The sequence below is a fragment of the Eulemur rufifrons genome, chromosome 2 (genome assembly GCF_041146395.1).
Source record: "Eulemur rufifrons isolate Redbay chromosome 2, OSU_ERuf_1, whole genome shotgun sequence".
In the NCBI taxonomy this organism is placed as follows: Eukaryota; Metazoa; Chordata; class Mammalia; order Primates; family Lemuridae; genus Eulemur; species Eulemur rufifrons.
The window spans coordinates 24,379,667-24,627,423 of record NC_090984.1 but is presented as its reverse complement, the minus strand read 5'-3'; the positions used below and the strand labels follow the sequence as shown (position 1 = coordinate 24,627,423).

Genomic DNA, 247,757 nt, shown 5'->3' with positions numbered 1-247,757 from the left:
CCCCTACAGGGAGCCAGTTCAGTGTGGGGAAGGCTTGCTCCGTGCCCTCTCCCTGCACGGGGACCCCCAGATGACCAGGGCAGGCTGACCCGCCCTTGGGGAGCTGCAGGGGGACAGACGCTCTCAGAACCGCCCCATCTGTCCCTCTGCCTAACCCCTCTGGCCCGGGTTCTTTGGGGTTTGTTTTTCCTTCAGTTCCTTGAGTATCTGTCATCTACTTATTCTCAAGGTGTTCAGCTATCCACACTCTTCCTTTAAAAACAGTGGCCTTGCAAAGGGATTCTAAAAAATGAAAAACACCAGCTTAACGAATTTTCATCAAGTTTGCGGCAGAGGGAGAAATCTAGATATTACTAGCACCTTTCTAAACCACCGTCTTTTTTTTCTCGTTAATGTAGCCATTTTAGAGTTGGAATATCAATTTTCTAATGAGGAAGAAGACATAAATGTGAGGCGTCAAAAGAAACATGACTTCCCTTAAAATAGGCTGAATAATCTATGTCAGCCTAGCAAGTGACCAACATTTGATCCTTGTCATATAAAACATATTTAACGTGGTTTGGATGGGAAATAGATGCCTCACCAGTAAAACTCGTGGATGCCATGAAGTCAGGGAGCTTATGGCCTGGGTGACAGGCTCTGGATCGAGAAAGGTCAGGGAGACTAGGATAAAATCTGGACCTTACAAATTCACCAGGAAGCAACATAAAGTCCTACCTTTGAACTAAGAAGAAAAACTGTACAAGTACAAGGTGAGGGAGATGTAAGAATTACAGGTGGCTAAGCTCAGTGTGAGTCCAAAAATAGGATGGAACTGCCAACAAAAAAACAAACAAAACCCACAAACATTTAGGCCACAAAAGGAGAAAACACTGGTGAGGGTCGCACCACATTTTGTTTGTGGTTGTCGGAACCACCCTTTAAGCATGTTGTTCATGTGTAACACTCCGATGAGAGTGCCCAGCCCTGGTGGAGGGTGCGGACTGCTAGAAACAGCAGGAAGACCTTCCTGAGAATGTCAGCCTGGAGAAGAGCCTCGGGGCACGATGGCAGCTGTGCCAGGACCAGGAGGGGGAAGCTACAAGGAGGCAGATTTCAGCTCCTGCAGAAGAACCAACTTTCTACAAGCTGGAGCCTTCTGAAGGTAGAAGGACTCTGTGCCAGGCGGTGACTGACCCATCACTGCAGGTGGCAGCAGAGACCAAATGGCCATTTGTCAAGGGTGCTGGCAGGAGATTCCAGCATCTGTTTAGGGTCCTTTCCAACTCGGGGCTTTCCTGATTCTGCAAGTAGAAGAGCCGAACGTGATTCATCTGGTCTGGGCCGGCAAGTGCACAGCACACGCTTCCCATTTCTGACTTTTGCCACCGTGTCAGCCATGGTGAACCCATTGCTGTACCCTCTCCTGAGCCGAATGTGGCCTCACCTCTCCGAGACCCACTAGTGACTTGGTCAGAGCTGCCCTGCCTGGTCCTGCTTTGAGTAATCAAATGGGGACAGTGCGTTGCCCACTCGGAGTCTCACACCACGAAGGAGACAGAGCTTCGACAGCCTGGGACCCCTTAAGTACCCTCTCTCTCTCTCTCTCTCTCTCTCTCTCAGCTCATCTTGCTGCCCCGAACCTTCCCTGGAACAAAATGATTCTCTCCACCCTGAACCATCCCCTATTCCTGGTCCCATTCAGTGGGTGACAATGGGAGATGTCCATAGTGCTGAGGAAAAGCGACCGCAAGAGGGTGGAAACTTCCGGCCACCTTTGTCAGCAGCTCCAGAGGCTGAGCCCTCGGCCTGGGTGGGAGGGACGCCCCCCAGCACCAACTACTCCCACCTGCCTTGGCCCCCTCCCCCATTCAGCCGACAGAAGGATATACTTTGTTATAACTTATTATGTTGTTCTTTGTAAATACAAGATGTTTATAGGAAATATGTATTCTGAACTCTATCTGCAGAATGAGTCACAACACCAAAATAGTTCTATTATTTAGAATGTGTTAATTTTAAAGGGATCTAATAGGTATTTATTTACATATGCGATCCACATTTGTATAAAATTATTTGATCATACTAATCCAGCTTCCCGAAACGTCACCGCACAGTAACGTCACATTAACTAAGTCCATAGCTACGGTTGTGTAGTAGATACTGCTTAGCCCAGCTCCTTGGTGTTTAAGATGGAATAGAAATTGCTCTGCTTTTCGACTCATTCGGGGGCTTTCACCCCCGGCATCGTGCCTGAACCGGATTGCCACTTTTCCATCTTAAATATTACATTTCCTCATGTAATCTGCCTTCTCCTCGTCCCCAAACATTTGGAGATGGGAATTTGAGGGTCTTTTTTATCCCCTGTCCGTTCGAATGGCCAGCACCGGCTGCTCAGGAGGCGTGGCTAGAGCTGGGGACACAGCAGCGTGGCTGGTGGGGTCAGGGAGGGGCTTCCAGGGATGTGGTGGCTTTCACCGCTCTGACTCCTCCACGGTCCCCACTGGGGGCTGCTGGGGCTGGGCCCACGTTGGCCTGTGAACTGCACAGCCAGGAGCAAGGACCCCACTAAATGCTCCGTCAACTCCACATCACCCTCATAGTGTTAAATTATTCTGTAAGCAGGTGAAGGGTAGAAGGTGAATCATATGAGTGAATACAGTCTGTTTTCTCTTCAGCAAAAATGACAACTATTTTTGTGTGTGACTAATTTATTTTTATTATTGTAAAAAATACAATAAAGCGGTTGAACTGTCTGCTTTGTTAACGTGTTTGTGCTTTCTCTGGCCTGATTCTCATTCTAGTCACATAGCTTCAAATAGCCCCCCGCCCCCAAAGAGAAAGTCAGCTGCTTGTCACACGTTGGTTTTGGGTGCTCTGTGTGTGTGGCTGGACCAATTAAAAAACAGGACATGCCTTAGATAAAAAGAACTCTAACCCACTAGTTTACACAGGTCCCCAGCCTTGTCTGTGTGTTAGAGTCCCCCCAGAAGCTTAAAGTGAAATACTCAGGCATGCGCACACCCAGGGTTGCAGTCTCATTTCTTTAACACACTGACTGCCGTGTGAGTGGTATTTAACTCAGGCTAGTTTTGAGCCCAGGGCCGCGTGAAGCAAAACCCTGCAGTCGGTTAGTGAAAATCTTACTTGTGGATGTTCTAATTGTTACAATTGATATTGACTATTCTATAAACGTGGATTGTGATGGGTATAACTCACGCACAGAAAACAATACAAAATAACCAATTAGAAAGGATCGTTTTAATAAAACACTGTGGCCCCAGGGCAAAAAAAAAAAATTTTTTTTTTCTAGTGTGGCAGTCCATGTGTTAAATCTTCCCCTGGTAATTATAGTGTGCAGGAAAGGCTGGGACCCACTCTGCTGTTTCAGTGTGGCTTCACCTCCCAACTTAAATGAAACTTCTTCCACCTCCCCTCAAGGTGACTTCACCTTGGTCTTGACTTCAGCAAAGTGTTTGACAAACTCTTTCAGGCTGTCCTGGTGCATAATGAAGGGAATATGACTTAGATCAAAATGCCAATTGAAAGTCACCCTGACTAGAGAGAAGTCTGTAGTGGAGTGCCTATATGCTTCGTTCTTTTTTTTTCTTTTAGAGACAGAGTCTTGTTCTGTCACCCAGGCTGGAGTGCAGTGGCACGATCATAGTTCACTGCAGTCTCGAACTCCTGGGCTCAAGTGATCCTCCCACCTCAGCCTCCCAAGTAGCTGGGACTACAGGTGTGCACTACCATGCACAGCTAATCTTATTTTATTTTTTAGAGACAGGGTCTTGCTATGTTACCCAGGCTGGTCTCAAACTCTTGGCCTCAAGCGATCCACCCACCTCACCCTCCCAAAGTGCTGTGATTACAGGTGTGAGCCACCACACCCAGGCACAAGCTCCGTTCTTGCCTCTGTCTTGTACAGCCTTTCATCAAGAACTCTCAGAAACTAATTATTATGCCTAAAATGCTACCTCCCACTCCTCCCATCCACCTTTTCTGCCTGGAAACCTCCATTTATTCTATATTTTTATCGTGGCAACATTCACTTAACATAAAATTCACCATTTTAACCATTTTCAAGTGTACAAGTTGTGGCATTTAGTACATTGTGCAACCATCACCCCAAGCTATTCCTCAACACTTCAGGACGGGAGTCCACTCTGGGGCGGACACTGTGCTGTGCACTGTTACGCAATCTTATTTAATCTTCACTGCAAATCTATGAAGTTAGGATGCTATGCCCTTCTGTAGGTGAGAATATTGAGACTGACAGCTTTCGTGCCCCAGCAATACTTGGCGGTGCTAGAATTGTACAGTCAGCTTCCCCTGGGGGCTGAGGGTTGTATCTTGCCCATCTCCACCCCGCTGGGGCCCGGCATGTTATACGGTCCCAGCCTGTATTAGTTCCAGTCTCTTTCTCCATCAATTCCAACCAACGGGCACCGAATGCACGAAGACTGGATGACAAAGTCCAATGCTGCTTAGTTTACCCGAGCTCCGTGTGCCCGACGCGATCTCAGGCTGCATGCAAAAGCGTGTCACCGCCACCAGAGGGAGGCAACGAGCCCACTCTGCCAGCGTCAGACCCCGGCGTCCGGTCTGGGAACCACCCATCATGCATGCCGGTTTAATGATCACCAAGAAAGAGCCCGGAGGAGGGCGACTGGGGTGGTGACCAAGATGGGGACGGATCTGGAAGGGGGACTGTCTTCAACCTCCAGACATTTCAAGGACTGTCAGGAACAGATGACAGGAACCTGGAAACCCGAGCAGATCAGGGGAAGGACGTGACAGGGTGAGTCAGACGGTTCAAAACGACACGTTCCCAGTAATCAGAAAGGCCTCACCGTGGGAAAAGACACAGTGAGACCCTCGAAAAATAGCGATCAGGAGCATTTGGGGAGAGGGAAAATTTGAATAGGGACTGTGTTTAAGAGGACGCAATTGAAGCCATGGAACACTTCTTAGACGTGATGATGGTGGAGTGTGTGGTGGAGCAGGAGGAGGTGCTGCAGTATTTAGCAAGGATGGTCACGGCGTCTGATGCTTACTTTCCCCTGGGTCAGTAAAGGCGCGCGCGCGCGCGCGTGTGTGTGTGTGTGTGTGTGTGTGTGTGTATACGTGTGTCGGGGAGCAGGATGGAGAGAGAGAGACAGAGAACGCACAAATAAGGTAAAATGCATGTGGGTGACTACCAGTGAGAGGTATGTGGTGTTCATTATACTATTTTTTTTTTTTTACTTCTCTGAGGTTTGAAATGTTCTAAAATAAGTTATGAGAGATGGGAATAAAGTACAAAAAGGGAATAGGAGAACTAACATTTCTTGCCACATTTTTCAAATTTGCCTGGTAAGAATCAGCTGGGGAGCTCATTCACCCTGCAGAGGCTGCTCCTCTCCCTGGAAATCCTCGTGAGCTCCCTGCTCCGGGGACCCCGACCCCCATCAGGCCTGGGAAACCCTAATTGTTGAGCAGCTGCTCTGCTCTGTGCCTGTATCTATGTCATTTCATTTTCACCTCTCTCTTTTGTGGCCATTTGATGGACAAATAAACTGAGGCTCAAAGAGAACAAGTCACATGACCAAGAACACAGCTGTTAAGTGGCAGAGTCTGGCTTAAGTTCCTTTATGCCTCATTGTCTAAGGAAATTAACTGGAACTTTAAAAAAAAAAAGTGGGGGGGGGGATGATGGGTCCCTATTCTCAGATATTTCGATCTTCAGTCGGTTGAGGGTGGGAACCAGACGCTGATATTTTAAAACATCTCCAGGGAATTCTAACTAGGGCTGAACCCACTGAGAAACGTGTTACTCTGCAATGCATAGAAATCACCTGGGGGTCTTGCTAAACTTCAGACTCTGACCCAGAAGGTCTGGGGTGTAGCCGGATCTCTAACAAGCTCCCAGGTGACGCTGATGCTGCTGGTCACAGGACCACACTTTGAAAAGTGAGCCACTGTTGCAGGTTTTCCTATATCCGTGAAGATAAGCAAATGACCTCTGAGTGTCTTCCTAAAACAGTCTTCTATTAATATAAAGTCCAGATTCTAGGTCTTGGCCAGGAGAGGTGGCTCACACCTGTAATCCTAGCGCTCTAGGAGGCCGGGGCGGGAGGATCACTTGAGGTCAGGAGCTTGAGACCAGCCTGAGCAAAAGTGAGACCCCGTCTCTACCAAAAATAGAAGAAAATTAGCCAGGTGTGGTGGTGGCTCACACCTGTAGTCCCAGCTACTCGGGTGGCTAAGGCAGGAGGATCACTTCAGCCCAGGAGTTTGAGGTTGCTGTGAGCTATGATGACACCAGTATACTCTAGCCAGGGCAACAGAGTGAGACTCTGTCTCAGAAAAAAAAAATAGATTCTAGGTCTTAATCTACCACTTCATCCCATTCATCAATGAAACGTAGGGATTTGGAAGTGGTTTTAAGTCTTTATGCTCGTGTGATTTAATTTTTTAGCCAGATACTCTATGTACCATTTAGGTATTCATTTGGCCACACATGAAAGAAAACATGACTCCACTGACCCAGGAATTTGTTTTTGTTTTGTTGCAGCAAGTGTTACAGTGACTGGTCCCAAGGACAAACTGAGCGGCACACGAAGAGTCGGAAAATTAAGGTTTATTTGCCGGCTGGCTCAGAGGGGTCTCGCCACCAAATTCTGAGCCCCGTCTACCCAATTTTTCCCACTTTTATTAAGTTGGGGTGATCCAAGGGGTAGGGTCTCAGGTGACTAATGTCTGCCAGGTAATAGGTTAGTTGATGTGTCAGGAAAAAGTTAGTATTATGTTGATGTACTAGGTAATAGGGTAGTTGTTGTACCAGAGAATAGGTTTAGTGTTATGCTGATGTGCCAGGTAATAGATTAGTTGATGGGCCAGGTGTTAGGTTAGTATTATGTTGATGTGGGTCTTCCGTGAGGGGTGGGGGTCTCAGGTGGCTGTTGTGTTAAGTAATAGATGGGCGTTTTCCTTACCATTCCCCCCTTTGATACCCTTATATATCTATTATAGGCCATAGTAATTCCAGCACCAGAATCAGGGTAGCATTTCTTTAATTGCCCAGAGCTGAGCTCATATGAGAAGAATGCAGTGGCGTGGGCAGAGTGGTGAGTTCACTGTCATTACCTACCAAATGCAAAGGAACTTGCACCATACAGTTAGTTCCTGTATTCATGTTGTGAGGAGCAATTGAGTTCCAGCAAAACATGACCTATCTTTTCAGTGTCATCAGCTTTCATTCTGTTTGTTTCGAAGTTGTGCTTTCATTTAATTAGCAATTTTGTTTTGATTATGAAGTTATACAAGAGTCATAATCTTTCTTAGTTTTATATTTGTAATATTAGCATTAAACAGTAAATTATTTAATTCAACATTGGAAGGCAGTTAAACAATTATTTTCCTTTAAAGCTTAATATGGGCCAGGTGCGATGGTTCACACCTGTAATCCTAGCACTTTGGGATGCCGAGATGGGAGAATTGCTTAAGGTCAGGAGTTCAAGACCAGCCTGAGCAAGGGCGAGACCCCCATCTCTGCAAAATATAGAAAAATTAGCTGGGTGTGGTAGTGCGCACCCGTAGTCCCAGCTACTCTGGAGGCTGAGGCAGGTGGATTACTCGAGCCCAGGAGTGTGCGGTTGCAGTGAGTGAGCTATAATGATGCCCCTGCACTCTAGCCAGGGTGACAGAATGAGACCCTGTCTCAAAAAAAAAGTTATCTGAACGTTACTCAAGTGTGAGCAACACTGCTTGACCTCCAAACACCCACTCAGGAGGGTCTGGACCTTCCTTGTCTGCAGCAAGGGCCAGGGAAGCAAGCAAGACAGTAAACAGCCAGTCATGACCTGCCAGGCCCACGCATGCTGGCCACCAGGGCTGCTGCATGAGCAGGCCCTGACAGGCTGGTGTGGCCCGGATTCAGGAACATTCAGTTCATTTATACTGGTGGTGACCACACCATGGGGGAATAGCAGGCAGGTCTGTGTCCAGAAAGTCCTCTGGCTCTCGGGTTCAGGGCACTCTTGGTCACCACTCGGACCCTCTGCCGGGTGCTCCAGGCCTCACCTTCTGTTCCACCTCCACGGAGCACCTTTGCAGCCCCTGCCTCTCAAGGCCACAAGACATCAACACCCCGGGCTCCGCCACTGCGTTCTACTTCCATTCCTAGTGTCTGCTCAGTGACACACGTCCTTTCTGACCTAGCTGTGTTTGCCGAATCCTGCTGGTTTCATACTTTCTTTTCTTACCAATAAAGTATAACATGACAAAGAGTCCTGACCCAAACGGGACCACAGAATCTCATCCTTGTGTGGACAGACCCTTCTAGGAGGCAGGTTTGCCAGGCGTAACCTAACAATTGCTCCCAGGCTTTGGTTCAGTAAACATCCTTCCTGCTCGTTGCTCACCAAATCCTAGGCATCTGGGCCATGAGGCAATGTCCTCTAGAATACAGAAAAACCAAATTCTAACCCCAAACTCTGTCTGCAGCCATCGTGACCAATCATCCCAACAGTCCTGTGGGAACGCGGGAGAGCCTCTTCAGAGGACCCCATACAGCGTAATGTCAAGGCGCACGATTCAATTCAACGAACCCAACATCCACTCCGTTCAGCATCTATTTTCTGGATGTGTATGATATGTGAGGAGCTCTAGCACACAGGAAGCAGTTATCAGAACAGAACAGAACAGAACAGATGCTTTTACGAGGTGGAGATGCCACCGTAGCGTTAGACAGTGGGCTCCTGACTCCATCGCACTGCTCCTGTTTGGCACTTTGGTAGAAAAACACAAAGCTGTGCATTAGGCGCTGTAGGTAACTTTGCGAGGACTCATCAGTAATAGCTCAAATGCCCTGCCTGGAGTTGCAAGTGAGTACTAACGAAGTGTTTTTTTGTTTGTTTGTTTGTTTTTGTTTTTTTTTTCTGTCATTTCCCAGAAAATTCCCAAATCTCTTGCGTTAGGACTTGAGGAATCACACAGTCCAATCAATAGGCAAAACTTCTCTCATGGAGTAACACCGCCATCTTGTGGCCTTTCTAGGTACTGCAAGTGCATCAAATTACTAGTATTAATGATTTTATGAATATTGGTACGATATATTAGATCTGGGCGAGAACTTGAGAGGTCATCTAATTCAGTCTTCACCCATGTAGGGTTCACTAGCTTCACTATTTCCTCACTGTCACAGTGCAGAGAGGTGAAGAGACTTGTCCAAGGCCGCTGAGCAGATAGAGTCTGCTACCTGAGCCTCCTCCAACCCTCCTGTCCCTGTTTAGGAGAAGAAAACCTTTCTTCACCCCACATCCTACTAACCATGAAACAGACGAAAGCAGAGCTGTCCTGGCTGAGACAGCAGCAAGACCCACCCTGGCCAGGCCCTTCTCTCGGCAAACCTCGAAAACCTTTGACACCGGCGCAGCCTCTCGGGGTACCGACAGGCCCGCGCGGAAGCCGGGGAGACCCCGGGAAAACTGGGGTCCACCCCGAGGGAGCCCACTGCGCGGCCAGGGTCGGCTCCGGCCAGATAACTCCCTTCTTACTGGAACCCATTCTCTTTCTACCAGTTATCTGCAACTCTTCATTTCGACACCTCCCTTCCCGGAGAAGCTCTAAATTGACGTGTTCCGATCGCAAGTCACCGTTTTAACCCCCTAAGGTAGAGCGCGTGGGCGCGGACCGGGCCGCAGGGCGCAGGCGCGAAGCCACCCAGGACCGCCGGGCGAGGCACAGACTCCGCCCGGAGCCGGGCCGGCTGCACCCGCGTGTGCGGCGGTCGCTCGACAGACAATGGCCGTCGCCTGCGCGTCAGGGCCTTAAGCAAGATGGACGAGGTTCCTAGGCTCACAGAGCTCAGGCACGAAGACTCAAATGAAGGCATAAAACGGTTTCTGAGGTGATTGGGATGTGGGGGGGCGATGATACAGTGTCGTTGAGACCTCGGAGCCCGTCGTCCGGTGTGACGAGCCGGTTGGAGGCGGCGGCCAAGGACGCTCCGCGCCCTCCTCGGGCGCGGATGGCAGGAGGGAGCTCCAGGTGCTCCGCGCCGCTCGCCGCGCCGCCGGCGTCCGGCAGGGGGCGCCGCTGCCCGGCCGCGCCTGGACCCCTCGCGCAGCTGCGCCCCCTGCGCCCTACTCCGCAGAACCTGCCGGCGACATGCAAATGGTCGGCGAGGACAGACTCAGGGTCAGGGGGTGGAAGCGGAGGGGGAAAGAAGAAAAGACTTAGAACACAGAGTGTGTCCGGTCATCAACCGCATTTCTTGTTTCATTTTTCATGCGGTCCGTTTGTGTGTGTATTTGTATTTTAAACTTTTTATTATGTAAATTGTCAATCACAAACACAATTAGAGGTAATTTAGAGATAATGAGACATAATAGGTCAATGAAATCCGTGCACCCATCACCCACATCAACAGCTATCAGCTTGAGTTGTTCGCGGTTCATCTGCCCTCTTCTTTCATTTGTTTATAAAAAAAAAAAAAAAAAAACTTTTGTTGCAAGCTTCAAAAGCAAATCCAAGAAATTCAATCATTTCTCCTGTAAATACTCTGGAATATGTCTCTAGCTGATAAGGATTATTTTTCATTAAACAGAATCACAATTCCATTGTCATAACTAAATAAGAATTCCTTAAATATTCTAATTGTTTGGGTTTTTTGTTTGTTGGGGGGGGTTGTTTGCTTGTTTGTTTGTTTGTTTTGAGACAGACTCTCACACTGTGGGTTTAGCCCAGGAGTTCAAGGCTGCAGTGAGCTATGATCAGGCCACTGCACTCCAGCCTGGGCAACAGAGCAAGACCCCCTATCTTAAAAAAAAAAAAAAAAAAAAAGCAAACAGACAAGAAAGTTTCCTACAGAGAGATCCTTTAGCTCATTTCTGTAGATTTTATTATTAATATAGTATAGTTTTAGTTTAAGAATCCGCATCTCGTAGGAAAGCTGGAAACAGAAATGCCAGTTCAAAAGTGACTTTCCACAGCCCAGAATACCTGCGTTCTCCTTTCAACCCACCTAGAAACAAGACGTGTCTGGAGAAGATTTTCTTTATTAAATGCATGAAAGTTTTTGGTTTTTTAAGGATAGTCTCATAGTTTTATCCCTTACCCTTGGGTAGATCATAACATAATCAGCTTATCTGCCTGGGTTTGAGTCGCAGCTCTGTCACTTACTAGCTGTGTGACACTGGGCAAGTTGCTAAACGTCTCTGTAATGTCAGTCTCATCTGTAAGACAAGGATAATAATGACATTACCTATCTGATAGTGTTGTCTTGAGGATAGTGAGTTTACACCTATAAACACATAGAACTATGTCTGGCACTCAACAATTTCTTAATAAATATTCCCTATTATTTTATAGCTCTTATTTATTTCAGATTAACCAGTCTCTTTTAAAAATATTTTAAAAACCTTATTTTAACTTGATTATAATTAATACATGGGTGGTATTAAACATTCAAGCAATACAGAAAACAATAAAGAAAAAAATAAAATTCTCCTTCAGAGAAAATCTGTGTCAACCCTGAGCATCCTTCCAGATAATTCCTGAATCTGCATACACGTGACACTGCGGACATTACCTGCCTGATGGACCTGGGGCTCCTCGCAGACATGTATCATGGGAAACGCTCCCTGCATCTGTGAAAACAGACTTAGTGACCTGCCTCACAACATGGCATAGCCCAAGGGTGATTTTGCCCCGCAGGGGACATTTGGCCATGTCTGAATACATTGTGGCTGTCACAGCTGGCATCTAGTGGACAGAGGCCCGGGATGCTGCTAAACAACCTACAAATGCACAGGACAGCCCCCGTAATCAAGAATTAACTGGCCCCAAATGTCAGTCATGCTGAGATCGAAAAGCTCTGCCTTAAGTCGTTTCATTTCTAGGAGATAAAAAATATTATGACAAGAAGGGTCAGTCAGCTATTACACACTGGTATGGTTGTACCTGTTGTTCAACTTTTAAAATACTTCTGTACTGGTTTTCAAATAGCCACGCACCCCCTGCAGCTGCAGCTGTTCTGATCAGCCAAGGCTCAGCCTGAGCAGCTGCTAGATATTAGGCCCTCCCCACGCCCCCGGGGCAGGGACGAGAGAAAACAAGAGCATGAGAAGCGTTTCAGTCTCTTGTATAAGTACGCAATTTCTTCCTAAGTCTTTCCTACTATTATTATAGGTGATACTGACTTCAAATTAGCCATTCTTTTTTAAAAATGAAAAGAGCTTTATTTTATTGTAATATATGTTTGGTTTTAAACCTTCAAACGCGACAGAAATTTCTGCTTGTGGTGAGAGTTTCTGCGGTGGCATCTTTATGACAGCGCTGCTAGAGAACTGAGAAGCCCAGCGCTCGGGGTGCCCAGGAGGAAGGAGAAGCTGACCTGGAGGTCGTCCCTGCCACTCATCGCGGGGACAGAGCAGGAAGGGGGTCACCCTGCGGTGGAGCAGATCAGGTGTGCCCAGAACAGGCTGCCTTTTGTCTGCCTGTCCTAGGACGCGGCAGTGTCTCCTCCAGTTCTGCCCGGGCCTTTAAAATGGTTCAAGGGAAAAGACTTCACTAGCCAAGCGCTGGGAAAACTGTGCAGGAGAATATCTGATTATTTCTAAATGTTATCTTGAAAAGAAAAGAAAGAGGCTTTGTTGAGAAATGTCCCTGCTGATGTCTGCCTCTAGGACTCCTGAACCTTCCATTCCCTGCTCTAGAGAAACAAACCACTGATTCATTTAGGCCCTGCCAAGGAGAAAGGCGTCTCGTGATCTTTGGCCAGAAATTCCCCTGGGACACATGAAATCAAACTCTACAGGCTGTTTTGTAGGTGGCTTTGAAGTCGGAACATGCTGGGCATATTTCCGTGTAAACGAAGGCGGGAACACCACCATTTGCGGTGGCTGCGTGGCATTCCACCATACAGAAGGAACATAATCTAGCCAGTTGTCCGCAGATAGATGTTTTACTGAAATTACTGCAGGGAACATCCATATTAATTAAATTTTCCTGGGATAGTTTCCTGGAGTGGACTTGCTGGGTCCCCAGCTGCAGAGACTGTGCGTTTACCACTCGCTAAGAGCTTCAAGGATGGTAAAGACACGTGGGAGGGGGAGGGGGAGGGGGAGGGGGAGGGTGAGCATTTTTAAAGACATCCTGCAAGAAGACCTTTTCCCAGGACCCAAAGTTGTGAACAAACCGTGCCCCAATCAAGAAGTCCGCAGCTGCTGGGAGGGGAGCCATGGAGTCAGCCCAGCCCGCCTGGCCGCGGAAGCCACCCCTTCCTCCCTCTGCCAGCGCCTGGGTCAGCCCCCAGGCTGGGGACCTAGTGGCACAGTGAAGGGAAGGCACTTGACCTGCCAGGGCCCTGAAGGTCCAGAGGGAGGTCGCTGTACAGCCTGTATGGCAGGCACCACCTCCTTGCTCCACCCCCATTCGCCCCAGGCCTCCGCAGTGGGGTGGGGGTGCTGACCTATCCCCTGGGGGAATAATTGTATTAGTGATAAGGTGGCCTCTGGCAGCTTAGTCAGCAAATTGGGGGCTTTGGGCTGAGTAATCCTTTGGCATCTGCCCCAGCAGCAGCTGGTGATCACAGATCGGAGAACCGCTCCCCCCAAGCCCCAGGCCCTGCTGGGCTTTGGCGTCCTTTCGCCACACAGTGCCCAGCCTGGCCTGCCAGAGACCCGAGGCCAGGCTGAGAGAGGACCGCCCCAGCATACAAATGATGGGAGGAGTCAACATAACGAGGTCAAAATAAACGGTGTAAGAACAGGCAGGTCGGACACGGAAGGTGTCTTTTCCTTAGATGGGACTGGGTTTTTTGTTTTGTTTTGTTTTGCCATTCTAAGTAATACAGGCCCACTACAGAATATAGAGAAATATACACAAGTTAAAAAACAGACTTCCTGTGATTCTCATGCCCACCTAACCTGAAACTCTAACTGAACCTGTTCCCTGGAATCTTCCATCTGGACCGAGTAGTGAGAGCGGACTTGGAGTGAGGTTCACCATGAGGGCAAGATTTGGCCCTGGACAAGGTCCCTCTAGAAGGAGACAGCAGGTGGGCTGGGGAGTTGGGGCGGCCAGCCTGGAGGAGGTGGGCCCCAGACAGGCCTTGAAGGATGGGAGGGGACTAAGCATCTGGGGCAGGAAGAGCAAATCCCTTCCCTGCTCAGCTCCATCCCCTGTGGCCTGTGGCCACCCCAGAGAAACAGAAAAGCTTTTCCTTGTCTGCACTAACCACTCCGCATTGTCAAGTCCTTTAATCCCATCACAACCCTTCAGGGGACACCGTCCCACCCATTTTAGAGAGGAGGACACTGAAGGCAGGGGTGGAATACCTTGCCGGGCTCACAGCCAGGAAAACATAAAGCCAGGATCCCAGAGGAGGGGTGCTGGCCCGGGGCCTGCCCTTAAACCCTGGGGTCGCTAGCTCCTCACAGGTGAGCCCCCCACAGGTTGGAGAAGCCCCTCCTCTTGTCTCCGGTGTCTCTCCAAGATGCTGGGGGCGGGGCAGGGCTCGAGCTACCCCCTGCCTCCAGCCTCACCCTCTCCTCTCTCTGGCTCTTTCTCCTCTGCATCTCCCATTTTAAAGGGAATCCCTCTCCTAAAATATTTTTGTTTAAATATCTCCCTCGATGGGGGAAAATACAATCTTTCTTTAGTGTCACTCTCCCTACAACCCCCTTGGCCTCCTTCCCTCACAGCCAAGCTCCTTCTTCCCATTCCCCCCTCCCCACCCTCCTTCTGAACAGCTCCAGCCACCCCCGTGCACCTGCTGCTGAGGCCAGCGCAGGCTGCTGCTCCCTGGACATGTTCCTGGTGCAGAGCAGAGTTTGGGGCTCAGACACATCTGAAATCCCCACCACCACCCCAGCTGCTTCCACCACTCAGGAGCTGTGTGTCTGAAACAAATGGCTTAAACTCTCTGACTCCATTAGCACATCTATGAGTTGAGGGTAACAAGGACAGCTCCTTCAAAGGGTTGTGAGAGGTTTGAATACAATGTTGCAAGGGTTTGCTTTCTCAGTGACTTCACAGAACACTTGTCGTGGTGATGCCTCCACCCTCGAATCCTCCACACTCCACAGCCTGGCCGGTGCTGTTCTGAGTCTCCCTTTGCGCCTCTCCTGCTTCTTTGTCATCAGTTTGTCCTCGTCCTCGGGCCAAAGACCCACGGGCTCAGCCTTAGGCTCTCCATCCCTGCACACATCTGCTCCCGGCTCTGTGAACCCTGGGGCCTGGGTCAGCCCCGTGCAGAGGCACGGGGGACAGTGTGGGGCGCAGAGCTGGACGCCGCAGCGGGGCTCGGGAGATCTGTGGGTGGGAAGCTCAGGGCACAGACGCAGGCAGGACACCGACGTCCCGGGAGCTGCGAGTGTGTGTGAAACCTCGAAGGGAGAGCAAAAATCTCTGCTGTGGGGACCTTGGGGTGCATCAAGGTGATGGCAAGTTCAGGGCAAAGACCGTGTTCCAGAAGAAATGGGAAAGACGGGCTTTGGGAAGGAGGGAGCCAGCCAGGTTCAGGGGAGATGCCCTTGGCTTTGGCGTGAGGTGGAGCTGGAGACCGTGCCAGTGGAGGGTCTGGGGGGCTTACTGGCAGGAGGAGGCAGGGAGGGGTGAGGACAGGAGAGAGGATGGACGAGAGGGCCCAGTCCCATGGCCTCGATCTTCTGAGGCCCCAGAAAGCAGATTACCCTGCAAAGCCCCCGAGCTGACTTTCCAAATCCCCAAGAGTGCTTCCCTGTCACAGTGAGGGTTAACCCCACTTACATAAGGGCCATGCCCCCCTTCTGTCCCTTTAACTCCATGATCCTTCCGGAAGCTTTGTACTGTCTCCCCATCCCCCTGGGCTCCAAGCCTGGGCCACCCCCGCCCGCACACCCACAGGTGCGCTCAGGTCTGCTGAGGATGGGTGGTCCCCTCCGGGCCCACCTGCCCTTTCAGCTCTGTCCCGGCATGGGGGTGGCAAGTGGAGAGGGGGAGGGGCAGGCAAAGGAGAGGCTAGTCACTGAGGGTCACCCTGTGACATTCTCAGTGACCCTGAGGAGTGGCACTGGCAGCAAGCGCACACATCATTTGTTATGTGTTACCAGACCAGGCCCTGAAACACGGTTCATGAATTACCTCAGTTTCCCTGACTACAAGACAGGTACTTCTGTCATCCCTTTTTACAGACGAAGAAACCAAAGTTCAGACAGGTGACGTCACTTGCCCAGGGACACATGGCTGCCTGTGACAGAGCAGGGATTGGAACCTGGGTCTGTCTCTGCTCTCTGCACTCTCCCTGCTGAGCCTGGGCTGGGCCCACGGAGGATGGACGACTCCTTCCCCCACTCAGAACCGCAACTGGGCTTGAGCTGGGAGGGCTGGGCCTGGGGCAGGGCAGGGCTGTGTGCCCCAGTCAGGGGAGGAAGGGGAAGCCGCCTGAGGGCCCAGAGCCAGGCTCAAGGTGACTGTGTCCTCACCCCTCCTGTCCTGCAGGCCCAGCTCTCTAGGTAAGTGAGAAAAACACCTGCTAGCTCCAGGCCAGCCTGAGACCCTACGTTGGACCCGTCCCGGGATCCTCCTCTGTGCTGGGCGTCTGGGGACTGAGGAAGGCAGGGCAGCCTTCCAGGGGCCAGGACCCTCACATCGTGGGCCCCAAGCAGTCCCTTATCAAGGGCCTGGTGTGAGAACATCCAGGGTGGAGAGCTGGGTCTCCCAGGGACCCAAAGGGAGCATCACACGCAGGAGCCCACACAGGCACAGGGACACACACACGGGCCCCACACACTTGCCGTCAGACACATGCCAAGATTGAAGTCCTTAGAGGAAGTGGAGTCCACACCTCCCTTTAAGAGTTGGCATTGAATGACAAACAGCTGAGAGCACAGGGCAGCAGGGCCCTGGGGACACCGGGCAGCCTGGGAGCTGGCGTGGGGGCGGCAGGACTGGCCGGCTCCCGGGGCACCTTGGTAATGCTGCAGGTGTGGCTGGCTGATCCCCTGTGGAGACAGTAAAGATTAAGGGGATCATGAACTGCGCCCGGCGGCTTCCCTGGGAGAAACCTCCTCAGGCCAGAGCTGCGCTGTGAGGGGCTTCAGGAACTCGGGGCAGCTCCTGAGTTCAGACAGAGGGGACAGGAGGCAGAGACAGAGAGAGACAGAGACCCAGAAAGATACAGAGACAGAGGGAGACCACCAGGGAGAGGGAGAGGGAGAAGGAGAAACAGAAGAGAGACAGGGACACAGAGAGAGAGGTGCAGAGACTGAGGCAGAGGCTGGGCTCAGTTCAGCACCCCAGGGGGTCCCGGGCAGACAGGCAGAGGCTACGCTGGGACCGCCCAGGACCAGGCCAATAGCTCCGATGAGCTCCACCGTGGCTGCAGCTGCACCTGCAGCGGGGGCTGCCTCCAGGAAGGAGTCTCCAGGCAGGTGGGGCCTGGGGGAGGATCCAGCAGGTATGGCTTTTCCCAGAGGCAGGGTCTGGGCCCCTGGGGAGCAAAGTGTGGGCCAGGGGTTTGCAGGCACCATGCAGGGAGCCAGAGCAACTGAGCTCCAGCTCCCAGGGCTGTGGGCCAGTGTGAGGGAAGCTGCAGGCAAACCCAGAATCCCAGCAACACGGCGGGTGGGGGCCGGGGGAGCAGCGGAGCCAGGACTGGACAGGTGGCAGGGAGGAACAGAGGGGCACCTGAGGGCTCGGAGGCGAAGCGGTCCCTAGCGGTGTTGCCAGGCATGTGTGCGGTTTGATGGAGCCGAGGACACCGCAGAGAAGGAAGGGGAGCTGCGGAGCGGGGAGGGCGCGTGCCCGCTGAGTGCTGCCCGCTGAGCTGGGGACAGCCAGAAACCGGGGTTGGGGTGGGGGTAGAGATACGCTTTCCAGATGGAAAAGACACGTGAGCGATGGAATGCGGGTGGGCAAGAAGCCAGGGCCCGGGGAGTGTGCGGCCCTGCCCCAGCCCTGCCCCTGCCCCGCAGGCGTGGGCCCCTCGCTCCAGTGCCGCGTGTGCGGGGACAGCAGCAGCGGGAAGCACTACGGCATCTACGCCTGCAACGGCTGCAGTGGTTTCTTCAAGCGGAGCGTGAGGCGGAGGCTCATCTACAGGTGAGGGTGCGGAGGTGTTCAGGGCGGAAGGGACCATGGCAGAAATGTCCGCTCTATGGTCCAGGGCCCAGGCAGGACACTGACGCCAGGGACTCCCCTGCACTTGCAGGTGCCAGGTGGGGGCGGGGATGTGCCCCGTGGACAAGGCCCATCGCAATCAGTGCCAGGCCTGCCGGCTGAAGAAGTGCTTGCAGGCGGGCATGAACCAGGACGGTGAGTCAGGCGCTGACCCGGGGGGCATGTGACAGAAGAGATGGGCGTGACCGGTGGGGTGTCCTGACCCACCCTTACTCCCCAGCTGTGCAGAACGAGCGCCAGCCGCGAAGCACAGCCCAGGTCCGTCTGGACAGCATGGAGTCAGACGCTGAGCCCCGCCCCCAGCCCCTGGTGGCTCCCTCGGCCTCAGCAGGGCCCAGCCCGCGGGGCCCCACGCCTGTGTCTGCGGCCAGGGCCCTGGGCCACCACTTCATGGCCAGCCTTATAACAGCCGAAACCTGTGCTAAGCTGGAGCCAGAGGATGGTAAGTGGGAGGGCGGCCAAGGGCCAGGCCACAGGCCTGCGTTCCCAGGTCACAGCAGGGTCACACGCCTAGCCTTGACCCACATACCCAGCCTTGACCCTCACACCCCCAGCCCTCCCTGCAGCCCCCCGTGGAGCAGGTGCTGAGCTCACACCCTCTTCCCCCAACAGCTGATGAAAATATCGACGTCACCAGCAATGACCCTGAGTTCCCCCCATCCTCATACTCTTCTTCCTCCCCTTGCGGCCTGGACAGCATCCACGAGACGTCGGCTCGCCTGCTGTTCATGGCTGTCAAATGGGCGAAGAACCTGCCGGTGTTCTCCAGCCTGCCCTTCCGGGATCAGGTACCAGCGGCCTGCACACTGGGCAGCTGGGCCAGGCCGAGGTCAGGTGGCCCATGCGTGTCAGCCAGATGGGGGCACATACACCCCTGTGCCGTGTGAATGGAGGTGCACAGCTTGCATGGCAGTGGGTGGGAACACACAGGTCTCTGAGTCGGGGTTGGTGACCATGGGGTGCACACCTCTCCAGGACAGAGTTGATGATCGGGTTGCACGCCTAGGTGAGGACGATGGCCAGGGACCCACAGGGACCAGGGATTTGAAGCCAGCACCTATGGTTCCCTGGGTCTTCTTTCCCCCTAGAAGGTCCTCAGGCCCCGCAGACATCCTGTCGGTGACAGGAGATCTGCACGCCCTGAACAGCGTGTGAACAGCGTGAGTATCCAACTCCAGGCCGCCTTGGAGCACAAGTGCCTATGACTTCTGGCCTTGAGTTTCAGCCCAACCTCTCCACCTCCAGGATGCCCATCTGGGCTTCTAACGGGCAAGCAGACCTCTCACAGTAGGCCGGGAAGGGAGTCACACTGAGGGTCTCATCCCCTTAGCCGGCCTGTGTGTGTAGATGGAGCAGCTCAGAAGAGTCAGGCCGAGTCTCCTGAGTGCACACAAATTACAACACTCCTGGGGTGTGTCCCTGTGGCTGCCCACCTTCCCGTGCCTCTAGACTTTCCTAAATGTTCCAGCTGCAGCTCTGGATGGAACCCACAGAGTGTCTCAGAGGGTAGGCGGCTGAGCCAGATGGCACCAAATCCCAGAGCTCTGGGTCCCTGGCTGATGTCAGACAGAGGTCAGGAGAGCGTCCTGGGCACCCAGAACCAGCCCTTCCGTTCCTGGGGTGTCTGAGAAGGAGGCGGAGGCTCCAGGCTGAGCCAGAGAAGCTGTGTATCCGCCGTGACACTCACACCCTCTCTGAGCGCAGGTGATCCTGCTGGAAGAGGCGTGGAGTGAGCTCTTCCTCCTGGCGGCCATACAGTGGTCTCTGCCTCTGGACGGCTGCCCCCTGCTGCTCCCGCCCGAGGCCTCCGCTGCCGCTGCCGGCGGCGCTCAGGGCCGGCTCACGCTGGCCAGTGTGGAGACGCGCGTCCTGCGGGAAACCATCTCTCGGTTCCGGGCGCTGGCGGTGGACCCCACAGAGTTCGCCTGCATGAAGGCCCTGGTCCTCTTCAAACCAGGTAGCTGGGTCTTTGCCCAAGCCCTGCAGGGAACTGGTTGGGATGAAGACTGGGAATTCCGGTGACTCCTTCTGCCCCTCACTCTCCCCCTGCCACCGGCCTGCTGCAGGTGTGTGCAGGCCTCTACCTGGAGGACAGGAGGAGGGAGGTGTCCTGAGGGCCCCTCCTGGCTGACTGTGAGGGGACAGGCTGGGGAGCCCCTGGGAGAGGAGCTCACTGGCTCTGCTTCTCCCCAGAAACGCGGGGCCTGAAGGACCCTGAGCACGTGGAGGCCTTGCAGGACCAGTCCCAGGTGATGCTGAGCCAACACAGCAAGGCCCACCACCCCAGCCAGCCTGTGAGGTGACCTGAGCACGCGCCCACCCGCCCATCCATTCCTTCCCCGCTCCAGCCTCCCGCCCCGACCCCAGGGCTGCCCCAGTTAGACAGGACAAGGTCTCAGCCCAGCCAGTGTGTACCCAGCATGGACTGTGTGCCCGGCGCAGAGCCAGGCCCCAGAGTGGGGACAAACATGCATGAGACAAAGCTGCTGCCCTCCGGGACCACCCGGCACAGTGACCACACTGACCGTGAGAAGGGCTGCGTGTGTCTGAAGGGGACAGAGACCCCTTGGGTGTGGGAGGTGTAAAGCAGAGCAGGGAGGGACGTTGTGGATGCGGGGCTGGACTCGGAAGGGAGGGTGGGGTCTAAAAGAAGAGAAAACATCATTTACAAAGGGAGAGAGAGGGGCGAGCGTGGATGTGTTCTTAGGACAGGAGCCCAGTTTGAAGGTACAACAGATTCCTGCCAGCTAGAAGGTGGGAGATTAAGCCAGAAAGGCAGCCCGGGACCAGCCCGTTCAGGACTTTGAATGCCAGCCAAAGGCCACATCTGCTTTGGGAGGCAGAAGGGAGCCACTGCAGGTTTTTGAGTGAGATCCATAGGTCAGACCTCGTGCAGACTGGCGAGGCAGTGAGTACAGCAGATAATACCGGGGAGGAGATAGCTACTGCCACCTTCCAGGGAATTCCATGGAGTTCTGACCTTTGGGAGTGGCCATGGGGAGTGGAGGGGATTATGAATGCAAGAGACTCGGGGTTGCAATGGCTCAGACTCAGCACTTGGGTGACGGTAAGGAATGCGGGAAGAGGAGCTATTTGGGAAAAGAGATTATCCAAAAATAAAAAGGAAAGTCAGGAGGAAGGATAGTTTTGAGGAAACATAAGGTCTGTCGGAGGTGCAGCAGGCATCCTGTAGAGGTGTGCTGGTATAAGCCATGTACTGGCAGGAACTACAGCCCAGTCCTGGCAGGCAGCTGCAGGCTGAGTGTGGCTGGGGGAGGGGGGAGGCAGGAGCCAGTGCTCTGGGGCTGCCCCCCTTGGCCCAGCACCAGCAGATGCAAGGCAGCCTCAGCAAGGTTGGACCACTTGGCCTCCAGGCGTCCAGTGGCTATTTTAGACCATATTACCTGCATTCTTTGGGGGTTCCAAATTAAATCACCTCTAATTTGGGAAATGATCACAAGGAGAAGAGGTGATTTCTCTTTAAGGAGAGTCCAAGTGTAAAAGGTAAACACCGTGTTGCCCAGGAAGATCTGTGCTTCCTGTGAGCCCAGGGAGAACAACTGCTGTCACTAAGACTTGACACAGCATCCTAACAGTGGTCATCACAGATGCCCGGAGACCCGGGGCCTTCCTAGGCCACCTTTCCGTGGAGACCAGTTCCCAGAGATGTCCCAGCATACTGGTTACTCATCAAGTTTCAAAATGCTGATTAAGATTCCCTCTGTCACTTACGTGGCAGTTCATTACCTGCTACAGGCAGAACTGAGTGTTAGATTGTGGTTTGGGATTCTCTACGTCAGCATATTTCAGTATTCTAAAAACAGAAATACCATTTCCATTGTAGATGCTGAAACAAAGCTCCACCAAATAATACCTACCCTTACTTTGTACAATTTATGCTGATATTTCTATTTCATTTTTTTAGAAAAGGCTGATTATGACACACTGAATTTGATTGCAGAACCACTATAATTGGGTCAATAGCTGCAGTTTGAAAAAAAAATTTCTCTAATTGACTGTATAGTTACTTCTTCCTCCCACTCCTTGGATCAGAAAATCAAAAGCAGGGAAGACAGACAGGAGGGGTGTGTGACCACACGGTGCCGCACTTGGCACGCTCGAGGGAAAGGAGCCCTTAGATTGGCAAAGCCAGTTCAGTAGATCGCTGACCGGGGGCGGAGTCTTTCCAGAGTTATTCCTGGTGAGCTGAGCGTGGGGCTGCCCCACCGTGGAGCGCCTGCCCTGACGCTGGGCACTGACCCCACTGTGAGGCCTCACCCAGGGAAGATTTGATCCTCTCCATCTCTCTCGGGGCTTCCCCAGCCTCCTTTCTTGCACTGGGGACCCCTGCCCTAGCAGGCGGTACTTCTTTAAAACTATAATGAATTTTTTTTCTGGATGAGTATCTCAGCCACCAAAATTATCCTTTGACTTCATAACATTTTCAGTACTGACTACCACCATCCTAGGTAGTTTACAGATGGGAATTTATACTCTTATAAATACATTCTCATATACAAGGGCTGTCTGCAAATTACCCAGCCGTTGTTAATATAACAATAACACATTACACGGCTGGGTGCTTTCCAGCCAGCACTTGTATATATAAAACTAATCGTATAATTATCAGAATACTCACATATATAGTAATATATTCATAAACAGGTGCTCCTCAACTTATGATGGGGGTTATGTCCCGATAAACCCATTGTTAAGTTGAAAATATTGTAAGCTGAAAATGCACTTTCAGACATAGCCCCTTTGTAAGTCGAGGAGCATACTGAATGCTTATTGCTTCCGCACCTTGGTAAGGTTGAACCATCTGTGTAGAATTAATATAAATGACTTCTTACTTTCTAATCTTTACACATAATGAACAAGACTTATTCATTATTTTCATCCCACTCCTAAACTAAAGAGGACTGGTAGTGGCTCACAATGGGTCAGCGGTAGGTGGAGGCAACTGGTCTAGTGAATGGGGCTTTCCCTCGAAATTCCTCCTGACCCACCCTGGATGCCTCTCATCTCTCCTCTCCTTCCTCCCGTGCCTTTCCTGGGGGGGCACCGCCCCGGAACTAGTGCTCCGAAGCTGGTGATAAAACTGACAGTGTGCTCTCTCCTGCTCAGGTTTGGGAAATTGCTCCTCCTCCTCCCATCTTTGAGGTTTATCACTTCTGAACGCATCGAGCTCCTCTTTTTCCGCAAGACCATAGGGAATACTCCAATGGAGAAGCTCCTTTGTGATATGTTCAAAAACTAGTGGGGGTGGAAGTAAAATGTTTACACACACGCTCTGGGAAACAATCTACTGAAGCTACACATTTGCTCACCCTTTGACCCAGCAATTTCACTGGTAGGTAGGTATGTGTACCTAGCAGAAATGTCCATCAAAATATACTATGAGAAAATTCATAGCAGTTTTATTCATAGTAGCCCCAAACTGTACATCGACAGTAGAATGGATTAATAAATTGTGGTATATTCATATAATGAAAAACAAATAAAAAATGAGTCATTGATACATGGGTCAACATGGATAAATTGAAGACATAAAAGTTGAATGAAAGGAGCCAGGCACAAGTTCCACTTATACAAAGTTCAAGAACAGGCCAGGCTAACTGATAGTGATAGAAGTTGGAGTAGTGGTTATCTCTGGGTGGGGTGGGGGGATTGATTGGGAAGGGGCCCAAGAAAGCCTGCGAGTATACTAGAAATGTTCTGTATTTTGATTTGGGTGGTGGTTTTACAATTGTATACATACATAAAAATTCATGGAGCTGTCCACCTAAGACTTGTGCACTTTACTATATTTAGTTAGACCTCAATAAAAAAGTAAAAAAAAAAAAACAAAAAAAACCCCAGAGAAATAAATTGGTCAAGGCTCTCCCTTTGAGGGCTCTGAGGGAATGAGCTCAAGGTCTTTGAGTTCCTTCTGGTTCCCACACCAAGTCAGAGTGCAGGTGCAAGGAATTTAAGCCCAGTGGAAAATCGCCCACAGGATTCAACCACCCAGCTCTCAGCGTATCCTAGGATTTATTCAACCTTTCGTTGTAAATTGGCCTCACTGAAATTCTGATGGCCAATGGCTCTCATTGCATGTAGGGTCCTTGCTAAGAGAGGAGATAATTTGAAAGCTCTTTTCTGCCCTCAAGGTCAGAAATGTTTTTGGTCATGAAGCACCACAGAAGTAGTCCCTGGGGCCCTATCTAGGTCTTTATTTTCAATCAAAGTTGCAGTTTTCGTATTCATGAGACACTTCTCTACTTCGAGCAAGGAAAGACTCGAAGTGCCCAGCACATTTTGTTAGGTGCTGGAGACCTAGGTGAGCAAGACGGCACACTTTTGCCTCGAGAGGCTTATGCCAAGTGTTTGACGCAGTGAATACCAAGAGCTGTGGGGAACACAAGACATCTAACCCAGTTCAAGGGTTCACAGCAAGCTTTCCAGTACCACTGCCCTTTACACTGAAACCTGAGGGTCAACATGGGTTCCGTCTCAAGAAGAAAACCTGGCGAAGAGAACTGATTTCTAGATAACAAAACAAAAAGGTTAGAATTTTTGTTTCTATTGTAATGTGTTGTGCTGCGTTTCAGCAAAAATCCTTGAGCCCTCCGTTAACAGATCTTGCCACTTCTTCAGATGGCCTCAATTTAGGTGAGGACCCTAAATGCAGATTTATTGCCTTCCCTGCCCATCTAGCCTTAAGGGGACGACATGAAATCTTGACAGCCAGCAGCTAGCACCCATAACAGAAAAACCAACACCTTGAATCTCATCTTCACATGAATTCAGTTGAGTTCAAATTACTTTGTCAATTTTGGGTTGGGTCTTTTAAAAACTCATTAGTGTAACTATGAACTCACTGCTATTTTTTCGTGTTGAGTTGGAGTAAGTTGGAGTGGAAGCCAGAATGGTCAGAAAACAAACCACACATACTGCTGCTTCTGGAAGCTTTGTTCTTTAATGAGCCATGGGGTGATTTGTTCATCAAGCTGCTTTTGTGTAGCCATACAGTGCATATTTTGAGTGACACAAACTGCACTTTATACAGATGTCTTGTTCCCCCCACCCCCTCCATAAAAACAAAAACGAAATTACAAAGTGCCTGTTGATTGCATCAGGAAGGTAATCAGTTCTGTGGGTGAGATAAATCATTTTTCTTATAGAATTATTCTATTAAACAGTAAAATGATATTATATTTCACAGGATATGTCCTTTATAATACATAGTCTTTTAAAAATTTACACTCAGCATACTTATAAATTACTTTAAATCCATTAAAATAATATAATACTAAACTGTAGTCCACACCTTTCCCATAGTAATTACAAATACTTGGTTCAAAAGGTGCAACTTTTATATGACATAAAGAGGGGTGATAAATAGGCATTAGGTATGGATGGATAGCAAAGTGACAGGCCCGTGGTGGGGCTTTTTTGAAAACAGTTTCAACCAAGAGACCATCAAGACCTAAGAGATCCATCTCCACAATCATTTTGCTATTACCCTTTTAACACCAAATCAAATGAGGGAGTGGTTCCAGAGAAAAGTGGAGAAAAATATTCTAGGGGCATAGAAAGACCACTCCCACAAATACCAAGGAACTTTACTACGAAGGCCAGCATGGTATTGGGGTACAGTGCTGAGGAGTTGTCACCAAAGTATGGGTGGACATAACACATTTTTGTCAATACAGAATGATGCATGCCCCACACCCAGCTCCCCACCAAGAAGGAAAAAGAGAGGACGATGAGGAAAGCCATCTAGACTATGTTTCTTTTTAAAAGTAAAACTCTCTTAGCTTTGAACACATCCTGAGAATCCTTTCTTCTCTCTAGTTCACCAAAGTGCTTGTGAAAGGTACACATTCATTAGTTATAGTTAGAAACACGCAGCCCACAGGCACTGAGGTGGGACTATAGAACCTTGCTGGCCTGCATCTTTTCAATGCATTTCTGTGACCCTCTCTGTCTTTGTCAGTAAGACAGTACTACTGTGATGAAGCACAGAAGTCTTTAATAACCTTCCAGCAGGGTAAGAGCTATGGCAGGTTTCCAAAGCATGAGAAGGGAAGGGCTCCAGTATTCTATCCCCGACCTCAGGTCCTTCTGTCTCTGCAAGGCTCATAGTGGGAGGGCTGTATCTCCCTTTGTGTTTTCAGAAGCCCAGAGTGGCAAAGTAATTTAAATGGCAGGAAGTACAAAGTACACTGCAAACTATGCACATTACCTCCCTGAACCCTGCCTGTATTTGCAGTTAATTTGCTACAATTTGTGACACAGAATGAAATTACACTTCTCTGTTTCTGTTACATTTTCCATGATACATACACAATTACAGGGATATGTTGGCTTTAATGGGCAGAACTGAAAATCCAGGTTTTGAGGCTGGGAATGTGTGCTGTGACTACAAAGCTCTGCATCTGGGAGTGTGAGCTCCAAATGTGGGGCTGCCCCACTGTTGCCATGCGGAGATTTCCTTCGAGGCATTTGAGAAAGTAAAGAAGCAAAGGCGAAGCAATAGGAAATCACAAATTTGACACATATTAAGATTAAATATCTTAATCCTAAGTGTTGTAATGTAGCATCACCTTATGGTGACATAACTTTAACCATGCAGAGGACCAGTTAAGAACAGATGGAAGTAGATACAGCATTTGGTTCTGAAGGTTTTTAAGAGTATGGCTTCATCTCTTTATCAGGCCAACAAGGCCTGTTATCCTATGAGAACAGCTTTCTTGCCCTCAAAGGGAGGGGTCCACACTTGCTCTCTATTTTTACAATTCTGTGGATCTCTCTTCCCCACCCCCACTCCCCATCCTGGTAGCTTGTCAAATGACTAGAAATCCACAAAACTGGCAACCAAAAACAAATATTTTTTATTTAATTTTATCCAAATTCAGGTTTCAGGTCCCTGAGAAAAATTATAAAGTCTCTTAACATCCATCACCCAGCTCCTATAAAGTGACCTATATATGTAGTTTTTTAACTGCCAAAAACTTATCTTGCCAAAAAACCTCACAAAGATTTAGAAGGAAGAACATGTGCCAAGATGTGTTCCCCAGGCCATTCCTCTGGGCCAAAGGAAATTCAACAAGGATAATCTCTTTTTAAAAATATGGTTTTTAACCAACATTCCGGAGCAAGCGGAGAGTACTAGTTAATGCCCAGTAGCACACTACTCTCCCAAGGAAACTGAAACACACATTGTGTGGCCTGGCACCGGGCCAAGGAACCAGAACTTCCACTGCGACATATCATGCTGAGGGGTTTTCCTTTAGCAGATTCTTCAAAATTAAGATTGTTAAAGGCTTAACATTTATTACACCTCAGGACAACATGAACTAGATGGCAGATGTTTGTGGGACATAAGACTTAACATTTACTCACTAACCATCATCATTCTGGAGATTTTAAAAGTTCCCCTTCCCTGGCTCAATTCTGAACCCAAAGCAGGGAGAGGCAAGACTCCTGCTACCTTTAGCTACCACTCAGAACTATGCTCCATGTCTGACCTCTGGGGCTGGCCAGTAGCCACCGAGGCAGTGGCATGAGGTTCAACGTTGTGTTTACAGGAGAGACTTTGCCTTAACAAAAGACTTAGTATTTCCATAACTTCAAATTAAAGAAGCATGAAAAGGAAGAATAACCAAAATACAGGTGATAGATGGTAAAGGCTCTTTTTCAGAACAGTGCATGTAGTAGCTAGACAAGATGCATTTAGTAACTTCAAAAATAAACATTTTCACATACTTAAGAAAGGGTATCAGTTTCATTTTTCATATATTATAAATAGCAAAAACAGATTTCTAATCCCACAAATGCTAAGACATTTAAATGCTTTATAACTCAGGTGTATGAAGACCACCCAGTGGTGAAAATGATGATGAGTGGCTCTCACCCCCTGTCCAGTGGCCCCTAATCTGTGGGAAGAAATTTCATGGGAAGGAGGGAAGCACACGGTTAAAAAGAAATATGCCTACTATACATATATACTTACAGTAAACTTCAATAACCAGAATATTAAAAAAAAATAGCTTCAAGTAGTCTTTGATTTTTTAAAAAATCTATTTAATACTGATGGTCTGAGGAAAAGAAGATAAAGGTTAGATGGGTGATATTAAGAACCTTTTATTTTTGGCAGCTTTCTGTAACACTTACTCATGCAATGTTGCGTGTGAATGTTTGCAAAGAACTGATTAAACGGTCACATTATTTGTCTAAGTCTGTGGTGGGAATCCACCAGCAGCTGAATAGGCTCATATGCGGTCTTCAGTTTAATCTATACAAAGAAAAAAGCCTGAAGGGATTAGGATGAAACCCTCATGTGTAGAGATCAACATGTCTCTGGGAAATTAAAAAAAAAAAAAAAAAACAGAAAAGGAATCTGATCCTAGGACCAGGAAACATAAGAATAGTATGGCTACTGACACTTTAGCCCATGCAATATATTTTTCAGGAACTAAACAGGAGTTAAACCAGCAGTGATTATTACGACATCAAACATCATCAAAAAACAAAACATGTACTCTATTCTTCATTGTATAATCAGATGTCTGAGACACACTCTGATGACTTAATGGAAACAATCACTTTTTTACTTTCTCCAGAATATAACATGGAATGTTTTTCAAAAATCTTAAAATAGAGGGCTTAGGTGTTTGTCTACAAATCCTTGGAAAAAAATTATATTCCACCCTGTTCCTAAACTATCTCAAAATAAACCCAAAGGCTTTTGCTTTCGTGGTTAAGAAAGATTTATATGTTTTCCTCAAATGTTGGAGAGCAGAGGGTCCCTCAGGCCCCAGTATACCACCTAGTTCAACAGCCACCTCTGGGAAGGGAAAAGAGGGTGGGGGAGAGGCAACTGCAACTGACCAAAATCCCCAGGCTCTAGGTGGCTTTGTTTAGTAAAATCTCAACTCAAATACAGCAGCCAAGGCACAGCTGGCACCATCCCCAGCAGGCTTCAAGAGGACTTTCCACTTCTGCAGGAAGTCCAGGAATTCAGCACACAAGGTCTTAGCCATATGCTTAGGCAAAAGGCAGGACCCACAATTAGGATGAACTATTGTGGGTGAGGTGATGCGAAGAAGCCCCGGAGATGAGATGTGTTTACCACTCTGTAGCCATGAAGGGAAACACATCTGCCAGTTCAGACCATAAACTCATTATTTCCAAAGAGCGCTAGCTGTTGGGTGGAAGTGCAGTCTGGGTCCACAGCTTTCCTGCGGCCAGGCATGACTGTCCCCTCTGGATTCTCTTTGGTTTTCTGAGGTGAGTTTTTCACATTCTTTAATTTTTGTTTGCCCTTTTCAGGGTTGAAGGTTCCTCTGCTGATGAACTGAGGCCTGTCTTCCAGGGATTTGGTCTGGCCCAATGGTCCTTCCATTCCCAGGGCCTCACCAGCTGAGGCAGCTCGATAGAATGGAGATTTAGAATAAATCTGAAATCGTTTTCTGGTTCCATGAGACGATGCAGTGTTAGACAGATATAAAGAGGAAACCGAAGAGTCTACTGAATCCAAAGAGTCTTGCTGCTTTTTTAGCTGCTTTCGCAACTTGCTTGAAGGTTCAGACTTGCCAGCTGCCTTCAGGGAGCTAAGGGCTAAGCTTCTCTCTAGTGCCAAAAAGAGACCAAAGCTGTAAATGACAGGTCCCTCTAAAGCAAATCATTATGTCACGAATAAGTGTCACTGTATACACATGCAGTTGGGTGGGCTAAGATTTGGAGAGTCCAGTCTGACTTGAGAAGAGCTCACCATCTATATATCATTTCAGAATCAACCCCAAGGAAGTCTGGTGTTTGTGTCACCAGGAGAGGCCTAGAACAGTAACTATCATTTTAAAAACTGCCAGTATATGTAGTAAGTTCTACAATTTCCTGAGATGTGCCTTCGACACATAGTGCCATCTCACAGTGGGACACAGCTCCTGCCACCCACCCTTAGAAAATGGGTCATGGCTCAGTAAGACATGTGTTGTGGTTATTGGCTTTTCTCTGTGGTAAACACAGGAGAAAATATTAAATTACCAAAAGACTGCATTACATCATGGGTTGGTCTGATGAATAGTTTATATGTAAGCTTCACAAAGATCAGTGATTCCAAGATTTTGTTAACTGTTCATGTAGGGTCACTGCACTCTTAAAGGGGACTTTGTCTTAGCTTGGGAATTCTTATTTCTCTTTTGCAAAACAAATTTGCAGTCTCTGGTTTATCATGTTCATTTACCTGATTTCTCAGAGATGGCACCATCAGACTCCAGATTCAAATTCTCTGAGCTATCGGCAGTCCCAATGGAGGCCTCAGACTCAAGGGTTTCATCGTCAGAGGCACGGGGTTCCAGTACAAGCATCTCAAATGTTAGCTCCTCCCTGTAAGATACAATCAAGAAATCTACTAGCATTTGACAGGAAGTGAAAGGAAGACAACGGGAGAAAAGACTTTCCATGAAAGTCAGGAATCTAAGTAGCAAAGAAAGTCACATTTCTTACTGTTCCCATTCAGGTGGTGATAAGGACCTATATGCCAAAGTACTGGTGAAGGCTAAAACTACATGGCCTAAAAGATGAAATGACAGACAGCAAATCTAGGAACAATAATAGAGCTAAGGGTAGGGGGAAGAAAGATGCTGCAGCTGTGAGATCTTCTGGTAAAATGAACTCTGGGCTAATAATTAGGAGATCAGGGTTCTGAACTCATTCATAATTTCCATAATGGCATCAGGAGAAGTATTAATACTTTCCCCTCTCTGGACCTGAGCTGCCTCAACCAAAAAACAAAGAGGTTAAACTAGATAATCTCTAAGATTCCTTCCAGCTCCTGAACTATTTTCCATGAAGCTTTACTAACTGGCTACAGACTATATCCCCCTACCTTGACCACAGAGAGCTCCAGACCTCTCCAGTTATGGTATTTTCTATTCTTCTTCATCACATTACTCACCTACCTCTTGGTCATGCCTCCTCAATCCCTGAGGGTCTTGGTACTTGGTTCCTAAAATTGTTTTCTTACTACTGCCTGACATCACCCTGATCTATTTCAATTAATATCTTTGTAAAAACTTCAATACCCTAACACCAAAGTTCCTTTATGCCTGCAACTTCTAGCAATCTCTTCCTCCACTTTTTCTAAGCAACTTTTCTTTTTTTGAGACAGAGTCTTGCTCTGTAGCCTCGGCTAGAGTGCAGTGGTGTCATCACAATTCACAGCAACCTCAAACTCCTGGGCTCAAGCAATTCTCCTGCCTCAACGTCCCATGTAGGTGGGACTACAGATGGGTGCCATCATGCCTGGCTAATTTTTCTATTTTTAGTAAAGATAGGGTCTTGCTCTTGCTCAGGCTAGTCTCAAACTCCTGACCTCAAGTGATCTTCCTGCTTTGGCCTTCCACAGTGCTAGGATTACAGGCATGAGCCACTGTTCCCAGCCAATCTAAGTAATTTTCTCCAATGGGCAGATCCTGCCTGGAGCTTGTCATTACTTGGAAATGTACAAACTCTGAATCCAATACTCCACTCTGTCCACAGCCTCCTTATCCTTCCAATTCTTACCTTTTAATCAAGTCTCCTCCCTCTCACAGCCCTCTTAGCTTTAATTTCCCTTTACCTAGCTTGAGATCCATGGACAATCTTTTCAAGGATAGTCTCACCAGCAACTGACTGCTACAATCACAATTGTCCTAAGCCATGTGCATTCACATCTCTGAGACTTTGCTCATACTTTTTCCTTTTTCCGGGAAGAATTTCCCCTTCCTAGCAAATTCCTATTCATCCTTCAATACTTCCAATATTATCTTTATCAAAGCTGAGTTAGGTCCTCTTTTCAAACCACTCTTATAGCAAACATTAACACGTTAACTGCCATGTGAGTTGTATTTAACTCACGCTAATTTTGAACCCAGGGCCTCATGAAGCATAAGTAACTCACACGTCTCTTCATTTTGGGAGCCGCCAGAACTATTTTTTTAAGTTGCATGCACAGAAAACAATAAAAAATAAGAAAATTTTTCATTAAATTAGAAAGGATTGTTTTATTTTTGAAGTTTACATTCTATTTTTAAAATAAAACATTGTGGCCCCAAAGAAAAAATTTATTTTCTAGCATGGCAGTCAATGTGTTAATAGCTCACAGTCAATGTACACCACCTTTGCCTGATCATGTTTTCCACAGTTGAATTCCAGCTATTTTTTTAGCTGGCCTAAATTCCAGAATCAATCCTAATAGACAAAAGTACTTTAACAGTCTCATATCCCTTCATGAACCAAGTTCTTAGACCTGGGATTCTGGAACTCGAGAACAAAGATTTCCTTAAGACTCCTTAAGAGTCAGCAGAACTAGTACACGGTACCTTTAGGGAGAACCATGGGATGTCATACTATCCCCAAGGTGTAGTGTCACCTGACTCCTGCGCCAGTGATGATGGAGGTAAAAGGGCTTTCCTTCTTAAATTGCAACCAATTTCCCTACCCAGCATCCCAGCACTCACTAGGGTTGCTGCTTTTCCCTGAACATCCAGTTGCTGGTCCCACGGTCACACTGAACTCTGGATAATAACCTTCCTTCATGGATGTGTGAATAATGCCCATTCTTGAAAGAGACTTTGTTTTACCTTAGGAATTCTTATTCTTCTTTGCAAAACAAATCTGTTCGTGGAGGCTGGTCTCTGACCTGTCAAGACTCCAGTACCTCATCTTAGCTCTCCACTGTTACTGCCAGATGAATGTTGACTAAGACTGACACACTCTGTGGATGCTGTGTCCTCCTCCCAGTCAGCCTCTCCAGACCATCACTGTAGCAGTGTCAGGTCTCCCAGCCCATGGAACTTCCTTCCCTGAGATGACAACTTTCACCTGTTACCCGAGTACAGGCAACATGCCTTTGTCATCTCTACATCTCCTGTGTCACCTGACACAGGGTTTGGCACACAGGAGATATTTAATAAATAAAAAAATTTAAAAACAGAGGAAATGAAAATAGATAATAACTGGTCCCTCCTCTTCCTCCTGGATACTTACTTCTCTTTCTGTAAGTTCTCAATCTGCTCAGTCAGTACTCTCTCCTCCTGCTGCATAGCTGCTTGTTGCTGTTCTGTAATGTCAGTCTCCATGGCTGCCTCACTAGTCAAGGTCTCTTCTGGGACATCAGACATAGAAGGCAACCGAACTACAACAGGAGAGGATGGACTTTGATAGCTTCCTCGACGAATACGCCCCTTTCCCTGCAGAGAAAAATTCATGTTAGAAAGTAAATTGAGCAAATCCATCAGTTTCACATTGCCCATTTAGGATAACAAGTGTACTTCCATCACAGCAGGTGAATGGTAAGAAGAAATGGAAACATCCTGTGAGGCCTAGGATATTTAGTGAGACATAATTCATCCAACATATTTAGGTAAAAATATTTCCTGTAAGAACACTGGAAAATGAACACTTCAGTGGGTGGGAGTACAGGAATCCATTGTGTACTGAGGAGTCATTTATATAGGGTGCTGAAAAGATATATTTTCTCAAGAAACTTCTATTCTTAAGATCAGGGGGGTAATAATGTCATTGTGGTCTACGGCCATACCACCCTGAACGCGCCCGATATCGTCTGATAATGTCATTGTGTTTTAATATTGGTTACCTCATATATAACTTTAGCTTCTGGTAATGGCAGACAAGTATTTTTAGATTAAATCTCCTGCTAAGAACAACTAGACGAAATGTAAAGACTCAACATGTTTGATGGCCCAGACAGCTAACAAGGTAGATCAAGGAGAGCTGCCACAGCATTTAGTGCTAAATTTCAGAATAGGTGGCTGAGAGTCTGAGCACAGCTTTTGACAGACTATACCAGGGGTTGGCAAACTATGGCCCGCGAGCCAAATCTAACCTTGTATGTAATTTTGTAAATATATAGTTTTATTGGAATGAATTAATTCTCATTAATTCACTCATTGTCTATGGCTGCTTTTGCAGAATAATGGCAGAGTTGATTGTTGAGACAAAGATTGGTCCACAAAGTCTAAAATATTTACTATCTGGTCCTTTATAGAAAAAGTTTTCCAACCCCTGGGGTAGAGAATAAAAGTTGGAGTCCAGACCCGTTCAAAGGTGTGGTCTGCTGCCTAGTAAAACCTCCACACCTGACACTAGTATCCCCAAGGTTTGCGTCCTAGACATAAGGATAAACTGAAATTATAACCGTCCTTGCAGACACTGTAGCCTAGCTTCAAGTCATCTGAATGGTTCAGAAAATTATAACCCCTAAAATTGGATTAAAGTAATTCCAGATTGCTTGTGCTTTAGGACCTGGCAGAAAAAAACAAACATATTCTTCGGAGGAAAGTAATGTTACCCTAGGCCTCAAAATATTTTCATAAATAATTTTTCAAATACTATATCTGAGACACAAAGGCAACCAGGCACAAAAGCAGACAAGACAATGTAAATGAAAACTAGTAAAAACAATAGAAATCAGAAACCCTCAGTGACTCCAGATAGTGTGTCTATTAGATAGACTTAACCATGCTGACATAGTTGAAGTAGTGGACTGGAAGATAGGTCAGAGGAAAAATCCAGAATCAAGTAGGAAGAAACAAACAAACAAACAAACAAACAAAAAAAAAAAAAAAAAGGAAAAATTCTAAGAAGGTAAGACAGAGAGGACACAAGATAGGTCTACCATATGTTTAAATGGAATACCAGGAGGGGAGAGAGATCCTACAGAAGAATTATTGAAGAGATAATGGCAGACCATTTTTTTAAAAGCAATTAAAGATATTAACTTACTGATTTAAAGAAGCCTACAACCCCTAAGAAAGATAAATAAAAATAAGTCTATACCTAGACATACAACTGCTAAAAACAAAAGGCAAGAGAAAAATTTAAAAGCATTCAGAAAAAACAAATTACCTGCAAAATGGAGCAATAGTTAGATTCAAAGTTACTTCTCAACAGAAATAATGGAAGGCAGAAAACAATAGAATGATATTTTCAAGGCAATGAAAGGAAAAGGTAACTGCCAACCTAGTATTTCATACATCGCTGAAAGCACCTTTAGGAATGACAATGAAATAAAGACATTTCAGATGGACTTAAGAAGAGAATCTGACACTGGAAGACCTGCACTAAAGGAAATATGAAAGGGGAGATAGAAAATGACTCAAAAAGAAAAATCAGAGATGCAGAGAAAAGTGAAAGGCAATGAAAGAATTCATATGTAAGTCTAAATAAATACTGACTACATAAAACATATGAATGATGTGTTGGATTTAAAATATACATATAATTAAAAAATACAACTTAAATCATATCATAGCTAAAGCATATTAAGGTACCTACATGATCTGAGAAAAAGACGAAAGTACCAATTAACAGACTTTGATAAGTCACAGATCTATGCTGTGATCTTCAGGTTAACCACTAAAAGAAGAGTAAAAAAAGGGTGTAAAACTTCTAAACTAACAGAAGAAAAAAATGAAATAATAAAAAGTAGCCAAAAGAAAAATGCAAGAAAGAACAAAAAAAAAAAAAAAACAAGAAAGAAAAGAAAAATGAACATATATCAGGTAGGACAAATAAAAAGCACATAATGAAATAGATTTTAAACCCAAATATATTGATGATTACATTAAATGTCAACAGATTAAACGTTCCCACTGAAATAAGAAGATTGTCAAACTGTATTAAAAAAAAAAAAAAAAAAAAAAAATGGCCGGGCGCGGTGGCTCACGCCTGTAATCCTAGCACTCTGGGAGGCCGAGGCGGGTGGATCGCTCAAGGTCAGGAGTTCGAGACCAGCCTGAGCAAGAGCGAGACCCCGTCTCTACTAAAAATAGAAAGAAATTATATGGACAACTAAAAATATATATATAGAAAAATTAGCCGGGCATAGTGGCGCATGCCTGTAGTCCCAGCTACTCGGGAGGCTGAGGCAGGAGAATCGCTTGAGCTCAGGAGTTTGAGGTTGCTGTGAGCTAGGCTGACGCCACGGCACTCACTCTAGCCTGGGCAACAAAGTGAGACTCTGTCTCAAAAAAAAAAAAAAAAAAAAAAAAAAAGAAAACCCAACTAAATGATGTTTTCAAGGGACATATATAAAATATAAGTATTCAGAAAGGCTGAAAGTAAAAGAATGAAGGGAAAAAAAGATATAGCATACAAATACTAATCAAAAGAAGGCTGGTATATTAACTGTAGTCAAAGTAAACTTTAAGTGTTACCTGTGATAAACAGGGATATCTCACAATAAAAGTTCAAATTATGAAGAAGATATAACATTTCCAAATTTGTACATGTAGCTTCAAAAGATTTAAAGTAAGATACTGATAGAAATACTAAAAAAAATAGACAAAGCTATGATCAGCACCGAGAGAGAACAAGTGGGTACACACAGTCAGTAAAGACAAAGAACTAAACAACTTAATTAGATATAAGTGATCTAATACACATATATAGACTTCAATATCTAACAACTACAGAATACTCATTATTTTAAAGCACATACAGCAAGAAAACAAATTTCCAAGGGTTGAAATAATTCATCTGACCATTAAAGTAATTTAAAACACATTTTCTGGTAGTGTAATTACAAAGAGAAAATGTAAAATCTCTACATATTCAGAAATTAAGAACAGACTTCTAAAAAAACCCATGGTCAAAGAAGAAATCACAATGGAAATGAGAAAATATTGTGAATTAAACAATAATATCAAAACCTGTGTAAGCTCTGTCTACCTTAAAGGTATAGTCTTAAATGTATACATTAGAAAAGAAGGTTAAAAATTAAAGAAGAATCTACTCTAGGAAACTGGATAAAAAATAACAAAATAATCCCCCCAAAAGAAAAAAGGAATAATGAGAAGAGTAAACAAACATTAGAGAAAAAGAGGATCAAAGGCAAAATGTGACTCTTTGAAGAGACTAATACAAATTTTAAAGCCCTGACAAGAATGAAGAAAAGAGAGAAGTCACAAATAAGCAAAGGCAGGAATCAAAAAGGAGCTATCACTATCTTGTAGATATGAAAAAGATAAGAAGCACCTACCAACAAATTTATGTCAATAAATCTGAAATTTTAGACAGTGGAGAAATTTCTATAAAAATCGAACTAATTAGTGAAGTCAATGATTAAAAATGTGAATGATATTATATTAAAGAAATTGAATCCATGATCAAAGCTTTCCAAAATGGAAAGTCTAGGCCTAGATTTCACTGGCAAACAAGAAGAAATAACAAACAAATTCTTCTACAGAATAAAAATAAGGACTATTTCCCAACTTGTCTTCAGAGGCCAGCATAACCTTGATACCAAAACATAACAAGTACAGTAAAAAGACTATTATAGGTCAATTTTATTCATAAACACAGGTGAAAAATCCTAAACATACCACAAACTCAATCAAGTAATATATTAATATAAACTATATAATATAAAAATATATAAAAAGTTGGATTTATTATAGTAGTATAATGATAGTTTAACATTAGAAATTCACTCAGTGTCACATTAATAAAATAAAAAAGTCTCATGAACACTTCAATACATGCAGTAAAGGCATTCCATAAAGTTCAACATTATATCACAGTAACAACTCTTAGAAAACCTGGAATAAAGGGAACATGCTTAATGTCATAGAATATCTACAACAATTCTATAGGAAACATCATATGTAGTGGTAAAAGGTTGAAAACTTTTCCTTTGGGGTTGGGAACATGCCAATAACGATCAGTAGTACCACTTCCATTCAACACTGCACTGAATGTTCTAGCTCACATAAAAAAAAGAAATAAAAGGTATAAGGACTCTAAAATAACAAATGGAACTATCATTATTCATGAACGATATGACTGGACAAGCACGAAAGACAAAAGAAGCCACACAAAACTTACTAGAATAAGTGAGTTCAGCAAAGTCACTGAATACAAGGTGAAAGACACCAAAATCAATTGTGTTTTTATATGATGAGAAATTAACAGAAAATGAAAATTTTAAAGTAATATTAAACTGAATTTAAATACATTAAATACCAAGTAATAATTCAAATTAAAGATGTATAAGATATCAACACCAAAACTATAAAAACACTTTTGGGAAGAACCAATGATCTACATGAATGGAGAGATATATTGTGTTCATGGAAGGGAAAAATCAATATTGTGAAAGTGTCAATTCTCCAGAAAGTGATCTGTAGATTCACTCAATAAATCTCAACCTCAATAAAAATCCCATCTCAATAAAAATCCCAAGAGAAGGTTTTGAAGCTGATTCTATAAATTATATGGCAATATAAAGAGCTAAGAATAGTTAAAACACAATTGAAGAAGGTAAGATGACTTGTTCTACCAGATATTTTTAAGAAAGCTATCGTAATTAAAATAGTGGTGGTGTTGGTGCAAAGGCAGTCAAAATAGAATGTCTAGAAACAGACCTAAACATAAAAAGCCTCCTGATTTATAACAACAAGGGAACTATAGGGCATCATAGAAAGAATGCTTTTTATTTATTTTATTTTTGTATTTTGTAGAGACGGTGTCTAGCTATGTTGCCTAGGCTGGTCTTGAACTCCTGGCCTCAAATGATCCTCCCACCTCGGTCTCCCAAAGTGCTGGGATTACAGGTGTGAGCCCCTGTGCCCAGCCAAAAGGATGCTTTTTAATTTCTTTTTTTTCCTTAGAGACAGGGTCTCATTTTGTTACCCAGGCTGGAGTGCAGTGGTGCAATCACAGCTCACTTGTAACCTCGAACTCCTGGACTCAAGCGACCCTCTTGCCTCAGCCTCCTGGGTAGCTAGGACTACAGGCGCACACCACCACACTCAGGTAATTGTTCTAATTTTTTGTAGAGATGACATCTTGCTATGTTGCCCAGGCTGGCCTTGAACTCCTGGCCTCAAGCTGGCACTCTCAAATGAATCAAGGTAATGGTACCAAATGCTACTAGCAGCCATTGTATTCTTTGCTACCATGCATTCATAGTATAAAAAAAGTGAATTTCATTTCATGTCATTGAACAAGTAGTATAAATTAATTTTATTAATTCTTAACCATTTAATTCACTATTTTTTATTTTCTGTATGATGAAATGGGAAGTACACATAAAGTACCTCTACTATATACTGACAGTTATCTCAAGAAAGAATATCTGTGCAATTGTTTGAATTGGAAGCTAAATTAGCTGCTTTATTCACGAAACAGTATTTATAATAAGTGACAAAGTATGATTACTCAGACTTGGGTATGTGGTATACATTTTCTTTGAAATTGTATGAAGGGAACCTATAATTTCAAGTTGAGCAAATGACCATATTTGTCGTGAGTGATAAAATGGGGAGACTTCAAACAAATATTACAATTTTGGAAAACTTGTAACCGCCCTGTGAATTTGACGGCTTCCCATATGGTGTGAACGCCAACAGTCATGGTTTAGTCAGAAGATGTAACCAAATCTTGCAAGGGAATGTCAATGCCTACAGAAATGAGATAGGACTGAGTTCACTGTCAGCAGTGTAAATTGGAGCTATGACTCATTTTCACTTAGCCTACTGACAACGAGCCAGAATAGCAGTGATGAACAACCAAGAAAGAAGACTGTCCCCCCTCAACACCGGGATATCATGCAGAATTCTGCCTCCCTTATCATTTCTCCCAGTCTCAACAGAAGGGGGAGAAAAGGTCAAGAAAGAGGGAAGGCAGAAGTATGTGACAATCAGAAATTACCCATCCCATCCTCCCAAAGTTTTAACCTCCAGATTAAGGTCTAGTCTGCTCTGGGAGGAATTGAGAAGAGCATTGGATTAAAACTGTAAAGTTTTAATATGAAGAGAACTGAGTCTTAAATACTAGAATGAGACTGAAATATTTGAAAATTATGGAATAATGACAAAATGCTGTTAAGGTAGCTGATATCCAGTAAGAAAGGGAAATCTGACATGATAGAGATGAGAGGCAGTTATAGATAAAAAGAAAAACTGATGTGTATTTATACCCCAACTAATTAAGGCTCCTTAATGAAATGGTTACACAAAGATGGACAGTCTCTCAAATTAGTTTCCAAGCCAAGTGATGTTCTTAGCCTTTCATCCCTCCATTCCTTTTTTGTATAACCAATGGAATTGAAGAGGGGCACCAGCAATGAGATCCGGGGATAAGCTCTATTATACTATGATATTTAAGTCTAGAATCAGTTTGTCAATTTGTTTACTCTTATTTGTAGCTGTGTGATAAATGCTAAGTAGATAAGAACCATATTTCTACATTTGGGAGGACACCAGTAGAGTCACAGATATGAATGGACAAATAAGCATTACTAATGACGGTAGATGCTGAAAATGGAAACAGGTGTTTCAAATAATAAAGTGGAGGAGATTGCTGGGAACACAGCTCATGGAACAGAAATTAATTTGATACCTCAATACTTCCAACTTTCACCTTTTAATGATTCAGTCAAAGAAGAAACTCAAAAGGAGGCTTATCTGATAAAGGAGGAAAAACCAGTGTATTTTAAATGGATGCTGTTCAACTACATGATTACAGAGGAAGGAAGAAAAATTAAGGATCTACAGAAAGAGATTAAGAGATTAAGAGAAAAGCAAGTGAAAGCTGGTCAAAAAGTAGGACCTGAATTGGGGCTGAACATGAGGGTGGACAGGCATGAATGATAGACAGAGCAGACAATTCCTGGATGAATGAAAGACAATAACTGTAGAGTGGTTTGAGACATTCCATTATTAATACATACCGAGACTGAATTGCGGGTAATGCTCATGAATCTAACTGCAATTAGTACAGGTTTCTGGATTAGGAAGGACATGAAAAGGAAAGCAGAGGTTAGAATGCACATGTCATTGCCCCATTAAAAGAGAAGGTTTAATCTTTCAATGGATTGACTATATCCATCTCCTGCAACATCGGGAAAAAGCACAGCTTGTCTACCTGCTTTGAAAAGTAGCTTTATAGCAAAAGGCTCTTTCCTTCCTCCGTGGATGGGCACTACTAAACTGGGCCTTTCAGGACTGAGCTCCTGAAAATTCATACTACAGAATGAATTTCACTTTTAAATGGGATTTCTGGGGGAAAGATTTAGATAGTATCCTACGATGAGCTTTATTTAATACCTTTACTGCCTGGAAAAAGTCTATGCTTACATTTGCTTTTAGAGAAGACCCTTCACTAGCTTAATCAACAGACCTTTGTTGAGCACTTATTCTGCGCCAGGCAGTTTAAATAGTAAAGGAAGAAACAGAGTTATTTTAATACTAACCTAAGTATAAACTATGCAGATATGGAAGAAGTATTGCTGGGCCCCCAGAAAAGTATGGCCATGATGATGGAGAAGACTGCTTCTCTTTAGAGATTTACTGGGGATCTGAAATGGGTGCTCATTGCTACAATTTCATCCTACAACTGAGAGGAAGGGGAGTAAATGGGCAATAATTAAACTTTAATGCAGCAGTAGTTTTCTAGTTGCCCTAACTCTATTGAGTACTGGTCATTGAGAACTGGAGGTATCTATATAGAGGTCACTAGTTGCAAAGGAAGATATTGCATAGAAAAGTGGGGAAACGGAGGAAATAAATTATCATTTTTACAAGGCTTTTCTCAAAACCTAACACTAAATCCTTCAAGAAATCTACTCGATAATAGTAGACTCATAGATGGAATTCCATTTCCTGAAGAATCGAATGATTCAGTTGCAAATGATTAAGTTCTCTGTATCTCAGGAGTCTTGGCAGGACCACCAAAAATGACATGATTGAAGGTGGGAACAGATGGTGGAAGGAAGTAGAGAAAAAAGTTAGGATAGCATTAAGTTTTCATAAAAAAGGACACGAAAAGAAAACAGGGCAGATTATTAAGCCACCAACATTTTATCCAAATATCTGATTTAAAAAATTCTACACATTTAATCACATATTCTGTACACATAAAAAAACAGAGCTAGCAGATTAAACATGAGGCATCTATAGCACCCTGACATTTGGTGATTTTTTACTTGTTCCTTGTGAAAAAGATTTGACAATAATCCTTCTATAAACTACAAATGCACATTTAAAATCCCAAGAAGGCTCCCATTTTTCCCTGTGATTCCACATCTTGCATCTTACCATTGATCTACGAATCAGTGACAGCCTGGTCTTTGCCTTATTCTCAGCAAATTCCAGGCTACTGATGTCTTTGAGACGAGCCTTATATTTATTCATTTGTTCCACAACAATGAGCTCCACACAGCTGAAACAGGAGGAAGAGAGAAAACTGTTAAGAGCTGAAGTAAATCAAATAAAGTACAGCACCCATAGACTGTTTTTCAGCTAAGTGTAGTAGACAGTTGAAGAAAAAAATCAACATCCCTTACTTTACAAACTCAAGAGACAAGGTTTAGAATGGTGGTTCACAACTTTGGCTACACTTTAGAAGCCATCTGAAGATGCCAGGCTACACCCCAGACCAATTAAATCAGACTCTCATGCAAACACTGATTTTTTTTTTAAGTTCCTTTTGCAGTCAAGATTAAAAAGGAAAGCAAAAGAAAACCACCTTAGAAGGAAAGGAGATGCTCAAGAAAAAAGGCCCAGGTGAAATATAGGAATATTGAGATATTAAGACTAAAGGGATTCAGAGCCATAAGACCACAGTTAGACTAGATTATAGGACAATACAAACTATATGCAATTTGGTAAAATGGAATTTTAAAATCTATTTAGAAACTATAAGCAGTCCTAAAGAAAAGCCAGATTTAAAAAATAAGATCCTTTAAAACTAATGATGCTCAGCTAGACTGAATCTAAGAGTTTGCATCATCAGCGTAAGAAAACCCAACAGTGTCCAACACAATCTTTTTAAAACACCTCAACTTATGAAATCATTCACTCTGATATCTGGATAGAATGACTGAAACATCTCAGAAGTGCCTGAGGTCTTGCGGAGGTGATGGTGACTGGCCTTACGTGGTGGTCTTACTGATGTCTTGTACGCTTTGTAGTGGGTCAGTGGTGTCTGGGCAGCGGAGAATGCAGGGTGCAAACACAATGGCCAAAGCATTAGCAGACATTCGATTAGTATCTTCCTGTAGTGCAATCCTAAGGAACAAAACAAAGCAAAAAATAAATGAAAAGGAGATAAAAAGGGAAAAGAATAGAGAGGCAGGTGGAAGAGATGAGTGAAAGACAGTATGACATCAACTGCATAATACTAGAAAGACATCCATATCAGTTTAAGGGAGACATTGTAGACTTCCCAAAGCTGTTCCTTTGCCTCTGGAGAATGTATTTTCACTTTGTTCCTTCCTTGAAGCAGTCTAGGTCAGCAGATTTCTTACCAAGGGAAATTTGTGACCTACCGCTCAACACCAACATCACCAGACAAACATGTCTACAGAATGCAGAGTAGAGGCTTTAAGGCATTTTCAGACAGTTATATATCAAACCAAAAAGAAAGATGGCTTTCTTCTCAACTACTGCTGAAATTCACACAGAAGGGAAGAGAGACTACTCCTGACACCTCTTTGATCAATTCCTGAGCATGATCTGAACCCACCTCCCATGAATTAGGTTATATTAACAGATATACATCCTTTCTAGTTCAGAAGTTAAGATAATAAGCTAAGCTACACAGTGCCACCATGAGGCTGAAGCTGCTACATGGCTCAAATAAGGGCAGAGAAACACCTGCCATGAAGTCCAGCTCAGCTCAAGATTTATGTTCCAAGGAATCCACCCATTTGAGATGCTGACTTTATAAATAGAAGAAAAAGATAAATATTAGGTCATTAAATATGCAATGTCCGATTTCTAACCAACAGTTTAGTTTATTATATCTCAAACAAGCAGCAGTAAAAGTATGCACCTAAACTATCAACAGTTTTGCCATCTTAACGGTAGCTTGTTTATGACAGCAGCGAAGAGGGCTGGAGAACAAGTGGCAATGAAATCGTGAAAGGCATTTTCCACAGCTTGTTGAGAATTGAGTATTTTTCCTTGTAAGAGATGGTCCAAAGCCTGAAAGAAGTGGTAGTCAGTTGGTGCAAGGTCTGGTAAATACGGTAGATGACAGAGAGTTTCCAAGTCCAGCTTCTGTAGTTTGAGCAGCGTCATTTGTGTGACATGTGATTGAGCACTGTCTTGCAAGAGGATTGGCCTGTCTCTATTGACCAATCTTGGCTGCTTAATTGCAAGCATCCTCATCATTTTGTGCAACTGGTTATAGTAGACATCCGTTGTAATCAATTGACCAAGTTTCATGAAGGTATAGTGGATAATAACAGTGCTGGACCACCAAACAGACACCATCAGCTTTTTTTGATGAATATTAGGTTTTGGACTATGTTTCGGCACTTCATCTTTATCCAACCATTGTGCCGAATGCTTGCAACTGTCAAAAAGAAGGCATTTTTCATTACATGTAACAATACGGCATAGAACTGGTTTGCCTTTATGTTGTGACAGCAAAGAAAGGGAAGCTTCCAGACAATTTCTCTTCTGACGCTCATCTAATTCACGTAGAACCCATCTATCCAGCTTCTTTACCTTGCCCATTTGTTTCCAGTGGGCCAATATTGTTGGAATAGTAACGTCAAACCTTGCTAATTCACCCGTAGGTTGAGATGGATTCACTTCCACTGCAGCTTTCAGCTCATCAGTATCCACCTTGGTCTCAGGTTGCCCACATGACTAAAATCACTCTAATCGAATTTCTCAAACCATCGATGTAATGTGCATTCATTAGCCACACCCTTCCCAAACACTTCATTGATATCTCGAGCTGTCTCCACTTCACTGGATCCATGATGGAACTCATATCCGAAAATAACACGAATTTTTTACTTATCCATGGCTTCATAAAAATTGCTCTAACAAAAATTTGAAAGATCATCACAAGCCAAATCATATGTTTGAAAGAATGAGGATGTACCTTCACAATAAAAATAAAACAAGAAGTGTCAAAGTGAAATGTCAGAAATATCAACTGTCACACTTAGTACTTAAAGAAATTGGACATTTCATACTTAATAACCTAATATATGTCAGTTTTCTAAATGGAGGAGCTCTTTATTTATTTAAAGGAATCCAGAAACTATTAAACATTCCTTTGTGGCCAGGGCAGTGACTCAAGCCCGTAATCCTAGTACTCTGGAATGCCGAGGCAGGAGGATTGCTTGAGCTCAGGAGTTCGAGACCAGTCTGAGCAAGAGCGAGACCCCATATCTACTAAAATTAGAAAAATTAGCCAGGCATCATGGTGTGCACCTGTAGTCTCAGCTGCTTGGGAGGCTGAGGCAGGAGGATCACTTGAGCCCAGGAGCTGGAGGTTGCAGTGAGCTATGATGACACCACTGCACTCTACCCAGGCGACAGAGCAAGACTCTATATCAAAAAAAAAAACATTCCCTTGCTTGTTGAGGTTACCTGACTAGATGAAAGATGAGGCGTTCCAAAGTATTGAGATGAGTTCGGGAGAGCTGGTCAATCACAGAGTATACACCACGGATTATCTCCTTTCTCTCCTGAAGGCCTAAAAACATCAGGAACAGCAAATATAACTAAATATCCCCGCTTATATGTTACATCCTCCTCCTGGACAGACACTATGTAGCAGAGAAGGCTAGCTCTAGAGTTTTCGAGTTTTAGGAGAGGCAGTCATACCTTTACAGCAGGAAAAGAGCAACTCACAGTTACTTTACTCACTTTGCTTGAGCTCTATATTCATAAGCAGTCTCCTGAGTTTTAATCTACATCCCAGCAATCCTTAATTACAGCAAGGGGAAAGAGATGCTCTAGTTTTTCAGCCATTGTGTGGCAGACTGATTTCCAGTAAAATAGAAATGAAACCAATTTGTCATATAATTTATAAATCCTCAAGGCCCAAATACCTCTAGGTGGGCCTTCATCAATATTCTATAAACCTATAATTCCAAAACCTGTTAGGCCTGGCATAAAACAAACAGCCAGCTTTACACACAGTTCTTGCCTAGATGCACAATTTAAATGAACGTTCCTAAGCATACTTTTAAATCTCAGATTTAATCTTTTAATCTGTTTTATAACCCTAGTCTTTCAGTCTCTTTGGGAGAAGGAACAAAGTGGTTTACTCAGAAAACTTTTAAGATACTGACATATTAATGAGTCTCTAAAGAGACTCATTTAAATAGGTGATGGTTCACTGGGAGTTTTGTATTGACTGTTAAAAGCTTATCTTTGGATCTGTAAGGACTAAACCATCAGAGGATGGTTTAATAATCTCTACTGAAGATGGCATTCCTTTCCCAGATATAGGCCTTTTCTCTAAACCCAAGAAGCTTATGCTTACCCATAGCTCGAAGAAATTCTTCATAGAGTTCAAAAGTCATGAGTGGATTGGGCAAATCTCGAAGCCATTGTTTGAATACACTTGCAATGACATGTATGTTATAGTCATCTAGATTTACGCTCTCAGCATCTATTTAGAGACAAAAGTAGATAGCAAAGCCAAAACATTCAAAATGATTCAAATAATTCACTTTAGAAACTCCCATCACTAACAGAGGCCTTTAAGTTTCTTAAAATGACTAACTTGTATCTTCCACAATCTAATTCCATGCTTTGGAACAATGCTTCTGTGAAGAAACAGTTATTGTTTGTTTTCCAAACCTGTTGTTGACTGAAATGTGTAAAATAAAAGATCACATATTTTTGATTTGGAAACATTATTAAACTGCTATAAATGTTTATAAATGCTTGCTCTCAATTTCTCTACTTATTCTATTATGGATTTGTCTGTACACCACACTTTGAGTACCAATGTTTTAGAAGACAAATGGAAAAAAGCATAAAGGACATTTTCTAAAAATAGGGCTGATTTTAAATCATTCTTAGAGATGAAAGGACAGTGATAATTGAGCTTAGGCAAGGTAAACAAAACACCTTTACCCTATTTCACTTATAAACTCCCTGAGGTTACACAGATTAGATGATTGGGAGGATACAGGATGAATGATTTTCACTTGTGCTGCTTCAAAGTACAAGCGACAAAGCTGGCAACCGTTTATAAACCAAGTCTCTGGTCTGCTTGAATTTTACCAGGCATTTCTGTAATCATTTCCATACTAATTCATTTCTCACTGATTTGTTCATAATAAACAGGATTGTGGTTAGGTTCTTGGCCACACAGAGACAAGCTTTGTACCTAACTTTGGTTCAAAAAGATCTATTCCTTTCCAACAGTGGTAAAGAACAGAGGTTGAGAGTGAAACCAAAGTCAATGCATACATTCTAGGACTTATGCTAGAGCTCTACAAAGACACATGCTCAACTCACTAATTATCAGTTTAAGTCACTATGTCTTCAATGTAGGTAGGCAAGTAAGATGCACTGGAAAGAGCACCATTTGGAGTCAGATTAATCAAGAGTAATGGGTAGTAGCTTAGATTATGAATTCAGAAGATCTGGGTTGAAATCCTAACTTTCTCACTTATGGGCGATAAGTCTTTGGGGAAGAACCTCTGTAAGCCTCAGTTCCTATATCTGTAAATGGTGATAATACTATCATCAGCACAGTGCATTGCATCATTATCAATAGCTCATTAATTTCCCTGAACCTAAATTTTCTTCTTTGTAAATCAGAGGTATAATGATCTTACTGAATTGTGAAAAAGATTAAATGAATCTGTCCCAAGTACCCAGTGATGCCTTGCACAAATGATACACTCAATATACAATATATACACTCAAATATATACTCGTATGTTTGCTAAAAGGACCACATAAAACCAAAAACTCTTTAGAAAGCCACAAAATGACAAACAAGCACTGCAGAAAATATTTCATTCTTCTGGTTATAAGTAAAGAATCAACATGTACTGAAAACTTGACCTATTTAAAAGTATCTGGTCATGATCTGAAGGGCACTCTCTTACCTGTATCTAGACCTTGTCGAAGCTCCTTGATTTTATTGGTTGAACCAGACTTTCGGTAAATGCCTTCCGTATACAGTCCATGCATTTCAATGTAGTTTATGAGCTTTTCCACCACTAAAGGAACAGTTCGGTCTTCACTGGTCAAACGGGACAATTCAACTCCAAACTGTCGAGATGATAGCTCTGGATCATACTAAATAGAAGATAATTTTTTGTTTCCAAATGTATTCAAACACCTTTAAACATGTTCAACCAATTCTTGAAGAGGAAATACTTTTTATTTCCCTCAAGTTTTGAGAGCATAGTTACAAGAGTTGGGAGAAAGGGAATTACAGTTAAATAAGTATAAATAAATAAGGTTATTAGTTTCAATCCTCTCCCACTGAGAATCCCCAAAAGAAAATAATGGAGTAGAAAATGAAGGCAGTGGCAAAGGGCTACTACTTTCTTTTCTGTCAAAAATCTCTTCAAGGAAAGGTGGGATTTGGGTGTGGGAGAAGGGGGTTGGATTTTGAATGCAAACAGCTTGAACATTTACCAAGTACCACCAGAAAATCTATCGATTTGATATGAATTAGAGTTGTCAATAATTTCTGAAACACAAGAATGCTTGGGTGTCTATGTAAACTTTATAGAAGTTTAACTTTCATAACTCAAGGCAGAGGCACATACAGATTGGCCTATGATTAGTCTTATAGCTTTTTTAATTGACTTTAATAGTAAGTCTGATATACTTTATTAACTATACCTTTGTGATTGCAAAATAACTGCTCAGCCTTAAGATTATTTGAAGTGATTCACAGAAAAGAAAAATGTCAGGTATTATCTCTAAGACTGAGAATGGTTTTGTAAATCTTTCTCTTTCTTTTCTTGTCCTGCACCATTCTCCTTCCCTAACACAAAACTGTATACACCCTACTTTCTCCTTCAACCTGCATCCAACCACACTTGCCAAGTTCTTTTAGTCAAACAATATACCCTATTTTTTCTTTTCTGTTCTCAGTATTATGACCCTAGTACAAATCTATATAACTTCCCAATTGGACCATTCCAACAGCTTCTTGACCAATTCCCCACATTGATTTCCTCCCCTTTAAATATTAATATATTCTATAGTGTATACAATCTACTTTATTATCCTCAAAATCTTCAGTGGTTAATTAGTACACATCAAAATAAAGTGCAAACATTCCTGAGTCTGACATTCAAGACCCTACTTGAACTGATCCTAATTTCTCTTTCCAGTCTTACATTCATACATTTGTCATTTATGTGCTGGGTATCAGGGAAACAAAATCAAGTAAGAGACACTCTTTCCTCAAACTAATAGTGCTATTGTGTGGAGATAAGTAAAGTAATAAGCAGATTTATTATACATTAAGGAACCACAGAAGAGAGGCAGCTAGATCAGGACAGACTGGGCTGGATAACAAACAACTAATGATCTTGAAAAGATCAGTGTTGGAAAGCAAAGTAGTACATAAGTAAAGAAGGCAAGAAAACCTTTTCCGTATAGGAAACAGAACTATAAAGTCGGGCAAAGCAAAGTAGCTAAGGGAAGCTATTAGAGAATTTTAAATAGGGAAAGAAATAATCACTTTGTTAGTATGCATCAGTGTTATCAGTATTATTTTGCTTCATTCATCTACATTCTCTGTGTTCCATCACTTAATTCTTACAGAATTAATTTCACATTAATTTGGAAGCACATTAAATTATCTTAATATCAGACAACATCTCTCAAAAGTATTTCTAGGGCTGAAGCAGAATAGAAAGGACATTTACTCTTGGAATATTTAGAGGACAAATTAAAATTTTTGTATTATCACTACATCAACTTGGCTAAGTTATTATTTCACATTTTCAATAGGAATATCACCTCTCTACCTCGGAAGGTTGTTGTAAAGATTAAGTTGAACATACACAGCATGGTACCTATGGCAAATACTCAATAAATTATTATAGAAATAAAATATAATAATGCTTGCTACAATGATTAAAAATAAAATAAATGTTAGTCAAATGTTTTGCTATCATTGTGACATCCACACAATCTATTTAAATGTATGGCTCTCCCTATGGCATTACAAATGTTAAGATTGTGAAAGAAAAAACCCCAAAACTTAAGAGTATTAAACAAAAACTTTCAAAATAATTTGATTTGAAACCAACTAATCTAGAGCACACTTACTAGAAAATTCTATTTCTTGAAATTAAGGGACAAATTAATTTTACTATTTTCAACTGAAAAACATTTTAAGTTTCTTTTCCCTCCAAATTAACTTCAATGTGTACTTTAAATAAAATCTTTATCGAAGTATGATCTACATAAAGTGTACAAATCCTAAGTATATGGCTTAATAGATTTTCACAAAGTAAAATATACATTTGTTACCAGGACCAAATTAAGACTTAGAATATTATCAACAGTCTAAAATTCCCCCAAGTCCTTCTCAGCCACTACGCCCTTCACTCTTCACAAATAACCAGTATCTATACCTCTATTACTATAAATTAGTCTTACCTGCTTTTTGAATATTATATAAATGAAATCATACAATATGTACACCATGAGTTAGTTTCATCTATTTTTAAACTTTATCTAAATGGATTAACACAGTACATACCCTGGCTTCTTTCAATCAACATTTTGTTTATGAGTACCAATAGTTTAATCTCATTGCTATATACTATTCTATTATACAAATATGCCACAATTTATTTATTCATTCTACTGCTAATACACATTTAAGTTTCTTCCAGTTTGGGGATATTTCAATATAATGTTCATTATATGATTATTCTTACTAAAGTTTATCTATTTTCTTAGTCTTTTCCAGGAGTCAAAATTTGGCTTTGTAGATTTTCCTCTAGTGCACAAATGCTTTTGATTTCATTTATTTTATTATTATCTTCCGTCTTTGGGTTTAATATGCTGGGTTTTTGGCTTTTTTTCTCTACCTTCTTGAGATGACAGTTTAAATCATTTCCAGCCTTGTTCCTTTTCTAATATACGTACTTAAAACTATAAATTTTCCTTTTAGCACAACTTTGATGGTATCTTACCTTTACTATATCAAACTCATATCAGTTCAAAATATTGTTCCATTTTTGCTGTGATTTAGAAATACATTGCTTAATTTCCCAATATCTGAGAATCATCTAGTTATCTTTTGTTGATGTATAGCTTAATTCCACTGTGGTCAAAGAAAATACTCTCAATAGTTTCAATCCTTTGAAATTTATAGGCACTTGCTTTATGGCCCAGCATATGATCGATTTTATATGTTTGTTTCATGGGAACTTGAAAAGAATGTGTATTCAGCAGCTGTAGGATACAAGGATCAATATATGCCAATTATGTCAAATTTTTCATATCATTTGCATCCTTACTGAATTTTTATCTGCCAGGTATTAAAGCTTATAATATTAGAGGTTTATAAAGTTAGAATTTTTATAACTTCCTGATGGGTTCACCCTTTTATCATTATGAGACATCTTTACCTGAAGTAATACTTCTTGCCTTAGTGTACGCTTTAATATTAGTATAACCATATCACCTTTCTATTGGTTGGTTTTTACATGCTACTATTTTTACCCTTTTGCTTTCAACCTTTCTATATTTTTATGTTTGTCTCTTGTAAACAGCATACCACTGAGATTTTTCCATTGATTTTAACTTTATTTGGAGTATTTACTCTTAACATTTAATGTAATTGCCAGTATATTTGGATTCGTATCTACCAATCTGCTCTTTATTTTCTCTTCAGGGAATTTTAGACTGTTGATAATATTTTAATTCTTAATTTGATCCTGGTAACAAGTGTGTATTTTACTTTGTGAAAATCTATTTTCTCTTTATCCAACCTGTTTTATGTTTCCTTTTCTCTTATTTCTTGCCTTCCTTTACATTAATCAATATTTTTGTTTTTCTTCTTTACTATCTTTATTAGTGTTTAAGTTATATATTCTTTTATTACTTTTCTAGTGGTTACTTTAGAAATTATAACAAATATCCATAACATATGCAAGTCTAATATATTGTTAGCACTTTTACCACTTCCCGAACAATACATAGACTTTAGAATATTTTGACTTCACTTAACCAACTTTTTTGTGTTGCTGTTGTCATGCATTTTAATTCTATACATACTTTAAGCCCCAGAAATCAGGTTTTCAGTCAATATACATTTATATTTACACATATTTTTACTCTTTCCATTGTTTTTCATTCCTTTCTATATTTGTTTCCATCTGAGACCATTTTCCTTTTTCCTGGAGAACTTCCTTTAGTATTTCTTTTTGTACAAGTCTGCTGGTAAGAAATTCTGACTTTTTGTTTGTCTGAAAATGTCTTCACAACACTTTCACTTTTGAAGGGTATTTCCACTAGGAACCAAATGCTGCACTGGTTTTCTTTTCCTATAACATTTAAAAGATGCCAAGCCACTGTTTCTTGGCTTCCATCATTTCTGTTCAGAAGTCAGTTGTCAGTCTTTTCATTGCTACTTTAGGAAATATTTATTTTTTTCCTTTCTGACTGCTTTTAAGAAATTTTCTTTTTCTTTTCTTTAGCCTTCTTTGTATTTGCTCCACTTTAGGGTAAAAGTGCTTTATGAACCTGTGTCTTCATGTATTAGCCACTATCTCTCAAATATTGCTTCTCCCTTGTTCCCTCTCCTTTCCTCTTGGACTCCGATTACATAAATGTAGGAACTTTTGATCCTTTCCCCTATGTCTCTCATGTTTATTTCCTCATTCTTTTTGTTCTCCACGTCAAGATATTTCCGCTGACCCAGCTCACCAGTGTTGTCTTCTGCTATGGTCATTAAAACTATCTTTTGAGTTTATAATTTCAACTGCATTTTTTATTTCTAGAATTTCCATTTGATTCTGTTAACATATATATTTAAATATGTACAGTTGTCCCTTAGTATCCGTGGAGGATTGGTTCCAGGATCCCACTTGGATACCAAAATCCATGGATGCTCAAGTCCCTTATATAAAATGGTGTATCATCCACATATAACCTACACACTTCCTCCCATATACTTCAAATCATCCTTAGAGTACTTATAATACCTAATATAATCCCTACACATCACTTCATTCATGTAGATGCAATGTAGTACTTGGTGAGTAACAAATTCAAGTTTTGCTTTTTGGAACTTTGTGGAATTTTATCCCCCTGAATATTTTCAACCTGCAGTTGGTTGAATCCACAGATATGGAACCCATGGATACAGAGGGCAGACTGTATTTCAGTTCTTCCATGAACTTCTCTATTATTTAAACTTAACTATTATTTAAATATAATAACCAAGATTTTTAAAACTACGTATTACTCTCTAGTAATTTTATAACTGGGTTATCTATGAGTCTATTGATATTACCTATTTATTTTTCTCTTCAACTCATTTATGTCTGATATTATATATGAAAAAATTGTGACAGCTCTAGAGGATGTTATCTCTCTTTAAAGAGGTTTCACCCTTTTCTCTCTCATGGGTGGCTCACTAGAATAAGGAAAAGATCACATTAATCCAATCAAGGACTGCCTCAAAGCTGGTTTACCATTTTTATTAAGTGCAATCTGTCAATAGTTCATTCCTATTCCTATGGTGTAATTCTTCAGAGGTCTCATTGAGAGTCTAGGGTATTGACTAGGGTCCCTCTCTTTGATGGTGGATACTGTATTTCCAATTTTTCTCTACTTAGCACTGTGAAACTGCAGAAAACTCTAATCTTCTTTTCTGATTAGCTTCGTAGCCTTTTGCCCTATACAGCTTAAGAATTTAAAAATCCCTTGAGGGGAAAAGTCTCTTCAGTTTCATGCTCACTTCTCTAAATGACTGAATCATGGTCCTTCAAGTCTTGGCATTCCCAAACTCCAATTTTTGTCTCTATAGTCCTATGAAATTGCTGAAAGCTCTTCTGGCTTTTCTGACTCTTAAATGTGGCCCTCTACCCAGAATATTGGTTTCTTGTCCTACAACAAAAATTGAAAAATTCCCAATAGGAGAAAAGTATCTCACTTTTTGGATATAGATTAATCCACTGTGCTGCATTCACTTCTCTCTAGGATCTAGCCCCCTAAAGTCCAATTTGCCTGGGAAGCTCCCTGATGCTTGCCAACAGACTTTTTTAGGATTGGTCTGCCACAAGCTACTACATCTTAGCTGGAAGCAAATGTCTCACTCAATTTCACTGTATAATATTTTAAGTCCTGATCAAATTTCTCTCTATATTTTGCCATGATTTGTCTATTAATTTGAAACAGATGAAAATTCTATACATGGGTTGCAAACAGATGCACACATATTTATACTATAGTTCATATTTGCATAATATTGTAAAAATTGTCAGTCTGTGATTAGTAAATAAGAAAATGTTGTAATTATACATCAATAAAAGCCAGAAATTATTAAAAAATGTTTGCTTCAAGTATCAAAAGTACTTGTTTAGTATCTTTTAGATCTTTGTGTACCCAAAGAGAAATATGTAAAAACATCAACTATGCTGGTGAACTTTGTTGTTCATATTTAAATTTGTTTATCTTTAATTGTAGCCTATTACCTTAAGGACAATTCCTCAGAAGACTTAAGAGTGTTTAAGAAAGTCGGAAACTTTTAAAAGCAGTGTTTTTCAAATTGTGGCTTGTGAAATTAAAATAGTAGATCACATACAGTAATGGTAATATAGTTCCATGAAAATCAGTTCACTTATGTACATACATCCCCCTATATGTGTATGCTGGAGCATGATATAAAACATATTTCTTACTGTGATTTGTGGTCAAAAAGTTTGAAAACCACTACTCTATATAAACCATCAAAGAGGCCTTGATTTTTTTCTATAAGGCACAGAAAATCCAACAAATCCATTATATACTACTGATAGGTGATGACTTCTTACCTTTTTAGAGCACTTAGCTGTGGTTTTCAGACAGCACTTCTTATGGCAAGCATATTTGCATACTGAAAAACAGGTTAAAAATATAGCATTTTTACAAGTCTGTACATCAATGGTAAGAATTAATCAAGTTTATAACTTCATTTTGGACGTAAGTTTTTTCTTTAAATCTCAGACTGCTATAATACCATATATACATATACTTTGTACTATCTAATAACTAAAAAGGATTTTAACCTATTCTCTTGAGGATAGTGAAGTTGGAAAACATGCCTAAAATTTCTAGCCACTGTCAAAGAAAAAGATTTTTAAGACTGCCTATCCTGTCTCTATACTATCCCCCTCCAAATTGCAGCAGGATATTTATCTTTGTGGTTTGATTCAGAAATTAGTATTCATGTTCCCTCACATATATGCTCTACAACCTGCTAAAATGCCAGAAATACTATTAAGAATCATTCCTATGGATAAGGAAAGTATTACTGTCAAAGACCCTTCCTGAAATGAAAACAAATTGGGTAGCATATTAAGATATAAGAAAGGTCTTAGTTATTGTTTCTAAAGGTCCAGAACAGAGCTCTAAGGAATCAGATAATAAAGAATCAGTTGTGATTGGGAAAATGACGTAAAGAAAAGGTTCAGAGCAAAAATAATTTACTGGAGTGTAGACAACAGGGTGGCTGGGCAGTTGGTGAGCAGGAAAAGGCACATTAAGATGAGGATACTGAGAACACAGTTGATCTATGTCATTTGGCTACACCAGTTCTGGCTTCTGCATACCAACACCTGAATATCCTTTCTTGAGTTTTTCAAGTATACCTTGTGGGACTTTCAAGGGCAAGATCAAGTAGGGGAGCCCATGTCATTGTATGGGTGAAATCACCAGGATAATAACAAAGAAAGTTAATTAATTCTATTAAGAAATCAAATCAAACCAAGCCCCCTATAATCATAAAAAAGCAAATTCTATAAACTTTCAGCTTGAAGTCTCAGAAGAAATTACTCTAAACATATAAGAATCAGACTAACATTAAGCAGTCAAGTACATTTCAAACTACTTCCTATTTTCACTCTCATGATAATTTTTCAGACTACTGATAATTAAACAATAGGAAAACTGCTGTCAAAACATGGAACATGTGGATATATCCACTATATATAGTGAACATGACTATTATCCTTGTTGTCACAGTGGAACAAGTTCTTCCTTCTTAATATTTCCTTCATTCAGTTCTAGCTCACTAGTAAAAGCAAAGCTTCATAGATTTAACGATAGCACCAGAGCAAATGTATAAAATAAAGGGAGTAGAAGCTAAAAACGTCCACTATAAACTAAGTTGATCTACAAAGAGTCTCTATTCACATTTTAGGATTTATATACTCTGTTGAAAGGACTGCAATAGAAAAAGTACCTTTTTGGCTATAATGTAAAAATTTGTTCATTCATCCAACCATCCATCTATAAATCCATCTACCCAAAAAATATTTATTAAAACTTATTATGTGCCAGAACTCTTCTAGGCACTGGTGATATAGAAGAGATAGATAAGTTTCCTGGCTTTATAGAGCATATATTGTAGTGGGATAGATGAAAAACAAGAAAAATGAATACTTACTATAATTTTGGGTGGTGATAAGTGCTATAAAAAGTATTAAATCTGAGTAAAGGAATAGAGAATTTGGGGACAAGGTGGCATTTTAGATAGAAGAGTAAGGAAAGAGCTCTCTGAGGAGGTGACATGTGAGTATAGACATGAATTAAACTGCAATACGAAGCCATACTAAAATCTGGGAGAAGAGCATTTCAGACAGAGTGAGTCGCAAGTACACAGCTCTCAGTGACCAAGTAACACCAAAATATCTGATTTGGATATAAAGAAGAGGTGAAGGAGAGTATAGTGAGAGATGAGGCTAAAAAATTAGGCAGTGTGAATTACTCCTTTATGTTAAAGAAGATGTAAGAAAATTCAAAGAAATAGAAATGTCAAGTGGTTTACAAAATGTTCTTAAAGATCTCTCACACTTACATTTGCAAACAGAGGCTCGGTCCATTATCCATATCAAAGAAGAACAGTATTCACAGTATGTAGGGATGCTATATTGGGTGGCCTTAAAGATGTGACCATTGTGCTCTTCCACCTGAATGAAAAAATTTAGCTGTTTACATTAAAGCCAACACAGTAAATGCTGCCCTAACATGGTCAGCCAATGGAAAATCCTTCAATCCCTTATTAAGTCTTCACTGGACACTTATTCAAAGGGGACAATTATGATCTTTTGAGAAAGAGAATAAAAATAAAATATATGGTCCCCACCTTCAAAAAGCTAACAATCCAGATAAACACGACCAAATTATATGAAAAACAGAAAGCAACGCAACCAATATAGAGCTGCTGTCTTATATGACTCTAAGCCAGCATGTTAAATTAAAAGCAGTTCTAAAATAAGTTTTTTTTTTTAATGGCAGAAATCTTTTACCCTACTGAAAATTACCAATGATCTCAGAGAGCTTCTGTTTACATGGGTTACATCTATTGATATTTACTGTACTAGAAATTGAAACTGAAAAAATTTTAAGTATTTATTCCTTATTTCACCTAAAATTTACAATAAGTGTATTATACATTAACATAAGTAACACAGAAAATTAGTGGCAAAGGGGTATTGTTTTATATTTTTGTAAATCTCTTCAATGTCTGGATTAATAAAAGATATCTACATTCTCACAGCTATTTCTGTACTGATTCTGTTGTAGTGCACGTTTAGTTTGAAACATATGAAGAAAATGCAGCTCCATACAGATGTGAAACCATAAAATAGAGGAATATCTTCATATTCCTTTTGGATAGTGATATTGCACCAAAACTTTATAAATGGTAACTTAAAGGGTTATTAAAATATGAAATAAAAACTATACCAATGAACTCCTCATGCTCCATGATATTAAAATCTACTATTATAAACTTTATTAAAATCTAAAATGTCTTTAACCTTCAAAGATATCATTAAGAAAAAAACATAAGCCACAGACTTGGAGAAAATATTTTCAAATCATATATCTGATAAATGACTTCTATCTGGAATATATAAAGAAATGTTCTAACATAATAAGAAGACAGCCCAATTCAAAAATGGGCAAAATATTGAATAGACAGCTCATCAAAGAAGTACAAATGGCCAAAAGGCACATGAAAAGATGTTCAACATCATTAGTCATCAGGGAAATGCAAATTAAAACCACAATAAGATACTACTTCATACTCACTAAAATGGCTGTCACAAAAAAGATAAATGACAAGTGTCGGTAAGAAATATGGATAGACTGGAACCCCCAGACCTCGTAGGTGGGATTGTAAAATGGTACAGTCACTTGAAGAGAAGTTTGGCAGTTTCCAAAAATTTTAAACATACAGTTACCGTATGAAACAGAAATTCCACTCTCAGGCTTATAATCAAGAGAACTGAAAGCATTATGTCTACATGTTCACAGCAGCATATTCACTGTAGCCAAAAATACAAAACTCAAATGTCTGTCAATTGCTAAAAGGATAAATAAAATGTCATATATGCATTCCATGCAATGGAATTCTATTCAGCACTAAAAAGACTGAACTATTGATAAACATAACGACATGGATGAACTTCAAAAACATGTTAAAAAGCCATATGCAAAACCCACATATTTTATGATTCCATTTACATAAAATATCCAGAAAAGGTAAAAAACTATAGAAACAGAAAGAGTAGCAATGCCTGGGGCTAGTAAAGGTCAGTGACTGCAAACTGGCACAAAAAATTCTTTTGGGTTAATATAAATGCTCTAAAATTGGATTGAAGTGATGGAAAAACTATGTGAATTTACTAAAATCATTGAATCGTACACTTAAAAAGGGATAAATTTTGTGGTAAGTAAATTTACCTCAATAAAGCTGGCTATAATACCCATTGGTTCATCTTGTAATTCAAATGTACATTTTACCTATACATGATTTTACAGCATTACATGTTGATCATTTGGAAAAATACTGGTTTAATGAGTTGTACTGTTCTTCCAAATGTTGACACATACCATTATGCACTATCAGAAAGTTACATTCCTTAATATTACCACTGATATCATTAGAAAACTATACAGGAAGCTGCCACACATACTATGGCAGATATTAATACACGCTTTCCAAAATTTGAATTTTTGCTTGAATACTCAAAATTTACCATGGGTAACAAATATTGTCAATTGTTTTCCTTGAAGTCACAGGGCCGCACTTTGTTGATTTTCAGAAAATGCCAAATACCGAAGTCTGAATGAGTAATTTAAGTGAAAATGATGTTCTATGAAAACATATTGCCACAAAAACTTGTACGTGAATTTTTATAGAAGCATTACTCATAATAGCCAAAAAGTGGAAACAACTCAAACATCCTTCAACTGATAAGTGGATATATAAAATATAGTATATCCATACAATGGAATATTATTTAGCCATACCAAGGAATGAAGTACTGATACATGCTACACAAATGAACTTTGAAAACATTAATGCTAAGTGAAAAGAAGGCAGACACAATGGTCTTTTTATCAATATGAAATGTCCAGAACAGGCAAATCCACAGAGACAGAAAGTACATTAGTGGTTGTCAGAGGCTGGGGGGAAGAAAGAATGAGGAGTGACTGCTTAAAAAGTATGGAGTTTCTTTTAGGGGTGATGAAATGTTATGGAATTATAATATATAATGGTGATGGCAGCTCAACATAGTCTATATACTAAAACACACTAAATTGTATACTTTAAACGGTTACATTTTTTTAAAAGGCTAGATCAGCTTGCAATTCAATTGTATAAGTAATTTTTTGAGACAATCATAATTATGTAGCTATTAGATCCTTCCCATTTCATCATACACAATATTTTAAAAATGTGATTTCAAGAATCAAAATTTAAATAAAATTCATCATTTTTATTACTTCATCAAGGATCTTCTTAAGTGAAACTGTCTTTTTTATTTTTCTTAAACTGTGAGAGTGTGACAGTCAATATTATAATATCTACTAACAAAGTTTGAGAGACTGCCTTGATTCATGCTAAGTTGCCAGTAGTTTACCCATGATTGTTTTTGTGTCAACTGAAAGAAAACGGAAAATAATGTCTTAATTATTAAACAGTTTTGATCTTGACAACTTCCTGAAAGTGTCTCAAAAACACCTGCACTTTAAAACATTAAAGAGTTCATATATGTTTACAAAAAGTCTGAAAGGATATATATGATACTATTATATTAACTACAGTGATTATTGGTGCTGAGATAAAATACTGAGTAATAAATGTAACGTGGTTGGGCATGGTGGTGTGTGTCCATAGACCCAGCTACTGAGAAGGCTGAAGTGGGAGGACTACTTGAGCCCAGGAGTTTGAGACTAGCCTGGACAACATAGTGAGACCCTGTCAAACACCAAACAAACAAACAAAGAAGTAAGTAAATATAACATGAAATTTTTAAAAAACTCTGTATGTGAAAAACTTTAAAACTTTCTTAAAGTATGTAAAAATAGACTTAAACAGATGACAAGATTCAAAATCATAAAGATTCCAGTTCTTTCTACATTAATTTATGAGTATAAGGTAATCTAAGTAAAGGCACTACTAGATCTTTTCTGTTCAAACTAGACAATCAAGTTCAAAGTTCATATGGAAAAATAACTAAGAATAGCCACAACATTTGTAAAAACAGAAGAAGAATTAGGGAGGACTTAGCCTTGTCAATTATTAAACATAATAAAAGCTCAATAATTAAAATAGTTGGAATCTGCTCAGTCAGATCAACCAACGGAATAGGATAAAAAGATCCAGGCATGAAGGGGAATTTAGAATGTAAAAAGAGTGATATCTCAAAGTTGAAGATGAGGGACTTTAAAATAAATATGTTTGATAGCCACTGATAAGAGACAAAATTAGATCCACACCTGAAACTGTACACTAGAATAACTCCATAAAGATCAGAATTTAAATGTAAAGAATGTGACCATTAAATTATTAGAAGAAAAGAATTCATAATTCGTTTATAACCTTGAAGTGGGGAAGTCTGTGACTCAAAATTCAGAAGCTATGAAAAGATTGCTAAGTTTAATTTCATAAAAATAAAAATCTTTTACATGATAAATGATATTACAAGCCAAGTGAAAAGACAACTGACAGACTGGGAAACATATTTTCAATTTATATCACAAAGGGTAATCTCTCCCATATACAGAATTTCTACAAATTAAGAAGGAAAAGACCAAAACCAATAGAAAAATGGGTAAAGAACATAAACATACATGTTACAGGAAAAAATGCAAATTGTACTTAAGCATAAGAAGAGATATTCAATCCCACTGATAATAAGAGAAAAGCAAATTAAAACTTCATGGAGATACAACATTCCTCATCTATCAGACTGGTGAAAGTCTAAATATTTAGCAACCTACTCTGGTAAGATTATCAGATACTTTCATATATTTTTATTGACACTAAAAAATGAGACTACCTCTATTATAGGAAAATGAGGCAATATTTATCAAAATAACAAATGCATTTCCCTATGACCCAGTAATTCCACTTCTAAGAATCAATCACACACACATACACACAAAGTTATTCATTGGGCCACTATTTGTTAATAGAGGAAGACTAGATACAACCCAATGGTCTAGCAAGGAGTATTAGCCACTTACGAAACAGATTTCTATGTACAGCTATTGTAATAGTTTCCTAAACTTAGTGGCTTAAAACAACACCTACTTCTTATCTTACAGTTCAGAAAGCCAGAAGTCTGACACAGGTCTCATCAGACTAAAATCAAGTACCAGCAGGGGTGTATGCCAGAAGGAGGCTCTGGGGAACAATCTTCTTTCAACCTCATTCAGGTTACTGGCAGAATTCAGGTTCATGTGGCTATAGGACTGAGGTCCCCTTTCCTTGCTGACTGTTAATCCGTGGTTGTTCTCAGCCTCTAGAGGCCACTCACATTTCCTGGCTCAACGCCCCCCTTTCTCCATCTTCAAAGCCAGCAACAGTGGATTGAGTTCTTCTCATGCTTTGAATTTCTCTGACTTCTCTTCTACCTATCTTCTTCCCCCTTATTTCTCTGACTGATTCTTCTGCCTTCTTCTTCAGTTTTTAAGGACCTATGTGATTACATTGAGTTCATCTATATAATTCAAAATAAGCTTTTATGTTAAACAAGTTGATCAGTTCCACCTGCAAAGTCCCTTCACAGAAAGCAATACCTAGATTATATGTGAATGAATAATCAGGTGACAAGAACCCTGGGGAAAACTTCTTTAGAATTCTGCCTACCATAGATAGAGAAGGATGTCCTGAATATGTTGTTCAATGATAAAAGCAAGGCACAAAGGGCATTATGCTATTATCATATGCCATGCTTCTATTTTGTGTGAGAAAGGATAGAAAATTAGCATATATAGTCTTATTTGCTTATATTGGATTTAAAAAACCTGAAAAGTTAAAAAAGATACCTCTAGAGGACAAAGGGGGTGGGAGTTAGATTTCTCACTACATACAATTTTTTAAGTGTCTGAATGACAAAAATATATTACCTATTAGAAAAAGAAATACACTTTAAAAAGAAATTATATCAGTGCAAACTCATGAGTACTTCTTTTACTCAATAGATTATGATTTTTTTAAGATTATTATCCTTTACTCTCATTTATTTTAACACTCACATTGTCACAAATTTGACCAGTGGGACCTCCTTTGAGTTAAATAAATAAGAAAGGAATCATTTTTATAGCAAATATTCAATTAATGAATGTAGAATGAATGACTGAATTTTTAAAAATCATTATTTAGCAACAATCATAGCAATAATTGATTCAGTTAAGAATCATCAAGGAATAGCAAAACTATTGGGTAACAGTTTGAGGAATAAGAGGATATTTATTTACATGGTCTCAAGTATCTCCCCACAAGATACTCATTAATTAAAAAGAAAAACAGAAGTAACTTTGCTATGTTTTTTGAAACACCCTTGCAGACATCAACCATAATGGGACAAAAAGATATCATGCACTGAAAAAACACAGTATCTCTTTTGTGTTATTCTGTGAGAAAAATGCATAACCTGAATCTAATCATGAAGAAATATAAGACAAACTCAAATTGAGGAACAGTTTATAAAATAATGGACCTATGTTCTTCAACAATGCCAATGTCATGAAAATTAAAAAGGTTGAGGAACTGTTCTAGATTAAAGGAGACTAAAAAGGCATGACAATTAAGTGCAACAAAGATTTTCTTGTTATAAAGGACACTATTGGGACAAATAGTGAAATCTAAATAAATCTGGATTAAGAATACAAGATTCTTTGTACTTTTCTTGCAATTATTCTGTAATGTGGCAATTATGTCAAAATGAAAAGGGGAGGGGATGGGAGGAAAATACCAAAATGAAATAAAAAGAACTGATCCAGGACAGTGAGAAAACCATGATTGCTCAGACAAGCTGGTGGAGAGTAGTGAGAAATAAGTCTGGACAGGGGGTACCATGAAGCCCTTTCAAATCACTCGCAGATTCACTCATTCAATTAAACATTTATAGATGCTTACTGTGTGTCAGGAACTGGCATAAGCACTTGGTTGTGGAAAAGAATGCTGACTGCCTACTAATATCCATTCTTTCTTCCTTTAATATAGAATTCCCAAGCTACTACCTACGCACATGACTATCTATCTAAACTTTATACTTCCCAGCTTTCTATTGCATCTATAAATGGCCACATTAAGTAGTTCTGTACAATGAATGTGAACACAAGTGATGAGTGTCACTTCCAAGTCATGCCTGAAGTTATGGGCTCTCTTGCCCTTTTCCTGTCCCTGCTGGATAAGATGGGAATCAAGAGATAGTGACCTGAAGCAGTGATTTTGAAAGTGTGTATTGGGAATAGCAGGTGGTAAAAGTTCCAAAGTACAAAGAAAGGAGTAACGAAATGTTTCTATAGGAAAAAAGGTGTCACAAAGGAGGGAAGTTTGAGATGAATACACAGAATAGAGCAAAGACACAATAAAGAATGGTATGTTTAGGAAATAGTGATTATTTCTACTTAAGCTGAGGAATATGCAAGAATAGCTTTTAAGAGTTTTTAGATTCATGTGCATATAGGGTTATACATGTATATGTATAATAAAATAAAAAACAATTTAAGAGATTTGGTACTTGCATAAGAATAAACAGATCAGTGAATAAAAATAGAGACTACAAAATTAAATCCAAATACATTTGGAATTGAGTATGCAGTCAAATGTACTTTACTCTTGAGACTAAAATAAATTCTAGAGTGATTAATTATTTTTGTAGGAAAAAAATAAAATAATAAATGTACTAGAATAAGGCATGGGAAAAGTAAAAATAAAAATTTGTAATAATTATATTATAATTTATCTAAGAAAGACAGAAACACCAGTAGCATATAGGAAAAGATTGATGAATTAAAATTTCTGTAATAAATAAATCAATTATAAACAAAGAAAAGCAAAATAATTCCACTTAGAATATCCTGAAAAAAGAGGAGGAATATACATACATATATAAATGCTTTTATAAGAACAGGGTATTTCTAGAACTCAACCAAAAAGAAACTGGTAACAGTGGTTATCTCTGGGAAGAAGGGCTGAGAAAGAATCTTACTTTACAATGAATATCATTTTGAAATATTGTGTTCCTATGACTTTCTCAATTCAAAAAAATTAGTTAAAAATTTAAAAGATTATGCTGACAAAACAGAATTGCATCACAAATGTCATTAATTCTGATTGACAGCACTGACTGCATCAAAATACATGGAGAGTATTAGCATTTTTTTGCAAATTAAGTAAATCATCAGCTACTAAATAAAAAAAATTTAACTCATGGTTCATCCATCCTAGTTTCATAATATGGTCTTGCTCTATAGTGTCTCAAATATTCACAGATAATGACATCTCATCTCACAGGCATCCTTCTAATTATAAATCATCCAAACATTATTTTCCTCTACTAAAGTCTAATATATTAAAGTTGTTTTCACTAAAATTTTCATTAAAAATTACTTTATTCTGAATGGATATAATGCATGCACCTGATCAAAAGGTACAAATGGAACACAATGAAAAATAAATCATTCTCCTACTTCTGAACCCCAACTGCCCTGTTCTTATTTACAGAAATAATCACTGCTATTAGTTTCTTGTGTATACTCCCAGATATTTTGCATGTGTGCATATGCATTTCTGAGTAAGTACAGATATGAATTTACTTTAAATTTTAAAATAATATATACAACAAACAACTTTCTATAGGGTGCTGAGCTCCTTACTCTTTTTACTTAACAAAACATACCTCTATTGGCCTCTATTCCTTTAATGCTAAGCAGTATCCTATTATATAAATGTATCTAATAGCATCCTATTATATAAATGTATCTAATTTATTCAAGCATTTCCCTATCTATTTAAGTTGTTCACAGTCTTTTGTTTTTATAAATTCCTCTTCAATAAAGAGTCTTGTTACATGTCAGTATGGAAAAAGTATAACTGATATGCCCACTGGATAAATTTCTAGATATGTTATTGCTGGGTCAAAGTTTTTCTTTTTTTCCTTTAACATTTTTAAGCTTTTTAGTACACCATTGCTAAAGTACATTCTCCAAGAAAGTTAATGCAAATTATACCCCTATTTGTAATACTAAAAAATCCGTATTCACTTATCCTTCCAAACTCCAGGTAATTAATTTATTTCGAGTTTTGTCCATTGATGGAAACAGTAGAAAATCATTATTTCACTTTAGTTTGACTGCTAACAAGGTAAACACTTATTTGTGTATTTCTTCACATTTCTTTCTATGAACTGCACTTATTATAGGCCCTGAAATGTAATTAAATAGTTTTTGAATAAATTGTCTATATCTTTTGCTCATTTTTATCTTAATGTGTTCTTTTCCTTACTGACATGAATACGACTCTTACAAGGCTTAAATTGTATAAAGTGCCTAAACAATACCTATTATAACAGTCCTTCTGCCTTCTTTATCCTTTCCTTTGTATACAATCTCATTTAATTTCACAAAAATCCTGAGTGGTGGGGAACATTATTCCTATTTTATAGATGAAGACATTAAGAGTCAGAGATTAAGCTGTCTAAAGTTTCACAATTGGAAAAATTTACTTTGGAGGAAAAAAACAAATCAGGCTAATGGGTTAGTTACACTACTTTTAGGATTCTGTGCCTCCCGTGAAAAGGCAGAAAACTTTTCAACCAGCAGATAGTCTATAAAATAGAGTCAGATCATACTTCTAACAAAGATAGTGTAAAATCTACAAGTAATGATCTAAAAGACCTCAGAATTTTCTTGACAAGTGAGAAGGAATGATTTATAATCCTGATATATCAGTAATGTAGACAATAAGTTTTCTAGAATTAAGATTTGCCATTGGCAGGGGTGAATCTAGGTTTTGCAGGCCCAAAAGCTTAACATTTTCAGGGAAAACTGAAGAAGAAAGGATGAAGAGGGGAAACAGAAAGTGGTGGCAATGAATGTAACTGAAACAGAGGAAATAATGGGAAAAGTGGGAGGAAACGAAGCCTAGAGAGGCAGGCGTGCTAAAGATCATGTCAAGCCTCGCACAGTAAGAACTTTGGGTTGTGTTCTGAGAAACACTGGAAATCACTAAGGAGTTCTGAGTAGAGGAAGGACATGATTTTTGTTTTTAAAGAGTCACTATGTCTATACGTAGAGAAGGGGAGAAGGGTATACAAAGGCAGAGCAGAATGACACTATACAAAGTGCATTTGACTATTGTGAAAGTAGTGGAGGTGATGTGAAATAGTAAGATATTAGAGATATTTTGAAGGTAGAATCTTGATCAGATTCCTACATTCTTTTCCTGCCACCCATGCAGTACTTGAGTCAATCAAAGCTACTGTCTCAACATACCAGATTCTTCACTCACCTGCATCTGTATATACTCTTTACCGTTGGCTAGATAAACCAGTATCATGAATTAGCAAAAATATTTTTTCTTCTGTAAAGCATTCCTTTTTTCTGTATTTCAATAGCACTTTGTACTATTTTTAACTACAATATTTATTACATCTGACACTAAATTTTTAAAACTCCTGCCTCCACTAGTAGATTATGTACTTCTCTAGGGATTAATTCATCTTAGTAATTATACAAATTATCATACATCACACAATAGAGATATATTATACAATATATAAAAGCATAAACAATGGTAAAATTTGCTCACATGGCATGGGAAATGTCTTTTGAATTGTAAGTAAGTAGCCCCATTTTCTTTAGAAGGGAGGAGAAACTCCTAAAAAGCTCCCTTTGTGCCTTTCATGAGTAAGCATTTTCAGTTTTATGCCACTTTAGGAAGCCACCATTGATTACAAGTCCAGTCACTGAATTCAAGGAACATTTGTCATTCTAAGTTTTTGTAAAGACATAAATGATTACCATCTAGGTACCTGATAAACCTATTCCTTAAATATAATCCATAGAAACACTGTATGATATACTTCGGATCACTTATTTGAAAATTACTTTTATATAATATAAAAAACAGATTATAACTTACCAAATCAGTTTCTTTTTTTCTTCTTTTCTTTCTTTCTGTTTTTGGCACCTGGCATGGGGTTGGGAGAAATACAGAAACTATGATAACAAAGACTAACATACTTTCTACTTCTTTGCAAATGTTGAAATATTTGCTCAAAAGGTAATAAAATAAGCAGATCTTTATTTTTCAAGAGGAACTGTGCAGTGCTAATAAGCAAATGTGAGAAAAATTTTAAGTTTGGTAAAATATAGTGCTAATAAAAGCAACAAATGAAAGGATATTTTAAAGATTATTCTCTCTTTAAACCTCAGTTCTTCCCAGAAGCCACGCCATATTAATTAAAATGATGTTATTTTAATCATTAGTTAAATGATTATTCATTTTAAAGATTTTACTTTCCATATTTGGCTCTAGAAAACCATCACAGAGTTAAATATAAAAAGGTATCATTTGGGACAAGAAAAGCTGTTTTACATGTGACACTTCCTGATAACCATAGTACAGAACAATTCAAACCTGACCTTTTAAACCTACAGACAAAAGCAGCATGAGACTAATAAAAATCTTCTTCTACATAAAATAAAAACCTTTATTTACCTAGATCTAGAATAGAAGAACTTTCAAGGACTTGTTTATATCTGACTACTTCAAAAATGATCTAAGGTGATTTACAAATCTAAATAAAATACATATAAGCTAGAATAACTAAAAATAAAACGAAACATAATCAATACAAAGGATTAATGGTATTCCTGATGTGAACAGGTACCTAATTATTTCATTTGGGGTACTGAAAAGAAACATATTGATAACTTTGTCTAAGTCTGCTATCTCTTCTCTAATATAGATTTCACAATAGTTATTCAATGGGGCTGAAGCAAGAATTAAATATCCAGCACCTCATACAATTCTCAGGCATAATAGGTATTCAAAAATAAAGGTTATTATTACTATTATGTAGATTTCCTGAAACATGCATCTTAAAACACATTTTCCTGTGAAAACACATTTTCAAGAGGAAATATAATTTATGAGTCCCTATACAAAGGCCACTAGAAGGAAATTCAAGACCTCTGTTAAAGCTGAGAGTATAATCTTGAGGGCATAACATTATATTTTAACTCAGTGAAGTGTTTATTTATTACAGAGGGTTTAGAAAATATGGTTTGATGAACTGATAAGACAGAATGGAGTTTGGAGGATCTAAAGAAGTACTAAGTTGACATGTTCTCTGTAATGTTTTTCTCAAATACCAGATGTCTCCAACAGACTCTTAAAAACAATTCACAACTGAATCCTTTTACAAATCCAGATACATCACATTTACCTTTGTGGCTGTGCAATCTGAAGTCTTGAATTCATTCATATATTCATCTAAAAACACTTTAAAAGTGTTGACCCAAACCCTCACTGGAGATTCTCCCCAGTCGCGCTGCTCAAGCCTCATGGTCTTTTCCAGAATCTGTTCAAATAGTGCATAAAGGTCTTTATACCGTATGCTTTCCGCATCATCCATCTAATAAGCAATGAGAAAAAAAGTAAGGTTCATGAAGCAATTCTTTAAATATAGAAGATGGATTAAACTTGTATTGAGTTGTACTTAGGATAAAAATTAGGATCCTGCTCATGCCTGTAATCCCAGCACTTTGAGAGGCTAAGGTGGGAGGATTTCTTGAGGTCAGGAGTTTCAGGCCAGCCTGAACAAGAGCGAGATCCTATCTCTATAAAACATATAAAAATTAGCCAGGCATGGTGGTGTGTGCCTGTAGTCCCAGCTACTCAGGAGGCTGAGGCAGGAGGATCACTTAAGCTCAAGAGCTTTAAGTTGCAGTGAGCTATGACAACACCAATGTACTGTAGCCTGGGCGACAGTGTGAGACCCTGCCTCAAAAAAAAAAGATGAGGATCCTGATAAAGCCTCTAGTGAGTATGCTGATGAGGTCCTGTGGTATTTATAAACTCCCACTCTACTGTGAAATGGATGCAAAATAAAACCCGCTAAGTTTTAGTAAAGGACCTAACAGTTTAAACAATGTAATGATTAGAGGAACTCCTGGGAATTTCTCCCTTAAATCTGGCTTTTTAATTTTATGTAGGTATTAAGATTATTTGGATCCCTCTTAATTACTTACCTCTCCAGAAATGAACCATACTTAGATAGTTCTACTCTAAAATTGAAAGAATGAATAAATATGTGGATCTTTGCTTAATGATATATTAGGTAATCTTCTTCATTTTAATCTATTAGAGTGACATGCTCAGAGTAACATCATATTACTTGCAAAGGAATCTAAATAGAATTCCTTTTATTTAAATGAGATCTGGAATCTTCATAAGAAAGAAAACTAGAGCTCTTAGGTGATCAAAAAGTTATTACACATATTTAGAATTTATTTTTCTTTCACCTCTTCAGATTTTTTGATCCAGGGTTAGAAAACCACTATTAAGCTCTGCTTTTTTTTTTTCTTTCTTTCTTTCTTCCTTTTTTTTTTTTTTTTTTGTTTGAGACAGAGTCTTGCTCTCTCAACCCAGGTGGAGTGCAGTGACGTCATCACAGCTCACTGCAAAGTCAAACTCCTGGGCTCAAGCAATACTCCTGCCTCAGCCTCCCAAGTAGCCGGGACTACAGGCTCGAGCCACCACACCCAGCTAAGTTTTTCTATTTTTGGTAGAGATGGGGTCTTGCTCTTGCTCAGGCTGGTCTTGAATTTCTGACCTCAAGTGATCCTGCTGTCTGGGCCTTCCCAAGTGTTAGGATTACAGGCGTGAGCCACCGTGCTTGGCCAAGCTCTGCTTCTTACTCTTGACTCTTCCTATGTGATTCAGAGTATACTGGAGCATTCAATAGCCCCAATTCCCTGATCTAGGAAATACAAGTAACGAAGCAGTGAAAGACATGAGAGTGTGAAGTGGCTGGGCAGGATTAGAAAAATGGGTACAACTTTGTCCTTACTCATAACTAGTAATTTCCCATAAACTGATTACTTCTTTACTATAGTCTTGAAATTCCTGCTCTCTCAGACTGTATGGTTTCTGTTTTCAAACAACAAAAAATATAAAATAAATATATAAAATATATATATAAAATATATGCTGAGAAAAATATAAAAGTATAGTATATGTGAAAGTTTTTCTCTTTTCATAGTAAATTAAAGACTAAACAAAGGAAAACCAATAAAATATGAATTATTTTATGGAATAAATATGACAATTCATAAGTATTAATAATGATTCTACAGACCAAAGCATTACTTATTATATGCTTTAGCACCAAAAATAAATTTTCAAAAACATGACCAATATCATATAAAAGTACTGTATAAGGTAAATTTGAAAGTACTATAAACTGACATGCAGAAATCAGTGACCATAAACTGCCCTAATTCTACTGAAAGAAAACACACAATACATTCCACATATAGGAGAATTAGAAGTTATATCTTGGCCACAGAGCTAAAAGGATTAGGAGAAGTCAAAATACCAGAGAGTCAATGGGTAAAATAGAATCATACCCAGGATACCTGAAATCAATATTTTTTTCTTTATTTCAGCATATTATGGGGGTATAAAAGTTTAGGTTATGTATATTGCCCATGCCCCCCACCCCCTTGAAATCAATATCTTAAGAAGATGAAAAAATAGCCCAGCATGGTGGCTCACACCTATAATCCCAGCACTTTGGGAGGCCAAGGCTCAAGGATCACTTGAGGTCAGTAGTTCAAGACGGGCCTGGGCAACATAGTGAGACCCTGCCGCTACAAAAAATTTAAAAATTAGCTGGGTGTGGTGGTATACCCTGTAGTCCCAGCTACTCGGGAGGCTAAGGCAGGAAGATCGCTTGAGCCGAGGAGTTTGAGGTTGTTGTGAGCTATTATGATGCTACTGCACTCTAGCCCAGGCAACAGAGTGAGACCTTGTCACAAAAAAAAAAAGAACAAGAAAAAATACCCATAAGAGGGGAAAAAGCTACTCTAGTAAATTCAAGAAACCTATTAATCTGAGATCATTCAGTATGTTTTTCCTTACTTATCCCTAAAATAAAAACAATGAACTGGAAAAGTCTCTAGGTGAACATGGCCTCTGTCTTATCTTTTACAACACTGTCAAATTTTCATATGTTGAACTAGTGAATATCTCCTAACAAAGTCCAACTTACCGCCAATGCAGATGAATAAGAGCTGAAGATATTCTGCCGAAATTCTTTCAGGGCTTTTTTAAATACAACATCCACTAGTGTATCTTTCTTGCTGTCTTCATTCTCTAGGTCATTCATCTGGGGACCACAAAAAGAGTTTTTGTACATAATCAACTACTTGAAGAGAGGTGAATGCAACATTTGGACATGTAGTGTCTCCTAAAATGACTGCCCTGAAAGTGTTAAAGCTACAGGCTATTACGGGACCCAGGTAAAAGTACGACTAGAAAGTCAAACTATTATTACTACTAGATGATTTCTAAGGTCCCTTCTAATATTGTATAATTTTATAGTTCTGTTACCAGAAAAACTCGAGTGTATAATAACAAGCCGTACCACATATGAAATGTAACGTGACAATTATAGTAAAACAGAAGTCAATAGTAAAGCCTAAAACCTTAAATTCTGTCTACCAGTTTGACTAATGTATATCCTATTATTTGCCCCTTTCTGGTAAAGAGCAGACCATAAAACTTACTGAAACATGTAACCTTGATCTTTAGAGGGCATATCCTAATATTTACAACCATTCCATAGCCAAAGCTGCTCAGAGGCCTAACTCAGCAAACAAAGTATACCTTTTTCAGAAGAAATTCATCCATGCTTTTCAAATCACTTGCACTTGCTATGATCTGGACAGAGTCATTTTGCCAATGCACAGAATCCAAAGCCACACTGCTGATCTTCACGTTTCGCTTGCGCTTAGCCTTTGGAGAAGGCTCTTTGTTCTCTTTGAACTCCTTCTGGCAACTCCCAGGCAGTTCTGGGCTCAAAGGAGGCGTTGGATGATACTGAGCTAATTCTACAATTCAAGATAGAGTACCCAAAAAGACATATTTAGTAAAAATACTGATAATATTCACGTCCTTCTTTTTAAGTTCCTTTAATAAGTCACTGAAGGAAACATATCACAATATGTGAAAAGCAAGATAGCATTAATGTTTGCAGTCAGGCAGGTAGGCAATAAATCCAGATTGCACATCTGTACAGAAAATGTATTTAAGAATTAGCACTTTTCAAAGGGAAGTACTATCTAGGCCTGATATTCAAAGCCTGGATGGAATTGCCTTGTAGAATATCAACCTAGATGATCCCAGAGATCTCAATCCCAAAGAAAAGAAAGGACAGTATGCAACCACTCTAGCATATTAAATGCTGGGTACTAACCCAGTCTCAGCTTTGCTACACGTTTGAAAGAACATGCAGCTATATACAAGTTCAACAAACTAGTGGAATTTGATAATCATTATGATTATTGTTTCTTTACTACGGTCTAAAGTCATGAATGCTTCAGTGATAATGTCTGATGATAGCCTCGCAACCTGTTAGGGAGCCAAGTAACTCAACTGGCTTACTTCTGCTTGGGTCTCTTTAGTTTATAATTTTCTTATAAATTCCCCAAATAATTGCCTGAATTTCTCACAGAATTCCTGGAATGAACTGGGTTTGCATATATAAAATTGAGAATCACAACGATTTTTCTCTGCAACTGTTTACACCAGATAAATTAGATTCCATTACAATCTAGAACTGCATTGGATTTGCCAAAGCCCTATGTGAAGCTTGATGAAAATGTTGGCTTCTTCTATTTTCACATGCGCTGTTTCCCCAGTATGTATGCTCCTTACCCTCTTACATTCTAATTCTACCTAAAAGCTAATTCTAACAATAAAGGGAAGAAGTCGCCCCCTATGTGCTAAATGCCACCTCAGGCAAGAATTGAGATAAACCCAATCTCAGCTATGACACCAGAATAAAGAATATAAAATTATGGGATACAAGTATATTTAAACTGATATCAACCAATTTTAATTTCATTATAAATCTTAGATATATAAGTATCTACTTCATTTAGCAAAGTCAGTATCTTTGTCATAATAAAAGAAATGATTACTGAAGAAATTATCTATAATCCCATTTTAACATTACAAACAAGGGCTACCTTAATAAATTTTTACCCAAACATAAATGAAAAGCTTACTATCCTAACTTTTATACATGGCTCCTTATGAAGCAAACACAATAAAGTCTGCTTTAATATGAATTTTCAACTATTGAGATTTACACTTCTTCCTTGAGAATTGGTAGCAAAGAATAAAGTAGTGGAAAATGAAAAATTTAGAATGATTATTGTCAAACAGACAAGATAAAAGAAATTGGTCACCTTAGTAACACAATTGTAAGGAATTCCAAATTTTCCAAACTGAATGTGTAGTATTCACTTTATTTATTATTGGTTTTTATCCACATCAGTTTGTCACCTGGTAGGAACAAAGCCACAAGATACAAAAACGGGGGTCTAACCACTTCTCCACCATTCTTTTCTCTGATACACAGAGCTGACAGGTGTCTCTGCTCCAGCCTATCCATTCCTACATGAAGTCTGATTATCTTTCCTCCTTGTCCTTTTATTTTATCCTAGATATGAAAAGTTTTTGCTTACTTACTATAACTGGCTCTGTTCTATCCTTCCTTAAGAGATAATAGCTTTCTTCCTAGGGCCTCTTTCTATTTTAGTCAATGTTGGTATTTCACCCACATTATCATATACCCACCTCTAATGTATATCCCTGTTGAAGATAGCCAGCATCTTTACATAGTAGCTAAAAACTCTCAGACACGTCTGAGAAAAGGGCTTGGGAAGAAGGCATAATCTTCTAATGGGTTTACTGGAACCCATATTGGGTTTACCGGAATCCTCAGAAAGTAAATAATTTTAGCATTTAGAAAGGTCAGTTTTCTCAACTGATGAACTAACTGTTGGATACTTTCAAATGTTATGGTTCATGCCCAAAAAGTTAAAATAAGAGCTACATTACAAAGTGTCAGGCATCTGCTAAGCATTGACATATAGTACGTATTTAACATACAACACAGTGGTTATGAATGGGGCCTCTGGAGCTGGACTGAGTGGATTCAAATCTCAGCTCTTCCCATTACCTACCATATGTGTCTAAATAAATAACTTCTCTGTCCCTGAGTTTTCTCATCTATAAATTGGGAATAATAACCATACCAATGTTAAAAAATTATTGTGAGGATCAATTAAATTAATACATATAACATGCTTACTAAAGTGCCTTGTATGTAATAAGCACTCAAATATTAGCTCCTGTTATTATTATCAATAATGCCTATTTGTTAAGTGAATGAATAATGGATCCATTTTTTTAATAATTCAGAAAACTAAGGCTAACCTAAAATTCATAAACATTCTTGAAGTGATTGTTTCACTGTTTTGTAACACATTTTCTTGAACTTATGTTATAGGTACAATGTAACTTTATAATTATATTTAGTTAAGGAAGGATATAACAATCCTGGTCCTATCTCATTAGAATATCTAGCCAGCAGGAATGCCATTATGAATACTACAGGAATAGCAAACTTTCAGAAACAGTAAACAGAAATCATGATAAACAGAAATTAAGAAGACACGCTCCACCCTTTGTCCATTTTTACCATCTGGAAAGTGATGACCTGGAATCACATCTGAGCCTGCAAAGAGTGCTGAAACCTCTGACTGGGTGGCAGGTTTCACTCTCGTAGTCTTCTTCTCCCCTTGTTTCCCTTTGGCCCAGAATCTCATCTTAGCTCTCTGAGGTCTGTTTAAAAAAAATAAAGGCAAAAATGAAAATCAGCATGTCCCAGTGATAATATTTATATATCACTTTAAGCTTTAAAAACCTTTCATGTATCTAAGCTCATTTAACCTTCAAATTTGAATTTAACCATATTTAATCTTCAATTTCACATTTAAACCTCACCTGGAAGGTAGACAGTTACCTCATCTTGAATATAGAAATACTAACATTAAGACTAAGAAAAATTAAATAATTTCCTAAAGTAAAGTAGCTACAAAGCAGTGGAACTAGGATTCCAACTCAGGTTTTCTAATTCTCAAACTGGTATCTTTTCATTCTTGACCCCCATTCCAGCTTGGATTTAGTATATACACAATTTAACAACAAAGAAAATACTTTTTAAAGAAATCACTAATAATCCTACTACTCTACAGAAAGTTTACTTTTTTTGTAATTTCCTTCCAGTCTTTATCCATAATCATGCCAATTGTTCTATCACTGTAATCATGATGCACATAATTTTAAATCTTTTCACTCACCATTATATAATAAAAGCTTTAATGCCACTATTTTATATTCACCAGTTATCAATATCATTAATTAACAAAAGCCACTACTTATTTGAACTCTTATCTTTCTCTAGGCATAGGGCTAAGTGCTTATATAGGATTACCTTATTTAATTATTAACAACTTTGCTTTTAACAAACTACTATAAACATTATACAGGTGAAAAACTGGAGACTTAAACATTAGGTAACTTTCCCAAGGTTACATATCCAGTGAGTGACAAAGTTGAGAACCACACCTACTACACTATATTGCCGCTTCTTAGTGCTTATACACTCTTTCATCATATAAATCAAGGAAAGTACCTTCAGATAAGGTACTTTCTAGCCTGCATTTACTGACCATCTATTACATATTCTAACCCTGTACTACTAGGAGGCTTATTTGCACATTAATTTGTCCATTTGTATGTTCATTCACTCAATTAAAAAGAAACATCTGAGCATCTACTAGGTGACAAACACTATGCCTTATATGTGATTTCACATATTTTCACAATTTTCACAACTACCATGATTAAGAAGTATTATTACCCTTACTTTACACATGAGCAAAATGAGTCTCAGAGGGCTAATGAAGATGGAAGTTAAAATCAGGTTTGTCTGGTTTGAAGCCCATACTCTTTTTTCCCTTTTTTTAAAAAAAACTTGTTATTAAATGTGTACAGTCATATATTATAAAGAGATATTGTTCTCTAAGACATTACGAACAATAGCATCTTTCTGCCATTCTCATCTCATTTTCTGCTCCCTGGAGGCAATCCTTTTGAAATGATTTAACTGATTCTTCTGATATTTAACATGCTTATATTGCTATCATACTCATGACCATAGATCATGATGAAGCATGTTCTACCATCCTGTATAATCTCCTCTACAAACAGGTACCCCCAACAGAATTATACTCTAGCTTTAGTGAGGTCAATATCCAGAATATACTTTTAGTAATATTCAGTCTTTATTTTTATTATGTAAATAATACTCACAGTTGAGGCACGTAGTTCCCTAAATGACCTACTTTATTCTAGAGGATTTTTTTTTTTCTGTAGAGACAGGGTCTTGCTCTGTTGCCCAGGCTGGAGTACAGCGGCACGGCACGATTATAGCTCAATACAGCCTTGAACTCCTGCCCTCAAGTGTTCCTTCTGCCTGAGCCTCTCAAAGTGCTGGGATTACAGGCATGAGCCACCATGCCACACCAAGATGTTTTTTTGTGTGTATTTTCTTTTTTAATTTGCTCATGAAAATTGTTTTATTTTTCATTTGCTCATTTTTCTACATACACTTCACCTCCAAGTATTTCCCCAGTTGTGTATATCTTCCTCTCAATATGTCCAAACATATTAGATACTCTATCAGTTTCATATTCTTGAAGAAATCTCTCCCAGAGCGTCTTAAGATACTCCCATCTGGAATGGTTTCCCTCATTGCTTGCTTTGCAGCTAACATTTGAAAAGCTACTTTCATTGTCATAATGGAGATTCCTTTTGTCTCTTTTGTTTTATAAAGACATGTCTTTCAGTATGGGTTTCTTTTTATGTTGGATACTCAGTGGACCCTTCTAATCTGGAAATTCATATCCTTCAGTTCTGTAAAATTTGATTGAATTACTTTATTAATAATTTGCTCCTCTCCATTTTCTTGGTTCTATCTTTCCAGAGCTCCTATCATTGGGTCATTGGATCTCCTGAATTGATCCTCTAAAATTCCTATCTCTTCATCTTTGTGTTCAACATTCTGAGATATGTCCTTGACTTTTCTTCCAGCCCTTCTAAGTTGCTCTTTTATGTTATCATATTTTTAATTTTCAAAAGTTCTTTCTATTATGAATGTTTCTCACGTACCCTGTTTGGTTTCAGAGATACAATTATACTTATTATGCAGAAGGTCTGTAGATAGTTATATTTGTCTGTCTTGAAGTCTTCTATCCCCTGCATAGTTTATTTCTTCCCAGTTGTATTTTATGTTAGTTTTGGTTTCTTCAATATAAGGTATTTCCTCAAATGTGTGGTGACCACTGGTATCTTCTTATAATTAAAAGTGCCATTTAAAAAAAAAAAAGCACACTTGAAAGCCCTAGTGTGCACTGGTGGGACTTCTAAACTATGGTCTTCCTTACAGGGTTATCTTGCTGGTTGATTTTGCAGGAAGAGCTCCTGATAGTAATATCTTCAGGTTTTTCCTTGAAGGCTGGACAGAAGTCTCTTTGAACCACTTGCTTAGAGGATATGGGAAATGTAGGAGCTGAGCAAAGGAAAAAAGCTGGGGGACCTTGACATTCAGTATATAAGGAGTCATTAAATCTCCTTCTTCCAAATATATACCCCAGTCCTCAACTACATGTGGTAAACTCCAAGTCCAGAGATCTTCTGTTTTATCCTTTCCAGAAAATAAACTTGTTTTCTGATAGGATTGGGGAGGGTCAGTCAGCTAGATACTTATTTCTCAGCTTTACCGAGCTGGTTTAGGATTCAGCTTTCTCTTATCTATTAAGACATTCAAAATTTACAGTCTATTTACTTTTCATATTCCACAATTTTATTGTAGCTGTCTCCATTTCTGATGGTTTTTTCTGGTGGGGGGACTTTGTAGGGTTTTTTTTATTTTAGCAATTTTAGGGGAGGAAGTGGAAATTAAACATATATATTTAAGCTGCTATCTCCAGGTATACGTTCTTCTACTTCTGTTATATCATGTTTCTCAGTATTTGATTTCCAGTATAATCTGCTCTGGATTTTGGTTACCTTGGGTTATGCCGCTATGGTCAGTAATAAAGTTGTCTTCAATAGGGTTATGAACCAGAAAAATTTTAACATGATATTGAAGTTTTTAGTGAGGGCTCAAATGCTTATTTAGCATAATAAGAGACAAAAGTATTTATCTGAAAAATAAAAATTCCACAAGCTCTCCTAAAGAGAATAGAATTATTTCCTGAAAGTCCTTTCCAGTTCCATTTCTAAAATACTTATTAGCTCAGAACAAAATCCAAGTCCAAAGGTGAGACATATTTTCAATCTTATCTTGTCTAATCTTCTTTTTTTTTTATTTCAGCATATTATGGGGGTACAAAAGTTTAAGTTACGTACATTGCCCTTGCCCCTCTCCCCCGAGTCAGAGCTTCAAGCGTGTCCATCCCTCAGATGGTGTGCATTGCACTCATCATGTATGTATACACCCATCCCCTCCCCCCCATCTGCCTGACACCCAATTAATGTTATTCCTATATGGGTTCTTAGGTGTTGATCAGTGAAGCCAATTTGATGGTGAGTACACGTGGTGCTTATTTTTCCATTCTTGGGATACTTCACTTAGTAGAATGAGTTCCAGCTCTATCCAGGAAAATAAAAGAGGTGCTATATTACCATTGTTTCTTGTGCCTGAGTAGTACTCCATGGTATACATATACCACATTTTATTAATCCACTCATGTACTGATGGGCACTTGGGTTATTTCCACATCTTTGCAATTGTGAATTGTGCAGCTATAAACATTTGAGTGCAGATGTCTTTTTTATAGAATGTCTTTTGTTCTTTTGGGTAGATGCTCAATAATGGGATTGCTGGATCAAATGGTAGGTCTACTCATATCTCTTTAAGGTATCTCCATATTGCTTTCCACAGAGGTTGCACTAGTTTGCAATCCCACCAGCAGTGTATGAGTGGTCCTATCTCTCTGCATCCATGCCAGCATTTATTGTTTTGGGACTTATTGATAAAGGCCATTCTCACTGGAGACAAGTGATATCTCATTGTGGTTTTGATTTGCATTTCCCTGATGATTAGAGATGTTGAGCATTTTTTCATATGGTTATTAGTCATTGTTATGTCTTCTTTTGAAAAGTTTCTGTTTCTGTCTTCTTTCACAACAAAAGACCACAAGTCATATAATGATTTAGAGGACCCCCCCACCCCTCAAAATCATACTGCTAAGCATAGAGGGAGATAAAGCTTATTACACTGATGGGAGCCTGAATGTGTGATCCCATAATTATGCCTACCTGACATAAATATTTTTAAGCTAAAGGCAATTAAAAATAGATGCAGGACCTAAAGGCCTAAAAGCAGGACCTAAATTTGTAAAGGTGATCTACCTCCCCTTTCTACCAGGAAGGACAGAAGTTAATCACTGGTGACGGCTGTGGACCTTTATCAGCTAGAGGACAACTTTACTCCATTAATTCCCCCATAAATTTACCTTCTCACAGTTTTCCCACCTTTGGAAGCCTAAAACTGCTTTTCTTTGTCTTGTCACTTCTCTAAAATTTATTGTTATTTGTTGAAGACAATATATAAGCCAGACTCCTAAACCATTGCTTTGAGTTACTTTTCTCCTGCATGATATTCATTGCATGTGTTAACAAACTTGTTTTTTTCTTGTTAAATCTTATCTTTTGTTGTGGGAGTTTGTCCCAACTATGAACTTACAAGAGTTGAGGAAAATTTTTTTCTCTCCCTTTAATATATATATTAACTACTATGTACCTATCAATAGTAGGTACTTAACATTTCTTAAAAAATCAGAAAATGAATTTAATTTCAAAAGTGGCTTCTCTATGAATTATGGTTTTCAAAAAAGGCTCAGTATTTTATAGTCAATTATTAAATAAAATTATAATACCCCTGTTAACTGTATATACTTTATACCTTATATTCAAATCTGAAGCCTTCTGTCTCACTGCCAACTTTGCAATCTCTCCTTGAGACATAGTCTTATGAAGCTTTGCTTGTTCATCAACTGAAGAAAATCGCTGTGATGTCTGTAATAATTACATATGTGAAAAACTTTAAAACCAAGTAAATACATGATAGCTCTGTAATTAAAACAGGGTATAGAATTATTTGAGCTGTTAAAAAATACATAAAACATGTTCATATTATTCAGAGATTCACTGAAAAAATAGAACCTACTGAAAACTCTATTAACTTCCTAATGTAATCTAAAATGAGGAGGACTTGGTCAATGAAAATGCTAAATAGGGCCCACCAGTTCATATTTTCTGACAATTTAACAAAAAATATCAAGTGGAAAGGTAAGAAAAAGTCAAAAGCATTTAAAGATACAGACAAAAGATGCAGGATCTGATAAATCTAGAACACTAAGTATTGTCTTTCAAACCTCCTCTTATTTATTCCAAAAGATGGTTATTATTTTTATGGCTTAACTTACTATTATAGATTCTTCTTATATCTGGTCAGTCAAGAATTTAAAAGACCTAGAACGAATGAAGGTAAGAAAAACCAAAGACCAAAGAATAAAGGACATTACCACTAATAATCTAAATTATAAACAATTTACAAAGCTATCACACTGGGACCTGAATTTCAATTGCAATTTTTGTTCCATTTGTTCACAATGTGCCCTTCTAAAGACAATCTCATTCTAAGGGGAGAATTTCTTGTTACCTATTCAAGTCATTTCCTGCTATTTCATTTTTCTATAGGTATAATATCCTTTCTTTAGCTTTTTGGTCTGCCTGACTATAGCCTTATCAATAGAAAGAGAAAATATCCTGAGTTGTTAAAATTTAAAAAATAGATTTATGCTTCTGGCAAAGATGGAGTAACAGGGATCTGGTTTATTCCCTTTCCTGAAACAAATAAAAACTAGAGAAAATAATATGAAACAGCAGTTTTCAAGACAATGAACAGATATCCTTGAGAGGTGAGAAACAAAGGAAGTGTGTCCTATACCTGCCCCATCTTACTGTCTTGAGATAGTTTATAGGTTGTGACACATAGAGGGAGAACCCAGGTGAAAGTCCAAAGTGACCAAGATGACTAGAGACCAAAAGACAGAGCACCAGAGAGGAGGGAGATAAACAAAGAACGAACTCTGGAGATCTACAGAAGGTCCCCGTTGAGTATTCAGCTTAAGCACAAAGCAACACTTCTGTGTGAGAAAACAACCCAAGATCGGGGAAAAGACCACTTGAAAGGATGAAAGGCAATAATGCCCATCATTCAGAACAAAAGGTCAGTAACAGGGCCAGGCACAGTGGCTCACGCCTGTAATCCCAACACTCTAGGAGGATCTCTTGAGGTCAGGAGTTTGAGACCAGCCTGGAGAATGAGACCCAGTCTTTACAAAAAATAGAAAAATTAGCCAGGCATGGTGGCGTGCACCTATAGTCCCAGCCACTCTCGGGGCTGAGGCAGGAGGATTGCTTGAGCCCAGGAGTTTGAGGCTACAGTTGGCTATACTGATGCCACTCAACTCTATCCAGGGCAACAGAGTGAGACTCTGTCTCAAAAAAAAAAAAAAAAAAAAAAAGTCAGTAATAGCACATGTGCCTTAGAGCAAGAGTACAACTTTATAATTCCCGGGGTATTGAGCAAAGTACATAGAGGATCTGGCCTCAATAGTCAAGAACAATTAGCCCTAGACTTGAGTACTTTCTGAGCCTGACAAACCTTAGAAAGACGTGAAAAGATCAAACTACTTCCAGAACAAGCCCTGGAATATTATTGGAAAGTAATAGTCTAAAAAATATTAATTGAACATAAAAATATCCACAAAAACTGTACTCAAAAATTCACAGTGGCAGGCATCCAATAGAAAAAATAACGAGGCATACAAAGGAGGAGGAATATGTAACCCATAATGAGGAGAAAAATCAATCCATTTATATTGACTCAACACTGACACAAATGTTACTAAATTAGAAAGACATTAAAATAGTAATTATAACTATATTCCATATGTTCAAAAAGGTAAGTAGAGAACTGGAAGATATTAAAAAGACTCAAATCAAACTTCTAGAGATGAAAACTTTAATGTCTGAAATGAAAAATATACTAGATAGGACTAACAGAAGATTAGATATTATAAAATAAAAGGACAGTGAACATAAAGATATCTTCAAGCCAGAAGAGGCATGAGGAATTCTTCCTATGCTAGAAATCTCTGACTTTCTCTTCTGACCAGGCGAGAAATGCTTTCATGTGGTCATAGGACCTTAATTACATCTGCAAAATCCCTTTACAACAGAACCTTGATTAGTGTCTGATTAAATAACTAGGAGAGGGTATGTTTTCAGTAGGGATGGAAATCTTGTGAGGCCATCTTAGAATTCTTCCTACCACAGAACACATATAATTACATTTATAAGAAGTTCTAGAATAGTGGTTGCTTCTGAGGGTGGAGTTGAAGAGGGAAGTTCAAGTGGAAACATGAGAAGAATTCTGAGGTTATAGCAATCTTGACAGGAGTGTAAGTTATGTGGTTGTACGCATATGTCAAAAATGGTCAAACTGTACACTGAAGATCTGTGCATTTCACTGTATGCATTATATACCTCAATTATAATAATAATAAATCCAGGATCAGGCCAATAATATGTGATCCCTATGATGGATCTAAACCTCACAAAGAGAGATATGGCCCCTAATGTGATGCAATAAGACATACTACCATCTATAAAGCATTTTCCTCAAAAAATTTAACCTAAGTGTGATCAAAATTCCTAATCTATATGGATATGTATCCCTTGTATTTCCTATAAACTGGTATAATGTCACTTAAAATAATAAGACAGAGTTACAATCAATAAAATCCAAAAATGTGGGAAACTTAACAGAACAAATGACCCTATTTCCTCAACAAATAGATCGCTAGAGGGAAAAAGAAAAAAGAAGGAAGGGAAATTTATAGATTAAGAGTGTCTAAAAAGGACTTCTGGGACGTCAAAAATAATGCAAGCTGCCTAAACACAAATAAATAGAGTGACATATTCTCAAAAAGTAATACAAAGCCATCCTGGCTAAGCATGATAGGGAAAAGGAAAAAAAAAAAACAGAACAAAAATAAAACTACACAAAACTTACACTTGTAACATAACTAGAAAGAAGAAAGCACCCAAACTTCAAATTACCCGTAGACAGAAAAATAATCCCAGCAAGCTCTCTCTCACAGTTCCACTGCATGCTTTTGCAAAGAACAAGTGCCTTCTAAGAAAAATTGTGGAAAAGAGAAAAGAGTAAAACTAGCAATGGACTTAGGATTGATATAAAATCATTGCCACAAAAAGAAGGTCCACCCTAATTGTGAAAATACAATGGTTATTGTAGAATAGAGAACTGACCTAAGGGAAATGACTTAAAAATATATATGATTCAAGGTGACATTTTTTAAAGGTAAAGCTTCTGGGGAAAAAGAAGTAAAAAGGAAGAAACAGGTGCCCTTTTGGAGATCAGGTAGTGAAGAGAAAAAGAAGCAGAAGGTAGAAATTTAGAATCCAGCAAGGCAAAAGAGAAGCAAAAAAAATTGGAGGACACACAATATTGCTTCCACCACCACTAAAACAAAAACAAAAACAGGCCATTCATTAAAGAAACTACTTTGCTGTACTGATAAAAGAGGAAGTTCTTGAACTTACTATCTTGTAAACCACCCCACATATACAAAATGAATAAATTAAAATATACAAAAGCTATAAAAAGCTATAATAATAAAACAAAGCAAATGAATATCAAATGAGAACCAAAATGAGAATCAAAACAACTCAATTGATTAACCCCACCCCCTCACCAAAGAAAACAGTAACTCTCAAATGAATTAAATATCCTTATATATGACAAATCTCCTGAATGAGAAATTCAAAAATAAAATCTAGAAATAGATTTAAAAGACAGAAAGAAACGAAAAGAGAGTTGGCTGAACTCAGAAAGAAATAAAAGATAATATTAACTCCAAAATGAAGACAAATGTCACTGGGCCCCATGAGATTTTAGTACCCGAACATTTTTAATGGGTGAAATAATTGGACTAGGCCCTTAGTTGTTTCTACATGTTAACTGCTTGCTTCCTGCTCAGCATCCTTTCTTTTCACAGCGGTTATTAACTACTGATGCACTATTTCTTTGTCAAGCAGGAGTTAACTCAAGGGTCATGGGAGAATCTTATGGAGTTTGTTTTGCAGAAGGAATGAACGCCTCTGAGAAAGTTGCAACTAGCTGCTGATGCCCAGAAGTTTGATTACTCACAGTGTTGACACTAAAAGCAACAGACTTCCCCCTATCTTAACCCCAACCCTACATAAAAGTTTGCTGCCTCATCGTTACAACAAGGCAAATCTGAGAGACTACTCTCCTGTCTCCTCACTTTGGCCAACTTGAATAAACCTCTCTGTCTCCAAGCACCAATGTCACAGTGTTTGGCTTCAGCTGTGAATTGGGTTCTACTAACTTACAAGGTTCCCAAGGGAGAAAAAGCACACATGAAAACTTAAAAGGAATTAAATAAAGTCAGAAAAATAATAAAGGATATAAAAGTGATATAATGAAAAAAGCAAAAAGGGTCAGAGAGAAGGTAACTGAAATGGAAGAAAGGCAAAACAGAAAAAACATATGTATACTTAGAGTCCCTAAGAAAAACAGAAAAATGGAACATAACTAATATTTAAAACTATAATTCACAAAAATTTTTCAAAAATAAGACGAGACCAAAATTTACATACTATAAGCACCCAGTACGTATGCGGGATAATTTTTTTTTTTTTTTTTGAGACAGAGTCTCATTCTTTTGCCCTGAGTAGAGTGCCATAGCATCAGCCTAGCGTACAGCAACCTCAAACTCCTGAGCTCAAGTGATCCTCCCACCTCAGCCTCCCAGAGATTGTAATGATCGACTTGAAGACATATCCTAAACTTGAAATATAAAGGGAAAATTCTGAACATCTCTAATCTAAAAGATCAAAAATAACTTACAAGGGCAAGAGAAACAGATTGGCAATAAACTTACCAAAAATAATATATAAAGCAAGATAACAATAAACAGCATTTTAAAAAAAACTCAAGGAAAGAAAAGTATGAATCAAGGATTTTATATGTAGCCAAGATATTCCTTTAAGCATCAAGGCTATAGAAAGAACTCAGGAAATTCTTTATGAGCCCTTCATGAGTGCTAGGGGAAGAGCTTCATGTGATCAAGAGATGAACAGGGAAGCTCCAACAAAATATCTGATGTGACAATTTAATATATTTAGTAGCAGATCTAAGATGAAAACAAAAGTAGAAGCGAGGACAAAAAAATTAGCTAAAATTATATGTTCTGACAAAGTAGAAATAAGAGCCTAAAAAACAATAATAGAAGGAAAGGAAAAGAAGAGAGTAGAATAATTCATTTATAGTTGTGTCACAATAGATGGGCATTAAAGGATATTATTCATTAAAAACTGACTAACAACAGAAAATTTGGTTAAATTAAAAAATAGTGTACTAAAGGCACTTTAAAAAGTTATATGCAAAGGTAAGCAATAAGTAGAATAAGACAACAGTGTTTCCTAAATATCAAAAGAAATAAAAAAAAAGAGCAAGGAAAATGTATAACATAAACATAGCAAATTTGAAGTAACACATCATAACAACATAAAATAATAAGAAAGAATTAAGACTGAACCTACAGTTTACATCAATAAATATAAATAGACTTAATTCACCTAAGAAAAATATTTTTAGCTTGACTCACAAAGCAGGACCCAACTATACTGTATAGAAATCATACGCCTAAAACAAAAGGATCTAGAAAGGCTAAAAACAAAGGGATAAGCAAAAGTTTACTAAGCAAATGGAAATAAGAAAACAGAGGCTGTGATATTAAGTAGAATTTAAGCAAAAAGCATATAATGTGACAAAGATCACTTTTTAATACTAAAAGCAAACATTCACAATGAGAAATAGAAAACTTTAGCACACCATTCTCAGCATAAGACAGATCAGTGTACAAAAAATAATTATATAAAAGACAGACAACATAATCAATAGGGTAGAGAATATGGATATATTTTGAAACTTTACACCCTGAACAGAGAATACACGTTCTTCTCAAATGCACATGGTACATTCACAAAAACTGATCACATATTAGGTAACCAAAAAAAATCAGTAAATTCCATCAAATAGAAATATTATAAATACTCTGATCATAATACAATAAAACTAGAAATTAGTAAAAATTAAAAAACAAAAAGGCTCTTGTTCTGAAAATTAAAAAATCTTTTACTAAGCCAGTCTCAGAGAAAAAAAGAAATTAAACTGAAATAAAAGATTTTCTAGAAAAAAGGAATAAAATCTTCATATATTAGAATCTATGAGACATCTGAAGCAATGTTCAGAGGAAAATTTAAAATACATCAATAAAAATAAAATAAATGAATTAAATTCCCAACTCAAAATCCACAAAAACAATAAAATAAAACAAAGAGAGCACAAAGAAATAAATAATAAAGATAAAACCTAAAATCAATGAAGAGGAGAATGGAAAAAAATAGGTATAATAAATACATCAAAATTCTATTATTTTGGAAAAAATTAACAAAACAAACAACTAGCTAACTTAAAGAAAAAAATGAAAAACCACAAATCTACCAAAAATTACAAGAGGGAAATTAACCACTGAAACAGAGAAATTTAAAAACACCTTAAGAGACTACTTTATAAACCTCTGTTCAAATAAATCTGAAAAGTCAGATGAAATGGATAATTTCCTAAGCAAAAATTGTTTACCAAAATTGACCCCATTAGACAGAAAGTTTAAAAAGACCAGTTTCCCTAGAAGAAATGGAGGAACTTAACACAAAAAAGCACCAATCCCATACGGTTTCATAGGAGAAAATTCTACCAAATTTTCAAAGAACAGATAGTCACAATGCTATAAACTATCCCTGACTTTTCTGGGGAAATAATACACATATGAATACTAAGTGTATATTCAACAGTACAGCTGCTGTCTTAGGGCTGCCAATCCAAACATCTTATACAATAAACTTTGTTCAATACCTATCAGTTTTCTACCTTGCAAGACCCAACTCAAAGTCACCCAGCCCAGATCCTAAACCCCTCCTCTCCTAACTTCCCCCTTGTGAGACATTATTAAGGCACAGTCAAGGTGTGTTTCCTCTTATTGTATTAAGTTAATAAACTTAGTTTTGCTTGATCAATAGGTTTTTCTGGCAGTCTTTTGAAGAGTGGACAGTGAAAAGAAAGAAAACACCACAGGTAACAATTGGAGAATATCTCAGAGAGTAACAAACAGAAATAGGAATGTAAGAAGTGAGAGCAGTTCTGGGGGGATAATGAGACATTTAGTTTTACCATGCTGCAAGTAAAGATGACTAAAATTCTGGAGAGCACGCTGGGGGTCATACCCATAGAGATAATTGCTTTAAGTTTGGGGGGATGGTAGAAGAAACTATATAGAAAAAAAGTACAAACCATGTGAAAGCTACCTTAAAAATATTGCTTAGCAGGACATGTCACTCTACTTGGGTAAATGTCAACATGGTGGGTTAAAAATGGAGTGAGAGCAGCATACAGAGAGTAAACAATTATTCAAATGGTATACTGGTTTCCCTTCTTCCACAGCAGGTAACAACTGATTAATAATTAACTAACTCAAGAGGTAATGCTTATGAAATCCCCTTCAGGTAATTCATTTGTAATTTTCTTTCTACCATTAGATGAGTTACTTCACAACTGGAAAATCAGATGGCTATTTCTTCTGAGATTTAATGATATACTTCTTAAGAAATAATAATAGAGGGATGGGATCACCGTGTCCAGAAAAAAATAAATAAATATAAAACAAAGAAAAAAAAAAACACAGTTTTTAAAAATCCATGTGCCCAGAAAATCAAATTCATTTAAAATTTGAATTTTGGGAATGCAACAGATTCCACACAGAAATAATAAATCTTTATCTTTACAATAACAGGTAACGTTAGAACATGGCATATATTCAAGATAAACAAAGAAACACATTTTAAAATTGTTCCTACCCTTCCCACCCCCAACCCCAGTAAGTATCTATCGGCATATTCTAGAAAGCAAAGCTTCTTCATGCAAGTGTCCACCAGAAACAAGCACCACCACCTGTTCCTACAATAGCTAGGGAAGAAAAAGAAGGCAAGTGAGAAAGCTGGAGAGGTGACTAACACACTGTGCAGGGAAGTGCTCTACAGCTACTGGCATGCAGTGACCGTCAAGCAGGTGAACAGAGGCTAGATTAGAACACTGAAAGGAGCTGAATGCTCCTAGCAGAAAGCCCAACTTCCTGGTTCATCTCAGCAAGAGTTCCCAGTGTAAAAGAATTCTACCACCAAAAGGACTAAGGGTTGTTAACAGGAAACTCTCAGGAACAAAACAGCAGTTATAAATGCTAAGTTCTTCCACAAACAATAAATCCACGTATACTAGATAAAGCAGTAGTCTGTTCCATTCCATAATTTCATATTTAACTACTAGTCATACATGTATATAACAGAACATATTTCATTATTTATAACTCAAATACAGGGCACCTCCAAAATGGAGTTACTTTATTCTACACTGAAGAGAAGATTTTGGTTCTAATTATATATAACAGATATGCAGACTGTTTCCAAATTCTATAATCCTAACATTTAGCTCAGGTTAATGACTCATTTATCTAATCATGGAACTCGTCCTGCATTTTTCTGGTTTTGTTGTTGTTTTTTCCTTCATAAAACATCAATATTATCATTTAAAAACTAGTCTACCTCCAACAAACGACTGCAAGACAATGAGAGTACTATGAAAATTAAGAAGAATTTTAATTAAGTAGGTCTTTGACACAATTCAAATAGCTTGTAATAGTTAAAAGATAAAATATTTAACCAGTCAAATAAAGACCATCCTAAAATTTTCCTCCCATAATAAATACAGACTAAAGAAGAACATTAGAGAGCCAACTTATGGATATGCACGGAAATAAAGCATTACTTCAACTCTACTTCATCAGTGATAAATGTTTTACTTCATATTAGACATATAGGGCCCTTTTACTATATATTTTTAGGACAATACCAAAATGAAACTGCTTTCCCTAATATATTCATGTATACACTCATACTTGTCAAACCATATATATATCTAATTTTGGCTGAAATGATGACAAAGTTATATTCTTAGTCAAAAATAGTGCAGTTCTATTCAAACACAATTTCAATGATATAATTTGTGATTAATACAAATTCACATTTAAATATAGCCTTCTAGGCCAGGAGCGGTGGCTCACGCCTATAATCCTAGCACTCTGGGAGGCCAAGGCGGGTGGATCGCTTGAGGTCAGGAGTTCGAGACCAGCCTGAGCAAAAGCGAGACCCCGTCTCTACTAAAAATAGAAAGAAATTATCTGGACAACTAAAAATATATATGGAAAAAATTAGCCAGGCATGGTGGTGCATGCCTGTAGTCCTAGCTACTCAGGAGGCTGAGGCAGTAGGATCGCTTAAGCCCAGGAGTTTGAGGTTGCTGTGAGCTAGGATGACGCCATGGCAGTCACTGTAGCCCGGGCAACAGAGCGAGACTCTGTCTCGGAAAAGAAAAAATAATAAATTAAAAATAAATAAATAAATAAATATAGCCTTCTATTTGGCTGGGTTGGTTCAGGGAGATACATTTTTGCTCACTAAATTTAAAAAAAATCATGTTTATTTTCTATTATTGAAAAACGGGGAGGGGGGAGAGAGCACATTTAAAAGCAAATTAAAAAAAAATAAAAGTGACTAAGTGAGTATCATTTCAGCTAAAAGCTACTGGATTATTTAACATATACCCTATTTCCTAGACCAGGCAGGGATCAGGAAACTATGGCCAACAGGTCAAATACAACCCACTGCCTATTTCTGCAATTTTATTAGAAAACAGCCATGCTCATTTCTTTACTTACCGTCTATGGCTGCTTTCATACTACAGTGGCTAAGTAGTTACAAAAGAGACTGTATGATCCATAGAGTATAAAATATTTATTATCTGGCTCTTTATAGAAAAAATGTAAGGACCACTGCTCTAGACTTTTTAAGATACAACATGGAATATTTCTACATTAGTGCTAAGGTAACCTTAATTTTGCCTTATTTATGATTTGACATGTACTATTAAAGTGCCCTTTATTTGAGTCCTATTAAAGTAAGGTTTAGCTTCAGTTGTTGTGTTCACTGAGGTTTCCCATGTACAAACCTTTACGTGGGAAGAAGCTGTGAAGGTTAGCTTTAGATTAGCAAAGACTATTCCCATCAGATTTGCTTGCTGACTATTTTTCTTATATTGCTATAAAATTACCATTTCGGAGTCACTGTGAGAGGCCTGACCCAGGCTGGGTACAGGCCCTAGCTCAGAGTGAGAAGCTTGGTCAAGGGAGAGAAGGGGCTCAATAATGTCATCGTAATCATCTTCCTCTGTATCCCCCTCCCCATCGGCAAAAGTACCTCTAGTCAAGAAATCGGAGCGCGTCCGCGCCATTCGAGCTTTCTTTTTATGGGCCGGTCTGGCAACCTGCTTAACCAAATGATAAGACAAATAACACATAATGTTTTGTTTTGGTTTTTTTTTTTTTTTGGAGATGATGCCAATGAAAGACATCAGAGGGCTCATGAATTTCTTGAAACATCCCTCCACCCCACAGTGCCCTTTCCACCAGGAGAAGTCACAGGGATGACCAAAAAGAATCTGTATACATTACTCTGGACAAAGAATAAGAATGGAAGCTAAATTTACATTGTTCTTCTCCATAGCCAAGGAAATCATCCTTCACTGCCATAAATCAACAAAGTCACTTGCATAAAATGCCTTCTTTTTCTTAGCAACTTCTTTTTCGTAAATATAATCTGTGGTTTTTTAGGCACCATTCCCTGCCTGAAGCACACTTTCCTATTATAACAGGCTTAGCTCACAGCTTCTTTCTCTAAAAATATTTGGAAGTAAATGGGTAGATGAGGTGTTCTACATACAGGATTAATAATTTCCAAATTAGCGTGCATCTATTTCACATAGAAGATAGAAAAATAAGAACCAATACTTACTTCTCCTTGGCCCGGCCCAGCTAATTTCACAGGTTTCCAAGCTGATTCATCTTGTTTATGGACTTGAGGATTTCCACTGTTTAAGGCTTCCTTGTTGACACTTTAAATAAAACAACGGGATTACCTTTCAATTCCTAGCAGATATGCCATGGCAGCAGTCTTAAAGTATAGCATGAATTATAGTCTAACAAGCCAGGTCAAAGAATTCCAGCAAATTCCATAAATATTTTCAGATCTTAGTCAATTCCCAAAACAATAACTCATATTTTTTCTGCTTACCTAAGTAATACTATTATCAAGAATCTAGACATATTGATTGAATTACTAGAGGCCCTGCCCTGATAATCGCTGGGTATATTCCACTATGATGACATATGTTTAAAAACAGTTGCAGGCCGGGCGCGGTGGCTCACGCCTGTAATCCTAGCCCTCTGGGAGGCCGAGGCGGGTGGATCGCTTGAGGTCAGGAGTTCGAGACCAGCCTCAGCAAGAGCGAGACCCTGTCTCTACTAAAAATAGAAAGAAATTATCTGGCCAACTAAAAATATATATAGAAAAAAATTAGCTGGGCATGGTGGCTCATGCCTGTAGTCCCAGCTACTCGGGAGGCTGAGGCAGGAGGATCGCTTAAGCCCAGGAGTTTGAGGTTGCTGTGAGCTAGGCTGACGCCACGGCACCCACTCTAGCCCGGGTAACAAAGTGAGACTCTGTCCCAAAAAAAAAAAAAAAACAGTTGCAGCAAAATTAGCTCAACAAATGAAGTGGATTTGATGATAAGAAAAGGAAAATATCAAATCCCCAAATCTTTAGAATATTAGTCTTAGAAGGGGCTTTTTCATCTAATCATTATAAAATACTTGATAAGAAGCCATGTAGTGATGAGGACCTCATTATTTTGTTTTATACTGAGATGGTTCCTATTGATTAGAAAATTCTCTTTCTGAAATAGCTCTCTCTAGCTTTCAATCATTGTATTATTTTAAAACTTGAGGTTGTATAGAATAAAATTAACACTGGCAGGATAAGAAACTGTTTTCAAGCTAAAATTTTGTCCCAGACCATACAGATGTTACAGTGTTAGCTTTTAAAAATTTAATTTTGCTTGCATAACCATATGATAAGACTGATTTATCATTAAATTCTAAGCAGAAATGGATGTCAGGATCTCATGTAACTCTAAATAGAACCTGCACATTCATGGTCCCTATTATGTATATATTAACCCAGTACCATGAGTCTTAAAATTTAGGAACAACATATTGCCAACCTCTCCTAAGTAGGACTGTAAACTCCTTAAGAATCATATCTTACCTGCTAGCATCATGCGGGTTGAAAAGTAGACACTAACTTATAATAGTAGTTGGTGGATTAATTGCTCTTTCATTCAAAATCTTTCATTTAATATTTATAAAGGAAAGCCTAGGTGCCCTAAGAAGTTATCTTGTCCTTTGCCCTATGCAATAATCCCTAAATGAACCCAAATAGATGGCAATTTTTCCTAACTAAAGATTTCTCAGAAAGGCTAAGCATGGTGGCTCATGCCTCTAATTCCAGCACTTTGGGAAGCCAAGGTGGCAGGATCACTTGAGGCCAGGAGTTTGAGACCAGCCTGAGCAACACAGTAAGATCCCGTCTCTACAAAAAATAAAAAAAATTAGCCAGCATGGTAGCGTGTGCCTGTAGACTGAAGCAGGAAGATCACTTGAGCCCAGGAGTTTGAGGCTGCAGCAAGCTATTTATTATGGTGCTACCACATTCTAGCCTAGACAACAGGGCGAGATCCTATCTCTATTGGGGGTGGAGAGGAAAGACTTCTCAGAGAGCTGAGCAATCCTAGCTTGTCCTAAAGGATTCCCTCCTGGCCATTAAAATCCCTCCTGCTATAGTCGAGCCTATTGGCCTTTCATTTGTCCTTCAAAGAGAAACAAAAATTAATAGGACCTTTCATAGCACTTTATCACTCCAACTAACTTTTCAACCCACAGCATTTTCTTTAGATTTCTCCATGATTTCTTTATTGTTCTCTCTCATTAAGTGGATGAAGACAACTATGTACTTATCACCACTATGGTACAGAAAGAACACTAACCTAATGTTCCTTCCTAATCATAAAGCCCAATGCTGATCCCTAATCATGAAACTCAAGATCTAGTCTCAGCTATCTATCTAAATATATTACCTTGAATAAGTCATTTCACTTCTAAGGGCCCCAGGGATCTTTATCTATAATATGAGGGAACTGGACTAGATAATCTACAAACACAACTATTTATGATTCTATAAAATGCTAAGGTTCTAATATTACTTATAGAATAGCATAAGATTTGAAGTATGAATTTTACCTGTAAACTTTCATATAAACAATCTAACATAATAATTTTGAAGATAAGTAGATTATTAATAAGGTAAAGCAAACTAGATCAAGTAGATTTAAGACTATACATTTTAGAAAAATGATAAAACGAGTAAGTCAAAGGATAATTAATGGTTTTTGGAATCTACAACTAAATCTACAAAACAGATTCACAGATCCAACAGCTGTATTACATGTATGTATATGTATACATATACACACACAAACACATATACACACATCTCACATCACTAATTTAATCAGAATGACAGGAAATACGTTTTTAACATTCTCTTATGGGTTTATATACTACACAAAGACTTTGAACTTCTACACAACCTCTGGATTAATGGGCAGGAATGAGACCCAAGCTGTTACTATCATTCAACTGCATTTTCATAATACTGTAGAAACCCTTGTGGAAAACTAAATATCAGTGGTCTCTTGCCATATTTACAAAGAGTTTCTCTAAATCCATACGCAATTTCAAAGCCTGAAAGATATAAATGCTAAAGCTACTGCAGAAGAGAAAGGTTATTCTCATTGTTAATGTAAAATTTAATTTTTTTATCCCAAGGATACAGCCCTCCTTGCATTTCAACAGTGATACTCTCGCACAAGAACGGAAAGAATCCACTGTACATAAACAGTTAATACAAATATCTTAAATTTTATGAAATTTGTTTTTATATACCACAAATGCTTTTCTCATGACTACCACTGGTTTAAAAAAGTATAAAGAACTTCCACTTATATGAGGTTATCTAAAGTAGTCAAATTCCTAGAAACAAAAAGTAGAATGATCGTTGCCAGGGGCTGGGGAGAGGAAAAGGGAAATTGTTTAACTTGCACAGAGTTTCAGTTCTATAGAATGACAAAGTTCTAGAGATTTGTTGCACAATGTACATACTGTTAGTATCACTGTACCATACACTTAAAAATGGTTAAGATGGCAAATTTTATGCTATGTGTTTATCACACACATGAGAAGTATAAAGGACATAAGAAAAACCATAAGTAGGCCAACAACTATGACAAAGCACATTAACTTCTTTAAAGCCTGACACTAACAAGCTTGGACTGCTAAACCTCACAGCTTTAGCACACCAAGCATTTGCTGAATGCCTATTATGTTTATAGGCACTGTGCCACCCTTCTCAAATGCTTTCTCAAATACTCTGCTATCTATGCTTAGTCAAAGATTCCTAGGGTGTTACTACATCCAATTTCAGGTATCTGGTAGAGTCAACAATTAGGGAATATTTTTACAAAAAGAAAATAGCTAATTTGAGGAGCCACTTAACACAAATAGTTGGAGCAGAACAAGGCACACAAATACCTGGAATGGAACAAGGTACCTCAATAAATACTCCAAAAAGTTTTCCATTTATACATAAAAATAAATAAACATTTCACTTACAGGGGAACACTCATATTGTCCTTTGGCGTGAAGAAAATGGACCTAGTATTTCCCTCTCTGGAAAGGTCATCAGATTTGTGGCTGTAAGACTGAATTGGCCTAAGGTATTCTCTTTTTGAAATGCGATTATTAGAGAGTTTAGAGGCTACATTCAGTTGGGAGCCCGTTCTGTCTGTCTTGGATAATTCCTTGACAGTACTAGATTGGCATGGACTTCCCTTTCTTTCAAAGAACAAGGTGACAGGTTGGTCCTTCGGGAGTAAGTGAGCAGAGGAACTGTCTTTTGGAGCAAGAGCTGCACCTTTTGTAGTTACTGATGGGGACCCCAGTTTACTATGTTCTCTCTTATTTGGGGTATTTATGCTGAGGAGAGAGGATGGCCTCTCTACTCTTTGCTTGGACTGATAGAAAGATGGTGCCAGGAAAGACTCCCCAATTCCTGGCTTGTCAATTGTCTCGAAGGCTTTACGCTCCTTCTCTAAAATATCTGTTTGCTGGCGAATCTGTTCCATCATCTCTTTTTCATTCTGCTGCTGCAACTGCTTTTGCCTTTCTTCCTTCTCGGTGTTCAGCTTTTCTAACTTTTTAAGCACAGTATTAGAAGAATCTGTATTCAAAGAAGGAACAACTTGATCTTCTCCTGAGAAGTGATACTTTCTAGCTTCCCTGTTGATATCCAAAGTAAGGGCTGTCCCTAATGTGTCTTCATTTTCTAACAGTTTATTTCTTTGGATACTTGTATCTAGCTGGGAACTTGTTTTCAGTGCATCTTGTTGGGGAATATAAAAAAATGTTGGCAGACTATTTGAAATGAAGGAGTCTCTCAGCTGTGGTTTACAAGGAATAGGTTCAGAACCGTAGACCTGCTTTCCCTTCATATTTCCATTCTTCAAATGCTCTGCATAGCTAGTCTCCCTTGAGGCACTGAGGGTTTTGTCCTGCAAATCAAATTTTGGACTGCTAGATATCTTAGGTGATGGAAACTGTAAGTCTCCTTCATCTAAAATTACAGACTCTGGTTTGTTCTTTTGGCTTTCCTCACAGCTCAGAAGTTCCAAGCTTCCTTGAGAGCTTTCACTCTCAGGTGTACCCTGTGGAGATTGAAGGCCTTCAGGCATCAATTCCGTAGACCATCTTCGTTCCTCTGAAGGGGATACACCACCAAGAGAACGGACTTTCAGTAATTCTAAGCTAAATATAGCTTGCTCTAGTTCTCTCATTCTCCGACTTTCTCTTTTAGCCCGGCCTACTTTTTTCTGATGGAGATCCTCCAAGGATTTGGGTCGCTCTCTTACAATCACATCTTCGTGCAAGTCCACACCACTTTGGCTTCTGGCTCTCTCCTGCTGCTTGTCTGGGGACTCTCTTGAGCAGTCCAAAGAACTTTCACGGCTAATTCGACTACTCTCCATCACAGATTTACATTCCTCTATGGCTTTCACTCTGTTGTCAAAGGAGCAATCCTCCCATTCTGAAGGATCTGAACCCTGAATTTCCAGAGCTCCATATCCCTTGATATTCAACAATCCAAGTTCTAGCTTTGTTTCTTTTAGCCTTTGTTCTTTTAAAGCTTTAAATCTATATAAAAACAGACAAAATGGGTTACAGATATCTCTTAGTTACCACTGAAGAGAACATATTTATTGAGAATTTAAGAAAAAACTAAAAGTTGTAAAATTTTCTTTTAATAATACCTAAGTACTTCCAAAACTAATTTGGATGCACATTTCATGATTTTTCTATTTCCATCAGTCAGATAATATTTCATTAACTGTATTATTCCTAGGTAATATTATTGCATTTTTCTGGATATTTCAGAAAAATGTAAACCAACCCAAAAGTAAAGCTTTTATTTTAATAATATCCTCATTTTAAGGTAAACTTTAAATACGAAATTAATGTTTCTGAAGGTTAAAACGGTTGAATATTGCCAGTTTCATAAGATTCAACCTAATGTAAAAGTTAATTCTCAGCACAGACCATGTATATTTTCAATCCAATTTAATTCAATAAGCACTCATTTAACTTCTATTATAGACCAGACAATGTGGTAGAAGTATCACAGTCCAGTAGAAAAGATAAATTGTACATAACCCATTCTAATACAAATTAGACAAGTGTTAATGTAGAGTTATAAACAAAGAAAAAGCGATTACTATAGTAACAGAGATTACCTTTGTCTTGCTCTGAATCCTCTACACGTTGACTGCAAAAGGATAATTTTGTTTTTTTGTTCCTGGTACCTCTTACTTTCCCTGTAGGCTTTCCATCTTGCCTGTATGCAGACAGCAGCCATGTGCCTGCGTCTATAGTGCTCTCTCCATCTCTGCTGGATGATGATGGTTGCGGCCCGCAGTTCCAAGTAACGTTGCCTCTCTAAGTGAGCACGCCAAGAAGCTTGGAGAAGAGCAGCTGCATTAGCCATAACAAAAGCATCCTTCTGCACAAGTCCATCTCTGATTTGCTTCTGATTTAGGTAATTCCTCCAGAATCGCTGTGGGGAAGACAAAATAATAGAAACTGGTTGTCATATCTTACACTACATATTTTCACAGAAAAGGGAAAAAAGAATAAATTTCTTACATCAAAATTAGAGGTTAAGTGGCTAAGCAGCTAACTTGTTAGTGATTAAAAATAAAAGTTTTCTTTTCCAGATATGATTAGCTAAAACAGCTATTTTAAATAATATAAACTTGATGAAGTTAATTACAGAACTTAAATTGTTGGATGCCTTCATTCCCTGCAAATTAGCTTTAACATATTACATTATATTCTTTTGCTATAAATTGCCCAAATACATTAATGGGTTTAAGGTAACTATGCACACGTTCCAAAGATGAAGATACTAAAAATATTTGTGCACAAAGAGAAAAGGTCTTATGGAGAACAGCCAATGATATAAATCAATGAGGAAGATAATAAAACAGATAAATGTGAAATAAGGTGCCTATTATTCAAAATGAGTGTCCAACAATAATGTACATATAACTCTCAAATATCACTCAGAAAACTATTAAATAAAAAGAACTACGTCAACAAACATTAAGGTATGTAACTCCTTTGCCCTACTCACACCTCACAAGACATTGTAAGTTCAATTTAATTTAAATTCAGTGCAATCAATATTTACTAATAGTCTATTATTCTATGCCACGTACTCTGTTGGGTGCTATGAGTATTTTAAAAATGGGTAGGACACAGTCTCGCTTCTGAAGTTTACATAATTATTTAAATGTTTCACAATAAAGTGGTTCTGGTTACTAAACAAGGGCCAAGTAAACTAGTCAATCTCATGCAAAGAATCCTTTTGCTTCTCACCTGGATGACAATGGATGCCTGTCTCATATGGAGGAAATGCTGCCTACATAGCAAGACCCTGAACCATCGCTGCAACAATATGATTCTGCGGAGCACCTCTTGGTGAAGCAGATCTTGTATGTGCTGTCGTTCTTGCTCCTTTAAGAAGACCTATCAGAAAGAAGAAAGATGAGGAATGCAGCTTAAGAAGAAAAAGGAAACTTATCTCATGAATCATCCTTTCCATAGTAAGATTTTAGTGAAGAACAAATACTTCATTTAGGTGGCAGGCACCTAAATGTAGTACTGATAAATATTTCTATCGATTTATCCAAAGTACTCATTCTCAAATGGAAAAGGAGATAGCTGAATACTGAAGGTGAGCTGGGCATGGGAGTGCACACAGATAGGCCCACCTACTCAGGAGGCTGAGGCAGGAGGATCATTTGAGCCCAGGAGTTTGAGTACAGCCTGGGTAACACAGCAAGATCCCATCTCTTTAAAAAAAAAAAAAAGGAAGAAAAACAAAAAAGAAAAGGGAAGGTGAGCAAGAGTATAAAAATTCCAGTGCCAGAGACTGTGATATATTATTCCATTGGGAAAACCACCGCTATAATGAGTCAATGAACTATGGTAATATGTCACATTTTTCAAGGGTGTTGGGGTTGGGGGGAAAAAGTTGAGAATCATAGATCTTAAAACTTGATCATAATATGAATAAACCAATGATAACAATCTTTTTAAAAAAGGCTTATTACTGTCCAAAGTTATTAATCAGTTTATTTATTTACTTTCTCATTCAACTAATAAATCTTTAAGGTTTGAGTGGGATACAAGGATAAAGTAAACATGTCCCTTTGGAAAGAGGATTTGTACTTCACCTTTAAGAGCAGGTAGATATTATATACCCAAAGAGGAAAACAGTAAATAAAGGCTAGAGACAGAAGATCCCACCTGAACAACACAAAGAGTTGGAAATAATAATAAATGCATGCACAGGAGACAACAGAACAATTAATCTTCATAAAAAAGAAATTAAATAGCGTGAAGCCATAATATGGAGGTTCTTAAAAAAGAGAAAGATGTTTAAATTTAATGAGGAGGTTATCAGGAGATGGTTACTGAGTAGGAGGCTGACATAAAGAAATAACCATATTGGCCGGGCGCGGTGGCTCACGCCTGTAATCCTAGCCCTCTGGGAGGCCGAGGCAGGTGGATAGCTCGAGGTCAGGAGTTCGAGACCAGCCTGAGCAAGAGCGAGACCCTGTCTCTACTAAAAATAGAAAGAAATTATCTGGCCAACTAAAATATATATAGAAAAAATTAGCCGGGCATGGTGGCACATGTCTGTAGTCCCAGCTACTCGGGAGGCTGAGGCAGTAGGATCGCTTAAGCCCAGGAGTTTGAGGTTGCTGTGAGCTAGGCTGATGCCACGGCACTCACTCTAGCCCGGGCAGAGCGAGACTCTGTCAAAAAAAAAAAAAAGAAAAAAAAAAGAAATAACCATATTGAGATAATGATTTTAATATTATGGATAAATTAAATAGAATGATAAATAGACTAGAATCAGATGAGCAAGCTATTTACTATAAGAGCAATGTATATGGGAGGAGATAAGGAATAAAAACAAAATGGAAGCAGTAGTAATAGAGAAAAGGGAAGAGATGTGGAAATCATTTGTGGTGAAAAAATAAACAGAAGTTTGTCAAAGGATTCAAGTGAAGGGTAAGCCAAAGATGATCATGGTTTTTAGCCTGAGAAACTTTCTCTACAGAGAAAGAAAGTAGTTGATAAATTAAGGAATGAATCTGGACAAAGTCACTTTGGGTGAGCTAATTTGGAGATTACAGTAGAAGAGTGAGAGAGATGGTTTTTAGGCAGTTAAAATTACAGTCAGAACTAGAGCACTGGCCAGAAGCTCTATGATTAATATGCACTATATTATTAAATAAAAACCTTGGCCTAATCAATTTCCTTATAATATTTGATTTATATCTTTTTTATAAACAATTTCATAGACAAAAATTGCCATTATTATCTAAAAACATAAATACACTCAATTTGGACAAGGGCTGTTTATATTATATTTACCATGGTTTTTCCAACTTGATAATTATCTGGATTAAGATTTATTTTCCTGAAGAAATCCCGAATGTTCAATTTGGATGGGATAATATTTTGAGGAAGAAGTACATGGAAGTGGCTTACAAAATCCTGAAAAATGAAAAAAAAATATATTGTAAAATCATAAGAGAAATACATGTAAACAAGATCCTAAACTTGTTAATTAGCCTTTTATTAATCTTTTTCTCATCCTTTTAAACAGGGTAAAACCAAGAAAGTGCTTGTTAGTTTAAAATACTATAAAAGGTTAATTTGAAAACATGGGGGAGGAGAAAGATATTGAGCTCTACATATTATATTATCATAGGGGAATGGAAGAAAAAAAGAAGGGAAGAGGCTAATTATCCTTTTTGTGAGAGCTGTATAAGTGACCAAAGGAAAAGTTACTTAACAAGAACCTGAAATTTATAACAGGAAAAAAGCAAATGTGGCATCTACTACAGAGTATAATTCAGAATGAAGCTTTCCATCCCAGTATCAGAAAAGACCTGCCCAGGTGCTGTACAGCATCAGTATAATTTCTATACCCATAGCAGCACCAGCTGATAAGAGTACCTGGTAAGCCTTGCTGGCAGCTTCCTATGAAAGAAATTCTTGTTGAGAAAACTTTAGGGAAAACCAAATGGAATATTTTCTTTTGACTGATTATTTTGATTGAACTATTTCAATTACTGGAGAAATCGGTGTGAAGAATTGTTATGTCATGAGTAAACAGTACTGGCTAACATTCTGATCAAATGAGAAGAGCCAAGTACTAGATTCTGTTATAACAAGCTTAATGAGATTGCTGCCATTTGATGAAAGTGAATATTCGCTGTCCCTTTTCAATTCTGTATACAAAAGGTAGAATGGAAAGGAAGAAGAAAGGGAAATAAAAAAGTGCACTCCTAGAACTAATAAGCAAGATATGTGGGAGTAATTTACTTGATGGGTCTACATATTTAAATATCACTATAAAAACAAAACCTGGAAGGAATATTTGGAGCTGTATCCTGATTGGCGAATTCGAACTGTTTCCAACATCCCAGTGTATCGAAGCTGTCTAAGTACCAAAGCATCATTGAATCTTAAGGGCAGCTAAAACAAACAGAAAAAAGATTAATCCAGAATAGTGTAGATCTCCCAATTAATATCTGTCTTATAAGCATGGCTAATTGTTGAATATCTAGAGATTGACTGTGGGTTATCTGGTTAAGATATAGCTAAGGTGATAGGACAAGCTCACCTCTCAATTTTTCTAGTAGCTTCAGAAAAGTTCTGATTGCTCAACCCTAGGGAAAAGAGAGAAACCAAGCTTCCAGGCTTCTCTGGTTGGGGAGCGAGAGGACATTAAAAGCTCAAAAGGAATGTAGTTGACCACAAAGGCCACACAGTCCAATCACTAACAAGTATAAAATCTGTAACAAGATTAACTTACTTATACGTAGTGAAGAGCTGTATTTTTGTATTTTATTATGATTTTTTCTATGATCTCACTAAGAAACCATCCTCCCTACTCTACTAGTTGCTTTGGTTAACTGGGAGCCGAAAGATTCTTCTTTTAATGACCAGTACAATGTTAAGAGTAGTTTATTTCACTAAATACTTTTTGCTGATGAAACTGGTATAAAACACTGAAAAACAAAAAATTTTTGTAGTCACTCAGAACTAATCCCCTCAGTATATAGGCATTAACAAGGAAGAGGCTACTGGGAGACAATCACTGAAGAGCAGTCACAATACCCTATCACTCCTAGGTATCTCAATACGCATGTTTTTAGACATTTAAAAGAAGACATATTTGGAGCTTCTGCTATTTCTCCCTGTTCTCTAAAAACTATTTTCAATGTTTCTCTAAGGCAATCCCAAACATTTTCCTCTAGCTAGGTAGGAGATACCAGCAGTTAAGGAAAAAAATCAAATCAGCAATTTGTGTTAAATAATAATAGCAGCTAACATTTATTTAGTACCTACTCTGTGCCCTGAAATACTTTATTAATTGAACTCTCTGTATAGCAAGATCTCAATTAATAACAGAAACTCAAACTACTACTTATCTGTAAATAAAATAGTTTCCTTTTCAGTCAATTTAAAAGAATAGCTAACATCTACCAAGCAGTTAGTACAGGCAGGAACATCCTAAGTACTTCACAGGAATTAACTCACACATACTCACAAAACACTATGAGGTTGGTCCTATAATTACAGTGAATTACTCTAATACACAGATGAAAACATTTAAGCCACAGAACAATCAAGTAATTTGTTTAAGGTTACAAAGCTTGTAAATAGCAGAGATACAGACTGTTTATTAAAAATTAAGAAAGTTATAATTCCTACTATATTTTAGCTATTTAGGCCGGAGACCATATTTTCCTATGATGAACATAAACACGACAAACATTTACACTCATTATATTGTGAAAAGCTATTTAGGGGAACTGTCATAGAAAAGAGAAAAGAATCAAGAATATCCACAGTATTCTCCCTAAATTACAGAGATAAGAATCTCTAAACATTTAAGAGGTATAGCTTACATCCTAACAAGAGAAATTAATCTTAGGGTAACAAAGTTTCATAAAAGAAAACTCTTTCTTCTGATGAAACTTTAAGAAGTATTTACTCCTCAAATTCTAGGTGATGCTAAATCAAATCCACATAAATACCTTACAGGTAGATAAATGTGAAAATTAGAAGAATATTCATAAAAAATATTTATGAAACACTATTTTCCTTCTAAAAATTATAGATAGCCCTTCCCCTCCACTTATTCTCCATAAGAGAATTTAAAGATTGGTTTGAAGTAAGCTGAGCTATATGCTCCCATTTACAGGACATTTTTACCTTTTCAGCATTAGAACGAATGCATTTTACAAAATATGGTTCTGCTTGACCAAGTGTCTCCATCAGCTTGTTTAATGATGCCTGCAATACAAAGCAATATAATTATCATATTCTCCATTCCTAAATGGCAACAAATAATTTATAAATGTAAATGATAATGTTGGCAAAATATACAAAAGTAGTGGCATACACAGAAAGAGGTTTGTTTCTGAAAAACACGTTGTATATATTCCCTTACTGGTTAAATTAAGGATAATTAAGGCTAAGGATGGTAGTACAATCTTAAAGCTGATAGCCTGGCAAGAGTAAATACTACAGATAAATTTCAGAATAATTAAGTATAGAATAATTTTCACTTTTCTTCATATTTCATGAAACATTTTTATTCAAACTCAAGTATCCTAGAACAACTTTAAAAATCATCCAGTAGGGGCCAGGTATGGTGGCTCATGCCTATAATCCCACCTCTTTGGGAGGCCAAGGAGGGAGGACAGCTTGAGGATAGGAGGTCAGGACCAGCCGGGCAATACAGTGAAACCTTGATTCCACAAAAAATTAAAAAATTAGCCAGGCACTGTGACACATGCCTGTAGTACCAGCTATTTGGGAGGCTGAGATGGAAGGAGCACTTGAGCCCAGGAGTTTGAGACTGCAGTGAGCCAAGCTCGCACCACTGCACTCCAGCCTGTGTGACAGTGTGAGACTCTCTTTAAAAAATAAAAAAAAATAAAAAATAAATCATCCAGTAGGGTATCCATTAAGGTAGCATTTCCTTGCTTTATAATGTCTATAAAAAGTATGTAATGATGTCCCCTTTTTCATTCCTGATAATTGTAATTTGTACCTTCACTCTTTTTTCTTGATTAGTCTGGCTGGAGGTTTATCAATTTTTTAATCTGCTCAAAGAGTCGGCTTTTTTGTTTCATTAATTTTTCTCTATTTTTCTGTTTTCAGTTTCATTGAATTCTGCTGTTACCTTTATTATTTCCTTCTTTCTGCTTGCTTTCAGTATAAAATATTTTTATTAAGGTAGAGGCTTAGATTATTGACTTGAGACCTATCTCCTTTTCTAATAAAAACATTTAATGATATAAATTAACCCTGGAGCACTGCTTTAGCTGCACTGCACAAATTTTGATATTTTGTTGCATGTATAATATTCTAAAATTTTCCTTCCTCTTTGATTCATGTATTATTTAGAAGTCTGTTTATTTTCCAAATACTTGGGGATTGTTATCTTTCTTTGATTTATTTTTAGTTTAATTCCATTATGGCCAAATAAAACATTTCATATGATTTCAACTCTTAAATTTGTTAAGGTTTGTTTTATGGCCCAGTTTATAATCTATCTTGGCAAGAGTTCCATGGGCACTTAAAATGAACGTATATTCCACAATTGTTGGCTGGAATGTTCTATAAATTTCAATTAGGTCAAGTAGGTTAATAGTTCTGTAGAAGTCTTCCATATCCTTCCTCATTGTCTGCCTATCCTATCAATCACTGAGAGGTGTCATAAAGTCTCCAAGCATAATTATAGATTTATCCATTTTTTCTTTTCATCAGTTTTTGGCAGGTATATGGGAAATCTGTTATTGATGAATACACATTTAAGACTATGTATTCTTAGTCAGCTGTACCTTTTATCATTACGAAATCTCTCCTTATCCCTGGCCATTTTCTCTGTTCTGAAGTATACTTTGACACTACAATGGTCACTCTAGCTTTCTTTGGTTAGTGTTTACATGGTTTATTTTTTTAATTCTTTAATCTTTTAATATCATTGTATTTAAAGAGGGTTTCTTGTAAACAGCATACAGTTAAGGTCTTATTACTTTTATCCAATAGAACAACATCCATTTTTTAGTTGGAGTGTTTAAAGTATTTACATTGATAATTATTAATATGGTTGAATTTAGATCTACCATTTTATTATTTGTTTTGTTTGTCCTCTTTCTTTTGCTCCTCTCTTCCTCCCTCCCCACCAACCACCTTTTTTTTAGAGCATTTTTAGACTCACAGAAAAATGAGCAGAACATAAAGAGAGTTCCCATATACCTGTTCCCTCTCCCGTTTCCCCTATAATTAACATCTTGCATTAGTGTGGTCCATTTGTTACAAGTGATGAACCAATACTGATACATTATTAACAATAGTCCATAATATAATTAGGGCTCACTCTTTATGTTGTACATTCTGTGAGTTTAGACAAATGTATAGACATGTATTCACTACTGCAGTATTATACAGATTAATTTCACTATCCTGAAAATCCTCTGTGCTCTGCCCATTCATCCCTATCTCTCCCCCTCCCCTAACCCCTGGCAACCACTGATCTTTTTACTATCTCCATAGTTTTGCCTTTTCCAGAATGTCATATAGTTGGAATCATATAGTATGTAGCCTTTTTAGATTGGCTTCTTTCACTTAGTAATATACCTTTAAGTTTCCTCTATATCTTTCCATGGCTTGATAGCTCATTTCTTTTTAGTGCTGAATAATACTCCATTGTTTGGAGGTACCACAGTTTATTTATCCATTCACCTACTGAAGGACATCTTGGTTGCTTCCAAGTTTTAGCAATTATGAATAAAGCTGCTATAAACATCTACATTCTGTAGATGTAAGTTTTCAATTCATTGGGGTAAATACCAAGAAGTGTAACAGTTGGACCATATGGTAAAAGTATATTTAGTTTTATAAGAAACTGTCAAACTGTCTTTCAAAGTGGCTGTACCATTTTATAATCCCACAACAGTTCCTGTTGTTCCGTATTTTCACCAACATTTGGTGCTGTCAATCCTTTGGATTTTTGCCATTCCAATAGATGTTCCATAGTATCTCACTGTTGTTTTAATTTGCAATTCCCTAATAACATAAGATGTGTAGCATATTTTCATATGCAAATAAGCTATCTTCATACTTTCTTTGGTGAGGTGCCCCTCCCCATTCTTCAACATATTTCAGTATTCCGTATTAACTTATATACTGGCTTTTTGGCTATCTTTGTATTGTGTTTTAGTGGATGCTTTAGGGACTATAATAGAGACATGAGGCTTAACCAGAAAAAAATATATATCATTATGCTAACAGTGACCGTATCTCAGTAGCAGAGTTAAAAGGCAGATTTTATTTATAATATCAATTTTCTGCTCCCTTTCTCCTCACACCGAAAATAATGAATTACTCTTTAGGATAGCCACTGTCCAGAAATATATGGATGAAAAACAGAGGCATCTGACCTTTTCTTCATCTCTAGTACTCCTTTCCAAAGTGACCAGGAAAATATGGCTTTTCAATCACATGAGTGATATCCCATTCAAGTATTTTACAGATCACTTTGACCTTTCACGAACAATCCAAAAGAAACAGATTCTTATTTGGTATAAGTAAAATAGCAAATAACCTGAAACTGGGCACTGATGCTGGGAGGTTTCTTCTTCTTGTGTAAATGAAGAAGAGACTTGGTAATCCGATCTTGTAGGGTCAATCTTGTCAGATGTTTTAAAGAATTTACTTCTAGCAAGTGCTGAAAAGAAAGGAAAAAATAAATTATAAAAATCAAGAATAAATTCATAAAAATTAATCTAAAAGCAGGAAAAAATTTTCACTAGTTTTCATTTTCTTTCTATATGACCATTTCCTATCTTACATGACTGCAATGAATATGGAAGATTGATATTCAATATCCATACTATCCTTCTGTCTTCCTCTAGAAGCTGAAAAGCTAAAAAGAAAACTACATGTCCCAAACCCTCTTGCTTCTAGAGTTCTGATTGTCATTTAAGTTCTTTAATCAAATGCCCACATGTGAAACTGGGAAGGTATAACTGAGGCAGAGGCTCTAGCTAGCAAAAATGCACTTAGTAAAGGTACTTTAGTTTTCTGTGGTCCCAGCATCTAGGCACTAGTCTTGTGAGTGTCCAGAGGCAGAGTGCCAAACATTTATGTTGTCACCATAGCCATACTAAATGCAGCTTAGCCATGTGGAGCAAATAGTTACAGCAGCTTCTTCAGGATGGCTGGATCACACCACAGGCGGTATGTGCCTGGAAGCAGCAGCTGCACTGACAGCTCCCTGATTTCCTGGCTTTCTGATTACAGCTGGGGTCAGTTCTGCAATGCTGTTTTAATACTCAAAACTCTAAGGTTCCTAATGATTTTATAAGCACCTAACTCTCTGAATTAAGTCTCTTTCTTACTTAAAAGTATCTGAATCCTGACTCACAGAGACAATAAATTAAATAAAATACCAAGGCTAATATTAAGTATGCCAGGGACATACACAAAGAAACACCAAAGCACAGTCCCTATGAACCCTCATCCTGATGTGCTACCCTATAATCTAACTAGGAAGGTAAGAGTTAGACATGAAACAACTGGCCGGGCGCGGTGGCTCACGCCTGTAATCCTAGCACTCTGGGAGGCCGAGGTGGGCGGATTGTTTGAGCTCAGGAGTTCGAGACCAGCCTGAGCAAGAGCGAGACCCCACCTCTACTAAAAATAGAAAGAAATTATATGGACAGCTAAAAATATATATAGAAAAAATTAGCCGGGCATGGTGGCGCATGCCTGTAGTCCCAGCTACTCGGGAGGCGGAGACAGGAGGATCGCTTGAGCTCAGGAGTTTGAGGTTGCTGTGAGCTAGGCTGACGCCACGGCACTCACTCTAGCCTGGGCAACAGAGTGAGACTCTGTCTCAAAAAAAAAAAAAAAAAAAAAAAAAAAAATAGACATGAAACAACTAAAGTATACAAAATAAAGATAGCAAAAAAGTATTTGCGAACTTTTTTAGCCAATTATAGTTTTTTAAACCACATTATATTTATGGTAGTGAGTTTATAAATGGAAAGAATATATCTACACAGATGTCAAAGTAGGAAAAGTCTTATTGAATGAGAAGCACAAGATTGTATTAAAAACATGATAAATCTAAAAGTCTAAAAATATTAACTTTGACAACATAAACATTAAAAACTAAAAACTTTCAAGGGGCAAAGAGGATAACACACTTTTAAACAACTCAAATTAAGAAAAAATTATTTGCAAAAAATGCAAAAGGCTTATTATCTGTATATAAAAAGAACATTTAAAAATTCTTTAAAAGAGAGCTGGGTGCAGTGGCTCATGCCTATAATCCCAGCACTTTCGCAGGCCAAGGCAAGAGGATTACTTAGGGCCAGGAGTTTGAGACAAGCCAGGGCAACATAGTGAGACCTCATACCTAAAAAATTTAAAAAGAGAAAAAAAAAAAAAAAAACTTTTCATGCTGGTCAAGATTTAATTAGAAAAATTTATAGGTTATCTTTAAGTAAAAACAAATTAGCATTGGAGCCTAAAATGCTCCCTTCCCCCACTCATTTAAGATACTACTGAGAAAAAGACCTTGGAAATAAAGTTTGAGTTTTACAACCCATATCTAAACCCATGGTAAAATTAATTGCTAAATGTTTGTCACTGTGTGAAAAAGTACAATATGGACTATGGAATACAAAATAACTATTAAAAACTCTTTGCCATCAAGGAGTTTATTATAAAAGCTAAAAAACAAACAAACATGCACATTTATTCCTGCCTCAGAGTCTTTCCTAGTTTTTCATTTGCCTAGAATACTCTATAGCCAGATCTTCACAAGGCTTGATTTTATTTGGCATTCAACTTGAAGCTTAAATATAACTTTCTCAGAAAGTTCTTTACTGAAAAAATAGCCCACTTCTATGTCCATCATACATCACTTCGTTTTCCTTGTTGCACACAGTATTATCTAAATCATCTTTTCATTTACTTGGTAATTTGTATACTATCTATAATTCTCTACAAGACCAAGAACTCTGACTGTACTTTTCATCCCTCATCCCTAGAACCCAATTTCTAAAATAGTGTCTGGTCCACAGTAGGTAATTCAATAAATATCAGTTTGAATGAATTAATAAATGGTGAGCAACCTAATGAATTTTGAGCAATGCTTTCCTTAGCAACTAGAGATTAGACTTCTGCCCATAAAACTCACCATAACCTGGTCAATCAAATAATATTCACAAAGACATTACTTAAGATTAGGCTCTGCTGGGGATAAATTGCATTCAACTACAGGCTACTAGAACATTAAAAAATAAATGATAGCTACTGAGGAGGCTGGGGTGGGAGGATCACTTGAGCCCAAGAGTATGAGGCTACAGTAAGCTATGATTGCACCACTGCACTCTTTAAAAAACAAACAAACAAACAAAAAACAGGCCAGCCACAGTGGCTCACACCTGTAATCCTAGCACTTTGAAAGGCCTAGGGGTTAGAGACTAGCCAGAGTAGGAAAGCAAGACGCTGTCTCTACAGAAAGTAAAAAACATTAGCCAGGTATAGTGGCACACGACTGTAGTCCCAGCTACCCTAGAGGCTGAGGCAAGAGGATCACTGGAGCACAGGAGTTTGACGTTGCAGTGAGTTATGATGATGCCACTATACTCTAGGCTGGGCAACAGAGCGAGACTCTGTCTCAAAAACAAACAAACAAACAAACAAACAAAAACCCAACAAAAACAACCAGATAAGATAATTTGAGGGTTACTAAATTTTATTAACAAGATAAAGTAGGAGTACAGATCTAGAGGAAAAGGGATATAGAGTTAATCCCTTTCTTAGGGCTTCTGTTCACTGCACTGTATCCCCTTCTTAAATTCCACCATCATTGTTTAATTTATTAAGCTTCATTCGTTCATTCTTTTTTCAACAATTATTTACTGCTTGCTGTATAAGGTGCTGTAGACACAAAGATTAATAAGATTTCTTACTATAGTCTGAATAACTGTGTCCTCCAAAATTCATAGGTTGAAACCTAATCCCCAATATGATACTATTAAGATGTGGGGGGGGGGGGTCTTTGGGAGACGGTTAGGTCATGAATGGGATCCATGCCCTTATTAAAGGAGGCCCATGGAAGCTTGTTCACCCCTTCTACCATGTCAGGACACACAGAAGGTATCATCTATGAGGAATGGGCCATGACTAGATCTCAAATATACTGGAAACTTAATTCTGGACTTCTGAGCTTCCAGCACTGTGAGCAATAAATTTCTGTTGTTTATAAATTAATTAGTCTAAAATATTTTGTTAAAGCATGGTGAACAAACTAAGGCATTTCTCATGTTGTTAAGGGGGATTAAAATGGGTACCAAAATTAACTCCAAGACTTGAACCTAAATGATTGTAAAAATTTACCAGGGCAGCCACACACTAAAATCACTTTGGGCAAGAATTTTGAGAGACAAGCAAGTTATCAAAGTAGAAATGTACAAGGCAATGCAAATGTCACTAAAAGAATGTACTTCAAAAAATAGGTCATGTTAGAAAAGTGGATTTAATGGAAGTCACAGTTTCAAGTTATATGGAGGGGATAAATTCTAAGAGAGAAAAGGGAAAGTACGGTCTCCTCATTTCAAGTGATGCCTGTCTGCAACAAACTGGGTAACCTGTTAGGAAACAGCTACGTTTCACCTCAAAGAGTGTGTACAAACTAAATGCTGACTGTGCTCATGCCAAGGGTTTTGATGGAAAGGCTCCTGGTAATGACAAGGATCCTGGAGAATTCTGACTTATCCTGCAAAATCCAGCCTAGATGTCATTCTTTTTGCTGACTCCCTCTCCAGCACTTCATCCCTACCTAAGTCATCCCTATTTCTTAAACAGAACTTAGTCCAGGACTAAATTAGTGAGTTGAGGATGCTTGTTCTTCCACGACATACTCAAAAAATCCCTCAGAATAGGAAATATATTTTACCTAGCATAGACTGTGTAAACAGAAAATATTTTAAATAAAAAGTTAAAATTAAATAAAGGCAGTAATAATAAGCTTAAAAGATATAGATTCAATGAGGTAAAAAATTCAAAGACTTAGTATGAGTTTAAATTGCTTTCCCTCAAAGATCTTTGTTCCAATAGCCTGAGTGACACAAACTGCGTATATTCAATCAATACAACTTTTTTTTTTTTTTTTTTTTTTTGAGACAGAGTCTCACTTTGTTGCCCAGGCTAGAGTGAGTGCCGTGGCGTCAGCTTAGCTCACAGCAACCTCAGACTCCTCGGCTTAAGCGATCCTACTGCCTCAGCCTCCCAGAGTGCTAGGATTACAGGCATGAGCCACCATGCCCGGCCGAGGCACCCACTTATTACTACAAACAACCCTCTTAGAATTGCTTTTGCTGTATCCCATAGGTTTTCATTTGTTGTGTTTGAAGTTTCATTTGTTTAAATTACTTAATTTCCCTTTTAATACCTTCTTTGAGCCATTCGTAGATCAGGAATATGTTGCTTAATTTCCATGTATTTGTATAGTCTCCAAAGCACCTGCTGTTATTGACTTCTTGTTTTATTTCATTGTAGTTACAAAAGATACTTGACATTTCAATCTTTTTATTAATAATTGTCAAGACTTGTTTTGAGGCCTAACACATGATCTATCATGGAGAAAGTTCTATGTGCTGATGAAAAAAATGTGTATTCTGCAACTGTTAAGTGTAATGTTCCATAAATGTCTGTTAGGTTCATTTGATCGAGAATGCAGTTTAATTCTGATCTCCTTCCTCCCTCCCTCCCTACCTTCCTTCCCTCCCACAGGGTCTCACTCTGTAGCCTAGGCTGAAGTGCAGTGGTGAGATCAGAACTCACCATAACCTCGAACTCTTAGGCTGAAGTGATCCCTCTGCCTCAGCCTCCCAAGTAGCTGGGACTACAAATGTGCACCACCACATCTTGTTAGTTTTTGTTATGTTTTTGTAGAGATAGGGTTCTCACTATGCTGCCCATGCTGGTCTCCAACTCCCAGCCTCAAAAGATCCTCCTCTTTCATTTCCCCAAGTGCTGGGATTACAAGCATGAGCCACTGTAGATGTTCCTTTGTTGATTTTTGTCTGGATGTTCTATCCACTGCTAAAAGTGGGGTGCTGATATCTCCTACAATTATTGTATTGCTATCTATAATTCTCTTTAGATCTAATAATATTTGCTTTACATATTGGGGTGCTCCAGTGTCAGGTGCATATATATTTCCAATTGTTATATCTTCTTATTGAATTGGTGCCTTTAGCATTATATTATGGCCTTCCTGTCTTTTTTAGTTGTTGACTTGAAGTCTATTTTATCCACCATAACTATAATATAAATACTGTTGCTCTCTTTGGTTTCCATGTGCACAGAATATCATATTCCATTCCTTCACTTTCAGTCTTCAGTAAAGACAGAGGTAAAGTGAGTTTCTTAAAGGCAGTATATAGTTGGGTCTTATTGATTTATTCATCTAATCAAGACTGTATCTTTTAATTGGGGAATTTAATCCATTTACATTCAAGGTCACTATTAATAGGTGAGGATTCACTCCTGACATTTAGTTAATTGTTTTTGCTTTCATTGTATCTTTTTATACCTTTCTTCTAATTCTTATCTTAGTGGTTTGGTGGTTTTCTATATTGATAAGCTTTGATTCCTTTCTCTTTCTCATTTATGTATCTGCTCTCATTTTGTTCTTTCTGGTTACTATGGGGCTTACATTAAAAATTTTATATTTAGGCCAGGCACAGTGGCTCACACTTGTAATCTCAGCACTTTGGGAGTCTGAGGCAGGAGGATCTTTTTGAATCCAGGAGTTTGAGACTAGCCTGAGCAACATACCTCAGAGGCATGGTGGTCCACGCCTGTAGTCCCAGATACTTGGGAGGCTGAGGTGAGAGGATCATTTGAGCCCAGGAATTTGACACTGCGATCATGCCACTGCACTCCAGCCTGGGAGACAGGGTCTCTACAAAAAAATAAATAAATAAAAATAAATCTTATATTTATTATAGACTATTTTAAGCTAGTAACAACTTAACTTTGGTCATATACAGATATCCTGGACTCCCATCCACCCTCATTTATAATCTTGTTGCCTTAATTTACAACTTTTTATGTCATATGTTCCTTAACATCTTATTGAAGCTAAAGTTAGCATTAACCATTTTGAGTATTAACAGTCATATGTCATACTAGAGATGTGAAAGATTATATGCCACCATTACATTAATGATGTATTCTGAGTTTGAAAGTGAAATTACCTCTATCAGTTCTGAATTTGATTTTGAATTTACTTCCACCAGTGAGCTTTTATGATGGCAGTTACTGCATTTTTTTTTTTTTTTTGAGATAGGATCTTCCTTTGTCGCCTAGAGTGCAGTGGCCTCATCATAGCGTGCTGTACCCTCAAAACTCCTGAACTCAAGTGATCTGCCTGCCTTAGCCTCCCCAGTGGCTGGGATTACAGGTGCATGCCACAACGCCTGGCTAATTTTTCTATTTTTTGTGGAGATGGGGTCTCGCTTTTGCTCAGACTGGTCTCGAACTCCTGACCTCAAGCTGTCTTCCTACCTCAGCCTCCCAGAGTACTAGGATTACAAGCATAAGCTACTGTGCCTGGCCAGCGATTGCACTTTTGCTTTCAGTGCACACTCCCCTCAAGCATTCCTTGTCAAGCTGATCTATCAGTAATGAATTCCCTCAGCTTTTGCATGTCTTTTCAGACTTTTTCAAGACTTTGTTTCTTTTTCATTTCTGAAGGATAGCTTTGATGGGTATAGTGTTCTTGGCTGTCAGTTTTTTGTTGTTCTTTTTTTTTTCCTTTCAGCACCTTGAATGTATCACCTCATTCTCTCCTGGCCTCCAAGGTTTCTGCTGAGAAATCTACTGATTATCTAATAAAGATTCCCTTATATGTAACTTGAAACTTCTCTTTACTTTTAAAACTCTCCATCCTTGACTTCTGATAATTTGACTATAACGTGCCTCAGAGAGGATCTTTTTCGGCTGAATTTATTTGGGGACCTTTGAGATTACGTGATCTGGATATCCATATCTCTTCCAAGACTTGAAAAATATGCAGCTGCTATTTCATTAAATAGCTTTTCTATGCCTAATCCAGTCTTTTCTCTCTCTGTGACTCCCATAATGTGAACAGTTGTTGCTTAATGGTGTTCCATAAGTCCTGTGAAGTCATTCTTCATTCTTTTTGCTAAATTTCTCATTCAGATGATAAATTGTTTTCTTGATTTTGTTAAATTATCTATTTGTATTCTCTTGTATCTCAGAGTTTCCTTAAAACCATTATTTTAAATTCTTTTTCAGGCATTTATAAACTCTCCTTTCTTCAGGGTCTGTTATTGGAAAATTAGACATATGCCTTAGAAGATGTCACGTTTCCTTGCTTTTTTCTATTTCTTCTGTCCTTACATTGATATCTGCGCATCTAGTGGGACAGTTGCCTTTTCCCATTATGGAGAAGCTTTTACAGGAAGCCTTTCTGCTGTAGATGGGCCCTTGGGTATTAACTGGGTAGGGTGCTTTGGCTTTGGTTATGGATGGTCACTCTAGTGTAGTCTCTGGGTAATTTCTTTAGCTGCAATTAACAACAGCAATGTCTGGAATGCCTCAGTGGCCTAGGCTGCATGTGTTTATGGAGTCAGTGTCACAGCTTTGCTGTACTTTTCCAGTACTATCTTGGTGCCACCAAGCAGGCCGATCCTCTGGTCTTGGGGAGTGCATGTGAAGCGTGGCAGTTCCAAGTCAGGTGTGGTGGCATGCTCCTGTAGTTCAAGGTGCTTTGCACCCCAAAACAAGTTGTTGTAGCTGTAGCTATTTTAATAGTTTTGTCTTTTAAACTTCATACCAGAGATATTATTGATTTATACACTGCCATTACATCATTAGAATGTTTGCATTTGACAGTATATTTACTTTTATTAGTGAGTTTTATACTTTTATATGTTTGTATGTTACTAATTAGCATCCCTTTCCTTCAGTTTGAAGAACTCTCTTTAGCATTTCTTGTAAGGCAGATCTATTGGTGCTAGATTCCCTCAGATTTTGTTTGTCTGAGAAATTAATCTCCCCTTCATTTTTGAAATTCAAGATTGCTGGGCACAGCACTTACGGCTGGCAAGTTTTTTCCTTTCAGGATTTTGAATATCTCATCTCACTACCTTCTGGCCTTTGTCTCTGTGGAAAAATCCAGTGATCTTCGTATGGGATGGGGGGGTCACTTGTACATAACCAGTTGCTTTTCCCTTGCCACTTTTTAAAAAATTATTTAACTTCCCCCTCCCCCTTGCACTTTTCATCAACTGAAATTAAGTCCCTCCTGTGCCTCCAGCAAAAGCTCCATAACAGCAGGGCTCTTGTCCCCATGGTTCCCTGGGGTTCTTCCCCAGTACCCAGCACATGGCAGGGCACAGAGTGGCAGCTCCAGAAACATTTGTGGGAAAACTGAAGGCACTGTAAGTGCAGAATTTGTGGGTCTCACTTTTCTATATTGGGTATCTCTTTTGGACATTTTGGGCAATTTAAGTCTTTCTTTTATTTTTATTAGCATTCCTTTATTTCTTTTCATCATTCATTTGGTAGTGCTCTATCTAAATATCTATTTATTTATTTATACATTCATTTATTTTATTTACTTATTTTTTAGGATGTCATGGGAGAGTCTGGATTTGCAGAAACATCCCTGAGCAGAAGAGAAAACCTCCTCTGGGCAAAACTGCTTGGCTCTGTTGAGTTCTCTTCCATTTACTATGACAAGCATCCTCCTATCTTTAACTTTTGACAATTTGATTACAATGTGCCCAGGTGTAGGTCTCTTCAGATTTATACTATTTGGTGTTCTTTGGGCTTCCTAGATCTGGATTTCTATTTTGTTCCCTAGGCTTGGAAAGTTTTCTGCCATTGTTTCTTTAAAAGTATTTTCTCTACCTTTTTTCTCTCTTCTCCTTCTGGTATGACAATAATGCACACATTGTCCCACTTGATGGTATTCCATAAGCCCCTGAAGCCATCTTCACTCTTTTTCATTCTTTCTTTGTTTTTGCTCCTCTGATTGGATGATTTCCAGGGACCTGTCTTCAAGTCCTTCCTGGATCTTTATTCTGCTTGATCTAGTCTGCTGTTTAAACACTCTACTAGAGTTTTCAGTTCAGTTATTGTATTCTTCAGCTCTATTCTTCAGTTTTTTATACTATCTCTGTTGAAATATTCAGTTTGTTCATGCATTGTTCTCTCGACCTCAGTGAACATCTTTCTAGCCATTCTTTTATAATACTTTGTGGGGCAAATCACTTATCTCCATTTCAGTAGTGCTAGTTTCTGGACATTTATCTTATTTCTCTATTTGAAACATATTTCCCTGTTTCTTCATTTTCCTTGACTCTGTTGCTTTCTGCACATTAGATAACACAACAGCTCTCAAATTCCTCAAACTGGCTTCATGTAGAAGAAGGACCACAACAATCAGTCTGGCCAGAGACTCAAATCTTTGTGTCTATCCAAACTTCTGTTTTTGTTTTTTATTGCTCCCAGGAGATTAGGATGTGCTAAGTTCTGTTAGTACCTCAAGACATTTAAGAGAGAATCCAGGCCTTCTAGATACAGCTGAAAAGACTGAAGTGTTTTAGATGTGTGTTCCAATTTCTTCTACCTTTGGGGTAAAGCTGAGAGCAGTTTATCTTCCACTATTCTCTGTACTAAGCCAGGGAGAGAATCTATGGCAAATGCCTACTTTCCTCTCATCCTGGGAGGAAAGCCACTGAAAGTGGGCCCACTAAACATACAATTCTTTGTTTTGTGTGGTCTAGGAAAACTCAGAAATTCACAGCCTCATCAACTCTCACAGCTAAGTAGTTAAGAAGACCATACCTTGGGTGGGAGCTTTAAAAGCGGTGGTGCTCAATGTGTGGACAAACTCCATCCAAGGTGAATCTACAGACCTAGCTTTACCACTGGAGCAAGCCAGGGTAAAAGGCTTGGTTAGTGCCGAAACTCCCATTCAGGTTCCTAGATGCCCTGTTGGCTCCCAGATGGAGGCTAGATAGGAGCCCAATCCTCAAAGAGTTGTTGGAAGAGTAGGGAGACAAACCCTTTTCAGAAAGAAACTGGGAGGTGTGTATGTTTTAGCCACTCCTCTGCACTGATCCTGGGAGGTATAATCCCTGGAAATGTTTGTTTATGTAAAAGCACCTCTTTGTTCTGTTACTGTGGCTGATATTTTCTATGATTTTATATAAAGCATCTACTGTTTTGTGTAATTACTTTGAGATTCATTCATGTTGTTGCATTATCAATAGTTTATTACTTTTTATTAGTGAGTTAAGTTTTCCATTGTATGGATGTACCATAGTTTGTTTATCCATTTTCCTGTTGGTGAAAGTTTGAGTTGCTTCTAATTTTTGGCTATTACAAATAAAGCTGCTATGAACATTAAGAAAGCAAACAAAGCAAAACAAAACAAACTAATCCAGAGCTATACTAACAGAAGGCTGAGAGCTGTTGGTCACATCTGTTAAATGTTTGTTTAATCATTCTGGATTATACTTATACCTACATATATAAAAATAAAGCATTCTGAATTATACTTATATCAATAACATGAAGTACTAGAGATGCCATTAATACAACAACTGAATTTGAACACAGTAGCTATAAAAGTTGTACAGCTGCATACAATAATGCTTCATATAGCAAGGTAAAAAAAAATAAAAGATTATAAATGTCACAAAAAGGAAAAAAAGTGTCAGGTTATTAAACAAACCATATACCATGCATATATGTATGTTTACAAATAAGCCACAAATACATTCTAAATATTCTGGTAGCAAATATGAAGGAAAATACTATTTATTGATGGCTAATCATTGACCTGACACACATCTTTAATCCTAATATATATTGTCTCCCACACTGTAGATGAGGAGAGAAGTTAAGACAAGTTATAGAACTTACTCCAAAATTCATAGAGCAAGGAACTGATCCATAATTTGAATGCGGGTCAGTTTAAATCCAATGCCTATCCTCTCATAGGAAAGGCTCTCTCTCTCATATTGCCTTTCTAATAATAAATATATCTATATTAGATTCGTATTGCCTCTCTAATATTAAATACATATATTAGAATCTACAAGGCATGCTAAAATAAAAATAAGTAAATTTAATTTTAAAAAGACATACAAAGAGATGGGATTCCTATGATTAATTGGAATTATTTATTTCAGATGTATGCAACATATTTGTGTTAGCTACGATATGAAGCTTAACGAGAAGTTATCCATCTGAAGAGAACAAAAAGAATAGTGCAAATAGCTAGGCCCACAGGTGACACCTAAATACTAAAAGACTAAAGAGACAGTAAAGGAAAACAAATGCACATATAAAGTTGTTTGATATTAAATGTGTTCCCATTCTCTCTTTTTCTTTACATGTTTTCATAATAAAAACATAATTACAAACCACTTGAATTAATGTTCTTTGTGACTTAAAATAATATTTACCACTACCAGAAATCGTATCAGTGGCACGCTAAATTTCTTCAGAAATGTAAGGTGACTTAAGTAGAAGGAATAATAAAAACAGATTCATTTGCTTGTTTTTTGAATTAGAGAATCATAGGAAAATTAATAGCTATTCGTTAGTTCTTTTAAAATTTTGAAATTAAGTTCATTAACAAGGTTACGAGTGACAGGATTCCTTCTTCAGGAAGGTACAAGAGAAGGAAATGTTAACATTTTTCTTCCTTTAGTAAACTGAATAAGTAATTTTGAAATGCTGTCTCTGCATAAACTATGTATATGGGGGCAGGTAAATTACAGTACATGCGCCAAATCCTGCCCACTGTTTATATTAATATATGGTTTATATGACTGAAAAAGAATCAAAAGTATAATTATTTCACTGCAAGTGAAAAATTACTTGTAATTCAAATTTCAGTGCCAATAAATAAAGTTTTATTAGAATATAGTCACACTCATTCAATTACACATTGTCTATAGCTGCATTTGTGCTACGACAGCAGAGCCAAGCAGTTACAATAGAAACCACGGGCCTGCAAGACTATCTGTCCCTTTATAGAAAAACTCGGTTAACTCTTGTTATAGATGATGAGGATTAGGTAACGCTAATTAGAAATTATTTTAAAATCAGGCAAAATTCAGAATGTAATCTTAAACTGACTCAAGGAGAAATGAAAAGATCTTATGTAAGAGATTAAACGAAAATTTACATATATATTCAGAACCAATTAAAACACTAGAAAATAGTATATATCACAAATAAATATTTACCTGAACCATTAGGCTTAGCCATTTCCTAACAATGTTATTTCTAAAATGGATTCAACGAAGTGCACACAACTAGTCATTATCTTGGATATAAGTAAGGTATTTTGTCTCTTTGATTTATAAAGATCATTTGTATGAGTAATTAAAAAATTATATAGTAGGGTACCAATAAAAATAAAATGTTTTCATAATACTTACCTTTGGAAGGGCAGGCTTAGGTTTGAAGTTCTTGTTTCTCCTAAAGAGATAAATCATCCATTAAAAAAAAAAAACTACTGTAGAGAGGAATAATTTCAAGGTCTCTACTCAACAGATTATATATACCTATATCTAAGAATGTAGGTTCTCCATATGAAAATACTATCTGATTCAATCAAGCAGGCACCTTTGGGAAGGAAGTTTAAGCAAGAAAAAGGACAGGGGAGAAAAGATGCTTACCCTATAGGTTATTAATAGATACAAGCAGACCTAAGCCTGATGATTAGTAGCATAATATTGTATTCTAAGCTACAGGTTCATTTTCTTGGGTGTCAATAAAGGCTTGGTTTTCTTATACCTACAGAAGACTAATTTCTGTCATTTCAAGATTTTAAATGAGATGTCTCAATTTCATGAATTTTTTAAAATGTACTTGCCACTGAAATATAATCTTCCATTTTTGGTAATTAGAAATTCTTCCCTTTCATTCAATTTTTTTTCTTATTTAAAACTCAATTGCATACTTAAATCGAGTCTTTTTTGTTTTATTTTTCATTTTCTTATGGCTTCAGAAAGAGAGAATAAAGCCCAATCCTTATAAATATGGGCTGGAAAGTCAAAAGACCTGGGCTAGAATCTAAGGTCTACCACCTACTACTCTTTAAGCCTTGGTTTCATTATGTGATAAGGTAAAATGAGGATGATAATACCACCTACCACTTACAGCTACTGTGAGGATTAAATGAGTTAACACACATTTCTATAGTAAAGCAAGACCTACAAAAATTGAGCCTATTAATATTAAGTGATGATTTAGACAAGGATTAAGAAATGCAATTCAATCACAATTCTAGCTAGTGGTCAAAAAATACGTTTGGGAAGTGTCTGAAATATGTTAATGCTGATAACTAAGAAATTCCTGATCCATCAAGCACAGTCTATCCTCAGAACAGTTCTATGATCAGTTAATGAGAAACGGCAAGCCTGGATAAGTGTTATATACCACTACATATGGTACCATTCACCATTTATAGGGGAATTTCTTGCCCAATTTGTTAGGACTGCCAGAATTGAAAGACAATTGTAGTAAAAACTGGAAATTTTAAAAAGTACTAAAAGTTTTTTCTTTCTCCAAAAGTAGGATCTGTCAAAGAGCAATAAAGAATCATCTCCATAATAAATACATTCAACCATGATTCTCCTGGTACTATTAGGGGGAGGGAGACTCAACAAAAACACCAGCAGGAGTTCCACTGCTCTAAATATTATCAAAATAATTTTTAGTATTATTTCAGTCAAAATTCTACACATGAAAATAACACTTCACTATCTCCCCTCTTAATTTTCGTCAGTCAGAAATTGTAAACTAGTCATAAAAAAGCAATCCACATGATTGATCAATACTGACGTGAGAATTCCATGGGCTCTCTCCAGAAGTTTGCTGCTAGCTGAATTTGCAAATATCCCATCTTTATCAAGCAAGGTGGTGCTACTTGATAGTCTGCTCTGGCGAATCCCAGTTCTGCCATTCCAGGCAATATCAAATGTATCACTGTAAAAAATATGGTATAAATTTGCTTTAGTTAATCAAGACATCTCTAATTTACACTACATTGCTTAAATAAGGAAAATAAAACTTTTAATACTAAAGTTAAAATTTAGAAAAAAAAATGCTAAACCAGCAAAAACTGATTTTATCAAAATGATTACCAATCAAAAGGGACTACTCTTTTACTTATTCAAACCAAAATATTTCGGCCAGGTGCGGTGGCTCACTCACGCCTGTAATCCTAGCACTCTGGGAGGCTGAGGCGGGTGGATCGTTTGGGCTCAGGAGTTCGAGACCAGCCTGAGCAAGAGCGAGACCCTGCCTCTAAGTAAAAATAGAAAGAAATCAGCTGAACTAAAAATATATAGAAAAATTAGCCGGGCATGGTGGCACATGCCTGTAATCCCAGCTACTCAGGAGGCTGAGGTAGAAGGATTGTTTGAGCCCAGGAGTTTGAGGTTGCTGTGAGCTAGGCTGACGCCACGGCACTCTAGCCTGGGCAACAGAGTGAGACTCTGTCTCAATAAAAAAAAAAAAAAAAAATTCTATGGATTTTGGCATATTTACATATAAATGTGCATGTCACATAGCTGAAATCTTCAAATGTTATCATTAAATAATCAATAAATAATATAATGTATTAAAGTATAAGTTTTTTCATTAAGATTTTAGAACTTGCAAATGCTACTGCATGAATTTGTAATCCAAATAGGTTATTCCATCCTATAGGATATCTAACTTCCTCCTAAAAGGTCTCCTGCACACACACACTCACTACTCATATGCCCACCAAAGTTACCAAGCTCCTATTACGGGTTGAGCACTATTCTAGGCACCAGAGATATAGGAATGAACAAAACAAATAAAATTATTAAGAGTTAATGGAGGGTTTTCAGGCAAAGATTGTAGAGTCCAACAACAAATGAATAGATAAAGAAAATGTGGTATATACACAATGGAATATTATTCAATCATAAAAAAGAATAAAATTCTGTCATTTGTGACAACATGGACAAATCTAGAGGACCACTATGTTGAGTGAAATAAGCCAGACACAGAAAGACAAGTATCGCAGGATCCCACTCATATGTGAAATCTAAAATTGCTGGTCTCGTAGAAGTAGTGAATAAAACAGTGGTTACCAGAGACTAGGGTATGGGAAGGGGTTGGTCAACAACTACAACAGTAGAATTTTTACAGTAATACATAGCTAAATAGTAGGAATAAGTTCTGGTCTTCTATTGCAAAGTGGGGTGACTACAGCTAACATTAACAATAAGGTTATCATATAACTGGGTGTGGTAGCTCATGCCTATAATCCCAGCACCTTGGGAAGACTAGGCAGAGGATTGCTTCAGGTCAGGAGTTCAAGACCAGCCTGAGCAAGAGCGAGACCAAAACCTCACTGAATCACATACTTGAAATGGGTGAAATTTTTGGGTATGTAAATTATATCTCAGTGAATCTGCTTAAAACAAGGGCTCAGGAATCAGCAATGCTGGAACTAAAATACAATATAACAATGGCTTCAAAATTCTGAAGAAAGATTATTTCCAACCAACAGTTCTATATATAGCCAAATTATTAATCACACGTGAGGGCAGAATAAACACATTTAGATATGCAAGAATCAGAACATTTTCTTCCTATATAAAGTTTTTCAGGGAGTTACTGGGCGAAATACTCTATAAGAGTAACAATGTAGAACTAAAAGAGGAAGAAATAGTATAGAAAATAGTTGATGCAAAACAGGAGAATGATAACAAAAATTTCCAATATAAAGGTAAAGAAAGCTATAAATATGACAGCTGTGCAGTAGACCTAGAGAATAAATCTTCTAGGTTGGTACAGATCAAAAAAGAGCCAGGAGAGATTTCTATAAGAAGATGAAATTGATTCAAGAGGCATCTGTGATCAGAGAAATTCCAACAATTGTAAAGAACAGCTTGAGGATGAATTAGTGATAGGCATATAAAAAATTTTAGAAGAAAATCTAGATGAATATATGACTTGGGACAAGAGAAAAATTTCTTAAATAAGTTATAAAGTAGATAAACCATAGAGAAAATATGAATACATTTAATTATATTAAATGTAAGGATTTCTGTTCATTAAAGAAATCAAATTATAAGCAACAAATCATAAAGTGTTTGTAACATATAACTGAAATGGAACTAGTACACAAAATTTATGAAGAGAATTTTTTAAAATATGGGTATATACTGGTACAACCATTTTGAAAAGCAATTTTGGATTATTTTATAAAACTAACACATACATATTCTATTGAAGTAGCAATTTCACAACTAAGTGTATATCCTAAAGATTTAACAATAAGTGAACCAGAATACTATATGAGCATGTTTAAAGGAACACCATTTGTAATAGTAAAAAAGCTGGGAAACATCCACATACCCACTGACATGAAAATGGACAAATCAACTGTGGTATATTAATGCCAAGTAATTTTTTTATTGTGATAAAATATGCATAACATAAAATTTACCATTTTAATAATTTTAAGTTTCTATTTCAGTGACATTAAGTAAATTCACACTGCTGTACAATTATCTCCAGCATCTATCTTCAGGACATTTTCATCATGTCAGAATGAACCTCTGTACTCATTAAGCAATAAACACCCAAATACCATGCAATTTGTTCTGTACCATTCTTTTTATTTTATGGCAAAATGTATATAACATAAAGTTTACCATGTTAACTATTTTCAAATGTATAATTCAGTAGCATTAAGTACATTTTACACTGTTGTGAAACCATCAAAACTATTTCTAGAACTTTTTCCCAAACTGAATCTCTATACTGATTAAACACTAACTCCCCACTCTTCCCTAATATCATACAATTGTATACAGCAACTAAAAACAGAAAACTACAAGCAGCAGGTGAATGAATCTTAGATGCATTTTATTGAAGGAAAAGAAAGTCACAGAAGACTATATGCTATATATTAGTATTTCTGTAAAACTCCAAAGTAGAAAAGCTAAACAATTTATCACTTAGAAAAACACACATTTATTGTAAAACTATTTTTTTAAGCAAGGGAACGATAAAAAGAAAATTCTAGATAGCAGCTATCTGTGGGGAGGGAGGAAGGGGAATGATCAGAAAGTAACATGAAGGTAGCTACAGCAGTATTAGTAATCTTCTGCCTCTGAACTTGGGTGTAAGGTTCATTTTGTTAGTATGCTTCCTAATGTGTATGTATGTTTTGTCTATTCTCCTGTATCAAAAGCTACATTAACACTCTGGGAGGCCGAGGTGGGCGGATTGTTTGAGCTCAGGAGTTTGAGACCAGACTGAGCAAGAGCAAGACCCCGTCCCTACTAAAAAAAAAAAAAAAATAAGAAGAAGAAGAAAGAAATTAGCTAGACAACTAAAAATATATAGAAAAAAATCAGCCGGGCATGGTGGCGCATGCCTGTAGTCCCAGCTACTCGGAAGGATGAGGCAGCAGGATTGCTTGAGCCCAGAAGTTTGAGGTTGCTGTGAGCTAGGTTGACGTCATGGCACTCTAGCCCAAGCAACAGAGTGAGACTCAGTCTCAAAAAAAAAAAAAAAAAAAAAAAATTAAAAATAAAAAAATTAAAAAAGCTACATTTATACATAAAGAAAAGAGTGAACAGGAACTTCTCATTAAACATGTATTTTGGACATTACTTACATACCATTTCAAATCCTCTTAGTCTCAGTTCTTATTCTAGCCACTCCTGCTGCAAACAGTGCTGTTAGTACTTCCAACACCTTTTGTCCAGTTTCAAACAGATGCTACTGACAGCATCAGTTTTAGACTCTAGATACTTGCCTCTTCGCAAGTTTTGGCTCAGTATTTACATATGCATAACCTGTGGGGCAGACAACCCTTGGAGCAATGGATAAATCCTCCCTCCTTTCTTCCTCAAGGCAGAGAGATGGCCCTGAGACACAAATCACAAGTCTCCTCAGTTGGTCTCACAGGTCCAACTAGTAGACCAACTAGTACAGAACTCAATCATGCATTCTTGCATGGATTTTCCAACCTTTCCTTTTTTATTTCCACATCCCTCACTCCTGCTCCCTAGGATCACATTCTTAAATAAGCTACTTTCCTAAACTAGAATTACTTGGTCTCTGCTTAAGGGAAATCTGTATTAAGCTTCTATGGCATATTAAACTCAATTGTCTATTTCAGCTTCCAGCTGAAAAACCCCTAAAAAGACAAGTAAAAAAGTTATAAATTCACCAGAACAAAGAGTGAGAAAGAAGACTGTAAAAGACAGGGGCAGTAAAAGTTTAAAAGTAGATGGGCATGTAATAAAAGATTTAGTAAGCCTGAACAAGTTGAAATCTAAGTTTGTATGTATGTGAAAATCAGAGAAGGGGCGGTATATATATATACATGTGTGATTGAGAATATTTGTACTTGTGTGTATGTAGATGCAAGGGTTGGGAGAAATGACTAAAATAACAAGATACATGTGGATTCTCCTTTAAAACTCTGGAAAGACTCAAGTATTAGCGATAACTGGTACCACTGCGCAGGTGCTGCTGGATGGGGCTAAAAACAGGAAGATGGGTTGAATGTCCTAAAAGGGAGCCAGACTGTCTCAATACTGTACATATAGCCTTCCTACCTCCTGTAGAAGATAGGAACATTACATTACAGAGAAGTTGGAAACAGAATCTCAGGAGAACTCAGGGACATTAGACACAACTAAACATAGAGGCGAGCTGCAATACTGAAAACAGGAGAAATTAAGTGGAAGGATGTATATGGAATCATGAGAAGCACAGCTACATGACCAGAACATTAGCAGCAAGCTTTGAAACATGCCAAGGAAAATGGACTAATAGAAACAAGCTAAAAGGATACAGACATCTGGAAGTTACCAACTAAATGGCAAGGTCCTCTACCAATTACAAAGTATATCTCTACACTCCAGGTGTCACTTTAGTATATCTGTGTACCCAATGATATATTCTATCTCTGACCATGAATGCCTCTCAGGAACCTCAAGCTAACATATTCAAGCATAAACTTTCATTCCTGCTTCAAAACTTTGCTCCGCTTACATTTCCTATCTAAACACTAAACCATAAATCTAGAAATCATCCTTAAATACTCCCTCTCTTCCATCCAATATAGTCCATAATTTTTATACAATCATATAGATTCTCTGTTAATTTTCCTTAATATAGATTCACATCAATGTATGCCCACCACCACTACCCATTCCAAGCCATCAAATCTTGCTAGAACTACTAGCCTCCCTAAATCTATTCTAGTGCCTCTGCAAATTATTCTCCATAAAACAACCACAGATTCTTCTGAAATATGGGTCAGTCCCCTGCTTAAAAGCATTAAATAACTTCTCATTACTCTTAAAAGGAAGTTTAAGCTCTCCAACATCACTATCAGCCCTATATGATCTAGCCCATGACTATTTTTCTCTCACACTCTTTTAATTCTTTTTAATTAATTAATTTAATTAATGCCATATTTTCTTTTTGCCTTGGACCTTCATACAGAGTGCTCTTCTACTTGGAATGCATCGTCCTCCTCTTGAAAGGGCTTACTCTTACTCTTACTTAGATAACAGTTTAAAAGATCTTTTCTCTGAAAAATCTTTTTGATACATCTAGCATCCAATTCTCAAAACAGCATCAAAATCAAAAATTAAATTGAATAGTCCTTATGTGTTGCCATAGCATCCTATATTTCTTTATAAGACAGATATAATAAGTGATATTATCAAAGTATCGATTTTCCAGTTTCTACCAGATGAACTGGCAATAAGTATTTATTAAATAAACAAATGATCTATCAGAACTGTAAGTTGTATTTGTCTTCATTTATCATTTTATTAATATTTTCTCTCAAGAATAATTTGATCATTAGGGATGAATGTAACATGCAAATAATACCCGAGTAATGAAGCCATTAATTTTTTAAATTAAACAAAAACCTGACATAAGGATGTTAAAAATGGACAAATGGCATTTAGGATAACAGACCCTGTATTTTAAAATTAAAAACCATGAAAGAGCCTTTTGAAATGATTATGTATTATTTAAAGTTTTAAATTTCTACTAAAATATTAATATTAGTTCATAATTCTTATAATCTATTAAAATATAAACTGCTAATCACATATAACCACTTGCTTTTTCTTTGTAGAGACAAGGTCTTGCCATGTTGCCCAAGCTAGTCATGAACTCCTGGCCTCAAGCAACCCTCCCACCTCGGCCTCCCAAGTAGCTGGTACTATAGGCACAAGCCACCAGTCCTGGCTAATTTTTAATTTTTTTTATAATTTAGAGATGGGGGTCTCACTATGTTGTCCAAGCTTGTCTTGAAGTCCTGGCCTAAGTGATCATCCTGCCTCAGTCTCCCAAAGTGTTGGGATTACAGGCATGAGCCACCATGCTGAGCCACCTACTTATATTAACATCCAAGTTCTGCATTTTCCCCAGAAGATATGGTATCCAAAATACATACTAAGACAAAAGGAATGACATGAGAGCCATCTAACTATAACATATTAGAAATCACTCCAAGCTGTTTCATGTGACATGAAATCATATTGGTTCTAAAAGATAACCTTAAAATCCATTCATTTTTATAAATCATGTGAAATGTGATCATTTCTACAACAACTCTAGTAATAAATTATTATAATATTTCAAACAAAAAAGTATTTCTTCTGTTCTCATTATTGCGTATTATGATGTCTCAGGTAGTATGCAGTCATTTATCCAGATCAACAGGAAAAGTTGAATTTAAACAGAAATGCTTTAGACAGTGAGTTTATTTTTGTATTAAGAATAGAAATCAGTATCTAAAACATACTGCATAGCCAATTCTTAAAAAATAAGCTTTTCTCAGTCCTTAATATGTGGATATCAATATATTGTACAAAGTCCCAAAGAATGATGCCCATAATCTCAGAGTTCTCATGAGGCTTATTCTTGTTCCTCAATGCCCTAGGATTAGCATAATAGTATGACAGACACTATTTAATTATAAAACCTACCAAATTTCTAAAATGTACAAAATCCATTATGTACTTATTGACAATAAATTCTGATGAGACACATTCCTATCTCCTCCTAGACAACAAGTTTGCAAAGACATTTTTCTTCCAATATGGGCTGGTATATTTTATTCTTCAAACATCCCACTCTACAACTATTCACTTTCATGAGCTTCTTCCACCTAGAAATAAATGCATCATTGCCTACTGAGGCAGCCTTTTTAGGACTGTCATATAAGGGTTGTTCAGAAGACACTTTAGTGCATTTACCATCTCTGCTTCATGATATGTATGCGTAAGTTCTATACTTTTTCTTGAATCATATTTTGACACAAAGACATTTGTTTCCAGTTTATAACCTCTCATCAAGGCCGGGGGCAGTGGCTCACACCTGTAAATCCTAGCACTCTAGGAGGTCAAGGTAGGAGGATCACTTGAGGTCAGGAGTTTGAGACCAGCCTGAGCAAGGGTGACACCTCATTTCTACTAAAAACAGAAAAAATTAGCCAGGCGTGATGGTGTGTGCGTTTAGTCCCAGCTATTCAGAAAGCTGAGGCAGGAGGATTGCTTGAGCCCAGGAGTTTGAGGTTGCTGTGAGCTAAGCTGACGTCTCAGTAATCTAATCCAGGCCACAGAGTGAGACTCTGCCTCAAAAAAAAAAAAGACTAACTTGAAAAAAAGAAATATATAACCTCTTATCAAAATTCAGCTGTCCTCTCAATTTTAATGAAAGTTTTACCTCTTACTTGAGGAATACTTGTATCAGCTAAAAACACTTTCACTCTTTCCATATCATTGCTTTAATATAGACTATTTCAAATATCCAATCTTAGTCCTAGATCACCACTAAATTGGACACACCATTCTTTTACTCACTCAAAACTTTTACTTTAGACTAAGTATCATTAATTTTGTAGAATTCTTCACTTATCTCATTAATCCTACCAGTTGATTAAAGGGTTTTGTTTTTTTTTTTTTTGTTGCCTGGGCTAGAGTGAGTGCCGTGGCGTCAGCCTAGCTCACAGCAACCTCAAACTCCTGGGCTTAAGTGATCCTACTGCCTCAGCCTCCCGAGTAGCTGGGACTACAGGCATGCGCCACCATGCCCGGCTAATTTTTTCTATATATATTTTAGTTGGCCAGATAATTTCTTTCTATTTTTAGTAGAGACGAGGTCTCACTCTTGCTCAGGCTGGTCTCGAACTCCTGACCTTGAGTGATCCACCCGCCTCGGCCTCCCAGAGTGCTAGGATTACAGGCGTGAGCCACCGCACCCGGCCAAAGGGTTATTTTTTATTTTAAAAAAAACAGCTTTTACCATTTCATAACAATTAGTAAGTAAGAAGGCACTAATTGACTAGTTGCAAAACACCTTCCTCATAGAGTACTTATTTCATGATTACTTCTAAATAGGTGAGAAAGCCACTGCTAAATATATAACAAAGGTTGTCGTCCATTTTCATACAGTGATCATCTACATTCCTATAAAATACAGCTGATAACTTTGGGAAGTGAAAACAAATAGGCCTTATACTTTAAGAACCTGCTATCAGAATAAAATGAAGAAACAAAAAGAAAATTCTGAGGTTTAGCGAGCTTATATGACTCTTTATGATCCACTTAAGAGGAAAATTCTACAGAGAAGACCTTACAGGCTCCACTTAGTAGCTATAAGCTAATGATATCATAGGTGATTTGATTTTATAAATATCTATTATTCTGTCATCTCCCTCTACTCTACCATTTTCTCTAAAACAGGTCTAAGATAAATTCACCAATGCAGGCTGGGTGTGGGGGCTCACGCCTGTAATCCAAGCACTCGGGGAGGCCAAGGTGGGAGGATGACCCGAGTCTAGGAGCTCAAGATCAGCCTGACCTCAGCTCGAGGTCAGCAGGACCTCGTCTCTACAAAAAAGTTTAAAAATTGACCAGGCATGGTAAGGCATGCCTGTGGTCCTAGTTTCTCAGGAGGTTAAAGCAGGAGTATCACTTGAGCTCAGAAATTTGAGGTTACAGTGAGCTATGATCACAGCACTGCACTCCAGCTCGGGCAACAGAGTGAGACCTTGTCTCAAAAAAACAAATTCACCTATGCAATAAATATGATCTGAAGGAACTCTTGTTAAGACTGCTAGCTGGCCTTTTCCTGATAACATTACTTCAATGTCATTGATCTTTCTTTATTTTATACAAAAGGAAAGAATGAAGTTTATGTAACCAAGTTCCCTGTAAAAACGTTTGTTGTAAATGAGCTTATATACCTATCTTTACAAAATTAGTTTATGGACCAGGAGCAGTGGCTCATGCCTGTAATCCTAGCACTCTGGGAGGCTGAGGCGGGAGAATCACTTGAGGTCAGGAGTTCTGAGCAAGAGGGAGAGCCTCTCTCTACAAAAAATAGAAAAAATTAGCCAGGCATGGTGGCACACGTCTATAGTCCCAGCTACTCGGGAAGCTGAGGCAGAAGGATTGCTTGAGCCCAAGAATTTGAGGTTGCAGTGAGCTGTGATGACACCCCTGTACTCTAGCCACCAGGGCAATAGACTGAGACTCTGTCTCAAAAAAAAAAAAAAAAAAAAAAAAAATTCTTTTTAAATGATCACTGAATTTATGTCTTCATTTTAATCACAGATCATCCGAATTACCAGAATTACCAAGGTATTAAGAAACTTAATTCTCTTGATGATGTTTAAAATGTAGACAGCGCACTCTAGAAACTAAACAATGCTTTTGCTCATATTAGTTACAACCTTTATTAAATGGTATAAATGAAGGGCAGAGAAACTTTATTTATAAACTCAGAAAATTATTTGTATTTGCTATTATCAATTCATACTCAAGAATTCTTCACTGAAAATGGTAAAAGGTAAACTTTGGTAATCATAATCACCAAAAAAAGGTATTGGATGGTTTGATGTAAATCAAACTACTCAATTATTACTTGCCAATAAGATTTATCCACAGAAAGAAGCAGAATAACCCTTAAATAGTGCAAAAGTCATAAAATGCAAGAAGGATCTCAGCAATTAAAATATGTAAGTTCATTTAAAATTATTCTAAGGAAACTTTTTAAAAATTGTACACCTATTTTACCAAAAGCAATTGTAGACAAGTTTTGTTAACTCTCACCCATTTTGTCATTATAAAGACTTTAAGAAATAAAAAACAAACCAAGCCTGACTTTCTTCATACTTTTAAAGTCACAAAAATATTAATAAGAATGCTAGTTATTTCTTCTATACTTCCTTTAAATCATAAAACAAACACACTTACTGTTGGTTTTTTTCATTTAGAGTATTCATGCCCTGAAGATCAGAAAGCGGTGTTCTAGGATTTTTCCGAGTTATACCTAGGGGGGGAAAAAAAACCCACAGAAATTTTCAAATCAATGCTAAGAAAAATTAAACATGAAATAATTTTTCTAAAGATAAGTGAAATTAATGTACTTTAATAGTAAATATTTGCTAAATATATCAGAAACATCTAAATCATGTGAACCAAGTCCCATAACCATCATTTACAAAACTGACTTAGTTAAGAATGAAGCCAATTAGGAAATTTAATAATGAACTCTTTTATTTCTTCTTTCAGTTAAACAATAAATTCAGAAAGTATACAAAGTTCACTTATTTTGATATTAAAAAAATTTTTAATATGACCCTTCTGCATCATTTTTCAGCAATAAATATATTGGTGATGTGCATTATAGATTTTAGAGATCAATTATTCTCACAGATAAATACACTAAGAATCAAAGAAGACAAATTGGTTCCAAAAAAATTACTAATATTTAAAAAATATAATTTTCTTTAAATCAAATGATAAATATTTAAGCTATATAAACAGAAAGTTATTAATTTCCATAGCATACATATATACACAAACATATATAGGTAAGATACATTGGCAATGAAGAAGTAAAAGTATCTTTATTCAAGATGACATAATCTTGTATCTAGAAAATCTTAAGGAATACAAAAAAATCTATTAGAACTAATAAATGGGTTCAGCAAAATTAAAGGAAACAAATTAATGTACAAAATCTATTATATTTCTATACAATAAAAACAAATATTCTGAAAATGAAATTAAGAAAACAATTCCGTTAATAATAGGAATAAATTTAACAAAAAAATACAAAATGTCTACAGTGAAAACTACAAAACATCATTAAAAAAATTAGAGAAGACTCAACTAAATGGAACACCATCCATGTTTGTGAATTGGAAAACATAATATTGTTAAGATGGCAATGCTCCCCAAACTGATCTACAGATCAATGCAATCTCTATTAAAATCCCAGCTACCTATTTTTGTAGAAATGAACAATCTGATCCTAACATTAATATGGAAATGAAAGGGACTCAGTATAGCCAAAACAATCTTGCAAAGAAACACAAAGTTGGAGGACTCATGCTTCCTGATTTCAAAATTTACTAAAAAGATACAGTAATCAACACAGTATGGTACTGGCCCAGAGACAGACAAATAGAGCAATGGAACAGAACTGAGAGTCAAGAAATAAACTCTTATGCTTATGATTAATTGATTTTTTACAAAAGTGCTAAGACCATTCAGTGGGAAAAGAATAACCTTTCCAACAAATGGTGCTGTGAAAATGATATATCCACATATAAAAGAATAAAGTTTGGTCAAAGACATAAATGTAAGAGCTAATACTACAAAACTCTTTAAAAAAAACACAGGAGCAAATCTTCCAGACATTGGATTAGGCAATGGTAACTCAGATATGACACCAAAAGCACAAGCAACCAAAGAAAAAATGGATAAACCGTACATCATCAAAATTAAAAACTTATGTGCTTCAAAGGACACTACTTTATCAAGAAAATGAAAACATAAATCATAGAATTGTAGATATTATCTGCAAATCATATATCTGATAAGGAGTTTGTATCCAGAATATAATAAGAACTCTTACAACTCAGTAATAAAAAGATAATAACCTAATTTAAAATGCACACAGAATTCGAATAGTTATTTCTCCAAAGAAGACTTACAAATGACTAATAAGCATATGAAAAGATGCTCAACATCATTAATCATCAGAGAATTGCAAATCAAATCTCCCAGATGTCACTTCATACTCACTAGGATTGCTACAATAGAAAACACAGATAATAAGTGTTGTCAAGGACCTGGAGAAATCAGAACCTTCATATACAGGTAAATGTAAAATGATACAGTCATCTTGGAAAACATTTTAGTTCATCAAAAATTTAATACAGTTACCCTGTGACTCAGCAATTCCATTTCTAAGTTTATATACCCAAGAGAATTGAAGATATATGACCACACAAACACCGATACTGGGAATATATTAATAATATGGCCTAAGACCAACAAAACTACTAGTACTTTGAACAGCTTTATTTTATATATTTAAATGCATTTTTTGGTTCTATTTGTTCAGTTTCTACTTCACAGACACCAATTATTCCTATGACAGATTATCATTATCATAATCATCTCAGGCCTTTCCTCAATATAAGTAATTGAATTTTCAGCTATATTGACTCTATTTCTTGAGCTCATACCTGTGCTGTTTTGTTTTGTTTTTTGAAACAGGGTCTCACTCTGTCACCCAGACTACAATGTAGTGGCATCATCATAGCTCACCGCAACCTCAAACTCTTGGGCTCAAGTGATTCTCCCACCTCAGCCTCCTGAGTAGCTGGGATTACAGGTGGGCACCACCACACTCGGCTATTTTTTTTTTTTTTTTTTTTTTTTTAGAGAAGGAGTCTCACTATGTTGCCCAGGCTGGTCTTGAATTCCTGGCTTCATGTGATCCTCCCACCTTGGATTCCGAAGTGCTGGGATAACAGGAGTGAGCCACTGTGTGTGGTCATCTTTAAATTTTTAACATACTGATAAATTCTAAACTAAATTATCTCTTCTTTTCCCGAAGAGTACAAGAAACTTCATATGCTATAATTCAAGCCATTCCCTACCCATTGGGGCTGTTATTGTTACACAATACTTATATTCACTTTGTTTTCTTCCCCTTAATCAAGCAAATTAGGCATTACTAAGTTCTGCAAAGTAATTGCTTATTTAGATTTACAAATACATTTACCAATTTCTTTATTAAATCTCAAAACTTTCTAGTAAGCTCACCTTCTGGTCTTTCTCAACTAAATCTTTATACAAATTCTATCAGTGAAGATCTATTCAGATTACTATCTAGCTTTATTTACTGCTATCATTCATATATGCCTGGTATATTTTTGTTCCATCTTTTTATTTTCATCACTTTAAGAATCTTATAGAAATCATTTAATTAAACTATTGAAAAATTCATTTTGAGAGATTAATTGGTGAGATTAAGTCATTTATATTACTTTTAAATAGTATTTGTTACTGGCATTTTATTTCATGTTTTCCATTTATTTTCACTTTTTAAACTCATTTCTTTCCTTCTTGATTTTCACTTGATAAAGGTTTCAAATGCTACTTTAAAAGACAAAAATTCTTATCTTTGTTATTATTGTGGATATCCTTAAGGCACACAGTTTATGTACCTGTACTGATTTCCTAAACTTAATATCCATATTCTCCTAATTCAGGAGAAATACAGCTGTCTTCACTACAGTTTTCATCAAAATACATGCCCGTATCTCCTATATTTCTGTCTACCATTTTCAAACAGGAATTCTTATCACATACCTTTTTTTATTTTGGACATTCTTAATTTCATGAAAAATAATCACTTCTAGATATTTATCTGACATATCATGTAGAATTTTTATTGGGGTAAAAAATTTCATACAGTAAAATATATACATTTTAAGTACAGAGTTGGATAAGTTTTGACACGTAACAGCCACCAGAGGAAAATACAAAACGTTTCCATCATCCCCAAAAGTTTCCTCATGTCCTTTCTTGGACAATCCTCTAGACTTACTCCCAGGTCAAGGCAACCACTAATCTGCTGTTCATATAAATTGGTTTGCATTGTCTAGAATTTGATATAAATAGAATAAAATAGTATACCCTAGTCTATATAAGGCTTTACTCAGCATAACATTTAGAGATTCAACTATAAAAAAGTCTTTTTGTGAACATATATTTTCATTTCTCTCGGGTAAATACCTGGGATTGAAATTCATGGAATATGTAGAAAAATATATTTATCTTTATAAAAACTGAGAAACTGTTTTCCAAAATAATTGTACCATTTGACACTGCCATTGTAGAAGAGTTCCAGTTCTTCCAAATCCTTATCATCAGTTAGTATTGTCAACTTCTTATACCTTGGCCATTACGTACTGTTAACATGACTTCACTTTGATTATAATTTTCATTTCCCTAATGAAGTTGAACATCTTTCATGAGCCTATGGCCCATACATAAATCTTCTTCTGTGGAAGTGTGAGTTCAAATCTTTTGCCCATTTTAACACTAACCTGGTTAATCTTACTAATGTAGGAGTTCTTTCTATATTTTGTTTTAAAGTCTGTTATCACGCATCAATATTACAAACTATTAATAATACTGTTTACCAGGCTGTGGTATGCTTTTTGTTTTTTGTTTTTTTTTTTTTCTTTCTTAACAATTCATTATCATTTGAAAAGCAGAGGTTTTCAATTTGGTGAACTCCAACTCTCCAACTTACCGATGTTTTTCTTTTATATTAGTGTTCTTAGGTGCCATCTAAGAAATCTTTGCCTATTCCAAGATTGAAAAGATTTTTTCCTCAGGTTTTCTTTTGCAAATTTAATAGTTTGGTCCTTATAAAGAATTGTATGACACATTTCAAGTTGACTTATATGCATAAGATAAGGGTCAAAGTTATCTTGTAACATATGGATACCCAGTTGTTCTAATGCCATTTGTTTACATGACTATCCTTTACCCCCATGGAATTCTATCAGTGTCTTAGTAGAAAATCAACTAACGAGATATCGTTGATCTATTTCTATACTCTCTATTTGGTTCACTGATCTCTTGATCCTTACACCAAGAGAACCATGTCATGACTATTTTAGTCTTGAAATCGTATAGTGTTAAGTTCTCCAGCTTTGTTCTTTATCAAAATTGTTTTGGTCATTCTAGGTATTCTACATTTCTATATAAATTTTAGAATCAGCTTGTGAATTTCTACCCCAAAATTTGCAGTGATATTCATTGGATTGTATTCAATCTACATATCCATTTGGGGGAGAACCAACAGCTCAAAAATACAAAAACACACATAAAAACATGTATCTTTCTTCATTGTATTCTTCAATTCCTCTTAGTATAGTAGTATACAAGTCTTATATAACATATTTGTTAAATTTATTCCTAAGTATTTCAGGTTTGTTATGTTGTACTGAGTAATCCATTGCATATTCAATTACTCCAAAACCTAGCACTTTAAAACAACAGTTATCACCTCTCAGAGTTTCTATAGGGACAAGAATTTAAGAGCTTGGCTGGCTGATTTTGACTCAGGGTCTCTCATGAGGTTGTATCCAAGCTGTCAGTCAAAGCTACAGTCATCTCAAGACTGGAATGAAGCTGAAGAATTCGCTTCTACGGTCACTCACATTAATAATTGGTAACAAGCCTCAGTTCATCACTGCCTACTGGCTAAAGGCTTCACTGGGACTCTCAATAGGGCTTTTCACAACTGGCAGCTTGCCTCTCAGAGAAGCTCTTGCTTCCAAGAGAGAGCTAGCAAGTAAAGAAGTACCCAAGATAGAAATTGCAGTCTTTTATGACAATCTTAAAAGTGACATAACATCACTTCTGCCACATGCTTTACGTGACACAGACCAACTCTTGTAAAATGTGGGAGGGATCTATATAAGGTGGTGATACCCAGAAGTCTGGTTGCCACAGATGTACTGTAAATGGACTTTATAAATTTCATTTTCCAAGTGCTCATGGCTAGATTATTACAATTTAATTTCGTATATTTTCCTGGTTTCCTGTGAAAATGGGAAATTCACTTTTTAGTTCTAAGAGCATTTTTTAGACTCCTTGACACTTTCTATATTGATGATCATGCTGTTTACTTCCTTTTCAATCTATGTACCCTTTTTCTTTTTGTTGCCTGATTACATGACCTATGCCTTTAATAGGGTGTTGAATCTGACAGTCAAAAGCCGATGTCTTTGCCTTGTTCTCAATGTTAGGGAAAAAGTATTCAATCTTTTACTATTAAGTATGAAGTTTGCTGTGGGACTTTCACGCATGTTCTTTATAAAACTAAGGAAGTTGCTCTCCATTCTTAGGTTGCTAAAAGTTTTAAAATAGGAATGAGTGTGGTATTATGACAAACTCTTTTTCTCCATCTACTGAGATGATTGTATGGTTTTTATTTTATAGATGGTTAAGATGGTGAGTTAATTGATTTGACTGTCAAACCAACCTTTCATTCCTGGAATGTATTCCACTTGGTCTTCATGTATTATCTTCTTTAATATATTGCTCATTTCACTTATCTCTTATTTTGTTAAGGATTTTTAAACCCATCCTTGTGAAGTTATATTGGTCTACAGTTTTCCTGTAATGGTTTTGTCTGGTTTGAGTAGCAGAGTAATACTGATATCAGGATATAATTTGGCTAGTGTTCCCTGCTCCTCTATTTTATAAAGAGTTGAGAAGAACTGGTAGAATTTTCCACTCTTAGATGTTTCTTCAATACCATTCACTACTGAACCTATCTGGACCTTAACCTTGTGTTTGTGTGTGGGTCTTTGCTTATGAATTCAATATTATTAATAGATATAGGACTATTCAGATTTTCTAATTTTTTCCTGGGTCAATTTTGATAACTACTGACATTTAAGGAATTTATCCATTTCATAAACATTGTTGAATTACTGGCATAAATGTTTATAATCTCCCCCTCAAACTTCTGGTATCTGTAGCATATTGTGACCACTCTTTCATTCCAGATAATAACTTTGTGTATTCTCTCATTTTTCTTGATTAGAATGGCTATAACTGCACTGTCCAATACAGTAGCCACTAGCTGTATGTGGCTACATAAATTTAAATTCATTAAACAGAATTAAAACTTCAGTTTCAGCTGTGCCAGATACATTTTGGGTGCTTAACAGCCACATATGGATAGTGGTTACAGTATCGGACAGTGTAGTTGGAGAACATTTCCATCACTACAGAAAGTTCTACTGTATAGTGTTGAGCTAAAGGTTTATCAATTTCATTGTTTTTTCTAAAAAACCAGCTTTTGGTTTCACTGGCATATTCTCTACTGTTAGTCTGCTTTCTATTTCACTGATTTTAGCTCCCAACTTTATTTACTTCCTTCTACTTAATTTGGGTCTGATAAGCTCTTTTATTTACTAGCTTAAGGTGAAAGCTTAAATCACTGATTGTGACCTTACTTTTTTCCTAATATAAAAATTTAAAGCTTTAAGTTTTCTTCTAAGTATTTCTTTTCCATTCCCCACCCCCTCTGCTCCCAGACAGGGTCTTGCTCTGTCATCCAGGCTACAGTGCAGTGGCGTTATCATAGCTCTCTCTGCAACCTTCAACCCTTGGGCTCAAGCGATGCTCCTGCCTCAGCCTCCCAAGTAGCTGGGACTACAGGCGCGTACCACCATGCCCGGCTAATTTTTCTATTTTTTGTAGAGATATGCTCAAGCTGGTCTCAAAGTCCTGGCCTCCAGTGATCCTCTTGCCTCGGCCTCCCAAAGTGCTAGGATTATAGGTGTAAACCACTGTGCCTAGTCCTAAATACTTCTTTAGTTGCATTCCACAAGTTGTAATATGTTGTGTTTCTGTCATCATTAAGATCAAAATACTTTCAAGTTGCTCTTATAAAGTTTTCTTTGACTCACGGATTATTTATACCTTTTGTTTTCCAAATATTTGAAGGTTTCCCAGATATCTTTCTATTACTGATTTCCATTTTAATTTCATTTTGGCCAAACAATACACTTTAAATTTTCAATCCTCTGTGTGACCATGCTGATGCCTGGGGTTAGGGACATTAAAGTAGGCACTGTCAGTAAGGTGAGGTAGAGTAAGCCCATAGCGCTTCTCTGACAACTGCCAATCCTTCACCTTGCTGATGAATATTACGTTCTCAATTGTCCCAAGACTGGATTGAAGGCCAGAAGTATGGCTTCAAATTCAAGTGAGATTGTTCTATTGCAACTGCCTTCCTCCCCAACACCCGCCCCAGCATCTGATTCTTCCTGCTTTCCAGGGCTCCTGACATTTCCAGAAGTGAGACTGTTATGTTCCCCAAAACCCCAAATTTCTCCTCACTCCTCTAATTTCCTCCCTGTCAAATCTCAGAGAAGAGCCACTGTGGAGAGAAGGTAGGAGCACCAGAAACAAAAAGGAGGAGGAAGAGCCATAATACCTTTTATGTCTTAAATCTTGAAGGCCACACACTGTTACTTCTGCCACATTCCATTTGTTAGAAGCGAGTCACTAAGTATAGCACACGCCTTTTGAAGGGAGGAGTATCAAAGAATTTGTGGACACATTTTAAACCACTAAAATAATGTCATATTTTTTTACTTTAAACCATTATATCTTTTAAAAGAAATTAAGGAAAGAAAATGTATTGTCTAATTGGTCTTATTGATTTAAAAAATATATATATGTGTAGTCATTTATATTTTTATACATATTATTTCTGGCTAAAGTTCTTCATTCCTTCTAATAATTCATGAATTAACAAACTAGAGTCCATGGCCTAAATCAAATCCACTGCCTGTTTTTGTATGACCTGTGAACTAAGAATGGTTTATACATATTTTAATAATTGGGAGGGAAAAGAACATTTTTTGAAACATGTAAAATTGTATGAAATTTAAGTATCAGTGTCCATAACAAAGTATTATTGAAACACAGCCACATTCATTTATTTATGTATCATCTATGGCTCCATTCACAGAAGAGTTGAATAGTTTCAACAAAAACCATATGGCCCACAAAGCCTAAAATATTTACTACCTGCCCTTTGCAGAAAAAAATTGCCAACCTCTACTATAGATCCAAGTTACTATTATGGAATAATTTCCCTTTAGGCTGAAGAAATTCCATTATCATTTTTCAAAGAGTACATATTATAATGACAAATTCTCTCAGATACTGTTTATCTAAAAATGTCTTTATTTTACCTTCATTTTTGAAGGATACTTTTGCTAAATGATAATTGGGATATTGTGGATAATATATTACAGCCACAATGGATGCTGTTAAGTTCTTCTGAAGATTGTTAATTTTTCTTCTGGCAGTTAACTTGTCTGGACCAAAAATTACAAATATAGAAATTCTGGCTAAAATTTATTTTTGCTTTTTGAGATTTTTTGGCATTTTAAATATGATTTTCTTGGATACCTTTTTGCTTCTACTAATTTCTCTGAGAAGTCAGGTGTTAATCATATCACTATTCCCCTGTATTTAATGTGCCATATCCCCCCCCCCCCACTTCTTTCAAGATTTACTCTTTATCTTTGACATTTAACAGTTTGCCTATAATTCGCTTAGGTGTGGTTTTCTTTTGTATTTATTCTGCTTAGAGGTCACAGATCTTGCATCTGTAAGTTAGTGTCTTTGTAACCAAATAAGGGAAGTTTTCTGCCATTATTTCTTCCAGTAATTTTCTGCCCCTTTATCTTGTATCGCCTATGGGACTCCAATTAAGGCAGAAAGATTTCAGCTTTTTCCCACATAAGCCATACACAGGCAGAAAACTCTTTCAGTCAAAACAGCAGCAAACTTGCAAATTACACCTATGCGGCTGTCTTTCAAGGATTATCACCTATTTGGTTTCCACTGCTTTTCTGACACCTATTGTTCCTAAGGTTCCCCCTGCATACTCACAGCAGTCAGCCAGGGATATGGGCAGAGTGCATACTCTAAATTTGGGTTTTAGCCCCTTAGCAGGTCTCTCAGTTCCAGGGTTTTCATCCTAAATTCCCAGCTGCTCTAACAGTTTTCAATTTTGTCCTCTAACACCTTGAGCCAATATGGCTGTGGCTTATTGTCTCTGGACCTATGGGAGCTGGGGAACCCCTCATACAAAGAGCTACAAACTCGTAATTTTTACACATTGCTTTACTTACTCTTCTCTAAACTCTATAAATTCTATAAACTTCTATGAACTCTTCTCTACTTTCTGCCTACTTTTGTCTTTTTTTCAGTACTTTCAAATAATTGGTTATTCTAAATTTTTTTCCAGATTTTATTATTGTTACTTATAGGAGGGTTCATTCACCTCATCAATTCACCATTACCTAAACCTGGTAGTCCCCTCGTTTTTTAAAAAAATCCCCAAACTTGAATTTATAATTTTATATGTTAGAAAATTTTAATTATTGCTGATACTATAGTGGAAAATGGAATAAGTTATATAAAATAATGGAAAAGCTCCAACATCTACAAATGTAGAAATCTGCATGTGAACACAGATAAATGCATAATTTCTTCACACAACCTATGCTGAAATTGGTGCCTTCCTATTCTGGACCCATATACAGTAAGCTGGAATATAATCAGGTCTGGAGTTGTCAGGCTAAGAGTCTCAAAAAAACAAAGCAAATAAACCACTTGCAACTATTTAAGAGTTAATAAAAATTAAACTCCCAAAAAAGATTTGTAGACTGTCTTAAATAATGTCTCATGGATTAAAAGATTTAGAATAGGAAGATGGATAATCAGAACAAAGACTTGTATATCTTTTAGAAGCTACAGCAATAATTAAGAATAACTTTTAAGAATGTCTTTTTAAAATGAAATACTTACCTTTGTTCTTTCTAAAATGACAAAATACAAAATATTTTTAATTTTTTTCAAAATGCACTACACATTTTCTTATAACAAGACAGTAAAAGTAAGAGGAACTGAAAAAAATCAACATTTGCTTTTAGGAATTCTATTTACACCCTTTTCATTGACAACTGGATACTAAAATTTCATGGAATGTCAATCAGAAAACTGTTACATTAGCAAACTAAGTCTGTGGTAATCTATTAAGAGCTCCAAATAGATTATGTAAGTAATTTAGGTCCATTATATGCGAATTGTTGAGTTAGGATATGAGCATTCTAAGGATCCATTTATTCTCACAAAGTAGTAGCCCAGTAACTGTAATCTCATTAACAAGCAAAAGAACCAATTTTCATGCAGAGTATAACACATAAAGAGCAAGGGAGGAAATGGAGACCAAAGGCATCTTTTTACACCAATTTTATTTTAAAAAAATTAAAAAAAGCAAACAATAAAGAACATGCACCATGATTCTGTTATTCTTCCTTAAGCCAAAACATTAACGTGGTGGCTTTGCTCTAAACCAGACATAAGAAAGGCTGGTTGGAGGACTGCAATCAAACTATGTGAATTCACCAATGATACACAAAAGCAACAATGCTAATGTTGAAATTCAAGCATAAGCAAAAATCAGACAGATTTAGAAAGGGGTATTAGGAAACTTTTGGAAATGCTGAATATGTTCATTATCTTGATTGTGGAGCTAACTTCATAGGTGCCTACATATATCAAAACTTACTTAATTGTTCTCTTTTGCATGTAGTTTATTTTAAACCTAATAAAGCCTTTTATTAAAAATGAACAGGAAAAAAAGCATTGTTCATTTCTGTCCAATCACTTGGCTACTTGAAAGACAAATGGAAACTAATACACTGACTGTAACCAAGTATAATTAACAAATCAATGATCATAAGAAAATAGGATAGCCACCAAAGTTAAACGAACAAACATAACAGCATTTTCAAGAGAAAGAACGAAAGACTCAAAACAAACATCCTGAGACTGCTCAGAGGATTATGGTGGTCATGTTGCCTATGCAATCTGTGTTCCACCCTGGTGTAAAATGCTCATGGTTTCCATTTCCAAATGGATATGTAATGACACAGAGTTTATCAGGATTTGTAGCCTTACTGTACTTCTCTTCCTTGCATCTCTGCAGAATCTCTAAGCTCCTCTGGTGGACTGGGTGTTGGAGAAAGCTAAAACTATCCATACTTTTCAAAATTGCACATGGCGCTGTGTCATCATGTCCTTAGGAAGCAAAAAAAGAAAACAAAAAAATGGAGAAAAGAAAAAGACATTATATAAGCCCAAACCATTAGAGAATAAAGGACAATGCTGCCAACTATCTTAAGAGTGTATAAAAAGTATCAAATAATAGAGGTTAAATGTGAATGATTTTCCCAATTAATTTGAGGAAACTACATAAAAATAATAGGAAAAAATAAACATCGTTTTCAGACATTCAACATGTCCTTTTCAGTATTCAAAGTATTATGAGTTAACACCACATGAAAAATTTCTAATTAAAATATTAGGGAAATTTCAAAAACAATTTGGATTATTTAGTTATTTTTTAAAAATAGAATCATTTTTATCAGGTCTTAGCAGACAGCTGGCAACACTGCAAGGAACACTGATGGAACCTCAGAGAGAAATATACCCAAAACGATTTCCCGAAAGTTAAACAATCCTTTCACAAATCCTGTAATTAATCACACTTGTAGGAATTCCAAGTGTGTCAATGACGAAAGTGTGAAGAAAAGCACCATAGAGAGCAGGAAAACCCAGCAGCACTTCTGTATTTATAAATTTGAAAACAAAGCTGGAGAATCTGTACCTCATCACCATTTCTTAGGCAAGTGAGACAGAAATCAGCTACCAGTGAAAAAGGGAAGCGAGCATATGCAAGTAAAAATCAAAGCCCCAGATTAGTACTATTTAAACAGTAAGTCACTCAAGCAATAAAGGAAGTAGAGTGGTGAATACCACAAATATTAGCAATAAATAGATTTAAAAGAGAATATAGGATTTTCAGGTTTTAGGGGGGAGTTGTACACCATTTATTCAGAGATCACCCCTAGAGTTAGAGCATAATGTTCAAATTTAAGTAGGTTTGCCTTTAAAAAACAAAAGTGCATAGTTTAACAACAGAGGCGAATTAAGCAACACATTCACAATGAACTAAAGTTCCAGTAGTGCATTTTACTGTATAAATAGGAATGAGATACAAGGGAACAATCTATGAATAATTCTCAAGGCAGAATCATTTTAAAAGTTAAACAAAACACTATAATTCAAAGAAGTTTGTGGAACATGTCTTAGTCTCACACTAATTCCCTAAACTGGATTTCTATGTCTAGAGAATAGGCATCTATATACACCAAAGGAGAGGGATTATTATAATGCCATGAATCATTTAATACTATACATAGAAATAGCAGACTTTTACAATATAAAATGAATTTGAAATATTTTTTCATATCTAATAATAAAAAGTATCTAAGCTAATAAAATACTATATTATTTATCCAATACAGAGAATCCGTAGCTGCACATGTTCAGTGTTTCAAAAAGAGAAGTATATACAAGTTGACCATCATTTCTTACTCAAAAGATACCTTAGTAAAAATACTCTATTTTCATTACTATCAGCAATCCCCCCTTTTTGGGCTGCATGGAGAAAGAATTCTTAAGCATCAGACTACCCTACACTTGGTTTGGCAGTCAGTTGAGGTGACCAGTTGGAAATAGAAAATCTGGTGAGTGCTACTCAGACTCTATCCAAATTGTAAATTTAAGAAGTTATCACGGCCGGGCGCGGTGGCTCACGCCTGTAATCCTAGCACTCTGGGAGGCCGAGGTGGGCGGATCGTTTGAGCTCAGGAGTTCGAGACCAGCCTGAGCAAGAGCGAGACCCCACCTCTACTAAAAATAGAAAGAAATTATATGGACAGCTAAAAATATATATAGAAAAAAAATTAGCCGGGCATGGTGGCGCATGCCTGTAGTCCCAGCTACTCGGGAGGCTGAGACAGGAGGATCGCTTGAGCTCAGGAGTTTGAGGTTGCTGTGAGCTAGGCTGACGCCACGGCACTCACTCTAGCCCGGGCAACAGAGTGAGACTCTGTCTCAAAAAAAAAAAAAAAAAAAAAAAAAAAGAAGTTATCACGGCCAGGCACGGTGGCTCATGCCTGTAATCCTAGCTCTCTGGGAGGCTGAGGCAAGTGGATTGCTTGAGCCCAGGAGTTGGATGTTGCAGTGAGCTATGATGATGCCACTGCACTCTAGCTGGGAAGACAGACTAAGACTCTGTTTCAAAAAAAAAAAAAAAAAAGAAGTTATCACCAAAATATCAGATCCTTCAATAGCTAGTTGATAATCTGCTAGTCAAAAATAATTCAAGAATATTATATATTAAAGTGTTCTATGTAACAGCTCAGGATATAAAAATATACTAAATTATGTAGGATTTTAAAAAATCATTCCACATTACTACAGCCACCGTACTCTATTTCCTATTTGATCTAATAAATTGTGGCAGAGCAACCTGGATATGGGTACTTTTGTATCTGTGACTGCTTTCTGTCTCATCATCATGTCTAGCTTAGCATTTAAAACCTCTGACTTGTTCTTTCACGCTTCTGTGCCTTCTTTCTACTCTTTTAACTATCTTGAATATCATATTCCAGACTGTAATACTATTTCTAAATCTTAGAGTGATATATATTCCTTTTGTTTGTTATATTACCAACACTCGGTCAAGATGGTTTGGTTTCCTAGGATGGTTTATATTTCTGTGGGGGTTATTTTCTAAGGAGTCACATCAACTCTTATAAAAAGATGCTTATTTAGCATTTGCTTATGCTAGTACCTGGTCTAATTTGGGTGATAATTTCTTAGTTTGAAATTATGCACCAAACACATAGAATAAATTCAGATGTCATATTAATGCATGGTGCAGATATGGGGCATTGATTTTTTTTAAAGGTAACTTTTTTCTTAAACCTTACCTAAGGCCTAACACATTGCTACTATTACCCTTATTTCTCTATGCAAGCCCAGAAGACAGAATTTTTCAATTATCCTTTCAGTGACAGAAAAGTTCAAGCTCTTTGAAGCTCCTGGACCATGTAACAGAGGCTCAGTCCCATCTCCAATGTATCATTCAGACCTGAAGCCATGTCTCTGTCCCTATAACAGTTTCTGTAACACCAGCCCCCAGGCCTTAGGGCCATTTTTTAAAGCTATATTTCACAAATGGTAGTGAGTTTAAACAAATGTTTATATCCACTTAATCCTGAATCAAGATACATCCCAGCAAGTTATTTTATCCATCTTTCTCATCAATACTACCCTTGTCCTGACCAGAAGCAATCAAGTTCTGATTTGTCACTATATGTTACCTATTCTTAAACTAAATGAAATAATACATAATGTATTCTTTCATGTCTAGCTCTTGTGCTCAGTACCTTTTGTGACTCATTCATTAAGAGTATCAGTGGTTCCTTTTTATTGCTGAGTAACGTTATATGGTAGGAATATATCACAATCTGGTTATCCATTCTTCCACTGATGGACATTTGGAGCTATTATGAACTATAAACATTCTTTTGTTATGTGACAGTTTTACTGAAATACAATTATTTCAATAACTAATTTATTGAAATACAATTCACATACCATACAATTCACTGATTGAAAGTGTACAATTCAATGGTTTTTTTGTATAATTCACAAAGCTATGTAACTATCACCAAAATCAATTTTAGAACATTTTGATCAGACCAAAAAGATACCCCATACTCTCTATTACTCCCCCCCATCTCTTAGCCACACTTCCACCATCTAGCTCTGCAAAAACTAAACTAAGTTCTGTCTCTACAAATTTGCATATTTTGGAAAATTCACATCAATGGAATCACACAATATTCCATTTTGTAATAGTCCATATTCTGTGAAATATTGTATGTGATTTGATATTACAAATATGGAAGTAATACTTCTTTCACATAGCACAATATTTTCAAGGTTCATTCATGTTGCAGCATGTACCAAGATATTGTTCCTTTATATGGACAAATAACATTCCATTTTGTAAGGATATACCATGTTTTGTTTATCCATTCATCAGCTGATGAACATTTGGGTTGTTTCCACCTGTTGGCCACTATGAGTAATGTTGCTAAGAACATCCAAATACAAGTTTTTGTTTGGACATCTGTTTTCAAATCTTTTTGGTATATACCCAGCAGAATTGCTGGGTCAAATGTTACAGTGTGTTTAACTTTTTGAGGAACTGCCAGGTTGTTTTACAAAGTGGCTTACACCATTTTACATAACCATCAGTGGCATATGAGGCTCACCAAAATGTGTTATTACCTGTTTTTTATATTATAGCCATCCTAGTAGACATAAAGCCATATCTCATTATTATCTCCATTTGCATTTACCTTATGATAAATGATGCTGAGCATCTTTTAGCATGTTTACTGGCCATTTGCATATCTCTTTGGAGAAATGTCTTTTCAGATACATTGTTCATTTTTAATTGGTTTATTAGTTTTTTGTGATTGAGTAAAAAGAGTTCTGTATATATTTTAGATACCAGCTATTTATCAGATGCATGATTTACAAATATTTTCTAATATACTGTGGATTATAATTTTACTTTTTTGATAATGTCCTTTAAGGCACAAAATTTTTTAATTTGATGAAGTCCAATTTACCCAATTTTTTCCTTTGGTTGCTTGCTCTTTTGGTGTCACATGGAAGAATCCATTGCCTAATCCAAATTGAGAAGTTTGAGCTCTCCACATTTGTTTTTACATTTCTAGATTCTTCTCCATATCAATTTTAGGATCAGGTTGTTGATTTCTGCACAAAGGCAGCTAAAGTTTTGACAAGGACTGTGTTGAATTTGTAGATCAAGTCGGGGTATACTGCCATCTTAACTATATTAAATCTTCTAATGCATGAACACAGGATGTCTTTCCATTTATTCAGGTATTCTTTAAGTTTTGTCAATGGTGTTTTGTGGTTATCAGTATATGAAGCCTTGCAACGCATTTGTTAAGTTTATTCACAAAGTATTTTATTCTTGTTGGTGTTCTTGTAAATGGAGCACCAACTTAATTTCATTTTCAAGTTGTTCACTGCTGCAGTATAGAAATAAAACTGATTTTTGCATATTAATCTTGTGCCCTGCAACCTTGCTAACCTCATTTATTAGCCTTACGGATTTTTGTGGATTCCTTAGGATATTCTATATACAATAGCACGTCAGCTTGTCAGCTGTGGCCAATACTGTTTCTTTCTTTCAAATTTGGATGTCTTTATTTCTTTTTCTTGCTTAATTGCCCTGGTCAGAACCTCCAAGACAATGCTGAATAGAAGTGGTGAAAGCAGACATCCTTGCCTTATTCCTGATATTATAAAAAAATGGAAAGCATTCAGTCTTTCACAATTAAGTATGATGTAAGCTTTGGGTTTTTCACAGTTTCCCTCATCAGGCTGAGAAAGTTCTCTTCCATCTAGTGTTTTCAGTGTTTTTATGAGTAAGTGTCAGCTTCTATCAAACATTTTTTTCCATGTCTATGAGGGTGATCATGTGGTTTTTGTCTTTTGTTCTATTAATGCGGTTTATTATACTCACTGATTTTCCTAAGTTGAACCAACCGGCCTTCTGGGTAAATTCCACTAGGTCATGGTGTAGTGACACTTTTAATCTGTTGCTAGATTCAGTTTGCTAGTATTTTATTGAAGATTTTTATATCCGTATTCAATGGGATATTTGTGATATTCTTGTGATGTCTTGTCTGGTATCCAGTTAACACTGGCCTACTAGGATGAGATGGAAAGTATTCCCTCATATTCTGTTTTTTTGGAAAAGTCTATGAAGGATTGGTGTTAATCCTTCTTTAAGTATTTGGCGGAATTTATCAGTGAATTCCCTGGTCCTTTGCTTTTCTTTGTAGGAAGTTTTTTTTTATGACTAATTCAATTTCTTTCTTTGTTATAGGCCTATTCAGATTTTCTATTTCTTCTGGAGTTGGTATTGGTTGTTTGTGTCTTTCTTGAAATTTTTCTATTTAAACTAGGTTCTAATTTTGTTGACATATTAACTATTCATAGTATTATAATCCTTTTTTATTTTCATACATTCATTACAAACATTCCATTCCATTACTGAAATCAGTGATTTGAGTTTATTTCCTGGTAAAGAGAACCAATTTTTAGTTTTATTATTTTCTACTTTTCACTTCATTTGTTTCCAATGTAGTCTTCATTACATCCTTACTTCTGCTTCCTTGGGGTTTAGTTTACTCTTTTTGTCTAGATTCTTTAAGATATTTCTTCTTTTTTAATATAGGTATTTAAAGCTCAAATTTCCCCCTAAACATTGCTTTACCTGTATCTCATAAGTTTTGGTGCAGTGTTTGTTTTTGCCTTCATTCATCTCAAAGTATTTTCTAATTTCCCTTGTGATTTCTTGACTATTGGTTACTTGGAAGTATGTTGCTTCATTTCCACATATTATGACATTTTTATTCCTCTATTCTTTTATTACTACCTTCCATTATATTGAACAGATACTTTCTAATCTACTGTTTTGATTTTTCCTGTCATTTCTTTCACAATTTTATGGTTTAGATATTTTCTTAGTTGTTAACAAGGGAATTATAATTAACAATTTACAGCAATGTAGACTGGACTAAAAAACAACAATTTCAATAGTACATAAAAACATTCTTATATAGCTCCATTCCCTCTCTACTCCTTTATGCTGCTATTGTCATATAAACTACATCTTTAAAATGGTATGTCCATCAACAAAGAATTAAAATTATTGCTTTATGCAAAAATTATTGTCTTTCAAATCAGATTGGAGGAAAAAAAGAGTTACAAAGTATAAAAAATACATTTGTACTGCCTTTTTGTAGTTGCCAGTTTTGGTGCTCTTTCTTTCTTCACATATTAATACATTCAAATTACTGTCTAGTGTCCTTTCATTTCAACCACAAGAATTCTCTTTGGTATTTCTTGTGGGGAAGGTCTGCTAGTAATAAATCATTCAGGATTTATTTAACTTGGAATGTCTTAATTTCACCATCATTTTGAAGGATAGTTTTGTTGGATACAGAATTCTTAATTGGCAATCTTTTTTTCTTTCAGCACTTCAAATGTCATCCCAATACTTTCCAGTCCCAATGGTTTCTGATCATAAATCAGCTATTAATCTTACTGAGCATCCTTTGTACATGATGAATTGCATTTCTCTTGCTGCTTTCAATATTCTCTGTGTTTGGATAGTTTAATTATGATGTATCTAAGTTTGGATTTGTTTAAATCAACCCTCCTTGAGCCTCCAGGAAGCTCAAGTCTGTTGAGCTTCTTGGATGTGTAGATTAATTTTCTTTCATTAAATTTGAGGAGTTTATGGCCATTATCTCTTTAAATACTGTTTCTGTCCCTTGGTATGCTTGATGGTGTCCAACAGATCTTTGAGGCTTTGTTCACTTTTCTCCATTCTTTTTTCTTTCTGTTCTTCAAGCTAGATAGTATCAGTTGATCTGTCTTCAAGTTCACTGATTCTTTCTCTTCTGCCTCTTCAAATCTGCTGTTAAACTCCTCTACTGAATTTTTCACTTCAGTAATTGTACTTATTTCCAAATCATATTGGAGGTAAACAAAGAGTTATAAAATGTAAAAAACACATTTATACTGTCTTTTGTATTTAAGTATGCATTAACATAAATATTTAAATACTTATATAATTTTTATCTCTTTATTGATATTCCATATGTTTCTTTAGTTCCTCTGACATGGTTGTATTTAGGACTTTAAGCATATTTAAAATAGCTTAAAGTCTTCAGTAAGTTCAACATCTGGATTTCCCCAGGGACAGTTTTTAATGTTTGGATTTTTTTTTCTCCTGTGTATAGGTCATACTTTTTTATTTCTTTCTATGTCTCATAATTCTGTGTTAAACAAAATTTAATTGTGTTAAAGAATATAACATGGTAACTCTGGAAATCAGATCCTCCCTCATCTCCAGGGTTTGCTGCTCTTACTGTCTCTTGTAGTTGTTTTTTTTAAAAAACCTTCCTGAACTAATTCTGTAAAGATTATATTGTTTGTCACATGTGACCCTCAAAGTCTCTGCTTAGATATTGTAGTGGTCAGCTAATGATTGGACAGAGATATCCTTAAGTGTCTAAAACTGATTAAGTCTCCCAGGCTTGGTCAAGGGTCAACATATGTGAGTTGAGGCACACCAACACTCAGCTAAGGCAGTTTATAGCTCTAGCCTGGGTGACAGAACAAGACCTTGTCTCAAAAAAAAAAAAAAACCAAAAAAAAAAAAAAAACTTTCCTTAAAGCTTTTAATAAAGATAACCCCTTAAAAATCACTTTTAAAAGGCAAAGCAAGGCTGGGTGCGATGGCTCACGCCTGTAATCCTAGCACTCTGGGAGGCTGAGGCGGGCGGATTGTTTGAGCTCAGGAGTTCGAGACCAGCCTGAGCAAGAGTGAAACCTGGTCTCTACTAAAAAAAAAAAAAAAAAAATAGAAAGAAATTAGCTGGACAACTAAAAATATATATAGAAAAAAAAAATTAGCCGGGCATGGTGGCGCATGCCTGTAGTCCCAGCTACACGGGAGGCTGAGGCAGAAGGATTGCTTGAGCCCAGGAGTTTGAGGTTACTGTGAGCTAAGCTAATGCCACGCACGGCACTCTAGCCAGGGTGACAGGGTGTGACTCTGCCTCAAAAAACTAAATAAATAAATAAAAGGCAAAGCAGCTTTGAGATAGTCCTTTTATTTCTCCAATAAACTATAATTCTCCCTCCTACAAAGACCAATTTATATACATTACAATCTAAAAAACAGAAACTAAGTTCAATTATTTTGTCTTTCATTTTAGAAATATAATCTCCCAAATATATTTATTCATTTCAAATATTTAAAAGTTGGATTTAAAGTTTTACTGCTAGTATACATCCCAAAAAGCCACATAAGTCAGTCTGGGAGTCCTGAAAGCACAGGTGAGCCCTACCACACTTCTACTGGAGGGCATAAATCTCAACTGCATATTTATATCAGAAAATCCTCACTATCCAGCAATGGCCTATCCGGGACTAGAGCTACAGCAAACAACACTGTGGTTTCTAGTAGGCTAAAAGTGCTCATGAGGTTGCCTTCCCACAGAATGTGAGATGAGAGATTTTATAATTTAAGGGGGTGCCACACAGAAAAAGTATCCTGCTTTTACCCATTTCTAAATTTCAAAGTAAAATCCAATGAATTGAGTTAAGGGTAAGAGGAAAAGAAATGAACATTTTAAAAACAGATGTTTTACATATATTATCTGACTTTATCCTCATAATGTTAAAGGCAGTATTAGCTCTCTTTTACAGGGAAAAAAAACTGCTCATAGTCACAAAATTAGTCAAAAGAAGAGATGACACTGGATTAATTACAGGAGTAGGAATCTTTCCACTATATTATACTGCCTCCATCCCAATTTTTCTTTCTCCTAATTTATACTTTCACATTAAACTATGTTTCACTTATAGTAAAAAGTATGACATAGGAAGAAAATAGAGAAAAGTATCAAGATTAAATTCTAAATCATTAAATGATCATATGACTTCAATTTTGTTCAAAAATATACCAATGACTTACTAACTGCCTACTAAATACCTAGTGCTTTACACTCATTATTGCTATCAGTATTTATTAATAAAAAATGTACCAACACATACTTACACATATATAACATATGCACATTTAATCACTCATCAGATCTGAAACATGATGTTAGGGTATGGTAAGAAAAAGAACAAAATAAAAATTATCATTATAACTCTACTTCTCGTGAGGTAGTAGAGAAGTATAAAGTAAAAGAAGAAGATAAAATAACTACAGCTTACCAGTTTTTCTGTGAATGTGTCTTTTCCCAGCCTCCCTGAAAGCAACCATGGCTCTGAAAAAAGCTCGGAGAACTGCCCATCGGAAAACAGCTACAGGATCGATCCCAATCATCCCAGAGATAAATGCATTCTTGCTACTTCTCAGAAGAGCTACAATGTCTGGGCGCATATGATCTGTATTTTTTTCCCGGAAATCCTACATCAAAAAAGTACTGTGTTATTTTTGAAACAAAAATTATTAAAATCAAGATGATGGGTGACATATTTGAACAGTGGTTGAAGAAAGACAATAGAAGTGATTTTTGTTCTGGGTAGCTAATTGGACCAGATGTCTTCTATAAAGTCTCACCCAATTCTAAAACTATTAAATTCTATAATACATGTTAATTACAATAAACATTCTACAATTTTACTGTAGCATGTTAAGCACTGGTCAGCGACAGTCTCTCCAAAGGGGTATCACATAAAATGATAAGAGAGCTGAATAATAAAAAGGAGCCAGACATGAGAAAACTGGGAAGAACATTCTAAGCAAAGGGAACACCTACTACCTATAGGTGGTGATGAGTTGGACGAGTTAGGAGAAGAGCAATAAAACCAGGGGCAAGGGTGACAGTGGTGGAAGATTAGGTAAATAAATAGGCTATTTAGGCTCTGTAAGCCTGAGTTAAGAGTTTGGATTTTATTCAAATGTAAAGGAAAGCCCTGGAAGAGTAATGTCATGAGCCAACGGGTGTTTTATATAAACACTGGTTGCGGCATAGGAAATGAATTACACAAAGAAAGAATGAAAACAAGGAGACTAAATATTATAATAAACCAGATAAGAGTGACAGTGACTTGGACTAGGTTGGTGGTAATGGCAGAAACAGAAAATAGTTATCATATATGGGCCATGTTTTGGAGGTAAAGGCAAAAAACTTGCTGATGGATTAGGGTGTGGTGAGAGAATTATGAAATTAGGTTAACATATTTTGAGGCTGAGTAACTAGGTGAATGGCAATGTCATATACTGATATGTAGAAGACTAGAGAAAAGGTTTGGGGATAGAAAATGAGGATCAAGAGATCTGTTTTGTCCAAGTGAAGTTTGAAACAATGAGGATAATAACAACATTAGGTAACATTTATTAAAAGGTTACTATGTACTTGGGGCTCTTCTAAGCATTTTATATGTATGGTCTCATTTAATCCCCTAACAATCCTTTGAGATAGATCATATTATTCCCATTTTATAGATTTATAGATGAGGAAACTGATGAGGAGAAGAATCTTGGCCCCTTATCCACACAGTAAGTGGAAGAGCAGGGGTCCAAACACAGCCACTGATAACCACTACACTATGTCTGCATACAGACATCATGCAGGCAGATGGATATATAAGTCTGGAGTCCTAGGGAGATTTCATAAAATACATTTGGATATAGATTTTTAAAGCTGAATAAGAATAAAAAGTACTGTAAATAGGCAGGAATAACCATCCGCCAAAGAATAGGGGTTGGAGGGGACAAAACAAAAGAAAATGGCTTAGAATGCACCACAGAAAAACGGGGATGATAAGAACCTTACATCCTAGGTACAAAGGCCCAAAATGATTTGTATAGGCTAGGCACCGACTATAATCTTACAACTATACTCACACCAAATGTAAGGATTAAAAATTTGGTGAGTAAATCACCCCAAGTTGGTGCAGTTTCATAGAGAACCTCTAACTCAGAATTCTGTGGGGAACATAACTAGTATGTCATCTATCCTCATGTACAGAAGCCAGCTTGGATCCATCCTATTATCTTTAGGGTTTTCTTTTCCTAATTCTTCTTTGTTCTCCTGAGAACAGGATTTAAGGAGGAAACAAGGCAGCAATCTTCATGGGGGTCAGGGCTGGGGGGGGTGGGGGGGGACCATTGCCGCCTCGGCTCCACCTCAGATAATCTGGCACCGGATTCTCATGGGAAGCACACAACCTGGATCCCTTACAGGTGCTGTTTGTAGTGGGGTCCCTGCTCCTGCGAGGGTCTGATACCACTGCCAGGGGAGGGGGGCGCCTCAGGCGGTGATGCGAGCAATGAGGAGTAGCTGTGGGTGCAGGTCAGGCTTCACTGGCCCACTGCTCACCTCCTGCTGTGCGGCCTGGCTACGGGCGGTTCTGCAGCCCAGGCATTGGGGACTGCAGCCTTAGAGCAAAAGTATGTATTATTTTAAAAAGTTAGTAAAATTAAATCCAATTTTAAGTTTATATTTTTCCAAAATTTTCAAATCCAAATCATCACCACCACCATAACCATCAGCTAATACCTACTGATGGCAGACAAGCTGTCAGACACTAAACTATGGACTTTACATAATTTATTTTATTCAACTGTAACAATTACTCAATAAAGCAGATTCTATCATAAACCATACTTTATGGATAAGTAAACAGAGGTAAAGTAGCCTGCCAAAGGTCAGATAATAAGTACCAGTGTAGGAACTAAAACACTAGTCTGCCCTACTCCAAAGACCGTCCCATCCTATTAATAATTACAATGTAAAACCTAAAATTCTAGAATTCCTTTCAATGTTGATTGTCAAGTGTTGAAAGTGACCAATGACCTTCATTTTCCAAATGAAATGGTCTATCTTCTCATTTTCCAAATGAAATGTTCTATCTTCGTATTTCTAGATTTCTAAGTATTAATACATTATAAACTGACCACATCATTCTTATTGAAACTCTCTTTTCTAGCTTCCACAACATACTACTTTGTGGTTTATTACTTACTTCTTGTGCTACCCTTCTCAGCCCCCATTGCTAATGTGTATTGGAAATTCCAATTGGGTTTGATAGTGTATGCTCATTTTTTCAATCAATCCTCTTACATCAGGTGATCACAATCTTAATTATAGCCTTAAATTAACATACTCTCTATGATGAGTCCCAAATGTACACTTCCAGCTCAGATTTTTCTTGTTATTTCTGAGATCCATTAACACATCTCAAAGGTATGTCCAATTTGAAAGAGAAATGTGTAAGTAAATGTGTAGTAAACCTAAATGTTTGGAAGCATTTACCAGTGAAACCACATGGACCTGGAATTTCCTTTGTGGAAAAGTTTTAAACTACTGATGTAAATTATTTAACAGACACATTTTCAGGTTTCCTATTTCTTTAGGTCTTAATTTTTGGAAAAGTGTGTTTTAATGGAATTTATCCATTTTATTTATGTTTTCAAATTTATTGACAAATTATATTCATATCTTTTTAATATCTGTAAGGTATACAGTTAAGTTCCCTTTTTCATCCCTGATATCTATAATTATGACATTTTTCTATTATGAGTTATTTCCTATTACCTTTAATTTACATTATTTTGTGTTATTTTTTCAAGGAACTAACTTTTGGCTTTGCTAATCTCTTTATTCCACATCTGCCCCATTGTGTTGATTTCTGGTCTCATCTTTAGTATGGCCTTCCTCTAATTCCTTTCAGCGTGATTTGCTGTTCTTTTCCTAGTTTCTTGAGATAGAAGCTTAGGTAACCACTTTTCAACTTTTCTTCCTTTATAATATATGCATCTAAAGTTATGAATTTCCCTGTAATCATTACTTTAACTGCACCCTAAAATTTTGATATGCTGTATTTTCATTAATGTTCAGTATAAAATGTAATTTTAATGAAGTATAATTATAATAAGTAATTTATATTATGACTTCTTTTTTGACTCATGGGTTATTCAGAAGAGTTTTCCTTAATTTCTAAATACTCAATGATTATCTAGTTATCCTTATGATATGCCGATTAAGTCAGTTGTATAATAGTGCTGTTTGTGTCTGCTTGTTACTGAAGAGGTGTGTTAAAATCTACAACTATGATGGTGGACTTGTCTAGGTCTTCTTTTGCTTTCCTTTTGCGTTATATTATTTTGAATCAAAGTCATTAGGTACATAGAAGTTTTGGTATTTATGTCTTCCTGTTGACCTGGCCCTTTTATCATTATGAAATTCCCTTTTTATCTCTAATAAATATTTCTGGCCTTAAAATCTACTTTGTCCGACAATAATATAATTACGCCAGCTTTTATCCTTTCCCCATGCTTTTACTTTCAATCTGATAATGAGGATAAATACCACAGACAAAAGTGTATATACTACATGACTCGATTTACATAAAATTGAATAAGTAAAACTGAAGATGACAAAAGTTAGGATATTGGTTACCTCTGAGGGGAGACAGTGCTGGGGAGGGACATGAAAAGCCTCAGATTTGTGCACTTTATATACCTCACAATATGCTCAAGTTTTTTATAACTCAATTTTTTATTTTGTTTTACTTTTTAAACTGTATTCTTAATTTTTGTTCTAAAATCCATTCTTTCCTGTCTTTTCCATCTCAAGAACTGACACCTCTAATTTACCCATCAGCTCTAGCTAGAAGTCACTTATTCATTATCAATAAACTCTGAGGATATCTCATAATCACCTGGATCTCCCCAATATCTATTAATTTTCAATTAGAAAAAAAAGGCTACTCAGTTGATGTCTCAGATTCTACTCTCACCCTCTGCCATCCCTTTTCCTCAAAATAATCAAGGCAATCTTTTAAAAAACACAAGTCACATCATCTGCTTAAAATCTTTTCATAGTGCCCCATAATAATTTCAATAAAAACAGAACTCCTTTGACTTGGCCTAGAAGCCCTGAAAAATTAACCTGCTGTCCACTCTAAATTCCTTTTGCATCACTATCTCCTTTGCTCATTATAACCTAGTAGCACTAACCTGTTTTCAATTATTTCAACATGTCAAACTCTTTTCTATCTCATGGTCTATAATATTCATCAGCCCAACTCCTCACCAACATAACATTCATTTCAGGTCATCTCTCAACATTTAAGTTTCTTAGGTATTCGAGGATCCACATATTCAAAATCTATTATTTCACTACTTTCCCTCATAGAACTCATTCATTTATTTATAGCACATAGCCCATTTATCAATATATTATATAGAGATACACACACATGTATATGTACATCTATACGTGTGTGTGTGTGTGTGTGTGTGTGTGTATAGAGAGAGACGGTCAGGAACATATCTTTCTAGTTTGTCATCAGTCTGAACAGCAAGCACAAAGTCTCACATATGATCTGTGTACAATAAATACTTCTTGAATAAATAAATCAGCAAATGGATGAATAAATGATCTTAAGACACTCACCTCAAGACCCAGGAGAAAACATTCCTCCACTATTCTCCATATTGTCATTGCCTTGCCTGGGAAATTAAGTGCCTCAAATGGCAGGCTTAAACATCAAATGGTTAAAGAGTAATAGACTCACCAATAACAATCAAGAAATGGACAAAATTATGAATATTCCCCTCCACAAGATTTAGGAGTTTCAATACATTCATTAAAAGTGCAAGCTCACAAATACCTAATGGTACATAAAGACATGAAGGCTCTGTTAGGACTTACAGGTATAGAGAAGGGAAAAATTCAATAAATAAGTGGACGAACAAGTGAGTTTCAGACACACATATGCTGTCTGTTCTTTCAGATCTAAAAAGGTTACTAAAATGAAATGACAATATCAGGTTTATCTGCAGGCAGAAACCAACAAAAATATTACCTTATGTAAGACACTAACGTATTGAAAAGCAGAATCTGAATTTTAGAAGTATCTTTATAAAATGTCTCCATTACTGACGAAGAGCCTCCACAAATTACAAAGAGCGTAGTGCACCAGAGATAGTGACACAATCAAGAATACACTTGTGCCCTGAAAGCATAGACAGTGAGAAATTTACTGACCTTTACCCCATATTTTACTTTTCCAGCATAATGTTTTATGATGAAAGCAGGTTCCATCACAGCTGGAAATTCGATGTAAGAATTCTCTTCATGTTGATGCTTAAATTTGTCTAGCAATGTTTGATTTGTAGCCTGTGGAAAGCTGAATTTAAAAAAGAAAAAAATACTAAATAAAGATGTCGTAGTTAGTACAGTTCTTTTTAAGTACATTGTAATTACACTGGCATCTAACACATTTATTTAGCAGTTTATAAACAGTTTTCACCTATATTACCTAATCTGATTCTTATAACAAGCTAAAAATGAGTATAATATATATTGGTATTCCTATTTTATAGATAAGGGATCAAAACCTGCAATGTGCCCAGATTCATACTTTGTAAGTATGAACCAAGAAATTAAGTCGTTACATATTTAGCTTAATTTGCATTGTTCTGCCCTACTGTAAAACCCAAAGGAAAATAAAACCCAAATCATATGTTCTTTGGGGCCAAGAACTTCCAAAAAAGGAACAATCTCTCAATTTCCATAAGTCCTTAAAATCTATAGACATTATCTGGTTTCCTATTTCTTCATGCATAAATAAGTAGCAGTTTTCTTACCTGTACCAATTACCACATATTTCTATATCTATTATTTCAAATATACATCAATGAGTTTGTACCCACTGATTGTACTGACTGTGCATTTCATATCTAGAAATCATACAGGTAGTATTAAGTATTAATTGCATAACAGGAAATATAGAATTTCAGAAGAGAAAAAAATCACTACTGGTTGAGAATGAAAAGGTTCACAGAGGACATAGGAAGAAATAATGGGCTAGATGTTAAAGGTTGGACAGGACTTTCATATAGAGGAAATATCACTGACAGAAAAAGGAGATCTTCCAGAAAATAGCTTCACTTAACAGTAACTGAAATAATGAGAAACAATGTGACATGAGGTTGTAAAGATGACTAATACAAATGTGAGGTTTAACAATGAATCCAAATTACAACCAAAATGGTTAATCACATAGTATGCATTGGAATAAGGAAAGAGAACGGTCTTTGACACCAAATAGTCATATTATAGTTTGGATTATCAGTTCTTTGCGAACTGGTCTTCTAATCTATAAAATGAGTACAATACTAGGTATCATAGTGCTAGTAGAACTAAAAAACACTAGTGAAAACATCTAATACTAGGCTGGCATCCTATAGGGATTACATAAATGTTATCAACTTATGTTGCCAATACTGCCATTTTCCTAGTCACATTGGCCTGCTTTATCTTTCAAATATTATCACGTCCTCAAAACACTTCCGCTACCTAGCTCACTCCAAAACCCAAAAGCCATTCTAGAACAGATTACAACTCTTATAATTTCAAACACAGACTTCAGTAGCAGTCTCTGTAACAGTCTCACCAGTTCTAATCTTACTTTCTTTCAAGTTACCAAAGCATAGAATCAATATTAATTTTCCTACAATAGTGCTTTAATCACGTGCCTTGCCTACTCAGAAACCATATGGAACATGCAAACAGACTAACTCAAGCTTCTAAGCCTAGGCCAACCCAACCTCTATAAACTTGTATCTCAGTACTGCACAACAGAATGCTTCTCTTCAGACAGGATGCTCACCTCATTGTCTCTACGTAGTAGTTTATTTACCTTCTAATCCTCTGAGTAATTGAAAACCTTATGACATATTTTTCTTTTACTTTTAAATGGAGAACAGAAATTTTCAAAGGAAGGAGGATAGATGTGAGAACAGTCTTTACTCAGAACTGGGAAATACGGAAAAGAAAGCTCTCTACAGATCCTACATTTGACAGATATTTATGGACACCTATTATATTATCAGGCAAAAGAACATGGAACAGAGGCAAATCAGACATTATCGCTCATTATGAAGTTCTTAATCTAGTGTTGCCCACCTCTGAAACTTTCAAAACTACCAATGCCTGGACCCTACCTTGCAATTCTGATTTAATTTATCAAGGTCATGACTTAGCAGCAGTGCTATTTACAAATTCCCAAGGTAATTCTTATGCGCAGGCAAGATTCACATAATGCTGCCCTAAATAAATGCTCTAATCTTCAGTCTTTGTTAAAATGAAAATTCTGATTCAACAGATCTAGGGTGGAAGTCTGAGACTCTACATTTCTAATAAGCTTCAAGGTGGCCCACTGCTTCTATCAGCAGATCACACTTTGAGTACTAAGGGAAAGACTGATTATCCTTGTAACATCCTATTCATACATAACTTTGAGACTTTGCTTACACTATTCCTCCTTCCTGAATACCACACTGCATCCTACAGAATCTAGCTTAAGTAACTTGCCCAACATCATACAGTCAGTGTGTCTGTATTAGCAAGGGTAAGATTAACAAAGACTTCTGACTCCAAACGCATGCACCTGCAGTACTATGAACACCATGCATAAAGTAGGAACACCACTAAGCATATATTTCATGTTATATATTCCCTACAGAACAAAATTTTTTTTAGAGAAAAAATATTCATGTTAATTTGGGTCCTCAAATAGCCTTTCCTAAATGTGACTAATTTATTTTCAAGCCCTCTTTACAGATAAATGGCAGACGAAAAATAGTTCATGCCTTTGCATCTTCTGGGATGTTAAAGCATGAGACTGAAGGAGTTCAGGACATGACACCCTAAAATATGCATCTTTGACGTATTATTTTGAGCTAAAGGTACATGAGAAACAGTAGATGCACGAAGGGCTTCTGTCCTCCTCTTTTCTACCTAAAAACAGGCCATAAAATTCCCTATGAGAAAGATGCCTTCCCTGTACTGGGAAGAAAAAAACATTTTTATCACCATAGACTGGAAATCAACGTTGATATGGATCTATACAAACTAACTTACTAAAATAACCCTTATCTTCCACTAGTTTTCCTCAAAATTATCATAGTTACTTATATTTCACCAGTTTTTCTCAAAATTGTCATCTTATCTTCCACTAGTTTTTCTCAACATTATCATAGTTACTTCCCCGCAATTTACTTCCCATATCCCAAACCCTTTGTCTTGTCATTTCTCCATAAATTTATCATTTGTCTAAAAGGAATGTAAGTTTTTCACTCTGGTCACTTCATCAGGTCTTCATTTTGAAGTGAAGCACATTCTCATGTACATGTAAAATTTTAATAAAACTTAATATGCTTTTCGCCTGTTAATGTGTCGTATGTCAGTTTAATTCTTAACCCCAGCTGGAGACCCTAAAAGGGTGGACGAGAAATTTTTTTCCCCTATATGATAATGATGGCCCATTTTCAAAGAAAGGTAGTAACTATAGTACTGACTTATAAAGTGAGGAATATTACAGCTTATTAAAAACTTTTATAGGGAACTGAATATAGAAACATAACTGACGGGATGGATGATTAAAAAGTTACTCAGTCCAGTCTCCTACCCACAACAATGCCCTGACAAATGATGCAAATATTATAATGGAGAATTGTATTAATTTTTGAAGCAGTTGCTAATCAGCTCTAATGATTAGAAAGTTCTTCCTTTTATTGAGCCAAAATATGTCTCTCTGAAATTTCTGATCACATGGCTTAACCCCATAAGCTTTTGCATTAACAGCAAAGAGGTAATGTTCTCTTCACAAGGCTATATCCATATAAGGCAGTAGTAACTGGCCAGCAAAATGTAGTCTTTGTATAATTGGATGTGCATTCAATGAAATTTGCCTAAGAATGACAGGATAGATATGAACCCCTTCCACTACTCATGTTTTAGTTATATATCCACTAACTCAATTGCTATTTACAAACACCTTAAGATATATTGCAAATAACATCATCATTTATCATCATCATTTCCTTTTTATATACAAAACTGAGGACCAAGGATATTAAGAGATTGGCCAAGGATAGTTAATTGAGACAGGATAAAAACCCTGGACTTATGACTCTAACACCTAAGTATTATAGGGAAGCAAATAATATAATTCTTCAAAGCACAAGCTTATTCGTCAGAAATACTTGGAGGGTTTAAATCTCAAGCCCACAATTTACTACCTATATGATCTTTTCCTTGAATTTGCTTAGACTTTTGTTAGCATAAAATACTTCAAACAAAGAGAACTGCATATCATTTCATAATCAACCATGATGGTTCTCAACACTGAATATCAAAATCACCTGTGAAGCTTTTCCAAATAAAGGCAAACTAGAAGTAAGGTATACAGAGTTAAGAACCACTAACCTTAAAATTTTATAGGAGATAATGTATGTTTCAGGACATATAGCATAATATGACAAACTCTGACAAAACTCCAGACAGAAAAAGTATTTTTTACTTGTGTTAGCTGTATCTTAATTCATTTAATGGGAATAGACTAGTGATAAAGTGAGTTACATGATACTAGACTTAATTGTTAGCAGTCTTTCTGCTATATTTTTCATTCCACCATCTTACTTTGTGTATGTAGCATATGCAGCAATTCTGTGTTTATGGCATATTAATAGAGTGACGTACAAATTATCACATAAAACAGGTTATTTCTGAGAGTAAAAGATTCACTTTTAATAACTAAACTAGACAGCAGGCATAAACTTTAAATTGTCCCACACAAATCTGATATACAGTCATCTACCTGTGATAGTAAATCCCCAATATTTTCTATCCTAATTTAATGGGTATAATATTAAACTACGAATCAGTTGAACTAATTCAATTTCTAAATTTTTTTACCAAAGAGTCATAAAAAAAGTATCCTCACAATCTCCTCATTTCAGTTTCTCCAATTCTAGATTTTTCAACTCTTAGGATAATTTAACCCTAAATAATATTTTATAGAGTGTGTGACTATTCTGGAGGATGTTAAATGAAGCGTTGTTTCTGAAGTTTATATTTAATTTTGGTATACGTTGCCACTTGTACAGTCAAGGCAGACATCACTAATCTATCATGATATTCTTTTCTGCTAAACATGAAAACTGCAATCACATCTCATATAAACTCAATTCAAGAAGAAAAGAACATGTAACCAAATAATAAATATATGTCAACAAATTAAACATCAAAGTTTAAGTAAAAAAATGAGTTCAAATAGTGAAGTCCATCCTATTTACCTAGAAACCCATTTTAAAAATTAAACACAAGGAACCCTATGGCTCTTTATTTGACAATGTAATAACAAAGTTTAAACTTAAAAAGAGATGAGGAGCCCAAATGGCCAATAATAAATTGAAAACAATCATACTCACTTGCTTTCTTCATCCAACAGGTGAAGCAGTCCTGTTGGTTTTTTGCTAATAAGATTTATGCAACAGGTATTATCAATGTAATCTATGTTGTGCCAGCTGATACCTTCAGTTCTATATTCCTCCTAGGAAAGCCAAATATAAAAATAATAATTTATTCATCTTGCAGCAAATAATAGGTATATGACAATACAGATTGAAAAGCTTCTGCCATGCTTAAACGAAAAGTCTTTTTTTTTTTTACCACCAATCTATATAATAAAAGGGTGTATAACTTCAGTTGTACAAATCTTGATACAATGTATATAAATGTATAAATTGACTTCTTTAAAAAGTACATGCAATTAAATTTTTTGGTTAGAATCCTATATCTGAGACCACCCTAATCAAAATTGGGGCTGGATTTGTTTTAACCACACTGTCTGATAACTCTGCTAAGGAAAAATATACTATGAAGAAACCTAACCTCTCCCACATGACTCTAAGCCATGAAAAAGGCCTATATTTGTTGGATCATCAACAATGAATTTAATGAAACAATTTCTGGGACAAGTGGGCAGTAATCAATGATATAATTCATATGGAATTCATACACACTTAACTTTGGCAAAATAAAATCCTTAGAACATTTTTTTTAAAAAAGAAAAGCTTTCAAATTCCAAGATTAAAAAACTCAAAGCTCAGGTCTTGAGCAACTACGTAAAACACTCTTATGATGCACCCACTTTTTTCTTATTCCTTCTCTGTACTTGGAAACAGTCTTTTATTCATTCCTTTGATGCTTTTACTTTTTAGATTTTTTTAGAAAGATGCACCTGAGAATGTAAAAGAGATACATTTCCACACTGCAATGATATTTAGGTGCCAGGTAAGATAATGCTTACCTATCATTTTAGCATTCACTGATAATACTTGCACAAATAAATTAATTCTCTGCAAATATGGTGGTTTTGCAAAACAGTGATTTTGTAATTCTATCATCCTTAGTGTATTACTTATCCTCTAAAGAAGAATGGACCCTACAATAAACTACAGTTACTCAAATTAGGAGAGGTAAATTCTTGATTCTTTCCTTTTAATTAACAATTTCAGGCCGGGCGCGGTGGCTCACGCCTGTAATCCTAGCACTCTGGGAGGCCGAGGTTGGGCGGATCGTTTGAGCTCAGGAGTTCGAGACCAGCCTGAGCAAGAGCGAGACCCCATCTCTACTAAAAATAGAAAGAAATTATATGGACAGCTAAAAATATATACAGAAAAAATTAGCCGGGCATGGTGGTGCATGCCTGTAGTCCCAGCTACTCGGGAGGCTGAGACAGGAGGATCGCTCGAGCTCAGGAGTTTGAGGTTGCTGTGAGCTAGGCTGATGCCACGGCACTCACTCTAGCCTGGGCAACAGAGTGAGACTCTGTCTCAAAAAAAAAAAAAAACAATTTCACAAGAAATCATTATATAAAGGCTATCCACAGATGGCAGTAAGAAAGGATTCCCCCGCCTTCCCCAGCTCTTCTTTTTTGCAGCATCCCAGATAGCATGAGCATAATGAGTTTTGCAGACTTTACTAGAAGTCCAAAAGTCTTCCTCATCCCCTCTTCTCAATGACCACACAAACCCTCCTGCCCAAAGCTTCGAATACAATTGATAAGGTTCATTTGTTTATACATATTATCTAAACAGAGTCACTTAATACATATTCTTTTTATCTTTTTTTTTTTACTCAACTTATGTTTCAAAGACACATCCATTTTGTTGGACACACCTAGAGTTCATTCATTTTAACTGCTATAGGATAGACATCGTGAAACAACACTCTCATTTATATATCATCTATGGCTGTTTCTCAATGTAACAGAAAAGCTGAGACTACATGACCCAATAAATCTAAAAGACTTATCTTGCCCTTTACAGAAAAATTATGCCAAACGCCACTACAAAGCATTAATTCTAAACTTTAATATACAACAGAATCACATGAATTGCTTGTTAAAATACAGACTGTTAGGCCCCATCCCCAGAATTTCTGTATATGTAGGTATCAAGTACTTAGAACTTTCATTTCTAAACAGTTCCCAGGTGATGCTGATACTACTAGTAAGGAGAAGGAAGGAACACTTTGAGAATCACTGCTATGAGTATTCCATTATATTTATATACAATAAATTATTCACCCACCCTACTATTGATAGACATTGCACTTATTTCCGATTTTTAGTCATTAAAGATAATAATGCCATTTCTGCACAAGACTTTTGGTGTGCATTTATGCATATTTTGAGAGTGAAACCACAGGATTATAAACTAGGTATGTTTAACCACAGTGGACACTGCCAAACAGCTTTCTGAAGTGGTTGTACCAATGTGTACGCACCATCAGTGTGTGGTAGTTTCCTTATCAATATCTCTCTCCTATACTTATATTATCAGCCTTTTCCATTTTAGTCATTCTGGTGAATGACTAAGGGTATTTCATTGTGGTTTTAATTTTAATTTCCCTGATGAATAATAAGGTGAAAATACTTTCCCATGTTTACTGCCCATTTGGAATCCCCTTTTGTAATATGCCTATGTTCATGATAAAAACTCTTAGCAAATATCCTTGCCTTTGGCTTGCATTGTTCTTTATAGAAAGTTTTTAATTACATATTCAATTTCTTTAATAGTTATGGAATCAGAGTTTCTATTTCTTCTGTGTCATTTTTAAAAATTTCTTTTTTCATATTATTTAATGTCTACTTACTAACATAAAGTTGTTCAGTGAGTCCTATTATCTTCTTCCTTTTTTTTTTTTAATTTTTTATGAGATAGGGTCTCACTCTGTCCCCGGGGTTTAGGGCAATGGTGTCATCATAGTTTACAGCAACTTCAAACTCCTGGGCCCAAGTGATCCTCCTGCCTCAGCTGGGGACTTAGGCACATCATGCCTGGCTAATTTTTCTCACTCTTGCTTAGGCTGGTCTCAAAATACTGGCCTCAAGTAATCCTCCTTCCTTGGTCTTTCAAAGTGCTGAGTTTACAGACGTGAGCCACTGTGCCCGACCCCTATTCTCTTTTTAATAGGTATAGGATCCACAATGATATCCTCTTTATCACTAAGATTCTGGTTATTTCCCTCTCTCTCTCTCTGTCTCTCTCTGCCTCTCTCCCTCTCCCACTCTCTCTTCCTGATGAACTTCTAGAGGGGTTTATCAAAGTTATTAGTCATTTCAAAATATTATTATGCTTTTAGTTTGGCTGATCCTCTCCCATGGTATATTTGTTTTCACTTTTATGCAATTTCTTCTGTTATCTTTATTATTTCCTCCTTTCTACTTTCCTTTGGTTTTGTTTGCTCATCTTTTCCCATTTTGTTGGGAGGGATCATTGATTTTCAACATTAAAATCTTCTAACAACTATAAAATTTTCCTCTATAACTTTAAGCACATCTGACAGTTTTAATATATTCAATACGTTCAATATATTTTGTAATTTGTTCAACTTCTAGGTTATTTAAAGCACATTTCTTGATTTTTAATCATATAGATATTTTCCAGTTACCATTTAGTTACTGGTTTCTGATATAATTTCATTATGGCATTGAAATCTATATCATTTTAATCCTTGGAAATTTAACCCTTATTTGATGGTCCAGTAAATGAACATATTTTTTAAACATTCCATGTGAACTTGAAAAATATGTACATTCTGGAGCTGTTGGTACAGTATTCTATGTATGGCAATTATATCCTTACTGATTAGGTATTAGGCCAGGGAAACTGTCATTCTCATCTGAGAGTTAGTCACCACTGGATGCTCACAAAAGCACCAATACCACCCTCTTCACTGATTTTTTGAATGCTTGTTCTATCAGCTACTAAGCAAGGTATGTTAAAACATTCCATTAAGATTACAAATATGTTTCTTCTTTTAGTTTTATTAATTTTTGCTTTATAAATTTTCAAGCTATGTTATCAGGCACCTATAAATTTTGGATTGTATACTTCCTAATGAACTGATCCTTTTAGAATTATGAGATATTCTTTTTTATCTCTAGTAATATTTAAAATATACACATACAGTTATATCTGCTTTTTGTTTTTAAGGTTCGCTAAATCTTTTCCTATCCTTTTACTTTAAAATCTTTCTTAAAGTGGCTCTCACGAGCAGCAAACAATTTAGATTTATATTATATCCAGTCTCATAATCTTTAGCTTCTAATTGGAGTAATTAATCTATATTTAATGCAATCACTGATATTTCTGAGATTGGATCGACCATCTTACTATTTGCTGTTGGTCCTGCTTTCTTAGCATTCCTTTTATATTTCTTTCTTGTTTTCTTTTGGATTGCTTATTTTTACTTTACTTATCCCCTATATTAACTTAAAAAAAGTTTTACATTCTTTTACTATTTTGTGGCTATTCTAGAAATCATAACATGTACCCTTAAATTACCAATGTCTAACAGAAATAAAATCCTCTGTAATTTAGTAGTTAATGCAAAGATCTTAGCGCACCTTAAATTCCATTTACTCCCTTCAGATGCTATTGTTCTCATGTATTTTAGGTGTATATAAACATTAAATGATAAAAGTTATTTTTATCTTTGTCTAAGTTAGTTAATACCCATTTAGACTCAGCCATGTTTTTATAATTTTCGTTGTTCTTCATTCCTTCCTGTACCTTTGAGCTGTAATCTGGGATAATTTAGCTGCTGCCTGAACAATCAGTTTTAAGAAAAATATCCGGTCGGGCGCGGTGGCTCACGCCTGTAATCCTAGCACTCTGGGAGGCCGAGGCGGGTGGATTGTTTGAGCTCAGGAGTCCGAGACCAGCCTGAGCAAGAGCGAGACCCCGTCTCTACTAAAAATAGAAAGAAATTATCTGGCCAACTAAAAAATATATATAGAAACAATTAGCCGGACATGGTGGTGCATGCCTGTAGTCCCAGCTACTCGGGAGGCTGAGGCAGGAGGATCGTTTAAGCCCAGGAGTTTGAGGTTGCTGTGAGCTAGGCTAATGCCACGGCACTCACTCTAGCCCGGGCAACAAAGCGAGACTCTGTCTCAAAAAAAAAAAAAAAAAAGAAAGAAAAAGAAAAATATCCTATTGTCTTCTAGCTTCCCCTGTTTCTACTGAAAGGTTGGCTGCCAGTCTTACTGTTAGATTATAAAGATGCAGCTGTCATACAAGGGATTAATAATTAGAATATAGAAGGAACTCCAATAACTCAATAGGAAAACATCAAATAATCCGATTAAAAATGGACAAAGGATCTGAATAGAAATTTCCCAAAAGAAAGACATACAAATGGCCAATTGGTATGAAAAAATGTTCAACATCATTAGTCATCAGAGAAATGCAAATCAAAACTACAATGAGATATCATCTCACCCCAGTTAAAATGGCTTTTATCAAAAAGACAGGCAATAACGAATGCTGGCAAGCACATGGAGAAAGCGGAACTCTTCAACTCTGTTGGTGGGAATGTTTTTTCTTTTTTTTTCTTTTTTTTTTTTTTTGAGACAGAGTCTCACTCTGTTGCCCGGGCTAGAGTGAGTGCCGTGGCTCCAGCCTAGCTCACAGCAACCTCAAACTCCTGGGCTCAAGCGATCCTCCTGCCTCAGCCTCCCGAGTAGCTGGGACTACAGGCATGCGCCACCATGCCCGGCTAATTTTTTGTATATATATATTTTAGTTGTCCATATAATTTCTTTCTATTTTTAGTAGAGACGGGGTCTCACTCTTGCTCAGGCTGGTCTCGAACTCCTGACCTCGAGTGATCCACCCGCCTTGGCCTCCCAGAGTGCTAGGATTACAGGCGTGAGCCACCGCGCCCGGCCGGTGGGAATGTTAATTAGTGCAACCACTATGGAGAACAGTATGGACGTTCCTCAAAAAACTAAAACTACCGGCCGGGCGCGGTGGCTCACGCCTGTAATCCTAGCACTCTGGGAGGCCGAGGCGGGTGGATCGCTCGAGGTCAGGAGTTCGAGACCAGCCTGAGCGAGACCCCGTCTCTACTAAAAATAGAAAGACATTATATGGACAACTAAAAATCTATATAGAAAAAATTAGCCGGGCATGGTGGCGCATGCCTGTAGTCCCAGCTACTCGGGAGGCTGAGGCAGGAGGATCGCTTAAGCCGAGGAGTCTGAGGTTGCTGTGAGCTAAGCTGACGCCACGGCACTCACTCTAGCCTGGGCAACAAAGTGAGACTCTGTCTCAAAAAAAAAAAAAAAAAAACTAAAACTACCAATATGACCAGCAATCTCATTGCTGAGTATTTATACAAAGGATAGGAATTCAGTGTATCAACAAAAACTTATCTATATTCCCACATTTATCGCAGCACTATTCACGATAGCCAAGATACAGAATCAACCTAAGTGCCCATTCATGGATGAATGGATACAGAAATTGTAGTACATATATACAATGGATATTATATAGCCAAAAAAAAGAACAAAATCCTGCCATCTGCAATAACATGGATGGAACTGGAGGATATTATGCTAAGTGAAATAAGCCAAGCATAGAAAGACAAATCTTGCATGTTCTCACTCATATGTGGGAGCTAAATATTAAAAACAATTGATCTCATGGAGACAGAGAGTAGAATGACAGTTACCAGAGGCTGGGAAGGGTAGCGGGGAGGTAGGGATAAAGTGGGGATGGTTAATGAGTGCAAAAATACAGTTAGATAGAATAAACAATATTTGATAGCACAAGAAAGTGACTATAATAAACAATAAGTTAGGGTACACTTTAAAATAACTAAAAGAGTGGAACTAAAATGTTCCTAACACAAAGAACTGTTAAATGCCTGAGATGATGGAGCCCAATCACCCTCATTTGACTAATTGATATTACATGCCTATATCAAAATATCACAGGTACTCTATAAAGATAAACTATTATATACCCATAATAATTAAAAATAAAAAATTTTTTAAAAAGATATCTACATCACAGACGTACGATGGTTCGTTTGACTTAGGATTTTTTGACCTTACACTAGGGTTAAACTGTGGCAATTTCCACATACTCTGAATTCTGATCTCTTCCCAGGCTAGTGATATGCAGTCCATGAGATCTTCAACTCTATTATACAATAGGCTTTGTGTTAGATGGTTTTGCCCAACTACGGGCTAATGTAAGTGTTCTGAGCACATTTGAGGTAGGCTATGTTAAGACATGTTTGGTTGATTAGGTGTATTAAATGCATTTTCGACTTAAAATATTTTCAACTTACAATGGGGGTATCAAAATGTAGCCCCATCAAAAGGTGAGGAGCATCTGTACTGCCTTTTCTTTCCTCTGGCTGCTTTTCAGATTTTTTTCATTGTCTTTGGTTTACAATAATGCTCCTAGGTACAAATATCTTTGTATTTATCATGCATTGGATTCTCAGAGCTTGTCAAATGTATGCTTTTTGGTGTGTTGTTTTGTGTTCTGACAGTTTTGGCGTGTTCTATACTATTATCTCTTCAAATATGGCTTCGATCCTATTCTATTTCTCTCAAAAATATCTTTCCAGAATCCCTATGGCATATATTAGATTAGACATTTTCACTATGTTCTTGGCATACAAGTTTCTTAGAGTGTAAGTCTCTTATACTCTTTGTATTTTCCTTTTTTGTCTTCATTCATTAGGCTATTTTCTTCTGGCCTAACTCCCAATTCACTAATTTTTTTTCTTAACCTATATCTAAATATTAAATACCATCATTAGATTCTTAATTTCACTCTTTAGTTCAATATTTTCCTAAATTTGGAATTTTTGAGTGGTTTGTAGTTCTTTAATAAAATACTTTCAAGTCCACGTCTGATAACATCATTATCTAGATCCCCTATGGTATTGTTTATTCTTTCATTTCTCTTGGTTTTATTCATGTTGATCTGCCTCCATGTATGTCTTTCTCTCTCTCTCTCTCTTTTTTTTTTTTTTTTTTTTTGGACTGAGTGCAAGATCCTGTATATGAACAATTATAGAGGCAATTTTTAAAATTTTTAAATAGAAAAAAGCTTATATAATAAGGACATAAAGAAAATATTTTTGTACAGCTGTACAATGTATTTGTATTGTAAGCTAAATGTTGTTACATAAGAGTCAAAAAGTTTAAAAAAAACATTAAAAGTTTATAAAGGAAAAAAAGTTAGAGTAAGCTAAGGTTAATTTATTATTGAAGAAAGAGGCTATGCGTGGTGGCTTATATCTGTAATCCCAGCACTTTGGGAGGCCTACATGGGAGGATCACTTGAGGCCAGGAGTTTGAGACCAGCCTGGGCAACAGAGTGGCACCCCGTCTCCACAAAAAATAACAACAACAACAACAACAACAAAAATCAGCCAGGCCTGGTGGCACATGCCTATAGTCCTAGCTACTTGGGAGGCTGAGGTGGGAGGATCTCTTGAGCCCAGGAGTACAAGGTTACGGTGAGTTATGATTGCATCACTGCTCTCCAGTCTGGGTAACAGAGCAAGACCCTGTCTCTAAAAAAATTTTTTAAATTAAAAAAAAAAAAAAAAAAAGATACTAACGAAGTATCTTGTGTATAAATTAAATAATAAAAAAATAAAAAATAAAAAAAAAAGAAATTTTTTTTTTATATTTTATAAACTTAATGGGCTTTAATCAAAGTATCGTACAGTTAAAAAATTAACTATTTTTTCCTTTCTTTTTTTGAAACAGCTTTATTGAGATATAATTCACATGATATAAAATCCTTCCATTTAAACAATATGATTCAAATTTTAAATATATATTCATAAGGTTGGACAACTATCCCCACAATATAATTTTAGAACATTTCCATCTTCTCTAAAGGAAACTCTTACACCCATTAGCAGTAACTGCCATTCCCTCATCCCTTCCAGCCTGCTAGTCCTTGGGTACTACTTGGGTAGTGCTAATCTGCTTTCTGTCTCTATGGCTATGCCTATTCTGGACATTTCATGTAATAGAATCATACAGTATTTGTCCTTTTGTAACTGGCTTTTTTCACTCAGCATAATGTTTTCAAGTTTCATCCATGTTGTAGCATGTGTCTGTACTTCATTTCTTTTTATTGACAAGTAATAAATAGTTCAGAGTATGGATATACCACATTTTATTTGTCCATTCATTAGTTGATGGACATCTATTATAGATTGTTTCTAATTTGGGGCTATTATGAATGATGCTGCAATGAAGAGTTCACATACAAGTCTTTGGGTGTATATATGTTTTCATTTCTCTTGGGTAAACCATAGTAGTGGAATTTTTGGGCGATATGATAACTGTGTTTAGCATTTTGAAGATTTGCCCAACTGGTTTCCAAAGTTAAATTCAGTGTAACCTAAGTGTACAGTGTTTATAAAGTTAATAGTAGTATACAGTAATGTCCTAAACCTTCACAATCATTCACCACTCACTCGCTGACTTACCCAGAGCAATTTCCAATCCTGGAAGCTCCATTCATAGTACTTGTTCTATGCAGATGTATCATTTTTTTTTTTTTTTCTGAGACAGAGTCTCACTCTGTCACCAAGGCTAGAGTGTAGTGCAGTCGTCATAGCTCACTACAACCTCAAACTCCTAGGCTCAAGTGATCCTCCTGCCTCAGCCTCCATAGTAGCTGGGACCAAAGGCACACGCCACCACGCCTGGCTAATTTTTCTATTTTTTGTTGAGATGAGGTCTCACTCTTACCTAGGCTGGTCTCAAACTCCTGGCCTCAAGCCATCCTCCTGCCCTAGCCTCCCAGAGTGCTAGGATTACAAGCACGAGCCACTGCACCAAGCCCATTTTTTATCTTTTATACCGTATCTATACTGTACCTTTTCTGTTTAGAGATACATTTAGATACACAAATACTTAGCATTGTGTTACAATTCCCTACAGTTTTCAGTAGAGTAACATGCTGTCCATGTTTGTAGACTAGGAGACTAAGTATGTAGTAGGCTACATCTAGGTTTATGTAAGTACACTCTATAATGTTCGCACAACAAAAAAATCACCTAACAACACACTTCTTAGAACATATCCCCCATTGTTAAGTGACACATTACTATACTTCAACTGGTTCATAGACTATCTCCTTCCCTCCAGTTCACAACTCTTCAGTCCATCTTCCACAATTCCAATTCAAGTCCCCTGCTAAATATATTTCAAATAGCTCCTCAATCTCTAAAAGAAAAAATTTTAATTTTCTCTGCATGACATACAAGGTCCCAGCGTTTGGAGTATAATGTTACCTTGCCTAAAATATCTTTTTCCCATTGACAATCCCGTAAGCTCCAACTCAATATTCAAAACTATATTCCAGAATCACCCCTAGAAAATCTTTGCAGACTTCCAGGTAGTTCTAATCAACTTCATCCTTTGTGTAAGTACTTTACCTTATATGTGATTATAGCATTTCTCATCCTACATGGCAATATAATTATCCCTCTCCCATCCTATGTACCTGCTATGTACTCCTTTTGGACAAAATTTAGAACTGAACCACAATAATAATATTCAACATTTTTCCTATAAATGCATCTTTGATGCTTTATTTTTATCTTCTTTTTTCTTAACTGATTTTGTATTCAACTGAATTTAACAAATAATCACTGGGTACCCATCTCTTGTCAGGTACCAGTGATACACATATAAATAAGAAACTTAATATTTAAACTATCTTAAATCTCTTATTCCCAGCAAATCCCTTTTAAGTGGAAAAGCTAGGAGAGGGAGAGAAAGGGAAAATAATATAGATGGGATTGTAAAGAGGCATAAGGTCTCTAAACTTTCCATAAATTACATCAAAGGCATACCCACTAGATCACAGAATATAGAAGAGAATATTGAGACTTGAGAACAAAAAAGTTACAGCTTAGAATCTAAGTCTTCTGATACATAATTCCACCAGGCTGCCCAAAACTATGACATTCAGAAAGTAGCAAGTAAATGAGGAACACCCACCCTCTAGAAGTTTTGAGCACATTTTCCATAAACTGTAGGGGTTTATTTTTATACAACATGTTTATGGCCAAGGCATTTCTAATGGCTCTCCATGTTTAATCTAGACTTTTGGAAAAGGTAAGAATAATTTCGGTTCACAATAAGAGAACACCTTTCTTCTTCAAAAGTAATTTAAGCAGTCTTTTGTTTAATGGTCCTTGGAGCAATTGATACTTTGTTCTGTAAAACTGAGAACACACTCAAGGAAAGGCATTCCCTCACCCCTCCAACACATATATTTATTTGCAAGAGATAATATATATTAATTTAGTATGTTAAGGCCCTAGTGTGTATCAAGAGACCAAGATAGAAATCCCATCTTAGCTTTTATTTAAAAGCAAAACTTATAGAGCCGAGTATTAAGGTTTGAATACTAGCTTTAGGTATCACCTCTACAACTAGAATAATAACAGGACTGCCTTACAAGTAACGCTATGTAAGTGTTAGCTAATATTATAATAAATAATATTATCTTTTAACAGTTCCAGTGTAATGTCTAGCTAAAATGTTATGTGTTTCAAACTTCCAGCATTCATCAAGGTGGCCAGGAGTAGTACTGTTGTGCTACTGTTAACCATCCATTATGCCTTTTAAGCAAAAAAAGCCATTATGTCTTTTGTGCTTAAAGGTAAGACAGAGCACAACAAGCTAGAATGATGAGGGGCTTGGTGACAGAAAGATCTTTTCTACCCCCCTTGTTTTGCAAACCTGCTAGCTGTTGTGGTCGTTCTGTTTGTTCTCCATTCTTCATCATTTCCCTTCAGTTGAGTGTGATAAACCCTGTGTCTGCTATATGTCCTCATACACAAACTGAAATTTTGGATTACAATCTCAACCTGGTACTGATTTTGAACTTAGTTTAGAGGAAAAGCCCACCTTTTGTTTGACCTTTCCTTTTCCCTAATAATTCTCACGGAAACTGAAAGTTCACTCTTTTTATATGAACTCAATCAATCTTGAGATTCTCACAACAAATACTTAGTTACCCACTTGGTCTCTCCACACTGTCCTGTTTCTTTGTATCCACATTCTGTGTTGACTCAAGATTCTATTAATAAGCTCCTCTATTCCATCCTAGAACTAAGAAACAAAGCAATCAAACAAGCATACAGTTGATCCTCCATATCCACAAGGGAATGGTTCCAGGATCTCCTGCAAATATCAAATCCACAGATGTTCAAGTCCCTTATATAAAATGGCTTATTACAGTCAGTCCTCTGTATTCACCAGTTTGTATCTGTGGGTTTGTATCCACTGTTAAGTTTCAACTCTGGATTTGAAACCTGAACATATTGGAAGGCCAACTGTACTTAAACATTACACAAAATGACCAAATCCATGGTAACAATTAAAATTCAACACCACCAACAAAAATCATAACAAACCTGTGCATCTCTTCATTCAAAAGTGCACTCAAATCAGCACATATTCGCAAATATACATGGGGACTATAAAACCCCGTACGACATGGCTCAAAAACTAAGCCCTGATTTGTCATCTGCTTATAATGACATGTGGACCACAATATCTACAATGAAACATAAGATTTTAAATGCTTATCATGAATATGACTCAAAAATCTGTTGGGGGGGTCAAGCATACACATATTTAGGTACTCACTTGCTCCAATTTAAAGATATGCTGATTAAAGTAGTGTTGTAAACGTTCATTAGCAAAATTAATACAAAACTGTTCAAAGCTGTTATTTTCATAATCTTCAAACCCAAAAATATCAAGAACACCAATGGACAAAGTCTGTAAAACAAGAGAAAATACTGGTTAAAAAATGATGCTCAAATTTATGTAATGAATAATATAATGCTCAAGTCCTCTATAGCAGTGGAGAGGGGATTGTTTTGGGCCAGTGTTCAACCAAAATATACCATGAATTAAAAGTATTTTAGTTCTCTTTATCTTCATCTTTCTATTTTAATCCTAATTATAAAAATACAACCAAGGCCAAGCCTGGTGGTCCACGCCTATAATCCCAGCACTTTGGGAGGCCAAGCTGTGAGGGTCACTTGAGGCCAGGAGTTCAAGACCTGGGCAATATAGCAAAACCCTATCCTTACCAAACAAAAATCCAAATTTTCAACACATATAATCCATGGATTACTTTACAAAAATGTACACAGCAAAGTTAATGGCCTATTATTTTTATTTTAGAAATCCATTAAACTCCAAGAAATCTCTAAACTTAGAAATTGCTAAACTCCAAGAAGGAATGGAAATAACAGACTATGGGGAAATCAAAAGTTTACTTAAGTGAAGGATCAGGAGAGCTATGTTACTCCTGGCTATGCCAAGAGGACTATGTAATGCTTCCTATCTTGACTTCTATGTCCCAATAACTGAAATTCTGCTTTAAGAATCAAACTAACAAGTATATTTGATCAGCCGCATGGAGACTGAGAATGAAACCAGATATCAGAACATACGGTTCTTTAAAATTAAAAAATTTCATAAAGAAAATTACAAGGTTTAAAATGTCGAACAGTACTAAATATTAACACAAAAAACAGCAATTCCTTCCTTATCATCAATGTCTGCTCCCTAAAGTCAACAGCATTCAAATCTTTTAGCTGTCTGGTAGAATAGACAACATAAGTGTATTCTAGTTCTTGATATTTTACTTCTAGAAATTATCTTTCTACCTTCTTACTATAGATGATAGAGATTTGACTCTCAAACCTGCATACACTATTCTCACCACCCTGACCCCATTCCTGAAATACAGTTGTATGACAATTTTGGTTGAATAAAAACAATTTTTTTCCACTGGTGCTAAGAGACAATGCTGGGCAAACTGATGTAATAAGTGATAAGTAGTATTTTTTTTAAGTCTGTACTAAGTATTTTGATTAATTTTGATTGAGTCTAGGCCCTTAAGAAGAAAAACGAATATAATGTACTTCAAAAATAAGTCAATTTGATAAATTAATTTTTATAACTGTGGGTTTACTTGAAGCATGAAAAATTACTATAAGAGCAATTTTACATTTAAGACAGTAGGATTAAATAATAAAGATGACATTTCTAATCAGTTTGACAAAAAAGACTATTTCATAAAGGCTGGTAAAAAAATAAAACTGGATTTGAAATGATTAAGCTAAATACCTATAATTTGCCATATTAAAAATAAATTCTAACTGGAAAAAAGCTTAAACATAAAAAAATTTAATTTTAAGAGTATAAGTATTTTGTAATCTTGGGCTAGAATAGGTCTTCCTATGTAAGTAAAATAAATACATAAAACCCAAGACTAAAAAGGAAAAGAATGACAGAATTAACCACAAAAAAATTTACAACGTAAGGGCACAAAAATAGAAAGTATAAATAAATCTTGAAAATCAAGTAACTAAGAGAGAAAATATTTGCAATATATATCAAACTATAAGTTGTGAGGGGTTAGCTATGCTCCCAGCAAAAAATTGGGTCCCTTAGGCAGGGCAAAGACCTGCAAAATTCCTAAAATTATTTTTGTCTCTATATAGCAATATTTTTATGATGTAATATTTTTATGGGACAACAATAAGTCTATATAATATCTAGAATAAACAGCTCCTAAAAGGGAGTAACAAAAAGACAAAATAAAAAAGAAAAATAATACAAACATATAAGGAAATAATGCAGAGAAGAAATAAAATAGAGAAAACATGAGGAGACTCTTAACTTTCATCTACCATTGAAAAGATGCAATAAAAGGGGATAGCTCCCCTCTCATCAGATTAGGAGATGTAAATACTGATAATATCCAATGTGGGTAAAGGTGTAGGCTAAAAGGCACTTTCATATACTGCTGGTAGAAGTGTACAGTCTTTTTTGGAAAGCAATTTAGCAGTAACTACCAAATTTTTAAAACATATACTATATACATCCTTAAATCTAGCAATTCCACTCTGAGGATTTTATCCTAGAGAAATATGCACAAAAATAAGTAAAAGAATATTTGCTACACCATTGTTTATAATGATAAAACAAAAATATTTTAATAGATGGATTTATCGTACACATCATACTATATATTACACAATTATTAAAAAATAACAAGGTCCAGATATATAACGATATAGAATATATTTCAAGAGATCCTAGGTTAAAAAATACAAGTTTAAAACAATAGAGATTGCATGATTCTATTTATACTTTTAAAAGCAACTCTTAATATACATGTCTTCAGAAGGTAAATACATAGGATAAAAGGTCTAGAAAGACAGAACAGTTCCTATCAATAGGGAAATAAATAACAAAAGTAAAAGTGATTCTTACTTATTACTCTACATAATTTTGTTTTTAAATTTCATCTATTAAAACAGTTTTCAAGGAAAAATATATTATAATCCAATGTATCTTTACCTTGGTATCATGCTCTAAATCTTTACTATTCAAAAGTGCATGATTAATTCGAAAAACTATCCAGTCAAACAGGGCACTATATAGAGACTTAGCCATGGAGTTTCTCACTGTTACAGCCTGAAAAACAAGAAAGGCATTAGGAGTAAAAGTGGACTTGACAATGATATGACTGAGATACTATAACAAAGTGTGTCTTGCTCTCACTCAAGAAAGAAAACTTAGTATCCTGAATTAGAAACTAATTTTTCTCTCAATATAAATAGCGTATAATTGAAGTTTTATACATGTACTCAGGAATTTAGTCCAGCTCAGGGAATCTAGGCTAAAATTGCCATGAAAGATAAGAGAAACAAAATGTAGGTCACTCAGTTCAAAACATTTTTAGTAAAAATTGAGGTATATATTTCCCCTAGGAAAGAAGGTATAATTAGAAGTTTACAAACAAATGATCTTGCCAGCTAAAGTAGGGAAGAGTATTCTAGGTAGAGGAATAAATCTGTTAGCAAAAAGGCATTAGTATTTGTGGAATCCTAATCACACTCTTAAAACATACATATAGTACAAGCACCATCACATTCCTAGTTGTCATCAGCTTGTCATCCTCAGTAGCCTCTAGAATTACTCCATCCCCAGACAAAGTAACAATTCCTTGATTATGGAGTTACAACATTTACTTTGTGCCTCACTTCAAAAGCTTTCTCAAGTTTATGGTAATTCTCTGTACTGTCTGCTCAAATTTTTCTGTAAAGTCTGAAATTGTTCTAAAAAATAAAGTTCATCAATTAAAGAAATTCACCATTCGTAAAGCACTTCAATTTATTAAAAAAAAAAAAAAAGTTATGTCTCTTAAATTGAGTCCTAGCACTTAGAAGAATACAAATTCTAAAAATTTACATATTAATTATATAGGGGTTTTTCTGCAGCTTGTATATTCAGGTACATATTTATATCCCTGTTCTAAAGTGGAGAAAATAGAGAGCAATGATTAGGAGATAGACTATCTTCCGATCCCAGTTTTTCTACTTATTCTAACTGTGTAACCATGATCAAATTAAACTTAGGCTACAGCTTACACATCTGTAAACGGGATAAAATACTATGACCTACAACATAGGTGATGAATTAATTTCTGAATATCAAGGAAAAAAATAAAAGCTTCAAGTTTCTAGACCAAAAAATAAATGCCTACATAGGAAAGAGAAGACTGGTATCAAATTCTCTCTCTTCAACACTAGCAGCCTGAAAATAACTGGAAGATGTTTATAGAGTTCTGAGAGAAAAAGGAATGTGACTCTAAAATTCTACTCTTAGGCAAGTTAATAGAGTACAATCATCCCTCAGTATCAGAGGGGTGGGGGGATTGATTCTAAGACCCACCCAGGATAGCAAACTCCAAGGATGCTCAAGTCCCTTATATTAAATGGCATAGTATTTCCATATAACTTACGCACATCCTCTGTATACTTAAAACCATCTCTAGATTACTTACAATACCTAATACAATGTAAATGCTATGTAAATAGTTGTTACACTATACTTTTATTAGTATTATTTTTTATGTTATATTGTTTTTTTTTATTGATTTCCCCCCAAATATTTTCAATCTCCAGTTGGTTGAATCCTCAGATGTGGAACCCTCAGATACAGAGGACCAACTACCAAGAAAACCAGTAGTAAACTGGCATATATGGTAGAATACCATTCTGTTTTTCCCAAGAAGGAAAACAAGAATGAGGACAATCTGATCAAATTCAACAAAAGTAAAATATTTTAAAACTAAATAAATAAGCATAAAACAGAATAAGCATAAAAAAACTTTATTGTGGCCGGGCACAGTGGTTCACTCTTGTAATCCTAGCATTCTGGGAGGCCAAGGTGGGAGGATTGCTTGAACTCAGGAGTTTGAGACCAGCCTGAGTAAGAGTGAGACACGTCATCCAGCACAATAAAGTTTTTTTTCTTTTCTTCTTTTTTGGAGACAGAGTTTTGCTCTGTCACCCTAGGTAGAGTGCAGTGGCATCATCGTAGCTCACTACAACCTCAAACTCCTGGGCTCAAGCAATCTTCTTGCCTCAGCCCCCGAAGTAGCTGGGACTACAGGCAGGTACCACGACACCTGGCTAATTTTTCTATTTTTAGTAGAGACTGGGTCTCGCTCTTACTCGGGCTGGTCTTGAACTCCTGAGCTCAAGGAATCCTCCCACCTCAGCCTCCCAGAATGCTAGGATTACAAGCGTGAGCCATTGCACCTGGCCACAATAAAGTTTTTAAATGGATTGAATTTTTAGTTAAAAGACAGATCTTCAGATTAAGATAACAATCAAAGCCTATTTACAGTATTTATGGTTTATATGATGTACTATTTATAAAATACCTAGCTACATAGCATCCAGATACACCAATATAATAACTATTTACTCCCTAACTCTCAATTTTACACTCTCACCTCTTTTCTCTGAAATGCAGTCCTGCCTATGATAGCTTAATTTCAATAAGCCCAAATACCAAGTAATATTTTCCAACCCAAACAAGATCTCACTTAGTGTTTGCTAGCTTACTGAAGGGTACCAATATGCTTACAGTAGTGTAAACCAGAAACTTAGGACTCATCCTTGACATCTATTTCTTCCTTGCCTCTCATTATTCAAGTCAATTACTAGGTCTTGTTGATTTAATCTCTAATTTTCTTTCTTTTTGAATCCATACATTTCTCCCTTTTAGTATGTCACAATTCTAGACAAAGCAAACATTTTTCTCCTTACTACTACAGCCTCTGAACTCATCTCTCTACATCTACTCTTGCCTTCTGTATTAGAATCCTAAAATGTCCCCCAAGATTCTCATCCCCTGGGGTACATGTTCTGTATAATCCCTTCCCCTTAATGTGAGCAGAAGTATAAATACAATAGATTTCACTCCCATAATTAGCTTTTGTTATATGATAAAGGTGAAGGGATTTTAAAAATATGAGGGGTCAAATCAGGTGATTTTTTTAATCAAAGGAAGATCATTCTGGGTTGGCCTGAATTAATTACGGAAAGATCTTCAAAAGGATATGGAGTCCTGCTATCAGAGATTCTCCTCTAGAAGCAAACTGCCATGTTGTAGGCAAAGCCACAAGGCAAGAAACAGCATAATCCTTTAGTTGCTGAGAATGGCCCCTGACTGAGAGCCAACAATAACAACAAAATCAGGTACTCTAGTACTACATCCACAAGGCACCAATGCTGTCAACCTGTGAACCTGGAAGAGAACCTCAAGCCTCAGACAAGATCACAACCCTGATGGGACACCTCGATTTAAGCCTGCTGAGACCCTGAGCAGAGAACCCAACTAATCTGTGCCCAGACTCATGAACAATGGAAAGTCAAGATAATAAATCTGTGTTGTATTAAGTTGCTAAGTTTATTACATAGCTGTAGAAAACTAATACACTCCTCCAAATGATTCTTCACACTGCTGCCAGAGTGCTCCGTTAAAAACAAAAATCTAAGAAACCTTTTTTGCATAAAATACTTTAAGAGCTTTCCATTGCTCTTCAGGTAAAATACTAAAACCTTTAAGGACTGCCACCCATAATACCCATAATGCCTTTTACATTTCTGAGCACAAAAAAGGGTTTTCAAATATTCATTAAACAAAATAAATAAATACACCAAACAAATGCAAACAAAAATAAAATCCAGGATACAAAATAATTTCAGAAAGCTGAATCTAATGTTAAAAATGTAAATAAACATAGAAAAAATTTTGTAATCAAAAACGTTATAAAAGAAAACACGAAAGCACTGAACCTTTATATTAAAGAAAGGCAAAACTCTAAAAGATTTGGCTTTTTTATTGTTTAGAAAGGAGCTCTTTGTGTGGAGAACTATAGAAAATGACATAAGAAGAAATCTGGACTTGGAAACACAGTTACGACAGACCTAAAAAAATGGGATAAATGGATCAGTGTCAACCTAAAAAACATTCTCTAGAATTCAACCACAATTTCCTCACTTCTGTGTCTTCTAACTTCTAATCTCATATTCATGTCCTATTTTTATAATAATTGTCATAGTTTGATATGTTATTGCTTTTATAAAATTATTCCATAAAATAGTGGCTTTTCAATAATTTTCCTGTTTCTATACACCTGAGTAGTATACTAATAGCAACAAATCTCACCTGGGAGCCTCAGTATATACATGATATTTAAAGCCATGGGACTGAGAGATATAAACTAGATAAAGAATACAGAGAAGAAAAAACAAGGACTGTGTCCTAGGGTACTCCACTTTTAAAGGTCAAGAAAAAAAGAAAAGCAAGCAAAAAGAATTGCAAAGGAGTGGCCAACAATGAAAGAGTAAACCAGTAAAGTACCATATGCTAGATGATGACTGAAGAAACAGTCCCAAGAAAGAATAATCAATTGGGCCAAATATTGCTCATTTATAATTCTATCTAACATCTATCCACCCCATATTAACAATGTGAAACTTAAGAATGGTGAAGAGATTAAGGTCCTTGGAGAAAAAATGCAAGCCTACTGCTAATAATCAAATTCATCTTTAAGTTTCCAAGTCAGTGGAAAATCCACAATCAAATTTCAAGGACCTAGAAAATATTTCAATCAACACTTTTTGTTGCTGTTATTTTCACTTTGTTAAGAGAAAAAACACAAACTTCCAAAAATGTTCAGAATGCTTTAATTTCAAAGAAAATTTATCATACCTCTGCCAGCTTATATGGTAAAATAAGCTTTTCTCCCACTGTCACTGTCTTCCTTGTAACTAATGCTTCAAATAGCATCTCTTCTTTAACCTATAAAGCAGAAAAGTAAATTCAATATATAAGATTAATGACAATGGGTTGAATTATCTTTTTGAAAAGCCAAATAGAGAAAAAAAACCTTAATGATATTAGTAAATATATAATAGAGGAAAAAAGAAAACAAAGAAAATACACTTGGCAATTTTAATACTGGCTGAAGTGAAATTTAAGTGTCACACTCACCCGACTTCCTATCCCCCCAAAAAAGGAAAGAAAGAAAAGAGAGGGTAAATAAGTCTTTTATTTTTAATTAGATTTGCTTTCTGATAACAACAGAGAAACATATTTCATCGTAAAAAATGTAGAAAATATAGAACAGTTCGAAAAATGTTTTAAGATGATCAACCATAATCCCACAACCTGGAGATAAGGACTAAAACGTGACAGCATTTCTTGAATTCCAATATGTATTTATTCCAATATGTACTTATCTATGTTTCATATGCTTATTTACATTTATGAATCCTAAACTTTAAAAGTTGATGCTTTCTTTGTTTTCTCCCCCAGAGGCAAATACTATCATGAATTTGACACGTATCATTTCAACTCATGTTTTTATAATTTTATATGTATTAAATGTATTCATAAACACTATGTTATATTGTCAAATGTATTTAACACATACCTGGTATGGTTCCATATTGCCCATATGTTCTTGATATCTAACTATGTGAAAAATTCAGATCAAGTTTATTCATTTTAACTGCTGTATAGCATCCCACTGTATAAATACACCACAGCATGTAATCCATTCTCCTATTTGTGAGCATTCACACTATTTATAATTTTGCATGATTAGAAAATAAACTGTAATGAATATTCTTGCATATGAATGAGTTTAAGAGTCTCTGTGAAAAATAAACCTAAAGGTGGAATTAACGGGCTGCAGTATACACAATTTCAGCTTTATAGAATATTTCCAAACTCCCATACAAAGTTTTTACCAATTTGTTCTCTCAGTAGTAGCACTGAAAGTTCTTATTTCTACAAATCTTGATTACACTTAGTGTATTAGACTTTTGAATCCTGCCTTAATGACTGGCATGAAATAGTAAAGCAAGAACATCTTACAATAGCATCAATACATAATAAAAATATAACATTCATAACATTTTATGTTGACAATATAATATAAAAATTTATCATGCAAAAAAGGATTAGAGTATAAGGAGAAACTGAGTTATAAAACAATAGAGGGAGGCATTACCCTACCCAGCAATTTATGACTGATCGATAATTTTTTAAAGAATGATTGTGAACCATATTGAACAATAAATATCTAGCAAATATAACACCTTCTTTCAGAGCACCCATTGCTCAATCCTCAATTTCCAGACACAGGAAATAATTTCAGGCACATTACCTTCCCAAATGCAGTAAAACTAAAAATGAACAACCAAATTTAAGTACAAATCTTCAATCTTTTAGATATATTTAAAATACTTTCAGGAACAAAAATAATACCAGAATACACAAAAACGACAAAACTAAGAAAACTAAGAAGAAACATGTGATAAAAAACAAAGTTATATTTTGCGATATATCTCTGCTAGTATTAAAAGTGAACATTTTTAAATGATCTATGCTGTAGACTCAAGAATTTTTTTTTTTTTTGAGACAAAGCCTCACTCTCTCACCCAGTCTAGAGTGCAGTGGCATCAGCCTAGCTCACTGCAATCTCAGAATCCTGGGCTCAGGAGATAATCCTGCCTCAGCCTCCTGAGTAGCTGAGACTACAGGCACCAGCTACCACACCGGCTAATTTTTTCTATTTTTAGTAGAGACAGGGGTCTCGTCGTGGCTCAGGCTGGTCTCAAACTCCCACCTAGGCCTCCCAGAGTGCTAGGATTACACGCATGAGCCACCGCAGCTGGCTGACTCCAGAAAGTTTTTAAAAGAAACAACCAAAGGTAAACTAGCAACAACATGGAGCAAAGGTCACTTCCATACACTTAAAGGGATAGTATAAATTGGTACAATCACTGTGGAGAGTAATTTGTCATTATCAGTAAAGCTCAATGTCTACATACTATAATCAAAAAATTCTACCCCTTTATACCCTAGAATAATTCTCACATGTGTTAACAATGGAACATACACAAGAACGCCTATGACAGTGCCATCTATAAACAGAAAATTACAACCTCAAATCCCAATAGGAGGCCGGGCGCGGTGGCTCACACCTGTAATCCTAGCACTCTGGGAGGCCGAGGTGGGCGGATCGTTTGAGCTCAGGAGTTCGAGACCAGCCTGAGCAAGAGCGAGACCCCATCTCTACTAAAAATAGAAAGAAATTATATAGACAGCTAAATATATATAAAGAAAAAATTAGCCGGGCATGGTGGCGCATGCCTGTAGTCCCAGCTACTCGGGAGGCTGAGGCAGGAGGATTGCTTGAGCCCAGGAGTTTGAGGTTGCTGTGAGCTAGGCTGACGCCACAGCACTCACTCTAGCCTGGGCAACAGAGTGAGACTCTGTCTCAAAAAAAAAAAAAAAAAAAAAAAAAAAAAATCCCAATAGGAAAAAAAGATGAATTTATGTTTTACTCATACAATGGAATCTTATACAGCAGTTAAAAAAGAAGAATCCAGAATATATAAATCAGGCCGGGCGCGGTGGCTCACGCCTGTAATCCTAGCACTCTGGGAGGCCGAGGTGGGCGGATCGTTTGAGCTCAGGAGTTCGAGACCAGCCTGAGCAAGAGCGAGACCCCACCTCTACTAAAAATAGAAAGAAATTATATGGACAGCTAAAAAAAATATATATAGAAAAAAAAAAAAAAAAATTAGCCGGGCATGGTGGCGCATGCCTGTAGTCCCAGCTACTCGGGAGGCTGAGACAGGAGGATCGCTTGAGCTCAGGAGTTTGAGGTTGCTGTGAGCTAGGCTGACGCCACGGCACTCACTCTAGCCTGGGCAACAGAGTGAGACTCTGTCTCAAAAAAAAAAAAAAAAAAAAAAAAAAAAAAGAATATATAAATCAGTATTAAAAAATTTCAAAAATTGGCCAGGCACAGTGGCTCATGCCTGTAATCCCAGCACTTTGAGAGATCAGGTGGGAAGATCGCTTAAGGCCAGGAGTTCAAGACCAGCCTGGGCAACATAGGGAGATCCGGTCTCTATAAAAAATTTTTTAAAAATTGGCAGGCATGGTGGTCATGCTCCTGTAGTCCTAGCTACACAGGAGGCTGAGGTGGGAGGATTGTTTGAGCCCAGTTCGTGGTTGCAATGAGCTATGATTGTGCCACTGCACTGCAGCATGGGTGACAGAGCAAGACCCTGTCTGTAAAAAAGAAAGCAAAGCGAGAAGAGAGAAGAGAGGAGAAGAGAGGAGAGAAGAGAGAAATTTCAAAAATATAATATGGAATGAAATATGTCAAGTTTCAGAATGAGACATACAGTATAACATTTATATAAGGTCAGAAAACATGCAAAACAAAACTATTCTTTATAAAAACATCTATCTATACCGAAAATATGAAAACAAGAATGGGAATGATAAACACCAAATTCATAATAGTGGTTACCTCTGGTGGGGACAGGGTATTGCACAGGCGGCTTCAAATATATCCAATATTGTTTCTTATGTAATATTGTGTGCAGGAAAAATTTCACAACAGGGAAAAAATATGCTAAAACTAATTAATATATAATAAGTAAAATGATAGAACAGATAAATCTAATGGTCAATTACTTAAAAACATGAAATGGAAGACAAATCTCATATAAATCAAAAGAAAAAAATTAAGGAACACAAACAGAAAGCTAATACCATAGAGAAAATATTTCAAAGAATTACATTAGGAGTATTTACAAAGAGTTGAAAAATAACAAATTTTAAACATTTAATACATGATTTCTTAGAAAAACACAAATTATCAAAATAAAGAGCCAGATTAGAAAATCCTAAAAGGCCGGGCGCGGTGGCTCACGCCTACAATCCTAGCACTCTGGGAGGCCAAAGTGGGAGGATCGTGTAAACTTCAATCCTAGAACCAGTCCAAATACACCCACAAGGGAATTTAAGAAGCTTGGGTTCAAAGGTTAGATTCACTACCAAATCACATTTGCCACTAGTCTAACTTTGACACTGATAAGAATAATTCTCACAATTGGATTTCTCCCTTTTTTTTAACCAATACCTGAGATCCATGTTGAGTTCCCTGAATTGCTCTTATTAGCCTCTCACTAAATTAGGAATACTGCACTAGAACCAGAAGCCTTGGTACTTGCTGAATGCTTGGACTTATACATAAGACTACTAGCCATAATGCCCAGTATTACCACAGTAACAAATGCTTGGCAAAATACCACCCGAAATACCTGAGTGAAATAGCATCTGTTCTCTGACCTTTATGATCTTCAAAATTACAACCTTGAGAAACTACTCTACCTCCTGGTAGAACTTCGTTCCAATGAGAGTATAGTTCTAACTCAAGGTACACCCTTCTTCTGCCCCTTCTTCCAGGCTATCATTCCATCAAAGTTAATAAGCAATGCCCAATCGTGTATAGAAAAAATAAACACTGTGAGGTTAGGCATCCATTGCTCTCAAAGAGCACTGCAGCCTTATAATGGACACAAACTAGTAAATGATTAACTCTATGCTACAAAACCAAAACTAAATTATGCAAAGTAAAAGGAAATGCTCTGTACTTAGAAAGTCAGTTTAGACCACTTAATAAGGTTAAACCCCATAAAGTGGCATATGAAACAAAATTTCAAAGATGAGTGGTGTTCTAATAGGAAAAACACTATTTATAATTGCCATAAGCTGGAAACAACCAAAATGTCCTTCAATAGGTGAATGAATAAATAAATTATGGTACATTCATATAATTTATTACTAGTGATAAAAAGAAATGAGCTATCAAGCAACAGAAAGACAGGAATAAATCTTATATGTATATTGCTAAGTGAAATAAATCTGTCTGAAATGGCTACAAACTGTATTCTAATTATATCACATGCCAAAAAGGGCAAATCTATAGATCCAGTGAAAAGATCAGTGGTTGCCAGCAGCTTGAGGAAAGGAGTTGAATAGGTAAAGCACAGAGGATTTTTAGGACAGTGAAATTATTCTGTATGATACTGTAATGGCGACACATGACTTCATACATTTGTCAAAACCCAAACAGCAAAAAGAGTGAACCTTAATGAACACAAATTTGAAAAATTATTTAAGGGATTAGGGGACTCCAGGAAGGAATGTAGACCATGACAAGAAGAGTCTAATTGTATGACAAATATATGAAACAACTTCAATGAAAGGGGTGGAAGGAAAAGGTGCTGATCTAAGTAACTCTGGAAATGAGTGAAGTCTGTAGGACTAAAGGCAAAAGGAATTACACATAAGCAATGCATTCTAGTTAATAAAGTCATTTTCCACTGGGGTATGGGTTAACAATTTTGATACCACTACACATGTATACTGGAAGTAAATGGATGGCAGAGGATGGGAGACAGGTTCATCACTGTTGAAGTGGGAGTAACCAATATGCAAGGGAAGAAGGCTAGAATGATCCATGTGGGAATGGATTAGAGTTAGAGACATCAGTATGAACTCATGTTTAGCTTTATATAGATACAGATGGTTATACACAGAAATATTTACAGATATGTATATATACACAGGTTAGTATATACACATATATTTCCTTGTGCTGTGAGATGAGAGGGTCTATGAGAAATGACACCCCATCTGAAGGGATGAATCTGGCAAGATGAAAAGGTAGCTGGGAAAATATGAGAAATCATCACTCCAAGAAGAAAAAATAAGGTAATAAAAATCTCGATATGAGAAAAGACATGGTATAATATGAGAACCTTTAGGTCCTATTCAACCCACAAAGAAGAAAAAGTAGTGCCTTTTCTCTCCACCTACCCACATACCTCATCTCAAATAAAATAATCTATCCAAAATCTTAGTAAGAGAAGAAATCTCAAACATGAAAGGAGAAAAGTTGGCATAGCCCCAGAACATTATATAGTCTAGAGTGGAAATATTCATCCTATCTAGCAAACTGAGAGATTACAGTTATCTGGGGCAAGTGGAGGGAGGGAAGAAAACCCAAATCTTCTAAAGATTCTGGCAAAGTGAGGCAGGTATCAGGAGAAATTCTATCTTTTGGAAACACTATTTTAAAATAGTATCTAATAAAAAACATTATTAATAAAATGCATTAATCCATTTACCCCTATAAAATAGTTACACAAAATAAAAATAAGAAGTTACCCAGTAATTGAAATGACAACTAAGAATGTAATCACTCACTTCTAATAATTCTGAGACAACAGGCAGAACTTCAGGATTACAGATATCAATAGAGTCATCCCGGTATGTCTTCTTTTTATAACAGATATTACCCAAATGTAGTATTGCTGAGAGAAGAGAGAAAATCCTGTGAAAATAAAACCACAATTATAGCTTGCTCGTGTGCATTCTCAAAGCTCATTTCATTCCAAAATTCTAGTTAAGCAAATTAACCAGCACAAATATGAAGTATTTAGCCTTGAGAAAAACAAGAAATATGGAAATAATTATAACTCTAAAAACTAAAATTTACTGAGCGTTTACTGTACGACAGGCACTGCACAAAGCGCTTTACATGATCTTAATTTAAGTACCATACCACTTGCTATATAGCTGTTTCAAGGGGACTTCTGATATCGCCTGAATGTGCTGTGGTGTTTTAAAAAGTCCATGCCTTTCTATACACTATTCATCCTGCCTGGAATGTCTTTCCCTGTATTAACCAGATATATTGAATCAGCATCTCCAAAGGGAAGTTCTTGGAATATGTATTTTTTAATCAAGTATCCCAGGTGATTTTTTAATATTAGTTGTATGTTAAAAATGCTTTCCCATATCATATTATAGTGTCCTTAGTAAATGATTTTTAAAAAAAAACTATGAGGCCAGTGGGGTATATTATCTAATATCAGGCCCTTACTGTAAAACATTGAACTGGACCCTCCCTTCTCAACTTCCCTCCTAAAACGAAAGGAACACATGCCCTCCAGTTAACGATTAATCCTTCTACTTGTGCTCTACATCCCTACAACCAGTTAACTCAAGAATGTTAGGTTACCAAAGACCTCCATGCAGTTGAGAGCAGTGAATTACATCCTTAACTTATCTGACATCCCAGAGGCATTTAGTACACTCTATCTAAAAGCCCTTCCTCAATCTCCTTAACATACATATATCTTTGTGCCTTGTCCAGTTATTTCCTTAGGATAAATTTGGTGAAAATGTAACATGTTTTCCTAAAATTAGGAAGTATTCTAAATAAAATGATATTGCTTTAGGAATCTGATATACTTTGAGAGGTACTGAATCACCATCTAATTTGTAAGCCTAATTTTTCAAATAATTTAAAAATTTTAAATGTTTGAATCATCTTCATGACTCAAAGGAAATACAAGTCTACTATAAAGGAATAATTCATAAAATTATTCTGGGTTAAATTAGGGAATAAACTCTATTATCAATTGAAACATAAAAGCTAATGGAACTCAAAAGACAACACAAATTCATGATCCACTTTTAACATATTAACCACCATATGCTTTGTAGTTAACCAATGTTAGTTTTGAGCCTGGGACCTCGTGAAGCATATGTAACTCACATGTCTCTTTACCTTGGGAGCCACGTGAACTATTTTTAAAGTTGCACATAACACACACACACACACACACACACACACACAAAAAAAAAAACCAAATTTTTCATTAAATTAGAAAGGATCGTTTTGTTTTCAAAGTTTTTGTTCTATTTTCATAATAGAACACCGTGGCCCCCAAGGAAAAATTTATTTTTTTCTAGTGTGGCAGTCAATGTGTTAAAAACTATTTTTAATAGGCCCTAGCACAGTGGCTCACACCTGGTAATCCTAGCACTTTGGAAGGCCGAGGCAAGGGGAATCACTTGAGGCTAAGAATTCAAGATCAGCCTGTGCAATACAGCGAAACCCTATCTCTATAAAAAAATAAAATAAAATTTTTTTAAAAAAACTATTTTTAGTACAAGTTTATATGGTTGCTAATTACATTGTTTCAATATTTTGAAGTCAATATTCATCCTATACAAATATGTGATGCATAGTCTCTAGCAATAATAAATGTCATATAAACAATCTAATTCACTATAAATCAATATTAAAAAGATTTTAAAACATAAGAATCCTTATTCTCAAAAAGCTTATAATCTTGCATTGGGAGATAACAATAAATAAATAACTATCCTAAAGGGCAGGATATTGTAAAATACAAAAGGCAGAAACAAAGCACAGTTAAGGAAAAGTTCATTAAAAAGGCAGGACATGAATAGCACTCTGAAGAAATTAGGTTTCAATTCACATATCAAATTTAAGGCTGCCTACAAGATTATCTTAAGAGAAATTCTGGGGTAGACCTATGTTCAGTACAAAAGAATGTTGTGATTTATTAGCAGAGTTTATCATGGTCACAGGAAAGGGGAGTGGCGGTACACATGATATCCAAAAAATTGAAAATATTTGAATGAGTGGAACAGAGATAAAGATCATCGCAGATAGGGAAACCAGTAACTGTTCAGAATACAATATAATGTTTTAGAGAACAAGACCAGCCTAATTAAAATGCAAAATCTGTGTTAGGGAATATTGAAGATAACATTTGAATTATAGGGAAGGTCTAAATTCAAGGCTAGGCTACTAGGAACATATTGTTTCCGGTGACTACGAATACGGAATTCAGTCATATCAGAAAGTACAAAAGACAATTCCTTGGTGTGTGAGAGGTACACATTATATTTTCAACTTATGTTATTAAGTTTCACTATTATTTAACATCTAGATTTACACTTCATTCAGTCCATATGTTAGCCAGTGAGGTGTCACATGCAGTAAATGGGGTACTCTGAATAGAGAGTGGAAGTAATACAGCATAGAGAAACTGAGATGGGTAATCTCATTTATTTATTGACCTTCAGTGAACTGCAGTTTATATCAACAACTGGGGTTTGTATATTTATGTACTGTATTATTTGACTTTAATTAACTTCTCATATAATGATTCTAGCAGAGAACCTGCTGCCTGGAGACATACCAATGATGTAAGCATGAGCAAAAAAGAAAACAGCAGAGCAGATATTCTCCTACTCCCAGTAAGAGCTCATTATTCAGGAGACTAAAAACTGATAGTATAATCAGATCTGGCACATTCATCAACACTAATTCCCCCCTTCGAAAAAGTTACAAGTAACTATTTTTTTCTTGTAAGAGTCAAGATTGTATTTTTATTTAAAATTGTTTTACTTTAAATATAATTTACTTCATCTACATATCAACTTTTTTACATTTTTAATTTATATTTACAATGAACAAAATTACATTTAATACAATAGTACAGACATAAATCAAATACACAGAGGAAATACACAGGATAATATGTTTTACTGATAGGTATGTATGACTTAATATATTAGTGATCACTGATATAGAAAACAAGCAGCTATAAAAATAGTGTCATAAAGCAATAATTTTTAAGTTAATGTCTACGGATAGGGTTCAGGGGCACCATGAATTCCCGCAATTACATGCAAATTTTTACAGATTTACATTTTACAAGAGTTTCAACCTTTCATCAGATTCTCAAAGAATCTGTAGGGAAAAAAAGCAATTCAAAACAATGCTTAAGATGGATGAGGTACTAGATTAGGAATATCACTTAGAAAATTGTTTAATAGGACCAAGGGAGAGAAATCTTTCAAAGACATATCATTTGTTCTCTATTTGGGGTATAAGAATACAATAAATAAACTCACTGTCTTCGTGTCTTGGGAAGAAATCCAACCATTTCCATGGCCAATTGTAAGCGTTCAAAGTCATGCCTCAAGTCTTCTCCCTCTGAGGTGAAGCAATCCTGCTTATTCAAGATAAAAGGAAAAAAATCAAGATTACCTATTGGAAAATAGTGTGGGCCAGTTAGAAATATGGTAATATAAGATAAGTACCCCTATGTATATATCTTAAGCTGGTAGAGTATGTAGACATAGTTAAATTCATTAGACCTCTCATCTTACTATGGGTATGCAAACTATCACATACCTACCAAAAATACCAGTAGGTTACCTTTCTTCTACTTTTCACAGAATCACCAAAACAAAGATCTCAAAGTAACTTAAGATAAAGAGCTAGCAAGCACTACTTATAAAGTGTGTTTGCTACCAAGTTTGATACTGAGTGGTTCTGAAGAGTTTTAAAGATTCAAAGCATTTAAGAGAGCTTAATTCCACAAGTAAATATTATTTATTCAAAAAATATTTTAGCAAGTGACTACCATATGCAAGGACCTGAACTAGATCCTGGTAACACAAAAATAAATTTTAGAAGAGGCAGTAATTTGGTTGCAAGTAGAGCTCAGAGTTATATGACATAAAGAGGTTTATGTTACATCTCTATTAGATGTTCCTAATCAAAACATATGGACAACATGGTAATAGACCAAGGAATGAGAGAAGTATATGTGAAAGTATAAAAACCCTCAGAAAACACGAGTCAGTAAAACCAATTGTAGAGTACCAGATTAAAAAAAATTAATACTACTTTTTTACTGTAACTCCTGCATTTTAGTTTCCAAAACAAACAGTGACACTGTAGACATACTCTAAATCTTTGAAACAAGAAATGAGTCATTAAAACTCTTTGCTATATGTTCTCACAGTCCCTTGCACTTACATTTTCAAAAACCTCCTCATATTTGTATTTATTTTTTTAATCCCTATCTTCCTAGGGAATGTTCCATCAAGTACTCAATGAACACATGAACAGTTAACTGTCTTATTCACTGCAGATCTCAAGTGTGAAGTCCGTGCCAAGAACACAATAAGTCATTATGGAAGTAAACACATAATCATTGAATTATTGAATAATACATAAATATTGAATTGAATGAAACATTTCTTTTTGAGAAATAAAGTGCTCATTTATTTTTTAAAAAGTATTTACTGGGTACGTGCCATGCATAAGAAAACTTGTTTTAGGCACTATAAGTTAATGAATATATCTAAAGTTTAAAATTAAATATTAGAATGCTATGAAAAATATTTTTATTCTCTATATGGGGAGGTATACATGCACAGTTTTCATTCTTAATCTCATTACAAGAAAAGTTCTTTCTGAGAACTTTTTTAGGCATTTAATTTTAGACTACAAAAAATTTTGGTAAGCAATTTTAAGACATGTTCTACAGACATGTCAATGTCCTACTCACTAAATTTTTTAAATTAACACACTTTTCTTTTACCTATAGTAAAGCCTTTTTAAAAAGCTCTCTTGCTTCTCTTTCCCCCCAAACCACAAACAGTTCATTCATTATATGATTTAGCAAACATTTTTCTATAACCAATGGGGGGGGAGCGGGTAGAATCTATGCTCCCACTTGTGTAAACTCAATGATAAAGCAATGATTCTTGTAACAGTATTCTTATTTGCCCCAAAAGTGAATGAAACAACTAATGTATATAATACTGGGAAAGCAAATTAAAAGAGGCACTAAAATATAATATATTTATATTTGCTGTTATCTGTAATCAGATGTTCTTCTGAAATACAAAGTGGTCTCAGTGAACACCAAAATCATAATTATTTTAAATGTGTACTGATTCCTTAACTGGTTCCCTGATGGTAACTATAGAAGAAAAACTAAGGATGGATTAAATCTACCAGACCAGAAATGCCCTTATCTTGATTTGGATCCCCCAAAGCACCTTGGTCTGTTCGAGACAGACCAAGGTTCAAGTAAAAATATAGGGAAAGTGGGAAAGTAAAACAGAAAAAGGGAGGTGGACTAAATAGGGTACACTCTAAAAGCAGCTACCACAGTGGGTAAACGGAGTTTAATCACAAGGAATCATTGGGAAACAATATAAAACCTAGAGAGATGAGAGAGCATCTCCCATCGGGCATTGGTTAAGGACTTCTGGAGATGAGACAGGCAGCTATTAATTCCCACATCACTTGGGTCTGGACATCAGGTACCAGGATACAAATATTGGTCAGCCAGAGAACAAAGTAATGATAAGGTTCAAAGGATAAGACAGGAACCTAACCAACAACTGCTACTACTCCTTCAACTGAAAGAACATAGCTAATTACTCTGTCCAACTCAGCACAAGCTCTTGTCTTGATAACATGCCACTACACACATCAAAATGCTCTCTCATGCTATCTGGCCTTTTTTTCCCCTTTGTATGGGATGAAGAAAACCCTTTCTCATTTATAAATGCCTAGGATAAGCCTAGCATATAGTAGACACTTAAATGTGGGTGTGAAAGAGAGAAAAAGGGTAGAGTCAAATTAGATATTTTATGTTGTCTGTATTTCTTAAAATAGTAAAAAAAGTAAATTTTAAAAAAAGGCTTAAGAAATCATACTTTTTTACAACTACCATTGTACAGTCAGGACAGAAATCAGAACAACTGACTTTGAAGGTTAGTAAAGATGCTGGAGATCACTTAAGAAAAAAGGATATAACGAACATAGGATTGGTTGAAATCCCAGTTACACTATTAACTAGCTTTACCACCATGGGGGTAACTGGATTAAATTCTAAGCTAATGTCACTTCTAGTGTGAAAGGTAATCATATTCACTACCACCAGGGGTTTTATAAGGATCAAATATGGGCATTATGTGCTTTTTAAATGGAATAATAGATGCAGAGAAAGTTGTACAGCATACAGAGATCTCATACTGGACTGGCGGAGAGTGAGGAATAAAGCCAGAAAGATAATGTTTAAGGGAGTGATCACAAATTTACAAACTGACAAATGGGGTGTGGCAGTAGGAGTCTTTATGCTATAGAAATACTTAAAACAGAGTGAACAGAAACATTATGGTTTCAAAGGATCCTGCCCAAGCTGCATCAGGATCCCTGAAAGTACCGTAACAGATCTACCTCATGGGAAAATGAACTGCCAGGTATTTATTGATGTTTGGATTCCTGCAAAGGTAGTAGTGACCAAGGTTGGAGCTTTGTCTCCATGGGATAGTATAGTCCAAATCCCTCTGCAGCATGGTGGACATGACAGTGCCCTGAGACGATCATTTACTATGGCAATTATCACTAGAACTCCACCTGATAATTGGATACTAAAATTCAAGGCTTGGTTAAGCTAGATAAAAGAATTACGTGAGACTGACACTTTATAGTGAAATCATTCAGACCAGCTTTAAGGTACAACTACAGCAGGCATCAGCCAACATATAAACAGTATTTAACTCATCCTTCATATTTTATAACTGAGGAAACAAAAGCTGAGATGCTGATAACAATAACAATAAAAATAATAACTCATTTGAATAATAATAATAATTTGAATAAATTATTACCATTTGAAGAAGGGAAATTAGCATTTACTAAATACCTTCTATATATTTGTCATCATGATGTTCACTTTATATGTATAATTCTCATTGAATCCTCAAAACACAAGGAGATAATTACATATAAACTTATAGGTAAGAAAACAGATTAAGAGGTTAAATAACTTTCCAAAGGTCAAAAACCTTATAAATAACAGGGCTGGCCAAACCAAACTCTATCCAGGTCGAAATCCACTACTCTCTCCCATGCAACACTGCTGTATGTGTTTAACGAGATAACCCTTAAATGGAATTAAATCACCATATAAGAACAACAACATGTCCCATGTAAAAAGTAATTTTTCACTATAGGTTCTCTTGGGACCATGTATACAATTCTATAAAATATATAAGTAATGTAACATAACAGAACAATCCTTTAACAATCCTCTCTGCCCACAATGTTAGTCACATTAAGTTCTAGTAACTCACACAGAAACCAAGTTTAGTCTGTCCCCAAATATACCACAAGAAGAAGCTAACAAGAAAGAACAAACCAAAAGATTCTCAGTTTGCTTTTATTAATTAGTGAGAAAAACATCAGAAATTAATCAAAGTTCAAACTGTAATAGATTTAAAAATACAGTAAGCGGATAATGGTGATCAAAGTAATATTAAGGGAATATGAGATTATGGCCACAAAGTTCTTCTAAAGGCAAAAGACAGATGATGATGATTTCAAAGGTGGAAACAGTATTAAGCACTCTATCAAGCTCTTTATGTTCATTAATTTAATACTCACAAAATGTACATCTTATTATTAATATTATACCTTGAAATAGATGATGGGAGCAAAACAATTAAGTCACCTGCTGCAGATCTCAAAACTGGTAAGTGAAGGAGCCAGTATTAAAGTCAGGTCAATCTACTTCAGAGCTCAAATTCTAAGTACTACTTATACTGTCTCTGAATAACAGCAGATCAATTCACAATTTCACCATAAGCTCTGAACAGGCTATCAGGTCTTCTATTTGCAGTATGAGTTCACAGTCCACCTACCTGCTTTCCAATGAGGCATGATCACTTGGTGTAGTACTCAAATAGGGAAAGTAGAAGCTTCTTAATAACAGTAAAACAACTTAAATGTTTATTTTATTAAAATGTATCGGAATCTATAAATCTAAGTATCTAATATTTATTTTCCAAAATGTTAAATATGAACCCAAAACTTATTTTACTATGGAATAGTAATGTGATTAAACTTTGAAGGAAAAAATTATTATCCATATATATTGATCCTGTTCAATTCTGAAATAGGCTAGTTTTGCAATTAGTGGAGTTTATAATAACATGCAGTGAGAATCAAAAGTCGTGGTTCTTTAAAGCAAGGACCAAGACATGTTATGTTTCCAAGAAGAATATTTAATAAATTAATTCATTAGTTAATTAATAGATATAAGTAGATGTGTGTATGTTTCCAGCCTTTTACATGTGCCCTGATTCAAACTTAAGGAAAGGAAAAAGATTTTTTTGGGCTCTTTTTATGATTACAAACTTCTTTTTTTTTTTTACAAACTTCTTTTAAAATGTAACAAACTTAAGGCAGGGCATGGAGGCTCACACCTGTAATCCTAGCACGCTGGGAGGCCAAGGTGGGTGAACCGTTTGAGCTCAGAAGTTTGAGACCAACCTGAGCAAGAGTGAGACCCCATCTCTACTTTAAAAAAAAAAAAAACAAAAAAAAAAAACGGAAAGAAAATTAGCTGGACAACTAAAAATATATATAGAAAAAATTAGCCGGACATGGTGGCACATGCCTGTAGTCCCAGCTACTCAGGAGGCTGAGGCAGCAGGATCCTTTGAACCCAGGAGTTTGAGGTTGCTGCGAGCTAGGGTGACGCCACGACAGTCTAGCCCGGGCAACAGAGTGAGACTCTGTCTCAAAAAAAAAAAAAAAAGTAACAAACTTAAATTTACCTACTCCTTTTAACTTTCATCATACATCCCCTTAATCACTCAATTTAAAATCTAAAATAATCTTACTTCTAAAAATTTCAATACTTAATTTTTGGGAAATTTTATTAAGGCTACATAGCCTCTCTTGCTATAAAAGAAATAAAAGAAAAAGTATACATGCGTTCATTATGTGAAAAGATTGTTAACATATAAAACAAAAAGTATGTATTTTTTTTTAAAAATAATAATTACTGCTCATGATATGTGGGTAATGAAACTACTAAAAAACAGTTTAAAAAAATAAATCTCAGGGCTGGACACAGTGGCTCATGCCTGTAATCCTAGCACTTTGGGAGTCCGAGGCAAGAGGATCACCTGAGGTCAGGAGTTCAAGACCAGCCTGAATAACATAGTGAGACCTGGGTCTCTACAAAAAATAGAAAAATTAGTCAGGTATGGTAGCATGCACCTGTAGTCCCAGCTACTTAGGAGACTGAGGCAGGAAGATTGCTCGAACCAGGAGTTTGAGGTTGCAGTGAGTTATGATCACGCCACTGCCCTCATGCCCAGGCAAAAAATTGAGACTCCGTCTTAAAAAAAAAAAAAAAAAAGTCAGGGGGAAGAAAAACTATAGTTCGTACAGATTCACATCAATGCTAAAAATTCAGGAATGCAATGAATTTTATTTATTGTTTGTCAAAATAAATATTGAATGTGAACCAAACATTAGCAACATGAAAATATCCAAAAAAAGGTAAACTGACCGGTTTTTAATCAACAAACCACAAATATACAAATCAATCAAAGAAATTAAACACTGATTTATCTTCTTTCCTAGGATTTTTTATATTTCAGTTGATTTTCATTCTGACTAGATTTTTTTTTTCGTAGGTAAGAGTCTTGCCCTGTTGCCTAGGTAGAATGCAATAGCATCATCGTAGCTCACTGCAACCTCAAACTCCTGGGCTCAAGCTATCCTCCTGCTTCAGCCTCCCAAGTAGTTGGGACTACAGGCACCTGTGACCACGCCTAGCTAATTTTTCTATTTTTAGTAGAGCCAGTCTCAATCTTGCTCAAGGTGGTTTCGAACTCCTGAGCTCAAGCAATCCTCTCACCTTGGCCTCCCAGAGTGCTAGGATTACAGGCATGAACCACTGTGCCCAGCCCCTGACTAGGTCTTGAGATGGATGCAAATGATCAACATGAGGGCCCTTTAACAGGAACACAGAATATTTAGGTACTTATACTGACCGGCTCAGAGTCATAGCAATAATCATCCCAGCTCTGTCTGAGGGGTTTCTTTGTTATCTGAAAGTAAGGCAGATTAGTTAGGTAGAAGTAATGGTTATTACAGTTTTCTGATGATTTCTTAGATGTAGTGTGCAGGCAGTACTGCTGCTATCCAAAGAAAAGTTATTTTACATAGCAGCATAAAACAAGAAATAACTAAGTAGATATTGAGATTCTGGGAGATCATATACTATTCATCCCACCCCATATATGCCACTGTCCAATAAATGATATTTATATTAAATGCTGAGTCCATATCCTATCAATATGACATTATGACAAGAATATGTTATGTCCATTAAATACAAAAATATCTGGAAGGGCAGCAAAACTGCAGATTTCTCTAATACTATCAACTATCAACTCATGTATGGGAGATTACTACTTTGTAAAGAAGAAAATCTTGAATCACCCAAATATAATGTAAATAGTTTAAACAAGGGAGGAAAAAACCCAGAAGCTAAATTAGCAACTTTTTATTTTAAAAATCTACTTAATTCTATCCAGTAAAAATGCCTAGTATTATATCAAAAAGTGATATTTTGAATAACTTTGAAATTCTCAATATATTAATACAAAGTTAGTCTATATTAGTATATACTTTCAGAATTAAGAAATAGTAGTTATACACTGTATATCTTGTGAAAAGTTTAAGGTGTGACTTTCATACCCCTAAATATGCACTGCAATCTTTCAGCCTTCATCAAAATATCAGTGTGCTTATAAAACCTTCATAAGAATATTTTTAAGTGCCATAAAGGAACCTCTTTCCATATGCATTACAGCTTGCTTCAAAGAAAAAATAAGGGGAGACAATCCATTATTTAAATATCTACTTTTGGCCGGGCGCGGTGGCTCACGCCTGTAATCCTAGCACTCTGGGAGGCCGAGGTGGGCGGATCGTTTGAGCTCAGGAGTTCGAGACCAGCCTGAGCAAGAGTGAGACCCCATCTCTACTAAAAATAGAAAGAAATTATATGGACAGCTAAAAATATATATAGAAAAAATTAGCCGGGCATGGTGGTGCATGCCTGTAGTCCCAGCTACTCGGGAGGCTGAGACAGGAGGATTGCTTGAGCCCAGGAGTTTGAGGTTGCTGTGAGCTAGGCTGACGCCACGGCACTCACTCTAGCCTGGGCAACAGAGTGAGACTCTGTCTCAAAAAAAAAAAAAAAAAAAAAAAAAAAAAAAAAAAAAAAAAAAAAAAAAAATATCTACTTTTATACCAATTCCATTAATATTGGTTTTAGAATTTTTGTTAATATGAGGAATAATAAAATTAGAGAAACCAACGTAATGAAAAGTTCTGAGACTTACTCCTTATTGTGGAAGTTTAGGGATGAATTTTGAGTTTTGAGAAAAGATTCCAATTCTCTAAGTCATTTGCCTTTGATGCATTTCATACTGAACGTTTAAGAGGACTGTTTTTATAAAATCATCATACTCTTATTCAGTATCGTAATATGCAAAGACCTATGTGTGTTATACTTTAAAGCATGCAAATCAGGTTTCAAGTAATCCTTTGCAAAAAGACAAGCATTATTCATTAACATTTAACATTTAACATTCTGCGGTCTATAAAAAGTAAATCACTTATTATTATAAATATCTTAAAGAATCTCACAAAAAACACACCTATATGAGGGTGGTAATACTTTTTAAATTTGAGAACTGTACCACATAAATTTTTAGATTACATGTATGAATATGAAAATTAATATCCATTACCAGGTTTGGGAAAGAAAGTACTAGAAGAAAAGCCTTTTTGAAGAGGTAAAATTTAATAATGTCCTACACTTCAAAATCCTTCTTCTAAACTCTCACCTGATTGAGATAATGATATTCCTCTGGTTGCTTAAGGTGGAATGCTGATCTTTCTTCTTCACTTGCTCCTGCCAGTAGGTAATAGAATACATGATAGTTCCTGTTGGAAATAAAGAAGCATAATTTTCTTTTTTTATTTCAGAATATTATGGGGGTACAAATGTTTTGGTTACATGGATTGCTAGAACTATAACTTTCTAATGTATATGATTTATGGTTATCATTTTACAAGAAAGAAAGCAAAAATTAGTAAAATGTATCTATCAGCTTTGCTTCTTTTTTTTAATAGAAATGTGACAAATTCAGTATTTAAGTACTCCTACAAAACAGAATGATGTATGTTTTGGATGTGGAATACAGAAGAGAAGGACGAAAGCAGCAAAATGACAAAGTTAGGACCTCTGAAAATTCTCTCCTCCATAAAACCAATGAGAAACCTGGCAAATTTGTCACAATTAACTTTTTCAGAACTGTGGAAATTAACCAAAAGCTTGCAGCAATCCAGGGAGTGGTCACTCAAGAAGAACAGCTGAATCTCAGTAAAAACAGCTTTGTGACATTTTAACTTGCCCTAGTCCATCCCCTGTTCACCAAGTCCACAGGTGAACACTGGTATCCTTGAAAACCAATGGTCTGTGATCATGGAGGACACCAGAAGCCTGAGCCACCAGAGGGGCTGAACAGGGTTGGAGCTTGTTCAAAACTTCATTCCCTAAGAAACAGTATTATTTGAACTGTCTGGTGGTTCCCTGGAAGAAGCCATATTCAAGACTGACTTTATATGACCTGATCATACTTTGTACAATGCAAAATTCTATTCCCCAGAGGCATCCACTGAAAACAATTTAGGCAACTGTTGAACGTGCCAGCTATCTGAAGTGTTGGATAAAAGCTAGGGCAAACAATAGGCTAACCAAAAACCTTAAAAGGAAAAGCTGGTGAACAGGATCTTCACACAGGCTTTGAAAAGCCCCAGTATATTTCCTGGGAATCTAGAAGGCCATACGCATGTGTAAAGCTGTACACTTACCCAGGGTTGTATATACTCTCAGAAAGGATCAGATGAAGTACTAAACTCTTACCTCTGGCTAACCTTGAAGGTCTACACAAACAGAAAGTAAAGGAGAAGGCAGATTTATAAAATGCCTAGCTGAGTGTTGAAGGCATGATCCAATATATACAGAAAGCCCTGTGGCAAAGACTAGGAGACTTAGCGTTTCCAAGCATTTAAATCTCTGTCCAACCATTACTTGACAACTAAGCCAAATAAGCAGATACTTCAATGGCCACACTTGAAAAAAAATACAAACTTTATGAAATCAGTTCAAAAAAGTAACAGAACAATTAAACAGCAGGAATAAAAACAACCAACACAAAACCTGGGAGGGAGAGAACTCATTTCCAGAGTTGTCACATTATATTATTTTAAATGTCCAATTTTCAACAAAAATATTATAAGTCATGCAAAGAAACAAGTAAATATAACCCATGCAAAGGAGAAAAACAATTAGTAACTGTCCTGAGAAATCCCAGACGTTAGACTTACTAGATAAGATTTCAATTAGCTATTTTAAATATGTTCAAAGAACTAAAGGATATCACACTGAATGAACTAAACCAAAGTATGAGAATGCTGTCTCACTAAATAGAGACTATCAGTAAATATAAAGAACTTATAGGAAAATAAAAAGGAATTTTAGAGTTGAAAAATATAAATGAAATGAAAAAGTACCTAGAGGAGCTCAATAGCAGATATGAGTAGGCAGAAGAAAGAATCAGTGAACTTGAAGATTAAACAAACTTGAAGACAGGTCAATTGAAGCTAGTCTGAGGAACAAAATGAAAAATTAATGAAGAAAAGTGGATAGAGTTTCAGAAACCTGTAGGACAATTAAAAAGACCAATACATACATGATGAGAGTCCCAAAAGGAGAAGAACAGAAAGAATATTTGAAAAAATAATTACCAAAAACTTCCCAAATTTGATGGAAAACATTAATTTGCACATCCAAAAACCTCAATGGCTCCAAGGAGGATAAACACCTGACCAGAGATTCACACCTAGACCAACCAAAACTGTTTAAAGACAAAGATAAAGAGCATATTTTGAAAGCACCAAGAGTAAAATGCTCCATTAAGGTATCCTATTTTAAGATTAATAGCTAATTTCTAACTAAGACCCTTGCAGAGAGATAACATATTAAAAGTGCTGAGAAGGAAAAAACTGTCCATCAAGAAGTGTATATCCAGCAAAACTATGCTTCAAAAATAGAGAACAAATCAGGACATTCCAGATAAACAAAAACTAAGAGACTTCATAGTTAGCAAATGGGCCCTACAAGAAATTCTCAAAGGAGTTTTTCTGGCTTAAATAAAAAGACACTAGATAAGATTCAGTTTAACATGAAGAAATAAAGAACGCTGATAAAAGTAACTACATAGGTAAATATAAAAGATAATATAAGTTTATTTTTTATTTGTAATATTTTGTCTTATTATATTTGAAAAACCACATAAACCAGTAATTATAAATCTGTGTTGATCGGTATACCATTGTAAAGATGTCATCTGCATGCCAATAACAGCACAAAGGAACAGAGTTACACAGGCGCAAAGCTTTTGTATACTATTAAAGTTAAACTGTCATTAACCCAAATTACATGTTAATAAATTAAGATATTAACTGTAATCTCCAGGGTAACCACTAAGAAAATAACTAAAAAATAACAAAAGAAATGCCAACGAAGTGAAAATGGTACACTAGAAAACATTTATTTAACATAAAAGAAGGCAATGATAGAAGAATAGAGGAACTAAAACATCATAACACATACAGAAAAGAAATAGCAAAATAGTATTTGTAAATCCTACCTTATCAGTAACCATATTAATTTTATAAGTGATTAAACTCACTAATCCAAAGGCAGATAACTGACAGAATGGATTAAGAAAAAAACGATCCAACCACATGCTGTATATAAGAGACAAGCTTTAGATTCAGAGACACAAATAGGTTGAAAATAAAAAATGGAAAAAGCCATCATGCAAACAGTAACCAAAAGAAAGCTGGAATGTCTATACTAATATCAGATAAAACAGACTTTAGGACAAAAATTGTTACCAGAGACAAAGGCGGCCATTTTTATAATGACAAAAGAGCTAATCCATTAAGCAGATATGATAATTCTAAATATATGTAACAATAGAGCCCCAAAATACATGGAACAAAAAGAACTTGATAGAACTAAAGGAAGAAATAGACAATTCAACAATAATACTGAGAGATTACAATACCGCACTTTCAATAATGAACAAAATGAGACAAAAGATCAACAGAGAAAAAGAGGACTTGAAAATTACAATATACCAAGTAGATCTAACACCTATCTATAGAATGCTCCATCCAACAATAAAAGGATATATATTTTCTCAAGTTCACATGGAACATTCTCCAGGAGACACCACACGTCAGACTACAAAACAAGTCTCAATAAATTTAAGGGAGTGAAATCATACATCCACTCCAACCACTTTGCAATGAAATAAGAATCAATAACAGAAATTTCCAAAATTAACAACTACATGGAAATTCAATAATACACTCCTAAATAACCAATGGGTTAAAGAAGAAAAAATAAGCAAATTAGAAAATACTTTGAGATGTACAAAAACAAAACACAATACACCAAAACACAGAAAACAGCTAGTGCTTTGAGGGACTTTATACCTGTAAATCCATATTTAAAAAGGGGGGGAGAGGACGGGGGAAAAAAAAGAAGAGGAGAGATTCCAAACCTATAACCTAACCAACCATCCACCTTAAGAAACTAGAAAAAAAAGAACAAACTAAACCCAAAGCAAGCAAAAGAAAAGAAACAATAAATGTTAAAGTAGAAATAAATGAAATAGGGAATAGGAAAAACAATAGAGAACATCAGTGAAACCAAAGATTGGTTCTTTGACAATATCCACAAAATTAACAAACTTTTATCTAAACTGATGAGATAGACAGATACAGAAAGAGACAGAGACTCAAATTCAGGAATGAAAGAAGGGGAAACATTACTACCAACCTTACAGAAATAAAAAAAATATATATTATAAAGGATACTACAAAGAATTTTTTGTCAACAATTACATTACCTAGAGGAAATAGACAAATACCTAAAAGGATGCAAACTACCAAATCTGACTAAAGAACAAACAGAAAGTCTGAACAGATCTGTAACAACTACAGTGTTTGATTTAGTAATCGATCCAGATTCCAAATTTTCAACACCCATTCATTCTCCAAAACCAAGGAAATCAGGCTTATACCCCCCCTTCACTCCATTAAACTGTGTTAGAAAAAGTTACTGATAACCTTCTAATAGCAGCATCTGATACATCCCGCAAGTGTTCATGAAGCTATTTTCTTCCTGAAACCCTCTTCCTTTTGTGTTAAAACACCTCTAATTCAGATTTCCTCTTACTTCTGCTAGCCACAAAAAAATTAACAGAAAATCCTGAGTTCTAGTACTAATCTTGACAGTAATTCATTATGGTAATGTTAGCTATTGATTAGTGAGCTTTTATTCTAAGTACCATGCCAACAATTTTATAAATGTTATTTCATTTAATCCTCTAAATAACTTTACGATAGTTTTCTATCTGTAAAATGGGAGTAAATACCTTCTGCTAGAAGTTAAGTGAGATGCCCAAGACATATCCAAGGTTTGAATGCAGGTCTGTTTAACTTCAAACTCTGGCTCTTAACTATTTTGTCTCACTATAGCATGAAGCAAATCATTTATTTACCTCTCTATGATATTTGGTTTCTTCACCTGAAGGATATCACATATATCACCTCTAGAGACCCATGTACTTCAAATATTATAATGGAATTAAGAGCTTTCCTGAAAACTTTCCTTGAATTGGAGACAGAACACTAAAGTGGAAGAAAGATCCAAAGATACATTGCTCACAAAGAGCAGTAAGATACTACCTGAGAAACTGTTTTCCTGTTCTGATAATTTGCCTAAAATCAAAAATCTCCTCCTAGCAGCCTCTGAAAAACCACAGTGTTTTGCCCAGGACATAAATAGCAATTATACATAAAGCTATGCATGAAGTAAACTGAATTAAGGGTCATAATACACAAAGAGCTTAAAAGTCAATCTGCATGATACAATCTTAATTTGATCTAATTACACAAATAAAAATATGTACCGTTCATTATGCTCTTGATAAACGAGTCTGGACTTCTCCAGTAGATATTTTTCAACGTAGGCACTAGAAGAAAAGTAAAATTGGATGATATAAATAATAAAAGTTTATTGATGATATAATAATAAAAGTTTAATAAAAGTAGACAAATATTTATTGAGAGACAGTGCCAAAGTATGAAGAATACTATCCAGATCATTTCAGCACATTTAGCATTATAATTGTGTTATGGATACTGTTAGTGTTATTCGTGTTAAATTCATAAGGTCATGAGTCTTTTTTTTTTCATTCAATAAAGCAAAATAAAGTCAGAAGTTCAAAACATAGTATGCAAGATCCTCCAAGATTCAGACTCTACATCCTTTCCAGGCTCATATACCACCATACATTCTTCCAGACATTATACTTCGGCCAGACTACTAAGTAAGGCTCAAAGATATACTTTCCTTATATATTCTTGCTATTACCACAACCTCAAATCTATTTATTTATTATTTACTGGTTTATTCTGTATGCATTCATTTATTGGGCACTATATTAAGCACAAGGAATATGGAAATAAGTGATACATTACCTGTTCTCAAAGGGCTTACAAACTAGTGGAGCAAATAGGTAAACTAGCAGCTAGCTATATTATACTGAGTTGATAGAGTTTATCACAGAGGAATGACCAGGATATTAACTGTACACCAAGAGAGACACCTGAGAGTCAATTCAAGAAGGAAAAAGGATGTCAAGAAGAATTCCCATGGATGGCGAGAACACAGCACATAATAAACAGTCATTAAATATATCTAGTGAGTAAGTGGCTTGGTAAATGAATCTAAAATCCGAAGGATTAACCAGACGAAGGCAAGGAGAACTGCCTTTATGTAAAGGGATAAATGAAAGAGGGTACACATATCAACTTCAGGGAAAACAATGACAATCATGCATCACTTAACAACAGGGATATATGATGAGGAATGTGCCATTAGGCAACTTTGCCATGCAAATATCACACGGTACACTTACACAAACCTAAATGGTATAGCCTACTAAACACCTAGGCTACAAACCTGTATAGCAATTACTGTACTGAATACTGTAGGCAACTATAACAATACAATGGTATTTGTTTATCTAAACATACCTAAACATAGAAAAGGTATCATAAAAAACATAGGACTAAAATCTTAATAGGAACACCACAGTATATGCAGTCTGTCATTGACCAAAACGTCATTATGTGGCTCATGATAGTACTTAAGTATGGCTAGAGAATAAGATAGGCAGGTGGACTAGATCAAGAAGAGCTAATATACCATGGGCCAGAAGAATGAACTATATCCTGAAAGTAATGAAGAACTGAAACATCAATTATATTTCTGATATTTTACTCTCTTTATCCAGACTGTACCCTTCAAGTCTTCAATACCTCTTACCCAAACAGAAACAATCTGTTAAGATATTAGTGGAAAAGGGATTCTAAAACCTGAAATTTAAAAGCTTTATACTACTGAATACAAATTACTTAGCACAAACCTCTCTGGGGTCAAAATCAGACTTGATCTATATTTCCCCCAGTTCCCTCCCATCACTTGGCTCTATACTCAGTTGCTCCCAAATACAGGCTATTCCCTCAAGTATGCCATTCACTCCTGACAGCATTACTCATGGTCTTCTTTCCATTTCTATTTCCCTAGTCTATTCCCCAGTCTCTGTCCAGTAAATTTCATGCCTTCATTAAAATGAAGCTCAAACATGCCTTTGCAAATCCACTGCCACAATTACCACCAGAAATTAAAATTTATTAATACTTCTTCTGAATTACCATTACCATCTCTAGTCTAAACTACTGCAACAGGCTCCTATCTGTCTAAAATGGGAGAAAGGAAACTAACATGAACTAAAATATTAAATCCTCACAACACCTGTATGGCAAATATTACTGCCCCTATTTTACAAGTATTGAAACTGATGCTCAAAGATATTAAGATCAAACAGCTAATAAACAGCATAACTATGATTTTAACCCAGGTCTATTTTAAACTTTACCAAGGTTTTTTCTTTCAACTACATTAGTCCCTCTGCCAGTTGCCCATGGAGGGTACATTCCCAAGACACCTGAAACCACAGATAGTACTGAACCCCAAATATATATTATATTTTTTCCTATACACACACACCTATGATAAACTTTAATTTATAAGTTAGGTACAGTAAGAGATTAACACAACTAATAAAATAGAACAATTATAACAACATACAGTAATAAAAGTTATGTGAATGTGGTCTTTCTCTCTCTTTCTCTCTCTCTCAAAATTTCTTATTCTACCGCACTTTTGTATTTTTGGTTAACTAAAACCCTGGCAAGCAAAACCACAGATAGCAGGGGACTAACATATACTAACACACTACTTTCTGGACATCTCTCTTTTCTCTCTTCCAATCAATGAGTTACACTGCTACAAGAGTTATCTACATATAAAATAAGATCTAATCATGTTATTCCTCTACTTTTACCGAAGTGTGGGCCTCAAGTGAATTCAAGTAGGGGTATCAATTCAAGTAGGGGTGAACTGCTAATTATGTCCCTCTGAATTTTTTTTTTTTAAATAGAGACAAGATCTTGCTATGGGGCCCATGCTGGATTCAAACTCCTGGAATCAGAACGCCTGGGCTCAAGTGATCTTCCCACCTCAGCCTCCCAAGTAGCTGAAAAACTACAGGCACCCACCACCGTGTCCCACTGGGATTTTTTTTTTTTAAGCACACTGGCATTAAAAACTGAGGGGGAGGCTGGGCATGGTGGCTCATGTCTATAATCCTAGCACTCTGAAAGGCCAAGGTGGTAGGATCACTTGAGTTCAGGAGTTCAAGACCAGACTGAACAACAGTGAGACCCCATTCCTACTAAAAATAGAAAAAATTAGCCCGGCATGGTGGTGCATGCCTGTAGTCCCAGCTACTCGGGAGGCGGAGGCAGGAGGATCGCTTGAGCCCAGGAGTTTGAGGTTGCTGTGAGCTAGGCTGATGCCATAACACTGTAGCCTGGGCAACAGAGCAAATTGTCTCAAAAAAATAAATAAATAAAATAAAAAAGGAGAAGGGGTGGGGGGACAGATGAAGTAAATAAGGCAAAATTTGATCATTGTTGAATCTGAGTTGGAGTTCCCTGTACTATTTATCTTTACTTTTATATATATTTGACATATTTTATAATAAATAAAATTTTTAAAAATCTGCTTCCCAGTGTCAAGAGGATAATTACAAACATTAGAGCTTCAGCCACAATTTGACACCAACTGACCACTATGCCCATGCTCTGCAGCCACTGAACACATCTCCTCAAGTATATCAGACTCTTAATAAATCTAGGTTAAGAGTATATGAGTCTTATAATTCTGAGGTTTCAACTTTTCCAAAAGAAAAAAAAAAAATGGTTGACAGAAAAAAATTTTAATACAGACACCAATGTCTGCAAATGAACAATACATAGTTTGTAAAGGAGTAATGACAAAAGTAAAAATATTCTCTCAAGCCTACTACAGCTATGTAGCATACTTACCCAAGTACAGTGCCTGTTTCCTGGTAATTTACTTGAATAAACTTGCCAAAACGACTTGAATTGTTATTATGAGCTGTCTTCGCATTTCCAAAGGCCTGTCAAAATAAACAATTCTTATTAGTTTCATTACAATTTTTTTTTTTTTTTTCTGGAAAATGCTGCTTAGGTCAGCTCAAAGAGACAAAATTCTACAGAGACAGTAGAAAGGCAATTCACTCATATGTTCAGACTCAGAGTTCAGGTAAAATAAAAGAAAGCAATTAACAACTGAAAGAAAACCAAGTAGATTTTATTTTATGCTATTCAGTAAAATAAATTTTTTAAAGTTTTTTTTTTTTTTTTTAATATTTTTATTTTGGAGACAGGGTCTTGCTCTGTAGCCCATGCTGGAGTGCAATGGAATGATTATAACTCACTGCAGCCTTGAACTCCTGGGCTCAAGCAATCCTCCTGTCTCGGCCTCCCCAGTAGCAAGGACTAGAGGTGGGCACCACCATATCCAGTTAATTTTTTAAATTCTTTGTAGAGATAGGGTTTCAGTCTGTTGCCCAGGCTAGTCTTGAACTCCTGGCCTCAGGCGATTCTCCCACCTCAGCCTCCCAAAGTGCTGGCATTACAAGCCTGAGCCATGCATCCAGCCATTAGTCAAATAAATCTTAATTTTAAAAACTTCATGCTCATTAAAACTCAGATTTCTCTTTCACATTCCAGAGCCAAAAAATTTTCTTAATATATTTATATTTTTTAAAAATCCTGCTAAACTGAAACAAGGGGCTAGGAAAAGAAAAATTACATCAAAATAATAATAATTTTAGAACAGTATAAATGAACTGAAGTTCTACTACATAATATACTATACTTTATTATGCCTATTTATTAATAAAACAAAGCTATAGTACTGATTACAAAAGAATATGAACCATAAGCTTCCTAAATTGCTACCCAAAGTATATACCTTGCAATGGAATACTGCCTGGCAATAAAAATGACCTAATGATAAAAAACATCAGCATTGATGAATATCAAACACACTAAGCACAAGAAATTAGCAGACCAGAGGTTGTCTGGGAATTGGGGTGGGATTGGGAAATGTCTACATAGAGGGACAAGGAGTGACGAAGCTATTCTATAGCTTGATTGTATGATGGTGGTTAACATGGGTATATACATTTATGAAAACTCACTGCACTACACATTTTAAATGTGTACATTTTATTGTAAGTTATATATCAATACAGTGCTATAAATTTATTAAAATTTAAACTTTAAAAAACCAAAGCTACTAGCCAAGCCTAACCCATTCACATATTTGAAGAAACAAAACTAGAATTGACACAGTTAGGGATGATTCACTGCAGAGCTTTTGCTTTTTTCTCCTACTATAATGATCTCATGGGAATGGCATGCTCTCTAACTCCAAAAACCTAAACCAGTCATTTACAGAACACTTTCTAAATGCAAAGCTATTTGTGCTAAACTGTAACTGTGCAAAGTGCACATATAAGGACACACAAACATACAAGACAGGCTGAAGAGGTAAACTAAGTTGATGTCCCAAAAACTACATCTCTACTCCAGTAGTTCTCAAAGTGTAGTCCTAGGACCAGAAGCATTAGCATCACCTGAAAATCTGTAAGAAATACAAATTCTTAGATCTTTTACAAAATTACTGAATGAGAAATTTTGAGGATAAGGTCCAGCAATCTGTTTTGATAACCCTCTCATATGGTTCAGATGCAAGCTGAAGTTTGACACCCACTGCTCTTGTTATGGATGTAGTTAAATTTCTGTGAAATTACATTTTATTGAGTATTAAATTATTCTATAGTGATAGTAACAAACATACAAATTCATGAAAATCTCTAGAAATATCCCTTATGAATGTTTAGATTCCACTGTACCTAAGTAAGGGATCAGAAAAGCCCAGGCTCTCAACCACCACCAAACCGTCTATGAGCTATATATACAAAAAAGCTTGACATCCGTGAGTTCTGAATGCTCAGAATAGGTTCTCCATTCTGCCCTTTCCCTTTCCATCATAGCAAGTTTCTTCCAAGGAAATTAGAAAAATCACATAGCACAGTTCATAAAATGCAAGATGTTGATTTCATCAAAGAAATATTCATTTAAATGCCAAATGCTTTATATTTTGACAAAAAAAAATTTTTTTTAAAAAGGAAGGCTTGGAGATGTAAAATATGGATATACAATGTACTACTTCTACTCTCGTATTTGCCACTTTTGATCCTACCCAATGCTACAATGTCAATAGCCAATCAGAGGCTTTCCTTCTACTTAACCTTTGATTGGAATAAAACTCTATCATTATGAAAAATCACCTGGGGCCATTATGAGAGATGGCCTTGCAACAGACCCTTCACCAAAGAGGTTATATGGATGGCAAATAAGCATGAGAAAGTATGTTCAACATCATCGGCTACTATAAAAATTCAGTTAAGATCACAATGAGATACCACTAAACACCTATTAGAACGGCTTAAAGAAAAATTAACAATGCCAAGTGCTGCTGAGGTTACAGAAGAACTGGAATGCAAAACGGTACAGCAACTCTGGAAGACAATCTGACAGTATCACAAAAAATTAACAATATTCTTACCATATGACCCAGCAGTCCTACTCCTGAAGTGTTTACTCTAGAGAAATGCAAATTTATGTATACACAAACATCTAGGCACAAATGTTATTATTAACTTTACTTGTGACAGCCAAAGCTTGGAAATAACCAAAATGTCCATCAACAAATGAAGGCAGCCAGGGGTAGTGGCTAGCACTCTGGGAGGCTGAAGCGGGTGGATCACTCGAGTTCAGGAGTTCGAGACCAGCCTGAACAAGAGTGAGACTCCATCTCTACTAAAAATAGAAAGAAACTCTCTGGACAACTGAAAATATATAGAAAAAATTAGTTGGGCATGGTGGCACATGCCTGTAGTCCCAGCTACCAGGGAGGCTGAGGCAGGAGGATTGTTTAAGCCCAGGAGTTTGAGGTTGCTGTGAGCTAGGCTGACGCCACGGCACTATAGCCAGGGCAAAAGAGCCAGACTCTGTCTCCAAAAAATAAATAAATAAATAAATAAATAAAAATAAATATGAAGGCTTTCACAAACTGTGGTACATCCATACAATAAAATACTACTCAGCAGTAAAAACAAACAACCAATTACCATATTTAACAATTTGGGTGAATTTAAAAGACATAACGTTGAATAAGAGAAGTCAGTTTCAAAATTTTACATATTATATGATTCTATGTCACTCTCAAAGATAAAAATCAGCAGCAACAGAGAGCAGACAAGTAGCTGCCATGAGTTATGGAGTATGGCAGAGCACAGGGCATGAATATAAGAAGTGTGAGGGAGTTTTATGGAGTAGTGAAACTATTCTGTATCCAGATCGCACATAGTTGGTTATACAAATTAATACATTTTAAAATTCGCAGAATTTTACTGTAAGATTATTTCTTAAAAAAAAAAACTTTTAAAACTCCTGAAAAATATTAATTCTTTAAAAAATGAAGGCAAAAAAAGACAATTTCAGACATACAAATCTGAAAATATTCATCACAATCCAACCTGCACTAAAAGAAACATTAAAGGAAGTCCTTCATGCAGATGGAAAAATGATATATTGAAATATGGACTTACATAAAGAATGAAGAACAGCAGAAATGGCTAACACATGAGTAAACACACAAAATATTTTTTATTAATTAAATCTCTTGATCATTGAGAGTAAGGTTAGCAAAAATGGCAGAGTAAGAACCTCCAAAAATCCTCTCCCTGAAAAAACAAGAATGCTAACAAAAAATGTCAAAGTCAACTTTTTAAGAACTCTGGAAATTAACCAAAGACTTGCAACAATCCTTGGTAGGAGGGCATTTAATCAAGGAAAACCGCTGAGTCTTGGTAAGAAAAACAGGTATTTTAAGCTGAAATAGCTCAGTTGGGAGAGTGTCAGACCGAAGAAAAACAGGTATTTAGCTAGCCCCACTCTCTAGCTCCACACTGATGAGAAAATCAATGTCCTATAGTGATGGTGTTTTGTAAAAGCATCCCAGGAGCCATTGGAAAGATCAAAACAGGGTTAGAGCTATTCCAAAACCCTGTTCCCCCAGAGAATCAGTGCTATTTGACTTGTCTGGCATTTCCCTGGAAAATTCACTCAAAGGGTAGTCTTAATTTAAACTAACTCAGAAATCACTCACTGAGCCTCTACACACACCACACACACACACACACACACACACACACCTGCCAACCATGTATGTTTGTGAAAAACAATCAGAGGCAATTGCTTAAAACACTGCAACCGTGGCAATAACATGGTGAGGCTAAAAAACAAAAAACAAAAATACAAGCCAAGGAGAAAACTTAAAAGGAAAAACTGGTGAGCAACATGTATGAAGGAGGCTTTGAAAAGATCTGAAATATTCCTGGGCATGTCAAAGACCATGTGCATGCAAGCAAAGATCAGAGACTTATGTTTGAACTTGTAGCTCTATGTAAGCAGGAAATAAAAGATAAGGCAGAAATGAAAACTGCCTTCCTGAGTGCTGAAGGGGCCTCCCAACAAGCACACAGAACCTCAGAGGAAAGACGGGGAGGGGTAATGCTTCAAGGCATTTAAAAAACTCCATATTCAATCATACCTGACCACTAAGATAACTGAGTGAAGTTTTTAATGGCCTCATTCAATATCATAGCCTCATGGATAAAAAGAATACAGATTTTACAGAATTAGTTCAGAGAAATCATGAAACAACCAAACAGCAATAGCAAAAACAATAATCACAAACTCTGAGAAAATTTCATTTCCAGAGGTGTCACATTATTATTATTACAAATATCTAGTTTTCATCAAAATATTAAGAGATATGCGAAGTAATAAATTATGAGCACAGGAAAATTAAAAAAAAACAATACATAGAAATTGTCCCTGACAAGGCCCAGATGTTGGATTTACTAAGCGAAGACCTTATATCAGCTATTTTAAATATTTCAAACAACTAAATTATGACACAGATGCCTTAAAAATAGAGAATATCAATAAAATGGTAGAAATTACAAAAGTTATAAAAATTCAAGTGTTTAAAAGTATATTAACTAAAAAGAAAAATTCATTATACGGGCTCACGTGAAGTCATACGTAAAAGAATCAGTAATGGGTCAAAGAGGATATCACAAGGAAAATTAGAAAATAGTTTAAGATGAATGGAAGCAAAAACACAACACCCCAAAATTTATGGCACACAGATAAAGCAGTGCTTAGGGGTAACTTTATAGTTGTAAAAGTCTATATTAAAAAAGAAGAAATATACAAGAAACTCAACAGCAAAAAAAGAAATGATCCCATAATAAGTAGGCAAAGGATCTGAATAGACATTTCTCAAAAGACGACATACAAATGGTCAATAATGAAAAAATGCTCAACATCTCTAATCATCAGGGAATGCAATCCAAAACCACAATGAATTATCATTCTACTCCAGTTAGAATGGCTATTACTAAAAAGACAAAAAATAACAAATATTAGCAAGGATATAGAGAAAAGTGAACTCATATACACTGTTGGCAGAAGGGCACAGTTCTAAAATAGGACTACCACATGACCCAGCAACCCACTACTGAGTATTTATCCAAAGGAAAAGAAATCAGTATTTCAAAGGGATAATAGGCACCCTCATGTTTACTGCAGCACTATTCATAACCGCCAAACGATGGAATCAAACTAGGTGTCCATCAACAGATGAATGGATAAAGAAAATGTGGTATATCTACAAAATGGAATACTGCTTGGCCATAAAAAAGGAATAAAATACTGTCATTTGCAGCAACATGGATAGAACTGGAGATAATTATGTTAAGTAAAATAAATCAGGCACAGAAAGACAAATACCACATGTTCTCACTCATATGTGGGAGCCAAAAAAGTTGATCTCACAAAGTTAGAGAATAGAGTGATGGTTATCAGAGGCTGGGGTGGGGAGTGAAGAGAGGTTGATTAATGGGTACAAACATACAGTTAGACAGAAGAAATAAGTTCTAGTGTTAGACAGCATAGTAAGGTGACTATAGCTAACAATAATTCATTATATATGTTAAAATATGTAGAAGAGTTGAAATGTTCCCAATGCAAAGAAATGATAAATGTTTGAGGTGATGGATATCCTAAATACCCTGATTTGATCATTACACATTGTATGCATGTGCCAAAATGTTACATGTATCTCCCCCAAATATGTAAAATTATCATGTATCAATTTTTAAGTGTTTTTTTTTTTTTTTTTTGAGACAGAGTCTCACTCTATTGCCCAGGCTAGAGTGCCGTGGCATCAGCCTAGCTCACAGCAACCTCAAACTCCTGGGCTCAAGCAATCCTTCTGCCTCAGCCTCCTGAGTAACTGGGACTACAGGCATGCACCACCATGCCTGGCTAATTTTTTATATATTTTTAGTTGTCCAGCTAATTTCTTTCTATTTTTAGTAGAGACGGAGTCTTGCTCTAGCTCAGGCTAGTCTCAAACTCCTAAGTTCAATTGATCCTCCCACCTCGGCCTCCAAGAGTGCTAGGATTACAGGCGTGAGCCAATTTTTAAGTATTTTAAAGATTTCAAATCAATAAACTAACCTGCCACCTTAAGAAAACAGAAAAGAAAAAGCAAACAAATGTGAAAGCAATCAGAAGGAAAGCAATAATAATAATGAGACGGGGAAATAAATAAAATAGACAAACAATAAAGAAAATTAAAAACCCAAACATTGGTTCTTCAAAAATATCAACAAATTGGCAAAACTTTAGGTACACAGACCAAAAAAGAGAGAGACAGAGAGAGAAAAGAGTCAAATTACTAAATTGAGGAATGAAAAAAATAAATGTAGCACAAATATTGAAAGACTAAAGGACAAAAACCACATAGTCATCTCAATAGATGCAGAAAAGGCATATGACAAAAGCAAAACCCTTTTATGATAAAAAAAAAATACTCAATAAACTTGAAGAGTAGGGAACTTAACCTGATCAAGGACATCTATTAAAAGCACAGGCTTGGCCAGGCTCAGTGGCTCACGCCTGTAATCCTAGCACTCTGGGAGGCCAAGGCGGGAGGATCACTCAAGGTCAGGAGTTCGAGACCAGCCTGTGCAAGAGCGAGACCCTGTCTCTACTAAAAATAGACATTATCTGGACAACTAAAAGTATATATAGAAAAAATTAGCCGGGCATGGTGGCACATGCCTGTAGTCCCAGCTACTAGGGAGGCTGAGGCAGAAGGATTGCTTGAGCCCAAGAGTTTGAGGTTGCTATGAGCTAGGATGATGCCACAGCACTCTAGCCCAGGCAACAGAATGAGACTCTGTCTCAAAAAAAAAAAAAAAAAAAGTACAGGCTAACAACATACTTAATAGTGAAAGACAAAAAGCTGTCTCTCTATAATCAGAAGGAAGACATGGATGGGTGCTCTTGCCATTTCTATTCAACACTGTACTTGAGTTTCTAGCCAGGGCAATTAGGAAATAAAAAGGAAAAAAAAAGGGAATCCAGATGAAAGGAAGAAGTAAAACTATTTCAATCACAGAAGATATGGTCTTGTATATAGAATAGAAAATGCTAAGAAATACATTAAAAACTATTAAAAACAAAGAAACTCAGCAAGTTGAAGGATGCAATAGCAATACATAAAAATTATCTATCTACTGGCAATAATCAGAAAATTAAACTAAGGAAAATAATTCAATACACAGTAGAATCAAAAATAGTAAAATACATAGGAATAACTTAACACAAGATGTGTTAAGATGTGTATACTGAAAATTTTAAAATATTGTTTCAAAAAAACTTGAAAAGACAGCTTGTGTTCGTGGGTTAGAAGACAATATTGTTAAAATCCATAAGTTCAATACAATCTCTATCAAACCTTAAAATACTTTTGAAGAAATTAACAAGCTAATCCTAAAATAAATATGGAAGCTTACCAAAATAACTGGGGACCGAAAACACCCAAAACAATCCTGAGGGAAGAAATTTGGAAAATTCACGTTTTGTTTTGTTTTGGTTTTTTTTTTTTTTTGAGACAGGGTCTTCCTCTGTTGCCCAAGCTGGAGTGCTGTGGTGTCAAGCTAGCTCACAGCAACCTCAAACTCCTGGGCTCAAGCAATCCTCCTGCCTCAGCCTCCCAATACAGGGAAGCTAATTTTTAAAATAGCCTTCTTATTTTTAAAATAACCTGGTTCGGCTAATTTTTTCTATTTTTAGTAGAGACGAGGTCTCACTATTGCTCAGGCTGATCTTGAACTCCTGAACTCAAGCAATCCTCCCACCTTGGCCTCCCAGAGTGCTAGGATTACAGGCATGAGCCACCACCTGGCCTGTTTACACTTCTTGATTTCAAAACTTACCATGAGGCTACAATCAAGACCATGTGGTATTGGCATACAGATAAATATAAATAATAATAGATTAGAACTCAGATTCAGAAATAAACCCTTACATTTACAGTAAACATTTTCGACAAGGGTGACAAGAAAATTTAATGGGGATAAAACAGTCTTTTCAACAGATGGATACACACATGCAAAAGGTCAGTATTGTTGTGGTTATTATTATCACTACCATACATGCACTGTTCATCAGGCATCCAAGTTACATACAAATCCAACCTAAAAACATTCTCAGGAACCTATCTCATCCATAACCCAGGGACCGCCTGCATACATTTGTCAAAAATTTATCACACTGTACACTTTAAATAATGTGCAGTTTAGTGTATCTCAATTATACCTCACAAAATCTCTTAAGAAAAACAAAACTGAGTAAATTACCTTTTCCTTTCCCAGACTTAATAAAAGTGTATTCTCTTTCTTTTTTTAATTGACAAGTAAAAATTGCATTATTTATAGTCTAAAACATGATGCTTTCATATTATGTATACACTATGGAATGGCTAAATCATGCTATTTAACACATGCATTACCTCATATACCTATCGTTTTTTTTTTTTTATGAGAACACTTAAAATTGACTCTCTTAGAAATTTTCAGGTATATGTTATTAACTATAGTCATCATGAAGTACAACAGATCTCTTGAAATTATTCCTCCTGTATAACTAAAAATTTACATCCTTTGACCAATATCTCTCTAATCCCACCACCCTCCAACCTTTGGTTACCACCATTTTACCCTTTTTTTTTCTTTTAAGACTAGTCAAGTGTAGTAGTGAGAAGGGGGAAAGTAGTAGAATGAGGAGTTCAATCTGTAACTGACTGTGAACAATCAGGTGAGATAACTCACTGCCTTCGGTACTTTCTGTTTCTATGTATTCAATTTTTTCAGACTCTACATACAAATGAGATCATGTAGTATTAGTCTTTCTGTGTTTCTTTCAACATTTGATAGTTTACTTATAAAATATTCCAGAACTAAACATGTTTTTCCCGTATACTCCACATTTTTACAAACGAACCCTTAAGAGTTTCAATGCCAGGCACAGATTTTAAGGTACAGAGATACAAACAGAATGGAAAGAATATTTTCGCCAACCACCTACTTCCACAACCCAATTACACACAAGACTCCTGCCCCTGCTTTCTCCCTTTGTAGAGGGATATATATGACTCTAGTAATCTTTTTCTTTGCATCATTAATGACCCCAAAGACACTCTTTAAAAAAAAAATTACCACTGTCACACCCTTCTATCTTCCATGTGCCTTTTTTGCTTTTCCATCTTCCAGTTCCCCCTGGTAACCAAAAATAATGCCTACACTTCTATTTAGTTTTATCTTATCTTCTCGCATCTACCAAGAATTTTTTTTAAATATGTTTAAGAAGCTGGGCATAGTGGCTCACGCCTGTAATTCTAGCACTCTGGGAGGCTAAAGTGGGAGGATTGCTTGAGCTAAAGAGTTTGAGACCAGCCTGAGCAAGAGCAAAACCCCATCTCTACAAAAAATAGAAAAATTAGCTGGGCATGGTGGTGCAAGCCTGTAGTCCCAGCTACTTGGGAGGCTGAGGCAAGAGAATCGCTTGAGTTCAGTTGCTGGAGGCCACAGTGAGCTATGATGACACCACTGCACTCTAGCTGAGGCGACAGAGCAAGATTCTGTCTCAAAAAAAAAGAATAAGAAAAGTGATAGGCAAGGTGGCAGGCACCTGGGGGCTAAGGAGGGAGGATCACTGGAGCCCAGGAATTAGAGACCAGCCTGGGCAACATAGCGAGACCTGTCTCAGAAAAAAGAATAAGAAAAGTATTTCCATACACTTACCTCAAGTACTGGTCCAGCTCCAAGAATAATCTGTTCTACTCCACTGGCAAATCCTTTCTGACTGAGAGCGGTAAGGTGGTGAATAAGAAAGTTTGTGCTTTGAGTTTTCCCAGAACCACTCTCTCCTGAAATCACGATGCACTGATTCTTTTTACGCTGAAGCATGGCATGATAAGCTACATCAGCCACAGCATAAATGTGGGGCTCAAGTTTTCCCAATTGGTGGTTATCATACATTTTGACATATTTGGGGTTATAAATAGGAAGAAACTTGAATGGGTTAATAACTATTAGAATACTGCCAACATAGGTATAAATTTTTTCATGCTTAAAGCGATTTCGTAGGTTTTCTAAGAGGGTTTTCTCATTCAAATCAGGTAAGCTACATAAATCATCAAAGTCTTTCTGTTGTGGCTGTGGAAGAAAACCCCGTTCCATCATCCTGCGACGTTCTTCCGTTACCCGTAGCCATGACTGAAGGCTACCATAATGGATGGATCCATCAAGGTTTTTTTCTCTCAGAAGAAAGCGGTAGTCCTCTCCACTCAAGCGATTTTCCAGAGCCATTCGGGGCCACAACATCATTCGCTGAACTGGACAGTCTGTCGGATTGAGTATCCATTCTTCTCCACCAAATTCCTTTACCTCTGCTAGAACATAACATTTTGTTTTGTCAAGATGAAGTCTGTTTATAAGAGAGTCAATCACCTCAGCAGCTGTGGAGTTTTTCCTGGCAGGAATTGGACAGTAGATTGTTCCTTCTGAAATTGTCCCAGGATATATACGTAATGTATGTTCATTATCCTCAAAGCGTCGTCTTCCTCCATCACTTATATTCATATTGGATCCTGTCCCATCAGCATGGATAGTACATGTTCAAGATAGTGCAAACCATTTTTTTGGCAAAAGAACTGTAACATAAAAGTTGTGAAACATTTAGAAGTAATATTACACATTGCTTTCTGATGCTCAAGAAACAAAAGACTTAAACATATTGATTGCATCTTTTAGAACACAAAATCCTAACTCTTAGTACAGAAACAATCTTGAAAACAGACTCATTGAGACCATATAATATTAAGGTTCACTGTTCAAATCTGAGCACGTTCTAAAATACCAACATATCAAAAATATGTATTTTAATGTTTTATTATATTAACAATGCAAAATCCAAAGAATACAGAGAAGAGTTATTTTTTCACCTGCTACCTCAAATGTTCCTAAAGTACTTGGGATTAAAACCAAGTTCTTTCTTTATACTCAACAAGCCTCACTAAAGACTGAATTAAGATAAGAATAATAACACAAATCTAATCACCTTGCACCCAAAATCTCTTTAAGGATAATATAAAAACAAGAAAGAATGTCAGGCCAGGCGCGGTGATTCACGCCTGTAATCCTAGCACTCTGGGAGGCCAAGGCGGGAGGATCGCTCAAGGTCAGGAGTTCGAGACCAGCCTGAGCAAGAGCAAGACCCCATCTCTACTAAAAATAGAAACAAATTATATGGACAACTAAAAATATATATAGAAAAAATTAGCCGGGCATGGTGGCACATGCCTCTAGTCCCAGCTACTAGGGAGGGTGAGGCAGGAGGATCGCTTGAGCCCAGGATTTTGAGGTTGCTGTGAGCTAGGCTGAGCCATAGCACTCTAGCCTTAGCAACAGAGTGAAACTCTGTCTCAAAAAAAAAAAAAAAAGAATGTCAGCAATGCAGCAAAAGTTTTATAAAATTCACTGAAAACAGAAGATGAGATAAACAAATTAAACCAAATAAAGTTAAAACCAAGAAAATGATGAGATATCTGCTATAGAAATAAGACATATTCAAGGAGTCTCTCTGACTCTCTTCCTCCTGCAAAGTGGGGAGAAGACGAGGGTTTGACAAGAGCAACAAAAAGATCTTGCTCCTGACGTGCTGAGCAAAATTTGACAAAATTATACACCTAGGCACCATTACAACAAATTTTATTCAACCTCCCTTTGTCCTTCAATGCTACTATTCTACCTTCTTTTTATTCCTTTTAATTTTTTATTTTTAATTATTATGGGTATATAATAGTTGTATATAATTATGGGGTACATGTGATGTTTTTATACACACAATGTGTGATGATCAAATCAGGATAACTGAACATTCCAATTTCACTCTTTTAGTTATTTTAAAATATATAATAAATTACTGTTAACTACAGTTATTGTGCTACCAAATACTAGATCCTATTCATTCTATCTAACTGTATTTTTGCACCCAGTAGCCATCACCACTCTATTCCCCTTCCCCACTACCGTTCCTAGTCTCTGGTTACCATCAATCTACTCTCTATCTCCATGAGTTCAATTTTTTAATTTTTCAGCTCCTACATGTAAGTGAGAATATGCAATATTTGTCTTTTTGTGTTTGGTTTATTTCACTTAAGATAAAGACTTCCAGTTCTATCCATGTTGCTGCAATGACATGATTTGATTCTTTTTTATGGCCAAATGGTATTCCATTGTGTATATGTGTCACATTTTCTTTATCCATTCATCCACTGATAGACACTTAGGTGGTTTCCACATCTTGGCTATTGTTAATAGTGCTGCAATAAACACGGGAGTGCAGATATCACTTCAATATATTGATTTCCTTTCTTTTGGATATATACCCAGCAATGGAATGGCATCACATGGTAGTTCTAGTTTTTTGCAGAACCTCCATACTATTCTCCATAGTGACTATACTAATTTACATTCCCACCAAGAGCATACAAGAGTTCCCCTTTTTCCTCATTCTGGCATTTGTTACTGCCTGCCTTTTGGAAAAAAGCCATTTGATCTGGGATGAGACGATATCTCATACTTTTGATTTGCATTTCTCTCCATATACAAAAATCAACTCAAAATAGATTAAAGGCTGGGCATGATGGGTCACACCTATAATCCTAGCACTCTGGGAGGCAAGGCAGGAGGACTGTGTGAGCTCAGGAGTTCAAGACCAGCCTGAGCAAGAGTGAGGCCCCTCTCTACTAAAAACAGAAAAAATTAGCCAGGCATCATGGCACACACCTGTAGTCCTAGCTACTCGGGAGGCTGAGGCAGAAGGATTGCTTGAGCCCAGGGGTTTGAGGTTGCAGTGAGCTACAATGACACCACTGGACTCTACCAAGGGCAACAGAGTGAGACTGTCTCAAAAAAAAAAAAAGGATTAAATACTTAAATCTAAGACCTGAAACTATGAAAATCACTAAAAGAAAACATTGGAACAACAGTGCAGGACACTGGTCTGAGAAAAGAATTCTTGAGTAATATCTCAAAAGCATAGGCAACCAAAACAAAAATGGACAAATGGGATTACATCAAGCTAAAAAGCTTCTGCATAACAAAGGAAACAATCAACAAAATGAAGAGACAACCCACAGAATGGGAGAAAATATTTATAAACTATCCATCTGACAAAGGATTAATAACTAGAATACCTAAGGAACTCAAACAACTGAATAGGGAAAAATCAAATAATCTGATTTTAAAATGGGCAGAAAATCTGAATAGACATTTCTCAAAAAAAAAAAAAACCACACAAAGAAATGGTCAAAAGGTATATGAAAAAATGCTCAACATCACTGATCAATGTTCTTTTTATCTAACCATATTCCATTCCTTATAAGTATTCTGCATATCCTTTCAATCTTCTCAAAACTCCATAGCATACCATACTTCTAGAAGAATGAGTTCAACTTTTATACCCAAGAAAATACTGATTTTCTTCAAATGGTTTATTTCATTCTTTAACATATAAAGATGATGTTATCAGAAAAACATGAAAAATACCTTCAGTTACTTCCCTGTCATACTACAACATATTATTATCCAAGTCCTCTAATCAAAAAACTAGTTTTTTACCTTGTTCCTAGATGATCTTTCAAACACACAGATTATAGAACATATAAAAATCATCCATATATTAAAAAGACAAAAAAAAAAAACAAGTTGGTGAGGATGCAGAAGAAAGGGAACTCTTATACACTGTTGATAGGAATGTAAATTAGTGTAACCGTTATGGAAAACAAAATGGAGATTTTTCAAAGAACTAAAAATAGAACTACCATAAGATCCAGCAATCCCACTACTGGGTATCCAACCCAAGGGAAGGAATACCTGCACTCATATATTTATCACAGCACTATTCACAATAGCAAAGGTATGGAATCAACCTAAATGTCCATAAACAGAGGATTGGATAAATAAAATGTGAAATACACAATGGAATACTACTCAGCCATAAAAAGAATGAATCATTTCTTTTGCATGATCATGTCTTTTACATGGATGGAGCTGCAGGCCATGATCTTAAGTGAAACTACTCAGACACAAAAAGACAAATATCTCATGTTGTCACTTGTAAGTGGGAGCTAAATAACAAGTACACATGGAAGCAGAGTGTGGAATGATAGACAGTGGAGACTGGAGAGGGGGGTAGATGATGGAAGGTGACTTGGTGGGTACAATGTGCATTGCTACAGTGATGGATGAACTGAAGGCCTATACTACACCACAATGCAATATATCAGTGTAGCAAAATTGCACTTGTACCCCATGAGTATATACAAATTTTTTAAATTTAAAAATAAAAAAATAAAGAGTAGGCTTGGTGTGGTGGCTCATGCCTGTAATCCTAGCACTCTGGGAGGCCAAGGCAGGAGAATCGTTCTAAGTCAGGAGGTCGAGAAAGGGCCTGAGAAACAGCAAGACCCCATCTTTATTAAAAATAGAAAAAAATTAGCTGGGTATGGTAGCACACAACTGTAGTCCCAGCTACTTGGAAGGCTGAGGCAGGAGGATCGCTTGAACCCAGGAGTTTGAGATTGCAGTGAGCTATAATGGTACCACTGTACTCTAGCCAGGGCAACAGAATGAGACTTTTGTCTCAAAAAAATAAATATAATAAATAAATAAGTAAAATAAAATAAAAAGTAGCTATATATCTGCAACTCAAATTCAACAAGTTTGACAATTGCTATACTTGCTCATTTCATAAACAAACTATTAGAGATACAGTTAAAGCTCCTTCCTTTGCTCTGCAGAGATAATGACTATCCTGAGGTTGATATTATTCCCATACTTGTTTTAATATTTTTATTACCTTTGTAATCTCCACAAATTATACAAAATACTGTTTGTTTTATTTTTCTCTTTAAGCAACAGGGTCTCACAATGTTGTCTAGGCTGGCCTCGAACTTCTGGGCTCAAGTAATCCTTCTACCTTCCACTATTACCATGCCCAGCTCTCATTGTTTTTAAGCTTTAATAAAATGGTGTCATACTATACTTAATAGTCTGCTTTTCACTTTAACTTAATATTGTCCTTTCTATTTATAAATGGTGAAGCATATAAAGTTCATTAACTGTCAAGTAATATCCCATTATATGACTCTACCACAATTTATTAATCCACTGTCCTTCCACTGAACACTAGGATGTTTCCAATATTACACTATTAGGACAATGCTGCAATTCTAGCAATTCTTTTTTTTTTTTTTTTTTGAGACAGGGTCTCATTCTGTCACTGGGGCTAGAGTGCAGTGGCATGATCATAGCTCATGGCAGCCTCAAACTGCTGGGCTCAAGCAACTACTGCCTTGGCCCCCCAAGTAGCTGGAACCACAGACATGTGCCACCATGCCCTGCAAATTTTTCTATTTTTTTGTAGAGACGGGGGTCTAGCTCTTGCTCAGGCTGGTCTCGAACTACTGGCCTCAAGCAATCCTCCCGCCTCGGTCTCCCAGAGTGCTAGGATTACAGGCGTGAGCCACTGAGCCCAGCTTGCAATTCTTATACATGTTTCCTCATGTGCCTTTGCTAGAATTTCCCTGGGCTTTTTATCTAGGAGTGAAATCACTAGGGTTTAGGCATCTTCAACTTTACCAAATATTAAGTAACATAATACTCTCAAAAATGATTGTTCCAATTGCCTATTTCACAACCAGTGTATGAGAATTCACCTTGTCTCCTTACCAAAAGTTAGTATTGTCAGACTTGAGTTTCTGTCAATCTAGTAAGTGTGAAAAGATACCCCATTATTTTCATTTGCATTTTCCTGAGTACTAGTGAGGATGGGCAATTCTAATCCTCTCATTTGCCATTTGGGCTATGTTGCTCATTCATTTTCTTTTCTCTTTTTTTTTGAATTGTCTTGTCCCTATTGGTCTGAATGAGTTTTTCATATATTAATATCCTAGATATTAATCAGTTTTCAGTTGAACATGTGGCAAATATCTTATCTATTTCAACTGCTTTTTGTTATAGAGAAGTTTTCATTTTTAATAGTCAAATTTATTGATCCTTTACAGTTTATGCTTTGTTTCTTAGTAAACAACATCAACAATTGTAGTAAACTCTTAACACATGTTTATTTGTACTAGTCATTTTTATAAGTACTTCACATAGATTATTTCATTTAATCTTCACAATTCCTCCCTGGAGGTTGTTTTTTCATATCATCTCATTTTACAAATGGGAAAACAAATGCAGAAAGATCATATAACTTGCCCAAAGTCATAACTAGAATGTGTTTATAATGTTGAGATTTAAAGCAGGCAGTCTGGCTCTAAAATCTACATATTTTTAGCTCCTGGTATAGTTTTTTTAAAAAATCCTTCCTTATCTTTAGGACATAAAGTTATTATCCCACATTTTCTTCTAAAAGGTCCATGCTTTGCTTTTCTCACTTAGGTCTTTAAGCCATACAGAATTTATTTTCAGTATGCTATGAAACAGGGCTCTTAATTTTTTTCACTCCAACTCAAATTAGCAAATGAACCAGCACCACATTGAATAGTCTATTCCTTCCCCACTAATTTCATAATGTCATCTTTGTCATATAGCAAATTCCATACACCTATTAATATGTTCTGGGCTCTGTATTCTGTTCCATAGGTTTATTTGTCCATAACTGACCCTATCTTAATTACTACTAAATTTTGATATCTGAAGGGCATATTACCTCAGTTTGTTCTTCTTTAATATTATCCTGGCTATATTACTCTATTATAAGAATTTTAAGATCAGTATGTTGACTATCATGAAAAAACCCTTCCAGTATTTTGACAATGCATTGATCTTACAGATTAATATTGGAAAAAACCAACATCTTATTGACTCTTCCCATTCATCAACACCATGTTGTTGGATTTTTAAAATTACAATTACTATATTTTTCACTTCTAAAGTTTCTGTCATTTTCATATCCACCTGATCTTTTTCTATTTATATTTCATAATTGTTTTAATTTAAGGGTTATTGTTCCCTTACTTTTCTCTTTGAAAATCCTAAATATGTAATCTAATATTTTTCAGGCTAACATTTTCATGTCATCCAGACTGAACTGCTTTTTTTCCTTCAGCTTATAAACACAAATTTATTTCTTGTAGTTCTGGAGGCTGAGAAGTCCAAGATCAAGGGACCTACCGATTCACTGTCTGGTGGGGGCCCATTTTTTGGCTTATCGTGCCTTTTTGCTGTGTCTTTACATGCTGAAAGGACTGAATTGCTCTTCTGAATATTGACATTATTTCATATTTTTCTTAGCATTATATGGCTTCATATGTTTGAGAATTTAGCTTTACAGCTACACTTTTGATGGAGATTTTTTGCTTTTCATACACATACTTGAGAACCCACTGCTTCCTACTCCTTTATTAATAAAATAACCACAATAGCATAATCATACTAAATCATTTTATAACAATTTTTGATATTAAATGATCAGTGTTCAAATTTCCCCAATTATCTCAGAAATATTTTTCTTACAGGTGGTCTAATCGAACCAGGAGATTTTGCTCTGCAGTAACAGTAAGGATATACTCTGGGGTTAATAGGTTCCTAGTTGAAGAGCTATGTTTGTTCTCCTGAATTCCCAGGTATATGGCTTCCTATAAGCTGTGGCCTCTGGCAGGAGAAGCAGCAAAGCTACTTCTGACAGCCAGGGAGGTTGTGTCCTATACTACTCCAGGAGATGCAATGAATAACTACAATCCAATCCCTAAAGTTGTATAATTTGGCAGCCCTAGAACTAAACTTAGAAACATCTTTTTCAGTAGAGGAGTCTTATTCTGGCCCATGGTTTCCAACAATGAGCCCAACTCCAATTACACCTCCCCCTTACCTCAAAGAAGCCAAAACCTCAGCTGCTTTACCTGCAGACCCAGCAATAGCCCCACTCAGTGCACATGTTCTATTCCCTTTCTGAAACAGAAATGTTTTATCTTTTATGAGACCCATTTACATCAATTTAGTTTTCTCTTTTTGTTATTTTATCAATCATTGTTTTGTGCTTTAAAAAAGGGAGTGTCTCAAAATACCATGCATAAATCCATTTTGATGGCAAGCAGTCCTTGCTAAACTGCTTGAAAGATCAACATTTTTAATTACCAGGTATGAGCATTCATCAGAATCATCTGGAGAACTTTTTAAAAATATTCATTTCTAGGCCAGATAATAATTCTACACTAGAAAAATCTAGGTAATTCTGTCATTGCTGGTCCCAAGAATAGCATTTAGGAATCACGGTATTCCCAAGTATTTGTAAACACTCTCTAATCTCTTACCAAACTCTTTCCACATACCAAGCTACTGAGAATGCTCTTTGAAAAAGTCACCAATTACCACAGAGCTGCCAAATCCAAAGGCCTCTTCTCAATCTTCATCTTAACACATCACACTATAGGATTTGACTCCTTGTTCTTGAAAACTGCCCTCAAATAAGTTATAATATTTTTCTTGTAATCTTCCTGCTAGGCTTACTCTTTTTCTGATTCACTCTTACAGCTCCTTTTCCATTACCTCATTTTAAAAGTAAAAATACTCTCCAAGGTTCTGGTCTCAACCCAGTGTTCTGGATGATTTTATCCAGTCCTCTATAATTCATTCCTTTACCTATCATCTACATCACCTATCATCTGCTTTTGTACTACAATGGCAGAACTAAGCAGTTGTGACAGAGATGATATGGTCCACAAAGCCAAAAATTTTTACTATATGGTCCACAAAGCCAAAAATTTTTACTATATGGTCCTTTACAGAAAAAATTTGCTAGGTGGGCACAGTGACACACACCTATAGTCCCAGCTACTCGGGAGACTAAGGTAGATTGCTTAAGTCCAGGTGTTTGCGTCCAGCCTGGGCAGCACAATGAGACCCTGTCTCCTTAAAAAAAAAAAAAAGAAAAAAAGAAAAGAAAGGAAGGAAGGAAACAAAACAAGTTTGCTGAGTCCTGTTCTAGGGTAGCCGCTAAAAGAATTTTTTTTGAAGTATAACTTTGCAACTAATACAGTGAAAAAAATGAAATAATAAAAATATCACTTCAAAAGAAAGGAGAATTCTTGGGGGGAAAGTCCCAACAGATGGAACAAACGGAAAGCAAATAGTAAATTTTAAAACCAAATAAAATAGTAATTGTATTAAATCTAAATGCTCTAGTTAAAAGATAAAGATTGCTAGACCAAGTTTTTAAAATTCAACTATATGCTGTTTTCAGACACATAACATGAGGATACAGAATCTGGAAGTTTAAAAAAGGAAAAGCTACACCATGTGAATACTAGCCAAAAGAAAGTTGGTAGAATCAAAATAACCTCAAGCAAAACAGGAAAATAAAGTTGAATTAAATATCTCTAGCCCCTCCATACCATTATTTTAGGTTTAGGCCTGAGACAAAGATCTCTGGATATCACCGGTGACCTTGAAAGAAGTAGGAAATAGAGGAAGACTAGAAGTTATGGAGGAACTGATAAAGTGGCAAGTGAGTAGATTATCAGGTGTTGATCAAATCTGCTATAAAGAAAAAAAGAAATAAGTTGTGTCAGTGAAATGTTTATTAGATAGGGGGCTCGTGAACACAAATGTATGATTATAAGTAGGATCAAGTAGAGAAGCAGAAACCAAAAACTGAAGAAAAAGGTCTAACTGGTAAGCCAAAGTTCCTTGGTAAACAAAACTAAATGAGTTAGGTCAAAAGTAGATAGACAGCCAAGCACAGTCGCTCATGCCTGTAATCCTAGCACGCTGGGAGGCCGAAGTGGGAGGATCGCTTGAGGTCATGAGTTTGAGACCAGCCTGAGCAAGAGCAAGACCCCATCCGTCTCATTTAAAAAAAAAAAAAAAGGTAGACAGATGCCTCTCAGAAAGAAAAAAAAAGACACTGTTTCTGTTACTAAAAGAATTAAAGAAAAAACAGTGAGTAATGAAACAGATTACAGATTTTGAGGTAAGATGTGACAAGAGCACGTGTCAGCTGATCTTTATCACTAGATAGTACATAGGAGCCCGTTTTACCTATAGATCAATTGTCAAGTAAAAGCCAAATAGAGTGCTGAAAGAAAAGACATTTTATAGTATTTCAACTGAAGAAAAGGTGATAGGTGAAATGAATTATCAGATAGGTATATTGGTTTAGCTAGCCTGGAAAGTAATCTGTACCTCCTTCTAGTGAATGTACTGTGTTTTCTTTTGAAAGACTTTCTTCTTCCTTGTCATCTGACATAGTTTGAGTAGACTGACCTCATTCCCCAGATGAGGGGGAATGGGGGATATCAGTGGCTGATCACTGAGATTCTACACTGGAGCTTTTGCTGCAACTATTGGGAAAGAAGCATAATTTTTTTCACCAGGGCTGCTAAGCTAGAAAAATGTAAACCAAGAGCTGCTGGCAGCCATCTTCCCTGAACGCACAGAGGCCCCCTCTTCTGCAATGAAAGAAAATTTAACTAACACACACAGCAAAGACTTAACATATTTGGGCCACTGTATCCAGCTGTGCCTCAAATAAGCTAGACCACTGAACTTCTTGTTAAGTGTGCCAAGAAATTCCCTTTTATTCCCTGAGCCACTTTGAGTTGGGTTTCTGTTCCCTATAATCAAAAGAACCCACTATAACAGGTAGGAATCCATTGCAATACCCCTTAAGAGTATAGGTATCCCTCGTTATCCACATTCCTGATTTCCAAAAATCTCACAATCTAAATTCAAGAACCAAATGCATTTGAGTAAACTTCTGAGTATTTCCTTCATTATCCTTCTATGCTATCCCAACTTGGGGAATCAAATAGATTCAAATAAAGTAGTACCCCCTGACACCCAAATGCACTATCCAAACTGAAGAAGTAAGCAGATTTGAACAATGAGAAATACTTGTAATGTTAACCATGCAGAAATATGGAAAGGAATCTACAATATCAAATTTTAAAAATGTAGAAAATTGTATATAAAGGCATACATATATAAAAATGCATTAATAATTTGGGCTTTGGGGAAATCTTAAATTTTCCTTTTATAATTTTCACCAAAGTTTGACATACATTACCCCTCATTTGAGTTGAACAGAGTTCTCTGAGACAGAATAAACTATTACTTTTCAAATCAGAAAATTAAGGCCTAAAGAGCAAAAAAAATCTATGAGAATTTTCTTTATGATCAAGATGGCATTTCAAGTCAACAGGGAAAAAAGAGATTACTCAACAAATGACATGGGGATTACCGACTGACTGCAAAAATAAAACAAGCATGTAAAGAATTAAGCACATTACTGGCATTTATATTGCAATCAGACATTGCAATTTTATAAAGAAAATTATTTAATATTCTTTTTATTCTCTATCACAATGTAGTTACTTCAAAATATACGCTAACAGAGGGAAACAATGTGGTGAGACAGTTGCTGTGGTCAGTAGGGTGTGGTTCAGAATAGACCAGCTTATGATGTTATTCACTGGACCAAGTTAGAAGGCACTAATTATAGAGGAAAACTGTGGTGAAGAAAGAAAACAGGGAATACAGAGCTTCTTTTAAATTAGAAGTTCAGTTAAAAAGATAAAAAAGAACTAAAGATTTTTAATGCAGTGCTGTGTGCAATGTTCTGCAGTATAATAAAATTTAATTTCCAAAAAATATATATTAATGTCATTTTTGCTTTTTTGCCAGGTTCTAAGGTTATTTTCCAAGGGGGGAAAAACAGTATCTCTTGATACTTGCTTTATCACAGGGATCTAGTGATGAAAGTTATGAGTAGAACCATACATTGTCATTCAGTAGCAAGAGAAGAAGAACTGAATCAAGCAAATGTATGTTTAAAAAATTAAAAATCTCCCATCCAAGTACTAACCAGGCCGGGCGCGGGGGCTCACACCTGTAATCCTAGCACTCTACAAGGCCGAGGTGGGAGGATTGCTCGAGGTCAGGAGTTCGAGACCAGCCCGAACAAGAGTGAGACCCCATCTCTACTAAAGATAGAAAGAAATTACCCAGGCAACTAAAAATAGAAAAAAAAAATTAAAATTAGCCAGGTATGGTGGCACACGGCTGCAGTCCCAGCTACCACGGAGGCTGAGGCAGGAGGATCCCTTGAGCCCAGGAGTTTGAGGTTGCTGTGAGCTAGGCTGATGCCAAAGCACTCTAGCCCAGGCAACAGAGCAATTCTGTGTCTCAAAAAAAAACAAAACAAAAATTAAAAATCTAATTTTCACACTGGAAAAAAAATAACTTTATAGCTGTAAATATCATGGACAGAGAGCTATCAAACATTTTGAATTTATTTTAGACAAATAACTATGGGAAAATGGTGTTCAAGACTTAATATTCGCGTTTCTTCACTCTCTCTCTTTTTTTTTTTTGAGACAGAGTCTTACTCTGCTGCCTGGGTTAGAATGCCGTGGTGTCAGCCTAGCTCACAGCAACCTCAAACTCCCGGGCTCAAGCGATCCTCCTGACTCAGCCTCCTGAGTAGCTGGGACTATAGGCATGCACCACCATGCCTGGCGAATTTTTTCTATATACATTTTTAGTTGGCCAGATAATTTCTTTCTATTTTTTTAGTAGAGACAGGGTCTCGCTCTTGCTCAGGCTGGTCTCGAACTCCTAACCTTGAGCAATCCGCCCGCCTCAGCCTCCCAGAGTGCAAGGATTACAGGCGTGAGCCACCGCGCCCAGCCCATGTTTCTTCACTCTTTAGTGCTTACAATTGAAATGTTCCACAAATATAGTCACTATCGTAGTAACATATAATCACATATGTAAACATATATGTAACTTATTTAGATATGTAAACATTTATATTTTTTAATTTTACAAACTATGTATTTAGTAATGATTTTCTTTTTTTCAAAAGCCCCAAATACTCTTTTTACAAACCCATTTCCTCATCTTCCTGGGCACACGGCTAAATTTCATTTCCCAACCTTCCTTGCAATTACATGTGGCCATGTGACCAAGTCCTAGACCAATGGTATGTGGGGCAGAGATGATGTACATTTCCTCCATGCTGAGCCAATAAAAGCCCCTAAAAGGATCTGCCTTTCCTAGTCTGCTGAAGAATGGAAAGGATCCAGGGAAAAATTCTGAGACCCTAAGGGATACAGGGCCACTAGATGTAAGGAGTCTGCCCACATCACCGCACGGGGAAGAGTGCCCACCATCACCCCACCCTATATCGACCTATACTGGATTGTGATGTAAATGACAAAACTTTTAATTGTATAGAACTGCTAATATTGGGGGGTTGTTTAGATATAGCAGTTAGCATACCCTGACTAATGCACTACTATAAAAATTTTTCTAAACCCTCTACTCTAAGGAAACCTATGAAGAAATTCCTCTTATAAGCTATCAGTAGGTATTATAGCTCTGCCTTTAAAATATATCCTGAATCTAACCTTTTCTTATCATTCCTATCTCTAGCACCTACTTCAAAAGCCCACTATCATTCTCTCACCTGGCTTTCCTTAACACAAATAAAACTGAAATCTGTGGTCTAAAAGGACCTACATAATCTCACCCCCTCAAACTTCACCTTTCTCTCACTCTACTCCACTGAAGCCTCATTTGTCTTTATTCTGTTTTTAAGATTACCCTTGCTTCAGAACTTTTATATTCCCTTCTTGCTCCCTCTACCTGAACCTTCTTTCATAACACCGAGGCCTCTGCTCAAATGAAAATTCCTCAGAGGCTTTTCCTTACTACCCTATCTAAAATAATACTCTATCCCCATCTTCCATCACTCTATTCCCCTTATCCTGATTCATTTTTTTTATCAGAGAACTTGGTGTACCACCTAAAATTGTATTATTATTTATTTGAGTTTTTTTAGTTGTCTAACTTGCTCATTAAAAGATAAAAAGATTCAGCTTTTTCATCACTGGTAGCCACAACTCAAAAATATAATTTGCTGAAGGAATAAACAATTTAACATACAAATTAATTAATGTATTTTAGCAATCATTTTTATTGCTTAAGGTAGTCACTTTATTAAACATCACAGTAACTTTTTTCCCTTTTTCCTATTGACTTTTTCATCTATGTTCATGCATAATGTACATATATTGCTTTATTTGACTTCCTTTAAGAGCTGTTTTCAACAATAATTTAAGAATGTCTGACTTTAAAAAAATGAGCAAGTTGGCCAGGACTTTGGCTCACCCCTGTAATCCTAGCATTTTGTGAGGCCAAGGTGGGAGGGTCACTTGAGGTCAGAAGTTTGAGGTTGCAGTGAGCTACGAGGATGCCACTGCTCTCTAGCCCACTGCACTCCAGCCCTAGCAAAAGACATCAACAGAGTGAGACCCTGTCTCAAAGAAAAAAAAAACAACAAGTAATCGAAGTCCTTCCTAAGGAGGTAATCAATGATTCCAATTCAGTAAGTTTGCCTAGCAATATGGATGGAAGAATGGAGTTTAGAAATGAAGGTTAACTGTTGGCCATTTTATGCAGCTGCAACCTCAAGAATACTGCTAAAGCACGGTGTTTCCATAACCCTAGTAAAGGAGCAAGAAATACTAAGAAAATGCAAAAAATTTTAAACTATGAAGAGTAGATAAGGTGTTATGTTCATATGTTAATATTCACATAATGAAACATTACTCAACAACAAAAAACAATGAACTATTGATATCACAACAGCTAAAACACTATGTTAAGCAAAAGAAGCCAGACACAAAAAGCACACAGTTAAGATCACACCAAGAACAGACAAAACTAATCTATAGTGGGAGAAATCAAAAAGTACAGATGGGCAGGGAAGAAGGGATTGACTGTAACAAGAAAAAACTTTCCGGAGTTGATAGAAATGTTCTATGTCTTATTTTTTGAGGTGGTTACACTAGTGTATACCATTTTCAAAACTTCAACTTACTTATGATCTGTACATTGTATGTTAAATGTTCTTCAGTTAAAACGAATTTTAAAATGATACCACCACATATCTAGGAATAAATATAACCAAAGATATGTAAGGTCTAAAGAAATCATAAGGCCGGGCGCGGTGGCTCACGCCTGTAATCCTAGCTCTCTGGGAGGCCGAGGTGGGCGGATCGTTTGAGCTCAGGAGTTCGAGACCAGCCTGAGCAAGAGCGAGACCCCATCTCTACTAAAAATAGAAAGAAATTATATGGACAGCTAAAAATATATATAGAAAAAATTAGCCGGGCATGGTGGTGCATGCCTGTAGTCCCAGCTACTCGGGAGGCTGAGACAGGAGGATCACTTGAGCCCAGGAATTTGAGGTTGCTGTGAGCTAGGCTGACGCCACGGCACTCACTCTAGCCCGGGCAACAAAGTGAGACTCTGTCTCAAAAAAAAAAAAAAAAAAAAAAAAAAAAAAGAAATCATACACAGAGGAATATACTACACCCAATAAACTGGAACACTCAGTGTCATTAAGAAGCCAATTCTCCCCCAAACCGATCTACAGATTCAAAACAATCCCAAACAAAATTCACAGTAGGCTTTTTGGAACAGATTTACAAGCTGATTCTTAATGTATATTGGAAATCTAGCAGACCTAGAATAGCCAAGACAATCTTAAAGAACAACAAAGTTGGAAGACCTACACTACCAAATATCAAGACTTAGTATAAAGCCACAAGAAAGACACTGTAGTACCTGGTAGAAACAGAGACACAGAGAATCCAGAAACAGGACCCTATAGATTTGTCCTAATTTAAAACAAAGATGCCACTGCAATTCAACATGGGGAAAGGAAAGCCTTTTAAGTCAATGGTGCTAGACCAATTAAGTATCTGGAAACATTAATTCACAGACAAAAATTACTTTAAGATGGATGACAGACCATGAAAGGTAATAAAATAACGCTTCTAGAAGAGATCATGTAAGAATACTTTCATGAACTTAGAGTAGGCAAAGTTTCTTAAACAGATAACAGAAAGCACTAACTACTAACCATAAAAGAAAAACATGATAAATTTGACTTTATTAAAATTAACAACTTCAATTCATCAAAAGACATCATTAAGAGGTAAAAAGACAAGTCATAGACTAGAAGATTCTGTAACATACATATCCAACAAAAGACGTATATCCAGATTACTTTAAAAATCTACAAAATAAATAAAAGATAGCCCAATGTTTTTAAATGAGCAAAAGACTTAAACAGGCTCTTAAGAGGATATCTAACTGGCCAATAAGGATACGAAAAAGAATTCAACATCTGTGGTAGACTAGATTACTGGTCAAAAGTATTCACTTCCGGGCTCACGCCTGTAATCCTAACACTCTGGGAGGCCGAGGCAGGTGGATCGCTCAAGGTCAGGAGTTCGAGACCAGCCTGAGCAAGGGTGAGACCCCTATCTCTACTAAAACTAGAAAGAAATTATCTGGCCAACTAAAATATATAGAGAAAAAATTAGCCGGGCATGGTGACGCATGCCTGTAGTCCCAGCTACCCGGGGAGGCTGAGGCAGGAGGATCGCTTAAGCCCAGGAGTTTGAGGTTGCTGTGAGCTAGGCTGATGCCACGGCACTCACTCTAGCCTGGGCAACAGAGTGAGACTCTGTCTCAAAAAAAAAAAAAAAAAGTATTCACTTCCTACTCTCATGTCCATTGTAGACATATACTTCCCTACCCTTGAATTTGGGCTAAACCATGACTTAGTTTAAAGAATGGAGGTCAGCAAACGTGACATAAACAGGGTCTTGAAATATGCTTGGCCAACTGGACATGCCTTCTTGCACTTCTGCCACCACCACGAAAAAAACATGCCTCATCTAGCCTACTGGCCCCAGCAAGAAGATGAGATACACAGGGCAGAGCTGTCCCAGCAGGACCACAGATTCAAAACCAAGAAATAAGTATTTGTCTTATACCACTGGAGACTTTTAGATTGTTAATCGGTAATAGTTGGCTAATATAGTTATTATTAGTCACCAGAGAAATGCAAATCAAAATCACCATGGGACACTACCAAACCTCCATCAAAATGGCTTATGTCCACTAAAAAATATGTACAAGAATGTTCATTTGAAGTTCATTCAAAATAGCAAAAAAGTGAAAACAATCAAAATGTCCATCAACAATAGAATTAATAAATGGGATATAAAATAACAATAAAAAAGAACTTCTGATACATACAACATGAATCTCGCAGACATAATGTTAAGTGAAAAAAGCCAGATATAAGAGTAAACACTAAATTATCCCATTTATATGAAATTCACAAACAGATAAAATAAACCTATGGTTATAAATATCAGAAGTGTACTTAATGTTAGGGGAGAGGGAGTTATTAATAAATAGGCAGGGCACTAAACAGAGCCTTATAGAATTTTATAAACATTCTATATCTTCATTTAGGTGGTGGAGAAATAGGCATACACATATATAAAAACTTTAAACTGTGAACACTGAAGATTTGCACTTTACTATATATCAATAAAAAAAGAAAAAGAAGGGGAAAACCTCAACATAATTAAGAGGTTAGGGGCCAGGTACAGTGGCTCACGCCTGTAATCCTAGCACTCTGGGAGGCCGAGGAAGGCAGATCGTTTGAGCTCAGGAGTTCGAGACCAGCCTGAACAAGAGCGAGACTCCGTCTCTACTAAAAATAGAAATTAGCCAAACAACTAAATATATACAAAAAAAAATTAGCCAGGCACGGTGGCACATGCCTATAGTCCCAACTACTCAGGAGGCTGAGGCAGAAGGATCACCTGAGCCCAGGAGTTTGAGGTTGCTGTGAGCTAGGCTGACGCCACGGCACTCTAGCCCAGGGAACAGAGTGAGACTCTGTCCAAAAAAAAAAAAAAAAAAAAGACGTTGGTTATTTGAAGTAAAAGTGGTATTCCATGTAAAAAATGTTGATTATCAGTCTAATACTGCAATTATTACTATATAAATTAAAACTGTCTCAAAATTACACTAATTTAAACATTATTCCAAATACCTATTTTTAAAATATTACATTATTTTAGGAGTTTCAAAATAAACTGACCTTTTGCACTTCTATTGGATACCATATGGAAAGTATGCCTTATATTATAGTTGATAAGGTACATATCATATTTCCTTTATGAAATCATGAGCTCTTGGATAGCAAAGACCAAGGCTTCTGGCCCTCCTAGACCTCAGCATTAGGCCTTCCCTAGCACAGGGACTGGTAAACAATAAGGGAACACTAAAAGGTACACTGGAGTCCTAAAGAAGGCTTCTTTGCAATAGTGATGCTTGAACTTAGCCTTGCCACCAAACTCCAAACTTGTATATCTAATTGCCTAATCCATATTTGGTAGTCTCCCCTGCTAGTATATATGCTTCTGAAGGTAGAACATTTCTTTGCCTTTTATGTGCTACACAATAGAACTACCTAATAGAACTCCAAAAGATGTTTGTTAAATATGTGGAACTCTATTATAAGGGATTATAATTCCAATCCCCACTATCAACAGAATCAATAAGAGATCTTCAGCAGGGTGCGGTAGCTCACACCTATAACCCTTATACTCTGGGAGGCCAAGGTTTGAGGTCAGGAGTTCGAGACCAGCCTGAGCAAGAGCAAGACGCTGTCTCTAATAAAAATAGAAAAAATTACCCAGGCGTGGTGGCACACAATTGTAGTCAGTGACAGAGCAAGACACTGTCTCTTAAAAAAAGAAAGAAAAAGAAAAACCTGGGGGGACATTAGGGTCTCCAAAACGGCTGCCACCTGGCCCTACAGGCTGACTGCTCTGGGAGTGGATGACACCCAGTTCCTTGGTGTCCTGTGGCTCATCTCAGTCACCATAGGCCCGGGGGCTACTGCCACAGCTGCCACCGGGAGCAAGGAGTTGCTTAAGGTGCGAGGACGTCAAAGTGGGACAATATATCTATAAAGATACAAAAATAAATGATGATACGCAAAAACCAGTTAACCGTACAAACTACACAGTTCGTGTTCCATGTTTTCCAGCACCCAACATAACTTGTAAGGATTTCAGTGGCAAGGAAACACATTTTACTGGAAATGAAGCCGGTTTTCTCAAGCCCGTATCTTGCCAAAATGTAAATGGCTATTCATACAAAGTGGTAGTAGCACTGTCTCTTTTTCTTAGACGGTTGGGACCTGATCGATTTTACCTTGGATATCCTGCCTTGGATTGCTGGACCTTCAGATGAAAGTAGTCACATTATAGATTACGATGGGACCAGGTTTATAAGACTATTACTAATGAAACATTTAGAAAAATAGTTATATCCATAAATATTTTCAAAAAGAAACAGATTTGAGCCTCCCTGATTTTAATGGAGAACTCCCAGTATGTGGATTTCCAGATTTCCTTTCTCCTTCTTCACATACCACTTCATGGGTTCTAGATAATTTTGTTGTAGTGGTTATTTTTGTTTTGTTGATTTAGTTAAAAGTACATAATTATGAGATTTTTTTAATAGGACTTTCTTTGAGAGCTATAAAATTGTCTTTCTCAGGCTACTGTCTCTGTGAGATAGATAGCTTATTCCTGATATTCTTTAGTGTTTTTTACAAAGGCAAGTTGCCACTTGTCATTTTTGCTTCTGAAAAATAAAAACGTAACTTATTCACAAAAAAAAAAAAAAATTGAAAAACCAAGGAAACAAATGAACAAAGTAATTTTAGATAGTCATAAATTCTTTTTCTGTAAAGGGCCTGATAGTAAATATTTCAGGCTTTGAGGGCCACATAAAGTCTCTGTTACATATCTGCTGTTTTTGTATTTTGTTTTACAACCCTTTAAAAACGTAAGAACCAGTACACAGTACAAAACCAGGCCACCTGCCAGATTTAGCCTGTCAGCAGTAGTTTGCCTTACCCTTATACTAAAGGGCTTAGGTATGCTATTTTAGTTATTAGTAGCACTCTGTGAAGCTTCTCTGAGGTGGTAAGAGGCCTAAAAAACTCATAGGAGCCTACTATGCCAATACAAGGAAGAAATGCTCCAGGTTAAGAGGAGTAGGTGGGGAAGAATATCTAAATCAGAAACAAACTTGGCATGGTTAGGGAACAGAAAAGAGACTAGGCTGAAGTCAAGTATTCAAGGAGGATAATTGTGAGAGATTAGGGCAGAGATGGGCAGGGGTCAGATTATACAGTGACTTGCACTCTAGAACTCCATTCTAACTGTAATAGAAAGCCTCTGCATTTTTGGTCTTAGTTTTGTTTTTTTTTTTCCTAACAGGGAATGACATAACCTGATTTATATCATTTAAGTGATCTTTAAAAGATCACTCCAATTGCCTAATAGAGAATAGATTAGAGGCGGTAGGTAGGAAAGAGTAAAAGTAGGGAGATCAGTTAGTAAATTGTTGTAGTCCAGGCAAAAGATAATGGTTTTGTAGAACAGTACTAGCAACGGCGACAGAAAGAAGTGGATGGATTGTGTAGGCATTGTGGACTCACTGATGCATTAGATGTGGGAACAAACACAACATCTAAGGTTGTTTGACTGAAAGCAACTGAGTAAATACTAAAATAGGGAAGACTGGGAGAAGAACAGGTTTGTTTATCTTCATTTGCTGGTGGTGTTTTTTGTTGTTACAGAGGGAGGCGGAACAAGTTTTAATGTGTTTTTGGCCATAAGTCTAAAATACCTACAGGAAAGTGGAAATATTGTGTAAGCAATAAGAAATACGACACTAAAAAAACAAATGAGGAAAGGGCTAGAGATAATACACATCTGGTGATCATCAGCAAGCATATGGATGGCATGTTAAGCAATCGAACTAGATGAATTCACACACAAAGAGAATGCAGACAGAGAAACGGAACTGATGGCCAAGCCCGGAGGGTTGACAACCTTCAGTGGTCCAGCAAAGAAGGAAAATGTCAAAAATGGAGCACTAATGACTTAAAAACACATAATAGTAAGAGCAGTAGTAGCAGTAATAATAATAATAATAGTTATAAGGGTTAACTGTTAGAGTACTTACTATGTGCCAAATTATTCATTTGAGTCATTAAATCTTAGAACAACTCTGTGAAGGTAAGCACTATTTTCACAATTTTCTTTTCTTTTCTTTCTTTTTTTTTTTTTTTTTTTTTGAGACAAAGTCCTGCTCTGTCACCCAGGCTAGAGTATCGTGGCATCAGCCTAGCTCACAGCAACCTCCAACTCCTGGGCTCAGGCAATCCTCCTGCCTCAGCCTCCCAAGTAGCTGGGACTACAGGCGAGCCCCACCATGCCCGGCTAATTTTTTTCTATTTTTAGCAGAGATGGGGTCTCGTTCTTGCTCAGGTTGGTCTCGAACTCCTGACTTCAAGTGATCCTCTCGCCTTGGACTCTCAAGAGTGCTAGGATTACAGGCCTGAGCCACTGGGCCCGGCCTATTATCACAATTTGCAAATGAAAAAATAAGAACAAAGGATAAAAACGGCCTACTCCACATGACACATCTAAGCAGAGTAAAACCAACAGACACATGAAGGGCACATGAAAGGGAAGTATTGCAAGCAGCAGCAAATGAAGAAAGACAAGGAAAGAGAAATGACCAATGCATTTGAAAACATGAAAAACATTTATTACCATTTCTGTATTTGATTCATGATTGTACCTACTTGAACTTGAACAAGCACCTCAATTTCCTCATGGGGTTAGTGTGTTAGTGTGACAGAAATAAGTTGATACATAAAAAGAATTTAATAACAATATCTGGCATGTGATTAAGGAGCACCATGCAGGTAAGTAATAATTATTATTATTATTATTTTAGAGACAGGGTCTCACTCCGTTGCCCAGCCTGGCCTCAATTCCTGGGCCTCAGGTGATACTCCTGCCTCACTCTCCCAAGTAACTGAGACTATAGGTGCGCACTACTCCACCAGGCTTGTTATTATTATTGAATATTCTTTTACCTCTCCCTAGAAGTAGACATCTTATCTTTCCTTTTAAAACCACTGATGGTTAGTAATCTTTAGTAAAAGGTGAAAGATTTACACAATCTGAAGAGAAACCAGAGTAAATGGTCACTAATCTATTCTTCCTGTATCATCCGCTAATAATATGAATATTTAGGACACTGTGGAGATATAACAAACCATTTATTCCCACAAGTTGAATCTAAGCCATTGCTTACCACCTTTGAACTGTGACTTTCCATTAAATTAATACATTTACCTCTAAAGATCATAAGACCAAGATCAACAACTTGTAACATTTGCCCCAAATACAAAAATCATTTGTGTGGTTCCTTTAATAAAGATGAATCAGAAGGTGTACCTATCTCAACCACCACCACAATTGTCAGGGTCTATGAAACATCCAAAATCACAACCAAATAATACATTTTGCAAAAGCCATTATATTTAGGCATACCCCTGCACTCTTTGTTCCATAAAGCCAACATGGCACTTTTATTCACATCTCAAGAGAATCTAACTTGAAATATACTCAATGGACAACCTCATAAGAACTGAAAGAAGAAATTTAGATTAAGAAGAGCCACACTTTGGCCAGGCTCGGTGGCTCACGCCTGTAATCCTTGCACTCTGGGAGGCCGAGGCGGGAGGATCGTTTGAGCTCAGGAGTTCGAGACTAGCCTGAGCAAGAGTGAGATTCTGTCTCTACTAAAAAAATAGAAAGAAATTAGCTGGACAACTGAAAATATATAGAAAAAATTAGCCAGGCATGGTGGTGCATGCCTGTAGTCCCAGCTACTCGGGAGGCTGAGGCAGAAGGATTGCCTGAGCCCAGGAGTTTGAGGTTGCTGTGAGCTAGGCTGATGCCACAGCACTCTAGCCCGGGCAACAGAGTGAGACTCTGTCTCAAAAAAAAAAAAAAAAAAAAAGAAGAGCCACGCTTTGATTAAAACAAACAAATACCTAACTATAGCTGGGATTAGCTATGGTTCAACATGACAATGATTTTATACCAAAAGTCCCTGGGGAGTTAAAAAAATAAATAAATAAAAACAACAACTCAGCACTGATATACAGTAATATTCCTCTATTTGGACAACTTTTCCAGACAGAACTAAGGTGTCTACTAATGGAGAGAAACCAACAGGAAATACCAACAATGACAAGTAATATGTAAATTTGGCATCACAGCCTAATGAAATTAAAAGACTCTCTACGAAATTTTGAAAAAAAGATAGCTAAAGAGAAGTGGCTGTGTGACCTGGGAAAAGTTATTTAACTTCAAATACTATTCATTGTTATTTCATCATGGTCTACTGCTGGGGTCAGCAAACTTTTATGTAAAGAACAAGACAGTAAATATCACAGGCTTTGTGGATCATATGTCTCCATCCCAACTACTCAACTCTTCCTTTGTAACATGAAAGAAACAATAAACAAAAACTTATCCTTACATCATCACCTGTCTTTTACTCATAAAAGCTAAAGTCCAGAAAAAAAATTAACTGATGTAAAGTTAGATTTGCCTAGGCATTCCTATGCTATAACAATAACAACAAAATTAACCATACCCCCTATGGTTTATACCATTTTCAGTGGAAATGAGAAGGAAAGCAAAGTCTAAGTCATCTCAGCATGCCAGCAAATTTGTTCATGCTATTAAGGACTTAGTAGAATATCACCTTTTCAACCTGAACAAATCAAGAAACCATCCTTTCCAGAGATTATACTTAAACAAACAAAAAAAAGAAACTAAGAAAAAGAAATAGTAAGAGTTCCCAGAGGGCAGGTGCAGTGGCTCAGGCCTGCTAATCCTAGAACTTTGAGAGGCAAAGGTGGGAGGATTGCTTGAGGCCAGAGTTCAAGACCAGCCTGGGCAACATAGCATCTCACATCTCTCCAAAAAAAATTAAAATTTAGCCAGGCATGGTATCATGTGCCTGTAGTCCCAACTACTCAAAGGGCTGAGGCAGGAGGATCACTTGAGCCCAGGAGTTTGAGGTTGCAGTGAGCTATGATCAGGCCATGTCACTTTGCCCAGGCAACAAAGCAAGGCCCTATCTCAAAAAAAAAAAAAAAAAAAGCAAGAAAAAGAAAATGAGGCAGAAAAATATTTGAAGAAGTATGGCAGAATTTTTCCAAAATTATTATAATATATAAACCCAAAGATCCAAAAACTCAGCAAATCAAAAACAAAATAAATAGGAAAGAGAATTGCACCTAAGCACATCATAGCCAAACTTCTCAAAATCAAGATAAAAAGAAAATCTTAAAAGTTGCCAAAGTAAAATAACATACTACATTCAGGGTAACAATAAAAATGATTGTTGACTTTTCATCAAAAACAACAGAAGCTGGGCAGGCTGTGGTGCCTGATGCCTGTAATCCCAGCACTTAGGGAGACTGAGGCAGGAGGATCACCTGAGGCCAGGAGTTCGAGACCAGCCTGGGTAATACAGAAGACTCTGAGACCCCATCTCTTCAGAAAAATTTTTTAAAAATAGAAGCTACGAGGCCGGGCGTGGTGGCTCACGCCTGTAATCCTAGCACTCTGGGAGGCCGAGGTGGGCGGATCATTTGAGCTCAGGAGTTCGAAACCAGCCTGAGCAAGAGCGAGACCCCATCTCTACTAAAAATAGAAAGAAATTATATAGACAGCTAAAAATACGTATAGAAAAAATTAGCCGGGCATGGTGGTGCATGCCTGTAGTCCCAGCTACTCGGGAGGCTGAGACAGGAGGATCCCTTGAGCTCAGGAGTTTGAGGTTGCTGTGAGCTAGGCTGACGCCACGGCACTCACTCTAGCCTGGGCAACAAAGCGAGACTCTGTCTCAAAAAAAAAAAAAAAAAAAAAAAAAAATAGAAGCTACGGCCGGGCGCGGTGGCTCACGCCTGTAATCCTAGCACTCTGGGAGGCCGAGGTGGGCGGATCGTTTGAGCTCTGGAGTTCGAGACCAGCCTGAGCAAGAGCGAGACCCCATCTCTACTAAAAATAGAAAGAAATTATATGGACAGCTAAAAATATATATAGAAAAAATTAGCCGGGCATGGTGGTGCATGCCTGTAGTCCCAGCTACTCGGGAGGCTGAGACAGGAGGATCGCTTGAGCTCAGGAGTTTGAGGTTGCTGTGAGCTAGGCTGACGCCATGGCACTCACTCTAGCCTGGGCAACAGAGTGAGACTCTGTCTCAAAAAAAATAAATAAATAAAAAAAATAAAAATAGAAGCTAGCAGATTATAGATGGCATATTTACATTGCTGAAAGAAAAAAAAAAAACTGCCAACCTAGAATTCTAAACCCTGCAAAGGTATCCTTTCAACATAAAGATTAAAATAAATATATTTTCAGACAGACAAAAGCTGAAAGAATTCACCACCAGTAGATAAGCAATACAAGAAATACTAAAGGAATTTCTTCAGACAGAAGGAAAATAATCTCAGATGGAAGTCTGGATCTGCAAGAAGGAATGAAAAGTACCAGAAAATCTTGGGATCAGGATAATTATGTCCCTTCTTACAACTTCTATTCCGTACTGTACTGGAAGTAACAAGCCAGTGCCATGAGGCAAGAAAAAGAACTGAAGGGATAAAGACTGAAAGGAAGAATTAAAACTATCATTATTCTCAAATAACAAGACTTTATATATGAGGATCTAAAGGAATAGACAAACTAGTAAAACTAATAGTTGAATTTAGTAAGTTCAAAAGATATAAGGTCAAGATACACAAATCAAATATATT

General features: G+C 36.9%; 2 protein-coding genes across 2 annotated transcripts; one reads left to right on the top strand and one right to left on the bottom strand.

The window, feature by feature from the left end:
• Positions 1-17,298: 17,298 nt before the first annotated feature.
• NR2E3 (nuclear receptor subfamily 2 group E member 3) lies at positions 17,299-23,386 on the top strand. The gene is made up of 8 exons (XM_069458114.1): positions 17,299-17,404; positions 17,922-18,048; positions 18,158-18,261; positions 18,347-18,568; positions 18,739-18,914; positions 19,831-20,083; positions 20,320-20,425; positions 23,254-23,386. Exons 1-8 carry the CDS (start codon positions 17,311-17,313, stop codon positions 23,384-23,386), a joined length of 1,215 nt encoding a protein of 404 aa, XP_069314215.1. The 5' UTR covers positions 17,299-17,310.
• A 5,656-nt stretch (positions 23,387-29,042) lies between these two features.
• MYO9A (myosin IXA) lies at positions 29,043-222,733 on the bottom strand. The gene is made up of 41 exons (XM_069458108.1): positions 221,894-222,733; positions 211,617-211,711; positions 208,070-208,132; positions 202,862-202,961; positions 200,999-201,055; positions 194,252-194,349; positions 190,718-190,844; positions 184,346-184,435; positions 179,633-179,749; positions 176,897-177,031; positions 164,316-164,437; positions 159,085-159,226; positions 153,296-153,491; positions 143,492-143,611; positions 131,867-131,942; positions 121,419-121,562; positions 120,011-120,050; positions 107,101-107,223; positions 103,698-103,778; positions 101,841-101,951; positions 100,842-100,964; positions 98,772-98,921; positions 97,628-97,947; positions 95,454-97,031; positions 91,681-91,780; positions 80,507-80,619; positions 75,173-75,315; positions 72,289-72,512; positions 71,672-71,788; positions 68,843-69,031; positions 67,534-67,581; positions 56,941-57,052; positions 54,917-54,978; positions 48,002-48,194; positions 46,417-46,545; positions 45,516-45,621; positions 43,059-43,190; positions 42,219-42,342; positions 33,145-33,347; positions 30,359-30,501; positions 29,043-29,745 (listed from the first exon to the last, which is right to left on the bottom strand). The coding sequence occupies exons 1-41, from the start codon at positions 222,731-222,733 to the stop codon at positions 29,282-29,284; spliced, it is 7,650 nt and encodes a 2,549-aa protein (XP_069314209.1). The 3' UTR covers positions 29,043-29,281.
• Between the last annotated feature and the right edge of the window lie 25,024 nt (positions 222,734-247,757).

Bases quoted from the DNA above. Each gene is read 5' to 3' on its own strand.
- MYO9A (XM_069458108.1), bottom strand. From the start codon at position 222,733: ATGAATATAAGTGATGGAGGAAGACGACGCTTTGAGGATAATGAACAT. The intron at 97,948-98,771 runs GTGAGAAGCAAA...TCTTCCCCACAG, and splicing joins AGGCATCCATTGTCATCCAG to CGATTCTGGAGGAATTACCT. The intron at 71,789-72,288 runs GTATACTTTGTT...TGTGGTCCCCAG, and splicing joins ATGAATTTCTTCTGAAAAAG to ATGAATGACCTAGAGAATGA.
- NR2E3 (XM_069458114.1), top strand. From the start codon at position 17,311: ATGAGCTCCACCGTGGCTGCAGCTGCACCTGCAGCGGGGGCTGCCTCC. The intron at 18,049-18,157 runs GTGAGGGTGCGG...CTGCACTTGCAG, and splicing joins AGGCGGAGGCTCATCTACAG to GTGCCAGGTGGGGGCGGGGA. The intron at 18,262-18,346 runs GTGAGTCAGGCG...CTTACTCCCCAG, and splicing joins GGCGGGCATGAACCAGGACG to CTGTGCAGAACGAGCGCCAG.